The sequence below is a fragment of the Pseudonaja textilis genome, chromosome 1, assembly GCF_049901715.1.
Source record: "Pseudonaja textilis isolate UNSWEBS1 chromosome 1, rPseTex1.2, whole genome shotgun sequence".
Classification (NCBI taxonomy): domain Eukaryota; kingdom Metazoa; phylum Chordata; class Lepidosauria; order Squamata; family Elapidae; genus Pseudonaja; species Pseudonaja textilis.
Genome location: NC_141990.1, coordinates 229,642,347 through 229,893,224, shown reverse-complemented (window position 1 = coordinate 229,893,224; position 250,878 = coordinate 229,642,347). Strand labels below are relative to the sequence as shown.

Genomic DNA, 250,878 nt, shown 5'->3' with positions numbered 1-250,878 from the left:
GAACTGGGGAGAGTAATAGTCCTGAAAGGTTTTCTCCATGTATTCTTCAAGAAGAGACTTAAATCTGGGGAAGTTATTTGAGCCAGTGCTGCAGAGCAGTGTAAAAGGGAGGGAGCTCGGAAAAGAGAACTGCAAATAATGTGGAATGCCAGGTCCATTTGTCCTGCCAGATTTTTCCCAGGTGCTTGACGTAGGATAATCTATGGATGATAGTTAACTACAAAGAACGCTAAGCCTCTTTTAGATATGTCAGTAAGCACTGGATCCTTGGATAATTTCAGTTATTCAATTGTTAAATGGAATACATAACTGATGTCATTTATTTGATGTAGATATGGACCAATATTTCTATGCACTTGAATTATTTAGCCCTGTTCAAATGTATTTGGACTACATTATGCGCACTCTCAAACACTTCTTTTTTAGAAGTGAGTGTCCAAGGATAACAACAATAATACCAGAGTGCTATACACAACTTCCAACTGTTCCAGCTCAGACTGATTTTATAATATTGTCAAAGTTGAAGATGAGATTATTTCTGACTCTGTAAGAAGCAGAGTATTTTTCTTTGATTTGCTGTATTTCTGCATACATTGTATGTGTTCTGCTTCCCCACCTGCCTTCCAGATTGCGGTACAGCTAACCATTCGTTTTTAATTAAATCCTTCATTGAAATTCAGTCCTATCTTATCTCTTTATGCATTGTTTAGAATTTATTCTTGTCACCACCACCTACTTGTTCAAGCAATGTGCAATATTTTGCAAATGTACCCAGCTGCAAAAATTCCAGCATGTTATTACGACTGACAGAGACCTTTAAAGACAACGGAGGAACAGTGGCAAGACAGCTGGGAAGTCTTTGAAACATTTTAATACATGTATTTGTTTGTTTGCTTTTGCAGTCAAGTTCTCCTTCCATCACTTCCACCATAGCAATCAGTCAGATTTGTTTTCTCATTATAAGGCAAATGCACCCAAATACATGAACTGAAAAACATGGGGAGGGACAGCTTTCGACATTTATTTCATTTTTGACTTAGTGGGAGATGCCACTACAAAAAAAATCACCCAGATGTCAGCTAAAAGAAAAGAAGATGAGTGCTGATTGTTTCACCACATTCTCTGCATTTTGAACTCAGTAGACCATCAATAACAAGTTGGTTTCAAACTGTTTTGTGAGGGGTTTAGAAATGAAAATTCTGGTTGTGTGGAAGAGTCTTTGGTTCCATCACTGTCCTGTGCTGCCAGTTACACACACCCAGCTGCTTTCGGATAATAAACTCAATATATTTATTGCAGTCATAAACCTTTTACTGAACTAACCCCAAAACACTTTGCAAATTCAAGGCTTTCTGCACACACACACACACCCCTTCTCTCTCTCATAAACACACACACACACATATGCACCAGGCCCAAGTCCTAATTTTAGCAAAAGAGTCAGGAGAGATAGATCTCTGGTTACAGGAAGATTCAAGAATAATTCATTTCTAGCCCAAGGTTTCATGTAGTGAACAACAGCATGCAGAATCACAGGTAGAAAATTCTACTCTTGTTGACCACAAGAACCAATAACAAAAGCGATTTCTTGTACGTAGCCCTTATTATTAGCTCAAGTAAGGTGAGATATGTTGCTGGGCTCCAATCCTGGCCTGGCTCAACCAGTCTCTCTTTCCCCCCTGATGCACCCCTTCTTCATCTAATTCCTGGGGTTTCTTGGAAGCCTTCTTGGACAAGGTCAAGATTTTCAGCCTCTGAATCAGAAGACTCAAACTGTCCCTAACAACTCTGTGCACTGGAGTTCATCCCTTGATATGACTTTTTATAGGACTATGATTTAATTCAATTTGTTTTTAATTAAAAACTAGAAAGCTAAGTTTGAGGTGCTGCTGCCCTTTTTAAAAATAACTGAATGTTTTTAAAGTAGGGGAATGTTACATTTGTAGATCTTTTCCCCAAAATGTACATATCATACGTAAGTGTTTACTTCCATCGATTTATTCATCGATTGCATTGTTGAAACTTTCTGGGAGAAAATATTGGTCTCTTTTTTATCCTTGTAGCCCTTATTATGATAGCATTCCTGATAATAAGTTTGCATTCATGTATCATTTCAGTAATTCATGTATTATTTCTTTCTAAGAAATAATTTAAACTTAAATATGAGATTGACAGTGTAATCTTAAGGTTAAATATCTGCGGCTAAGTCTCAAGATATTCTGCTAGGCTTATTCTGTTAGGTTTGATTGTGTAGTTTTAGGCTGCTTACATATTTAGATTCACTTGACACCAAAGGGATTTGCTTCCAACCTCAACCTTCGCCTCTCCATGGAACTGTCCCTGGAGGAAGGAACAGAAACATTGCAATATGATAACCCTATTCTTGGGATCAGTCCAAAAGGATTCCATATTCAAAAGTAGTGAGAGCTTCTGGGAGATCAAGGAGCAGGAGGATGGATGCACCCCTTCCATCCCAACAATGCCATGAGTCTTAACAAGTGTGAATAACACTATATCCATACTGAATTTTGGCCTGGCTGAAGGGATTATAGACAGTCTCCTTTTGACAGGGTTCTCTGCAACTGCAGCCCACCTGGATGGTAGTTGTCTAAAATAGTTAAGCCCAACAATGGTTTCTTGAGAAGAGGGTGCACAGCGTAGGGATCCAGTTGCACATGTGTCTCATGATCAGTGGTGGGATTTAAATAATTTAACAACTGGTTTGCCCAGGGTAAGGTTGGCTGTCGTGGGAGGCTTGGCCCATCCCTGTCCTCCAGCTCTACATTTGGGACGATCCTCCCACGATAGCCAACCTGATCCTGGGTGAACCGGTTGTTAAATTACTCCCCTCCTGCTATCAAAGTAGTTCCTGGGCACTGCACTGCAATGTAATAGAGAAATGGTCAATGGAGAGGCAGGCATGATGGAAAGAGGAGGACCAGGGAGAAGGAAGAGGAAAAGCACCCTTCTCCTTCCCTCATGCTGGCCTCTGTTGCTTGTTTCTCCGTTGCAGCACAGCACCCAGGATCCACTTTGATAGTGGGGGAGGGGGAGGACAATTTAACAACCAGTTTGCCCAAACTGATGCAAACCAGCTAAATCCCACCAATGCTCATGACCACTTTAACTATCCAGGAGAGGCCTGGGTCCAACACAGGGGCAATTGAACTAATAGCAGAGAACTCTGTTCACCTCCTCAGGAGTCACTGACTCAAACTCCTCTCAGATCACACCATCTGCCTGGTCAGAGTCCAACTCGGCATGGATCTGAGTGACTTTATCCATCAAATAGCCGGATTTATATATTTATGCTCAAGGTATCTTCCTTTCCTGTAAATATGGTTCATTAAACAGCCTGGGGCCTCACGTACGCTTTTTCAGTATTTAGGCATGATAGTTGTAAAGGGAAGTCGTCCATATGACCGACCCAATTTTACAGCCTTTTTTGTGGCAGTCATTAAGCAAATGCCATAGTTGTAAAGTGAATGCAACAATCATAAAGTAAATCGATTAGTAAACCCAGTTCACTATGGGTTGGTTTCCCCAAAAACCAGAATTGGCAAAACCATTGTAAAAAGCAGTCATGTGACTGCATGACCTGCAAATGACCATAAATAGGGCTTTTGTCAGAACTTCAGGATCAAGTCATAAGTACCCCTGATGAAGTCTGGCGTAAGTTTGAATGGTTGCTAAGTTACCAGTTATAAATTGAGGATTGCCTGTATGTTTAACTGGGTCGATAAGGAGAGAAAGTTAATACTAGAATGGGATCTATTGTCTCAGTCAATTAATGTCCATGGAATCAGTCATTTACAAGATCAAAGTAACTCTAGCCACTCAGATTAATTATGGCAATACCTGAGCCCAATCACTTGACTCCGCTTGCGTACATAGTCCTCTGAGAAAGAGTGGAGGGGAAAGAGTAGCTGAAAAAGTGAACTTTATATGAGACATGATGCCAAGGTTTAGCAACACATAGCACACATTGATCAGAGTGTCAATGCGACACAGGAAATTGCTTATGTGGCCACTGAGGAAGAAGATGGCCATAAAGCTTTGCCAGTCCTCTCCTGATAAAATGGCTTATGAGACAGCTAGGTTCATGCTAGAAAAAGTGACAGCAAAATTATGATTTTTGACCCAGCTAATGTAATATGTAATATGTAATATAAGACCCAGATGTGGTAGGGAAATTTGACTAGATTACACATATTGTAGAGCAGGGACAATGGGTTTCTTCTGAAAGTTATATATATTTTTTCAAAGTATTGTTGTTCTTGCTACAATGCAAGGTTTCACTCACATACACATAAAGCTTTGAGAAAACAGAAAGATTCAGCAGATTAATTATATAGCTACATTTTTGTGTGCTTTAAGTAAAAGTCATGTTTAGGATCCTGAATGAAGTAAAGGGCAATTCATTTATTAGTAAACAGGAATTCATAATAGCAATTATCTTAAAAGGAAATCGGTTGTTCTTCAAGAAAAGGGGGTACCTGTCAAATGAAAGAAAAGATGGGATTGGAAGTTCTTAAATCTTGTGGTCTGTTTCTTATTTATAAGAAAATAATTCTTCCTGCTGATATGTCTCATTTGTTACTAAACTGGAAGGAGGGAGTTGTATCCAAGAAAGCACTGCAAACATACATTTTCCAACTAAGCCATGTTATATTCTAATAGATAATACTTAGATCTGTTCCTCAGGGTCATACAATTGGTGTGTGTGTGTGTGTGTCTTTACATATAGAGATTTGCATGCATGCAAGCACACACATATCAATTGAAATCATCAGTTCTGAAACAACTTTGATGGTTGTCTAGAATTCTGGTAAGCTAACAATACATGACCAGATTCTTGAGAAAAAAAGTTACATTATTTTAATTCTGTATTACAGATGCTGAAATAAAAAGGAAACTAAACTCTTCTTTAATGAACCCCTTGCTAAAATAGGCAAACACGCATTTTTCAGTGTTCTTTTCATTGTATCATAATGGAAGAATCCTTACCTGGTCTTAACAGCCTATGGTGCTCACCTCTTCCAACCTCTAGAATCTAATGACCATATTAGAAAGGCAAGAAAAGAACGACAGTTCCTTCGGTAGATCAGTTTTGTGTAATCCAAGGCTTTTAAAACACTTTTGCAAGCAAAATCCTGGAGAGGTTTTGGCAGAAAAACACAAGGCTTAATGCTAATCTCAGAGCAAAATGTATAACCAATATTGCTTTCAGCTTGATACCCTTGAAAAATCACATTGCCGGGTTCTGCAAACCGCAGTGATAGGTTAACCAGGATGACATCCTAAATGTTACTATGATATAATTCCTATTAGCCTGGTTCAGTGTAATAGACACAAAGGCAAGCTCTCCAGTTCTGATAAAATCCAGGCATCCAAGTTGGCCAGCTTTCTTGTAACTTGCATGTGATAAAACCCAGCAGAATTTTTAGAAAGTATACTCAGGACAGACACAGCACAAGCAAGATGTTACCAGTTTTTGAAAGATGGTAGCTGCCTTACAGTGAAGGTTACGTAAACATGCCTTGTTAGACTAAGGAAAATTTTGAGAACATGGAGTTCTTTAAAAAAAAAAAGTTCTTCTAACATTTAGCTTTGGGACTGAACTGTGGTTTGAACTATTATTTTCAGAGACCATTATGCTTGTTTTCAGGGACTACATGGATTTGATTCAGGAGGAGTTCCATGAAATGCCAACCAAGATTTACTAGCAGAGCTGCCCTGAATTCAACTCACATTCATGCTAGAATTCTAGATTTATAAACTGCCTCCATCAGAGGTGGTATTCAGCAGGTTCTGACCAGTTCTGGAGAACCAGAAGTGGAAATTTTGAGTAGTTTGGAGAACCAGCAAATCCCACCTCTGACTGAAGATTTTACAATATTCTTCCCCTGCCACAACCACCAAGCCACGCTCACAGAACCGGTAGTAAAAAAATTGAATCCAACCACTGGCCTCCATCCCATTCAGTTATTTTGAATACAGTCTGCCTATGTGCAAGCATCATAGCCATATCAATTTATTCAATTTCCCAACCTAGATTGCTCAAAGTAGAGAGATTAGCTACTGCTAATTATATATTGAAGATTGAATTTAACATTTAGTTTTGCTAAACCTGCACATAAAATTATATAACTTCCAAACCATTTCTTCTCTATTAAAATTTGGAACCCAGATTTCTAGTAGTAGCAATTATTTTTCCTAATAATGGAAAAGATTTCTGGAAAAACTAGAAACATTGCAAACAATTACTGTATTAATCTCTGAAAGTTAACAACATCCCAGTAGGCTAAGTAAACCAATGTTAATAAAATAAAACAATGCACTAAACAATAAAGTGGCTAGAAAGAAGGCCATCTCTTACTTTTAGCTCTGGGTGTCTAAATGTGACATTCAAGATGAAATGTCATGCAACTTTCCCATCAGTTGTGTTTGCACAATCAGACATTCCCTCCTAAGTATTTATTTATCTTCCTTCTGTGTTTCACAGATCTGATCTGTCATCCAATACAGGCTGGGAGGCTGTCACTTTCTTTCTCAATTTCAGGCACTTTTATTTCTAAATAAATACAAGCATGAAAACATTTGTGTCATAACTGTTGCAGGCACCACCGCAGGGGAGCTGGAAATCAGGCCAAGGCTGGTTCATTCCAGCTACTTTTTCACCTCCCTCACCCCCCAGTGTGGCTGCTAAAACAGCTACAGAAACCAAGGGAATAGAGAAGGTCTGTTTTTGGGGGGAACTCTAGCACTCAGTCTCAAGCACGAAGGAGAAAGAACTAAATCCCAAGCAAAACTAGGTCCTTTGCTAATAATGATATAACTGGTTGAGCAAATTGGAAACCACAGCCGCTACATGTATATGCATATATATGCTGCTTAGTTGCAAATGGGAGCTCAGCTTCCCAACTGCGTGTATGAGTCGATGTATGGACAGCTTAGATCTATGTAGGTTTTATTCATATATTAAAGGCGATGTGCTGCATATAATTTTCAATGGAGCCTGCCACAATGATACCAATCTCCTCATTGTAGATAGTAACTCTAAAGGAAGGTGTGAATAAAAGTCACTTGTCTTTGAAATGATGTAAATTAACATTAGAAAGTATAGAATTGTTTGTAATGTGGGATTTTTATTTGGGATCTCTGATGACCTCTAAACATGATTTTTTTAAAACAAAAAATGTGGTTTTCTGGTATTTAATGGCAATCACATGATCTACTATCCTGGTTCCCCCATCGGTTTTCGAGGTTTTCTCCTAATTTGGACTGTTTCATAACTTCATTGGTAAGTGGATATTTATTTACCACTTAAGTAAATAAAGTGGTATTTACCACTTTACTTCTCAAGTTACAGCTTTTTGTGAGACATGGACTCTAAAGTGCGTCACCAGAGAAAAAAATGACCTCCTGCTATTCTGTTATTTTCCTTTTCAGCCAGCAACACAGAACAGAGAGCAACTGAAGGAGAATCGGCTCTTTCCATCTCAGAGGAAGTTGAAAGAGTGATATTAACCCCTGATTTTTCAACACTCTAGAGATTTCGGAGAGATAGTTTGATCTTGAATTCTTGTAACTTTAAAAGCTTTTGTTCATAATTAAAAACTATATAAAACTAATGCAAAGGATCTAAAAACCAATTTCACCATTTTTTATCATCTTACTCATGAACATACCTGTCAACTGGATATGAAGTCTAAGTATCCAATCAGGGATGGGATTCAAAATTTTTTACTACCGGTTCTGTGGTGGGTGTGGCTTGGTGGGCATGGCAGGGGAAGGTTACTGCAAAATCCCCATTCCCTCCTCACCCGACCAACCAGCTTTCCAGCTCCGTTATCCTGTGCAGGGCAACAAAAGAAGACCCAGCCAATCAGCTGGGACTCAGGAGGTATAGAATAGATGGGGGCGGGGCCAGTCGGAGGTGGTATTTGCCGGTTCTCCGAACTACTCAACATTTCTGCTATCAGTTCTCCAGAACTGGTCAGAACCTCTGATCCACATTGTCAAGTTGCCTTGTTACAAGTATGGGCCCCTAATTGTTCCTGGAGAGGAGGATTGGATCTGCTACTCTGCCCCAGCACACCATCAATACAACCTTTACATAAGTTTTGCTGCTTCACATTAAAAGTCCTAACCAGCTTATACTGAGTCAAGCATAACTATCTGAGTTGTCTGCTGTGTCTGTGGTTTCAATGGCAGCGATACAGAGTGGCAGGAATACCCTCTCGACTAGGTCATTTGGTGCCTGCGATTCCCTAATCTCAGCTGCAGCTTCCGATAGCAACAGTGCTCAAGTAGCACAGTGGTTATAATATTTGCCCGGAAAGCAAAGGGTCACCGGTTCAGCTGTTTGCAAAAGTATAGTTTTTCTTTCAATGAGCCACTCACATTTTTTCTGGGCTTTTTATGCCAGTCCAGAAAGAAAATCTTTTAATTCCCTAGTCCAAACAGTACCCTGCTAAAACTCTTTCTCTTACCCAGCTCTTAAATAACTCCACAGAATATTGTACTGAAAGTAGTATAATTGCAGTACAGGTAGTCCTCAACGTACGACTATAATTGAGTCCAAAATTTTCGTTGCTGAGTGAGACATTTGTTCAGTGAGTTTTGTCCCATTTTACGACCTTTCTTGCCACCATTGTTAAATGAATCACTGCGGTTATTCAGTTAGCAACAGGGTTGTTAAGTGAATCTGCCTTCCCCATTGATTTTATTTGTCAAAAGGCCACAAAAAAGGGACCAGGTGACCGCACCCACCCACCCACCTATCCCGGGATACTGCAACTGTCATAATAAATAGGTATCAGTTGCCAAGTGTCTGAATTTTGATCATATGATTATGGGGATGCTGCAATGGTTGTAAGTATGAAAAATGGTCATAAGACATGCTGTTGTGTCTTTGAACAGTCACTAAATGAACTGTTGTAAGTTGAGGACTGCCTGTACTTCTTTGGACTATTTTAGATCTGGTGTGAAACATTTATTTCTAAACTCACTGCAAGACTAATGAAAAGCTGCACCAGTGAACTTGTAAACAGAAGCAGTAAAGGGGTTTTAGCTCAGGGAAAGAAAAACATTTCTGGCAATGTTCTGCATTTGAGTAAACATTATTACCACCTGCCAATGACTTGCTGTTGTAACAGTAGCTTCAGCAATATTTTGGAGCCAAATCTGACGAAATGTACATGGGTGAGTGTGTGTGCATTTATATATGTGCATATATACACAAACCAGCAACATACAACTGTAACTCAAACATATATATTCATATGTTTTACTTCAAATGTAAAACCTAAGCAAGTTAATAAGTAATTTAAAAAAAATAACTAATATGTTGCAAGATTAGCAACTCTGGAATATAGTGTCTCCATGTTTTATGAAACGTCTGTGATTCCCTGGTGGCTCAGTGTGGATATGAAATGAAGAACTAACTACTTGTGGGAGATCCTAAATCCTCTCCTTGTTCAGAGTAGAATCCCAAAGGTTCTTCACTCACTGGCTCTTCATTCCGCTGCTCTCATCAGTTCAACTCGGTTTGCCATTCCTTCCTTGGAAGTGAAATTCCAGCAGTGACTATAGGTGGATGAGAAAGTGTATGTTGGGAATTTTGACAGGCAAGTTACACTCCGGAGATAATGTTTTCAATTTGGGAAATGGCTGTTTCTTACTCTGAGAAAAACAAGCAAGAGTTCAGTAAGAGATCACAAAAAGAAAAGGGATGCTGAATTCACAGGAAAGATCATACTTTGATTTGAGTGGCATCCTTGGCACTCTCTGAGCTTTGTTGTTTCGTTGCAAATCTTTCATTTACCCAACTAGGTAACAACATCATAAGTGCTAGTGATTGTGGGGTTTGTTCCCTGTTTATATTCAGTACTTGGCCCATACTCACTGATGATGTGCTTATTTAGCTAGGCAAGCAAACAACCAAGCTCCGAGAGCACCAAGGATTCCATACTTTGATTAAGTACTGCCTAGAGCAGTGGTCACCAACCTGTGGGCCGCAAGAAAATTTTGGTGGTCCGCAGAGAAATCTCACCCCCAGAGCACCCCCCCAAAGCAATTAATCCAGGCTGCACAGGAACACAAGGCTGCGCCGCTCACATGGCCCGCAGGAACCCTCCCCACCCACTCACTCCTTGCCTGGCGAACTTGCCTGCTAAGTTGCTATTTTTTCTTTTTTTTGCTTTTTCCAACCATCAGCTGTTTTGCTGTGCCAAGAAATTTAGATTAGCTAAAAAGCAGGAAATCGTTGCATTTCTTGCTTTCTAGCTAATCTTTAGATCTTTGGCTCTGCAGAGCCAAACCTTCCTTAGGACTGAAGCTTCTATTATTCAGTGCAGGTAGCTGATTGAAGATAGATAGATCTCTAAGTGAATCTGTGATTCTGTGAGCAACTCAATCTGCTTGCCTGCTTTGCCTGATTTTGGGTAAAAGTTGCTTTTTTATATAAAATATTCAATATTTACATACATAGTGTGTTGTGAATTAATTTTGTGAGTTTTCTTGCTAGCAAATTTTATGTGACAGACTCAGGTAGTCAATTGTAGAATCATAGATTAGAGTTAATCTGTGATTCTGTGAGCAACTTAGTCTGCCTACCTGCTTTGCCTGATTTTGGATAAAATTGCTCTTTTTTATTGTAAATTCAATATTTACATAAATATTTATAATATTTACATACAAGCCATGCCCAGCCAGTCACATGACCACCAAGCCACACCCACAAATTAGGCCACACCCACATAACCAGTTGTTAAGAAATTTGAATCCCACTCCTGCCTGTGTGTGTGTGTGTGTGTGTGAGAGAGAGGGGGGGGGTTGTCAAACTCCTGATCCACAGGCCGGATGTGTCACTTGCTGGTCCCGCCCCCACCCGGTTTAGCGAAGGAGGAAAAGTCCCGATATCTCCTGGGATGCCGTTATGACTCCGCAAGTTTGACACCCCGTTATAGGGTTTCAACTCTATTGCTCTGGTATTCTGATGCATTTTTAAAAAAATCCTTCAATTTTGATCATGTTAAGCAATAACCTTCCTTTGCTGCAGTTTCGCAGGGACAGAATTCATTTTTCAAAAGTTTAGAAGGCAGATGAAATGCGGGCAATGGAAACACTATTTTTCTCCCAATAAATTTGATTGTAATTCAGAAAGCAAATAGAATTATCAATATGCCTTTTTAGAGGAAGCACTTTGAAGATCCTTCAGTCTGGAAGTTGAATTGAAATGAATCTTTCACCCAGCCTTATTCTTACAGAAACGTTCTCCCATGTAAAAAAAATTAATGTATTTCTTCCTACCCATTGGAAAACTAATCTAGTTCCAAACTGCATTTCATCTTTTAAGTTTTCTTTGAATGGCCTACAATGTTTACTTCTTGCAGCCAAGAAAAATTAATCTCCTTTGAGCTGATTGAAGAAAAACATTTCTTTTATTTCCCCAAATGGGGCCTGCCCTTCCAATTTAATCTCTTGTTTATTTTGGGCAAAATCATACAATTCTCCATTAAGATGAGATTTTTCCTCTTCTCAATCATTGTATTTTAAACTCTTATGCAGCTTGCAAGAGAAATACATTTTAAAGCATAAGGGTGTCCCCCCCCCCTCAAATGTTCATATACTGCTCTCTCATTTTTTTTCTGAATATACTCACTCCTGTTATTTTTTTTCCTTCAGATGTTCCTTGAACATACTTCTGGTCTGCAGTAGGTATAAAATGTTTATTTTATGTATGTGTTACTTTTATAACCTACCTCTCTTTTATAAAAAGCAGAAAGTAATAATAATTCTTTAAAAACATAAATCATCAGTAAAAATTAAAGATAAGCAGAGACTACTCAATTTGTTCTCCAATTCTTCAAAGGTTACACAACTTAGTAAGTCTATTTCTTTTGAGAATAATATGAAAAGTGAATATAAGGACCTTCTCATTTCTTTCTCATTTTTACCATTTACTAGCTCTGTTTCTAGTGATCTTAATTGCTGCCAATGAAAGCTATCAGATCATTGTTATCTTTTCTGCAACACTTTTGGCTCCTTGGACTATCTAAATATTGAAAAGTACTGTTTTTTAAAGGAATAGATTGTTTTCCATTGTTGGTTTAGAACAGGGGTCTCCAAACTTGCAACCTTCCCAGAATTCCTGAGCCAGCCATGCTGACTGGGGAATTCTGAAGTCCACTAGTCTTAAAGTTGTCAAGTTTGGAGACCTCTGGTTTAAAAAGAGCTGACAGTAATTTATTACCCCTTTGTAGCTAGTGTACACAAGACCTCTTAGCTAGTGTACCCCACAAGATCCATTAAAGTGCTCCTGGGGCTTAGAATAACCATTGTTTTAATACAGGGGTCTTCAAACTTGAGCGCTTTTATACTTGTGGACTTGCAACTCCCAGAATTCCTCCTCCAGTCATGTTAGCTCAGGAATTCTGGGAGTTGAAGTCCACAAGTCTTAAACTTGCCAAGTTTGAAGACCCTTGTTTTAATAGAACAATTAGAATATAGGAAACTGTACTGATAGAATGAAGGTACTGAGTTACTTGGGGCTCTATGGTGTGTATTATGCACCTTGATAAATCCGGTCCTTCCTTCCACTTGCCTAACCTTTCTCTGAAAAAGAACATCACACACATGGTTGCCTTCTGCTAGGCCTGATAATTGCCTTTAGTAGTCAAGGAAATACTTGGAAGATATCTGTTCTAATACATTTGAACTTTCTTCTTTTGAAGATACTTCTAATCCAGTTAAACACTTGCTTTGTTTTCAGGTAGCTAGCCAATAGTAAGCATTACTTGAACCTCCACATATGTCTTTAAAGTTCAAAGATTTCTAGTAAACTAAGGCTCATGTATTAAGCAACTGAGCATTCCAGATTTCTGTTTGTTTGATTTTTAAAGGAAAATATTGAACTGGAAACCAATGTTAATTTGGGATGGAAATGACTTAGAATGGGCATATACATATTGTATTTTTTTTTAATCTAGAAGGGTTGCATGAGACATGATGGCAGATTATGTTTTGGTTATCTAGATCAGGGAATGATCTTAACCATATCCCAAATTGTTAAATTTTCCTGGTTATCTATTTTTTAAATATGTAAAAAGAAAGATCAAGGAAAGGGGGTTTGTCCTTCTCCACAGGTGTATGTCACAAACAGTTCATTATTTGTTCAGACTGAAGATAAGTATTATATAATAAAACATATATTGAGTAACATTGTATTCCCAGGTATGAAGGCAAAAGTATTCTGATAGCCTTTCCACCTCATAAACTTACAGGTATTATTATCATATTTATCACATAAGCTGAAATAGAGATAGTAAAAAAAAATAATCTATTGCAGACAAAAAAAAATTCTGGTCTTGCTCTAAAGCCCAAAAATTCAATGTCAAATTGACCCAATTAATTTTTGGAAGAGCAGAAAACTAACTGCAATTCCATCTATTTTGACTTCAGCTATGAGCATGTTGGGACAATTCTTTGCAATCACTTATTAGTAGAATTGGTGTCCAGCTTATTCGGTACCATTAGTAGTTTAAAAAGCCCAAATGAAATTAAAAGATTGGTTTTCCAATATATTTTGAACTTATTCACATATACATATTTCAACAACCTTTCTAATTATTGCAGTTATGCATAATGAATCCCTTTTTCCTTTACTGACTCTTAAAGCTAATTAGTTTTTTGCCTGTACATAGGGAATCCAGTTATTATGATAGAACAAGGCCAATTAAATGGCTTGAAAACAGCTCAGATTTGCCATGCCTAACATAAGCTTGGTAGATTTCCATTCCATTAAAACTGTTTTCAAATAGGTATTGAAGTTTTCCGACTCAGAAAGTTTCCCTTTAGCTGTTTTCCAAGATTGGGTTATCACAGGATTTTTGGAATAGCAATCAAAGTCATGGATGAAAATGAGGAGAAAGGATGATGTACTTTGAAGAGCTTGTGGGAAAGAAATGAGATCTTGACTGATGTCCTTGTTTTCAAATCCTTCGCATTCCTCCTCCTCCACAATGAGTCTGACAGAAGATTTTAAAAGGCAGAACATGATGTCCTGATGATGCTTCATTAATGTTCAGTATAAATAAACAAGTGAACCAATACATTTCAGGGAAAAAAATACATTGCCAAATTCATACAATCCTAGAGACATGACAAAAAGGCAGTAGTTATGCTAATTGCTTAATGGGATTCTCATCCTGTGCCTACTATTTTAAGCCTTGCCTACACTTTAGCCTTTTGCTCTGATTATCTGAAGTTTCAATCCCACATTATCATATTGGAGAATTTCAATTTATATCCATATTTTTGTTCCCATCCAAGTTTGCACGAATATCCTATCTGAACCTTATTTTCTTATTTGTGTGTTTATTTTATTTTTACTTACTTATGGCAAATTGATGGAATTCAGATGGGAAATTGCATTCTTTCCCCCGAAGAGATATTCTAAGAATTTTACTGATCATACAATGTGAGGTTCACATGATGATTACTCGAAGGGATCTCATAACGACATGAACTAGGAAACAGGAGAGATCCTTGATGTTTCTTTAATTTTCCTTCAATAAGGATCAGGACCGAAAAAGACTTATGGGACATTCTAATGCATCAATCTCACCCAGAAGCCAACAATCACCCCAACATTTCCATCTGTTATTTGCTTGTGCACATAATAATTGGTATGTGGGAATGACCTTGGGAGACAGGAAAAAGAGCCACAGACCAGACAAAGATCCAATAAAATACAGAGGAGTCATCAGAAGAAGTGGTGACAGGGCAAGTATCTCAGAAGAAACCCTCCCCCATTCCATTGACTGTAAAAGCAAGGAGGGAAGAGATACTGTATAGTCTCAGATTTTCAAGATTCGGTTAATGTAACCTTACAATAAAGTTATAGCTGGGTGTGCTTTTTGTCTGGACTACCTCACAAGGCTGGCAGTAGTTTTTGACAGAGGGGCAATATTCCTTGTGCAACACTCTGACAGGGCAGGGCAACATTTGGGTAGCTTATTTGTATTTATTTCACTTATTTATATAATGATTCATATTATTTACGTAGCCACCTCTCTTTTATGTGAGCCACTCAGAGCCACCCCACAAGTGGCTGTGGGTGGCTTGCAATATTAAAACAGATAAATCCACCCAATATAACTGATAAATGCTTGACTCCACTCAACATCTAAAATAGCAGAGTTCATTTACTCCCTTTTGTCCCCCATCCCCTATCCAAATGTCTGGGAAAACAGCCAGGTCTGCAATGTTTTGTGAAATGCTAACAATTAAGAGTGTTAGAGAAAAAAAAAGAGTGGGAGGGCCAATCTTGTTCTAGAACAGTGATCCCCAAACCTTTGTGGCTTGGCGGATCTGGGCCGTGTGAGTGGTGGGCCAGGATGCATGCACACGCAAGCAGTACAACTCCCATGAGCATCAGGCCAGCAAGCATGGGCATGCACAAGCAACTCCACCTGTGTTCCACCCTGTCACTCATGCGAGTTGAGCTGCATGCACATGCACGCGCACTGGCCCATGGCTCACACAGCCCAGGTGCAAATAAGCCACGGGCCCAGTAGTGGGCCGCAGCCCAGAGGTTGGGGATCCCTGTTCTAGAATACAAATGTGGATTAACATTGAAAAGTTCAAAGCAGGATTTTCAATTAAAGCTCCATATGGATAGACTAATCTATCAGTTAACTTTCACCCACACTCCTTAGTTTAAAAACCAAGTTCCATCCAACTGCTTCATGAAGAAATGTGAACATTTTGGACAAGTTTTTTTGTTTCAAACCTGTCCTCTATCCCTAACACCCATGTAATCCTCTCCTCCCCTACATGGAAACACTGCTGCTGCCTCTTCTCCTTTCTGTTCTCTGCCAGACTCTCTCCACATAAGGAAAACTGAGAAGAACAATTGACACCCAAGTCAAGTTAGAGCAGATTATTCTTTAAACATTTTCAAAAGAACTTCACAAAAACACTACCAACTATCAACACTGAAAGTGGTACTTGTCCTTAGCAGGATTAGCACTTCACTGCTTTTGAGAGTATGCAGGCAGGGAATATAATGTCATTTATGCTAATAACTAACTGTCCCTGAATATCTCTGCCTTTGCTTTCCTGTTTAATATAAAATGCCTATTTAACGTAAAAGTCAATGTACTAAACTGCAACAGCCATAATTGCTAAACCACAGATGGCATGACTGCTCCCCACTACACAATATACACAATATAACAATGATCTTTGTTATATCAATGAATTGCTTTGATTCACAAATTGTATCTCTCCATGTAACTTTCTCAAGGATACTGGTAAGAGACGTGTTTACCATTCTTCCTGTTCAAAGTGGGATCTGGGGTCAAACCATTAGGGTAATAGTCCACTTGATTGGCATTTATGCTTCTCACTGGCTAAGCACTCTGCCTTGTTTCTAGACAGAGGACATTCAGGTTCCTGAGCAACCCTATCAGTGCTTCTTATCAGTTGTACAACAAAATGATTCTTGGTCAATGGCCCAATCTCTGTTATCTACAAGGACTTGGTTGATCAGTCTTCAAGGCTATTTGTTTCTTAGCAGCTGGAGATCAGTAATTCACTGTACGTTGCTCCTTTTAATAAAATGAATGTTGCATCCTCTCCAACTCTTGGCATGTCCTTAGATGAGTTTTTCCACTACAACAGTCAGTCTAATTACATAATGGAATTATTTTTCCATTTATGTTTTCAGGCTAATAAAACAAGAGAACAATCTTGAGCGATGATGTAATGTGGCAAGGAATGTTTTCTAACCTCCTTTTGCTTATCAAAGAAATTATGTCTTCAAATGAAAAACAACAGGAATATTCTCCTAGTTGCCTATGTCTCTACTTACAATTGCTATGGGTATTTCAAATGGTTGAATGTGTTAAAAGCTTTATCAAATACCTTGCCATTTGGCTAAATAGGACTAAAGCCTAGTAATTAGCAGTAGTTTTTGAGAAACCATTTATCAGTTTGACAGAATGGCAGCTTTGGGGCCCTCTTCCCATCACTCTCACATACTTAGCAGTTTATATACAATTTGTAAGTATAAATCAAGCATTGCCAACCTGAATTTCTTAGATTGTAAGAACTAGATTGTAAGATTGTGTAACTGTTATAACCAGTTCTATAACTTTCAACTAAGGTATGAAAGCCAGTTTGGTGTGATAGTTAAAGCATCCAGCTAGAAATTGGGAGGCCATGAAGAGAAGACACCAATAAATAAAGCTATAATAACCGATTACAATTTAACATGCAAAGAAAATGTCAACAACTACTTAACAAGTGAAAACAAGTCATTGTACTAAATATTTGGAACTAAGAACAGGTGATAGATAACATGTTTATAATTAAATCAAGCTGTATCAAAATGTATTGGACTGTAGATATGGACTGTACAGTCACCAATATTTATGGATCACCTATATATTTTTTGTTTTTATATGTTTTATATTTTTATCCATCTGAAATGAATGTTGTAATTTCCTTTTTGGTTAGATAATACATTTCTGAAAGATCATATTATATCCTACAAATATATATAGATATGTCAATTTCTGGAGACTGTCATTAAGTCTTCTGAAGTGTGAACATATAAATCACTGTGGGGAAGCAAGGATGGTTTGCCAGATTAGAAAGTTATGAAGAACGAATGATTAATGCTGTTGACATAAATGTGAGTTCCTTTTAATCTCCTACCATTAATTTCTCCTGCTTATTATTTTTTTTACTCCGGTTCTGTTTTTTGCATAAAGTTGGTTCCCCCAAAATGGAATGGTATGATAGTTGCACATAAGTATGTATCACGCATTAGTTTCTACCTACAAGATTTATGCCTTTTCTGACAAGAAAGTGACTTCAACATACACATTCAGAGTTAAAGTAATTTTATTTCATACACTAAATGTGCCTCCCAGCACTTTCTGGCTTAAGAAGATAATGAACCTCTCTCTCAACCTCCTGATTTAGCAACACCACCTGGTGGAGCACAGAGTGAAAGAAATACCCACCAGTTCTTTTGCAGAGTTGCTCAGAATAATAAAGGTCTGTTTCTTAGCACTTTCACGATAATTTCTATATTAAAAATACCATACAGTTGATCAATTGATGCTACCTGAGCATGGTGGGGTGGTTAACTGGAAATGGGGTGTCCACCTCCAGCCCCAGAAGCTCGGTGGGGAATTATAGGGCACTTTCTCACTCACCATTGAATCTATTTCACAGACTCTTTATTGGGGGGAGAATGTGAAAGGGAATGCAGTGTATAATAATCAGCCTTTCAAGGTAGGCCAGGTAAATTGTTTTTTAAATTAATTTTTAATTAATTACAAGGGATTACAAGAATGCTCTTTATTATTGTAGCACATATTATCAGGATTCTGAGAATCTGTTCAAAGCCTTCATTGTTCCCTTTTAAAGAAAACAAATTCAAGGCAGGTCTGATCTGAACCTCTTTCTCTTGCTTTTTATTTTGTCCGGGCTAAGCAACCGCTTCTCTCTTCCTCTTCAAGGGCTCCAGCTAAATTCCTCCCCGCTTGAGTTCCTCCTGGAAAGGCAAGATACAAATTTAACACAGACAAATAGTAACACTTACAGAACATGCAGAATTTGATGGATTCCAGTACGGAAAACATATTGCTATGGCCTGTAACAGATCTGGCAATCGGAGTTGGCATTATTAGGCAAAAACTGAGGCCGACCCCCAACAGGGTTCCTCTGGCCAGCTCTAGACTCCCTGTTTTTGCTCCTTCTCCATACCTGTCCATACCTATCCAGCAAGTAAGAAGAAGTAGAGTACGGAGATATTTTATCACTTTCTATTGATCTGGGTCTCTCCCTCGTTGAACAGCTGTGCAAAGAGGAAGCTCTGGACAGCTTTGCAGAGATAGATGATCAGCACTGGAAATAATGACAAGGGAGAATTGGTTGCACTGAAGGTTTACTAAAGTCTCCTATTGATTCAGAAATGGTATCCATGAAAACGGAAGACAGTACATTGGCATCCCTTTATTCAACAACCTGACAAATTAGAGAAGGGTACAGTTGAGTTTCTTGAGTTAGATCCCCTTGAAATCTGTTCCCTGTTGTACCATTCTTTCGAATGGCACAAAAGACATTTGTATGCAAGGAATTCAATATCTCTTGCTGGAGATGTTCAGGTGTCAAGATAAGTCAGTTTTATCCTCTGACTGCATATAAGTAGAATAGAATAGAATAGAATAGAATAGAATAGAATAGAATAGAATAGAATAGAATAGAATAGAATAGAATAGAATAGAATAGAATAACAGAGTTGGAAGGGACCTTGGAGATCTTCTAGTTCAACCCCCTGCTTAGGCAGGAAACTCTACACCACTTCAAAAAAGAAAGGCTTATCAAAACTAGGGAGAAGATGAATATTTGAGCTGTGAATATTTCACAAACAAATGCCTCTGATGAAGTGTTTGCAGCCAGAATTAAAACGAACACAGCTCACAGCCTGTGCTTGAACCAGACTCAGTGAACCAGTCTTGCTGTTCCCTCAAAACTCACCTTGGTAGAAGGAAAGAAAAAGTGGAGGTTGGCCCTGCAAGTCCTCATAGAATATAGTTTTCCCACAAGGAAGTGTGGTTACAGGGTAAACTGAGGAACAGGAGGAATCTACCTCTTTACCTCTACCTCTATACAGTGGCTGCTATTATATATAGCTTGTTTCGTTTTCCACCAGTGCAGCTTTAACCTGTACTTTCAGGAACACCTTTGTATATAAAAAAGAAAGCAGCCAGAGATAAAGACACTTATTATCTGTATTCAAATGCAAATGTGTACTACAGGCTCAGTGCTTTCTGGGTTAAGCAGAAAGATATTTGTGCATTTCTACCTAAATTTGCAAATTGTGACTGGATGATTTCATATCATATCATGGATCTTTATAGCATTAAGGATAGAGCCACTGAATCTAATTCATTCGGGATTAATCTGGAGAGTGAAGAAGTGCTGACCAGGGTGTGAGCCGTCCCTGAGAATTTTCCTCACTCTTCTAAGGCAGCGAGCCCTAGCGAGGTCATCTAGTGGTATTGGGGAACATCCCACAATGTTTTGTGCTGTGCTCACCACCCTCTGTAGTGTCTTTCTATCCGCGGCTGTCAAGCCAGCATACCGCACTGTCATGCAATATGAGAGGACGCTTTCTATTGTGGACCGGTAAAAGGAAGTCATCACTCATTGTTCCACTTTATTCTTTTGCAAGACCCTAAGGAAATGGAGTCTCTGTTGGGCCTTTCTGGCCACCTGGGTCATGTTGATTTTCCGGGTGAGACCTTCGCTGAGGTAAACTCCCAGGAATTTAAAGGAGGAAACTCTCCCCACACAGCCCTACTTGATGTAAAGTGGGGGAGGTTCCTCTCTCTTCTTCTGGAAGTCTAACACCGTCTCCTTTGTCTTGCTGATGTTTAGGTGCAGGTTGTTTTCTAGGCATCATGAAGATAATTCTTGAACTTTCCCCCTGTATGCTGTTTTGTCTCAACCTGTAATGAGACCCAATACAGTAGTATCATCTGCAGACTTAATGATCACAGTGGATGGGTCAGACGATACACAATCATGTGTGTACAGTGAGTACAGGTAGGGACTGAGCACACAGCCCTGTAGGGAGCCAGTGCTAAGCTTCAGGGAGGTGGATGTGACAGACCCAGCCCTCACTGTTTGTGGTCGGTCCCTCAGAAAGTCTTTGATCCAGTTGCAGATGGAAGAGGGAAAATCCAAGTCAGTCAGGTTTTCGATAAGGACGCTCGGCAGGATAGTATTGAAGGTCGAGCTGTAGTCAATGAAAAGCATCCTGACATAGTTTCCGGGTTTCTTCAGATGGCTCGCTACAGAATGTAAGGCAGTCACTATGGCGTCATCTGTCGACCTGTCCCCCCTGTAGGCACACTGATGTTTATCAAAGTCTGGTGGGAGGCATGTCCTAAGGTATTGGAGAACCAGTCTTTCAAAGCATTTCATCACTACTGACGTTAACACGATAGGTCTGTAGTCATTTAGACAATTAATTGCTGTTTTCTTGGGAACTGGGACAATAGTGGCTGTTTTTAAGCATGTTGGAACACAGGCCGTTTGCAGGGAGATGTTAAAGATCCTTGTCAGGACCCCTGCTAATTGATTGGCACAAGTCTTTACCACTATCCCCAGCACCCCATCTGGACCTGAAGCTTTACTGGGATTCACAGCCTTCAGTGCAGCTCTCACTTGATGTTCGTATAGGGTGAGTGGCTGGTAATCAGAAGGCTGGCAGGCAGAGGCCATGGGGTCTGGTCTTTTCACCTTGTAGTGGGCGAAGAAGATGTTCAATTCCTCTACCAACGAGGCGTCAGCATTGACTGTGTTCCTCGTGTTGCCCTTATAGTTAGGTGCTGCAGTCTCTGCCACACTTGCTTCAGGTTGTTATCTGCTAGGTGGTTCTCCACCTTATAAGTAGTTCTTAATATGTGCATACACACACAAACACACATCCACTCATACACCTGAGTATAATATTAAAATAATAGTAGTCATTTTATTCCTTATACCTGTTATCAATCAGAAATGGTAGAGTTTGGCTTTTGTTAAATGGACTTGGGTTCACCTGGTGCCATGTATGGATGCAGTATGTGATGGTGGCAGGAGGCTGTCACCAAGTACATGCCAAGAGTAGCATTTTCGTATTGCTTCCTACTGATAGCTGTTGCTCTTGGATTGAGCTGTTCCACTTTCTCACTGTCCTGGCTTAAGTTCTGCATAATTTTAATGTCACAGCTAAACTACAACATTTTAGCTACATAATTTTAGTGATGTAGCTTGAGAATTTTAGATCATGACCTTCCTTTTGATAGGCTGAGTCTAATACTTCTGCTGAGAAGTATATAACTATAATTCTCCTTGTAACGGGGGACTGTTGACAACGGTTTTAGTGAATTATACCATTGCACTCAAAATATAGAGAATATTTATTGTTCACTCTCTTGCCACTGTTGTAGTTGAGCAATGAGAGGCTTAACCAGGGCATGGGTGCAACAAATACTTTATTAGAGCAATAAAGGACTGAACGTGCTTGCCAAGCCTGGAACTGGCTCGCAGCGATCAGCGACTGGTTGAACCCCGCAGCCTGCTTTTATAGCTGGCTGCTGGGGGAAACCAGCCAATGAGGGACAGCAAACGCCCCCGCAGCGTGAGCGGACCTGGGTGGGAACTCTTGCAAGTTCCAGGGACATAACACCCCTTCCCCCCAGATGCGAACACGCGTAGTCATTTAAATAAGCGGGTGGTCTGTGCTGGCGCCCTGAACGGCGCAGTTCTGGTGAGTTGTCAGGTAACTCAGAGTCTGTAGTGGCAGGTTGGACCGGTGGGGAATCACGAACTTGCTCATCGGTCTGCGCTGGTTCGGGAGTCGTAGCGCTGGTCGATGGAGATGCGTCCTCGTCTGTTGATTCGGGTAGGTCAGTCATCAGACGGTCATGGTCCGCGTCCAGACTCCCCGGCTCAACTGGAGGAGGTGACGGGTCACCGGTGCTGGTGTTGATGTGTGGTTGATGTAGCGGTCTCGGACTGGTCTGTGCCCAGGCGTCAACGTTGGCGTTGGTACCGTGGCGCCTCCGTAGCTGGTCCAGGTGCCTTTTCCAGATGCGACCATCCTCCAGCCTGACTCGGTACGACCTGGGGCCAGTGAGGGCCACAACCTCACCTGGAATCCACAAGGGGTCTCCAGCGTAGTTCCTTGCGAACACCGGTTCCTGTAAGACAAAATGTCTAACCCCCGACGTTGAAGCGAGGGGAGAGTCAGGGCAGTAATTAGGGTGAAGCCTGTCCAGCACTGTTCGCAGGCGTCTACCCATCAGGAGTTCAGCCGGTGATTTATTGGTGACTGTGCACGGGGTTGAGTGCTGGCTCAGCAAGAAACGTGAGAGTCTGTGGTGCCAGTCTTCCTTGCTGAACCGGGCTAATGCTTCTTTAGTGGTCCTAACGGCTCTCTCTGCCAACCCGTTGCTGGCAGGATGAAAGGGAGCCGTGAAGATGTGGCGAATGCCCAGGTTAGCGGCAAAACGACTGAACTCGGCTGAGGCAAACTGGGGGCCATTGTCGGAAACAATCGAGTCTGGTAACCCGTGTGTTATGAACAGGCGGGTCAACACCTTAGTAACTGCTTGTGTGGTGGTCGTGGATAGTTGGGCCACATCAATCCACTTCGAGTAAGAATCCACGACCACCAGGAACATTTTGCCGTGAATTGGGCCCGCCAAGTCAATGTGAATCCTGGACCAAGGTGTACTGGCGCTTTCCCACTTAGTGGGGGAGGCGATTGGAGGGGATGGTCGGGATTCTTGGCAGGGGTGGCAAGAGCTTACCCATCTGATGATGTCATCGTCGAGGCCTGGCCACCATACGTAGCTGCGTGCCAACGCCTTCATCCTGACGATGCCAGGGTGGCCCTCGTGTAGTGCCTCCAAGACTCGGGTGCGCAGTGAGGTCGGGATGACCACTCGGGTGCCCCATAGTAAACAGCCCTGCAAGCTCGATAACTCCTGTTGACGGGTCTTAAAAGGCGTGAATTTGGTTTCAATGTTATTTCCGGGCCACCCCCTCCCCACCCAGTCCAGTACCTGGGCGATCGTTTTGTCTGCCTTGGATTTGGAGGCGATGTCAAGGGCAGTGATGGGAAGGTCAAGCTGGGTGACCTCGAAGATAGCGTGGACCGGGGCAGGGTCTTCAGCTGGAGCAGGCAGGGGGCAGCGGCTGAGGGCGTCTGCGTGGGTTAATGTTTTTCCCGGACGGTGTATGAGTTTATACGAGTACGCTGCTAGGAAAAGGGTCCACCTCGTCATCCTGGGAGACAGCACTTGGGGAGTCTGTTTGTCTCCTGCTAGGAGACCCAGGAGAGGCTTATGATCCGTGACCAGCTCGAAAAAGTGGCCAAAAAGAAATTCATGAAATTTCTTCACTGCTGCGACAGCTGCTAAAGCTTCCTTATCGATTTGACTGTAATTGCGCTCTGTTGCAGAGAGCGTCCTGGAAAAGAAGGCGATGGGGGCCTCAGAGCCATTGGGGAGCCTGTGGCTTAACACTGCCCCAATTCCAAAAGGGGATGCGTCAGCTGCCAGCACTAATGGAAGGTTAGGGTCAAATTGAATAAGGACTGCGTCTGAAGCGAGTAGTGACTTGACTGCGCGAAAAACGGTATCTTCCTTGTGCCCCCAGTGTCAAGATGATTTTTTATCCAAAAGTCTGTGCAGGGGTTCTGCCACTGATGCTTTGTGGGGTAGGAATGATGCGTAAAAATTCAATAATCCTAAAAAGGCCTGCAGTTCTGCTTTGGAGGTTGGTGTGGGTGCCTCGTGAATTGCCTTAACCTTGGACTCCAGGGGGTGAATGCCCGAGGCGTCAATTTTATAACCCAGAAAGTCCACCTGTCTAGTGGCAATGGCACATTTTTCTTTTTTTAACTTGAGGCCATGCTGTCTGAACCTCTCTAGCACTGCTCGAACTCTCTGGAAGAGTTGGGGTCTGTCCCTGGCCGAGACCAAAATGTCGTCGAAGTAGGGTACTACACCAGGGAGGCCCTGCAATGTCCGCTCCATGAGGGATTGGAAAATGCCTGGAGCAACACTTACGCCAAATTGGAGACGCTTGCACCGGAAGGCACCCCTGTGTGTGACAATGGTTTGAAGTTCGGCTGTTTGATTGTCAACAGGGAACTGTTGATACGCTTGTGACATGTCCAATTTAGCAAAAATGTTGCCAGGTTCAAAAGTGTGCAATAAATGTTGAATGACGGGTACTGGGTAAGCGCTCACTTGTAAAAAGCGGTTAATTGTGGTTTTGTAGTCTGAACAAATTCTCAGGCTACCGTCTTTTTTGAGGGGTGTGACAATGGGCGTCTCCCATTTGGCGAAATCTGTTGGCTCAATGACCCCTTGTTTTAATAATTTATCCAGTTCCGCATCCAATTTAGGCCGAATGGCGAATGGGACTCTACGAGGTTTCAACCGGATTGGGACCGCTTGGGGGTCGACTGAGAATGAGATAGGGGTGCCGTTATAGCACCCCAGCTCATCGCTGAATACGTCTGAGTAGTCAGCGAATAAGGAGTCAGTGTCAGAGGTTGAGACAGCATGGACTCCTGTTAACCCTAGGCCGAGGTGGGGGAACCAATCAAGTCCCAAGAGTGTAGGGAGGTTGCCGTTAACTACCACTAGAGGTAGGTGGTCTTTGAAAGTTTTAAAATTAACAAGAAACTTGCCTCTGCCGATTACAGGAATGTCCTTCCCCTGGTAGTCCTTCAGATTAAGCTGGCACTTCTGGAGCTGGTTTCTGGATAGTCTGGGCTGTAGTTTCTTGAGGGTGCTCCACGAGATAATTGAGAGCGCTGACCCCGTGTCAACCTCCATACGACAAGGTTTACCTTCTAATAAAACGGAGAGTGAGATTTTACTAATGGCATGGCAAGCGTGCTTAGCATGGTGGCGAGTGCGACAGTTCAATACTTGCCTTTGGGGTCCAGAATGTGAAAAGGAAGGGACCCTTTGTGCCGAGTTGTGAGCGGCTTGGCAGACTCTGGCGATGTGCCCCTTTTTGTGGCAAATGTTGCAGGTGGCTCCCTTGAATTTGCAGGTGGCTCTCGGGTGAGATCCACCACAGGATAGGCACAGGGTGATGTGCTTAGGTGGACTGATGCTTTCTTGCTTGGCTCCTACCTGCGGGTGTCTGGTGTGGGCGAGGCGGTGGATGTCGGCCGCATCGCTGGGGTCCTCTTCGATGACCACCTCTTCAGAGTGGACGGAAACTGCAATTTGCTTGGAAACAGGACCTTGGATCTCGGTGGCTGAGTGGGCTGCCAGCTCTGCTGCCAGGGCTTCCTCGACGGCTTGAGCGAGGTTGAGGTCCTTCCTAGCGAGTAGGCGTCTTTGGAGGTGAAGGTCCTTGACCCCGCATACTAGCTGATCGAGGAGCATGTCATCTAGGTAGCTCCCAAAACCACAATGGAGTGCTGCAGTCCTGAGGGCAGCCATGTACTGGTTGATGGTCTCTTTGTCTGCTTGCTTCCTCATTCGGAAGGTGAACCGTCTGGCAATCTGTGAGGGTCTAGGAGAATAGTGGTTAGTAAGGATTTCTAACAGTTCTGTCCAGGGAACGTTTTTTAACTCACGTGGAGCCACGAGTGCTGTGGCAGTATCAAAGACGATGGCTCCGCAGTAGCTCAGGAAAAATGATTTTTTTCGGTGCTCCCCTGCATCAGCCAGTCCAATGGCGTCGATGTAGTGGTTAAAACGATTCTTGTATGACTCCCATTTCTCCTCATCCGGCTTGAACGGTGGGAATGCTGGGTTGGAGTTCATGTTGAGAATCTAGTGGCTAACTGCTAAGGAATCTCTCTGGGACCACAATGGAGGAAAGAAAAAAAGCTCTTGCGCTATGGCAGACAAGTGACTACAGCTCTGGGAAGGCTCCGCACCTCCCGTTCTCTCTGGGTTTACACGTGGTCAGCTGCAATGGCTGTTTGGCAGCGTTTTAACTTTAGCGCTCCTGGAGAGCGTAGGCGGTGATGGCTTAACCGCTCTGATAGCGCTTTGAATTTCGCGCCTGCGTAACTGTCAGTGACTCGGGATTACAGCACTGCGCTGTATCCCTGTTTGAAATTCAACGACAGCCGTTTGAATTTCGCGCTCTTAGAATTAAGCGGCTGCGGCTCGCAGCGCTTCACTTTCCTCTGTAGCTTGCTAACAGCGGCTACAGACGCTATTACTTTCACTTTCTTGCTGACCGAGCTCTCCGGCGGCGCGGCTGCGGCTCAGCAATTCAGTGACTTCAGCGGTTGCGATTTGCCTCTGGTAGCCATCCCACCCTCGTCGCCAATGTTGTAGTTGAGCAATGAGAGGCTTAACCAGGGCATGGGTGCAACAATACTTTATTAGAGTAATAAAGGACTGAACGTGCTTGCCAAGCCTGGAACTGGCTCGCAGCGATCAGCGACTGGTTGAACCCCGCAGCCTGCTTTTATAGCCGGCTGCTGGGGGAAACCAGCCAATGAGGGACAGCAAACGCCCCCGCAGCGTGAGCGGACCTGGGTGGGAACTCTTGCAAGTTCCAGGGACATAACAGCCACCCTTCTTGGTTTTTCCACATATTGCCTTCTGAGCCCTTCACTTGGCTAACCTGTCTACTTCATCCCTCTGGGATAGCGGAGTACTTCATATTTTAAAGAAGGCTAACCAGGGGTGGGATTCAATTTTTTTTAACAACTGGTTCTGTGGGCGTGACTTAATTAGTGGTCATGTGACTGGGTGGACATGGCTTGGTGGTCATGTTATTGGCTGGGTGTGGCCAACTAAATATCACTCACATCAAGGCACCATCTCCTCACCTGGCCTCTCATGACTGTGAAGATGCTGCAACAGTCGTAAGTGTGAAAAATGGTCATAAATCACTTTTTTCAGTGCCATTGTAACTTTGAATGGTCACTCCACATAAGCAAAGTACCAGCAAAGGAGGGGAAAAAAACTCCAGAGACATTCCTGAGACAGGAAGTCTAGTCCTGCCAAGAATGTAATAAAGGTTAACTGAGAGGCAGTTTCTGTAAGCAACACCAGAATGTTTCCTTTCTGCCTTTCTTACAGGATTAGGCCAGTAATTTCTTCTAACAACTGGTTCTCCCAACTGCTTAGAATGTTAACAACTGATTCTAGCGAATAGGTGAGAACTGGTAGAATCCCACCCCCGAGGCTAACCTCTATCTGCAAAATGGGCTCTAGTTCCATCTGGACACATCTTCTGCCTCAAAAAGAAGAGGCCTGATTGGAGATGGTGAGAGGAAGGTGCCTCAATTTTAAGACTCAAAGAAAAGGAGATAATTCAGTTAAATTGTCTGTACAGTCTTTCATTCTCTGTATGGACACAACCTCTTTTATAACAGTTGATTTAGGGACAACTTAAAATAACACAACATTATACATTATGGTATATAAACTACCATAAAGTACTTGCTGTAAAGAGTTTGTTTCTATGGGCAGGATGTTACTGACACATTCAATAAGGAATGAGCTTCAGAAACTTATTTTCCTCTTTGAACATCCTACACAGCTAAACTTAACACATTCCAGTTTATGTTTACTGGGCCACTGTGCCTGGAATCAAGGGAAGTGTTTGGATGGGAAAGACGGAGAGGAATTGCAACCCCCTGTTTAAATGATTCACCAAAGAGTGGGAAGAGACCATCAGTTCATCCCATCTTGCAAAGCTAAGCCCAGCTGCTTCTTTCTTTCTAGCCGCCAGAAATGATCCTATCACAGCATTTTGTTTTTCAACATTTTTTCCAGGGACCTTTAAAAAAGGCAAAAGTTAGGAATGCATGCACGCATGCACGCACGCACATGCACACACACACACACACACACACGTGTGTGTGTATATGAGAGATCTTTAGAGCTACTATAAATGGGATGTAGATATAAATTCTGATGAATGCTAAGCACAAGCACCTTGACTTTTTCTGTATCTCTTTGCAGCTCTGTATGGGAAAACAGTGTTTGCAAACTTGATCTGTAGCACTGTACATTTTAGCTTAGAAATAAGAAGACGCCTAAGATGTGATGGAGGTTTATACAATTGTACAAGTTAAAGAGAGACAGACAACTGTTTCTCCCGTCTACAGACAGTTACTGAAATTGGTAAGCAATATAAGTAACATTAATTAATTTATCTCACCTCTGCCATTGCCTCTTTGCCCCTTCCTTCCACCATCCCCTAAAATAGCTGTTTATATATAATAACTATATATTAAAATATCTTCTTTAATGAGATGCATTTCTCTGTTGGTTTTCTTCCACACAAGTTGAGAGGCATGAATACCTCAAAAGATTTGATCATTTGCTTTTGCTCCATGGAGGGATATATCAGACACCCCCAAAAGTAGAAACAATCCTACAGTGTACCATTTTTTTCTTTTTCCAGATAGGGCAAAAGGCACAGCAGGAGTGCCAGGGGCTGGTGTTTGGGATGCCAGCCAAGGACACTGTGTTTGATTCTGATTTTCTTATGTGGAACTGAATATCTGTACTCTTTTGATACTTCTCTTCAAAGCATCTTTATGCGCACAACAAGGTTTTTTTTTTTTTTATGGAATGCATTACACAAGAAGTAACTATGGTTGTAGCCTAAGATGATTCTTAAACAGGATCAGGCAGACAAATCTTTGAAGGACTGACCGATCAATTATTTACAGTGACAGCTAAATGAGACTTCTGGTTCAAAGGTGTTATTCCTTTGAAGGAATGTTGCTGGACATTGCCAGATGACTCATGGAAGAAAAGATCCATTGCACTCATACAGGTTAGTTGGAGAGACAGACCACAGGACTGGATGACCTAACTCCTGACTAGGCTTCTTGTGTGGCGAATTTTTATGGACCATAAAGAAACCTGGGACAATGGAGATAGGGCTAAATGGGCAAATACTTAGCATGGACGTATTTGAAAAATACATTCTTCTTTTAAATCACCTAGTACAAAAATAATTTATTTATAAAGGTAAAGGTTCCCCCTGCACATATATGCTAGTTGTTTCCAGCTCTAGGGGGCAGTGCTCACCTCCATTACAAAGCCGAAGAGCCTGCGCTGTCCGAAGACGTCTCCGTGGTCATGTGGCCAGCATGACTAAATGCTGAAGGAGCACAGAATGCTGTTACCTTCCCACCAAAGTGGTCCCTATTTTTCTACTTGCATTTTTTACATGCTTTCGAACTACTAAGTTGGCAGAAGCTGGGACAAGTAATGGGAGCTCACTGTTACACGGTGCTAGGTATTCGAACCGCCGAACCGCCGACCTTTCTGATCAACAAGGTCAAAGTCTTAGGCACTGAGCCACCAAATCCCATAATTTATTTATACCCTACCTTTATTATTTTAGCAAATAATTCAGGACAGCAAAATATATCTAGCTCACCTTCCTTCTCCTATTTTCCTCACAATAGCAACCCTGTGAGGTGGCTTTGACTGAAAGGAATGACTGGCCCAAAGTCACCTAGCTGGCTTTTGTGGCTAAGGCAGAACTTGAACTCATGGTCTCCCACTTTCTACTCTGGTGCCTCAACCACTAAACCAAACTGCCTAAAATCATGTCTGCTTTTCTAAAATGCTTTATTGATCATGCAAGATGTTTCCCCCCACCCCCATATCAAATAATTCCAGCCCACACCTTCTTCAACTGAAATTGCATCACCTTCAGATGGTGAACTACCAACTTCTTGTTGACAGCTTGTGTCTTGCCACAAATTTCAAAGCTGAAAATGTCTATCCTTTAGATGTGTTTGGATAACAACCTCCAGAATTTGTAGCACAATTGGAGAAAATCTCAAATGTGTTAGAATAGCTATTGCCAAGGGTCCCACTTCAGTGCTCTGAACAGTTTAGTTTTCTCTAGGGCCAAACCAAGAATATATTACTTACGTGTATATGCAAGAATATGTATAACACTAGAAGTCACCAGGGTACAGATCTAATTTAGTAGCCCTGTTTTGATGTCGCCTAGCAACCTCAAATAGACAAGGAAGTTTGTGTTTGGATTTGAATATCTTAAAAACTTGTATTCTTGTTCTCAAATCTACCCTGGTTGCTTTTGCAGATCAGTTCCCAAAATGTGGAAAACGACCCGGTTACTTTAAATTTGCTTCTTTGTTGAATTGTTGCTCTCTTAACATTTTTATAGCTTACTTTGTTTCTAAAAAATATTTACTTATGTTATTTATAGTTAACTTGCTTCTAAGTAAAATTTAACAAACTCTTATTTTACTAGATTTAATCTGCTTATTCACAAGCTATTAACAAGATATATTCATCTTGTGTTGAGACAGGTAGGAAATAAATTTAGTAAATAAATTATAGTTACTAAATATAATTTAGCAATTATACTAAATTACTAAACTAGACATATATAATGTAAATCAAAAGGCAACGTTAGGAGTGGTGAGAATGATCCTATAATATATAAAGTATCGGGAGAACAGTAGGAAATACGTAAAACCCTCAAACTTTGTTTGAAAAACTCTTGCATGTTAAGTAGCAAGCCTTTGGGCATCAACGTCTCAGCTTTGTCCCTCTGGAGAGTTTGTGAAAGAAGCCAAAGAGAACCTGTTTCCAGGTTACATGTGTTACTCTCCTTGGAAGATACCCAGAGACCTACCTCATTGATTTGGCATTTTCTCCTTTGCTGATTTTTTCTTCTGTGCTTCTCCTTGGGGATCTTCTGCTTTCAGAGAGATGTGGAAGAACTGTACAACAGGCAAAGTACAGGTTATATCACTGATAACTCAGTAGGACAGATTTATTAACATTTTACTCTTCACGTCTACGGTATACAGTGTGCAATAAAAAAAATGTTTTGTTCCATTCCTGAGGCTGAGTTGACCTTTCACATGAAACAGGCAATTCCCTGGATTAAGAATGAGTTTTGTTCCCTACTTCTGTCTTAAACCTAAATTGTATTTAATTTGGAAGAGGTTAGTGTATCTGTATGTCCACCTATCAGGAATGAACAACAACAAAATTCATAAACCTTTTGTAAAGTTTAAACTGATAATTTTAGGTTTTATACATTGAAACCAAGTTATAGGTAGACCAGCGGTCACCAACCGGTGGACTGGGGCCTACTGGTGGGCCGTGAGAAAATTTTGGTGGGCCGCAGAGCAATCTCACCCCCAGAGCACCCTCCCAAAGCAATTAATCCAGGCTGTGCAGAAACACAAGGCTGCACCTCCCACATGGCCTGTAGGAACCCTCCCTGCCCACTCACTCTTTACCCGGCAAACTTGCCTGCTAAATTTCTATTTTTCCTTTTTCCGACAATCATCTGTTCTGCTGTGCCAGGAGATTTAGTTAGCTAGAAAGCAGGAAATGATTGGATTTCTTGCTTCCTAGCTAGTCTTTAGATCTTCGGCTCTGCTTTTAAGTACAGCCAAACCTCCCTTAGGACTGAAGGTTTGCTTGCAAGCAAATTCAGTGCAGACTCAGGGCAAGCAAATTTGAGAGACTGAGCTATATGATGGCAGATAGATAGATCACTGAATGATTCTGTGAGCAACTTAATCTGCCTGCTTTGCCTGATTTTGGGTAAAAGTTGCTCTTTTTTATAGAAAATTCAATATTTACATACATGGTGTGTTGTGAGTTAATTTTATGAGTTTGCTTGCAAGCAAATTTTATGTGACAGACTGAGCTAGCCAATGGCAGATAGATAGAATCTGTGATTCTGTGAGCATCTCCATCTGCCTGCCTGCTTTGCCTGATTTTGGGTAAAAGTTGCTCTTTTTTATAAAAAAATCAATATGTATATAAATATTTATAATATTTACATACAAGCCATGCCCAGCCAGTCACATGACCACCAAACCACACCCACAAATTAGGCCACACCCACAGAACTATTTAGTGGTCCCTGGGATCTAAAATTATGACTTTGGTGGTCCCTGAGGTCCAAAAGGTTGGCGACCTCTGCTGAAGACCACATTATGCTAGAAGCTAACCACGGCAGTTTATTAACTATGAATCATGACTTAATGTTTTGTGTGAAACAAGTTGTTGTATGCTTTACAGTTCACAGTTTAAACAAATCCTTGGCACCATATGATAAGTGAACTTAGTATATCAGTGTTTCTCAATCTTGACAACTTTTAATATGCTGGCTGGGAAATTCTGGAAGTTGAAGTCCACACTTCTTAAAGTTCCCAAGATTGAGAAATATGTAGTTTATGGAAGCCAATTCCTATGATATAGGCATAAGCAATTTTGACCCCCACAGGTTTTGCTGGACTAAGTCACACAGTGTCCATTGCTGCTGTACAGAGTAGTCCCCAAGTTGTCCCCTTTCTTAGATAAAGTAACTACTTGCCCTCTGTCAGTATGATTCCCATTGCTAAAAACAAGCAATAAGAATGATGGACAAACCACCAGGAGTTTGTTGCAAAATCTGAGTAGGTTCTGGGCTGCTGATTTTGTTTTTTCAAATGGACAATATTGCTTACAACCACAAGGAAAGGCAAATAGTATCACAGAAGAGGCTAGTGGAAAAATACAATTGGTTTAGTCAGAGCCACAAGATATAGATTAGAACTTAAAGGTATTTGGCTTCAGAGTTTCCTGTGATGGAGAGATCATAATATAAGCAGAAGATTAGAATATTAATAGGCTGAGTAATCTTGCCGGCAAATGCTGATTGACATTTTTCAATACTGCAACTTTGCCCAAGTCAGTTTTTTTTTTTTTACTAATTATAGTCAAGAACGGAACAAATAATCCTTTGACATTTGGAAGAAGCTTGAACTGGCTTTTAGTTTAAAATGCAGGCCACAAAGGACTGTGAAAGAAAGACAAAGAACAATGATGACATTTCAGCTTCTTTTCAGAAGACTGTCACCCAGTCAACTGATACTGTGTGTTTGCACATGAGTGAACAGGTATGTTGCCACAGAGTGATGGGGTTTACATATTGGACAATGAAAATCACATTCATTTTATAAATAAATACAAAATAAAGTAACCCTGGGTTGTTGTTGTTTTGAATAATCTGCAATTGGCTGGATTTTTACATAAATCATAAAACATAGTTAATAGATCATTATGATTGACTCCTAAGCCAGAAAAAAAAGAACTACATTCTAAGTAAGCAGTACCATGAAGCTAGTCAGCATATGCATGTGGGTAGTAGAAGGTAACTTGCCTTCCATGCAAGGTTTTTTTTTAAAATCTTGATCACCAGAGACATAACAGGGTCTTGAATTAGTAGATGAATGAAAGCAAAATCTGGAGTTATACAAACCCATGAATCAGTGAATAGAATTTGGTCTACTTGCAATGGATTTAGGTAATGTACTTTTTGGAATCGGACATGTTGGCCTGAGGAGAGATGGTTGTGCTTACACAATGTATTTTGTCAGAATTGAAAGGAACATAAAAAGGAAAAAGATCATCATCAACATTCCTAGCAGCAAATTCTTATCCTTGGAGTTTGAAAAACAAGGTTGTTGTTCCCTAAGGAATGTATACATAAGGCATAATGGTTGTCAACAACAGCAACATTTTTGCACAATCCAACTTTTGTTTCCTCCAAGGCAGAAGGTGATTACAGAAAGATTAGATGACAGAAGACAAATAGAAGCTGTCTCTCTTCAACTTCTTCCTTGTGTGATTATAATGTCCTTCCCAAATTGGCTGCTTGTCAGCCTTCAAGATGACACTGCTACTGAAATTATCATTGTGGTTTCACATCTTCAGTTGTGTGAATTGCAGCTGAACTCAGCTCATGGAAGTAGCATTATGCATAGTTGCCAAAATTTTATTTTTCTTAACATCTTAACAGAGCAGTTGCTTTATTTACCATAGGAAAGTTCTCCCTTGTAGATGTCTATGGAGATTCTCAGTCATCCAAGTCATGGTTGTCCCAAAGGTGATTTTTTTCAAGTGGCAACTGGACTTCCTGGTTTTTCTTTGAAGACGTTTTGCTTCTTATCCAAGTTTTTTCAGAGCTGACCAGAAAGTCCAGTTGCCTCTTGGAAAAGCACCTTTGGGTCTCCCTTGTAGAATTCAGAAGCTACCTTAGCATCATTCAGTGCAGTACTAATATCTGTTTATTTCAGATTGGTATTATTTAGATTTCTTTAGAAGTTTAAGCACTGGAATATATTTGCATGAACTGTCAGAGTAGGATAATTGTGGAGAATATACAAGCGCTACAGAATCTAACTGGATTATTTTAGGTAATTATGGACTGGTTTAATTATCTGTTAATTCCCCTCATCTTTTTGTAATGATACCTGATTTATATTTCACTTTCTCCAAAATATGGTAATCCAGACCTGTTGCAATTGGATTCTTCTACTCCTATTCAGTGGGTACTTAGATAACTGCCTCAATGACAGCACTTCCTTTATTTCCCTCATAGGTATTTTAAGAAACAATCTGAGAGATGTATGTACACACACACACACACACACACACACACACACACACACACACAAAATCTGGAGGTTTTCAATCCCTGAGAAAAAGGCAGGTTTAGTTTTAAGGCCAAGATAGCTATTTGAGCATGTATCAACATTAAAATGAGTCAATAGCAACCAGGCAGTGTATCAAGGAATTCTCTGCATAGCTTACAGAAAGGAGGTCACTTGTAAACTTTATATATTTAAAGGAGTTAGATAAACCCTAATGTCATAAAACAGAACTTGAAAGCTGTGATATTCAGCCATATAAACAAAAGCTGCCTTTCACTAGATATTTTTACAATTGAAGTAAAGCAACAAATTTTGTTTTGAGAGGTTGACCCATCTCATCTGTTTGAACCTTCTCTGCATGAACTTTCAAAATTGCCTTGACAGGTCCCTGAAAAATTACTTTGGGTCCATGACATATGAGATGTTATTTATTTGTTTTCTATAGCTGCTCATCTCAACAAGTGACTCTAGGCAGCACACACATTATAAACTGTAAAAAAAATTAAAACAATTAATACAATTTGTAAGAAGAGCAACAAGCAAGTTTGTGAAATCACATCTCTTTCTATTTTCTCCCTGAATTATGCACAAGAAATAGAATGGTTCTTCAGCACTCAGTAATGTCAGAATTCTATGGCCTATACATGAAGTCACCAATTAATACCATCAAGAATATGGTGATGAATATATACACTGGATATGTAATAGAATTCCAGTTGTCCCTGACTCATCCAGAATCTTTAAAGATTAAGGACACTAGAATCTCCAATAATGGGCTTCCTATGTGGTTTTGCATCCAAGCATTTACCAGGGCCAACCTAAATAGGAGAATTATAGGAAGCCAAGCAACATACAAATTTAATAACAAAATAAAATATACAAGAAATCTACATTTTGCATTGCTGTTATAAAGTTGCATGAAATTATTGTATATAGGTTTATAGATCTTTTTCCCACTGAATTGAGAGAAACAAATATTTAAAAAACACAGAGTATCAATCAAATGAAATTGGTTTTGAATATTCCTTATGCCTAGCAGATTAAAAGAAATTTTTACTGTCAGCTTTCTCATATGGAAACCATATCTAAATTAGAATAAACTTGTCTGAGAAAGATAAAATTCCCAAACAAGAGGGAAAAATCAGCACCAGACAGTGATATATTATACTGCAGAAACAACCACTTAAAAGCATATATGACATTATACATAACACCCAATGCTTCCAGATTATTATTTTTAAAAATTATTATATAAGACTTCCCTCTGAATAAACATTTCACATTTATCTTTTCTTTGGTTACTTTGGAAGAAAGGAGAGGAGGAAACTGAACTTCTAATCCACATCACTGTTACTGAGCTAAAAACTACAGTAGATAAATACAATGCTCACTTTTATTAACTTGGAACAACAATAATAAAAGGATCTGTTCTTTTTTACTAATTCATCCTATAAAATAAGTGAAATAAACACACACATAAAGGTCCACTATTGATTATCTGCACATGGGTTCAACTGAAATCAATATGAAAAATTAACTAGTTTTTCACAACTGCTTTCTATGGGATTTAAGTGCAGCTTTATTTGTTCCATGAACTGTAGAGGTCACCTGATTCCAGTTGACTATGGCCAGCTTAGAATTTTAAAAGGAAGAGGAAAAAATAAAAACAGAAAACACAGTAAAAGAACCATGCATATGCAAGGAGAAAAAAAATCAATACAAAGAAAAACAACCAATAGGCTCAACCCCCACTCTTCCTCAAGGTCTGCCAGGTTTTTTTTTACAGGTGTTTGGAAATATCATCAGAATGGAGTCATATGCATCTCTAGGACAGTGGGGTTCCAGAGGACAGCCATTGCAATAGAGAAGGGCCACTTCTGGGATCTCATCAGATGCTTTTAAATTAGACTATTAACTGAGAGCTCCTAGGCATCACAAAAGCGTCAATTCTTTTCCTTCCTTATGTCATCAGCAGGATGGTTTTGATAGCATATGAGATTTCCTTATTCCCACTGAAGCACCGAAGGGTTAACATGAATGGCATGACTGAAATGGAAAATATCTGGAATTGGAAGATTCTTTCTCTCATGGGCTGGAAATATTTTTAATGGGAACCATTCAAGAATCTCTGAAATGTGCAATCTCACAAAATGCACGTTGTGATGTTGTTACACACAATTTCAATGCTATTGTGGACAGCAGTCCATGAAATATTTCAGAATGGAGGCAGTGAAATTTTGAGCATAATAAAAATTGTGCATATTAGCTAGTTTTTTTTAAGAATATGGGTATTTGAATAGCTATATACTGAACAGCACAGAATTCTGGCATTAACTACTGTTTTGATAAGGCTGTTTTGCTTAATTTCTCATTTATTGATTTATCACATTTTCACTCTCTTTTCATGATCTCTGTAACATTCCCAAAGTGTGTATGTAAAATACATATGTATATTCCTTCTTCATTTGTAGAGATTTTACTTAATAGTACATGTAATGATTCTACAATGCAAATTCTAACTGTAAAGCCACACAGTGTCAAAGCAAAAACATACCCCAAACTTCTGTCTCTAACTTGAGAACTAGCTGGAATGAATAGTAATCAAGAGCCAGAGAAATTAGTACAGACATATTTATTATTTCTAGAAATACAGAGCATCCTTCAAAGTATATGTAAAATATCTGCATATTTAAGACATAAGACCTTTTGTTTCTGGTGTGTTGCATTGCAAAGAAGACACACAAACCACTGTAAAAAAGTGAATAGTAAAAGTGAGCGGGTGGCTATTTAAATAATTTCCCAATGCAAAGAAGCCATGTAGGAGCCTTAGGGAACAAACCCAACCAACTAATCTGTCATCTCTCCAACAGGTGCCTGGGAGTCTGAGCAATATATTGGCCTAGTAGATGAAGCTCCCAGAGGGGTGGAAATAGCTTGAAGAGGGGCAGTAGATCTGTGGCAAACCATATATGCTTCAAGCATTTCTCCAGTTATTTTTCTTTAAATAAGGAACATTTTACTTGCGAAAGCATTTCAAGAAACAGTGAAGCTGAGATGTTAAAAAGTTCCTAGCTGTCCAAATAGAAACTCGTAGGCTAGAAGGACCTTCCCATGAGGCAGCTTCATATATTCACATTTTCAAGCAAAATTTGAAAAGCGGGGGAGGCAGGTGAACACACTCTTGGCTCCTAACATCCACGCTATCTGAATTATCTGGATTCAAATTACTCTGGTAAAGAGTACCTGGAATTTCCTGGCAGTAGACTCCACGGGCTTTTTAATACTAAGCTGTAGGATACTGTAAACTTGCCCAGTTCCCTGAATTCACCTCTTCCCTCTGGCCACGAAGTCTGATCTGGTTGTACCTTCTTATGCAAATCAAGTACCCTTTTACCCAAGCTTATACACAAAGCAAATATTTTCAGTGGGCCAAGTATATTTGACTAAATCGAAGGTGGTTTTTACTGCATCCATCAAAAACAAATGATAACAATGGTCTTAATCAGTCTGTAAAAGATGCACACATGTTATGCTTGTTGGAAAAGACAGATCAGTAGTAAGAACCAGAAAGATAACAATATATTTAAGACCTAGTAAAACCACTGTTGTAAACCACATAAAAGAGAGTTCAACATTTAACAAGGCTCAGCTATTGTTGGATTCAGCACCTGAATTCCCATTTGCAAAGACATTTAGTTTTACTGTTTTTCTTGTTGTTGAAGAGAAAATAAAAAGGCCCCAACCCAATGGATCTTAAATCCAACCCAATCTTAAATCCAAATTTAAAAGACTCTACAGGAGAACATGCTACAACTCACTTAACTTTTAGAATTCTCTGCCATTAAGATGGCTACTGGCTTCAGTTAGTTTAAAACGAAAGAGAATGCATTTGTGGGGGATGATACATGGAATGGGCCAAGTGAAATACATTGGACACATTGGTTAAATGGAACCTCTTGGGCCAAAGATTGTGGGCTACTGAATATTAATTGTTAGAAGACAATAGTGGAACAAAAAGAGAATCATTAATTGTGGGTTGGATTTTCAGAAATACATTTTGGAAAGCAAAATTCAGTTATAGACTTGTCCTTTGGTATCATCCAGTAAGTTGTTCTGTTGCATCACATAGCCTTGTGCTATCAGCTAGGGATCAAACTCAGATACTCCAATTTTGATGGATTTTTTTTAAAAAGCTTTCCTAACAATGTGCAGGCCTCTTGTCCTTTGAGCTACCAATTCTGCAGCCTCTCCGTTGTTATCCTGAACTGGCTTTGTGTGCTTCGACCATCACTGTACAATGGTTTAGATAAATGCTCACTCTGGGATGTAATCCCTGAATGAATTGAAGCTGAGACTCCTGCCTGCTGAAGTTAGACTTGAATTGGCATGAATTTTGGGGATCTTTTCCATTAACTTAGATGATGCTCGCCTCTTGAAGGACCCTGGGGAAAAATGTCCTTGCTTCATTAGCTCACCATATAAGGTGTTGAAGACCACAGCAGTCTCTTCATAGCTGTCCCTGGTAGAGATCTCATAGAAAGGATGCTTCAGAGCCTTGGAGAGATTTTCTCCATCCTCAAAGGTTACCATTCGGTCAAACTGCAGGTCCTTCTTGTTTCCAACAATCACCACCGGTGGTTCTCCACTGCCACTATTCCGCTTTGGACTTGAATGGATATGGTTGATGAGAAAGCACAGCCTCATCACTTCATCAAAGCTACACCTGTCAGTGACAGAATAAACTACAGCAAATCCATCTCCCCATTTTATCTTTTCTTCAATTTGGAGAGAATCTTCCTCCTAGTCCAGAAAGAGAAAACACAGATCAGTATAAAAATGGCACTCAAAGGAAGATCAGAATTCCTCTACACAACTGGTTGCGAAAGACACTAATTGTACAACAAAAGTCAGACAGCTCCCAGAAGGGGATTCAGGGATAATAAAAGTTGGAAAGCAGGGGAAAGAAGGGTATCCCTGACTTATATACCGCTTTATAGTGCTTTACCCTCTCTAAGGGGTTTACAGCATCAGCATATTGCCTCCAACAATTTGGGTCCTCATTTTACCCACCTCAGAAGGATGGAAGGCTGAGCCAACCTTGAGCCTGGTGAGATTCGACCTGCCAAATTGCAGGCTGGCTGCAGCAGAAGTAGCCTGCAGTACTGCACTCTAACCACTGTACCACCAAGGCTCTTGAGTAGAAACCCCACCCCAGTGCTGGAAAAATATTCAAATAATTGTTTTCTTTATTGTTTACCACGTTGTTGCCAACACCCTAATCAGAGAGGAAACTGACAATTAGTCAGTCTGACCATTTAAAAGCTTACTTTGCATGTGCAAAAGTGATCTACCATTTTTTATGCATAAAGAAAAAAAAAGGTATAAAAATGGGCTTCCAGATAGATAAAACTGAGAAATCCGATTATATACTGAATGATTCTATTAGAAACTAACCACTTAACAGTATCCTGCTACCTACAATAGACAATAATTGAATGAATATTTAATTCAATTTACATAAATTTGATCTGTTACTTTAAGGATTACAGTATTTCTGCTGCCAAAATGGTAGGGCTGGCTTAATTCAGAATAAGAAAAAAAATGTTCCCTTGAAATACAGGATAGCATTAAAAAATGACCACCTAGGAACTAATGTTGCATGATTTGATTTGGTTCTTTAGAGCTAATGTCATTTTAAACTGTAGTAATTAATACTCTCAGCACCTGTGCCAGAAGACCTTTGGGGCATCTTAAAAAGGAACAACCAATTGATCAAAGCACAGAGAGGCAACCTGTGTAGCCACAACAAGCTTCACTGATGTTTACAAATTCTTATTATATTTTGCCTCTCTCTGTATTCCAAATTTGGAAATTGCAGTAAGAGCTCAATAAGGCAAGTAGCTTTTATTTGTTCCATTTTCCTTTTGACAGACAGCATTCTCTGGCTATTCTGCCCAAAACATCTTGTTAAAAACCATCTGATTTTTTTAGTCACTAAATACTACTTCTTTCTGTCACGTGAATGGTTTTACTTCTAAATCCATTCTAATTTCTCACATTCAGTCTTATACAACATCTTTAGTGTTCCTATTTCTTCTTTTCCCTAAGAATTTGTGATTTTGGATTTTTTGTTGTTTATCATATCTTACATGTTAGTTCCTGTCTACTAACTCCATGATTTTATCATGGCTAAGCTTATGTCTGTAACCAAAACCATTATCAATAGGGAGAAAAGTCACCTGGTGGAGTTGCTATAATTGTGGAAAAATAGGAGGATGGTGTGATGGATATGCTCACCACCTTGAACTATTTGTAAAAAATAATAAAGGTGGGATACAAAGTGATAATCTTGGAGTTTGCTAGCATTTGTTTCTCTTCATACAAACTGCATGCATTTTAATAAAGCACATTATAGTTAACAACAATAAAACAACATATTAGGGACAAATGCATCCAAAACACCATGTATTACAAAAAATAATGTATAACCCAAACTTATTTTTATATGTTGTTTTTTATTTGTCACATAGTGTATTCATTTCTTATTCTTGAATGTTCAGAGGAAGAGTGATCCATATCTCCCTACCACATAGGCCAAAGATGTAACTCCTTTTCTTACTCCTGCCCCTTGGCATTTTCAGTGCTCACTGCAGTACTTTTCCATTTCTACAGGACCATTCCCCTGCCTCCTTTTTTTAAACAATGAAACCACTAAAACCATACCTGTCCTGCTGTGTCAAGAATTTCAAAATGAACCATGTCTCCATCTATGATTGCTGTGTGCCTGTAAATCATCTCTGTAGAACAGAAACATTGTGTGAGAAAGCAAACTTAAAAGCTTTTTTTTTATTATTCACATGCAATCTTTTGACAGTCTGATGTCTCCAGAAGTCTTGAACAACCTTTCTTTGCTCCCAAGTTTTCTGAAACACGATAGGAATTTAATCGAACACATCTGGTGGGCACCAAGTGGGAGAAGATTAACATGGAACACACATTTGGTCTTTAATAAGTCTTAGGATTGTAAATTTCTAGACATTTCTAACACTTCGGTGCTATCATCTTCAGTATATTTATACTAAAACATACACAAATACAAATTATGAGATGATAAAACTTATTGGACAAAGAAGTGGACTTTTTTTAACCAGAATTTGATCTGTATACTTAAACTAATGAGGGTTAGGAAGAGTTGCACAGACAGAACAATGTCATAATAAAAGCTTCTACCATTATATATATATTTTTAAAGTACCTGACATGGCCTCTAGATGTCCTCTAACAGTTTCCATTAAGTTATTTTAAATACATGACTCAAGTCATATTAAATGTATTTAACTCATTTAGAGGTTTATTTAATTTAGTATAATTTATGTTTTCTCCTGGCCATGTTGCTATTAATATTAACATGTTATTCAAAGGTTAAGTATAGTCCTCCACCTAAAATAATTGTATATCCTAATGCTGAATGAGAGAAGAATACAACAGGGGAATACCATGGCTTGGAGGAGGCAGTGGTGACATTCCTGAGAATTCACCAAAATGTAAGCACAAAGAGCACTGGAGAAACACAACCATGGCATCATGTTTATATATTTATGGAAATAATGGTTAAGACATAATTGAAGGAAGCTAAGTAGAGGGGGGAAAGGAGGAATGGTGGCCACTGTTTATAAGGGACTACGTTTAGAGCATAAATGTGCAAGACTGAATAAGGAACCATCTGGGAAATAATCCTGCAAGTGGTTTGATGTGAAGGCACCAGAGCAATAAAAGCACACATAAATCCCTCTGGTATTCATAAGGAGGCGGGGGGGGGAGCAAAAAAAGGCCCCATCTTGAGGATGGAAATGCAGAATATGGAGGAGATCAAGGAAGCAGGGAAGCTTGTTAGGTGAGGATGAAGCATCAGTTCTAGTTAAGGCAGGTCTCATCCTACCATCACTAATCCACCCTCACAGCAATGATGACGGGTAGAAACGTGACTGCAAAAACGTAATGAGCTACTGAGCCGTTCTTTTGCTTTAGTGAAGCAATTCTGCATTCAGCCTGGAGAATCTGTGAAGGTATCAGAAATGTTTTCCATAGGCTTAAAAAGAAAGCATGTCAATAGTGCTATAAAATGAGGCCCTGTCAGGAGGAGAAAGGCAGAAAATTTACCTGCTTTAAAAAAAACAACAACCCATGCCCGGAAGCCATCTTTCTTTCCAATCACTTTGTTCTTTAATGAATTCTCATCTCTACCTTCTGAGTTCCACGTGACCAGGCCACTTCCAGCCACATTCATTCATCTCGGCCCTAAAGGCATTCTTCTTTTTCTCCAAACAAGGAGGGTGGTACTGTACTTAAGAGAGAAGATAAAGGAGGGGAACTGCCATATTCTGCCTAAGCTTAATGTCGACTTTTGAATTTATTCTTCACCTCCTAATTATTCATTACTACTAAAAAGAAATGAGGAGAAATTTCAGATTCCATTCTTTTCCACCCATAGCACCCGCCAAATAATTAAATTTGTGGTGTGCTAAAATATGTGATGAAGATTTGTTTGGAAATGCATCTCTATCTCTTTAATATTCAGTGGGGTTTATCACTCAGGGATTATATCCTTAGAGCTAGAAAAGAAAAAAAAAGAGAAAAAAAATAGTGTTTAGGGTCGTCCCCCACACCCCAGACAGGACAATTTCTCTGTAAAAAAACCAATGGAGACATGTTCAGTAATTATCCAGGAATTTATAGTTCACAAAATGTTGCTCTCCATCTAGAAAAGTTATCTTATCAAAATCATCTCAAAATGTAGTAATTCCAGCCATGGATTTTGCCTTGCTACTTCCACATAACAATGTTTCTTGGGAGTGTTTCCCAAACTATAATTACTACTTAAAGCACCTCCCTGAAGTTGTTCCAGTTTTCACAGCAGCTTCTTTGCTGCTATATTTAAAATATCTGAACTTTTACTGTTACAAACCTATACTCAATGTAGTTATCTAAAGAGCAGCTTTTACTTTTCTGAGGAATGCTTTCATGGCTATAACAAAGCAACGAAGTAAAATTGAATAAAAAGTAGGGCACAATGAATATTAGTCTAATTTTCCATGAATTACTTTCAAATTCACTGCAAAAATGCAAAAACAACAACAGCATTGTAAGTAGGTTAGAAGACTACCAGCCTGAAAGCTAAGTGAAAACATGATTATCATGGCCTAAATATGCAAAAAATCAGAGATAAAATAAGTACTCTACAGCATTAGATTTGTTGCATTACGCTTTATCATAGGAGATTATGGACCTGATCTTATACTATTTTTTCAGGGAAGAAATTGCAACCTCCAAAGAAAGCTGAGAAAATTCTAGGATATCTTGCACGGCAATATTGTAATGAATCATTAGGTCCTGATGATATCCCCTAAATAGTAGTTCTATTAAGAATTCACATTTGAAACGGCTGACCTCATAGCAGCAATATGTAATTTGCCTTTTTAATTAGACTTAGTGTCAGAGGGCTGGAAAGTAGCCAATGGTACACCTGTTGTTTTTTTAAAAAGGACCAAATGGAGATCCAGTAAATTATAGAATGAGATCGTTACTAGACAGATTTATGTTGATTCCTTGAGTTTTCAAAAAAGTCTTGACAAAGTTTCTGATCAAAGTTTTCTAAATTAGCTTCTCTGTTGTGGAATAAGAGGACCTATTCTATTATGAAGTGCTAGCTGGTTAAAAAGCAGAAAGCAAATGAACAACTTTCTTAGTGGAGGGAAGCAAGAGTGGAGTCCTTCAAAGATCTGTATTGGGACAGTCCATAAATGATCCCTATTTAGAATAAGTAGTGAGATGGCCATGGTTTTGAATGATTCAGAGTAGTGAAACCTACAAGGAAGTGTGAAGAGCTTCAGAAGGGTCTTTTCAGCTGATGAATGGTCAACCAAAACAACTAATGAAGAAGTTTAAATATAGTAAACATATAAAGTGAAGCACATTGGGCCAAAGCAAGATAACTGCACATATATAATGATGGAATCTAATAGCAATAAGACTTAGACTTATATACTGCCCCATAGTGCTTTACAGCACACTCTGGATGGTTTACAATGTCAGCATATTGCCCCCAACAATCATTTTATTGACCTTGGAAGGATGGAAGGCTGAGTAAGCTTTGAGCTGTCAGGAACAAACTCCAGACTATGGGCAGAGTTAGCCTGCAATACTGCATTCTAACCACTGTGCCATCCGGCCTCTTACAGTCTAACCCTACAGTATAACTATATAGGAAAAAGAGTAGTTGGGAGTCAGGGAGTCATACATTTATATTATTATGGTTGGTCCCACAGTCAGACAGTCTTTTATACTGGATCTGATATTATTTTTTCCACCTATCAATTTCTTCCCAAGGATCTGGGGGAAGACGTTGTTGTTTGATATCAGAAGATGTAAGCTGTTCCAACTAAAGCTGGCTTTTGCAATTAATTGATGTGATTTTGTCAGTGCTGATGGTATTCAAGTGATGTTCCTGTTGTTGTTATTGTTATAGATGGGGAGTCATAATAGATGATTCAATTAAGATGTTGACTCAGTGTGTGGCAGCTGTGAAGAAGGCACATCCCAGGCTAGGAATCATTAGGAAAAGAACTGAATATAAAACTGCCAACAGCATAATGGTTTTATAACAGATTTATGATATGACAATATTTGAAATACTGGGTATAGTTCTCATTGTGACATTTGAAAAATATAATAGGCTGGAAAAAATGCAGAAGAGGCCAACCAAAATGATCAGATAGCTCAAAACTTCCATTAAAAGAAATGGCTAGGATATTTGGGGTTGTACACCATAGGAATTTGGGTAGATTCATGGCAGATAAGTCTATCAAAGATTCTTAATCTTGAAGATTTAGAGTTGTCTTTGGAGATATGCATCTCCAAATACTACTATTAGGGGTACAATGGCAGGAAAAAAAATATGTCTCTATTTAGGGAGTACTCTGGTTGGCAACTTAGCAAACTGAATTGTGAATTAAAATAAGAGTCTCATCTGATCCAACAAGACAAGTCTTAAATTACAGGACTGCAATTCACCTGAACGTCAACTAACTAGACCTATGAATATGTACTTTCTATAACAGCTTTCTCCAAATGGTGCCTTTCAAATGAGTTGGATTCCTTCTGTCATGAATCTAAGGCAAGGGTTTGATGGAGAATTGTCTTTTGACCTCTCTGAAGGGCACCAAGTATGCAGAAAGCTTTTTTGGGTTATGTAAGCTTGACCAGTAAAGGTAAGATGTTAGCAGAGTCAATCATCATTGACAACCATTTGAATAGTTAGTTGACTAGTTAGCACTTATTTCTTATTTATTTTATTACTTATTTTATTTCTTAAATTTATATGCCATCCATCCCACTACTAGAGCAACTTTATATACATAGTTTGATTATATTGATAATTCTATGGTGGGGTCATAAATCTGGAATGTTCTCCTAGTTGAAATTTGTCTGATTCCATCTCAGCATCTTTCTTTGCAAAACACATCTCTTACTTCAATTGGAATTTTAAAGTATATCAGGTAGTTTTACTGCTGCTTTTTATCCAGCTTTTTTAATTAAGCTAAATACTTCTTTAGATATTCTTAATAGAGGAGAAAGAAATAGTAACAGCAGCACCATCTTTGCTGTAAGATCTGTCAAATAATCTACTTTTACATTAAAAACCTAACCCTAATTAAACACATGTACTTCATCTTAAAACTAAATTTTGTATAATGAGTCTATCTAGCTCAGCATGGCTGACAATGATTGGCAGCCAATAGCTCTTTGGATCTTAGGCAGAAGGCTTTTCCAGATCTATTTAGAGATGCGAGGGATGACATTTTGAAACAGGACTGTCTTCTCCCTAAATATTTTTGATCTGAGATCCAATGTTAACAGCAACTGCCATTGATCACAAAAACAAAAACAAATTAACACACTGATTTGACAGAGCAAATAACTAAACTTACCTAGAGTAGGGTCATAATCACCAATAAATCGCTTGGTGATGAATCTTACTGTCAATGCTTCATTGAAAAAAGAAAAAAAATAACAATTAGCAGAGCAAGCCAATATAGATATACAATAGCTTAGCTATTAATCACTTACAGATATGGATCCACCTTATACATGAATCCACTTTATATATGTCATAGAAACAATAGTTTAAGACATTCAGATTTGCATGTACCCCCACCTAAAGACAGCAAAGTTTGAAGGGCACAAGAATGACAGGTTCTAGATGAAGTTGGAATTCATTTCTAGAATATAATGATTGCCTTTTTAAAACAAAGTATGGATGAAATTTGGATTAAAATTTCCTCATGTCAGCAATTGGCTTCACTTAATGATTACTTAAGAATGAGATTCAAGACATACTTCTGTGAGTAACTACTGTATATCAACACTCAAAGCATTGCAATACCAAACTGAAACAAATAATCCCAGGCTGAGGAAGAGGAACAAGCTGGAGCTTTCAAAATGATTGTGAGAAGAATATTTAAAAACAGGAGTCAGGCAGAGCTGGCAGCTTAGGGAATCACCCAAAGCGCAGATCATCATTCTCTTACTCCCTCTATGAAATAACCAGGTATCTTTGCTAGAAATATGCCATACTTACCATCCACATTTATGCCTGAGAATCTGTATCCGCTGCAGATATTTTGCAAAAAAGAACAGCCATCGGTATTTTGGGTTGATTCTTACGCCTGTCCCAAAGAGAGTTTGCCTTGCTTCTTGGTAGCAAATAGGCAAATATAGAGCTAAAGTCTTTTTTTTTTTTAACTTTCTGTTTCATTTAAATGAGAAAGTTACATGAAAGTCAGCCAATGGGATGTGTTATCTATGGATCAAACCTTTCTTCTGTTGAACCATCAGGCAAAGGCTTCTGTTGAAATCATAATTTGGACTGATAAAAGATAAGTCTTCTTCAAAGTCCATGCAATTTTTGTGGCAATAATATAACAGTTATTTGCCATTGTTTTAGTCTGGGATGGTTTTTTTAAACTTCCCAGTCAAGTCTACAGAATTCTGAAATCCTGATGTTGTTGTTTTTTTATCTTTCTTGGAGAATGTTGTTTTTAGTCTTCCACCATGGAGAAATACTGCATTCTGTCATTTTTCCCAGCAAGCACAATTCATTTTAACCAGATTCAACTTTCACTTCCAAGGCTGGGACAGGAGCAGTTATTCCCAGGGAAAGACCACTTAAGCATAACTATAATCATTTCATAAGCACAAATGAACTAGGAAAGAGAAGTTAGATTTACAGTTCTCAATAAGGCGGTCTTTGGAGACACTAGATATAACCTCTCATTGTACGTACCCAGCATAGCTTGTAGGCCCCATTGGATTTGAGAAGGTTGATCTGGCAACCAAACTAGCACTATCAGAAGTGTTATGGAAATTACAAGATCTTGGCCCATGAGCAGGAAAGCAGAATATTATTTTCTGAAAATTATTTACATATTACAATAATAGGATGGTTTGAGAATTCATGTGGATAGACCAAATCATTCAGTCTGTCTGTAGTATTTGCACAAAGTGTTGTACTATATGTGGCAGCAAGAGGGAGAAAAGGCTGAAAGAAATATAATGCACACATTTGTGGGTGGCAGAAGTCTGAATGCCTGGTGTAAGTTTACAGATAGAATTGTTTGGACAGGCACACTATCATCTTCTCAGAACCCCAAGGAAGTCCAGAATCCAGGAGAAGATAGATTCTATTATGTAAAGAACACCCAGCATATTGTTAGCATCTAATTTCAAGGCCTACCACCAAAATAGTAGCTAAGGAGGTGGAAAATATACTTCCAGAATTTAAGGCAGAAAGGCACTTCTGAGCATTTACTGAATTCAACCTAGGAATTTCAGATCACTAACACTAAAAGTTAGAACACTAACTTTTTCTAATTCACATCCCAATTTAGAGAAGAGACAACTGGGATTTATAATGTCTTGCTGATATATTGCAAATTGTTCTGAGCTGAACAATCTTGTGCTTATCTGTGATGGAGAAAACTTTTGGGAAACAACTGCTTTTTGTCCTGCCACAACTTAAGATAATTTCTGGGCAACAGTATAAATATTCTAGATTTGTATTTAATAATGGCCCCAATAAATGCTAAATATTGTACATAGTTAATATTTATTTTTGCAGAGCACAAAGTAAAGATTTTTCATGATGTATATTGGAATAAATGACAGAAAAAAAGTGAAAATTGCAGAGGAAAATGTGGTACCCTAAGGCCATATATACAAAGAGAGATAATTTCATCTGATGCCCCTTTCCTCTGGGTTAAACCCTAAGTGGTAATTAAAATAATAGTGTTCGTTTAGTTGATCTTTATTCCTGGGAATGACACAGAGGAAAACCATACTGTTTTCTTAAGTACAGAAAGAGTTTGCCATTGCTTTCTTCTGATCTATTCTACACTTAAGAGATTTCCTGGAGATTACCTTTCCAAGCACTACGGAGGTCGGGCTGTTTAGCTTTTTGAGATCAGTCATGGCTGGCTATATGCTACAGTTATGTTCTTTATAGCTGCCACACAGAGTTCATAGTTTGCTTTGTTTATAAAAAGAGGATCTCGTATATGATAGAGTCACATATAGGAGCATACTCTTCACATGCACATTTTTATTTATTTGTTATTTTAATTTAGAAAGACTTTGAATAAATTACAGATTTCCATATTGATGCAGATTAAACATTATAAATATCAATAAAATATAAGGATTATTATAAAATATAGTAGCTTTAGACCATCATAACTATTTGCATATTCTTCTTCTAAATCAGTTTTAACTATGGGTTCTGCAGATGTTTTAAAAATAGGAAGACTAAATTTAACATAACCTCCAGGGTTCAGAGATTAAAAAATGTAGGTGGTTTTGGCAGAGACTTGAAGAGGCAGAAAGATAGAGATGGATGGGCTCCTTGTTGAGAAACAGTTGTGGCTAAGAACCACATTAACCACAAACTCTGTGAACTCCTGTTATTTAGGGAACAGATTCCTAAAAAAAGGAAGAGCTGGGGGAATCGTACAGTACTGACTAATGGACCCAAACCCACAATTCCTGGAGATTCAACCATTGAAATACAAACATGAAAGCATTTTAAATTCTGACTCTCTTCTATCTTAAAGACAAAGTTTCCCTGGACAAGTTACTCAGAAATTAAAGTCTAAGCAGAACATGGCCAAGGAAAGGGCCACATTGATAAATTAAAAATCCTTGTGGGCTGCAAAGAAATATCTGGAGTACTGAACAGCTGTTCTCTGGCTAGTGGAGAAGAAAGGCTTGGAAGTGCTGAGCAACAGTGGATATAAATTTACTATTGTATTTATTGGTTTTTGAAAAATGTCGCTGGCTGCACAAAACTGCTTGGTGGAGCGCATGTGGCTCACAAGCTTGTTGCATGACCTTGCTGTTTGCACAGTAGCAACAGGGAGATAATTTTTTTGGTCATTGCTTCAGAACTGTGGAAATTCTTTCTTTGGAATATTTAAAGTCATTTGGGCAACTAAATATTCATTCATGGCAACAATAATTTATTAAGCCAAGAATAAGCAATGTATCTGTAAAATATGTTCTCTTTTTCTTTTTGTGACAACCTTGATATTTTAATCCTACCGTATTACTATTCAACATTATGAAGAACTACTAGCCATATCGAATTGGCTCAAAATCAATAGTGAACCATAATTATTTGTTCCAAATAAAAGAGGCAACTGGTTTCAAAAAGTCCATAACTGCAGTGTTAAATCCAGGAGCCAAAGAAAAGATTTTAAAGGTCTTTTATTTTTTGCCTTTTATACCATGAAACCAAAACCAGTGTCTGAAAAGGACCTATAAATCTGAGGTTACCTCATTTTTCAAATTATTACTTCTGTTTTATTATTCTGGGGTGGAGAACAATAAAATATGCTTTTTTTTAAAAAAAAGAGACTTTTAAATGCATCAAATAAATAAATAAATAAAACCAGTAACTTGCTTATATTTAAAACCACAATATCTAAGGTAGCAGCTGTACCAGTTAACATTATTGTATTGTTTTATTCTGTCAAACATCTCGAGAGGTTTTGTAGCACCACAGATGGCCAAGGCAAATAAACAAATTATAACATTGACTAAGTTTTATCCAATGTCTCTAAAAGCACTTCAGGAGAAAAAAAAATGACAGTGGTAATTAATAAGCTTGTACAGGCCTTTGAGGAGGTCCTTTGCTCTGCTCATTCAAGCAATGGACCCTCTTGATGAGGTATTACAATATGGATCCCTCTGCTTTTAAAAATGAAATAATTATGTTGCTTCAGTTCTCCATCGCCTCCTTGAGTACTTGCCATATACTAAGAAGAGGTTTTCAGTGAGCTATCATCAGCATGAGGCAAGACATGCATAGAAGTCTCTTCCAGCTTTGGAAAGTGCCAGGCAGGCAGAGTAAGATGGCAAACTGCATCCCCTTTTCATCTTGAGTTGTACCATCCCTGCCATTATGATATCAAGGCATAGTTGTCCTGAGAGAGTAGTGAACAAACATCGTTTCCAACCTAGAAGGGCCCAGCAAACACCCTAAGCCATCACGTTTTTAGAGCTCGCCTTGAAATCGGTTATGATTGGGGCCAAATGATCCTCCAGGGAGCTTCTGACACAGAGGAAATGATGCTTCTTAGGCATGGATGACAATGGATGACATTACGCTCCCATCTTCAAAAATGGCAGCCATCATTTATAAAAGAATTTAAGGAGCTTTCCCCCTAAACTACAATAACGGTCAGAAACTTCTTTATAACAACATGGCTATCAAAGCATTAATCAGTTCTCCAATTCTACGCTTTTTTAAAACAACAAACCAAAGAACAGCGGCTTCTCAGCTGGCAAAAGAAAAGTGATACCAGCTTAGATCTGGATACAGTAAACTGTGTATATCTTAATTTTTGAATATGCAACAACACTATTTTTCTCAGATTTAATTATTTTTTTACCAAATGCAATCTGGAATTCTGTAAGCTAAAAGGAAATAAAATTTAGGGATGGAAAGCAAATTGTGATCTCTGACTAGATTATTATTGTTTGTCAAATAGAATGATTACACAATTTAGGTAATCATGCTTCTACGAACAAATGTCACCTTGGCCACAACTCAGCTCAGCAGAGAGAGGTGCTAATGAGTAACTACATACCCATTAGTTCAGGTTCTTCACAAACCCTAAATACAAAATTGTAGATTCACCAAACTCACTATCAAAAGCAATTTACAAAAGACATATTCAGTTTTTTTTCACACACATCACTGTTTTTAAAAACCATGTAGGTTTGCGTCTGAAGTTCAGCATTTCTTATGAAGAAGTCAATGCTAGTATGTGTTCTTCTCTTTAAAAGTGATCGGTGATCACAGAGCAGCCACAGACATTGGGATTCATAGAAAAGGCTCCAGTATTTTTCCCTTCAGGGCTCATTCTAGGGGACTTCTGATGAGCCAGTCTGAAATCTGACAGAAGCCAGCAATAAGAACAGTATGCCAATCACTGTTTAGCTTCTGAATCCAGCTCCGGTGGTCCAGAGGTGGAGCTCTTGCCTCACAATCAGGAGGCTGTGAGTTTGATCCTAGGTAGAGGCTAATATTTGGAATAGACTCTCCTGCTCGAGCAGGAGGTTGGACTAGATGACCTCCAAGGTCCCTTCCAACTCTGTTATTCTATGAGTTATGGTTTCAAATGACCAGAGCGATGCTATACCCTGGAAAAATTAAAATGTGATTTCCCAATCTTCTAATGAGTGATTCATCACTGAAGATTCTGCCAAAAGCTCTAGCAGCTATCTAAGGGTGCTATAAGCTGACATATGTTTTTAAATTCCTCCAAAATCATATCAACCATATTTTCACCAAATTTAACGAGACTATATAAGACTGCTGTTTTAAAAACTACAGACCTGAGCCACAACCATGCATATGGTTGCTCTTGGAGGAGGCCCCACAGAAACGCTACCGTGTTCTACTTGAAGGAATCAATCAATACTGCTGAACATTTGCTGTTTGATAATGGACTGGGCAAGAGTAAATCCTGTTAAATCCTGATAAGATGGAAGGACTGTTGGTCAATAAAGGGACTGAAACTTAAATCTGTTTGGAATACGTTTGCCTTTCCTCAAAGGATTATGTCTGCAGTCTAGGAGTTCTCCTAGATTCCCCAGTCATTGGATTCACAGAGGATAGTTATGAATGTATTTACATAATTACTATTAGCATCCAGTTGAGAGCACTTACAAGCAGATTTGGTAATGGTTAGTCACATTTTGACTATACTACAACTTGATTACCACAATGTATTTTATGTGGTGTTACCCTTTAAAAATATCTGCAATGGTACTGTCCAAAATTTAGCAGCTAAGCTGCAGACATGACTCTATTGAAAGCTCTCTGCACGCTGCTAATTACACAAAGAAAACAGCAAAACACAGAGTGTATTTTCATGGAAGTGGGCAACTGCAGTTCATTCAGTCATCATATTTTAAAATTTTAAAAAGCAGTAAGATAAAAAATAAACAATTTAAAAAAGAAAGAGAATAACAGATACTAACAACAGTGGAGCCACTCCTTAGGACCGAGCGTGATGACACAACCAAGTCTTGAGGCACTTGGGAAAAGTTAACAAGGACGGAGCCAGGCTTACTTCAGGGTAGGATAAGATGATGGTAAGGTAAATACCATGGGGTCCTGCTAGATTTTCTCTGGAATAGGAAAACAACTGGGTCGATTGGCACAGAAAAGGATCTAACAACTTTGTGTCCAGTTTCTTGGCCAAATAGGATGAAGGCAAACAGCAATTCTTGTGCCTTTTTGTCTATGCAGGTCTGCTGCCTGTGCATGCAGAATTTTGGCCAAATCCATCTGTTTTCTTATGAGAGTTTGTGCTGACTGTAGCTCTTAGAAAAAGTCAGAGGAACCACAGAGACAAGAGTTCTGGAGGACAAGGAGTACAGGTTATGCCCATAAACTGTTTGGAAGGGAGACATACTGATGAAGGAATGAAGAGAGATGTTACATGCAAATTCTGCCAATGGCAACAAGTCAGGCCAGTTGTCTTGTCAACATAACACAAAGCAACACAAATATTGTTCTAGTACAAATTTTGTCTTCTCTGTCTGCCATTTGTCTCTTGGTGATGGCAGATGGATATGAATACCGAATAAATGGAAGCGGGCTTCCCAGAACAGGAGTGTAAATTGAGAATTGTGATCCAAGAATTGAGAATTGTGATTCTGGAGGAAAAGAGCAACTGGGGTGCACAGACAGCCTTAGCCTAATGGACATCACACGAGGCAATAGTGGACAGCCCTTCTCCAAACACACATTTCAACTTAACCCAATTGTGTTTTCATAGGAGTTCTAGCACATTTCTGACATGAGTAGAATGCAGGCAAGGATCTTTTGGGGGGAATAATCAGAATGTCATCTAGGTAAACAAATATAACATATTTGTTGTCCAAAATATTTGAAAAGAATTCATGAATCTGGCAAAAATTGTGGCACAACTAGAAAATCCAAAAGGCATCTCATAATGGCAAAGACTCTCTTTCATCCAAATCAAGCTGCAGTTTCAATAAATACAATGAAACCTGTGTCTTCTGGAAGTAACCTACCAAATCCAAAATAAGAGGCAGTGGTTACTAATCCCAAATGGTTCAGAAGCCTATATTCATGCATAAATAACTCTCAAGGGAGTTTTACAAAAAATGTTGGCAGAGATCCAGGAGACAAAGGAGGGAAAATAAATCCTTTTGCTAGAATGTCATCCAGAAGTTCCTGTAAAGCTGCCAATTCTTACACAGACATGGGATACTGCTGTTCAACTAGGATCTGGACTCTAGGCAGTAAGTTAATTGTACACACACACACACACACACACACACTTGGTAGGGTGGCAAGGTCATCACTTCCTGCCTGTCCAAAAATCAGCAAAATCTGTATATTTTCCAATCAAGGAAGGAGGTTCAGACTGTTATGAGGCAAGAACAGGAGAAAAGCCCAAGGCCTGGAAATGGTGCAGCTTATAACATTGAGAAGGAAAAGAAATTGTCCTACGTTCCCATTAATACCAGGATGATGCATTTCTAGCGAGTCCATCCCCAAGATAATCAAACTATGCAAAGAAGCAGTCAAATATAGTTGGAAGAATTATTTGTTGTCATTTATTTTCACAGCAGAAGACTTCTGTGTTGTAGGGTGGGACTTGATCAGAGGGGGTCTGCTCTCCATCCCCCCCACTTGCAATTGTACGTGCAAGATGAACTGATTCACAGTATCTTCATTCATCAAAATAGCAGCCAATCCCAAGTCCAAAAGAGCTGAGAGGCACATCCTAAATTCTATTGCTTAAGCAAGATCATCTTGTGGAGCCCAGGAAGTGTGCTTTGCCTGCTGCAGTACCTGCCCTCTGGAATGATATCCCCCCAGGGATCCAGGTGGCTCCCAATCTAATGACATCCAGAAAACTATTAAAGGCCTGGCTTTGCTCCCAGGCTCTGAGGCAAAGAGAAGGTTGAGCTCCTATTGGATGTCCTTTCTTTAATTTTCTGTTGTTTCTGGAGTAGTTTCTTTTTTCTTGCATGTTGTACTTTTCCTTTTATGTATAATTTTTATTAAAAATGTAAACAAGAAGGTAAATGCTAACACAAGCTAACAGAAAATAAGAAAGGAAAAGGAGAAAGAAATCAAAGAATAAGAAAAAGGAAAAAGTTAAAGAAAAATAGGAAAAAATATAAAGAGGCTTCTGATAGTCTTCGCAGCAGTTTAAATATATTTTACCTATCTCTAAAGTGACATCATATTGCTCTTCTTTCTATAATTTATCCTACTTTATTTTTACTCTTAACTGCAAGCCACCCAGAATTGTTGGAAACTGGACAATCTATAAATTATATATAAATGAAATAATAAAAAGCAGCGCAAAGATTGATGGGAATCATAAAATGCCTAGTGTTGGAGCTTCCTTATTTGCCTGAAGGCTTCTTACAAGAGCTCTTAGGTGGGGGCAGAGGGAGGGCTGCAAAGTTTCCTGGTATCAAGGCTTTGGAACCATTTGGAAACTTACTCACAAGATGTCCAAAATCCTTATCCCTTCTAGCTGCCAGATTGGCAATCTATCAGTGGATGCCCAAAAGTATCATAGTAGAAATATAATTTGAGGGTCACATCCTCATTTCTTCTTTGTTCTTCCTTGCTCCAATACACATTGGCTCCATATCACTGACATCCAAGGATACAATGAGGAAGGAGGGAGGGAATGGGTGAAGAGCCAGTTTGGTGGAATGGTTCAGGCAGCAGGGTAGAAACAGGAGGCTTGGATTCTAGTCCCATTTTAGGCATGACAGATGGCTGGGTGACTTTGGGCCAGTCACTCTTCCTCAGCCAAATCCATCTCACAGGACTGTTGTTATAGGGAAAATAGGAAGTGCAAGGAATATTAGCTACATTTGCTGCCTTATGTTAATTATAGGTAAAGGTAAAGGTTCCCCTCACACATACGTGCTAGTTGTTTCCAGCTCTAGGGGACAGTGTTCATCTCTGTTTCAAAGCCAAAGACGTCTCCATGGTCCTGTGGCCGGCATGACTAAATGTCGAAGGTGCACGGAATGCTGTTATGTTCCCACCAAAGTGGTCCCTATTTTTCTACTTGTATTTTTATATGCTTTCGAACTGCTAGTTTGTCAAAAGTTGGGACAAGTAACGGCAGTTCACTCTGTTATGCAGCGCTAGGGATTCAACCCGCCGACCTTTCTGATCGACAAGCTCAGCATCTTAGCCACTGAGCCACCGTATCCCTTGTTTGAGTTAATTATAGGTGGAATTAAAACAAATAAAAAAGAAAGGCTGTAAAATTATCTGCTATTTCCTCCTCTTCCAACCTATCATCAATGACCATCTGATGCTAAAATAACTTTTTGAGATCTCTATGTGCCCTTTCTCACAAATTCATTTCTTAATTCATCAGAAAAATCTTTCTAAAGTAGTCATTTGGGACAAAATCATCTCAGCCCATGTTCCTGGTGAACAAAAAAATGAAAAACCTACCATATATTTGTATACTTGGCAGAAATTATACATTTATAGATTAACAATCCATTTTCTGATGAAGCTGTCAAAGGCAGCTCCAAACCTTTGCGTAAAATCTCAAGAATTGTCCAGGATGGCATCATTTGCAATGAACGGAATGACCACCTGACTCCTCCTCCTTTCAAAAACTATCAACAAATGCCACTTTGCATCAAACCTCAGGGACCTTTGCTGGCTTAGTTGCCACAAATAGCTCATGCCGGTTTCTGAAGATTTGGACTTGATTCTGAGACCACCAACAATAACCTGAACTTCTCCAGCTGGTTCTCAAGGGAATGAAGTATAAACCTGTGGGAGACAATCCTGCAGCACTCTTTCAGGTTGAAGCAAACTTTGATCAAATTATGGCCAATTGCCCCAGAGCATTGTGCAAAGTTGTTTTCTGTGTATCTACCACTTGTCTGAGCTGCAACAACTTGCTCTGAAGACAACAGATTATCATAAAGCTCTGTAACTATGATCTACATAGTTTTTTTGCTAATGAGGATCAATTCTTTTACTAATGAGAAAATAATGAGATTTACAAGATTGTTGTTAATCAATATGAGATTAGTAAACTCAGAAAACAAAATTTACTTGGATTTTTGGAAAGGTCTTTATTGCCAGTTGACAATTGTTAACAAAATCATGAAAACTTTCAAATTAACTCCCCAGCTCAACTTATGCCTAGCATATTGGAGTTCAAGTCACTTGGAGACTCTTTCTTACACTGGTCTCTTCCCCTGGGCTGACATGTTTTGCAATGGTCCTATTTCCACTCTTGTATTCTCAGGGCTTGCTTGATATTCCATCATAGAACCTGTCCAGCTATTACGATCTGCAGGAGAGATTGTAAAGATGCCCCATTAGAGGTTCATATATTCAGTATTTTTTAAATTTCCAGACTCTAGAACACACAGCAGTGGAAGCTGCATTTAGTACCCTTATCTCCAAATTTTTAGAGGAGCAGGCAAGACTTATTGCCTTTTCTTTCTTATCGATTAATTTTACAACGATTTAAGCATTCTATTCTGTATTCTGTATTTTAATTTTTGTTAGCTACTTCGTAAATCAAATAAATACATGCCTACAATTCTAAGTAAAATTGATTCTTAATGGGGAGGCACATATTCCTTAAGAGCTGGAGTTGTACACAGATACAAGTTGTACATAGGTAACTACATTTCTCTAAATTTAAAAGCATTCCTCTACTCTCCTCACATTGTGTCTTGATTGCATTTTACAGCAGTGGCTTTCAAGCTGATACAATGAAACCAGGTTTTTTACATGACATTTAGTATAGAGGTTTTGAAAATCATATTTCACTCCATAAATTCCATATTATAAAACAAGATTCATTTAAAATTTTAAAGACAAGATAGTCAAAAAGTTGATTCTAGATTTCCTTTAGCATTTGCCAAAGGCAATTTATATAAACATGTTTGCTTTGCTATCTTATGAGAAAGCCCATAGAGATTAACTATAAAACATATGCTTTTATACTGCAAAACATATGCTCTTTTAGATGTGTTTTGTATAATGTTATATTAAGAGACAAAAGGTAGCAAGCAGAATTTTAAAAATCACAACTGCAAGATTTATTGTATACTCAAAATCTGAGCATGAGAATTGAGATGAGTTTCTCCCAGGAGAAGGAAATGCTGTAAACCATTGACTAACCTTTCATCAATTTTACCCCACAACTGGATAACATAATTTTATTTGTCAATGTTGATAGATGGAGAAACTTATAAAAAACACAATTTATCAGAAACGCTATCTGAATCAAAAGATATGAATTTTAAAAGTGGTATGTTTTTATTTCATATATATATATATATATGAATGACAATATATGCTCATAATTAAAACATAAAATATAAATATAAAAACAACCTAATAAATGCAATTATATAACTTAAATGCAACCATTTAAACAATATAAAGCCAAATTAAAAGAGCCACACCAAAGTTATTAATAATGTGACCCTAGATATGCATGTGTCTGTACATACACATGTGAATGAATATATTCTATACTTGCAATTGGAATAGTGAAGCTAACTTTCTTATTTTAAGTTGTTTCCAATTAAACTACTATAATATATATTATTGCTGTGCATTGCTAAAAAATATTTGGAAGATATACTTTGGAATTTGCATGGGTGCAGCATCTTTGCTAATCATTTAGGCAGCTACATCTCTTCTGTTTTGGACAACAGCTACATTTATTAGAGACTAGAAACTATAGTTTTTTTTTTCTGAAAATGAAAAAAGACAGCTTGTGATTTATGGGCTGCTGATTAGAAAAGGTAGAATATGGAAAGAAGGGAACCATGATGTAAATGACAGAGAGAGGGGAGAAAATATAAATGTATTTATAACCACTGGAAAGAAGATTGGAAGCTACTTCTTTATGGTAGACCTCGAATTACAATGACAACTGGGACTGGAATTTCTGCCATTAAATGGTGCTGTTATAAAGTATGATGTCATGTGACCGCAGCTCCTGTGCCATTGTTAAGTGAAGAACGTGGATTATTATGTGAGCATCTCCTCACAATTACCTGTTGGCTTCCAAAAAGCAAAGTAAGTGGAGAGACCAGGTAAGAAGGGAAGCAAAAGGGGGCAGAGATGGTTAGTGAGGCATGGTTTGAGCTCAGAGAAGCTTGGAGTGGCTACTGCTGGGTGGTAAAGGGTGCATGAGTAGTTAGGGAGAATGCATAAGGCTCAGGATGGTGCATGAGAGTGCATGGGTGGCCAATGAGGAATCCAAGAAAAGAGGGGCCAGAGGAGACTAATCCGAGCAACTTGCAATCTTCCCTGAAAGTTTCTTCATTGATTGCTTCTGCAAAGCCAGCAGGGAAGGTTGCAAATCACACTCATGTGACCATTGGATGCTGCAACCACCATAAATGCCAACTAGTTGCCAAGTGCCCATATCATGTGACTGCAGGGATGCTGGGACAGTCAAGGACTGGGTTGTAACCATCTCTCACTCAGTGCCATTGTAACTCAGAATAGTGTTTTCTATCTTTTTTTCTTTTATGAGCCACAGTGGCACAGTTGTTAAAGTGCAGTACTTGCAGGCTACTTCTACTGACTGTCAGCTGCCTGCAATTTGACAGTTCAAATCTCACCAGGCTCGAGCTTGACCCATCCTTCCATCCTTCTGAGGTTGGTAAAATAAGGACCCAAATTGTTGGGGGCAATATGCTGACTCTGTAAACCACTTAGAGAAGATTGTAAGCACTGTAAAGCAGTATATAAGTCTAAGTGTTATTACTATTGCTATTTATTTTTTCTTATTTACTAATCACCCTTCTTTTACTTTTCTTTACTTTTACTTTCCTTGCTTATAATTTGTATTGCTTTTATTTTGTACAAAATAACATTGGCTTAAAAGAATGCAGCTTTATCTTTTTTTTTTTTCAAATTTCCAGGATCTAAAAAATATGTGGCTATTTAGCAAATAGTCCTTTGCTTGCATATGTTGCAAAGCATTTTTCCCAAATCATTTTCAGAGCATGCCTAGTGTTAATATACAGCCCTTGATAGGAGATTCCAGGAATTATAGGGTCATTGCCAAACATGGTCTCCTGATATATTTGCCATTAATAGATCCTAAAGACTTGCAGATATGGTCTCAATGGCTAATGGCTTTATGAGTCAAGGGATCAAGCAAAGAAACAGAAATGAAGGCCCTAAGCCACTATAACAAGAAAGTAAATAAAGCACAATAAATAAATAAAGCTCCTCTCCCTCCCTCCCTCCCTCCCTCCCTCCCCTCCCCATTTTTGCTAGAACATTTCGTATAAGAAACATTAAAGGACAATAGATGATTACAGGAAAGGCCAATTACAAATAGTTGCTTCACAAAGTCAACTCAGAAATAAAGAAGGGCACAGATATCTACCTACACACCATGATAGCAACTAAATAAGGAACAGACCCCAAATCACCATCCCACACAATTACATCAGCAGTTTACTGTGGAGTTGCTGCTCTATGTTAAGTCTTAATAGCTTACTGGTTTAGTAGGAAGAACCGAGCAAAGGTAATGAAGGTCAATGTTAATTGAAGAAGTTGCTAGAAATAGATATCAGATGACAACACACGGTACACTGTGCCATATATAAGTAAAACCAGAGTATTACGTACAAAATGTAGCAGCCTGTAATTATCTCCATCTTTAAGGACTTATTGGAAAAGGGCAAGACCACAGAAACAATCAGCCTGGAGTTCTGGGAAGTGCTTTGCTTCCACAGTGGGAACCAGGCAACCTCCCAAACTGAAAGTGTGTGAGTTTCTATTAAGAAGGCAAGCCAATTAAACTGATTAGAAATGTCAAGAGAAAGCAACATAAGGCAGCATTACAAGGAAGGAATTGAGGGTGAAGAGGCACGGGATGATGCCAAAACTGAGCACAATCCCCCACTTTTTGTTCCTGTTGGAAGACCTTGGGAAAAACCCCAAAGGATTTCCAATGAGCACAGATAAATGGTGTGCATACATATGTCAATCGCAGAATGGTTTTAGACACAGGAACCTGAAGCTCTCCAGATACTGGTCAGCTACCACAATCCCTCAACTTGCAGAATAATCCTAAAGCACTGGTATCTGGTCTGCAGTTGTGTGTGGCCCGCAAAGGCATTTTTCAGCAGCCTTTTTAAGAATTGGATGATAATAATTTTGGTGCCTTCGAACCAGCACTGACTACCGGCAACACTGTCTGCAAAGTCCCTGCAGCTTTTTTGGCAAGATTTCAGAAGTGGTTTTTTACTGTCCTCTTTCTAGAGCTACGTGAGAGTGACTGGAACAAAGATCCCCCAGATGGTTTTGTGCCTGAGGGAAGGACAAGAACACATGATCTCTAACCAAGAACACCAAACTGACTCTCAGATGATTTTAGTAGGTTAAAATTAAATTTGATGATTTAAAATTGGTAAGGGGGGAAATGTACTGTTCAACTGATGTTTTAAAGTACAGCTTTTATTCTAAACATGCCTATTTTCTGCTATAACTTGACTATTTTCACAATGAAGAACCAACTTTTGTGGGGAACAAACAGTTATCATTATCTAAATTGACCACCTCAAAACTAGGGGTTTTGCAAAAAGGATCATTGTTCTTATTTTCAGCTATTCCATTGGTAATGATTTATACCTTTAGACTCTTTTCTATCCAGCTGATTCAATTCAGCCAAACTGAAGGACTACGCTTTTACTGTCCATCTCAAATATTAATCCCACTGGCCTATTTTAGAGAAAACACTAAATATTTGATTGCGGATTAATGTGTTGTGCAAGTCCTTATTGCAGTTTATTTAATGAATCATTATTAAACCATACTTGAGCAATGTGCGGACCAAATTAAATATTAGATAGGGTTTACTTCTCTAATAGGACTAACAGAGTAAAAGAATCGAAAAATACATTTGCCTGTTTTCTCTAATGTATCATTTTAATCATCACTAATATATTTGAATGACCATGGGGATGCTATAATGGCTGTGAGAAAAATGGTCATAAGTCATTTTTTTCAGGGCCATTGTAACTTCAAACTGTGAGTAAATGAAATGTTTCAAGTTGAAGACTACCTATAGTAGCAACTCAATGGTTGTTTCACACATGGTGTCATTTGTTTGAAACAGGGCATGTTCAATAAGCTATAATAATTAGCTGATGATCACATATTATATTAAATCATGAATAATAATTCATAAACTACAGTTTAGTACAGTGGTTGAACCTATGAATTTTCCTTCACTTTAAACTTAATCTCATCTTGGCTAAATTGCTGCTAAATGCAATTCTTTCTGTTGATATAAGTTATATTTCTTGATATTTATCATATTAAAAATTTAAAGTTATGCATTAATAGAAAATGTAAATAACATTAAATCAATCAACATAACTAAGGTATTTTTCATGAAACACCTATTTTTTAACAAATAAAGTAATCCCTTACAAATGCAAAACTTTTCATTAGGGATTAAGGGAGAAAAATTCTTTGTAAAGGATGGACTACTTGGTCACAGCAGAAGAGAGAGGCTTTATCATCTGACCTTCAAAGGCTGCAACCCTTCTGATCTGGGGTCCCAAGATTATTTTTTTTTAAAGAGCAGATTCTACAGCCTGAAAAAGTTTGGAAAGCCATGTTTAAGAAGATGAAAAAACAGGCTGTGTGGTATACATGACTCTGTCTTCCAAGAACATAATAGCTGTGTGGGATAAAGATCAACTTGGGAACTACCATTATGTCCCCACCTCTGGTGACTATTGCCTGAGGCTTCCTTACCTAATTGTAGGGTTCATTTACAATCAAAAGCAAAAATAAATGACACAATACAGGTAATCTTGCCATGAAGAATTTTTTAATAGAGATCTTCCTCCAGAAACGAGAAGTGATTGCACCGTTGGACTCTTCATGAACTTTCATGACCGAACTTTAGACAGGCAGAGACAAAGATGGTTTTTTTCCTCACATTAAGGCCACAAAAATTCTAATCTAACATATAATGAATTGAAGCTGGCCCTTTTTTTCTTTTCTGGTGGCAATAAGAGTCTATGCTAGAAAAAATGAATTTTTGTAAAAAGGTGAAAAAGGCTGTAAGTGTCCTTTCACAATACTTTTGTTATTGTATTTCACCTCCTCCCCAGATCTAAGCAGCAACCAGAATGCTTCTGACAGCCACCAGTGGAATACAGAACAAGCCTGCTTAATTGGGTATCTTTTCTTGTTACTCACATTTCCTCAGTGGCAAATCTGGCAAATTGCAAGCCCTCAGTGTTGTGATGGGGGCGGAATATGTGGGCTGGAACTGCAAAAGTTGCTTTCAGTACAGGGGTTTTAAAAATGCATGCGCGAGACTTTATTTTGCCTTGGTTAACAAGCCTACAGGTACAGCATTGAGATTGACATCATTTGATTACCAGCGATCGCCTCTCTCTTGGGCTTGGTCACAATTCAGTCAAAACCAGAATCATTATTCTAGGTCTTGTATGTATATGAGTAACTCAGCCTGCCTGGCATTTTGCAGAGTACAAGAAAAGAGATCCCAATCCTCAGTAGTTTGCAACTTAAAACCTTCCCCCAAGAAACTCTCAAGTTAAAATCTGAGACAAGGAAAGAAAAACATTGGAGAGAAAAAGGAGCTGAGGTGATATATGTAATTTTCTTTTCAAAAGTACGTGCTTAGGCTGAGTTACAGGAGGACAGGAGGATATGGGAATATGTTCCCACTCAGGTATGAGGACCATTCCTGCCAAATCAGGTTTTCTGTTGCATTGTTGAAGATACCTGTTCTTCTGTAGTAATGAAATATAGTTACTTGAGCTCCCAAATAAAATGGAATCCTAGAGCTATTCTTAAAAATGATTTGCTTCCTGAAATGTGATCACTTTGATGCCAATAACCACAAAAAAAGAGTGCAAATGCTTTGGAATGGAATATTGTTTCCTACACTGACTTAGAGGTTTACTGAAATGCAGATGTGAAATATTATCAAATTCAACTACACTAATAAACCATAGCTTGTAGCTTAATATGTTATTTGAGCCCAGTCAAATATCACTTGTTTTAGAAAATGTTGCTTAAATCTGGCTTACTATGTGGTATAAACCTAACAAACGTGGCTTATTCCAACCAATTTGAAAACAAACTATATATGTGTATACTTGAAAAAAGAAAATAAAAAGTAGAGGGAAGCAGCTGACAGCTGGACTTATCTAAACCTTGAGGTATAATGGGATGGAAAGTAAGATGTCTACTCCTTGTTTTTATAAGTGTGTTCCATATAACTTGTAGCTATGTAAAAATGAAATAATTTGACTGTTACAGTCAGTATGTATATTGGGTTTTGTATATGGGGTTTTACTTCCAGGGTCACCATGAGTTGGGCAGCCCTATACATTTTGTTACTAAATAAATGATCAATAAAAGTTGAAATTTCTAATACTTTTTCATTAAAAAGAATTAAACATGACAAATTCACCTCCCATCACTCTAGGACAGGAGTAGGGAAATTTGGCCCTTGTGGATTTCAACTCCCAGAATTCCTGAGTGAGCCATAAAAGGTTCCCCATCCCCGGCCTTTGACTTGAATGGGACTGTTTAATATACAAATGTAGTCCTACATTCAAGTCAAAAATTGATTTCCCCCACAACTGAAAAACCAGTAGGTCAGGGATGGGGAACCTTTTATGGCTCACTCAGGAATTCTGGGAGTTGAAGTCCATAAGTGATAAAAGAGCCAAGTTTCCCTACCCCTGCTCTAGGAAATAGGAACCCATAATGGTACTGTGGCAATAGCACATTATTTCTTTTGATAGATGAGAACAGCTGAGTGAAGATGGAGGGTATATTCCAAGCAGAAATTACAGTAACCTTAAAAATTGTTTGACATAATAGCCACATTGGGTTCCTCAATTACAAGAAATAAAAGCTAGCTTGAAGGCAGCAGTATAAAGATTCTACCAGGGTAGAAACTACGGACATCCATATGGTAGATGAATTGATTTTTTTAAAAAATTGAGATTTTTTTTCTCCTTCAGAATTCTATAGGGATTAGAAAAAAGATCCAAAATAGGATCTTTCTTTTTCAAATAAAACATCATATACACCAATGCAGCACTATGCGTACCACCACTGGCAGTGCTTAGAATTGCCCTAGGTACGATGCCATTCTCTCCTCCAAATCTCTGCTCAGGGGAGAGAAAAGAGCAAAGAAAAAGCAAACAATCTCCAAACCAAGAATTCTGAAGCAGTACCGATCAGGAGGAACCCGAATGGCACTTCCCAATATACTTGCAGGAAACGACCCTTGTTATTGACAGGCGTCCATCGATTGAGGCTATGAAAGGCAAGACAGCAACAATATCGGAGCTCTCTTTTTTTACGTGTGTCACACCCTTTGATGCTCCCCCTTTTCTTAGCTGATACTAGAAAGAGGTTAGGGATTGGGAATGGCTGGTGATCAGAGAAAGAAGTGGTGCCATCTATGAGACGTTGTCCAGAGTTGGGTAGCTATCCTATTTGGATTATATGGAGATTATCATTAGACTGAGATACAGTTCTTTGCAATATGCAACTCCGTTGTAAACAGATCTTTGATTCTCTTTTAAATGAGAGGCCTGTTGGTGAAATAGAATCATAAACTTTTCCCTATGGATTAATCTCACATCTTTCTTAGTGATGAAGTCATTTATTATTTCAAGTTTTAGTTACAGTAATAGGATTATTAAATTATCGCTGCATTTACAAATTGCAATTCATAAATATAATAACATAATGTTAGTTAGCGTAAACATACATTTCTTGGGAAAGGGTAAGCTTTTCATTTCTATCCTGGTAGAATTCTTGACAGTATTATTGGTGAGACTTGAGAAATAAAAGGGTCAAGAGCCATTGATGCTCACCAAAGATGAAATAATTTAGAAACAGAGTTGACTGAAAAGTCTATTTACTTTATTCTGAAATAATAGCTAGTGTAAAATATGAATGAAAGTGTGATTAACCAGGTGGTGGTTACAGTAGAGCAGTACTGCATAATTTAATCCTACCCCCCCCACCCCCACCCCAAACTAAGTTTTCAGGTGCCTTTGCTTTAAAATTTGGATCAACTGAGAAGTATCAAGAATCAGTGCAAGAGTAAGGAAGAGAGTGGGGCATTGTGTCTATGTTTCAGAAGCTTAGGGCAGGAATGCATGTATACCTCAGGAAACAGATTCCATCAAAGGATCACTTTACTAAGACAATCTGAATGGAACTTTCACTGAGTTTCATAGAAATGTGCTTAATTTCTTTTGCCGTTTAGCAGAAAATGCAACAAAAGTGTATTAAATCTCTGTAGATTTCTAGATGAAGAGAAGTTCACCAAAGAAAAATATGTGGGTGTAGATAGATAGGATTAAAATTTTTGATAAATTCTATGCTGTGAAAGGGCTTGCGTGTCTAGGAAGAAAAGAAACTTGCTTCACCTGGTACAAATAGCAAATGTCAGTGATAGCGCCCGAGGTGGTTTTCTTTTTTTCTGGAATGCAACTCCAGTACTATACCTTGAGATTCTTTGTATATTTGCCTTGCTCGTGTTAACAAAATGCAGTTGATTTTTAAAACATTATTTTATTTAATTGTGGGCTGCGCAAAGTCACGTATATGAGATGGGTAGCCTATGAATTTACTAGATAAATAAATTAATAAATGACGGAAGGCTAGGATTAGGATAACTGCACTTCAAATTTTAATTTGCATGTTGACAGCAACTTGAAAGAAAGTGATCCTTGCAACATTTATCTGCATTTCGCCTTGAGCCCACTATTAAAAGAAAATTACCTTCAGTCAAAAAAAAAAAAATCATACATTCCTGATTTTTATCTCCTTGATTTTTGTTAGCCTGTTCTATTCCCTTTTATACAATCCTTTCACTTTCTTTCCATTTTCAAAGGCTGTTGGGGTATATTTTGGATGAAAAGTTGGTTAGATGCAAAGACATACTATGGACAAGACTGGAGCCACATATAGACTTCCCATATTTAAACCTGTCCCCAAATAAGTCTAAAAAGAACAGTCTTTTTCCTTCCTTTGCAGATACAGATCAACAACAAGCATGATTTAAATACCTTGGGGAAGAAGTTTGGTGGCAAACTATATCAGTGGAGAATGCAACTCTGCAACAGGTCCAACTTTTAATTCCTTCCACAGTTACAAAGAAAATTGGGAATAGAAGCCTCAATATGATGAATGTAAAACAAGAACTAGCACGAGAAGCTGACACTCTTTGATTTCAGCCTGAGAGATCTGGGTTGAAATTCTTGACACACGTGTAAAACTAAGATTCATGGGGCAGCAGGATTTAAGCCCCATTAATAAAAGCAAATAAAACAGGATTGACAAAGCCACAGCTACTCAGGCAACCCATAAATCACTTGTGGACAAAATCTGTGTTTTGTTACCTGTGTTTTGTTCAGGTAACTTTGACTGAGTTTCTGATCCAGAGTGCTAGAGAAAGCAATCCCTGGTCTGATTCCTTTGGGAACATCTTACTTTCCCAACAAAAAGTGAAGGGTATTTTCAGAATAATTCAAAACAGATATAGACATAAAATTGCATAAAAGCTCAGGTCTTAAATAAGTCTGTTAATTTCAAAAGGCATTAGCAGACTCTTCCCAAATTTCAACACGGATCTTGAATTAAAGAGTTTCTATACTTGTCAAGCACTGAATTATTGAAGGCTTGTGGATTCTGAGAAATTGAATAAAACAATAAAGAAAGAACAGGATAAATAGAGGTAACACTCCCCTATCTAACTGAAAAACAGATGTATTTTTTTCTGGAAGGCAGCTCCAGCACTATACTTGGAGATCTGAGTGTTCATTTTGTACAACTTCACAGCAATGATGTTGCAGCACTATATGAGTTTCTGAGTTGGATCAAGTACGAAGGGTCCACATATTCCGCGTCCCCCTCCTTCTCCCACGGGCAGCCAGAGGAGTTCAGCGCTTCCTCTCCTTTTCTAACCTCCAAACCGCACCACCCACCTGCAATATTAACTGATCCTCGGACGATCACGCAAGTATGAAGTTTTCGATTTGAAAAATCTCCGAATGAATTGGCGATGGGAAGTCGCTTCCCGCAGGTAAGGTAAAATATGCCACGACGGAGCAGCTCCGCTTTTGACAGGACACGAGACTGCGATTTCTCCCGGGGTGGGGAGGGGAGACAGAACTGCAGGACTTCAGTAACAGAAGCCCCGGGCCGACCTGAGGGGGGAGCGGGGCAGAGACGGGTTGCCTGACTTTTGGGAAGGAAGCGTCGGGATTTGAATAGGGGAAAAAGCACGCCGGCTCAAGACTTTCCCGCCCCCGAAGACAAGGTACCTGTTTTGCCCACGGCGCCCTGTCCCAGCACCACCAGCCTGAGAGTCCGCGCGGGGGTCAAGCTGACGGCTCTGCGCAGCGGCCGCGGGAAACTCATGGCGAGGCCGGCGCTCGACGGCGCGCAGGGCGCTTGAGGCGATGCCGTTGCTCGCTGCCACCGGGAATCCCATGCAGTGTCCGGGCTCCAGTTCACGCCGCTCAGCAGCCGGGCGTCGACGGCTGTGTGTGTAGGGGGGCGGCGGGCGGGGGTGCTTGGAGCTCCGCCCAGGAGGGGCTGGGCAGCGCCGTCGGCTCCTCCTGGGATCGCGTAACCCAGTTCTGGGGCCGCCGACCCCGCCCCTTGCCCGCGAGAGAAGCTGCGGCGCACAGAAAAGGGGGAACCCTGGGCTGTCGAGCGAGCCTCGGCTAAGTTTTAAACTCAGTCGCGACGGCAAGCTGGCACCGGCTGCGCCCTCAGTCGCCGCTTCGGGGATGGGGGTGGGGGGGGGGGAGGCTCTAGGCATTAATTTGCGGTGGCGCGTGACCTCCGCATAAAGTGGTGGGGGAGGGGGCGTTGGTGCCGCTGTCCCGCGTTGCTCTGAGGCGCTCCCGGTCGGTTCCAGAGCGTCTGTGGAGATTTTCAGTCATCCAGGATATAATTGTCTCAACGGTGTTTTTTCAAAAGGCTACTGGAGTGCTTCCCCCCACCCAGCTTTGGGGAAGACGCTTCGCTTTTCATCCAAGAAGCTTCATCGGTTCAGACCAATGAAGCTTCTTGGACGAGAAGCGAAACGTCTTCCTCGAGGCAAAAAATACCCCCTCCCCCGTCCAGTTGCACTTTTGAGGCAGCTCGGTTCGAGCGCATCCAAGAACTGGTCGAAACGCACGCTCTTTGCCCTAAAGTCCTCCAGGGTCTGAGACAACAGGGACTGCAGCCATGACTACAGAGCTTATAATTGCACTTCTCTGGAGGGCAGGGGAGATGCCTTACTTCATCCTGTCTCTCCTATTATCCAGTTTGAATGAAGGATTGGGAGTACGTACCGTACCGTGCTCTTACAGTTGGCTTAGCCATGGATTGATTGAATAAACCACATTTGGTTGGGGTGTATAGGACGGTACCTCATCATTTATGGTTTCCGTGATACCTGCTTGCCAGATCTCCCACAGTTGGTTGTTTTTGTGGTGGTTACTAATAACTGCAATTAATGACATACATCATCTCCAGAAGACTAAATGGTTACAAGAATGTTCGAAGGCAACAACCTTGGGGCATCTGAAAGGCAAGCATATTAGGCTATGAGCCTTCCTATTGTTAATATTGTTAATATTTGCCCAGGCAGCTAGGCAAAAATCAAAGGGAACAAGCCAACACGGTTTTCAGTAAAATTGCTGGGGGACAGTCTTGAAAAGTGTGATAGGAATTTCCAACCTCCTTTATAGTTAGTTCATTATAAGGTGGCGTCTCTTTGAATACCTTGAAAAGCTTCTTCCCAGACTTCTCTTCACCTGCACTGATTTGCTGTTTTTGAGATAAACTGCCAAGTGATTTGCCAGTCTCTGTCCATTTTGCACCAGTGTTTCCGTCCTTGCTTAGCCTTCCCATTTTTTACACATATGTGGTAGTTGAACATCGGAGCCTTTGACTTATAAATATTTGTATACATGTACTGTTGCAAGAACTCATGCTTAACATTTGGTGATGATATTAGTATGATTTTCTATGTAATAGTAGTTTTCTTTTTTTTCTGGGATTTTTACAATTTCCCAGTCCAGCATCCAACCTTGGAATTGTCTGGTTATCACTTATTCAAGTACTAATCATGTCCAACCCTACTTAGCTAATTTCAAGATGAGCCAACAGTTACTAGGAATTTGCCCATTGTGACATACACATAGTTGCATATTTATAGGTGAACGAACACTTGATGTACAACATGGAGAGCTTAGGCAGATAAAATCTGAGAAATTATCTTTTTCTATGTCTTTAACAGCTGGGTGGCAACATCTGGCACATAAATGCAGGAGTGAATGAGATCCTTTAAAGGTCAAATTTCTATCTATCATTGACCAAAGCTAGAAAAAAAATAGGCAACTTTATCTGGTTGTGTGCTTCAGCAGAATATTTTAATTGCCTTTACTGTAATATAAAATATTCATTTCAGTAAAATATCATATAGCTTTAAAGATATCCAAACTAAGTAAAGTCATCTGGAACAAAACAATTCTGCTTCTTGCTGAATGATGAATTTATCATCAATTTATCATTCCAATAGTGCTGGTTATTGCTTCCAACTATACAAGAAATCCTTCCTTCCTTTGCATGGGACCCAGATGCTCTAAAAGATGGAAATTCACTGAATGTTGAGTAAATTGCTGTGCAATGGAAAATGTAAACTGTGAGAGGAAATGCCAGGCTATTTCCCAAGGGTGTTTAAAGAACTGGCCCATCAAGAAACTCCATATTATTCAGTGGGACCACAAACATTCTCCAACTGAAGACTGAATAGACAATTGTAAAGGAACTAATAGGGCCTATTTGGCGTGTTCTCCTTGCCTCAAGTTATGAAAGACCCAAGTTTCTTTCAAACACCTTTAGAAGGACTATAATGTGATAATTGCTAATTCGAAAGATTATGCTAGCAAATAACCAAATAACCAGTTAATTTCAGGACAAGCTTAAAAACTCTACTATTGGCAATCACTAAGCCAGTGATAACAGGGCTAAATGTAGCCAACCAACATCTTTATGTAGTGCATATAGATCTTTTTTTAAAAAGATTGAAATTTTCAATCTTCTTCTCTTTCTCCTTTTTTGGGGTTGGGGTAGAAATGGGATTAAGAAACAAAATACATGCCTTAAATTTGTCAGGTCTTAAAGCATTCTTTTGATACCTTTTGAACATCCCGCCCCCCCAATGGATGATCCCTCCACTGTTTTGGGAGTGCAGTTTCAGCATGCTGCACACATCTTGGTTTGACTCACAAATTGATACAAGGTGTACATTCCTGAGCTAGGCTAATGAAAAGTAATTAAACTTTCCTAGTATCTCATCAAACTATTGATGTTCTTTAATTATAAAACTTACAGATGGTGACTTAACCTAGCTGATCTTGCATGATTTTGAAAAAGCTAACTAGATTGGACCAGTTTAGTATATGATGGGAGAACTACCAGAAAAATAGTATAAGCTAATGGGAAGTTAACAAAAGCTCCAGAAAAAAGCTATGGAAAAAATGTTTTTGTACTGTTGCCAACTCTGATTTCTGTTATTCCAGCTTTTATCAGACAACTGCTCTGTTTATTCGTGGATTTTTGCTTGGGCAAATCTGCGGTGACAAATTTTCCTATTATTTCTCTCTGTGCAGAATAGCTGTCTTTTGATCAGTTGCACTTTTTCCTTTTGCCTGCAAGACTCTTAAAAGAAACTGGTTATAAAAAGGCCTTGCTGCTTTCATAATCTACAACAAGAAGAAGCTTTTATTCCACAAAACTAATGGGGCTTCTCCCCCTGATAAAAAGCAGGATTTACTGCTAAACAAAAAAGTCCCTGGATAAATTTGGGTCCAGCTTTTCTGCTTGTCATCCAGTCCTGTCATCCAGCTAAAATATCTAGAGACCTAAATATAAAGCTCGGTTTTGTAGAGACTTTGGGACAGATTATATGAGCTGGGAGTATTCTATGATGAAGGAATGATCAAGAGACAAACATTGTATTATAGCAAATATTCTAAGTTCACAAACTGAAAACTCAGCTCTTGTTCATATCAAGGCCAGAATTCTCTAACATCTTTTGATTCTGTTTCAGGAGGAAGACAGAAAGCATATGTTCATTTTTAATTGCATTTTTTCTGCCATTCCTAAACTAGTTGGGGGGAATGCCAATCTGTTCTAATAATCCTAATTTATGTACTAATCATGTATTGGTAATGCAGCATTAATATATATATATATATTTCCTTTTTCTGGCAATTTGTTACAGCTCTCCCAAGAGCCCAATCAGCAAAATCAGAAATTAGTTTCTAAAGAGAAAAATAACAGATGCCATCTTATCCAAAATCTGTGTGAAAAGATAACAGCATGATAAACTAAAATTAGATTGAATTATTCCTAATGGTGAAATCTATTTTCGCTTACTCAGAGATCACTATTGTTGGGTCATCAAAATATTTACATGATTTGGGATTACAGTTTATGAAGTTCCATCAAAATAGATTGAAATTTGGCTGTTTTTAAAAAGAAAAAAAACAATTACTGACAATTTCATCCATCTTGGTGGAAAATTACTGTAAGGATCAACTTCCTTTTATATCACTAGCTTATGAATGCCAAGCCAGGTTTCTTAATACTTATTTTTTCTGATGATCTGCACTGTGGATGCAACCCCATAGCTAGTACTATGGTTCGTCATACAGTCAGCTAGATGTTCAGACTGGATTTGGCATTTTTATCTACCTTTCAAGTCCTTCCCAAAGACTTGAGATAGGCAGAAGTTGATGTTATGTGGTGTTAGATATAGCATCACAGGATGTAAGCTGTTCTGAGTAAAGCTGCCTTTTGCAATTGATTGATGGTGAATTTGTCAATGCCCATGGTGTTCAAGTGGTGCTCCAGTTGTTTTGGAATGGCACCCAAGGCTCCCATTACCAGTTAACAATGTTGATATTATTAATATTGTTATTATTGCCCTATTCAATAATATATTCCTCCTGATCAGGAAACCTCAGAATTAGCAAACATTTCAGGTACCCTCCTACCATCCTGGCAGTTAGAGCTGAATATGATTTTTTGCAAGCAGCTACAAAGGACACTATCAAAAATAGTAGAATAAACATGCTGGGCTAAGCACCATAACTTCATGACTCTTATAAACGAAGCAAGAGTTTCATAATTCTACCTCTGAGGCATTTTCCTTTCCTTCTTTTCTTGCAATATGGTATTTCTTCTGTAGAGCCTAGCTGTACCCATATAACATAGACAGTTTACACATTAGTGCTTAGTGGTGAGATCAAACTTGTTTTAACAACTATTCCCCTGTTCTTTCATGCATGTAGCCTGCCACTTTCTGCAGATGTTCTATAGAGGGTTTAATCAACAGCAAGCACACATTTTATGCCTATCCTTATAACAGGCTGAAAGACAGATCTCAAAACCCATATGCAGTGCCCTTGACCTTCCATTCTGCTTACAGTGAATGTGCCACATTCACACATACAAATGGACCAGTCACCCGAGATTGGAATCAGATTTATTTGTGCCTTAGTCCCATTCAAAACATTAATCATACCTAGGTGAATCATGCGTAACATATGACAGTTGACTTCCATAGCCTTCTAATTATGCCTCCAGATTTCCAGGCACAATGACTGAAAATCAGTGGTAGCTTTTTTTCCAACCATTTTAAAGTATAACACACAGAAAAAAATATGGTGTATTCTAAATCATTCCTAATATTGTTTTTTTTAAAGGGGCATGTCCCTTCTCAACCTGGCGAAAAAAGTCTTCAGAAAATGCTTGTCCGATTTATAAATGTAGTAAAGTTGGAAGGGTCATCAGTCATAAATCTATTATCTCCCCGATAAATATTATAGACCCTGAACATTAAAATTGCTCACTTCTGGATTATGCCATTACCACACTATACTTGCTTAAATAAATAAAAAAACAACTAACATATCCTGGGAACCCAAATGAGATTGCCTGTCTGCTTTATGTTTCCAGTCCTGCCAATGAACTTCTGTTGGCAGATTGTTGAGAATGTTACTTTGCAGCAAAATGCATGAAAGTATCACCTGAGTTCCTGATATGCAGGGATGCAAGAGCCGTCTTTTCTTGGGAAACATCAGCAATTCTATCAAAATGCAGTGAGGGGGGTGCTAGACGTCTTCCTTGGGCAAATAGGCAGTTGGTTAGACACACTTTTAGAAAGCTCAGCAAGTTCATTCCCATTTGGAAAAGAGAGCTGCAAGATCTCTCCATCTAAGTACATTGTGTTAACTGTTCACCCTCTCTTTCCCTCCCACTGCCCTCCCCCCCGGATGACTGAACAGAATCTAACCCTCTTGAGTAATTTGAACATCAAGACCGTATATGATTGCGGTTGCTGCTTATTTTGGGTGATTTAATTTATTCTTGTTCTACATCTCCAATATGCTGTTTATCACGTAACTTTTGCTAAGGGCTTTCTTGTGATGCTTTAAGTCAAGCTAAAACAAAACTTGCCGTTCCATCAATGTTCAGTCTTGTTTTACTGCTAGATGAGCCTTTTCTGTTTTGTCAAGCCATTTGATAAACAGCTGGCATGGCAATATATTCTTACAGGTGGCATTTCTAACACACCTTTTTAATTGCATCATTGGTTTATCCTGGTTTTCTGCCCCTCCTTAAATCAAGTTTTAAACTTCAAAAAACAAATACAAATTAGTACTATAATATTTGATAATGAAAACTCAGCTGAACTAATAATACCATGTTTAACATATATTGCAGAATTCAATTTGTTAAACAAACTATAATTATTTGGGTTTACACATATTAAACCATAGCACATGATTTACACGTCATAATTGCTGCATTCAGTGTGTAATAAATATGTTGAAACAAGCCACAATATGTCCTGGATGCTTGGACATAAAGTAATATTTTAACTCTGTCCACTGTTCTACCATTTTGTTGTTTATGAAATTTTATGTTGTTGGAAGAAATATCCTAATGGGCTCAGTTCCAAGTGGGGGAAAAGACACTGGAAACATGGAGGCTGTGGAAAGATGGTTTAATGGTGGACAAGATCACATGGCTTGGAGCTCCAAAGTGAAAAGAACTATCACATGCTTCAAGATGAAGGAAAAGAAGGGCTGATATGCTGAGTTTGCCTTGGTTTCATACCCTCTGTTGGGATTTGAATTTGAGCTTGTGTTCTGATTGGTTGTCAGACTCCCATGGGGCCATGCAGGGGCAATTCTGTAGGCTGTCCTGAATCCCAGGCTTGGTTGAGGCTTGCTGGATGACGATGTAATGAAAGGGCTTTAGGCAATTCCTATAGCTCTACCTGGAGATCTTTGTTATGTAAAATAGACTGGCCTAGGCCAGAGTAATGGCCATTACCAATGGTCGGGGAGCTGAGTTTCTGCTTCTGAGTTTCTACTCTTTTTAGGGGAAATATTCTGCCTTTTTAATATTTCCTATGATATTTCATTTTTCTAGGAGCGGGGTGGGTGATAACTTCTTACAATGTCAAGTATTACTAAACATGCATTTACTTCTGAGTCCATCTTTTCTCCATTTGCAACAGTTTGATGTCCCTGAGCAGAACCCAACTTTCTGGGGGAAGGAACCTTGTTTGTCCCATGAATGTATTAACCCTACATATTACAATTTATGCATACAGTAATGTATTGTGTTCCTTTTTCAATGCTTGGAAAACAAGAGCCAGAATTCCACACCCAGTTTAGCTGTAGGGTTACTGGAGGTGATTAAGGTATTTTTATGTTGTTGTTTTTTAAAAAAACTTTTAATGTTAAGTATTTTTCCCTTAAATACTGCCAGTTCCCTGCCGTTCTAACCCCTGGGTTATATTTTAAATCATTATTATAAGTAAGGATTACCCAAACAATTTAATCATTTTCAATTCACTTGGAGTTTATATGTTTCTCGGCTGATGGAACATCTTGCCCTTTTACCACTGGGAATAAATGAAGTAGCTGTTTATCCCAGTAGAGCACAATTTATTGACTTGGGTGAGTGTGTAACATGTTACATGAAACTTGCACACAGTCAATAATGCCATTTTAGTTCTCTATTTTTGAACAGAAAAATATTCAGAACTGCTGACATCCAGATTTATTGATCGTCATTTACTCTGTAACCTCAAGACCAGATCACAATAGTGCACACAAAGCTCCCTTTGATGAGTGTTTGAAGTAGCAAGCTTGTTTCTTGACTATGAATGGATAGTTGGGAGTACAACTAGCAGTCTGGGTTTGAAATTGATTTTTCAACATACTGTTGGAATACCTTCGTTAGAGAGCACCAGCTTTGTGCACAGAATTGGTCATCTGCTCATTTGAAATATTAAGGAAACATTGAAAAATAGGATGAGTACTGAGAAATACCTAGTTAGTATACTGCATGACTTATTACCTTAGAAGAAAAAGACCACATAGTGGTTTAGAAGAGAAACTGTAGTGTATTAGTAGACCATTTGCAAAACATTCAGATATAAAAAGCTCCAGGTCCAGGATAGATTTATACACAAGCTTTTTTTTAGCAATAATATTTTGGTTTATCCTAATTAGTTTTAGATTTTTGATATGTTATCTGGCTGAAAGGCTGGTTCAGAACAATTATAGGAAAAATTGTTATGGTGTAAAGTGGGTATAGAATCTAATAGAAAGATGAATGGGAAAAATATTTGGCAAGAACATCCTGGGTAATGTTGTGCTGGTTCCATAATTGGGAACTGTTTTGGTAACCCTGCGCATGGTCACATTTTTATTTTATTTAGTAAATTGAATATCAATTAACATAAGAAACAGAAATGTTTTGTAGCATACAGGAAAGTAAACAAAAAGGACATCTGTTCCAAAACATTAAAATCCTGAAGTTGGAAAATGTATTCTGAAACCAGGGAACCAAAACAACTGGCAACAGGCATCTCTACAATTGTTAAAACCGTGTTATCATACTGATGAGGCACCCAACCTAACCCCTCCAGTCTGCTGCCCTCCACAGTTGTGGTGTTACAGCACTCTTAATCTCAGCAACAGCAAATAAAAAGAAAAACGGCTTTTGAACTTTAAGGGCTGTGGCGCCGCAGTGGTTAGAATGCAGTACTGCAGTATAATTCTGCCCACCGCCAGTTCAATCCTCACTGGCTCAAGGTTGACTTGGCCTTTCATCCTTTCGAGGTTGGTGAAATGTGGACTGAGATTGTTAGGAGCAATAGGCCAACACTGTAAACCTCTCAGAGTGCTGTCAAGCACTATGGAGTGGAGCGGTATAAGTGCTTTTGCTTTTGAGCTAGGAGCTTAGGGCCACTTACCTGACAATAAGCCACTCCAAAACCTAGTTGATGTCCCTTCCTATTCCAGGATGGAAGATTTGATGGCTGCCGTTTTTAAGGAAAGAGAAGTTCTAGAGACAAGATGTCACTACATAATTTAATGATACACAGAAAGAATGGATAATTAAATACCTTATTAATGCTATTATCCATTATTGTGGCCTGTAAGTTGCCCATAAATCTTATAATTATTCTCAGAAAGCAGTTCTCCTTAATTTGAGCTATGATTATCTTAAGCTCCTGAGCAACCAGATATTTTTTCGCAAAAGCCTCTGTGGCAGAATAACTTTTAATTAACCCTTGCTTGTATTCATTGCTTGCAGAGTTTTGGTAGCAAAAGCAAAAGAATCTAATACAAAAGAACATTCAATAAAAATTGAATGGAAACCATAGTTTGTTTTAAAATGTATATTCAACTTTGAGCAGTAGTTAAATAACAAAAGGAAAATTCTATTCATCCTGATCCAACTGAGTCAAATATTGATGTCTCTCTTTGGCAAATTCTTAGAAAAATCCAAAGGGAACCTGTGCATTTTCATCAGTCTTGCAGTATGCCAGATTTCCTTTTCATTGCTCCTTTCAACACATAACTTGAAATTCAGATGCTGAATGGTGTAAATAGTATAGAAGGTGATTTGCAGATCTCTCTCTAGTATCATCTTTCTGCATCCTCTAATTAATACAGGAGTGTCAAACTCGATTTCATTAAGGGGTGTATCAGTTGATCTTGGGGGACTGGAGTGGGCATGGCCAGCTCAACATCACTCATGTCAGGGTCCCTGTGGCGGCCCAAGCGCTCTGCCAGCAAAAATGGGCTCCTGACCTATTTTCGGCTGCAATGACCCCCTACAACCCTCTGCCAGTGAAAATACAGCTCAGGAGGGCTGCGTGGGCTGGCCCTTCACTGTTTCCAAGTCATCTCCATGGGCCAGACTAAGCACCCCGTGGGCCAAATCCAGACCACAGGTTTTGAGTTTAACACCCCTGCTCTAATACAAACCCAAATAATATTATAAAGTAGGAACAAGTGCATTTCCAAATAACAGAACAATGAAACAGACACGGTGTATGCTTAGAAACCTTGATAAAAAATCAGCTGCGTTCACACGATACAATGGCATCTATAGAGAAGAGGGAAAGGGATGCCCTTGTATCATATCATTGAAGGAATGGTGTGAATTGTATCATTTCTCTCATTGTGGCTTCTTATGGACACCTATGCAGGAGAAACTATGAATTAATTGTGATGAAAGGACTCAGCCACTGAATGTAACCCAGACAACATACGAAATTTTGACTGACTTGGGGGTTTAATAACCCTCCACTTTTAAGATATTATTGCAATAACCTTTGTGCTACTCAATATTTCCTGCTCAGTTTTTTCTGTTAAATTGCAAACAACACAGAAAAATCCTGGAGCAACTGAATTTTTACAAAGGACCATAGGTAAAGATAAGTTACAAGAAGTCATGATTGTGTCCTGTGGTTAAATTATATCTTATTTGTTTCCCAAATACACACTAGCAGAGAAAAACACAAGAAGCAGCAGAGATGTATGGGTCAAACAGTTCCACTCTACAGTTGCTTATCTTTGTGTCTAGAAAGCAAGATTAACTTTCTGATTGACCTTCCCTTTTAAATTAATTTCCAGATAAAAGATAAATGCAAACAAGATCAATCTGAGGAATCTTTTACTTACTTACCTTTATAAACCTTGATTCCAACTACAACTGAATTATTCCATGGTAACCATTATTTGGTCTACAGTCCATGTTCAAATGATGTGGACCTAATGAGAAGTTCATTTGGGGTGCCATGTGAATATAGTCATCTTGATGCTGTTTTATCTCATGCGTAATTTATCTCTTTGATAATACAATTTAGTAAGTTTATGGAAGTGTAATAAAGATGGGTCATGGAGAAAAATAAGCTGGTAGATAAAGAGGACGGGCATTAAAAGCCTGACTCATGGTAGCTCAGGAAGCCCTCCTCCTTTTGTACCTATTTGTGAACTAAATATTACAAGAAATTCACAGATAAATCAGTCTTGGTGATTTAAACATAATGTTCCCTAGGAAGTTTGCAAAGCGTTAAAGTAGTCTGAGCCTTCTACTTGTAAGGATATTGATTTATGTGATTATTTTTCTTAGTATAGTTAAAATGAATGAAATATTATGTATGAACACTGCACAAAAATATCTTTATACAACCCAGGAAACTCTTAATTTGGGATAGATTTGGGGTGATTGGATGGAGCTGAGCGTTTACTGGCTGGATGCCGTTCCTGACACCATGCGGGATTTGCAGCAAATATTCTTTCTTTGCTGAGAGAAACATCTGCTACCACCATAGGATTGAACCCTCAACCTTCCAAGTGGGAGGCGAGCATCTTCACCACTAGGCCACCACACTGCTCATATGAAACACTGTATGAATATTAATATCAACTATCAACAATATTATGAGATTAGGAATGGACTGTCCTTTTTAAAAAGTTATTATGGTGATTCTGGGGCCATGCCTCAAAGTTAAAAATCTTTTCTGTCTTATAACAAAGCATTAATTATTGATCCAGCTAGTATATGCTATGATGATAAATTGTTGCAGGGTTTTTTCATTGCTGTTAATCAGGATTGCAACTCCACGAGCCACTTCCCACCTGCAACTCAGTGACTGCCATTTGCAGGCTGTCAGAACCCAGATTATTAAAATGTATTTTTTTTTTGCAGTCAGAATGGACCCATAATATCCTAGAAAAATAAATTAAAAATAAATCAAAGCATTCAAAACTAATGTTGGAAAAAAAATATAAATAGAGCATATTTATAATTGTGGTGTCAAGCCTCAAATGTTTGTCAAAGCAGTATTTGCCACGTTGCAATACTAATTTCAGAGATTTGCAAAGGCAGAAGGTGCAACTCCAATTCTACTTTTGCCCAGTTACTCTAGGACTAAAACAGATTCACACATATATTTTCCAGAATTCTGGAGCTATGATTCTCTTTGCATATGCATAATTCTTTATATATCTATGAGGAAGTTTATTTATTTGTTTATTTATTTATTCAATTTCTATAGCATCTGTTACAGCAGTGTTAACATCTGAAAGCTTCAGTGACAGCTGTTTCCGTACCTTTGATTGTGATTACATGTGTAAACCACTTCAATGAGAATCCTGCATAATAAGAGAATATGAAAAAAATGCCTGTAATTTGAATTAGCAATGGTCCATTGATAAACCAACCATCTTCTCATGCTGTAGTCTTTAACCTATAGGTATGCATTTACTATGAATCAGACCTAAAATCTGCAGGTTCACATATTAAAAAAAACCTATGAATACTTTATTAGTTATATAAAATCAATGAATATAGATATTTTAAAAGAAAAAAAAAGCCATGGACATAGGCTGATCCATTAAAAAATCCATGGTTTAAGAGAAAAATTAACAAGCTTTACCAACACAATTTTTGCAATCTATTCTTTTCCCTACTGATATCACTGAAAAAAAATACACCAAATGCAGATATACTTAGCTGTTTCTCAGTTTTTGTGTGTAAACTTCATCAGTTCCCAGAGATATTGGCACCACAGTTTGAACATTCAAATTGTCCCAGATACACTAAGGACACACTAGTGCAGTTTAATGGGAACAAATCAGTTCTAATAAATACTGTAAGAGCTGGTAGAATTACATTATTAAATATGAAAACCACACTTCTGAATATTGTAAAAGCACTTCTGGCAGCCGAAATTTTTTTAGTGCCCCCCAGTCACATGACTGAATTTTAGGCGCTTAGCAACTAGTTCACATTTGCAACTGGTTGCAGCATTTTCAAGTCATGTGATCACAATTTACAATTGTTATTTTTTGCCAGTTTCTAGCAAAAACTGCCTGTTTGGGAAAATAGGTTCATATGATTCAGTGAGCAATCACTGCAAAACTGGTTGTAAAATCAGGTCCAGTCATGTGGGTGTGTTGATTTAAAACTGGTGGGCTTTATGATCTAAATCCCCACCCCAATTGTGTTTGTGAGTCAAAGACTACCTGTAGAGAGTCCGTTTAAGGAGACTAGATACATGAACAATGAAGTATTATATTTTTCACCATTTGCTTTTTAATGGAGCTCAGCTCCAATTTGCTGATAGGTAACATTGCCAGAATCTTTATCAGAGCTTTTCACAGCATGTGAGAAGTATATCAAAACACTATTCACTTGTACTGTAATGGGGATCCATCCTGTAGCTTACTTATTTTTTGTTTGAGTGACATACAAACCTGTTCCCAAAAACAATCCATGATGTTTGGCAAAAACTTCAATTTGAAATCAAAGTTTTAAATCACTTTGTGAATCCTGGCATGTATTAACCATCACACAGTTGTATAATCTTGCCTTATTTAGGGTTTGTTATACTCTGCTCATTTCTTCTGAGAAATGGAAAAAACAAACCAGCAATTGGCCATGAGTACTTTCCTCCTCCTCTAAACCATGGTCAGAATATGTCCTAGTTTATGGTATGGGACAACTTGCCACATCCAACTTACGATGGCCAACTTGCCACGGCCAAGTCACCACAGCAAATTCATCACAGGACAATTCAACAAATACAAAAGTTAAATTAATTTCAATGGAACAGCGGCCAATAATAATAAAATAAAGTCAATCCAGAAATACTATAATTTTGACAAAAAGGTGGTCACCAATATTAAACTGAATGAAATGATTAATACAGTGTTGAATTGCCCCACAGTGAGTTTTCCCCACAGTGAGTTGGCCATGGCAAATTGTCATAGACCCCTTAGTTTATGTGCAAAGATAGCCTCAGTGCAAAATAATAGAGAATCTTTTTGGCTATGGAACCACAGCTATTAAAAATGCTCTTTGGAAATTTGGTGCTAGTATTTTCTTATCAGTTTGAAACCTTAAAACACAAGCATTTTAATTGGATGATCTTAATTGTACTAATATATTTGATAATTTTTAATAACAAATTCATTGTGTTTTTATTAAATAGTATATAATACTGATTACAACTATATATGTCTTGATTTTAGTTTTTGAATTTTGTTTTATTTATAATATTTTAATTTAAAAATAAAAAGTACACAAGCAATGAAGATATTTGGTGATGGCAACAATAATGATTATAATAATATTTTTAAAAAATGTTTACTGACATTTGTAATGTAACATGAACATTTTCTATTTTCTTAATGCTCCCAAGATGTTACAAACCAATCCATCATGACAGAACAGGAGCAATTTCAATGGAATTTATCCGGAGAACAGTTTGCGGCTGAATGACAACTGGAAAAAAAATGGGAAAATGCAATTCAGGACTTGGATTTACAAGTGAATTACTTTATAACTTGCCAAAAAGAGCTAAATAATTCCATGACTGATCACAGGATATACATCTTAAAGGTTGCTTGTTTGTGGCACTGAGAAATAAACCATCATTTTGGAAGAATACCTGGTTAAATATATTTGTTAAAATACATTGTTTTACCTTGTTAACATGTATGGAATCACATACAAGATTTGGAGCTATTGGAAGGGAACTGCCTTGCTTTAATTTTTGTTAAATTCAGTGAAATCTAAATCAGGTATATTTAAAGGGTACTATGCTAAAAGTCCTACAAACTAACAGCAACTATGCAATGTTGGCTGATTTCTGATATCTAAGTAGGCTTATTTTTTAAAAAAATAAAGTTTTATTTGGGTTTTCACACACAAAATACAAGTAAAACATCATTTTTGAAAATAGTATGGTCCCGGGTTGAACTTCTTTATACAGACACAAAACTCAATTTCATGCTCCTTTTTGTGTTCTATTTCATATCTTATACTATTCTACATTTTCTATATAGTTTTTCCCTCTCTTTTAATTTTCTCAATTTTATTTTGATTATCTCATCTCAATTCAAATCATTATATTTATACTTTTGTCTGTTCTGTTTCAATTTCATATTATCTTTTCTCATTAAACAGATTTTCTCCTGTAGTTACTAATTGGAGTATGACACCTTTATATCTTTTAATTACATCCATTCAACTCTTATTTAAACTTCAATATATACCTTAAGTTTATGACCTTCAATATAATACATAATACATAACTTCCAATCGAATTCTGCTTGGTACATTCTTATAATACACACTATATTCTTTTTTTTTTGAAAAAAGGATTATTAATATATATAATTATAAACCCTCATTCCATTCCAATTCACTTCTATCATTAATAATCATTAAAATCTTAACATCTTTAACACTTCTTTTCAATTAAATATCATACTTCCTTAAAGACACATATAATCTCCATAATTAATTTTTCCCTCATTTCTCTTCACATATGTTTTATAAATCATTATTCATTTTGTTATTTATTTATTGACAAGCATTCCACAGAATTACGATAGCTATTTTATCAAACATTTTAATCATACATTGTTTCATATTTTCTACAATTATTTCTGTTTCTAATATGCCAATACTATCTTATGTACCTTTGCAGAATCCCTTTTTCCATTAAGTTTTCACCCATTATCTCTAAATAGGCCCTGTTTCTCTGTATTTTGTTTCTGTCCTTTATAACTTCTTTTCCTTTCTTTCTTCCCTCTCTTCTTCTCCCTCCCCTTTTTACCCCCTTGTCTCTCTACTTCTAATTCTCTCTTCTGCATTTCTCTCTTCTGTTGCTTTCTGATTTTATACTTATTTTTCACTCTATTTTTTTTTTGGAGTTGTTTTTCCCAATCTTAAACTTTCCGTTCTCTTTCCCCCCTTTCCTTTTTTTCTCCCACCTAAGATTACTTGTTCATTAAAGATGGCTTCTTCTTTGTCGCAATCTTCTTGTTCTGCAGGCATTTCTTGTTGTTTCTCATAATTCCAAATCTCCATTTCTAAAAACTGAAATACGAAGCCAAAAGAACCTCTCCTTTCTTGTGCATCTTCTTTCTACTTTTTAAGTTCCATTTTCAGTTCTTCTAAAAGTGGAGCCATTTTAAACAGTTTTAAACAACCACCCAATTGATTTTAGTCATTCAAATACAATAACCAAAAATCCAGAAATCATCAAGTAATCCAAATAGTCCTGAGTTATATCTTATTTCTTTTTCCACTTTCTCTTCTTGGGGTTTTTGTTGCAATATTTCAGTTAGAATGTATCTTTTGGAAGTCTTGTTGAGATTTTGCTGTAAGTTCTTTTTAATTCCAGGCAGTCTCTTCCCTTCTAGATCTTGCCCTTTTATTCTTTTTCTCTCCTTTCCTGTTTTCAAAAACTTTTGATTATCCTGAAATCTTTATTATCCCTTTGACTTTTTATTTTCAGCATTAAATGCCTATTAATGTCAAAGTGGATTTTTTTCCAATTTCTTGCTTAAGTCTCTTAGCTTTCAGTATAGGAAAAGGAGAAAAAAAAAACAAATCTTTTCCCTTTTCTCTCTCCTTCGCAGCTTAAACATCTTCTTAGGGAACAATGTTATTGGATTTTTTTAATAGTTTCAATTCCAGGGTACCTTATTTGTGCTTTTGCTGTTTGACCCGGTCAACCAAAACTTTCTCTTCTTATCTTCCTCCTGCACATACTTTTCCGGTCTAGTTCTTCTTTGTGGTGGCCATTTCTGACCACCGCTACAACTGCCTTCAGGAAAGGGAGTAATGGCCAGCTGGGGAGGAGAGATGCAGCTCTCCTTAACCCTGCAGGCAGTCTCCCCCACTCTTCACCACCTCTAAGGGGTAGCTTAGCCCCAAAACCAGCTGGCTCGGGGCGCTCCAGCGGCGAGCACAGATCGAAGCCTTGCAGAGACGAGGTTTCGGTCTGTCACCGAAGAAGCTCAAACCAGAAGTCCAGCTTAATTTTTGAATAGGAGACTACTAGGAAGTTACCTAAAGGACCATCTTTCCCAGGTACATCTACCCAACTCAAAAGAATGGGAAGGAAGGGTATGTTATGGGTTCCCTCCATTAAGGGCTTTCTTGGTGGTAGTTCCATCCCAGTGGAACATCATCCCTGCAGAAATAAGATTGGCCCGCCACCTTGATATTCTTTTGAAAGTCTCTGAAGTCATGGGTTTACCAGCATGCCTGGGGACCCCAGGTGATTTATCTTTACCATGAATGGAGCAGCCATATATATTTCTCAATAAATATAATAAATTAAAATAAATGAAAGAATTATAGCCTTAATGAAAAAAAAAAAAGCTGAAAGGGGGCAACAAGAAGCTATATTTGCTATGTTGCTACAACAACATAGACCCAAATGGTATTTTATATTTTTAAAATGGCAAAAAAAGAAAGGGAGATATTTGTGTTGTAGTTCTTGAATCTCAAATTCATTTTCCCCTTTTATATACAGCTCTTTCAATCATTACTGTTTGGCTTAGTAGGGGTTTAAATAAAAAATTATGTATGTTTTTCATCTTACTTTTTCTTATCTCATAACTCTTCCTTCGACGGAACTTCACATTAACTCTTGGCCAAGAATCGGTCTTCTCTATAACAGTGGCCTCCACGCGGACTAGGTCCTTTCTTTATAACAAATTGAGAAATTAAAAAAAAATCATGTTTACTTCCTAATAGATATTTCCTTTGAAAAATTAAGCAATGGCAATAGAAATATTTCTAAAGCGATTGCAATTTATTTATTTACCGCATACATATTTTCTCAGAGAACTTTCTCAAGGTAGCTTACAAAACAAACAATAGCACAAAGCATATATAGAGATAATATCAAACAAATAATACCAGAAAACAGCAGACTACAACATTTTGAATTATATATTTATGATTTTAGAAGGAAACTCATTTCTCCAGAAAATTAAAACAAAGTGGACAATTGCTGGTCTAACTGCACCTCTCAATTAGTTCAACTTGCTTTTTTTAAGGATGGTCTAAATACAATGGAGTTACTATGGCAATTCCCTTCTTTTCTGCACACATCTTTCCTCAGCTGCTTTTGAGTGCTTGGTAGAATCATTTTTAAAGCCTTTCGAACTCCTTTTCATCCCAGTGCACATGACTCTGAAAAGATTCAGCATGACTCAATAACCCCAAAGCATGCCTTACCCCAGGAGAGGCTTTCCCAGCAGCGTGAAGTTATCAGCCCCCACCAACAGTACCTGGGACAGAAGTAAATAATGCATGTTAATCATCATACTACAAAATATATCAGAACGTTATCAAGGCAATCGTGGAAGATGCACCCTTAAATCTGCACTTTGGTTTTCTCACCCTGGTAGTTGAATGACCAGGATGAAATAGGAGATTGCCAAATAAATACCACTTGGGACAAAAATTGTGTTATTTTCCCCACATCTCTGAAACATACAAGAGAAGACAATAAGCGATAGCAAACTTCACTGTTTTCATACATGATGTGACTTCTTTCAGTGCTGCAGTGATAACCTCACATTTTGAAAAGAAGGAAGAAAATCACCCTGCTGTGGACATCTATTTGTTCCTGGAGTTCAGACAACTCAAATTCAATCTGAAGGAAATCATACAGAGAGCTTCCTGATGGGACCATGAACATCATGGTTTAATGGTTAAGGCACAAAGCTAAAAATTGGGAGACGGTGAATTCTAGTCCTGCCTTAGAATGAAAGCTGACAGGGTAACTCCCAGTTGATCTCTTTCAACCCATTATGTCAGGCTTGGGAGACAAGCTGGTTGGTCTTTTCCTCTTGTAATTGGATCAACACTTGGTTGATTTGAAAAAAAGTGGACCCTGCATGTGCAGGAAAATACTAGGAAGAAAAAAAAACCATGCATTTTCTGTTCTTCAGATACACTGGGGCTTGGTGGTTCCAGAATTCCTAGCCATTTGCTATGTTGTCTGAGAATTCTGGGAATTACAATCCCAACATACTTGAAGAGTGCCAAATTGTAAAGTGTTGATGCAGCCTTTTTGTTCATTTCACTAACCAGCCAGCAAAATTTCATGCTCCCATGATAGTTTCTTGCAAGATTTTCTATTTCACACTTATTATGTTACTGAGTTAAATGATGCATAAATATCCAGGGATGTCTCATCAAAATAAAAATTAAAGGAGCAGATTATAGGAAAAGTTCTTTCCGTTGCTAAATTATTCCAAATTGTAATATTTTATCAGAATACAAGGCAATCCAGTTCATCTCAGTGGCATCTTGTATTATTTTATATGAATCTACAATTATCCAGGCTGTTTTATTGTTAAGTGGATTAGTCTGGGCATCGAACTATGCATCAGAATTATGTTTACAAATCAGAGCAGATGTATATGGCAATGTATAATTAAATCATGTCTGAATAGGAGCAGAATAAATCACTTTAAAATGATCTTACACATGGAAGTCTTGTCTAAAGCATGACAGTAATTAGTTGGTTTGAATTAGGCAAATAATAACTGAGATGTTAGCCTCTACAAAACATGGCTGGGGTTGATGTGAGGGGTTCTCCAAAGTACACAGAGGGAAACAGGTTCAACCCAAATCAAAGTAAGTATATTTTACAGTGCCACAGAGACAGAGACTTCAATTTAAAAAGTAAAATGCCCACATAAGCTAACGAAGAGAATTAAGTTATTCAAAATATATTTTCCTCCAACCCCATCCATTTAATGTAGGCAGTCAGAATTAGCTGTGTGAATGAAGTCAGGTGTTCACTTTTTAAAAGGTGCAATAGTGTTGAGAAAGTTCTCAGACTGAAGACTATTTGGCTACTACAGGGGTGTCCAACTGGCAGCCCACGGGCCGGATGCATCACGTACAGGCCACGCCCACCCTGGCTCCACAAACGGGAAAAATATTGCATGACGGCAACGTGATACCGTGAGTTTGACAACCATGCTCCACTATAAGAGCTGTTACAGTCTCTTTTGTATGTTGGGTGTGTTCACATTGGTCAGAGGAAGATGCTGAAACCTGGATAGCATGTTTTGAAATTATTTATACAGTATATTAAAATTTCTTTATATATCAACGTATGCTGTTCAATTGTCTTAAAAGGCTGTAATCTGCTTTCGATAAATCTTATTCTAGAATTCCTGGGGAAAGCAGCTAAAACTGAGGTATCAACTAACAGGGTCTGACATTGTGAGTCACCTTAATAAGGCAAAGTGGATGGGGCTGAAAACTGTGTGGCAAGAAGTACAGGTGCCTCATTTAACGACTGTTCAGTTACAACAGTGAGGAAAAGATGACTTTACCAACAAACCTCACATTTAAAGACACCATAAGTCTGTAAAGCAAAGGAAAGGTGAAATAAGATCATAAATACCATCATTTTAGTGACAGCTTTGCTTAATGTCCAAATTGCTAGTCCCAATTGTGGTTGCTACCCAAGGACTACATGTATTCGTAAAGAGGGAAGAGTTAGAGGCTCTAAAACCTTGAAAACATCAGTGGGGTGGTAGCATGAAAGTCACAACAAAAGGAGGCTAACAGAGGATCTAATTGTTGCCAATAAGGAGCTAAAGCACTAGAAGGAAGGCCTAGGTCAGTATCTGATACCAGAGGACACACAACACTTGCACTGGCCTATTGAGAGCTTAGGCAGCAGCTAAGGGAACTCTGCACTAGTAAGAAAAGGACAAAGTAAGAGAAACAAATTGGAATAATAGAGTAAGAGGCACACTTGAGTATAACTTGAGTATAAAGAAGTAGAAGCTTAGATAAAAGCCTGGATTAGTGGAAACAGATAAGGTGGCTATTAATACTTCTCCACTCCTATCCTGCCTTTGAACAGCACCCACAGGTCCATCAGCAACCTTTCTTCCATAGCTCATCATTTACCACTTAATTCTTTTTCTCCTTGGAATGCCATTTGGATCTTAAAAGGGTTCCTGATCATCTTTATCTCTCTAGCCATCATCAGAAAACCACTTTGATGTTCTCACAAATAGCTCCCAGAAGTCATTCTTCAATGTTTTTAGCTCTGTCTCCCTGCTTCTACTACAATATCTACTCCCCTGTCACAGGACATGCATTCCTGCGGGAAATGCTAACAGGTAGCTAATGACATGATGAGACGGAGGCAGACGTGCGTGTGTGTGTTATGCTGACTTAATGATACATTTATGGTAAAGTAATCTTTCGGATTAACAAAGGGAGAAAAAATGATTGCTAACATGAAGCCTACCTTTTCCATTCTGATTCTGTCTCCACATTCAGCGGGTATGTGGTTTTCAATTAAAATCAAGTCTTCACTAGTTATTTTCCACTGTCTACTGGCAAAGTGAACAACTGCAAACAGTCTTCCATATTGCCCAGTAGCAATTAACTCATTCACATTTTGTACAATCTCTGGAAGAAAATTAGTAAGTGAGTTAAAGTTAGTTATTGACTAATTAAAAGTATTTATTAGATTAATCTCCCACATTTTGTTCAGGAGCTCAAGATGATACCTAGACTGTTCCTTCATCTGACCCCTCCCCACCAAACAAGACTTGACAATTTAGGCTGAGAGGAAGTGAGTGGTTCCTTTTATGTCTGAAGATGTAGAACCTGGGTGATTTCATTTAGAGTAAGACCACCACTGCTCTCTAAATGAAATGTATATATTGAGATGAGTGTGGGAGAATAATTGCCTTGGATGAATAGCCCTATTATAGAATCTATAGTGCTGCTTTTCTTATACTTTAAAAAGAACTGATTCTAAAGCAAACTTTAAGATAAGGGGAAATGCACACTGTTCTGGGTCCAAAGCCAGGAAGGTTGGGTGCCATAGTATAGGCAGAGCCATAGGCACCTTGACTTGTGAGCATCTCCTCTCAAAAGCTGTGCTATTTCTTGGGCTGGCATTGTCCTGAAACCTATTTATTTATTTGATTTATTTGATTTGTCAATCGCTTACAAGATAATAGGTGTAAGTATATACATAGTTATGAATACATGAAATGGGTACATATAAGAAAAAAAAAAGAAACAATAGGACAGGGATGGTAGGCACATTGCTGCGCTTATGCATGCCCCCTACAGACCTCTTAGGAAAGGGGTGAGGTCAATAGGAGACAGTCTAAGGTTAAAGTTTTTGGGGTTTGGGAAGAAACCAGAGTCAGGTAGAGTATTCCAGACATTGACCACTCTGTTACTGAAGTCATATTTCCTGCAATCAAGGTTGGTGCAGTTTACCTTGAGTTTGTATCTATTGTGTGTTCTTGTGTTGTTATGGTTGAAGCTGAAGTATTCATTGACAGGTAAGTCATTGCAATGTATGATTTTATATACCATACTTAGATCAGATCAAAGACGGTGTAATTCAAGGTTTTCTAGGTCTAGAATTTCAAGTCTGGTGGCATAAGGTATTCTACAACGAGTAGAGGAGTGGAAAACTCTTCTTGTGAAATATTTCTGGACTTTCTCAACTGTGCTAATATCAGATACGTAATGTGGGTTCCAGACTGATGAGCTGTATTCAAGTATTGGTCTAGCAAATGTTTTGTACGCTTTAATTAGTAGCGTGATATTACCAGAGAAAAAGCTACGTAGGATTAGGTTAACAACTCTTAATGCCTTTTTGGCTATGTAGTTACAGTGGGCTCTAGCACTTAGATCATTAGAGATGAGTATTCTATATACATGAGTTCAAGAGCATGAAGGTGTAGCATGGTGTTTTGACCCTTGAACTCAAAACCTATCATTTCCAGAGGCTGCACGGCTACTGTTCAAGTCTAGAAAAAGACACAGTTTCATTCACATTCTTGGATGGGACACAGCACCAATCAGTGAGACCTTTCTCTTTGGGTTCATGAAACATAGGAGGTAGGTTTGGGTCTCTAAGGAGGCAACACTGACTACATAACAGTATGTTAATAGTAACTGCATTGACTAAGAGGGTAAAGCATGTCAATAGCTAGAAGACAAATCTAGCTACTTCCTGTATGAAACCTCTGAAGACATCTTCACTAATGCTAGTATAGCTTGTGTTTCTTGTTCTGCTATTCTGTGCTAATGATTACATGTCTTTATTAAATCAAAAGCAGAAACAAATGAGAGGCAGTGACAACATCAAAACGAAACACACAGAAATGGCATGCCTTATGTTTTTTGAGAGGGTACAGATTATTTACCTCTATGATGCTCTGCCTCCTCTGCTGGATCTGGTAGCTTGATTTCAGGCCATGGAGGTGATGACAAGGATGTTTTAGGAAGTAGCCTGTGAAATAACAAGAATCTGCTATTATAAATATTACAGTCAATTCCTAGACATTTAATTGCATCTCTCAAGTCCCATTTTTTAAAAAAATGTGTAGTCCTCTAGCCAAGAATTTTTCACACCTCTCCCAGCTAATACCTTATCTTAAACTTTGCTTTAGAATTAGCTTCAGATACAGAAACATGAATCATAAAATATGATTACAGGAGAAGCAAAAACAGAAGAATGAATTACCTAATGGATTCCGAAATGCAATAGCAGGGAAGTCAACCTTCAGCCAACTCCTTGATTATACTGTAGAAGGCCCCCCTATTTCATGCTGGAAAACTCACACTTTCCCAAGCAGAATGTTTCAGTTTCCAGGTACCTGGAAACTTCACTTAAAAGGATTTCAGAATCTAGGGGTGCGGTGGGGGCTTGGGGAAAGGGTGAGAGAAGTTACTATGAGGTGCAGTGGCCTTTCTTCATCCTTCAGATGTAATGAAGCCTGATGGAAAAGTAACTCAAAACAAGCAACGTATTGAGCATATTTAAAATATAATTAAGAAACTTCTTCGAGCAATTGGGGAGGTCTTTTGGAGCATGTACTGACATGTTTATCAGATATGTGTCAATGTTCCAAGTAATACCCCAAAGAAAGAAGAACTCTTTGAGACAGTCAGATTCCTCAAAGGAGGGTTTATTTGGAGATATCATATTGGCACAGCTGGTGAAAACTGACTCTGAAAGATCCCCCAGTTTGCACTTGATTAAAAAGTGAAAGTCCCCCCTTTGCCCAAACAGTCACATTGTCCAATCAAGGTGCTACCCAGTAGCCTGGTTACTTCACTCCTCCTTTCTCCAGCTACCTGTTGGAATAACCTTGATTCCCATGGGAACTATTTTGTTTTGGCACAAAATCCCCACCTATGTCCCCCCTCCCTATCCCTTTGCCTTGTGGCAACCCTGAAGCCTCCAAAATGGCCCCAGCCAAGTTTGCTTCAGAGTTGACAATAAAATGCAGTCAATCTGTTGCTTATACACTCATTTTCAAAAGCTTTCAATTAAAAAGCAGCATCACAAGGGGAAGTTTGGTTACCTGGCATAAACCTAACTATGAATTATGGTTTATCTTTGAGTAAGTTTACCCATCAGTGGCTCATTCACCTAACCACAGTAGATGAAACTATGTTTTTTGTCCATGGTTAATAGGATTTCAATAATGAAAAAAGCCTTCTGAAAATGTTTTCAATTTCTTTATCATATCTTTTGATTCCTCCTTCCGTTTTATAATATACAAAATTGGAGGAAGAAAAAAAGAGTGATTGCCAAAGCACAGGCTACAAAGATACACCCATGCATTCAAATCCCTGTGTGTTGTGCATGTTGTCCTGTAAAATGTTGTCGTCTAGCCAAGGGTTCAGCTAGCTCAGGGTGGTACCATTCTGTGGCAGGCAGGCAGATGGTGATGATTGGTCTACTGTTTGCCAACCTTCCCTTTCACATAATAATCAGGCATTCAAAAAGTCCCAACCAGCATAAAGGAGCATCTATGGAGATACTCAGTCATTTAGGTCATAGTTATCACAAAGATGCTTTTCCAAATGGCAACTGGATTTTCTTGGTTTATTCCTTGAAAATGTTTAGCTTCTTATCCAAGTTCTGACTGTATTATGGGAAATGGAAGGATTGATAAATATCTTTTTACCATATAAAGGAGGCATTTGAAAATTTGTTTACAGCTCACGGAGCTGATGGCTGAAGATTTTTCTCTTGAGGAAGAAGCTGGTAAATTGGATGGGAAACTAACTGATTCAATTTCTTTCTCCATGCCCATGGTAGAAAAGCTAATACAGGTAGTCCTTGACTTACAATAGTTCATTTAATGACCGTTCGAAATTACAACAGCACTAAAAAAAGTGACTTATAAAGTTTTTCACACATTGCTGCATCCCCATGGTCACGTGATCAAAATTCATATGCTTAGCAACTGACTCATATTTATGATGGTTGCAGTGTCCCAGGGTCATGTGATCACTTTTGTGACCACCTGACAAGCAAAGTCAATGGGGAAGCCAAATTCACTTAACAATCGTGTCACTAACTTAACAGCTGCAGTGATTCACTTAACTGTAGCTATAGAATAAACCAATATAGTGATGTAGATTATTGTTTTTATTTTGAATTATAAGAAATTTAATGGAGCTGCTTCACTAGAACTACTAAGGGATTTTGATAAAAGTCACTAGAATTTTGAGAGAAGAGACAGAGATATGGGAAAGCAGCGATTAGAAAAAGCAGGTTTCAAAAATAGCTGTCAGAAAAAAAATACGGAAGTGGTTTGTTTAGTTTTAAGAAAACAATTCATTTTTGAACAAAAAAAGCCAGTTCTAGTTCTGTTTATGTATGCTTTCTCATCCCCATTTAAGGGGCCTTTTAAAAGTAAATGTTGAACCAAAATGTAATCCTAAATTAAATATTTGCACTTAAATTGTTTTATGTACGCTATGTCATAACGCTTTGCCCTAATCTGGCCAGAAATTTCTTTAACAGACTTTTCTAAATATTAGGGGCTAGAGGTGAATGGAGATACCATTGTTTAATACCCATCCTTTTATTTCCAACTTGCACTTTTCTTTTGGGGTTTTTGTGCAAGATCACAATTTTCTTTAGACTAGCACAGATGAGTTTGGTTAATAACAGGACATTCAAGCCCTGTTCAGTTTTCTGAATTTTAGAAACCATATTATTACCTGTATTTCATCTTGCGTGCTTCAGTGAACCAGTTTCCAGTCACTGATTTATTATGAGTTAAATTACTGCCAGGGTATACACAGAATGGAGGAGTCTGAAGTAGTGAGCTTCTGGCCTTTGAATCTTGGTTGGATGAATGGACAATCTGCTGGATCCCAGTGTTCTATACTTAAGAGAAATGCTGGCCTAGAGCTGGTAGAAAAGTCCTGCTTCTCAGACCACTTTGCCAATGAAGCACATACTTTTTATTCCAATGATGGCAGCAGATGTTCAAACGCTCACTGCCATTTACTGTAATAAAGCATGGAGAATCCCAAAGATCAACACTGCACTCATGTATGATAAATGCAAACTATGTCTTTTCCCAAAGGGAGAAAATCTAAATTCTAGCCTCTATTAGAAAAACACATATCTTTGGGGCTTTCTTTTGCATTTATCATTTGAAATGAATAATTTTAAAATAGGTCTCACTCTGGTCCCAAGCAAAACTAGCGATAGAATGCAAACCAGTGCTCTTTGGCTAACTTGTGATTACCTGTATTATTCACACTTTTTTCCCCTATAGTACATGCTTCCCACCAACATTTTTTTTCTGTTATATCTCTGTGAGATTATCTTCAACCCATTTCCAACCATGAATTAAACCAGCCTTAGTTGAACTCTTATTAAAGTGCTGCTTATCTTATTCCCAATACTGACCAAAGGCAGCTTCAAAGTGAGACAATGTGTTAGTCTATAATGCTCGTTAATCTGGAGGAAAACCAGCTGGGGGCAATGATGTGCAGTAGAGGCAGGACGGGATCAGCAATGGAAATGGCAATTTCCACACCAATTATTTTTCTGCCAAGGATGGAAAACCTCAGCTAGGCACTGGAAAAGACCCTCCAGAGCCTAATAGATTCAAAGTTTGACAGAAGCCCTGCTCTGGCAGGAACCAAGTACATGTAGGACACAAATGAAAAATAGGGCTGCTCTTAAGAGCTAAGATTCCCTGCCTCAACCTCCCCACATTAGGTAGAATTTGAAGGAAAGCTGTATTTCTATGTGCAAGAATGTGATTACAGTTCTTTTGTGTACAGTAATTTGAGGTTCTCTTTTACTAAAATCCTGAATAAAGTGGCAGCAAAACTCCAATTCACTTCATGTTGTTTTCTGAATGAGGTGAGAGTTCACAGACAATAGGGGCTTAGGATATGTACAATGTGCATAGCTCAATTCTCTGTCACTGTCTCAAAGTCAGCAGTGGTAAACCACTTATTATTAAGCAAGCTACTGGTTGTGTTTGGTTCATAAAAATGGACAGACTTCACTTCAGACTGTCTGGGTTCAGCGAAGTTCAAATGTGGTCAGCTCATTCATGGCTTCAGGCATTGTATGAGTCCCACCAGAATAGCTGACTTATACTCCTGTCTGAGAAGCATACCCAGGCAAATTGGTTAATGTGGAAAACTTGAATTCCATATACTATTCATAGCAAGCTTTGAAAAACATGTAATACCTATTTGTAACAGAGGTATCCACACATGTATCTTATTATTTATTGAATGTATATGCTGCCCATCTCAACAATACAATGACTGTGGCCAGCTTACAATATAAAAGAAGTGAAAAAACCAAATTAAAATAGAATTAAAAGTTAAAAATTAAAATTAGAAACCCAGATGATAGGCAGCCTGCGGAAGAGAGAATCTTCTCTATCCCATCAGCCATCACCAATGTAGCGGCAGCAGAACCAAATTTTTAGGTTCTTCCAGAAGGCCAGGAGTGTGGGGGCCGATCTCATCTCTGACAGGAGAATATTCCAGAGGGTGGGGGCCACAGCAGAAAAAGTTCTCCTCCTCCTGGATCCTGCCAACAGAAATACTTTGGCTGACAGGTTCAGAACTAGCTCTTTGTGCTGGAACAAATGGGGCAGGTTAATCTCAACAAGGTAAGGCAGTTCCTCGGATACCCTGGAACCCTGCCATAAAGGGCTTTAAAGGTAATGACCAACATTTTGAATTGGATCTGGAAGCAAACTGGCAACCAGCGCAGTTCAGGTAAGTGCAGTGTCCCTTGTGCCATCCCAGGAGCTTCCAGTACTGTCCGCACTGTATCTTCACATATTTGTCACTAGTCAGAACCAGTACTGCACTCTAGAGACCAAAGGTCCCAACAAACAGAGAAACGGAAATAAGTCTAGCATGTGAAATCCTGCTACACATCTAAGATACTCTTCTTGAAAAGATAGTATATAGGAAGTAACTTTTGTACTGGCTGAATTAAAAAACATGTTTGCAGTGCTTCTTCATTGCTATGCCTGTAAAGCATACAATTTACATCAATGGGAACATGTAGGATTTGAAAAAAAAGAACACTGCTCCTGCCTCAGAAAATATTGAGCATGTGAGAACCAATTCTTAATTTTTAAGGCTTATGTGGATAATAATATTTTAAGAAGTAAAATACTAGGTTAAATACCACGCCCACCTGTTCCAAAAGCAAACCAGAATGAAAACTAGAAATGGTGTATTGAGATGAATATTTATGTAAAGTAGGAATGTCTCAAGTATTTTAAAATAAAAGGAGAAAACCAACATGTCAGGGGACAGACTAGAATTCTTGTGTTTTAATATATTGACTTTGCATGCCTAAAGAACATGAAGTGACTATACAAGTCCAAATTGCACAGCTAGTTTTTTTAATAGAAATCATAAAACAGCTACCTTGATTCTGAATGTATGGCTATTAATACTGCTATTAATGCTAAGACAAGTGCTTCCTACCAAATACCTGAGGTACTGATGCAATCACATCTTTGTGTTTTACCACCCAGAATACAAGGGTGAACATAAAGAGAGCTTCTTCCTTTGACTTTTTGATGGGAGGTGAGGAATATAAAGCTATTTGTAGGGCTAGACAGAGACATTATAGAGCCCCAGGAGTCTCATGCGCATGAGCATGTTCTTTGCCTCCTGGAGAGAAGGCAGGCATAAAGACATTCATTCAATTCCACTCTGGGGACCAGATGGGCACATTGTGGCAATAGCAAAGAAACACTTTGTCACGGCTTTCTTCCAAAATGGCCTTTCAGCTTCCTAATCTAGTTTACCGCCCAAATTATCTCCCAAGTAATCCCAAGTACTAACCACATCTATCTGTAGCTTTTTCAAGAGTTTTCAAAATGTGCTGCCACCTGCTGGGGCCAAAACATTTTATCTAGTTAGTTAGATATCTTCCATTTAAGTTCACAATACTTCTTTACTATTGGAACTGTCAAAGAGAAAAAGGTGTTCTGTAGTGTATCAAGATGCTCACATAGCACCTGTCTAGGAACTCCTGTATCTTTTTCCAAAGCTCTCTTAAGCTACCCTCTGCAGCAACATGAAAAGCAATCTGGTTTAATGCCAGCATCTTCTTCACTGTCATCAGAAACCTTTGCTCTGTATTTTAAAAAGTCCCAGTTTTAAGGACACAGTTGTCTGGGCCTGTAATATGAAGGTTCAGAACACATGTTATCTGTCTGTCCATAATCTGTGCTTTGGTACTAGTATTAGGTAACACTAAGAATTTAGTTAACAATAAACCTAAGTCATAAGAAACCATTTACTTCTCTGCCAAGAACCACTCTGTATTTTTCAGCTGTACTTTCCTATGATAAATTCTACAATTCAAGAAAAGCCAGCAAGCAAGTCTAAGGAAATAGTTAATATCTGGAAAATGATTAAAACTTGACAATTAAATGAATTTTTAATAAACCATCAAAAACTTTATTTACATAAATTAAAATCAATTCCCTATAAATACAGAAGCACATAAATATATTATATATAACAAATATCTGAAGGTTGTTTAAAGCTTTATTATTAAGCCAACATCTGTTCTGAAAACAAGTATCAAAAGTGCACTTTCCTCTCTTAAATGCATGTAACATTTATTGTTCGGACAGTTGTGTAATTTTAAGTAGGAGAATTCATGAAAAAGTAGAGAACTGCATTCATAATTCCAAGCTTATATACAGTAAGTTTAACTTCAACTGATTTTACAATAGTTCTGCAATAAGCATGGATATGGCTTTTCAACTGCCATTGCACATTACATTGATCTTTATTACAGTATTTTACATGGCCGCACATGACGAAATTCAGTAAGTAACTAGCTTACACAGCCAGTCCGAAACAACTGTGGGAATATCATTAAGGGGGGAAAAAATTACACCTTTTTCATTGAACCTGAAACTCAGACTATAGTTCATGCTGTATTATGTAAACATACTGGTCCATTTTAGTGATATGAGAATAGGTTAGGCTTTCTAATTAGAAGTGAATGATTGCATAAGTATGAAGGTTACATAAATTTAATAAATCCAATTAGTTCAGAATTACTAAAATTCTTAAATAGATCAGAGGCACATCAAGCCATCCACCAGTTTATTTACAAATATTTAACTGATCACTTTTATGTTCAAAATCTGTTCCTTATATGTTCTTATTTCTTACAGGTTTGAAATGGTTATTGGCTACTATTTATGGGAAAGAGCAGCCCTTTAGGCAATTTAGTTTGGACAACTGCCTACATTAAAGATAAGAATGTCACTAATCACAGAATTTCCATATGAGTTCAAGTAGATGATGTACATTCACAGTTCTTATTACCATTAATATTAATTATGAATGCATTTAAAATGAAATTTTTGGCTGCCAAAGAAAATGCATGTATATACAATATCCATGTATATAGTCTGAGATTTGAGTTCTAGGTTTTATAAATTTGGGAGTTCAGCATTTTTACTTGGGCTCTATTAACACAAAAGAAATTTTCTCACTGAGTAACAAGGTTTTCCCATCAAGTCAGTATTACATTCTAATAAGATCCTTGTAATAGTGCCTACATTCTTAGTCTGCCTGATTGCATCAATATTTTTATAACTTACAATTAAACAAAAAAATAAGGTCTCTTTACTACTTGTACAGGATTTTTTTTAACATAGGTTTCAGTAGATGGGAGTCTATGGCCTTCGAGTAAACTGAGCTATAATACTCCTTAAAGCAGAATTAAGTTTACATAAATAAAACACAAAGCAGCCAAATGAGAAAACTTAGATTACCAAATCCATCCATATATTCATATATATACTGGATGATACTGTTTCTGATTGAGTTTTTTCCTACAAGTAGGACAAGAGTTTGTGCTTTTAAGAGAATTTTGGAGGCACTGACTACAAAAGATGTGGCCACATTTTGTTGACATTATAAGTCGTCCACTATGGATAATTTCTGCATAGCCATCCATGCAAATTGGACAACTCACAGTGCCTGAAGATTTTGGATTTCTAATTTTCTCCTTTTCTAATTCTCTAGGCAATTTACTGGCAGCCAACTCCTCACTTTCACTACATTCATTACATACTATGCAGCTGTTGAACAGCGGTCGGCTTCTTAGTTTTTGCTTTTGCTGTTGTCTAGTCTCTTCCTCAAGTACAATGGAATCATTATGTGTAAGATCAACCACTGAAGTGTCACCGGTGAGATCTATTATTTCTATACCTTCATTGAGTTTGATTGGCTCTATTCTTGATACTGCTTCTGCAGCTGAAGGTGACATTCTATTTTGGTTAGGAATTTGCAGGGGAGTCCGCTCTCCATAGCGTTCCTTCTGATTCTCTTCCTGATTCATGCCTCTGCTAACACTCAAGGGGACAACTGCATCCAGAAAACTGGGCCCAGCAATAGGAGAAGAGCCAACAGAGGCAGCTTCTACAGTGGCAATGGGAGAAATGGATGGCAAGGAGAAACTCTTGATTTTAGAAGGAGCTCCTGTAGCCATATCGCCTGAGACATTAGAAGGTGGTGCTGGGTTGAGGGGACTCTGATTTTTGCTTTTTCTGCTTCTGGTTCCATCAAGCTTCACACTGGCTGACTTCATGGTACGCAGCAAGAGGACTGGAGCAAGTTGCACAGAATATCTGTTTTCTCCCTTATCTCCAACTGCAGATTAATGCTTAGCTGCCATTCAGTTCTACAGTGCCGATTATGAATATTCTGGAGTACCTTTATACAATGGAAGAATTTTTAGAGTACTACAACCATCAAAGTGGTCTCTTTAATGCCATATACTGCAAAGCTGGGAGCAAGTTCAAACTCTTGTGTTGAAATGTTACACTTTAGAACTGCATCAAAGTAGGGAAAAAAAATGATTAGGCTCAGAAGCCAGTACATACAATTCATTTTCTTTTCTTTTTCAGCCAATAATCAGCTAAAACTGTTATGAGGTAATAAAGAAATTCAGACAATTTATTGCAGCATACTAAGTCAAAGCAAGGATTCTGGTTGCAGATATTATATTTACCTCAGCTCAAACAACTGAGCAAACCAGTTGTTCAATTATCTGTAGGTATCTATTCTGTCTGAATTGAAAAACTAGTTACCAATTTTGGGTGCAATCTAAGAATATTAAACCATAATTTAAAGTTGTTGTTAACTTTCTGGCTTATTCCAGAATGGCAGTCATACCTTAAGGTTGGACCACCTAAAACTAAATATTTTGTCAATTTTGTTTATACACTCAAGCAAAGAAATGCATGTGTGCAAAGTGATCATTTTGCTGAGGTGATAATCTCAATGACTTCCTTGACTGCTACCTATATAAAAGAAGTCAGGAAAGAGAAAACCAGAAAATGAATGCAAGAAGTGAATGCTTCTTCGGAATAAGTAGGACATAAAGACTTTTTATACATGTTTGAAAACATTTAAAATACTATGTAACTGTTCACTTGCTTCAAGTGTCCTCTAGCATCAGGATGTAAATTCAGGTCTTGCAGAACTACCCAGCATTGGGGTTTGTCTTACAATACTGCAAGAAAGACAACATGGCCTGCATTATGTAAAAAAGGGATATCATTATGGGCTTACTTGCATGCTGGAATCCCTCCTTCCGTCTGTTACAATAGCTTATTTTGCTTAATTGTAGGCTGTTTTGTACAAAAAGATTCTAAAGTAACTATCATAAGTAAATAACTGTACCATTATTTGCAATAGAAAAACTGCTATTTTCCCAAAGCCCCGACAGCATAAAAGGTGTAAAAAGCTTTCCAAAATCATGAAGAGAAAAAAGAACGAGGCACCCATACAGTGCTTCAAGAGCCCCTAAATAGCAATAGCACTTAGACTTATATACAGCTTCATAGAGCTTTACAGCCTTCTCTAAGTAGAGTCAGCATATTGCCCCCAACAATCTGGGTCCTTATATTACATCTCAAAGTCCCAATTAAGGAAGAAAAAGATCCTAAAGGAATTCATAAATCTTATTCATATAATTTCAATTTAGCAGTAACACAAAGATAATTTCAAATGAATATGATTTGAATAATATATCTTTTTTCTGCCTGTGTAAAATGTTAGTTAACAGTATACTGTCTTTCACACAACATTGAGACTAAAAGGTTAAATGTGTTATTTAAATCTAACCAGAACTAAATCAAAATACCAACACAGAAAAGAAAGCATTCTGCAATGTCCTGATCTTACCCTTGAACTGGTGAAGTGTTTTGTGCACTCAGACTTCGAATTGTAGATCTCAATAGAAATGCTAAAAGACAAGCAGGGACAAAAAGTCACTCAGATAAGATTCAGATGTTCCAATTCTAGAATTAGTAAGAATAGTTTACACTTTTTAGGGAAGAGTAAAAATTCTACTGGAATCATCATCATACTCCTTAGACACTTCACAATTCATACAAAAAGATATTTGCAACCTTTTTGGGGTCACAGAGGCAAGAAAGTATGCTGCACCAGATCTTAAATCCTAAAATATATGCTCACTCTTCAATATGAATTGAATTTCTGCAAACATATTGGATAGAGTAACAATATTCCATGTGGTCAAAATTATGTTTATGACTTTTTAAAATGCAATTTTCCTTCTTTCATAACAATTGCTTTTATATACAAAATTTAAAAAAAATCAAGGTAAAAAAGTAGGGAAGAATACTGTAAGATGCTATAAATAGGAAATGGAGAATTAAGTGGGTGACCTCCAACATAAACAGGAAGAAGTGGCAATACAGAGAAGGAGAACTTGAAGGTCTCTGTATATCTGAAAGACACTTCAGGTATACAGCCATTGTTTGAAATGGTTGGTTCATACAATCTGAACTAAATTAACCCCTTTTTAATTTGGCACAATACACTGAATCACAGTAACTAACAAGCTAAATTTATGTCACATTGAAGGCAAACAAACCAAATTTCAGCATATGGTGTGCACCCAGCTTAACTGATTTAGCTGGGAATGCTATTTGAACCCAGATAAATAAGTTTGTAATAAGACTTTCCTCTTTCTTGGAAAGATCTTTTAAAACTATTTTTTTGGCTTTTTATATATAATTACATAATAGAATCTTGGAATAAAAATTACCCACTTATAATAAATGAACAATAGCAGTTATCTGCAGGAAAATGCCAGCAAAAATTGCTGACTGAAGTCTCAGAGTGAAGTTTGCTCCAAATTATGCAATACTTTTCTGATAGACAAAAATTGCACATAGCTGAAACTTTTTTTCAAAGCATGCAATGACAAATAACTTTACTTTCTTGGAATGCTTATTAGTGTATGTTTGTTGTTCAAATACCAGCCTGAAAGAGTAAGAGAATAGGATCTCAATTTTGACTGCCATCGGAGTTGTCAGATGTTGCTCCTTATTATTAAATGTGGGGTGCTGGTTAATACTATTCACACCATATAGCCTTAAAGGAATTTATACTAAAGAGTAAAATAAGTGTAATTTACCAAACTTGTCACTTCAACTACCAGACTTCAAAAACATGTAATTAGCCATCACAGAATATTCAATTGGAATGGAGATTAACATTTGTTTTATCATATACTTACATCCTAATAAAACAATTTGGCAATGCTTAATCAGTTATGAAGCAGTTTAATTATACACTACCAAATGAACAAATGAAAAAAAAAGTTGAACATTTAAAATATTCTGTTTTACACTGCCTATCAAATTAATAAAATTAAGATTGAAAACAGTAAAAGGTACTATTAGCAAGGACATTAATATGCTAGTTTGATTTGAGTCAGACTTTAATTTTCAAAAATAGATAGCTTCAAGGGTTCTGGACATTTTTTATAATAATATAAATAAATGAAACATGCAAACTGAGGATACAATCACTCAGGCCACACGGATATTTTTTTTTGGGGGGGGGGTGGAAATATGCAAGAAACATTTGAGCTTTGGCGGTTCAAAACCCAACTAAACGTGCTTTGCTTCTTACAAGGCAGAGTTCCCTCATAATACAGAGATTACTTGCATTGTGGGAAGCTCATATATACAACTCATAATTATTCCTAGCAGCGAAGACACAATAAACAAGGCAAAAAAAACCAAAATATATTATCCATGACCTGAAGCACCTTTCCTCACCTGGTTGAGGTGAATTACAAATCGGAGCCTACAACCGGCCAGAGATGAAGTCCAACGTAATTGGGGAGTATGGGGAATGGGTCGGGGGGAAAGGAAGGCTGTCTGAAGAAAAATGCCAGAATAAACAAGAACTCGATGTAGGAGAGGAAAAGGGTTTTCGATTTAAAACCGGCAGCAACGAGAACGCAAAGGAATCATTATGATGCAGGCAGAAAGTACAGAATAGCCGAGCCACGTTAACAGAAAAAAATACCAGAAGGAAACCCAGCCTGGAAACGAATAAACGTTGGGTTTAAAAAGATCACGGTTCCTGAATGAGAGCTTAATTGAGAAAATGACGCCCCACCCCCGCTCACCTGTCCGAGAAAGAAGCCGCCCGTAACCAAAGGCAGACGCCGCTATTGCCATTACAAGCCGACCAAGTTTTCTCCCGCTCGCTCCCGACGGAACCGGAAGTTCAGCCCTGAGAACGGCTAGGGCACCATTTATAGGGACCGTCGGGTAGCGAGGGCCAGGTTTTAAAGGGCCGTTCGTTGTCGGCACGTCGTTGCCTGCTGTCCCCAGAACGGGGCTTCTGGGGGCATCCGCTCAAGCCGGCAGCAATGGCGGCGTTGGTGGAAGAGTTTGTGTCCCGGCAGATGGAGTTGCTAAAGGAGGAGAGAGAAGCCGAAATTTCGGAAGCAAGGTATCCCTTCGGCTAGTGGGCAAGCTGGTTTTCTCAGCATCTCTCTGTCCCCATAGCAAAAACCGGAATGTACTCTTTTAAGCAACGACTTAAGTTATATACTTTGACCTTTGCAAACACGCTTATTCAGATATCTGCTTCCTAATTCTAAATTGCTGCTAGCCAATGCTAGTTTACAACCTGGCTTATAGACATTTGTTAGGACAAGAACAAGTAAGATTAAGGTATCCCTGTAGGCTCTGACCATTGGCCATTAGGAAGAATTGATGGTGATGTAATCGAAAACATTTGAGGGTCAGCAGTTTGACCTAACTTTGCTACAGCAATATTCAATTAAACAGTTTAATTTTGAGTATCACCTGCCTTATAATTGAAGACTTGAAACCGTTAAGCAAATCTGCCATTGGAGAATTGCGACTATAAAAACAAATACTTGGTAAATACACAAATAGTGTATTTGTATATTTAACAGATAAAATACAAGCCAAACTTAATGTGAGGGATAAAGTCTATAAACTTGTGTGGTATTTACTTCAGAATAACTATAGGGTATTGCTGGTCAGTTGACCAGAATGACAGAGCAAAAATAGTGATAAACTGGCTTGTCAGCCATAATGACTGATTTACAAAGTATGCTAATCCAAACAATTGTAGCATAGATTTTTATGATGTGTAAACCCAGTCAATATCTTTCTAGTTCTATAGATAGCAGAGTTGAAAGCGCTTGTGAATAAACTAATAATTGGAAAGTACTCATTAAAATATAAAATCCATGTCCTTGAACTTAAGTATAGTTTTGGTATCATATATGGCTGCTTGGAAGTTGCTGATTGTGTTCTTTAAATCATAATAGCTGCAAGTAATTAGAATATCATATTAGCTAAGATATAAGAGGAAAAGTCAGAACCACTGCAAAAGCTTACCAGGTAGCCCAGAAGGTTATCAAAGTTGGGTATTAAAAAGTACTGAGAGGGCCAGAAAAACTGGAATAATTGTACTTGTCCCAATCTACCTTCTAGCATAAAACATCCACCAAAATTATCAAAGCAATCACTGCACCTGGACAAAATCCTGTTTAAATTGACCCAAGTAATCTTTAAGGGATTGTAATAATCAAGTATGACAAAACTTAGTTTGTTGCTTAGTGTAGGCCCTGAAGTGAACTTTTAGAAAGCAAATGGCTCTGAGATACCTTTAAGATTTCTTCCCATCTTTAACAACAGTAATATCCCAATGCTTATAGATAGTAACCAAGTATTTTTTCTAGTTGTACCAGTATACTTGATCTACACATTGTAAAAAGCCGTAGTATGTTTATGAATAAATTACTGCTGTTTGGCTTTGCACAATATGTTAACAAGAATCAATAGATTGTGATAGAATATAACTTAAGTAAATGTAATGTTAAGATAACTTTGGATAGAGGAGGTGACCTTGAGCAGTTACCATTGCATTATCAGACAATGAGGTTTAAGAATGCAGGAGTGCCTAGCAATTGATTTCTGGAGAAATGCAATAACCACATGTTTTATTGTAGCCAAATTAAATATATACATATACATTAAAACTATTGAAGACTAAAATGATCTGTTCCTTAAATTTGTGAGCTTTTTAAACTATTGTTCATTTGCTGATATTAACAAATATGTAATATGTTCCTTGAATGAAATATTCAGCTGAAAAACAAAAATAGGAGTGGAAGAATATGTGACAAAGTGGCAACTCTTTTGACAGATGGGCAGTGGAAATGTACATTGCCAGGTCCTTCAGCCATTCATGGTCCACAGAAGCCTTGAATGGAAGTTCTGGAAATCTCCATGTATTACCAAATTATAGCTCATAATTTGAAAGAAGGGAAATTAAATTTATGGCTAGAGACCAATCCTATTAGCTATGTTACTTTACATTTAAGAGGAAATGAAAAAAAAATCCTATCCACATCTATTATTTTTTGGAGGGTAGCAGCAAGCATGCCATTCAAAACATATATGTGGTTTTCCCCACCCCAAAATCTTCTGCATCCCTTCTAGACATAGACATAGGAGTTAGAAACTGGTTTGATTTGCTCCATGATTCATTCAAAGCCTAGCACGTGCAAGATATTAGGGCACAAGAAAACAGTCTTGAAATTGCAAAATGCTAAATGGGCCATCAAAAATACACACATATGAATTTTGTGAGATATTGCAAGGCTTCTTTGCTTATAGGTTAGGAAATTTATCTGCAATTCAAAGTTAAGTTCACACAATAAATTATAAGCCATAATTATCAGATGTTGTGGCTTGTTTTATGTATTGTGCTAAGCCAAGATTAAATGTAATTGCTTAGTATGATTTGTGAATCTTGTTGCTGACTAATTTTTTAAAAATAGTGTTCTCTAACTTGATGTCCTTCAAATGGAAATTATGAACGTTCTAGTTCCATATTTTGAGGTTTGAGAAGACTTGTTACAATGTTATGAGTCACCCAGAATTGTTTAAGATGATATACACATCTTTTAAATAAACAAAATAACATCATTATCTATATGGGACATATATTTTGTTGTCCACCAGTGTTCTCTCTCTGCAAAGCAAAGAGGGCCACAATATGATTTAGCTTCTCAGGTGTTATCTAGTGAACAATGATGCGTTTTTTTCTCTTTGCATGATCTTTTTTCAGAGCATGGCAAGAAGGAATCTCCTTGAAAGAGCTGCAGCGTAGAGGAGTTTGCTTACTGAAACTTGAACTACATTGTCAAAAAACTGGGCTATATGGCCATCTGCTTGTAACTTTACAGCCTCAAAAACATGGCTTAGATACGGAGTTACCTTCCAATAATTTTGGGCCTGGTAAGTAAGTTGATTTTGAAAGAAAGTTTATTGTAATATGGTAGGTGTAGCCTTAGATATTGGAAGGATAGACCTTCATGATGTGAATCTGTAATGATTTCAGAGTCTTTGAATTACAGCTGCTACATCAAACAATGAGAAAACAAGACTTCTTTTTTTATTCACACATGGAGCTATTAGCGTAAATTTTGCATTCTTTTAAAAATATAACTGCCCAAGAAAAAGTTTATTACAAATATAATGTATCTGATGGACAGAGGTAAGGACTTTTCAGTATTTAAGTCAGTTTTGACAATTTACAGTAGAAGAATAAGCAATAATCCCCCCCCCCCCAAAAAATAACTACATTTATATAATTAAAATTTGGAGAAGGGAAGCTTTCCATCTTTTATCTTGATTGTAATCGTTCTTTGATTGTTGTGAACCATGCAGAACTGTTGTGTATTGTATGGTAAAGAAGTTTAATAAAGTCTTACTGTTACAAAAGGTAAAGTAAATGAAAATACATTTCCCTCGGAATGGGGGAGCAGGAGAAAGAAACTCAAAATAACCACGCCTTGATTCAGTATGGTAGAAAAGAGGAAAAGAGCCACTTCTGTTTGGCTTTCAAGATTCTGCTATTTTATCCTACAAAAATCGACTCCTTGCTGTGTTTGCTTCCTGATCTGGTCTATTTTGGAGTGTTGACAAACCTGATTGTTTCAGATTGAATTTGACAAGATTGTTCCCTTTTGTCATGATGACTTTTGTGAGTACAGTGACAGAGCATCTTGAAGATTCTCTCAAGATAGTCGATGACAGTAGTAAAGTTTCTGATTTCATTTAATCTGAAATACACTCAGAAAATAAATGTGCTATGGGCTTTACCTTCTAACCCAGGTTTTTTATTTTTTATGGGCTCACTATTTCATCGTGAAACAATGTATAATAGTAGAGGCTCATGCCTAGAATCTGATTTTCACATATTTGTAAAGTAATTTTGTTATAGTTCTGCGTCCACTCACTTAAGAAAAAGGCTTATAAATTCAGTAAGATTAACTTCTGAGTAAATATTTGAATCATATCCTTTCTCTGATTTGTTCTAAAAAAGAGCCTTTATCTTCCTTCCTACTTGGCTGGTCTCACATCATGTTAAGGCATGGTTTGTATTAATTGCACAGTTCAAACATAATGTTAATAAAATTTTAAGCCATAAATCATGGTTTACCAACCACAGTGGCTAAATTCAGAAGCCAAAAACCAAACATTATAAGGTTTATTACAGTTTATGAACCAAATGACTGCAGCCTAAAAAGTGCCATTCTCCGAGAGCTTTATTAAACATCTTTCCATTATGTTGCAGTCACTGAGAATGCTACTTAGTATGTGCACAGTACTGCATTAATAGACACACACACATGCATACACACCCTTTAGTTGCCTACTGGCCAGTCCTGTAAAACAATGGATTCTAGGCATATTTTTCAATTTGGATCGGTATTGAATCTCAAAGGTATTTTTTTTTATTAAAAAAGAGATTTTTTGTCAGGAGAACCTCCTGACATTCTTTTCCCTTGCCATAGATAGTTGGACTAATTGTATAATTAATTGTATGCTTGAATTGACACTTCAGCATTGATACATTCTGTACTGTGTAATAATCAGGAAGATCTTTTTTTCTTTTTAAAAATGCCATTTAGAAATAGGATGTGTGCAGAATTAGAGAAAGATGTTCTTTGAAAAGAGCTTCAGGGATTGTGAAAAGCACATCAGCTCAAGACAGGCTCTTTCTGAGGCGCAGGTTTTCTAAACTGAAACCATATGATAAAACACATACTGTGTTAGATTCAGAGTTGCTAGGGGATGAACCTCCAACCTTGGATTCTATAATGCACAATTGCATTTTTCTTGTTGTGAATAAATCAGATACATGTGGAGGGTAATGTTGTGTGAACATGCACAGGGCATTTCTTATGGCTTAAAGGAGAACAGATTCATTGAATCACGACAGCTTACATTAAAATTGTTATGATGAAAGATGCCCCACAGCTTATAGTTAAACAATTGAGCTAATCAGTTTTGTTGGCAGTTCAGTTACTTTCCAGAATAGAATGAATTCTCACTGGTAAACAGAGTGGATACAGGTGTTGGGTTTTTTTTAACCTAAATGGGAATGGCATGTAAGAATGTGTATGTTTCTTACATTTATTATATTTACATAGAGGTATAATGTCTGTATCAGTGTTTCAAATTATTTATGTATATGCCAAGAATGGCTCCTAGCATCATTCCAGGGCTTTCTGGAAGGCTTTCCTTTTTCTGAATGATGCTAGTTAGAAAGCTTAAAGTAACTGATTCTGAACTGCCTCCTAAATCTGTTAACTAGGACACCTGATTTCAAACCTGGGGCTTTCAATGCTCCTTCTGCTTTTACTTTTTCGAATTTAAAAAATGGGGATTGCATCTTCTTTAAGCTTTGTTTAGTCAAAGAGTTCTCTTGTGTATTCAAGTTTTGACCATGGATAAAGGGCTCCCAATGGCAAAATGTGTGGATTTTGCCATTGCATTGGAGCTCTTCAGAGCTCTCTGCTGGAATTTTAGTGCCCACTGGGAATTAAAGTGAGAAAACTTGGAAAGGGTTAAAATTAATTTAAGGTGTCCTAGTTAATTTTAGTTGATTCTCCTCAGATGGGTAGCAATATCACTTGGTATGACTGCCTCCTTTGTGACTTGTGATGTTTAGTAAATTATTATTGTTTTACATATAGTTTATTTCAGTAACCAACCAAGAGGGTTTTTTTCCCTTATGAGAGCCTGGATTCTCTTGATGCATAAATGATGAATACATCGGACCTGACCTACTTTAAGTCTCATCAGTACAAACTACAGTCTGCATGAGGGCTTTTGAAAAATCTTATCTGTTATGTTATTTTTGAGTACATTGGAACATTATGAAAGGTAGTAAAAGGATGGGTAGGCAAATTTAGAGTATGATATTTGCCCATTTTTCTGTACAATTCAATCATTTTTAAACCTTATCACATTTTGATTGACACTGCACCAGTTTAGCATCAAAATGTTGTACTCTTACACATTATTATAATTTCCACATGTCCTGTGAGTGGACAAAAGACTTTAGTATCCTTTATAAAACAAATGCTTCATAGACTCTCTGGATCAAATGAAGGTTCACTATGCTATTTCTACAACATAAAAAAACTTTTAATATTATATATTAACCTACCTCTCCCTTAGGCATGAAAGTCAGCTGGATGACTTTGGGCCAATTACTTTCTCTCAGCCTGACCAATCTCACACTTATTATGTGGAAAATAGGATGTAGAATAAGCAATAGAGATGAGTGCTGTCTTGAGTTGCTCCCCAATAAATGGGTTAAAGTTAAATACATTTTTGTAATAGATGTTTGTTTGTATAACTTTCTGTAAATAATGTTTTAGTACCCGAGGTTTTGTTTTGTTGCTTGATTAAGACAGAATTAAAATGCCAAGAGTAAGGTATGTTATCTCATTTCAATTTTAGGATTACCAGTGTATGGTCTAACCTACAAATTGCCACATTTCAGCTTGTTGAATATGACTTAGAATTTAGAAGTCAATAACTAATCAATTTCTGAGTAAGATAATCTGTTTCAGTAATATGTACATCCATTTGATTGGGGGTTCATAATTCCCATATATTAAGTAATTTTTGAGCTTGCACAATTTTTGGAAGCCTTTTATACAATTAATTTCGTCTTTACATTTTTGTGTATCCATTTTCCCTAAATTATGCCTGTGGTTATAATTTATTCCTTAATCAAGTTCTCTATACCAAATCGGAAAAAAGGAAAAATAAGGAGTTTTTGAAGAATAGAAGTACTCAAAACTCAAAAAGGAAATGATTTGAATGTTTTAAATAATTTGAAAGGAACCATTCAATCCTGGTGATACCTTGAAATAACATCACTATTTCCTTCTCAGTTTATTTCTTGTACCTCATATTTCTTTCAGATAAGTTTGTCTTTTATGGGTGCATTGAGAAATGTTGATACAATGTCTCTCACAGTCTTTGTATCTTCATGAAGCAAACACTCCATTTGCATAGTCAATATTCTTATTCATAGGTTTTAGATCAGGAAACAATTCATTAAGTTTTCTCACGAAGTAATCAATTATATCAACAGTCAGCAGTTTCTCTAAAATCTTTGACTCTTAGATAATTTATTTGCAGTAATCTGATCTTGTAAATTCACCAAATTTATCTTATTATTTTTTAAAAAAAATTTGAACCTTTTCTATCTTAGATGTATTCCATATGCTAAAATCGTATGATTGGCTACCTATTTAAACTTTATTAGACATTTGCTTTGACATTTCCTTAAATTTTGTATTAATTTATTATGCCTGTTAAATTTTCTCTTATTAACATTATAGTCTTCTCCCATTTCAGTTTTAGGTATTGCTTGAATTGTCTGATCAATGATTGAATGAGAATCAATGAATGTAGAATCAAAGTCTTACCACAAAGACTTACCTTAGATGTTTCACCTCTCTTTGTCTTTATTGTTGATTTATTTCTGTTTTTTTGCTGGAGGAATGATGAGCTTCATATATTTGTGGTTTCTTTAGATAGGTTGTAATTCCTTTGCTTTTCTGTCTTCTAATTTTATTCTTTGTCGTCATTTATCTCCTGCAGGTGACATAGCGGGGCTTTATGAAGCAACTGGACAAAATAATCAGATCTGCACAGGAATTGTCACTCGAATAGCTTCCAATTCAATTACTATCGCAGTTGATGAGCCTCAAAGTAACCTTGTGAGTTTAGATCAGGAGAATTTGTACCGTCTGTTGAAACTTGCCAATGATGTTACATACAACAGACTCAAAAGGTAAACTAACAAAGAATGATTATGGAACTTTTATATCTTAAATAAAGAATAACAAATTATTTAATAACCAGTGCTTGAAAAAAAATAAGGAAACTAGTTATGTGAGGTATAGCTGGGAGATAGCTGTCCATTTGCTCCATTGTACTGAGATTTTGGATGATAGCCTCATCTTCCTAGGTTCTGGAACTCAAAGATGCATGAATATTTCTGTATTTTTTTGTTCACTGGTTTATTGGCTGCTTCATTTTTGTCATGCACTTTGTAGTGTATACATTGGTAACATATGTTCATAATCTGAGCCTTTCACTTGTGAAAACAATGAAACAAGTAGGCTCCAGATGGCATGTGCCCGTTGGGTTAAGTTGGCATGTGGTTGGAAGTTTTTTAGCCCTGAATGAAGAAGTTGGTGGAAGAGAAGCTAATTTAACTTTACAAGACTGATAGTACTATGTTCCTGGGAAGTTTTAGTATGGTTTTGAGATTATGATATGTCATTTCAAGCTGATCACACAGAATTTGTAATTATTTATTATTTTGGCGGTGTTCATCTTTAAGATTCAGTTCCTTTTATTTTCTTCTCTTTGGAAGGGCTTTAAGTACACTTAATCACTATGGGTCTGGTCCAGCATCTGATCTTATTGATGTGCTGTTGTGTTCTTCTGAACCTAGTGCTGCCAGTGATACAAGTAAGAACTTTTTCTTTTCTTTTTTTTTCTTTAATAAATGGTGAAAAATATATGGAAATGAAGAATAAATTATTCAGAATGTGTGATTTAATCCACAACTGGTATCCCTAAAAAGCCTTCCTCTCTTGCCCTCTGTGATGCCTTTGGAAGAAAAGATACAAATGAACCTCATTTTCTTTGTACAATGCCATTTTGTACTGTCCTGGCAAATATAAATATTTATTTCATAGAGAGTAAGCATTTATATCTGAGCAAGTATTGTTCTGTATTGTCTTTATAGATCTTTACAGCACAAGTACAAGTATGAATTGGTTTTCAAAATGATAGTTGTTGATTAGACTGTCACATCCTGCTAAGGCATAACACATTAATGCAGGGTGGTTGTTGAGACTTAGACAGCAGGAGATAATGCATATCTTGATAATTCTCTCTCTAGTTTTCCACATTTAGTAAACATTCTAGCAAGGAACAGGAATTTGTCCATTTGTTTTGTTTTTCACCATTTAGATGTAACTTGTAATTGTTTCCTGCATTTTCCTAGTTGAACATAATTGCCTCAGGTTTTGCTCCTGTTTAGTATTGTATTATTCCTGAAACAAGTCATTTATTTTCATCTGTGCCTTAATCTGCTTTTATTGCATTCAGGAAATCTTCAACCCCATGTTCATGAAAAGCATTCCATAATTCAAATTTATTTATAATCTACTTTCTTTAAATCAAGTAGCTAAACTTGCTTTTTCACATTTGTATATTTCTCAATTAATTCTGAAGAACAGAAATTTGATCTGTTCGTGTATGCCCCTCCGCCTCTAGTATAAAATCAAATCACATTTTCCAATTTTGGTTAATATCACCTCATAATAATCCAAATCCTAGATTTTGTCCATCCAGCACTCATGCTACGTACTCTCCATTTGTCTTTAGAGATCCTGTGCAGATAATGTTCAACATTTCATAAACTGACTTTTTATTTTTCTGTTTCCATTTATCAAGAACCCAAGTGTACCGGTAGACACAATTCCTACCATTAGTAAGCATTGTAACATTGAAATCTATAGAGAGATTTTCCCCTTACATTGAATGAAACAATGTTCTCAAATTAAATGTCCTCAAAAATTATAGATGGCTATATAAGTTATTTTAAATAAATGAGCAAGCCTGTCTATGAGGAAAAGGTCATAGTCATATAATGCCTCCTTTCTAGTATATAATAATGGCAGACAATGGTTTGTTTAGTGTTGTATGAACTTGATCACTATACTCTGTTAAGTTATAAAACATGGTTTAAATTGTGTGAGTCAAAATACTGTAGCATATACATCAGTACAAGTTAAAATGAAGCCTTAGCTGCTGTATGTGTCTGTCTGTCTGTCTATCTATCTATCTATCTATCTATCTATCTATCTATCTATCTTATCTATCTATGTAATTTAAAGGTAAATTATATAAAGGGCAACCAATAGAAATAAAGGCCAATCGATATGTCAGAAAAAACACATATAATAACTTGGTTTATTCTATTCTGAACAGAAGAGAGAGAATACTTTTTAGAAACTCACCTACATTTAAAAATAAATATCCAGAAAGCTCACATAGAGAAATCTAGAATTTGGGAATAATGTATAAAGACAGTCGGTAACCACCAGAGGTCAGCATTTTTCTATGAGCCGTACAGCCATAACAGTGCTATTGTCACTTTTCCCAAAATGTGCTGCTTCTGCAGAAAAAAAAAACCAGACTTAGGCATCCCTGTAAACCCAGAAAAATTCTGATAATTTTTGTGTTGCTTGTCTCTATTCTTGTCAGATTTCTTCTGTGTATTAAATAGTTCCAGTTAGATTTGGGGAATCGTTCTATCCTGATGTATTAAAGAAGAGGTTAAAATGTGAGGTGTTGATTGTGTTAACTGGGAAATAGAGAGTATGCTGCTGTACTCCTGCTTTAGCCTTGCCATTAGGTCACCATAGTAGTAGGAGATGCTGGACTGAGCAGCCTTTTGGTCCTGTGCAGCAGTTCCTACATTCTTGGAAGGGATGGATCATGAAAGAAATAGCAAATTTTGCTGTTGGAAACCGCCTAAATAAATATGTTTATATGTTACTTTCTTCAGCATTATGTTTTTGCCAGCTGTGTGCAGGTGCACTTGGTGTCACTCAGAAGTAACTGAATTTCAGCCCCATAGCAAAAAAACAAGTCCATTTTCTTAAATATTAGTAGCATTTAAATAATAAAATCCAAAAATAGGTGCACAGAAAATGCCCAAACCAACTTGCCATAAATCATGACATACTTTGAGGTTGACAGTAAATACCGCCTCTTTTTCTGTTTTCCCTAACACTCGTAGTCTTTCCTTGAGAGAACATAAACATGACAGTTTATAAATTGCTTGTACCTTTAGTGAATTGTGAAAAATAAGTCTAAATACTGGGGCAAAATCATTGCTGTGAATGAATGTGGAATTTGTTTCATGAATTAATCTTTCAGGTAACTTAGCTTAAGTGGTAAAAAGCTTCTGTCCTTTTACTAAAACTATATCATATCTCTCATGTGCATCATAGATGCACTGTCCTGTTCTTGAATCTGTTCTGCAGAAAAATACCAAATGCATTATAATTTTCTCTAGTGATTATTTATGCACCTTGGCAAATAGGCACCTTATCAGCTTGCCTGACATGCTTTCCCTCATTCTGCATTTGTCAGCTGATAAATGAATCTGATCTTGTGAATAACTTAGAATGCATTATAAAATGCCAAGTGGAGCCAAAAGCTTCTTTAGTATTCATGATGTATAGGACTTTTGGCTTTTGAAGTGTAGCTTAGTCATGACTAACAAACCAGAGCTCATTCATGCTGTCACAAGATCTGGAATCTTTCATTTGTACTCTTTTGCTAAGGGCTGCAATATTGCCTTATTCATCAGCAAGAAGTAGAACATAAGTATGGTAAATGGAAAATGCACTAAAAATGTTTCTTTAAAAACAAGAAAAGTCCCTATAGCTCATGTTAAAATAATTGAAGGTTTAAGATGTTCAAGTGTTCCCAACAATTTTTAAAGGTTGACTTTACATGTGGAAAGAGGATTTACTTAAACATTCTTATTTTTAGGCATTAAATATTTATTTTATTTTGCATGTGACATTTTTAATGATGAAAACATTATAAAACAGCAAAAAAGGTTAAAATGCCATGTTGCTTGGATCAGAAATCCCCAACCATTCTGGTTCTGTGAACTGGCAGCCGGGGGAAAGGGATAGTTTTGCGCTCTTGCCCACCACTTGCGCAGCCCAGTTCCCAATGGGCCTCAAACAGATAAGGGTCCATAGATGGGAGGTTGAGGACCCCTGGCTTGGATAATCTAAAAAAATAGTTAGAAATGTAGGATGATAAAAAATAGTTAGAAATGTAGGATGATGATAACTTTCTAACATATTCTTTACCAATCATTACAAAACTTGCTGTTACTTTGATTTTACAAACATCTGTAATTTGCTTTTTGTGTTTTAAACAAGCTTGCTATTTGCATTATTTGAATAAAATCTGCCTGAGAAACAGTTTTATGGTAAAACTGTAATGCTGGCACCTCTGTACTTCTTGCAGAAGTTCCAATCGGGCAGCTTAGCAGCAGCAAATTTGAAGAAAGAATTCTTTTCTCGCTGCTCAGAATGCAAACCTTTTGGCACCCTGATCCAGCAAAGTGACATTGCTGCCCCTTTTGATATGCCAACTTCTATAGCTAGAGTGAAATTAAATTGTCCATTTAGTGACTTTTGCCAGTCTGAAATTAAAAATGCCTGTTCCAATAGCATTTGCCAAATTAACGATGACAACAACTCCTACTTACCAACTGCTCCCCTATACAGTATATAAAATTGCTATTTATATTTTAGTTGCTTTCTTCTGGATTTGGATGAATAAATGTTCTTCTGCTTCTTCCTGCAATACTGGCATAAAACACGCTAAAAGCCTCCTCATCTTTGTAATTGAAAAGTTGGTGGGATGAGGAGGGGGAGTTGGACAGTAATAATAATGGTATAATAATGACATTGGCATAATATCAATTCCTGAGATCCACCCAAGGGAAAAATAACATATAACATTTTTACCGAAGTGAGGGTCTTCTGAAAGTTCCCTTTCCCCATTCCAGTTGGGGCTGCATATTAGAGGCAGAAGTGAAATATTGCACAGGATGTTAATTGACAGTTCCCCTCCCTCCTCTGCAACTATCATCAAGAAAAAAAAGAGTGGTCGTGAATTAAGAAATAAAGGTACAGTATAGACGTTTATGTAGCTATTTTAAAGGTTGCACAGAGCGCTCAAAACATGAGGTTTCAGGAAAACAAGACAGAAGCTGATATACCTGTTAGCTCCACCTGCATCCTTCCAGCAGCCACCATTGTCTGCAGGCCATTTCAAGGTAGTGCTTCTTGCTCTTCTCACTTCACTGTCTAATGCTTCACTGCTAATTATTAGCAATTGTTCTATGAAACTCTGCTGCTCATCTAATTACACATTAGTGTTCAAAGCTATAATTAGGGTTTTGGCTCAGCATATTGTTTAAAATGTTTGTACTTTTAGGAAAGAAAGGTGTCTGCTTTTTCAAGGAATTTCCTAGTAAGAATGTATTCTGTGTGGTGGAACAGTTAAAGGCAATGGGCTGTTAAAGCACATTAATCTTCTGTTATTCTTTCAAAGACTGAAAATATTTGCAGTAAAACAGAAACTTTCCTGAGAGATGCCAGGCCTCAGTGGGGGCTTAGAATTGCTCTTAGTAATTATCAGGATGCTTCCTTTGCTGAGAATCTGGTCAATGTCCAAAAACAGCCTCTTCTTATTTGTATTGTACTGTACTTGCTTTCTTGCAAATGTTCTTGGTGAGACTGAGACCTGAACAAATGTTCCTGCTGCTTACAGAGCTTTTGAAGTTCTACAATGAATCCCTGGATGCCTCTCAGAAGGAGGCGGTTTGCTTTTCATTGGCACAGAAGGAGCTTGCTATCATTCATGGACCACCTGGAACTGGCAAGACAACAACTGTAGTGGAGATAATACTCCAAGCTGTGGAGCAAGGCTTGAAAGTGAGTGAATGAATACATTTTCTGAGGAGACGCCTATTTCCAGGTCAGAGTGATTTAGCCCGGAAACTTAGGTCTCTGAGGCCATCGTACTACTCTGAGGCAAGAATAAAAAGTGAACCTTGCCATTCATAATGATACGCATTTCAGCTTTGGTTAAAGCAGGAGATGGGAAGTAGCTGGCCCAGTGAGGGGTATTGCCTACTGTTCTTAATAGACATGCAGTCTCCTTCATGCTTATAGCACCTTCTCAGTGTTTTAAGTCCAGTATGGCAGGTGAATTGGGAACGGTCACAATACATACAGATGGTGATCATGCTTTTCTCAGAGTATTAGAATTTAGAATAAAATAGAGCCAAAAGGGACCTTGGAGGTCTTCTAGTCCAGCCCCCTACTCAAGCATGTACCTTTTCTTTATGTATACTGAGAGTATTTACACCAAGACAAATTCCTTGTGTGTCCAATCACACTTGGCCAATAAAGTATTCTATTCTATTCTATTCTATTCTATTCTATTCTATTCTATTCTATTCTATTCTATTCTAACCAGGAGAATCTATACCATGGAAGTCAAACTGGCGTCCTGCTGGCCAGTTGCGTCATGTGCTGGCCACGCCCATCCCCATTTTAGTGAAGGGGAGAAAGTTATGATACGTTACATGACAACAATGTCTCATTGCGAGTTTGACACCTCTGACCTATATCATTTCAGATAAGTAATTGTCTAGTCTCCTAAAAAACTCCAGTGATGGATCACCCATGATTTCTGAGGGCATGTGCAAGAATTGGTATATGTATAAGACTTGCAGAGTAGGTATGTGTGAGAGAGAAAGAAAGAGAGAAATGGGTTTTGGGACCATGAAGTGCTGGCCAGATGCCTCATATTTGGGTGTAATCAATACTTAATTGTATTGTCAATTACTAATTGCACTAATGTTTTGGGGAAAACAGAGTTGGAACTGATGAAAAGCTTGTACATAAGTTTGTTTGGAATTGTATGCGAATGTTTGAAAGAATGCTTTGGGCAAGAATGATGTATTTGTTACTGTATAAAAATATGAGAGTGTTTGATAACTCCATCCTTCACTTTAAAAGGGAGGTATGTAATAGAACAGCAGGTTGATATTCTAATAGAATTTACGTAAAAAATTAACTGGCCTATTTTTTAACAAGGGGTCCAAAAGGTTTTGGGGAGAGGGAAGGAATAATTTTACAAAGAGAGAAAATAAAGGAAAAGGAATTGAACTATAAATATAAAACAAATAATAATTGGTAGCCATTATAGAAAAATAAACTACAGTATGGTAATATTATTATACTCAGAAGAAGAGTTTTGTGTGTGTTAAACTACAATTCCCAATGCTCTCTGTTCACAAAAGTTTATTGTTAAATAAAGTTTTAATTGTTCATTATAAACTGGACCTCTAGGTAAATAACCTGAATAAACTAAACCCCTCTCCCATATCTAAGATACTACACTGCTAGGAAAAGAAATAATAGAAGGTAGGATAATATTAGTATAAAATCAAACCTTAAAACAGAAACAAATAATTTTGGGTTGGTGGCAGAGGTATTTTTAGAAACTATACATTTGTCCTCAGAATATATTTAGAAAAACATTAGGTCATATGTATGGGAATTTGGATATAATATAAACCTTGGGAGATTCTCGAAAATGTCCATTTGGCAGTATCAAAGATTGGATAAGTGGGTCATATGAGGTCTGATTCTCAGCAGAAAGAAACATAATTTTATTTCACGAATACAAGTTTTTAAGAATCACCACGTTTATTTTATAGTTTGGGTTCTTTACGATGAATAATATTCTTATTTCTGCTTAGAAGCTAGGGAAAAACTTTGGAAGTGTTACAAATTCATCCAGGATACCTGTACTTCTAGAAAACCTTTGTTTTTCCTACTAATCTCTCTCTCTCTCTCTCTATCCTTGGCTGAAGCACAGCTGTTTCTGCTCAGAGTTGTTCCTGGATCTTCTGAGGTTCAGTGAGATATACTAATAAAGCTTTGGAGTTAAAGGGTATTCATCAGGCACATAAAGGAAAAAGACAAAGCTAAGAGATCCTTGGCAGGTTAGAAGTTAAATTTGGCTGGGACTAGTATCTCAAAGTAACTTTGGTCCTTGATCCTGGTTTAATGCTTTGAATTTGTACTATTCTTTTTAGCTCAGAGGTCTGACATATAATAAAGTCCTTCAAACTCCAGGTCAAATCCTGATCCAGGATTGACTTGAGAATAATCTCCTTTCCTGGCACTTATAAAATAATCTCGTATATCTGAGATATATGATATACGATATTTTCTGAGATATACGATATATCTGATATACGATATATCTGAGATATACGATATTTTATAATAATTACTTATAAAATAATCTAGTATATCTGAGATATACTAATAAAGCTTTGGAATTAAAGGGTATTCATCAGGCACATAAAGGAAAAAGACAAAGCTAAGAGATCCTTGGCAGGTTATAAAATAATCTCCTTTCTTTTCCTTTTGACATGGATGATTATAGTGTTTCTGTAAACTATAGATACGAATCTGTATAAGACTGTACCTACTGTATTTCAGTGAAGTGTTTAAAGAGATATTTTTCTTCCTAGGTTCTCTGTTGTGCTCCCTCGAATATTGCAGTCGATAACTTGGTGGAAAGGCTCTCGAATCGTAATCTGCGGATCCTGCGTCTTGGTCGCCCAGCTCGTCTCCTAGAGTCCATACAGCACCATTCACTGGATGCTGTCCTGTTGCGTGGAGATAATGCCCAGATTGTAGCAGATATCAGGAAGGACATTGATCAAGCATTTGTAAGTTTTGTATTACATTTTTACAGCCATTATTTGAAATAATCTGTAGAATAAATTGTGGATATAAATCTATGCACTATAAATCTATAGTGTTCTTGGTGACATTCTATTCTTGGAATAAGTCAGTGCTATGCAGAAATGATTGAATATGTGTCTTCTTGAAATTGAACCAAAAATCAGCAGATATATAAACAGTGTTGGGTTGAATGACTAAAATTAAAAATATCTAATAATTGACTTTCACATAATGTGGTACAGATAGTCCTCGACTTACAACAGTTCATTTAATGACCAAGTTACAATGTCAGTGAAAATCATGACAACCATTTTTCACACTTATGACTGTTGCAGCATTCCAGTGGTTACTTGATTTACATTCCAATGCTGGACAACTGACTCATATTTATGACAGTTGCAGTGCTTAGGAGTCATTTTGTGACATTCTGACAAGCAAAGTCAATGGATAACCCAGATTCATTTAACAACCATGTTACTAATTTAACAACTTAACACATGTGGGAAGAAAAGTCGTAAAATGGGACAAATTCACTTAACAAATTTTTCACTTAAATATAAATTTTGGGCTCAATTGTGTTTGTAAGTTGTGGACTACCTGTATTCTGTAGAGCAGGGGTGTCAAACTCAAGGCCTGGGGGCTGAAGCTCCATTTTTGCTGGCAGAGGATTGCAGAAGGCCATTGCAGCCAAAAATGGAGCTTGGGAGCCCTTTTTCACTGGACAGAGCACTCGGACCACACAGGCGCCCGTGACATCGAGCTGGCCCCCCTCACCCTGGCCCCCTGAGGCCCCCCTGATAAAGTCCTCAATGAAACCGAGTTTGACACCCATGCTGTAGAACAGGGGTGTTCAACCTTGGCAACTTTAAGACTTGTGGACTTCAACTCGCAGAATTCCTCAGCCAGCAAAGCTAGCTGAGGAATTCTGGGAGTTGAAGTCCACAAGTCTTAAAGTTGCCGAGGTTGGACACCCCTGCTGTAGAATATTCAGGATTCTTTAGGATCCAGTCTTTTCTTTCCATTTTAGCTTTCTAGCACTTGTTAAGATCAAATTGAGATTCCTCACTCAGTTTTTCTCTGTCCTTCTCTCCTGAATACTTTCTGTGTGTGTGTGTGTTTTTTTTAAACCAGAAAGTCCAGTTGCCTCTTGACAAAGCACCTTTGGGACAATCACTGTGGTTGTTAAGCAAATTCAGCTTTCCCCATTGACTTTGCTTGTTGGAAGCTTCCTGGGAAGGTCACAAATGGCAATCACGTGGCCCCAGGGCACTGCAACTATTGTAAATGCATGCTGGTTGCCAGGAGCCCAAATTTTGATCACATGATCAGGGACACACTGCATCTGCCATAAGTACCATCGTGACTTCAAATGGTTGTTTAATTGTATAATCTTACAGTTGAGGACTACCTGCAAAGCAGGCAGAAAAGAGAGGCATTTATGTGAGGGTTGAAAGGAGAAAATGTTAAGCAGCTTGCTTATTTGTTATCTTTTAAATTCTGCTGTGCTCAGCATGATGAGTGTTTTCAATGGCACTTTTTAATACAGTTCACCTTAAGATTTTCTGTAAAGTTTAATGTTTTTTTATTGTTTGCTTTGTCCTTTTTAGGACTAGAAAATTGATTTTAATAAAAGATGAGGTTTGGGGAATTTTGAGAGTAATCTTTTCACCAAGGATAACTCAGCTGCAAAACTTCTGTAGAGGCATGCAGTATATTCTAGCTGTACTTCGTCCCTAGAGAACTTGTAAGGCTGAAGAATGAAAGGTATAGGTCAAGGATTGATTGGCTCGCACTAAATGGAAAGTCAGCTGCCTTTGCATTACACTCACCATTCTGAGGATCCTCGAAGTCATTTGCAATAATTTTCTTCATTGAGCCAAAATTAATTATTCAGAGGAGTATAAGGGATTTATAATTTATACACAGAAACTATAAAGAGTTCTCACCGGAGAACAAGGACAGTGATCTCTAGTCCTCCCTTAGTTCTCCTGGTAGTGATAGTACCTCATACCAAGTTTCATCTGTGCTTTTTTGTAAGAAATCAGAAGATCACTTTAAACTAAAAAGAATTAGAGCAAATGACTAGCACTTTGGCAACTTCTCTTTAAATATCAACTCCTTTGTATTCTAAAAATTTAGATAAAATTAATTATCTAAAAATTATGTATTAAAAAATTATTTCACTTTTCACCCTGCCTCTGAAAACTGTATTTTTTCCTCCCAACTCCTTTGCTTTGCCTCATCCTTAAAATGTTCAGAAAAGAAACTAGTGAAAAACATAGGATCACTGTGTAGGAAAACACATTATAGTGGTTGCCAGTTGCCTACTGGTCATAATTTAAAATGTGAAATTTTGAATCCCTCTATATCATTTGAGAGACTGTCAACACTGTTATGAACTTGCCCACATGGCAAAAGAAGCTCTTTTGAAGGAGCTCCCACTGACATAGGTGAGGCAGTTCTGTTTTCAGGAATGGGCCTATATTCCTCTGTAGTGCAGCTAGTCCTTGCTTAATGACCAGTCGCTTAATGATAGGTCGAAATTACAAAGGCCTTGAAAAAGTAAAATGTTTCCAACTACCACAAAATGTCTCAACCCTGCCACGATGATATGATTGGCAACCATTTGCTAAGCACCCCCTCATGTGATTGACACTTGCCATCTTTCCTGCCAGCGTCCCCAGAGAGTCGATGGGGAAGCTGGCAGGAAAGGTTGAAAACTGCTGCCGACTACCAAAAGCACTCCGTCTCATCTGGAAGCTGGGTGAAAGAGCTCTTTGCCGATCCGTGCCTGCTTGAACCTTGGCAACTGAAATTCATTCACACATGGACCCCAGAATCCCAAACTACCTGGATGTTTTTAATTCCAGTAACTTTAAGATGTGTGGACTTCAACTCACCAGCATGCTGCCTAGGAAAGGCCATACATTTTAAATCTGAGATTGAAAAACACTGCTCCAATATTTGGCTCCTGTTTTCCCCTTATTTAGGAAAATAGCAAATAAATCCCTCTTTCAGTTTTGACTTTTGACTGTTAATTGCTTTCAGTGATACTGATTTTCATTTTGATTTTTACTATGCAGAATTATACAGTAGTGATTTTTTTTTATTACTGTAAGCTGCTTTGAATATTTATAGAAGCAGAGAAAAATATAAAAAAAAATAATACTGTTATCAACTGCTTCAGTGGTTATGTTTGTACTAAACTACAACTCCCATTATTCCCAGCCAGTTATGGGGTCAGACTGGAGAAAATCCACCTAAAAAGAATTTGTGGTATTCTAATGGCATTTTTATAAGATAAATCCTACTGCTGTTTTACTATTATTTTGACTACTAAATGTGTGCTGTGCTGAGATCACTGTCTCTCTTATGCAGATGAAAGCTAGGAAGACCCAAGACAAAGGAGAGAGAAAACATTTTTTTAATGAAATTAAGATACTGAGAAAGGAACTGAAGGAACGAGAAGAAATGGCTATGTCTGAAACTTTGCAAAAAGCTCATGTTATTCTTGCTACGAACACAGGTTAGGAGAATTTTTCTAGATTTGCCTATAAGGTTTGATCAAATGGTTACTATTATTAATCTAACTGTTCTATTTGTAACTGTATTCCACTTAAACTGGAACTCTCAAACTGCATAGTATATCTTTGAACTGTTTCTTATCTCAGTATCTATAAACATAAACAGCGCACTGTATTATTTATTTATTTGTTTGTTTGTTTGTTTATTTATTTATTTATTTGTACTGCTTTATTATTTTTACCTGTAGCTCAAGCAGAGGTGGTATTCAGCAGGTTCTGACCAGTTCTGGAGAACCGGTAGCGGAAATTTTGAGTAGTCTGGAGAACCGGCAAATACCACCTCTGACTGGAGATTTTGCACTAGCCTTCCCCTGCAACACCTACCAAGCCACGTCCACAGAACCGGTAGTAAAAAAATTTGAATCCCACCACAGAGAGAGAGAGAGAGAGAGAGAGGAGAGAGAGAGAGAGAGAGAGAGAGAGAGAGACAGACAGACAGACAGACAGACAGACAGACGACTGGCTTAAAGTCACCCAGCTGGCTCTCATGGCTAAGATGAGACTTGGATACACGGTCTCCTACTTTCTAGCCTGAAGTCTTAACCACTAGACCAAACTAGGGTCTCCAATCTTACTGCCCAATTTTTCTTTCGATCACATTTTATTCTGTGATTGGGTGATTTGATAACTAATCAATAGTGTGTGAATTTGAACAGCAGACTAATACTGCTGTTCACATTTTACAAAGCACTGCTTGTCATTTTCTTGTTCCATTTAATGAAGGAAAGGAATTTATGCATTATTTATAGAAATAATTAAGCCCTTGAACCAGCAAAGGAGGGAATTTATTTTTGTTTCCAAGTGCATACTCATGTGTACAGCCTCTTGGAGAGGACTCAACCAAACTGCAATTATTTATGTTTGGGGAACTGTTTCCAATCCCATAAGGATAATTTTCAGGAAACCTTGCAGATAATTTTGTGTAAAGAATATGCATTAAAATGTCTAATATACAAAGTTGATTTATGAACACAATATCAGTTCCAATTTCTTACTGAAAATTATATCCCCCTTCTGCTCTGAAATTTCTCATACCAAAGAGAATTCTGGGCAAGCTCTGGATGTTATTTAAAAGAAATACTTTAGTCAACAATCTATAGAAGGCATAAAATCATATTCACTCCTTTGTCAATTTAATTTACCTCTGGAAAGGTGCCAAGCCCTGATGACGATGTTGTACAGTCTTATGCTGTTCATTCTACCTTAAGTGATGTCCTTTAAAAAAGGGCCATATTCATTTGCGGAGGGGCAAGATACTTCAAGGGGTATTCGCTTCTACAGAAGCAGACACCATTTCTGCAATTAGTGTGGTAAATATCAACATGTGTTGTCCACACCAGGGGTCGCCAAGCTTTTGGACCTCAGGGACCACCAAACTCATAATTTTATATCCCGAGGACCACTAATATGAATTTTTAAAAAGAAATAATATATTTAATATAAAAATTAATGTTTACATTAAAGGTAAATTTAATATGACGTCACTTCTTTGTTGTTGTTCTCTCTCATTTCTCTCTCTCTTCTCTTTCTTGTCTCTCTTTCTCTCTCTCTCTCTCTCTCTTACCATCCCTGTTGCCGACATGGGTGCAACCGGGCGGGCATGGACAGGGCCAACCAGGGGCGATTGTCCAGTTCGGCAAACCATACTGTCCCTACCACCTGGCACGAGGTGGTCAAATTTCACCACTGCTTCGGAGGCTTCAAATGAGGGGAGTGGAGGAGGGGGTGGCTTATAATCATGTTTTTTATTATAAGCCTCCCCCTCCTCCACTCTCCTCGTTTGAATGCTCCCCCAGGCTGGCTGGGAACCAATTTGGAGGTCAGTGAGCCCCGCCCCCTCTAGTCCTCTCCCAGCCTTTGAAATTGGCTTCAAAAGCAGCAAGGAAACCGCAAGGGGCTGCTGCCAGCCACGTTTGAATGTTGTTCCTCTAACCTGGAGATTGGAGAACAAATGCTACTCACATTTGCGTGGCATTAGCATTCTGCCTTCGCCACTACCGCTTCAGCCCATTTGCACTGCGTCCCCCCAGCAACAGCACTATTACTCATTCCGGCCATCAAGAGTTGTGCTCCTTTTTGCACATTGTACCACTTGCAAATTTACACATTGCATATGCCACCCCCTAAGTAGAAGATTTCCAGTCCCACCACGAGCCAGTCCCATATTCCAGAGCTGTAGTAGTCAGGACTGGCCCTTTGGTCATCATGGAGCAGCTCCTCAATGGCAGGCCGGTGCACCCAGGTGGAAGAGCTGCTTTGGGGTGATCAAAGGGCCAGTCCTGACTGCTGCAGCTTTGGAATATGGGACCAACTTTCCCACCAACATCAGCAAGCCACCCCAGGGCAGATTTCCCTCCCCCGCCTTTGGTCTTACCTTCCAGTTCCAGCTTGCGTGGCTCTACTGAAGGTAAGATTTGCAAAGGGTGGGGGCCAGCGGTTAGTGGGCCATGTAGGCGGTGCAGCCTTGTATTCCCGCGGGCCATGTGGGCAGCACAGTCTTCTGTTCCCGCACAGCCTGGATTAATGATTTTTTGGGGGTGGTGCTTTTGGGGGGACATTTCTCTGTGGACCATCAAAATTTTCTCGCCGGCCACTAGTGGGCCGCGGACCACCAGTGGGACATAACCCACTGGTTGGCAACCGCTGGTCCATACCATCACAGCCAACCCAGGAAAGGGAATTATTCTCAAGTAACAGGTCTCCAACCATGTCCGCCATTTTGTGTGGATTTTAATTGCCTTGATGACTTTTAATTACCTTCAGGTGACTTGAGAATAGAAGTGTGATTGAACTGGTATAACAACTGGTTTGGTGAGCACACGCTTTGCCTGTGTGCTCCACATTTTAAAAAGCTAATACCTTCAACTGCAGCTGAAGAAACAGCTGAGGCATGGCAAACTGCTCTACGGTGCGAATCAACTGCGCTAACAAAAATACATAAAGCACAGGAAAGAGCAGGGGTGGACGGGAGGACCCACATACTCGTCAGAGCGAACTGGTTTGGAGCCAGCTGAACGTTGGAACAAGGTGTTCGTCCGAACCGGGAGAATCCTACCCCTGCTTGAGAATAATCTTTTCTCCCAACCATTGTTGAAATAACTTTAAGAACTTTTTGGTATTTGTCTTGCTCTAGGTTGTTTTGAGGTGCTTGGTCCACCATCAAGGTTTTGAAATAATAACATGTTTTCTGAAAATGTGGGGCTATTACGACAAGCATTTGCCCTTTAGCTTTTCTCATAGAAACCTGGTTTGCACTGTTTGTCAGAAGTAAAATTTCAAACATTGCGGTTTTAGAGGCAAAATGCAAAATTAATTTATTTGTTAAAAGACAATTGGGAATAGATGACTCAGCACCTTTCCATTTGTTTATGTATGTATGTATGCTTGTGTTTTGTGTGTGTGTGTGTGTGTGTGTGTGTGTGTGTCTACAGTCAGCTTTTTGTTTCCTTTATAAGCAGAAACTCTGCATATGTGTTCATGTTACGGACAGTTACATATTTTCTGCAAATAAATTGGTTTGAAATCAGTGGCATAGACACCAGACAAGAGTGAAGATTTACAGTGTGGAAACATCAATTTCTCTGCAGTAGGTTCTTTCTGTCTCCCACTCCCCACCCCCCGCCTTTTTTAGAAGCAAGTTCCCCTTGCAGCAATTACCCAGTTTTTATAAGGAAAGGTAGAAATCATTGTTCTGCAAGGTTATTTGGTGCAACCCAGTCTTGTCACTTTATTGCTATGCTCAGCAGGCAAACTTAATTGCTTTTACCCAAGGAGCAGAACTGGCTTTTAATTAACTGAGTTCAATACACTAGGATTTCCCCAGAATGGTTAAACTGGGGAATAAACCAGGACTGGTGTAATTTTACCTGCAACTCAAAACTCGGACCCATATAACTGACTATTCTTTAAATATTTTTCTTACCTTTCAAACTGTTATGTGTGTACAGCCCCTGAGGACTGTACAGAGAATGTTATGATATCCCCAAAATTACTTGTCCTTTATTTAAAAACTCATATATAGATACAAATGCAGATTTGCAGCTTTTACTGTTTACTTTCTGGACTAAAAGCTGCACGCATTCACACATCCTTACTTCATTCCAGCTTAGCTAGTCAGGCTAAGAAGAGAAACAAGATGAGCCACCTCTATAACCAAGACTTGATCGGTCCCAGACCTCCCTTGACATTTTTAATCTCATTCCTGATATTTTTCCACTAGATTGCCACTGCCTCGTTCATTTGGGAATGATTATTATTTTGAGAACTATCTTTTTTATTTTATTCAAAGTCTTCATTTTTGTCCTTTCCTATGTGTTCCATAAGTTGAAATCATTTTGAGCATCCCTTTCTGGGGCTGGATTGTGATTGCTAGTCTAGGAGGAAGCAAAAGTCTAAGAATAAAGATTTTTTCCAGTAATTCCAATACTTCATTTTCCCTGCTTGTAAATTGCTTTTTTAGCTATTACATGGCCATGTGGCCCTATGATTTATGGTGATTTTATTGTTAGGTGGCTTCATTGATGGCATCCTTGTTGTCTTCCAGTTTAATGGGCAGGCTGCTTCCATACCATTGCCAAGAAAACTACACAAAAGCAATACATTTCTGGACATTAGTTGGTGGGAAAAAGAGCAGGAGGATGCTCTTGCATTCAAGTCCTCCTTGTGGGCTTCCCATTGGTATCTATTTTCCTACTGTAGAAATGGAAGATTCATGTAGTTTGACCTGCCGTTGGGTCCAGAGAATGTTCTGCAAAGCTAAACAAAAGGGTAAAGGTTATAGGCACACTGCAGCCCTAAGTTCTTCCATAGGTATAAACTCAGCAGTTTTTTTTCCCATTATAGGCTTGCAAATCAATTTCTTTCAATTTCACACATAAATGTGCCAGCTCTTACTTCTGCCCCTTCTGATAGATTTCTTATAGCAAATAAACAGTTGTGAATGAAAAGGTAGAATTTGCAAAGAAGGTGCAACTGGCATGACCACGTCTGTGTTGTTTTCTGACAACAATATAAAAGAGGTTTGCCACAGCTGTCTTCTAGGATTTTTATGACTTCCTAATTTAAGTCTGCAGCTCTGGGATTTGCTGGCGGTCTCTTATCCACCTGTTAACCAAATCCAACCCTGCTTAGCTTTCTGAAATCTGTTGATTTCAAGGAGGTAATGCATATGCACTCTAACTTAGTTACGTCAGTAGAAGAATGTTCTTGTGGAAAGGAAAATTGACCATACCATTTGGAAACTTCAATTGCATGCAATTGAAGATCATATGCCAATAATGACACAATCCAGTACTATGAGGAATTATGGAGTCCTTGGTGCTTTCCTAGCTTTGTTGTTTGCTTGCAAATGTTTCATTACCTGTTTAGATAAAATTACCTAGTCAGGTAATGAAACATCTGCAGGCAAACAACCACACTCGGAACGCCCCAAGGAATCAGAAGACAGAATCAGAAGACCTTTTTAAGACAGCTAGTCCTTTTCCATTTTTGCAGTGCTGAAAGGCTCAGTGTAGTTTTTAATCTTGTTTTTAATTAGGTGCCTCTTCTGATGGTCCGTTGAAGCTTCTTCCTGAGAACCACTTTGATCTTGTGGTGATTGATGAATGTTCGCAAGCTCTTGAAGCAAGCTGTTGGATCCCACTGCTAAAGGTTAGGAAGTGTATCCTGGCTGGTGATCACAAACAGCTGCCTCCCACAATCATTTCTCACAAGTAAGAAAATGTCCTCCATTATCAATTAATTATTTTAAAGGTGCTGGGGAAAAGCCTATCTGGAAAATGGCCTGTCAATTAGAATACCCATCTTTGCATTTAATTGCACAGCAGATAGAGATAACCTTCCTTGTTTTTTAATGAGATTTGATTATATATGTCAGCTGCTTAATATAAAGCAGAAAACTTAAATCAACTAACTTAAGATAATAAAGTAATTATTCTCTGAATTATAATTAACAGAGCACACTCTTGAACTGAAGAATAAGAAAGCAAATGTTTGTCATGGATAATTTTATATTACAGTCCAATCATTTGAGAGGTCTTTAGAGGTTTTCTGCTGAGGGGATGGTTGAACTGAATTTAATTTTCCTTGTGCACATTTTGGGAATTTCTCTTATAACAAGAACAGTGATGAAAAATGAACAGAAATAATGGATTCTATATATATATTTTGCTATACCCATACACTTAAGTGGGCCCAGTATAATCTCCAAAATTGGTAGGTAGCTGTATGTCTTGCATAAAAGTTTATATGCTTCCAGAAATTGAGGAACTGTAACTCTCAACATTCCTTCTAATTCAATTCTGTAGGCTGGATAGCATTATAGCTAAATACACTTTTGAAATGGCAATAGCACTTAGACTTATATACTGCTTTATAATGCTTTACAGCCCTCTCTAAGTGGTTTACAGAGTCAGCCTATTGCCCCCATTGGGTCCTCATTTTACCCACCTCAGAAGGACGGAAGGCTGAGTCAACCTTGAACCTGGTGAGATTTGAACTGCCCAATTGCAGGCAGCCGGCTGGCAGCAGAAGTAGTTTGCAGTACTGCACTCTAACCACTGCCGCCACCAAGGCTACAGATGCTACAGATCTCCTATTGTATCCTGTAGCAAAATGCAACAGATCTCCTATCCTTGACCTATTTAAAGGAGCCCCTGTTATTCATTTGTCTGCCTTGCTCACTATTGATAGATTTTTCAACTGGCTTTTTCCATTCTTAAACCAAATACTGTGCTTTAATGAATTACTTTCAGTGAAACCATAGCTTTCAATTTTATCCCAAGCCAGTTAATTATATTTACGGGATATGGATTAGTTCTGGTTTTGAAGGATCTGTGTGCATTATGTATTATTGGTAAACCTGTAACAAAGATTTCTGCCAAATGTGAAACAATTTATTAAAGAGAACCACCCCACAGAGTTCATTTGTTATCAAGCAATATATATGAAACAAGTTTAGATTTGACTTTAAAATAGATTATAACTGTTAGTGTTTGGGGACAAACCCCCTAGCAGAGTGTGCAGCAGCAGTCAAGCCAGTCAGGCAAATGAGAGAGAGAGTGGGCCCAAGAGTATACACACACTGGAGACAAAAACACTGTTTGTGGTTTTAAAATAGTTATTTAATACACACAGAGATTAAGAAGTGTCATTCAGTCCATATGTCAGTAATCCAGTATATCAATCCAGTTACCTAGTTCATTAACAGTCAGTACAATGTTCTTATCTGCTTGTAATCTTCTCCTTCCGATACCTTCCTCTCAAAGACAACGCTGAATCCTCAGCTCACCAGGCAAACAGTCTTTGTGTTCAGTTGAAATGGTATCTGGCACAGTAGCCTCCAAAAGTAAGCAGACAGACGTTCCAACACAGCAGGCAGCAGACCAGGAACAGAACCAGGTGCATCCAGAAGCCGGGTCTATTACGTTTCCCTTCCTACCTTTATTACTGCCTGCAACCGCACCCACAATGACATTGCATTTTCTTGTGCTTAAAGCTACAAAGACACTTAATCCTAGGTTTACATATTTATTCAACCCAAACCTGGTTGGAGTATCCATATACCCAACAATAACAGTCAAAATGAAATGGTTGATTTAATTATAGAATTACTATAGAAGGAAGGCCCAAGCCCATGAAGCAACGAGGGAGATGAATTTGACAATACAAGAGAACTAGGTTAAAGTGCTAGAAATAAAAAAAATAAAAACATAATTTGCAGAAGGAATAAAGGGAAATTATCACAATGGAACAAACTCCTATGGAAAGAGCTTAGTAATTCTAGACAATGAACTTCAGTTAGCTGTAGAATTTTTCATGTGTAATAAACCATGTAGGTATTTGGGGGACATTTGCATAGTCCAGTCAATTAAACAAACAAACTACTTGGGGAGAGAATATCTGTACTGGACAATCAACTGTTGGAAAGGATAGTTGCAGTAGTTAAAGATTCATAAGGATGTACTCAGAAGAATTCATTCCGTACTTTATCACAGAACATACAATCTAGAAGCATCTGTTGCTGAAATACAACCTGCCTAAAACCTGCTTAAATTAGCTCCCACTGATAACTGTAGGTGAAAAGAGCTCAGTATGGAAATGGCAATAGCAGTCCACCCTTTCATACGTTTTCATGTAGAGCTACTTACATCCCATACATATCTTGACCAAGATTCCAAATGGTTCATGCTAGAGCTAGACCTTCAAATTTCCATGAACAGGGAAAGATTAACAAATGTTTCAACCTTATCACCATTGACTTATTGAGATCCTGTTCATATTTTAATTGTTAATGATTTATATTCTGTAATTTTCCCCATGGGTGTATGTGTAGGTTGCTTGAATTTTTCTGTTTGCTGTGCTAGAATAAATTGCATGCAATTTATTAAATTGCACCCTGGAAGATGTTAAACCAGAAGCAGGAATGTAATTCTCTGCATTCCTGGCAGAAAATTAGCATCCAGGAGACTATAAATCGTGCATTGTTGTATATGCTGCTCTTGCTATGAAACTCTTCAGTCATTATTGTTTATGCACATATGTTTTATGGATCTCTCATATTTTTTAATCATGAGAGAGATCCATAAAACATACGTGCATAAACTTGCCAGGAATAAATTTTAGTTCAGGAAACCTGCACATAATTGCTAATGTAAAGCATTCTTTGTGCTGTTGGCAGATAAGAGTAGCAAACAGAAGTTTCAACTGAAAATTTCATTGTTTCCTTAAAGACCAATCACTCCAAAACAGCCATCTAGTACATGTTTATTCTTTGACAGATTATATATTGTTGCTTTATAGATAAAATAATCCCAAAGCCAATAAACTAATACTTAAAGCCACAGATAGGTAAAAAAAGTTTCTGACAGGTCATCATCTTAAGTTTTCTTTTAAGTTTCCCCATAACACTTCTACTTTGATGCCATTATAGGCACAATTTTGGACTAATAATAGATGTATGGTAATATTGATCAAGATAGTCTTTTGAAAGGTAAAGAAATGATTAGAGAGATGAATAGTAGTAGTTACAGGACAGTTTAACTGATTATAACCACAAAATGATTTTTAAGTTGACAAATTGTGAACTGCAAGAAAGTAATTATATATGGAGTGAAAGCCAACTTGTCCACTGTGGAAATGCTAGGTTCTTGCTATACAGATTATTATTACTATCATTGCTCTCCAGCTCTGAGACCTCGGGGTGTGTGTGCGTGTCACTGACTGGGTGGGAATGGCTAGCTTGATGCCACTCCCCAAACTGCTGGCATGTTTTCTCTTCACATTGGGTAGACCGGGCCGAAGCTATGCTGGCCTCATCTTTTGTTTTTGCTCTGGGTAGACCAGGCTGAAGCTACACTGTCTGATCTTTCATCTTTGCACTGGGTAGACCAGGCTGAAGCCAGGCTGGTGCAATCTTTCCTCTTCACATTGGGTAGACCAGGACGGCCCTGCGGGCTGGATCTGGCCCATGGGCCTTGAATTTGACATGCCTAATATAATTTATAGGCAGTAGGCTGATCAAGATAGCAAGAAATGTTCAACTAAGAGAACACAAAGTTGGAAAGGACTATTTAGGCATTTATATTTAACCCTTTGCACGGTACAAAAATAAATTTTTTTTTTGCTTGTGTCAACATTGGTCTCATGCCTTTAATCAAACATTTGAATTATCCAAGAGCTTCCTCCTTAATTACCATACATGTTAGTGGGAAGAGTTTAAAGGGGAAAATGCTGGGGTTTGAGGTTGATGTGCAGCAACTGGTATTTCAATTATAGGCTAGAAATCTGGAGATCAGGCATTCCAGTCCCCATCTTAGGCACAACTGGGTAATGTCGGGCCAGTCACATTTTTTCAGCCCTAGGAAGCAGATAATGGCAATCCACCCCTGAAAAATATTAGCTGCAGGGATTTGTCCAGGGAGCCCCCCAAGAATCAAGACTAATTCAAAGAAACCAAAAAGGAGAAATATATTTAACTCATTGGTATGGCAAGGAATGATGTGCCCTTAATTGAATGAAATCTGTTATCTTAGAATCAATATAAAGGCATCATCATTTATTTGAAATAGACCCTGTTGGGTGTTTTGCTGTTGCAGCAGCAATTAACATCCTTATCCAATCTACCTCAGTAAGTTTTAGATCCTGATAACCTTCTGTGAAGTTTTGGCTTATTTGCTCTGATTGGGATCCTTCTGGCAGCAACTGGATATGATGACAAGCAAATTTGTTGAATCAAGAAAATCTTTGATCATACCCAGCAGGGTTCAAATCCTTTTTACTTTCTTTTCTAAGTGGATAATTCTTAATTACAATTAGGCTTAGTATAACACAGAAGTTAACAGCACATTTCTTGGGTTTTAATTTTGCCTCCAGAGCAACAATCACATTAGTGGTGGGATTCAATTTTTTTTACTACCGGTTCTGTGGGCGTGGTTTGATGGGCATGGTGTGGCTTGGTGGACGTGGCTTGGTGAGCATGGCTTGGTGGGCATGGCTTGGTGGGAAGGAAGGTTACTGCAAAATCTCCATTCCCTCCCCACCCCACTAACCTGCTTTCCAGCTCCATTCTCCTGTGCAGGGCAACGAAAGAAGACCCAGCCAATCAGCTGGGATTCGGGAGGCAGAGAGTAGATGGGGGTGGGGCCAGTCAGAGGTGGTATTTGCCGGTTCTCTGAACTACTCAAAATGTCTGCTACCAGTTCTCCAGAACTGGTCAGAACCTGCTGAATACCACAATCACATGCTTGAAAAAGGAAAAGCTTATAAATGAAATTGCTTCCAAGGTGACTGAACATAGTTGTAACATATTGGTAGAATATATTGGATTTGAAGGACTTTCCTTGTCTGTAAGACTTAGCCAAATATCTTTCTTTTCTCTGCCTCTCTTTGTCTCTTTAAATTGAGTGTTCCTGATGGAACCACTGAGCTCAGAGTCTTAAAGAGACCCGCTCCCTTTTTTGGCCCCTTAAAATTCAGCATTTACATAGGGGGCACAGAGTTTAAACAGATTCCCAGGAAATTTCTTCTGGGATAATATGTGTGTATACCAGTAGTGGTATTCGACTGGTTCGGCCTGGTTCTGGCGAGCCGGTAGGAGCGATGAGCAGCAGAGACTGAACCGATTCTCTCTACTGCTCTGCTGTTAGGCTCACCCGCCCGGGCTCCCATACTCACTTTTATCCGCTGAATTTGAAGCACAGCTGCTTTGCGCAGAATAGCCCCGTGCGGCAGCTGCTGGAGCAACCGGGATCATGCAGACTTGCAGGAGGCAAGTTAGAATGCCTCTGTGCCTGTGCAAAGTACATGTTAGATGCACGCCTGCACTTAAAGTATGTGCAGGCGCGCAAAGTACGCCCACCAAGCCACGCCCACTGGACTGGTGGCAACAATATTTGAATCCCACCACTCGTGTATACACACACACACACACACACACACACACACACTTCTATAGCAAGCACTGCTTCTTCTCAAGCCACAAAAGCAGTTACTACACAGAAAAAAAGTGCACATTAATTTCTGCCCATGCTGCAACTTTATTGGTCTCCCTGAAGAGGCATAATAAAAGGACAACAATTTGAAAAGTGGCATCCCTTTCAAGCCTCATTAACAAGGATCTAATCTATTTGAAATGTCTACACTAGTTTTCTTGAGTATGACTTTTTCATCTAAGTTGCTAGATGCAAATTTCCTGTGTCATGTAACACCTCTACATGAAGAATAATGTGTTTGATGCCTAATTTAGAAGTAAGACTTAACTTTGCTCAATTTAGAGATCTTTAACATGCCAGCTAATTTCTCATAATGTCATCCTAGCACATTGAATCTTAATGCCATATGCAACTCCGTGGTTATTTTTCTAGAAAGAATACTGCTACAAAATCCTAGTTCAATCTTCCGCTGCAGATCTTCTTTTTTTAAATGCTCTCTGCATCCTAAAAGACCTATGAGTTGCAATACATTTTTAAAATAGAACTATGCTTCTCTCAGAACTGAGGAAAATCTACTTTTGCTTTGCCTTTATGTTACACACTGCTGAGTTGGAGGATTATTATGCTGTACTATTCCTAATCTATCTTTGTGGTTGCTAGGAGTCAAAAATGACTTTGATGGCACATAATCACTATTTGTGGTCTCTCTCAAATTTATCTAACAATCTACTTGGGACAAACTGTCATTGTACTAGGTTTTAAGAAAAAATTACAGTATTAGATGTCACATAAATTTTGTTCTATGGATTAAAATTCCATTTATAAATATTTGAATGGGCAAACATTTGCCTATTTTTTATGCTTAGCTTGATTGATCAGAATGGAGTTTTTGTGAAATTATCCTAGTCTGTACTGATTCATAACCATCCTTAATAAGAAAAAAGCTCTAGGTTTTGGGGGGCAGTGGGGGAGAATAGTAACTTCAACCAGTATGCCGTGATGCAGGTCCATGCACCCATTTGGACTTTCAGTTCAAAATGGGTGATTTCTTTCAAATTCAAAAAGGTTTACAATGATCACATTTACTCCTACTGAGTCTGCAATAGGTGTTGGCCACTTTGTTAACAGGATAGTTGTTATGCAATCTTAGAGTGGATATTTCTATGGAATGGAATGGGTTACAAAGCAGAAATGTGGCTACGTACATCTGCACATAAGAAAACATGGAGTTTCTTTTACACTCTTGAATTTCTTGAGCAGTATCTTCTTTTTCCAAGTGGACCTCAAATTAATATTTGAATTACATGCTAATCTTTGAGGTACATCAAGGTGTTAACTCTTTTCCCAAACTATCCAGTCAGTTTCATGACTGAATCAATCTTTCATCCACAATTTTTCAAATCCAACATAGCATTCAGGAGCCTGTTTAATCCTAATTCAAGATGTTATCTTGAGTTGACCCACACCCATATCAGTTTAAATGCAGAAGTAAATGCAAAATGCACACTGCATGCAAATGTATAACTACCCACAGTGTCATTTTTAATATAGGCCTTTGGAATATATGAAAATGAAGCTAAAGGCATGATAAATTTTATCAAATTGCCCAAAGGCAATATGCTTCACAAACCAGTTCTTAAAAGCTTGGTGGAAAATCTCAGTAATAGGAATGACACTATTAGGCACAGTTAAATTTTGTAACGGATTTGTGAACTTAAGATAAATGAAGTCATTAGTAAAAAGAAAGTTACTTCTTGTTCAGTTACTAACTGATGGTGTATCATAAAGATTAGCTGAGCAAGATAGCAGAAGAAAAATTGGGATAGAAATTAAAAATAGAAAAAAGTATAGCAATGAGACTAAAGTGTTGAACATATATTTTTGCTCAGTATGCTGTTTGTTGAGCCAGTTTGATGTAGTGGTTAAAGTATCAGGCTAGAAACTGGGAGACTCTGAGTTGTAGTCCCACCTTCAGATACGAGGACCATTCTCTCTTTTAGCCCTAGGAAGGAGGCAATGATAAACCACTTGCAAAATCTTGCCAAGGAAACTGTAGAAACTTGTCCTAGGAATTGCCAGGAGTCAGTAGTAGTTCAAATTATTGCATTGTGGGTGCATTATAGAAAGAACTAGTTCACTTGAAAAGTCTGTAATGCTGGGAAAGATACCGTGGAAGGAAAGAGAAAAAGATGACCAGAAGCAAGATGGATGGTCTTAGTTACACCAACAATCAGTACCCTGTTGGAAGACTTGAAGGACCAACTTGGAGACAGATTATTCTGGGGAAAAAATCTGTGGTTGCCAAAAGTCTGCCCCAATTTGATAGCATTTATTCAATTCAAAGATACATCTCGAAGTATCTTATGATAGCAATTAAACTATTTATTGCCATAAAGCCCAAGTGCAAGTTCAATATGATGCTCAGATCAGATTTTACAAAAAATATCTAATAATTGATACCATCCCTATAATCTAAATTTTGAGAAGTATCTTTCAGACAAACAATTTTTTCTTAAACATCCTTTGCTGGGAAGTTGGTATAAATAAAACTGAAGGTGATGTAATTTAATATACTGAACTACTGGCTAAAAGCAGTCTTTTGTCTCAGATGGTTGGATAGAAGCGATCCATTCTGCTTAAGTTGAATTAGTGTAGTTAATTGGAGAATGATACACTAGCCTTAGGCCCTGCCTAAGCCAAAGCCAAGCGGAAGCAAAAAATATTAGAGAAATATAGGAAGCTCAAACTTATGTGACTCTAGAGATTTAGTTAGGTGCTCAGCTCTTCAGTTTCAGTCAGCTAAATATTGGAGACAGCTTGAAATGTATAAATATAGATTGCTATAGTGCTAGCATGATCTAGTATTTTACCCATTGCTGTCTTGAAAGGGAAGTGTACGAAAATTTCTTACAATGAACAGTTTTGCCTGCATAGAATAGCAAATATTCAAAGCGGGATTCATTTTTTTCTGTACCACTCATTTATAGGGATGTAGGGGCTTATTCTATAGGTACTTCAGCTCCAAGGTGGTTGCATCATATGAGACCAAAGGAAAATTTTGATTTGGGTAACAGGACTATAAGACTTTTCAGCTGAACTGAGTTCATTTCATTGCAGCAACAGTGGAGGCAGGATGCTTTTAGTAAGAAAAATATTTCTGATTGTTGTTGTATATTGTATCAGGTTTTGCAGTGACTTGATATTCCAATTCACAGTATGATCCTAATGTGTTAAAATTGTTAACTTGGGTTAGAATTGCTTCACCAAGTGCACTTTTAACACCTAGAAAATCTGCTTACCAAATCATTTGAAGCATATAATAAGTTATTCTAGTTTTTGTTTTGTTTTTTGCAATCTGTGCTTCAACTGTAATAGTAATCATGTACCATATTTATCTCGAACGAGGATGCCCTGAATTTAAGATAACTTTCTCCCAAGGGAAGAGTGCTCAGGAAAAAACTGATAGAAGCAAAACCTATAGGAGAACCAACACCCTTATCTTATTCATCTTAACAGCTCTAACTGAAAAGAAGCTCTGGGGATTCCTCTTTAATATTGCTCTGATTCTGTACATATCACAGACTAGTATGTGTGTGTGGGTTTACATATACTTACTACGGAAAAAACAGAAACACACTAATTAAATTCCTAATGAATAACTAAAATGAACTGCCTGTAAATTAAGATACCTTGTTTGTAAAATGATTTTGACCTTCACATATCAGTATTCTAGTGTTAGAAATGGACGAGGGGATCAACCTATTCTCCAAAGCACCTGAAGGCAGGACAAGAAGCAACGGATGGAAAATAATCAAGGAGAGAAGCAACCTAAACTAAGGAGAAATTTAGTCAGTGGAACAATTTGCCTTCAGAACTTGAGGGTACTCCAACACTGGAGGTTTTTAAGAAGAGATCGGACAACTATTGGTCTGAAATGTTATAGGGTTTCCTGCGTGAGCAAGGGATCTGGACCAGAAGACTTCCAAGGCTCCTTCCAACTCTGTTATTCTATTATTCTGGGAATAAAAGAATGCAGGCAGTTGCTTGAATCAGAGATGGAAGTTTCTAGAACTTGCTGAGTCAGCTGTCGGAAGGGGCTGCACCGAGTCCTTTATGTAGAAAAACCTTGCCTTTGTTACTTGAAAGTACACAGAAATGTGCCCATCCTCTAGGAATTCCAGGAAACTACACTTAGCTTGATTTCCTTGAGGGAGCACTCTGGAGTTAGGCACCCTGCTGTGTTGTGGTCTCCACACACATTGTGTACCATACTCCCTCCCAGGATAAAGAGTAAAAAAACCAAGAAAAATCCACAATGAAGATGGCTTGAGAGGTGAACTGCACTGGGAAGGAGGGAAAAAAAAGACAAACCCCCATTTTGGCAGAAAAGGATGAAGTTCTCCAGAGGGATAAACGGGGATCCAATTTTTAGACTAACTGCCAGAGAGATTGGCTGCTTTCTTCCTATCTCGCTCCTATTCTGATGTAAATCAATCCCCATTCTTACTACCAAGTAAATAGAGTTGTTTAGTGGAGTGGGCAGTTGCATGAAACCTTTTGCAAGTATAAAAATGGAAAGGAATATTTTGAATAAACTGGGAAGTGATTTCAGTGAGATAGAAGGAAGCATCAATGCAAAATATGTTAATAATGAAGTATGTAATTAGTTGTTACATCAAATTGCTAACAGAAGTAATATTCTAAAATGTTTATTGTCACCAATTACTTTGGTACGCTGTAAACATAGGGATACTTCCTCTCCCCCCATCTAATTGTGATGATTTGAAATTGGTAGAAATTAGCAAGGGCTTTTTAGTATCCTTGGGCTGATGATAGTTTCTGACTCCAATGGGGTTTATTACCCAATTAATTGAGCAGAATAACAAATGTGGTTATAAGGTTTGGGGAGATAGATATATGTTTACTTGGCATGATGGATTGACATTGCAAAATAAAAGTTGCATAGTGTGATCAGCCCATGCTTATCCAGTATCAATATTCCAGTATGATCCCTGCACAAAGGATTTCTTCCATCCTTTTATCCTTTAAAAACCTCTAAATGGTCAAGATTGATTCTTTAGGAGGAACCTGCGTGATGGGTTAGACACCTGCTGGGAAAAGCGAGAAAGAAGTATGAAATGCCATCTTTTTACTTTATTGAAGGTCTTTATCCTATAGAGCAGGGTTTTCTGGGGACTTAAGGGCAGAGGAGGAGAGACCAAGGAATTTCCTTTCTGAATATCTGTGCACTTGTAAAGTGCGGGATTCAGGACTCAGGGGAGAGCAGATATAATATTGTGACTTGACTGCATTTGGCAGAAGAAAAGAAATGGCTGATTTATAAATCACGCAGTGAGATTTATTCAGAGAGTTTCATTATAGCCAATTAGACACATTCTAGGATGTGTAAGCTTGTGCAATAAAACAGCACATGTTATTTCAGAGACAGAAGGCATATGGAATTCCAAGCCTGCTGATAGGAAAGCTAAATTTGGGGAAGGTATATAAGCCTCCCCTTCCCCAAGTTTTGCATCAAATGTTTCTGTTTTATCAGTCTCAACTTTTCCATTTTGAGCGAGAAAACCTGAGGGAAATTTCTACTTGGAACAACATCACAGGCTCTCCCTCTCTCAAAACAACCCAGCTTTTTTTCCCCCTGCATATGTTCCTAACTGAACTCGGGGATTTTGGAAGTTGAAGTTCATAGGTTGTAATGGGTCCATAGTTGCCCATCCCTGGTTTATGGGATATCCACTCCATCTCCCTATAGTATCCTTATCTTATTGTTATAAATCAAAAGAAATAGCAAGGGTTTTAATTCAATGCTATGTATCCATAAGCTTATTTCTTAGCCATTTTCTTTCATGCTTCCCCCCACCCTTGTTTAGCGGATTTAACCCCAAGTCTAGTTCAGGGGGAAAAGTGATCCTTAACAGTTAATTTCATGCTCTTTATGTGTAAAATGTTAATATGATGAACATATTATGCAACAATGTTATGATCATGGAGCTTTCAAACAAGCTGCAAAATAATCTTTGTGGGGGTGGGGAATTAGCAGAGCTCTGATAGGGTTAGAAGTTTAGTATTTGAATCACGACTTTCACATACCAGCAAGGAAGTTTTCTTCTCATAATGCCATTGAAATTGTGCCTCTTCTGGGCTTTTGTTCTTATCTACAGCATTACTTGGAAGCCAAGAAACACATTTGTTTCCAAAGCATTCGTACATCCATTGCTTCAGTGGTGCTGAAAATTGAGAATTGATTTTACCAGTTGGACTTGCTAATTAATATTGAAGGACATCTGTCTTATCCTTTTATTCCCCTTCCTTGCCCCAATTCCTTACATGTGGTTTCAGCATTAATAACACTTAGTGCTAATGCCTATCAATAATTCAAAACCAGTTCTATAAAAATGTCAAAGTGAGTTCAATTATTTCTCTCTTTCCCCCTTCTGAGGTGATTGTGGTACTTTTAGCACCATTTATTTTGTTTCAATCTTATTATTTTCAAAAGCTGCAGGAATTTTTGAATTAAAGGATAGTATAGAAATATGTGAAAAATAGAATATCAAGTATTGTATATAACAAAATCCAAGAAAGTTTTAGATGCTACTGCTGGGACGATGATTGTCAATAAGATTGAAAAGTGCTCCATGTTATCATAAAAGACTTCAAATTTCTGTTACCTGTTAGTGAGATTGAGAATATCTTGATCTGTTTAGTTACCTTCTGCTTAGGGTAGCTGAAGGTAACTATTGACTGAGTTGAAGGGGAAAAACACCTTGAGGCTTAAGGGGTAACCCCAACCTAAATGACATGTCTTAGGTTAAACCATCAAATTATAGCCTACTATTATAATTTAATTTTGGCCCAGTATTTCAGGGCTCTGGCAGTTACCCCCATTTAAATCATGAGTCTCTAGACAACTTCCAGAACTTGAAGATTTATTAGGAATAAACATGCCAGCGCTGCCTGGGTGTAGCCGACTCTGAGTCACTTCATTCATTGTCACCCGTGACCCTGGTTTTCCCCCACCCCCTGGGTGTATCATAATTCATATTCTCCAATGGGACACATCCATAGCCAAGAATATTAATCATACTCTCCAGTTAGAATTTTGTGAGGCAGAAACTTCGGTTGCCTAGAAACTATCTATGAAAACATTTATGGAATGTAGTTTCGGTTTTGCAAGCTGCTACACTGCTCCCCCCTCCCTTTCTGTTGGCAACTCTAAAAGACCAGAGAAATATTTTATGAGTTGATACAGTATGTCATGCAAACTCTGTCATCGTAATACATGTTTGTTTGTTTGTTTTTCATTTATTTATAAAAAAATTAAAGGCAGCTCACCTTACCTCAAGCTTTTAAGGCCTTCTATTTCATTAGGTTTGACTTCAGCCTTTTAAAAAACTGATTAAAATAGACTTATTGGAAAAATACCACTCACATAGAATAGAGATGCAATTGCCTGTGTGGCTTGCTTCACATTTGTTTATTTTTATATGTTTAATCAATAACTAATGCTGGCTTTTTGTCATCTAAAGGCAAGTGGGGACAGTTTAACAGAAAACTTGGATACTGCTCGTGGGCAGTGCTTTGTATAAAATTTGGAAATCATTTTTAAAAGCTTTGAGAAACTCCCACAAATAAGGTCAACTTGACAAAGAAATCAAACATTCTGAATTTAAAATCCATATTATCACACAATCATTCCTAAGAAATACATCTCTGTTTATATGTATATGTGATTCTTACCATGTGTTCATATTCTTTTAAATGCTGGATATTCTTAGAGAACGAAGAATAAATCAAAGGAATATTTTCTTCTGCCATTTTTTTTAATATGAACAGGTTTTGACTAGGACCAAGGGTAAATTATTTAAAAGGTGGGAAAAAATCTCTTGGCATTCATTCACCTTATCAGGTGTTACATGTCTCCACAGTGTATTGCGCAATGCCTTGGGCACAGTTGGACAGTCTTATTGTATATAAAAGTTATAATTCAGAAGCACGGTGAGCTTTATTGGTTCTCTCTTCACTTTTATGAGGTTCCATTAAAATGAATAGTTTAGACCATTTATTACCTGGCATTAAAGCAAAAGGGTTTTAACTGTGAGACAGCTCTGGACTTTCTCTGTATTTCATCTAACTGTTTTGTGAGCAGTGTTGGACCTGCTGGAATGGCACAGGCATCAGCCATTTTCCTTTCTCTTTCACATCCTTTCTCTCTGCATCATTTTTCTGGCCTGATTATAGACTCTCCTTTAGCATTTTTGGGACCAAAACCTTAGCAGTACTAAAAAAGGGTTTGCTATACTTAAAAATAACCAGCTGATATATATATCAGTCTCATAAACACATATATATATATGTGTTAATATATATATATTAAATATATATATATATATATACATGTTTTCTGAGGTTCTCGCGGGTATTTGTATGTGGATCTTTGGTTGTTCGGGTTTTCTCCCGCGTAAGATTCGAAGTATCTAGGCAACGTTTCGATGAAGTCTCATTCATCATCATCAGGCCTCTGTCTTTGGCTCTTGCTTTTCAGAGTGATGTGAGGTTGCAGCTGCTTTTTCTTTCTAACTGTCAGTGGGGGTGGGATTTGAATGGGTGGGGGCTTGGCTGTGTTCTGATTGGGTGGGGGTGTCTTCTCATTGGTGGGGGCCTGGCTGTGTTTTGATTGGTTGGGGGTTGGCCGTGTTCTGATTGGCTGGATTTCTTGCTGCCCGGCTTCGAGTTCGAGGTCGCGCTGCATCTCCATAGTTGGTGTCGGCTTGCTTCATGTATGGCTCGGAGGGGTTTGGAGTGGGCAGTGGTGAGGTTGCAGGTATTCGTCTGTTCATGATGATGCTAACAAAATCAGACTCGAAATCACCAACATCCTCTGCACTAGCAAACCACCCAAAAGCAACTTATCCAAAGAAGAACAAACTGCACTACTTAACCTGAAAGAAGACACCAGCATAATAATCCTACCAGCAGACAAGGGCAACGCGACAGTGGTTATGAACACATCTGACTACCAAACCAAGCTAACCAACCTACCCAAGACCCCACATACAAACCCCTAAAGACAGACCCCACCACCTACCTAGAAAAACTACCAAATCCAAAATAAAAGCCTCCCCATCAGTGAAGAAATCCAGCAAGGAATCATACCCAGAGAAAAATCATCCAGATGCCCCAAGCTTTATGGTCTCCCCAAAATACACAAAGAAGGAACCCCACTCAGACCAATAGTCAGCTCCATAGGCTCACCTCTACAAAACCTGGCCAAATTCCTCGCCAAACAACTACAACCCTATGCAGAATCCATCAACTCACACGTAAGAAACTCATTCCAGTTCATTGAGATCATAAAGAAACAAAACTTACAACCTAGCGACCTACTAGTAAGCTTCGATGTCATATCCCTCTTCACCCAAGTGCCAATAAAAGAAGCCTTGACAGCCATCCAAAACAAATACAACCCCCAAGCACATCCTAGATCTAACCAACCACTGCCTATCCAATACATACTTCACCTACAATGGACAAAAATACAAACAAATAGAAGGAGCACCTATGGGATCACCCTCTCACCTGTCATCGCAAACCTCTACATGGAACACTTTGAAACACAAGCTCTAGAAAAATACGACCACAAACCCAAACTCTGGCTCAGATACGTAGATGACACCTTCATAATCTGGCCACACGGGAAAGAAAAACTGAACAACTTCCTCACATACCTCAACAGCCTACACCCCAAAATACAATTCACCATGGAAACAGAAGCCAACAATCAACTTCCCTTCCTAGATGTCTTGGTATACAAAAGATCCAATGGCTCCCTAGGACACACCATCTACCAGAAGAAAACACATACTAACCGCTATCTACATGCACTCTCACACCACCACCCAGCACAGATCAATTCCGTAGCCAAGACACTCATCTCCAGAACAAAATGCTTAGCGATGAACAACACCAAAAACCGAACTACACACTCTCACCAAGCGTGCCACAGCCAATGGATTCCAAAGAAAGAAGATTACCCACCTAATCCAAAAAGAAACCCCAACCAAAATCCAAGACAGAGAACAAGAAAACGGCAAAGCCCTCCTCCCATATATAAAAGGCACTACAGACAAAATTAGCAAGATCCTCCAAAAACACAACATCAAAACAGCATTCTGCACAAACAGAAAAATATCCACCATCCTAAGAAACCCCAAAGACAAAATCAAATTAGAAAACCAAGGAGTATACGAAATCCCCTGCACTGCCTGCCCTACCACATACATTGGACAAACTAACAGAAGAATAAGTGCACGCATTGAAGAACATAAGAACTCAATCAAAAAAGAAGAAACGACCTCTTCCCTGGTCCAACACCTCAAAGCCACAGGACATAAAATTAACTTTAAAAATACCAGAACTATTGCCAAACCGAACACTTCAACAGCAGAATAATCAGAGAAGCCATAGAAATAGAAAAAACCACACAGCATGAACAAACGAGATGACACCTCCCGCCTCCCAGCCATTTGGAAACCCGCCTCATGAACAGACGAATACCTGCAACCTCACCACTGCCCACTCCAAACCCTCCGAGCCATACATGAAGCAAGCCGACACCAACTATGGAGATGCAGCGCGACCTCGAACTCGAAGCCGGGCAGCAAGAAATCCAGCCAATCAGAACAGCCAACCCCAACCAATCAAAACACAGCCAGGCCCCCACCAATGAGAAGACACCCCACCCAATCAGAACACAGCCAAGCCCCCACCCATTCAAATCCCACCCCACTGACAGTTAGAAAGAAAAAGCAGCTGCAACCTCACATCACTCTGAAAAGCAGAGCCAAAGACAGAGGCCTGATGATGATGAATGAGACTTCATCGAAACGTTGCCTAGATACTTGAATCTTACGCGGGAGAAAACCGAACAACCAAAGATCCATATATATACATATATATATATATATATATATACACATATATATATATATACAAATATATATATATATATATACATATATATATATGTGTTAATATATATATATTAAATTGAGGGAGGAGGGAAATAGAGCATTGGGTCCTAAGACATCTCAAAGGGCATTGGTGTTCAGGAGCATTGGACTCAACCATCCCCCCTAATCCAACAGTGGCTAGGACCAGGAAACAAAAGAGAACTACTATAACACCATGTCTCCCATATTCTGCATTCAGACCAGAAGAATATAATGTTAAATAATACTGCAATTTTCTGAGAGACTATGAAGGGCTAGAATGGGCTGTCTGTCCCACTCTGCCTCTGCCTCTCTCAAGTGTGATTGATCATTACAATCTTCAAAAAGCTTTTCCTCCAGACCCTCTGCAAGTACAATCCAACTACCATGAAATTAGCTGGTTATTTTTAAGTATAGCAAACCCTTTTTTAGTACTGCTAAGGTTTTGGTCCCAAAAATGCTAAAGGAGAGTCTATAATCAGGCCAGAAAAATGTCAAGTCATCCAACACAGTTTTTCCCACTTCTGTGAGCACTATATCTGTTGTTCTTTACCACGAACAGCTGGCTGACATTTTCTCCATACAGAGGCCGCTTGGGCCAGCACTTTAGAAATGAAACTTTACTTAACACTTTCCATCATTTATTAGGTTTTCTGTACCAAGGTTTATATATTGCCAAGAATGCAGCTGCTGTGTGATAAAGTCTCTATCTAGAAGTTTGTATTACTGTATTAACATTTGATGTGCTTAGGATCTATTGCCATAGCCTTTGGTGAATTATGCAGTTGTATCCCTTGTACATTATGGAAGGAGAGAAATGCAAGTGAATATTCAGAAACTCCTGCATATAAATCAGAATGCAAATCAGATATTCAGTTACACATTACAAGCATCCCTTTAAAAAAAAAAAGCTCCTCTAAATATGACAGAGAGAGATGGAAGTGAAACAAGCATTGTGGCCTTTGTTGCAGTCTTTGAATGCCTTTTTTCTTTTTCACTTTGTTTTTATTACTCCCTTGGTGCAGGGCTGCTGCACAAGGTCTTTCTCTTAGCTTAATGGAACGGCTGATTCAGAAATGCGGGGACCGTGTTGTGAAGATGCTCACTGTTCAGTACCGAATGCACCAAGCCATAATGCAATGGGCTTCCACTGAGATGTATGACGGCCATCTCTCAGCTCACTGTTCTGTCGCACAACATTTACTGAAGTAAGTGATCAATGGCTTACTTGCTTTCTTTTCTTCCTGTTCAAATTAAGCTAGATTGATGCTGTCTTTTAATATTTAAAGCTAATGCAGACTTCTCCTGACTGCACTAAATCTTTTCTCTGGTTCTGTTCTAGCAAATAACCTTTTGCCCCATTTTCAACTGGCAAATAGCTGATTTCTGCACTGAAGGTTACAGCTTGCAAGTTTTTTTCAACAGCTGAAGACATGTTGTAGACTTGAAATTGTTGTCACTGTTGGCCCACCCGCTATCACGTGGTTTGACTTGCTAATAACTCTTCCAGAAAATCCCAACTTTTATTGAAAGTTGGAAAAGAAATAGCTTCCTATTTCTCTTTTTTGCCTCGACTCTTGCTTCTTTCCTTTTCTAGAGATCATCCTGTGGTATCTTAAAATAAACAAAACTTCCAGCTAGAAAGGGAAGGGAGTGGGATATCACGCTGTTTAAAAGAGAACTAGTTTCAATCCTGACACTGTCTGGCTGTTGGTTGACTCTTAGGTAAACACAGAGGAGTTTGCCTATTCATTACAGTGATATTCCTGACTCATTTGCTCATTCAAGTCAAAGCATCACCAAAAGTGCAAGAAGAAAAGCCACAGTGATGCTGGGGTTCACATCTATATGGGTTTTGGGCCCTAGGTATGTCTTGAAGGAGAGGCCCCCACTTTGGGACCTCACTTGATTTCTAAAATTTAATCATTCAAAGTTTACCGTATTTATGGTCCAAGAGCAAACACCAGGAGAAAGAACAGCAGTACAATTCATATTATAAAATAATTTTAAAAATTGCAAGAAAATCCTGAAACAATTAATACCCAGTAATAAATAACATGATGGGGAGGAACCAGATGGTTTCTAAGAGTTGTATCTATTGATAGAAATTTTGAAAATTTCTTATAGATTTCTGAAGACAGGTCACAAAAAGAAGGTTTGTGGTTTCTTGATCACAATGGCAATGTCATCAGGAAATATTAAGTTCTATCATCCTTGGGTATACAGTGGACATTTTACTAGAAAATGTGAAAGATTCTATATCCATTCTGAAAACAATTATGGCTTTCATGTCTGCCAGTTTTTGCTCTAATAGCTAATGCCCAGTCAGGCTGTTTTATGAGGGCCATATAGTACTTTGAAGAAATATCTAGGGATAGTTCAGAGAAGAGAGACAATGGTGTGGTCACTAATATGCCTTCTTAGGATGACGGAGAACCTATCTAGCATGGTGAGATGGACCAAGCTATTTCCTTCCTAAGCTCCCTTCATCCAAAGCCTAGGACAAGAAGATTGGGCCCAAGGGAAATGCAGCCAAGTTCCAGTGAAACTGCAACATAAGAAATTGGACAAGGGACTTGCAATAAGGTGGTTTTTTTTTAATTTGACTGAATTGCTTTTAAGCTAGAAGATTCCTTGTAGGTACACCTGAGCACTATATAGCATCATGCTCGGAACTTTAATTTTAAATAGTTTAATAGCTTCTGAGAGATCATTGTTTCCAGGTAGATCTGCAAATTTAGTAATTGCAAGGGATACCTTTTAGAGTCTTGGTAGTAGCTCTCTTGTATGAATAGACTTGCAAGAAGAAGATTGAAAATAGACATCTAGATACTTAAAAGATTTAACCTGCTTGATAAGTTTGCTGCTAACCATCAATTGGAGCTTTAAGGTGTCTTTGAGGGTCTACTTGGTTTAAAGCAGAGTGTCAAACTCAAGGCCCACAGTACTTAGATCCGGCCTGTGGGGCTGCGCTGGAAACAGTGAAGGACCGGCCTGTGGTGCCTCTGCCAGTGAAAATGAAGCTCAGTTGCAGGAGCTCTGTTTTCACTGGCAGAGGGTTTAAGGAGGTGGCATGGCCCACCCAAGCTCCATCTTTGCTGGCAGAGGGTTGCAGGAGGCCATCCCAGGCCAAATACAGAGGGTTGCAGGAGGGGGTTGCAGAGGACCTGAGAGGAACGGTGAGGCTCCTCTGGAGGACAAGGGTTTGGCACCTTCCCTGGTCTCACTTTCCTCTGCGGAGACAATGGATCCTCCCCAGCCCTGCTCAGGCCACCACAGGCACCCCCGACACAAGTTGAGCTGGTCATGCCTACCCCAGCAACGCCCACCTGCCCCCCCCCCCAAGGTCAAACACAACCTTGATGCAGCCCTCACTGAAATCAAATTTGACACCCCTGAATTAGAGAGTAGGACTTCACCTTCACCATAAAGAAGAATAGAGAATTGGTGATGGGCAAGGCAGGGTGGATGGCAGACTCTTAACAATATTATTAAAGTAAAAATTGAACAGTAGTGAGGAAGAATATAGTCTTGTTTAACATCTTGTAAGTAGAGACACATTTAATTAAGTTGTCAGTAAAATTGCCCTTAACTTGAATAGTAATTCAATAACATTATTAGTTTAAGAAGATGGTGTTGTAGTAACTAATTTCTTTAGAGTTTTTCTCATGGTTTAGAGTAAAAAGCTTCCTTCAAATCTATGAGAGCTACATAGAGGGCATCCCTAGATTGATTACAGTATTTTTCAGCTAAATGAAGTAAAACGATACATTGGTTTATGGCTGTGTGAACATCCAATATTTAGAAAGACCAAGATTGAAAAAGTTTTGGAATATGACACTATTGTACTTTGTAATAATCCATTTCCTCGTTTGTTAGAAACAGAGAATCTTTTCTGCTATGAACCAATGTATCATTTACAATTGTGTAAATAGGGATTGGGACTTTATAGCTCCTAAAATATAAAGCCAGGTCACAAAAGGAAAGCTTTGGGGTTTTTTGAAAGAAAAGTAGGTACAATTCAGGGAACATTTTCATCTAGATGGCGTGGAAAGGAAATTGTATCGGAGATTTAGATCACCAAGAAAATAATTTCAGTACATAATATTGATGGCCAATGAAGTGAAATACAGTACTTTCTAAAGTCTGTGAAAGAAATTGTCAACTATAAAAATGAGTTGCTGCTTTGAGAGGAGGAAGATATTTGTGTCATAAGTAGGGTCTGATGTTGCTGATAGAAGAAAGCTCCATAAATTTTTGCTGCCTTCACTGAGCTCCATGAAAATCTCTTGACCTGAAATATTCTGATTCCATCTTTCTAATCACTAGGTTTTTAGAAAACACAAGATGGGAGATAAAAAGACTTTGGAAAACTATTCAAATCAAATTGTACAGAGGGGGTTCTAAGCAGAGTTATTAATCACACTCTGCCCCTCTCCCCAACAATGTGCTTGGTTTTTGCTTTACTATGTTCAAAGAATCATGCACAATTTCAGTTTAATGTCCATTTCAGGAAATGTATAAATAATTCCAGCTCGATTCAGCAGGACGTTAGGTACATTATTCTGAAATATGTACCATCATATTCCATAAGCACATTCCCAGCAAAATTTTGAACAACACTTAACACTAGCTCAATTGCATCTTTGCTTTCAGTTTTTTGAATACATGGGAAAGCGCATTATTTGCTTTCGTTATCATTTTAGTCTGTTAGTTGCTACTCTGTGAAAAATGAAAGGGCCTAATCTTGTTGCAAAGATTTTTACAATTGTTGCATCCCTTTCATACTACTTTTTGTGAGCTGCCATACCTACTTGTAATAAATCCATTTAACATGGCAATAATTTAAAAAATGCTATCCATTATTAAAAAGAATCTCAGCCATTATAACTGTTGGTTTAATGTCCACATTAAGTTTGTGTTTTGGGTTGTAAAGAATACATCTTGGAATGTAAGCAGTCCAAGGAAGTCCTAGATACCGTAGTGACAGACAGCCCAATGTCTATGTACATTCTTCACTGATTAAAATTGAAAATATGCTCCTATTAAAACCTCCAGAAGCCTGCAAGTCACATGCTAACAAAGTAGACCATGAATATTGGAATTCTAAATATTCCAATTCAAAATGTTGACTCAAAATTGGATTAGCAGATTAAAAGGACCCAATGAAATGTATTTTTTTTCTGGAAAGCTGTTTTCTATATCCTCCAGTTTTGTGTACTATTTCTCTTTTGCATTCCTTAATAACTGCTGATGGTACAGTGAGAATTGGTTTGCTATCCCAGTAGCTTTAATCTCATAAAGACTCATAAATTTTGAAGGGAGAGTTATTTGACATAAAGATTCTTTTGGCATGATTTTCTCTGCAGATGGAATTATTTTAAAAGAACAAAAATGGAGTTGAAAAAAGAGTATAAGTAGAGAAGAACAAAAGCTTCAGTAACCTGCTGGCATTGTCTCTGTATATGTGAGAGACCAGCTCTGCATCTGAGGCCTTGCAGTAGAATAATGGATAATGCTGAAATATTTGTTTGTTTGTTTTTTAAATCAGTACAGTAATTGCTTACTTCTCCATCCAGAACAAAGAATTGGTCTTTGGGGAAATACTACTAGGAACAACTTGCAAATGCAGTTTTGAACAAATTATGTCCATTAAACTTAACATTATAGTCAGAGATCTTCAAGGAAGACTGCTTCAGCGCATATTCATGCTGGCAAACTCCATCCTTTTCGGTTGGTGGGAGGCTTGTGGTCATTTCCACTTTTAGCTTACAACTTTTTTTCTTATTATGTAGACCAACAAACAGTACTGAATAGTAACTAGAGTTTAAAACATGTTAACTTTAAGCTACGGTTTCTGAAAGTACTTTGAACCAGTACAATTGAACCAATACAATTAATATTCATCACAGTTCTTGGGCAATCCAAAATTGTAACTTGGTTATTTAATACTTAAAAACTTAATACATTTAATACTTAATAATGGGAGCAACAACTTCTTAATTTGGAGAAGGGGTTTGATACAACTCGAAGTCCTTCACATGCCTATAGAAAATGTCTTCATAGCAGTGATGACATATTTGTATTACTCCTGTTTGTCTATATACTGGCAAATATAAATACACTTGCAAGTGTAAATTGCTTTGTCATTTGACAAACAAAACTTAATGTCAAGGGAAAGATAATGGTGCCAGAAGGAGCTGGACTACCTAACTTGCAGGTTTAATGGGAATTGGGTCCCCTGGAGTCATTGATGGGAGAGAAGGTAAACCTCCCTTTTACATCTTTATATTTTCCTTTGCATCCCCCTCAATTATATCTGATCATGTGTTGTTATGATCTTACGTTCTGAGTCCTTTCTTATCAATAGCTTCTGTACGTGACCAAGGTTTTAAAAATTGAATCATACTTCAAATCCTATCCATCCTTGAATCCCTTAAAAATTATTTTCATGGGTTTGCTCAGAGATTAGATATATAAGGAACAACTGTAGTTCTGTAATGTTGATGATTAATATGGCTCTTCTAAGTACAAACAACATCTTTTTGCGGTTATTAGACCCACAGAGTGTGTCTTTTCCTAATATCACAGCTGTCACATTACTGTCTCCAGCAATAAATCAAGGCACACTTCTTTTGTCTCTGAGCAAAGGAAGTAGTTGTGTTCTGTGAAAGCTTTCATCTATAATTGTATTCTTTGCTTTCATTGAAAACAAATTTTAACTGCCCTGTTCTGTAATTTGCTTGATATATATATATATGTGTGTAGAAGCAATGCTACTGTTAAACAGGAGCACCATATGTGCTAATTTGTGTTCCCATCAGGCCATATGTATTTTTTTGTTTCCACATAATAACTAAGAATAAGTTCTAAGATCTCACAGTTGCAGAGAGAGAATAAAATAAGCTTACAGCTTTTTGCAAAAGTGATTTGTGTCATTCTTTTTAATAATTTAACAGAGACTTACCAGGAGTGGCCCCCACAGAAGACACTAGTATCCCATTGTTGCTTATAGATACAGCTGGTTGTGGCTTATTTGAACTTGAAGTGGAAGAAGAACAATCTAGAGGAAACCCAGGTAGCATCATTTACTCTGCTTCATGATTTTTGTTTCCTGAGTAGCATCTTTCCATACACACACACCCAAAACCCCTGCCCCTTCAATTTATATCACCTGTGTAGCTGATACTAGGTAAAAAAATTTCCTTGTACCAGAAAAGTATGGTAACATTTGAGTTATTGACTAATATTATACCCACAATCATAGGTACAACTCTTGTGGAAATTGTTCAATATGTCTGGAAATTTCTTGCATGTCCATGCTTGAATTACATATCCTTGAAGCAGATCAATAGCCTGTTTAAATTAGCCATGGCTTCCAAAGCTGTTTTTAGAGTTTTGTTTCTAGATGGGGTGGGGTTTTGGGGGATTCAAATGCAAGTGATAACTATGAAATAAACACATTTTGACATACCAAAAACTATATCACATTGTACTATAGTATAACCAATGAGTCGATATAAAACATACAGTAGAGCAAGAAAGAGACTGGAGGCAGTTGTGACTACAAGGAGCAAAATCCTAAATATTATTTTATTTCATAGGTTTGAACGTTCTACCCCATAGTTAAGAATTACAGAATTTTCAATTGGGCTTCAGGTTAGCCTGAAAAATTAGAAATCAATATTGCAGTGAAATGACTGTACATGCACACAGGATTGAAGCAGCTTGCAAAACTGGCATGAGACCTTTAAAAAGGAGTTGCTTTAATAGTTCAGAAAGAGAACTTTCCTACGCATTCCCATGAATTAAGTGAATGAAACCTAGTCTTGGTGGAACAAAAGGCTACCAAACTGGTAGGAACCATGCTCGTAGGTTGTAGGCGGAAATAAATTGTGGTGGGTTATAGCTTGGAAATTTTATGAGAATAAAGAATGCATGCCAAAACTGAGTAACAAACAGTATGCATTTTAGAAGCTGTTCATACTCATGTTTGCTCTGACATGCCACTGTTTTTCTGGCATCTATTTTTTTTCCTGTTTTTTGCCACTGCCCACTGTTTTTCCTGGCATCTACTTTTTACCATATGTACATAGGGTTGCACGCTAAATAGTCTCATGTGAGCATTGATGCATAAGTGAATGTCAAATGGTCTGCAGTTTTGCCACTTTTTAAACAGAAAAGTTCTGAAAAGTTATAGTAATGTAGTACTCCATATCTGTCTCATTAGATACATTTAAGGATACTTTTTTATATGCAGGAACGTTTGATTCTCTGACCTTGAATAAGGCTGCTTATGTAAGTTTAAAATAATGTCAGGTTTTTGAGCAATTCTGCAGAATGGATTAATCTGCTAGGAGAATCTTTATAACATATTGATTTCTTGCCTGTTCAAAACACAAAAGGGATCAGATCTTTTTTAGAATCATGAAACTGAATAATAAACATGAACAATATGGGAAAGTGTTTATTGTTCTTTTAACTAGAGGAAAAATAGCTGGTGATGGGGAAGAAAAAAACCTATGTATAAATCTTATTATATGAAAGAACTGGGAAGGGGGTGGTAGAGAATTTTAAATTCTCCAGATACTGTTAAATTCCATTTTGCTTTAATAGGGATAGGGGATGGTGGGAGTTGTTGTCTGTTACCTTCTGGATCACCACATGAAATAATTTAAAAAATAACCACCTGGGTGAGCACAGATTTCTTACCCCTACCCTCAAATACAAAGCTCAAATACATAGTTGTGATGGCATTCTAAATCGGGGGTCTCCAAACTTGGCAACTTTAAGACTTGTGGACTTCAATACTGGCTGAGGCATTCTGGGAGTTGAAGTTCACAAGTCTTAAAGTTGCCAAGTTTGGAGACCTCTGTTCTAAATAATAGGTAGGAGTAGAGGCTCCCATGGCCAGGTGAAAAGCCCAGACTAATCTACTGGTCTCTAGCAAGACAACTAACATCTTGGTAACAGCTGGGCAAATTGTATGGACAGGTACCAGCAGTGCTTGTCACATCTTGCAGCTGAAGTTTAAATATCTTTCTAGATACGCAACTGGCTCTGAAGCAACAGGAAAGATATCAACTCTCAGCCAGGAATATTGAACTGGCTTCATATCCATTCTGTTTGCGGCACAGCAGAATTGAGAGAGCTTTCACTTTTAACTCTTTTGGCACACATCACACTTTGGCCAGTTTTGAGCAAACCAAGGCACAAACCTCTGCAGTTAATAAGAATGGTTACAGGTGCATCAAGAACTAAAGAGAATTTGGGAAATATCATTTAAAAAGCATAAGTCTTAGAATCCATGTTTCTGAATAATTTTTAGTGACCTTGTTCAAAACAACAATATGGCTATGTGATTTGTTTCATGCTTAGAAGGAGGATATGTCAATGCTCAAACTTTGAGTGAGTAAATAGTAGACCTTGCTTTATGGAACCTTGCCCTCCTTGGGTTTCAGAAAGCCTATCAGAATGATTTTACATTAGCTGGCCTTTGCACTCTGGAGTTTCTGGCACATATCTATTTTATTTGCCTTTATGATGTTTCCTTACTATAATTTCAGTTTGGTTTTCTAGGTAGGAAATACTCATTCGCTATTAGTTTGCTAAGGTGCACTTCCCAGAGTCATGTAAACTGGGGCAGTTTATAAACACTGCACATAAATAAAGTAGCTTTTAAAAATGTTATCTTGTTTACAGTGTACAGTATGTGACACATGTGAGTGAGGATCATTTTGTGTTTTAGCGTGTACATACACCCTTGCTAAATGTACCAAGGAACAAACAATTGTGGACAGCTCTTCTCTCATGTGGTAACCAGCAAGAGCCTGGTGAATGAATAAATGGAACAAAAGAGTGTTTCTTGGTTTGCCATATGCCCAACCACAGATCATCATCTCTAAATCAAGAACATTAATCTTTAGCAAGGTGACCTTATGGCATAGATGCTGTGTAAGGAAAATGGCAGTTCTTAAGCAGTGGGGAACCCACATAATGAAAAAAACTTTATTTTCTTTTGGCTTCCTACAATCTTTTAATTCTTAGCAAATAAATCTGTGCTTATATACTAGATGATTATACACACTGTGCTGGTTTTTCTTTTATTTAGAATGTGAAATGAAGTTTAAAGGTTGGTTTGGTTTTCTAATTGAACCTTCCTGCCTACTTCTTCAACATTAAAGTTGCTTGTTCCCTGTTCCTAGGTGAGGTGCAGCTTACCGGTTTGCATATAGAAGCTTTGATGGAAGCTGGTGTGAAAGCCAAAGATGTAGCTGTCATTGCTCCTTACAATCTTCAGGTCAGTGCATCCACTGCCGTATACTAAGAAACATGTCATATTGAATAAAAATTGAAAACTAAGTACAAAACAATAGAAGGAAATATGCTAGCATTGATGATGTTATCTAGTTTGGTAATGAAATGTCTGAAAGAAAATCATCCAGTTCAGAGAACATCAGTGACCCCACACACTAAGTACAAAAGAAAATGAAACTGATTTGAATCTTCAGGGACCTAAATTACTCTCATTAATGATAAATTCAGTGAGGTAGAGACAGAACGTTATTCTATTTTCTTGACCTGTGTCGACTTACGTGCTCTGTGTGCTGTTTGGTGTAGACTTAGCAACTGCTTCCAGCTTCTTCTGGTCTACAGTAATTTAGGAAGATCCCCATTCCTCCCTCCAGGCTGTAGGTCCTACTTCACCAGTTCAGAATTAGTAGAATGAACATCAAATATAGCTTTTTGTTCCTTTTTCTAGGGAGCAGTCTACCTGCTCAGACAGAAGATGCTTAATTTCTTTTGGAAGCAGAGGACTTTTTCAGTAAGATGGCATTCATTTCCTGTGGCAATAAGTGCTTTGTTTTTCAGGTCGACATGCTAAGAAAACATCTGTATCAGAAGTACCCACAGCTGGAGATTAAATCAGTGGATGGCTTCCAAGGAAGAGAAAAGGAGGCAGTTGTTTTTTCTTTTGTAAGATCCAATCGAAAAGGTAAATCGGTCATAATTTAGAGCCATGCAGAATGAAAGCAAGGAATTTACAAGAAGGAATTTCCAAGAAGCACTGATGCTTCTGCATGTTGCTACGGTAGTCATTGATTCATGATTCTGACTATGGAATTAATAAGAACGTTATGATTTCCTATATAATTCTTTTTAAAAAGAGACCAGAATGGGGAATAGTAAAAATAAATGATAAAATAATTGAGTCAATCTTTTTGGTAATTATGGTTACTGTTCAGTTTAAAATGTCTATCTTGAAGCACACGTGAATCATAACTATTGAGATGTCTGTGAACGTAAGTAAAAAGCTGTTTCTAAAGTCTGTAAATATTTTTCTTCTTTCCCATTGTAACAGTGGAGCATGATATGGAGAGGGATTTCTTCTCTGCTTCATATGGCTGCTGGAGAGAAAAATCCCCCCCTCCCATTTATGGATTAAAATAGATAAGCAAATTGTGGTTCATTGTTGTCTATGTATTATGTCTTCTGATATGATTTTGACACTTGGTAATTACTTCCCAGGTTAGGCTTCTCAAGCACAAATTGGTGACTCACATATTTTAATGTGCCCTTTAATGTTTATTTTTCCATTTGTCTTCTGCCTAGCTCCTTATATGAGACTCAACCCCATCGGTTATGTAGTTGACTCATCTTGGCATTTGCTATCTGTTATTATAAAGTCTAAAAAAACCTGGAGATCAGAAATAACTTCTATAAAAGGCTTTGTCATTTCTAGCTATTTATTCAATCTTGGTTGCTGCTTTTTTTTAAAGATTATGCTGAATATTTTTCTGACCTTTATCAGACTTGTTAATAATTAGAAATGAGCAAAACGCATTTGCAATACTTCAAGAAAACTTCCTCCCGTTAAATTCTGCTTGTTAGATACAGCTCCAATCTCAGAGCAGTTCTATTATGGACACAAATTTTATAACTCTTATTTAATCAACATCAACAATCCATATACTTTTCCTCCCAGTTGTGAAACAAAATGAACACTTGAACATCTTTCTGAAGTCATATCAAATGCTTAAATTTCTTATTTTTCTAGCTCCTGGCTGTTTCTTGAATTTTGCTTTCCTTATTTAAAAGTAAAATGGATTGAAACTGGATTTCTCAGAAACATATATTAAAATAATATTGCAACCTACCCAGTGCTTCAGTGTTCATTGGACCTTCCATGCCCAAATTTCAGGCAGATTGATATACTGTATTCCCCTGAAATGAAAATAAACTTGAATTGAAGGCATTTCTTCTCTCCCTTACTTTTACTTTTCAAAAAAACTAGGGAGGGCCTTCTGAGATCCTTTGAACCCCTCTTTTCCTTCTGTGGGTTGAGATACCTGTAGCATGATGGTTGTCCAGGCTGAGGGTTTCCCTTCTGTCCATAAGGTCATTCCCACATATTGGTCTATTATCAGTCTGTCAAAATGATGCCCATAAACACTGTCAAATGCATCTGATCTTTGTCATACACTCGATTAGGAGTGGTTTTGGGTGATTATGAGGTTTGGCTACATATATTTTGTACTTTGAAGTTTGTCACCATGAGCATTCAGTTTGAAATTAGGCACCAGCAATGACACTCCCACCTCAGATTTCGTAGTTTTACGATCATGATAATTAAGTTATAGTATGACTGTTGAAATCTTCATGGGATTTGCTTATGCAGGTCCTTGGTGCTGAAAATGTGTTTGGATTTGTTTGTAAATAAATAAATTTGTGCCTGTGCTCTGTTTATATGTTCAATCCATTTTAGAAATGCCATTCTTGGGCAATAGTTTAGATAATTATAGAAAGAAGCAATCTACTTCACTGAATCCCATGGAGTTCAGTCTAACTTGCTTCTGAGGAAATATGCTTGCAATAAAACTGCCTCTATTATCATTACTTTACATGGTCTGCAAAGCTCTGCATCCTTACTTACTGTTTTTATGATGTGTAGGTGAAGTGGGATTCCTTGCCGAAGACAGGAGAATAAATGTTGCAATTACCCGGGCCCGACGTCATGTGGCGGTAATCTGTGACTCTCACACCGTTAGCAGCCATAGTTTTCTTAAACGACTGATGGAGTATATGAACACCCATGGAGAGGTGCGCACAGCCTTTGAATACCTGGATGACATTGTACCTGGAAACTACACTCCCAAGAATTCTCTGGGTCCCCGTAACCAGGAAAAGAGACTTAAATGCAGCACTGCCCCAGTCCCAAAGGCTCTTGGAGGGAAACCAAAAGGAAGACCTGCCCCAAGGCCTAGAGAGAGGCTAACAGAATGTTCCCTGGAAAACACGGGCAAAGTCACAACATCAGAAACCAAAGAGAATGAAAACTCATGTAAATATAAAGCACAAATATTGGAGTTTCTGGACAGTGGTGAGGTCCAACTGGATTTCCCTTCCTCTTTAAACGCTCACGATAGAATGCTTATCCATCAGTTGGCTGAAGAATACGGGCTGAAGCACCTGAGCACCGGAGAAGGCAGCGCACGGCACATAAGTATTCATAGGAGAGATTCTCCCACAGAATTATCTTTGGGAGATACTGTGGTTTGTCAAGCTGAAGTAATTCAGGGCTGTTCAAAAGAAATAGATGCAGGCAGTGAAGAGAGGGAGAGCGGTGCTGGCCCAGGGGCCACAGATCTAAAAACGTTGCATGCGGAACGGATGAAAAGAGAGAGAGATAAGAAAGAAGAGAGAGTGAAACAAAGCCGAGAATCTAATGTAAATCTTCGGGAAGTAATTGGGAAAAAAGAAAAAAACACTGGAGGTGAGGAAGCCATTTTTAAATCTTTAAAAGATACCCCTTTCGTTCTTTTTCAATCTGCTGGGATTTAATCTGTTTATCCTGTTTTTCTTTGTAATCCCTATTTAGATTCTCTCCTGACAAAGGTAGTGTATCCTTTGAGGAAATTTTAAACCAAACCGCAGCCAGTAGAATTCTCTGCTTTAAATATCAAGCCTCCTGTTTTTATACTGGGCTTACAGAGGGAGTTGCTAGAAGCAGGCTTACTTTTAAAACACCACTATTTTTGAGAGCAGCCACAAGTTTCAGATCTAGGAAGCACAGTGGATTTTCCACAAATAGGCTTCTTTTGAAAATGTCAGCCAAACATTTGTCCTGGCTTTTAGAAATACATGGATTTTCCCCAAAACCAGTATCTCTGAAATTATCAGATGACCTAGGGCAGACATGGGCTTGCTTTGTGCAGTCGGGTTATTGCTTAGAACATTTTGAGGAGACAAAGTACAGATCCTTTGCTGACACCAAGCTGAGGCAGACTACATGAATATCCTCTAACATACTCTAGTTATCTTTCTCAGATCTTTATGTTCGCATAGAGGCTAAATATGAGCTTGTCAATACAAATGAAAAAAAAATGGTATCAATAGAAAAGAAAAGAAAAAACCCTTTGCTTTGCTAGGAGGGTGTGTGTGCACAAGCACCCGAGTATTTGCACTCACTAAAATGAAACCATTGAATGTGTGCATAGATACCTTCTGAAATTCACATCCTCCCAGATTTCTAAAGAAGAAGAAAATCTCCTCCGGTGCATTGATAAGATTGCTATAAAATACAGAGACAATTGGATTTCTTGGGCATGGGAATAAACCTGTGTCCAGGCAGTGCCTTCGGTTTTGATCTAAAATCAAGAGCGTGGCCCCTAATTTTTGAATCAGTAACATTTTCTGGAGCAGCCTTCTCAAACTATGACAACCCTCCAGATGTATGGTTTTCTACTGTCAGCAGACCTAACTTTAATCTCTCGTCCTTCTTTAAAAGTGGTCTCTAAAAGAGTTTCTAATTTAGTTGGGCAGCTTCAGCTGAGCTAGTCTCAGGCAGTTTGTCTTCATATCCACAAGCCAATGGGGTGTCTCCTCTAAGAGCACCAGACACTGCCCATTTCAGCTTGACCTATGAGGATGGTCTGGCACCTGAGTAGAAGAAGAGTGTCTTTGTTTTTAACCGTATTTTATGGATTGCGGTGAGCCACCTTGAGACATCGTCTGAAATAGGCAGCCATGTAAGTCCCATAAACAAAAAGATAAATCTCATTATTGCCACTCCGTTATCATGCTTTGCCGACTCTTATTTGCCCGCTTTATCTTACTGACTCCTTTTGAAGTAGAAGTTAGTGCTTTCTGTTGGCCATTTGGTCACACAGGACCAGCATCCTGCCTGTTTGATATGTTGCTGATTCTAGCTGTGGAAATAATCAAACTGTCTATGGAGATTCTCAGTCATCCAGGTCCTGGTTGTCCCCAATATGTTTTTTTCAAGAGGCAACTGGGCTTTCTTGCTTTTCTTTGAAAGCACTTTGCTTCTTGGATGAGAAGCGAAACGTCTTCAAAGAAAAAGCAGAAAAACCAGTTGCCTCTGAGAAAAAGCCCATTGGGGAAAATCATCAAACTCTTGATCAACACAGCTGTGCCTTTTTTATGTCCGTAATAAAGTCTTTGTGTGCAATCCTTTTGTTGCTGCTCTCTAATTATTTTACGCCCTTATACTTATTTAGGAAAGGCATCCAGAAAATCCAAGAAGGAAATTGCAGCCGAGGAAGATTTTGATTCTATGATCTCTGCAGCAATTAAAGCGGACAATACATGTGGTTTCTCCAAATGCAAAGCCAGCATAACAACCCTGGGACAGCTCTGCCAGCATTGCAACAGACGCTACTGTCTCAGCCACCATATCCCAGAGGTACGCTTTGGTCTCTCCTCTCAGGCAGATAAAACGTGTCCATTTTCTCGCCTCTCCAACCCAGGTTTTCATAGTTAATGTAATTTTCAGGTGAAATTGAGATGCCGTTTTTAAAGTATTCAATGTAGTTGGCTTTTCAAGGAACCTCATCGTAATAAAGGCTGTTCAATATAGGCAAATCCATTGGAGGGTAACTTTCCCCCATTTGTCTTAACTTGCAATTTAATACATACATGGGCATATACAGGCAGACGTATTCTTGTGAAAAAAAATCTTTAGAAAGGTAAAGATGGGAGTTCGACCTTATGAAAGTAATGTAGCATAATAAATACACTGGGCATAATTCACAAAAGAAATTGAAGCTGTAGTTGCCTCCAGTTTAATTTCCCAGTGACTGGAAATGCACCCCCTGCTGTGCAATCATGAGGAAAAATGTTGGTCTGCAGGGCTGTTTTTGCTTGTAGTCTTTAGGCTTTAAAAATGAAGTGGGTGTGGGGTTGTTGTTGTTTTTTGTTCTCCTCTTGCTTTTTTAATGGTTACGCTATTTTTTTTATGGTGATCTGTACTTTTGAAACATCTTTTTATCTCTTTCTAGTATAAAGAATGATTTTATTTCCGGTTAAAGTGCACAACATTCTTTTTCACTCTCCTTCATTCTTTAAATTTATATATACACATGTACACCTACTACCCTTTCTCTTGATTCTTTAAAATGAATTGGATGAAGAGAATGTGCATCCTTCAATGGAATAGCCATTCTAGGCCATTAAAAGCCACGTATCCTTGTGGAGCAAATATCTGTTTTGAATGCTGAAACAATAGGATTTTTCTGTGTCCTTTCCGTCAAGCTTCTCAGTCATTCTCTCCTTACCCCAAATCACTTCTTTATTTTAAACTCCCATTCACATTCATTCCCAATAGCCAAATACTTGAAGGAGTCTTATGCTCTGGAACAGGGCTCTCCAATCTTGGCAATTTTAAGACTTGTGGACTTCAACTCCCAGAGTTCCTTAGCTAGCTGGCTGAGGAATTCTGGGAGTTGAGGTCCACAAGTCTTAAAGTTGCCAAGGTTGGAGAGCCCTGCTCCAGTAGTCTTATCTCCTCAGAGGTAGACCTTAACGTCCTTTGTATCCATTCAAGGGGTAGCCATGAGTATTCTATAATGTGGAAATGTTTACTTGTATATTGTGGAAATGTTTACTTGTACAACTCTGTCAGGTCTGTGCATGTGTTCCACCAATGCAGCATTTTAAATCCTGTCTGACAGGAATAAATTAACACTGATTACCAATGAGCAATGTTTTCTGATATCTTCCGTTGGGCCTGATTTATTTGAAATAATTGATCATAGGTTCTTTTAATCTCATGGGAAAAGTGTTGTATCTAGTTACTAGAGCATTTTGATCCAAAAGATAAGTATATACAGAAAAAAGTCTGCAAAGTTTGGGTTGTCACCAAAACTGAAAAGCAGGCCAAGAAGAGTGATATTTTTTATGGACTAACTATATTTATGCTAGAACAACTATGAATCTTAAAGCAAGCTTCAATCAAGAACAAATTGAATTGTGCAATTCATGAATAAAAATATTGGTCTGCAGAGAAACATCCTAAATGTTTGGATGGGCAGAAGTTTGGATTAAAAGATGTATTGAGTGCTCTGTTGATAGGCAACTAAATGAAAGACACTGCTGTAAGCTAAAATAATAGCAGCAGCAACTCCTAAGTAATGGATAGCTTACCAGCTTCCTACATGGGAGTACTTTCATTGCTTTCCATCATCCTCTGTAGTCACATCAAGGCACCGAGTCAGGTAAAATAGCCTTTCCTATTTGGTTCCCTCCATGTATGCTGGACCAAGTTCACAGACATCATCTCATGTTTTAAAGGTTACTAGTTTTAACAATTGGTGTTTCAGTATCATTTTATGGTGGGTATGTGGGCAGGTATTTCAAGGTTTTGTTAACTGCCTCATATTCAACTGAAAGATGAAATAGAATTCATATTACTCAATCCAGTTGGCACCATGGAGATAGCTGGCATAGTATTTCTGTCTCTTCACTGATACTCCCACGGCTATTCTCATAGTTCCAGGGACTAGAAAAAGCCCACATTCATATGCAGAAAAAGATATAATTTTTTTCGTCAGGAGCCAGGATAGCTTTTAAAAGCATTACGGGTTTGTTTCATGCTACCTATATACAAGAATCTGATCTATTAATGGTCAGCGCAAATTGGCGCTAGATAAGACCTCAAGGGAGGCTGGAGTTAGATCTCTTTCAGGGGCATAGGGACTCCAGACTGAGGATGCGTTTTACACACACACACACACACACACACACACACACACACGCTCAGCCTGGTCATCTCCAATGTCCTACAATCAGTTTAGTATGAACATTTTTTAGTCTCGGTATAGATCATATTATACTTTTCATATATTTTGTAAGTTGACAGAAGACTTAGTATCATTTATAAAATAAATATAATTCTCCAGATTCTGAAGAATTATGTTTACTATGTCTCATATGAACTTTATCTTAAAGCTAAGCTTACAGCTTAGTGTTACTGACCAGGTCTGACTTGAAGAAGAAAGCTTTTTGAAATATGTAGCCACAAAAGAGTACTTCCTTTTTTAAAAAACTAGAATATCATTGGCAATTTTAAAATTAGAATAGAACCCTTAATGAAAAGCTAGTTTTTTAAAAACACATTCATATTGTTAGTTTAGTAATTTTTGTCTCATACCCTGAATTTGAATAGGTCTCATTTGAGGGGGGGAAAGGAAGCTTTTATCTTTTTAGAATTTAAGTCATGGAAAAATTCATATGGGCCAGCCCAAATGTTTGATCAATTAAGACAGAACTAATAAATGTGAACATTTTAATTGTATGCTTGGGTTTGGTCCAGGACAATCCCAGTTTCTGCATTTTCTTCAAATCTTTTACCAGAGTGTTTTATAGTTTCTTGTTGCCCTGGATAAAATCTAGATGTGATATGCTAATTAAAATAAAGCTTTCTGACATAATATAATTACCTGAGTTGATCCACCATATAATCTTATTTTCCAGAAATTCTGCCTGATTCCATCATCACTTACTACTAATAAAACAGACTTCTATCAAAGCATTTTCAGTCTTTATTATAACCTTTATTTTATTAAAGTGCTTAACTTTTCCCTCTAGGTATTTTCTGCTCATATTTTCTCATAATTTTAAGAATTACTGTGCTCAATCTTTCCCCAGATATAAATTATTATTCTTGGCACTTTGTTTCAAACATACTTTTATTTATTCATTCAATTCATGCAATGTATATTGGCCAACTTGCAAACCGTGATTCTGGGTGGCTGACATAAAATGAAAAGAGTCAAACAACAGCAACAAATAGTAAAAACAGCAGAGAACGCATCTGAAGCCCCACATAGTTATTTTCTTAACCAACAAACCGACTAGGTTTTCAAGGCCTTACCAAATTGGGCTGTTTGAATCGCGGGGGTTGCTGTTCCAGAGGTCAGGCCCTGTGACAAACAAGGGCCCACAAGAAAGACATGGAGGGTATCTGAAGTATATCCATTCTGGCTGGGTCTCAGATCAGAAGCGATAGTATCCCCAGAAACCTACATCAACCAGTGCAGCTTGCAAAATTCTATAATGGGCCTATCCTATAAGCCCCCCCATCTTATTTTTTTTTCTGGGCTTCCTCAAGCAATTTTCTCTTCGGGTATTGGCCAGGGTGAAGCCTACCTGCTTCGGTTAGATAAGTGGCATTTTGTATTTGCTAGCTGCTCATCGGGCTTTGCCAAGTTGATGGCAAATTGGCATCTAGAGATATCTGTTGTTGTATTTATACAGCTGTGTTGCTGTTGATTTTCTTCCAATCCTCTTCAAAAGCATCTCTCTCTCTCTCTCTATATATATATATATAATGTTGGAGTTTAGAGAAGGATGATACAGTTGTATTTTTTCAGACCAAGAAACCAAGTTGCCCAGAAGATGGAATTGAGATTTCCCATCCACTTGTAGAGTTGAAAAAGAAAATACTTAAGCTGCCTGAAAAGATGAATTAATTTCACTTTAGTTTCTATGGGAGGAGGGGCGGGGAATGATTGCATTTTTTGTTTTGTTTTTGGAATTAAAAGAACTGACAATGAACAAGGGAACTACTTTATACAGTTTTGCAAAGTTTAGGGCAGATGTATGAAGTCATGTAACCTCTCATTTTTCTTTTACTTATCCTTTTTGCTACTGGAGTATCTCGATCTTCTGCCTTTGTTTCCCACAGGTTCATGGATGTGGGGAGAAAGCCAGAGCAAATGCCCGGCAGAGAATCAGCAAGGAAGGGATTCTCTATCCCGGGAGTGGGGTGAAGGACAAGTCCTTGGATCCTGACAAGAGAGCTCACCTCCAGAGATGCTTGGACCAGAAACTCAGTGAACTGTCCAAACAGCGAAAGAGCAAAAGGAAAGATAGAGAGAAATAAGAGGATGCCTGGCTTTGGGAAGGAATGAAAGCCAACAAGCTATCCTTTAAAAGCTTGTTCAACTTTGCAGGAAAAAAAACTAATAAAAAGAATTGAACACTTGGGCTCCTATTTTTCTTTATAACCAGAACGTGCTTTTGAATGCCACAGTTCTCAGAGGACACAGCGCTGGCTTAAAGTTGCATACTGAAAACCTTACCTGCAGATTTTAAAAAAATGCTCTTGGTGCACCTTATGCTGTAAAATGTGTTTCTCCCTCTTGCCTCCAGGTTATAAAACCCTGTTCTTTAAGGGGAGAAATGGCAGGCTGCTTTGCTTTTCAATAATTACTTTAGTTGGCAGTGTAATCAAATCTACAGTGAACAGTTAAATAGGCAGCTACGCAATGAAGAGGGATGTTTCGTTAAGGGCGTGAATCAACGAATGTAAGAAACATAGGGATGCAATGTTGGAATAGGGTACTTTAATGGAGTGTATAGTAAAGCCAGAATCAGAACTCAATCCTGAGAGAGGGATAAATGAATGTAGATGTAATGCAAAAGTGAGTGACAATATGAAATAATTAGATTGAAAGTGATTGGTTATAAGAATAAATGAATGAAAGTAAATGAGGGATTGAGAACTGAATCACAAAAACAAATATATGATGGAAAATTAATGGATTATGTAGAAGGGAGTGACTGACAACTTCTCAGTTGAATGACATAAATGAGAACCTGAGAAAACAGAGGTGAGAAATTTAAAGAACAACCTTTTTCTCTCTCCCTTTGTTTTCTACTTACTATTCTTTTCTAGGCTTTGCATAATGCTGCTTATCCCAAAAGGGATAGTTTGATCATTATGGTCAGATGGATGGATGACTTCCATACGTTCAGGCAGAGAAAAATCTAAAATGAAACCCACACATTGGCTATTTTGATTCATTTTTCTTTCTGACTTCCCTTCCCTTATCTGCAAAAATTCCGTGTCTCTTCCCAGCTTGCCTTGAAGAATAATACCGCAGTTTGCTTTGAAGATATCTAAAGAAGACAAATAGCTTTTTTTTCAAACTGCATAGCCCTTTTTTCTCAGCAAGTTGTTATAAAATCTCTGAAGCAACATATTTTGGTGCACTATTCAAACCCAATTATAAAAGTCCAAATGGGCATTGCTCCTTTTAAGTAGAGGGATTTGGGCAAAATATGCCAAATGTAGAGAATATGCCAAATGTAGAAAATACTTCTTTGATCATTACGTAAGTTGTAAAACAAAATTGCATATAATGCAAGCATCCACACCCCCATTATAACAACAGCATGTTCTTTTGAGCTTGATGGCAGGAAGAGTGGTTGTCCAGCATTCCCACATCTGTTTACCATTCTGCTTGGGTTTGGTGAAAGTTGGAATCTAGTACTATCTGAATTCATCACAGTTGTTACCCATTTATTTTATTTGTCAAGGCCACCCAACCCAGAAAGTTTGGGCAGTGGTCAATGGAATTTGGAGCAGATCCAGACACACAATAGCTTCTTGTTGCATCAGGAAAAGAAATACATTGGTGCAGCAAAAGGAAGAATTTGGATCCAGAACTCCAAGATCTTTTTAGAAAATTACTGCAGCATTAGTAGAGAGATGTGATTCTGGCATTTTTGACAACATTCGTATCCAGCTGCCTCCTGTTGCCAGATACAGTTGTTTATTTTGCATAGGAGTTGCAAGCTACAGATGTTACCCTCTTAGGTATACCAGAGTCACACTGCTAAAATTCAGCAGCAAAATCCCAACTTCCCGCAATATTTTGTTATTGGAGCATTATGAAGTAAGGATGGAAAGTGTCACGCCTTTAAGCAGCAAATACCAGCCATGTGACTTGGGCTGAAAAACTTTTTCAAGGTTTAAAGGTGGGATAAGAGCAGAGAAGCCTCTGACTTCTTTCCCCAACTTTACAATCTCCACAAATGTAAATTTAGAAATAGATGAGAAACTAACACTAATTCTTTTTAAGGCTCATCAATTGTGGTGCTTGCAATTTGCTGTAAAACCAGATGTTTGAGTTATTCATCTTTGATCTAATATGCAGATATTTTTCTGACTGGCTGCAGTTCTCAAGGTCTCAAGAAAAAAACTATCCTAACCCTGCAACTTAGTGTCCTTTTAATTGGACACTTTTAATTTAACTGGAAATTAGTTGGGATTTAACCTTTCTGCAGGGATGTGTGCTATGGTGGAGGGCTTAATTTGGGGCTACCGAATCTATAGGCTAGATTTTATTTTTCTCAGAATCCAGTAATGTTTGATGCTTTTTGAGGTGCTTTGAATGGAAGTTGTTAATTTACAGAACCAAATAAGTATAAAAATGGTTGCGTTTATTTCATTCCGCAAAACTAAACATGAATAGAGAAAGAGAAAGCTGTCCCTTTTCATGAGGGCTTGCAACAATATTGTCCTTGTTCATAGATTTGCTCAAATATAAAGGAAGAAACTGCATTACTCATTTATGGAACTGGTTTTGATTTATACTTCATTATGTGAACAGACTGCCAAAATATACAGTAGGTTATTAACAATTTTTGTGGCTCCTACATTTCTGAGACACGGATGGCCGTAGTCCTAGAATAGTTGTGGCAGAAATTGTGCAGCCTTGGACTTGACCCTCCTTTTCTTGCCAAGCAATGTGTCCTGTGTGAGGATTCACACAAAAACCCCTGTGGTTTTTACCATCAGCAGGTATGTTAACCTTGACTCAATTAACCTTTCTGAACTCAGAGAATTATTGGCTTTTCTTTTTGGTCATTGTCTTGAAATTAAAAGTGCTGTTGATGTTTTATCATCCAGATAAACTGGTGTCATATCATTTCTGTGATGCTAAGCACAACATGGCTTCAACCTTGACTGCACTTGGATTTAGCATGTATGACTTTAAGAATAACCTGAGACTACAATAATAAAATGAAATGGATTTCTTTAAAAAACAACAATCATAATTATGGCTTAGCATAAAATAAATTTACACAGCTTAGAAAATCACGGTGACACAATGTTTTAGAGCAAATGGAGGCTACAAAGTCAAAAGCAGAGAGATCCAAATTGGCTCTAATGAGGGCAGCTTGATTATTTATTTATTTATTGAATTTATATTGCTGCCTATTTGCCCATGGTGACTCAAGGTGGCTTACTGAATATAAAACCATATTTAAAACAATAAAACTAACAAAAAGAATCAAATTAATATAGTACAATATAACAAAATTACGCCCTACCTCCCACCCCCTGCCCTGGCAACAGCAGATCATATGAGCCATTTAATGGGCTCCATCCTGCTCTGGGTTCCCCAGGCCCGCTGGCAGAATCAGGTCTTCAGCGCCTTCTGGAAGAGTATTAGAGTGGGGGCCGTTCTACGCTCTGGGGGAATGATGTTCTAGAGAGAGGGAGCCACCACAGAGGAGGCCCTTCTGGGTCCCACCAGGTGTATCTCCCTTGGGGATGGGACCCACAGCATTCTCTGCCTTCCCGCTCTGATGGGTCGGGTATATGTGACCGGCAAGAGACAGTCCCTCAGATAACCTGGTCCCAAGCCATGAAGGGATTTAAAGGTAACCAGTATCTTGAATTAACTATTGAAGTAACTTTAACTTTTAGAAGATCCAGATCACAGCATACTTGATATAGAGCTTTTGAAGGGCTCATAGAAATAGGACAATAAACCAATAACTGGCTAACTTCATTCATTCATTCATACATTCAGCCTGCTCTAAATCAGGGGTCTCCAACCCTCGGTCCACGGCCTGGTACCAATCTGCAGCTTGTTTGGAACAAGCTCTGTAAGTGGTAGGTGCACACATGAGTGTGCAAAGTTCCATTTGTGGGTACATGCACAAAACCATCCCCTCTCCCCCTGCCGCCACCATCACTGGTGCCAGTCCATGGAGCTGGAAAGATTGGGACCACTGCTCTAAATGGTCAGGAATCATCTCTAATATCTGAGCTGCAAAATTTTTCATGGCCATGAGAGGGCAGCAAAGAGAAACAGAAATCTGCATCTTTGCTGCCTTCTTTACTTTATTGTCACTGCACCTCGTACAATGAAATCAAACATCATCTTCAGTGCACATCATGACCATGACCATGAAAATAAACATACATCCTTCACCCTCCACACATTGAACCAGTCAATTCTTATGGTCATCCAGGATTTTGCAAACCTGTTGCAGGGATCTTTGGAGTTGTGAGCCAAAACCTCAAAAGAATTCAAGTTTGGGGAAGGCTGTTATAGGCATTTTTAAACATCTCCTGTGAGCAATTGTGTAGTATAAACTGGAACCCCTCATAATTTCCTGAAACTAGTCATACTCCAGTTGTCAATACCAGACCAAGCATTTAATCATATTCTCGCTTGCAATCACATTCCTTGTCTTGCTTTTCTTGTTGCATTTTCATCTCTAGTGTTGGCTCATTACCCTCTTCTTGCACCCTCCATATGCTCCATTGTTGGCAGTTGTGTAGTACAATCGATATCTTAATTTATATCCCAGTGATAAATCTAATAGCTTTTTTAACCAGGATGCAGAAAAAAAAAGGTTCAAATGGTGCCCATTTGGAAGAAATGGAATGAAATCCTAAAACTATCCTGGTAGGGCTGGGGTGGCAGAAAACGCAAGCCCGTGTTCCATGTGGATTGAGTGGAAAATAACTAAGCACTTCCAGACAATGACTATCCATAGAGAAAAAGCAGATTTGGGCTGGATGATTGGTTCACGCTGGAAGTTTTTGTAGTCCGAGCCAAGGAGTAAAGTGGAGGGGTGGCGTTCCCTTTTTCCTTTCAAGGAAGCATGATCAAGGTGGGGTATTTGCAAGGACGCTCCTGTGTTTCTGAATTTATCAGCAGTAGGATTGATTAATATCTGCTTTTATCAAATTATGTCCACTGTTGGAAAACAGCCAACAAAATAGGAGTGTTGTCACCCTACAAGACAATCTACAGAATTTCAAGTAAATTCATAGATTAAATGAAGTTACTGAGCTAAGGTGCGAGTTCTTAGCCAGCTCTTGCTGATCAGGAAAAAAAGGTAAACAGAGTTAGATTTACTGGTAGTTAGTTCAATCCTAAAAGGTAAAGCGAGCTAAGAAACCATTGCCATATCAGTTAGGGCTGCTTCTATTGGAAGAGCTACGGTAAAGGGTTCTTTCAAGTCTGAATGTGTTTCCACCCTCGTTTTATCTTCATGGGAATTAGGGAGGGGCCTGTCTGAGAAGTTTTCTCAAGGTAGTTTCTTGAAGTGAGCCATCTGATCCTTACCTTGGTAGAGGTTCTCCCTCCTGGCCTCCAAGGCCCTTTGCCCTTTGCAGGTTAGTATAGGTAGTCCTCAATTTGCAACTGTATTGGAAATGAACTTTCTGTCATAAGTCAAGGCACCTGTGTGACCCACTTGTTTTTTTTTGCAGTGATTGATAAGCAAACTCCACAGGTCAATCCATTCCTATGGGTGTTTTCCTCCTAGAAACTATTCAAAAAGATCAGTGTCTGCCCCCCCACCCCAAAAAAAAAGCCATGTTAATGGTGTCACATGATGTGGAACACTGCAACTAGTCATAAATGCAAACCAGTTTCTAAGAACCAGAATGTCATGTGACTGCAGAGGAAGCTACACTATCAGAATTCTGGAACTATGCGGTAAATATTTGAGGGGCAGGGGCTCCATCATAATACAAAGTGATAGATCATTAAGTGAGGACTATCTGTATTTGAACAGGAAGCTACCAAGAAATTCAAGGGTTGGTAGAATACCTTGGGGGAAAAGATCCTAGAAGAAGATAATAGCAAACCATTTCCACAGCCTTACTTAAAAAAACATTACATGGCTGCATAGACATCTGTTCCCAACCATAATGCCGAAGTACAACATGCACCATGACATTGTACACAAGGACATAGCAGAGTTGGCATTATGATGTCACAATGCACATTTTGTCATATGTTCCCCTTCAACAGTTCAGATTAGGTTCCCGTTATCCCAGACTGAGCACAACTCTTAGATATCTTCATCATACAAGAATTAAGTTTGAGCTGAGTCTTAGGAGAAAGCCATGTTAAAAATGGGGTGTGTGTATATGTTTGTGTGTGTTTGACTTGCAAATAAGATTACTGCTGCCTCTGGACAAGAGATACTGTGTGCATGCATGTGCATGTCCTGGCCACTATCTGGTTCTTGTCCACATAGTTGAGGGATGTATGAATATTGCAATTCCACAGATCAGGGGCAATGGGTTGAATATATGAATATTAATAACTTAAAATGTTTTGTAATTCTATTTACCAACCCTTTAAAGTTGTTCGTGACTAACGCTAGTATAAAAGTGCCTGAGGAACCATCATTACCCACTAATTGTGTCTATCTGGGTTTTTCAATTCCCTCCTTCCCTTGGCACAATTAGTAAAGCTTCTTGTGTCATAGAAATTTTCGTCTAACCTGAGAAGACAGAAGTGCTGGCTGGGAATTTAAGTTGAAATCCTTACATCTTAAAAATTGCCAAAGTTGAGAAATGCTGATCCAGATTGAAAGATGGCCAAGCTTATTCAGACTAGTACACTTCACTGACAGAAATCATGTTACCATTGCATTTTTATCGTCCAAGCATTTTACAAAGGCAGGAGTTAGATACAAACGGCTATTAAATAAATGGTTTGGATATTAAAAACTACATAAAGTTGTCCATATCTCACTTTAAGCCGTTTTTTAAATTTTATTTCCATCTTGAATCACTGGGCTAAAGGATCGATAAGATTCACCACTTCTGCTTTGCAGGAACATTTTTGATCCCTAACCCAGCTATGTCAGGCAATGCGAGCTGAGCGAGTCACTCCATGAGTGGGCCTGAACATGGACCTTCATTGTTGACTGTGACATCTAGTCAGAAACTGAACCTCCGCTACCTGCCCTACACCAACCAGTGTTCTGTGATCCTTAAATTGTGCAATAGTTGCTTACTTCTTTCTTCTAGCTTTCTTATCTGAAGATGTGTGCATTTGTATCCTTAGGTAGTTGAGGCACTCTGCTCTGGAAATATTTTTTTCTGCCTTATCTTGCCTCCAGGCACAGCATGTATGTTGTGTGGGACATGATGATGTTGTGAGGGGAGAAGCAGCTGAAACGAGGTGTCCTGTGTTAGCAAATCCATAGCTCCAACTGCTTCTGCTGCTTTCCTGGAGACCATCCCTTGCTAGTCCCTGATCTCCCTCAGTCCTCTTTCAGCTCTGAGGACGATCCAGAGCTGAAGATCCTTCTGAGCTTCCCCAATGGGTCTTTCTGACACTTGGTTGATTCTCTGGAGTATAAAGCTTGGACCTCTGGGGTTAAAGAAAGTATAACAGAATAACAGAATTGGAAGGGACCTTGGAAGTCCAACCCTTTTCTCAAGCAGGCAACCCTATTTCATTTCAGACAAATGGTTGTCCTCTCTCTTCCTAAAACCCTCCAACGTTGGAGCATTCTCCTTAGCTCTGGGTTGTTTTTCTCCTTGATTAGTTTCCATCCATTGCTTCTTGTCCTGCCTTCAGGTGCTCTGGAGAATCGCTTGACCCTCTCTTTGTTGTGGCAGCACCTCAAAGTAATTAGACATAAAATTGACAAGACTTTCACTCTTGGGTTTTGAAAGCATGCCACAAAGGAGTTTCCTTGGCAGCAGTGGGGCTTTCAAGAACCCCGACTCCTCCTTTCTTCTCATCTAATTTCATAGGATTATTAAATAAGTTTGCAAGCTCCCACCCTGTTCACCTTCTTTTTCAAACTTCTGCTCTTCAGTGGCACTTATTCAGCAACTGCAGATATCCAGAGGGCCACTAGATGGCAGCCCCCAAATACAAAACTCTCATTCTTAACTGCAGCCTAGGAGATAATGGGCCAACAGTTTCAAGAAATAATGAAAAAGCTAAATCAGTGGAAGGTATGAAAGGAAAGAAAAAGAGGGTGTGTGTGTCGGGGTGGGGGGAATGTAATGCTTGGGGTGAGCAGGAGGCTGTACATGCCAGCTGTGGGAGGTTAAGACAATGCTGGAATTTCAGCTGAGGGAATCATCACATCACCCTACAACGTGATGCTCTATATATCAGAGGTCTCCAAACTTGGCAACTTTAAGACTTGTGGACTTCAACTCCCAGCTATGCCGGCTGGAGAATTCTGGGAGTTGGTCCACAAGTCTTAAAGTTGCCAAGTTTGGGGACCGCTGCTCTATAGGAACAGCAGGGCATCTCAGACACATTTGGGATATGCATTAATAAGGGTGTATTGTGTGACTAGTAAAATTTAGGGCAGGGTGATTTATTTATTTTTTGCCAACTCTGGGACAGGAGACCCCTTGTATGCACATGGACTGAATCAATGGTATTTCTCAGTCAGTCTTGACATGCTAAGCTTCAAACTCTACAGGAAAGATAGCAGTCACCATACTAACACATTGCTCTGCCCAAAGAAATCCCAGGCACAACATAAAGGTGCAACTGTGAAAGCAATTGAAGAATCTTCTCTAACTAAACAAACATCACAAGACAAAAAGTAATAAGTGGCCACCCTGTGTTTTCCAGTAACTCAGAATATTTATAAGTTTCACATACCCGTTCCTCACCACCACGTCATACTTGGTGGGCTTATTTTTAAATATTCTAATTTGCTATCATTCTTGCTAGCAAGCAAGTCCAAATGTAACCAGTGGGACTTTTATTCAAGTGAACATATTTAAGTCTGAATTTTAAAGCATGCACATAGGGCACATTTATGCAAACTAAGCAGTTCAGCATTTATTGAAGCAATTTAATTCCTTCTAGGGCAGAAAAATTAGATTTGCTTGGTAGAGCAATTTTCTGAGTTTCCTTCATGCAGAATTTTATTCAGAAGTTTCCTTGGTGTTCTAATTTAGAAGTAGATATTTCTGACATTTGATAAACCTAAGAAATGTTATGTTTTCATGGATGTTTGCGAAATAAATCTACTCAATGTACAAAATGAGAAATACAGTGCATCTTTCCTCTGCACACCAGAGTTCGAAAATTCTCATTCTCTACAAAAATATTATAATTGAAAAAAGAGTTTTGGGGTGCTTCATAAAACTACAGACTTTTCTCCTGGGATGAATTGTGGCATATGATGGTACAACTGTGGCATAAGATGGTCTAATTATAAGATCATAAGGCTCAAGTGATATTGCTTTGGCTCACTCTTCATAATAATCTGAGTTATAGCCTTCCTCCCTCCCTCCCTCCCTTCCCAGTATCCATGCCTCACTAATTTTATCTTTACAACTCCATGGATAATTAGAGATGTATTTTGACACAACAATCCATGAATAACACTAGTTTTTCCTCTCAATCCTGATTTGAGCTGGAAATAATTTGACCTGTGAGAACCTTTCCATGCATGTTTCTTCCGGGCCTCCAAGTTGTTAGAAAACTCCTAGCTAAATTTGGTCTACTTGCACCTTGGTAACTGGAAGAGGCTCATGAGTTGGATGCAGTTCCCTTCTACACATAAATAGACAGATTTGAGTCAACAGAGGCATTTGCATTTCATATTTTTCTATAAGAACGAGAGGGAATCCCATGACTGATAACTGGCAACATCTCTCAGGAAACTCGCATTATTATTCATGACCGTCTGTTTAGATGCAAGAAGAGAGAATGTCCTTGTATTTTGGGAAAGAGGGGGATGGGATGCCTCCTAAGGCTATCACGGTTGAGCATCAGGCACAGGTGGGAGATTCATGGCAGGGGGTTATCCAAATGGTTATATAGGCAGATGGGTGGCACATAAAGTGAACATACTGACAGCAAATATGTACCAACACTGAGAAGGTAGGCAGACTTTAGCACTGGGATTTACTTTAGTGTAACTCTGAACAGTACCTACCAGAACCAGATCAACATAGTGGCTTGTGTGGATGCATGTTTGCTAGACACTAAGCGCATGCTCAATTTAGAAACACGTCATCAGAAATCCAAACTTAAACTAACAAATTCTTGCATAGAAAAATCTATTCCCTATTTTATCTTTAGTGTGCTTATTCACACTTATTCAGCACTTGGTTTAGAAGCAAAAAAAGGCTCTTTGTAATCATTGCTGTTGTTAGACATCTGGGAATCAAATATGTGACTACTTGCTCATATACTAAAGGTTTATTAAGATCCTCCGGCAGATTCTGAACTACCCTAAGTAAGCAATGAAGAAAAAGGAGCTTGTGGGTTAACTACATATAGCCAGAGTTGTTACTAATAAACATAGAGAGATTTATGGGGACTATTAGTGGGTAGGATCAGAGCAGCTTGGTGGCCTAGAGGTGAAGATGTTCACCTGCCACTCGGCAGATGTTTCTCTATCAGGGCCCAAAGAGAAAATATCTGCTGGGAACTCTGCGTACCTATATCTCCACACAGAAGTTATAGGACAGGGGTGACTAACCTTTTGGGGCTCTTGTGCCAAAATTCAAGAATAAATGAACAAGCATTGTTGTATAGGCCAAATACATGCAGGGAGTCCTTGACTTACAACAACTACAATTGAGCCTCAAATTTCCATTGCTAAGTGAGACATTTGTTAAATGAATTTTGCCCCATGTTACAACCTTCCTTGCCACTGTTGCTAAGTGAATCACTGCAGTTGTTAACTTAGTAACATGGTTGTTAAGCGAATATGGCTTCCCCATTGACTTTGCTTATCGGAAGTTTGCAAAAGGGAATCATATGACACTGGGACACTGCAGCCGTCATAAATGTGAGTCAGTTGTTGCCAAGCACCTGAATTTTGATCACGTGACCATAGGGATGCTGCAATGGTCATGTGAAAAACGGTCGTAAGTCATTTTTTCACCTCCCATTGTAACTTTGAATGTTCAATAAACAAACTATTGTAAGTCAAAGGCTACCTGTATACATAGCTTATATTTAAAATATTTTTAATATTTCCTTTTTCTTTTATTCAGCATCCTGGTCTCCCTTATAGGCCTTTATATTTAGAAGGCTGTAGATTTACACACACACATACATACACACCAAAAAAAGGAGGGGAAACAATGGTCAACCATGGGACAGAATCTGTCCAGAAATGCGAGGGCAGTTCCACCCACTGGGTGGTTGTGGATCTGCAGACATAGCATATATAAAATCTTACCTATTATGTGATATGGGATTTGGGAACCTTGGTTTCAGCTGTTCACGTGCTACCCAGTGGTAGGATTCAATTTTTTTTACTACCGGTTCTGTGGGCATGGCTTGGTGGGTGTGGCTTGGTGGGTGTGGCAGGGGAAGGACACTGTAAAATCTCCATTCCCACCCCACTCCTGGGGGAAGGTTACTGCAAAATCCCATCCCCCACCCACTAACCTGCTTTCCAGCTCTGTTCTCCTGTGTAGGGCAACAAAAGAAGACTCAGCTGATCAGCTGGGACTCAGGAGGCAGAGAATAGATGGGGGTGGGGCCAGTCAGAGGTGGTATTTGCCGGTTCTCCGAAATACTCAAAATTCCACTACTGGTTCTCCAAAACCTGTCAGAACCTGCTGAATACCACCTCTGATGCTGCCCCCTTCCCTTGGCATCATTACTGTCCTTTTCATATCCCTCCCTTCCTATGTAATCTCTTACAAGAGTGGCAATCTCCTTTATAGTCTTTTTTTCATTGGGTTTTTTTGGGAGGCCAACCCACTAGAGATTACAATTTGAATTTGCCCTTCTCAATATTTCCGCCTCGCTTCAGATTTATGCCAATACTGCAGCAGATGCAATCAGTAGATTATAAGCAGAAGCAACTCCAGTATTGCAAATTGTCATTCCAAATTGTATAGTTCTGGACTTCCTCTTAGCTAGCCAAGGAGATGTTTATGTTCTCATTAATTCTAGCTGCTGCACTTTTATTGGTTGACAGGGTAAGTTTCTTGCTTGATACCCATGTAATCTCAAGCCGGTGTGCCAATTTTCATGCTATTGCACAAACCAATGCTTTCCTTACCATCCTTCTTCAATATCTGGCACTCTTTCACCAATTGGCTACCCGATTTGGAGTGGTTAAAATTGCTGATTGTTATGATCATATTTCTGGGAGTGACTGGACTCATGTTGTGGTGCCATATGTGGTGTTTTCCTTAACTCCCCTCTGTGCTTAAAGGATTGTTTCCAAAAAAGGAATGATGCCCAACTCATGGTTCTAAACCTCTACACTCCTAACCACGATCCTAATTATTATTTATGCTTGCAACTCCCACAATGGCGACACATCACTACCTTCACTATGGTTTGGTACAGAGTGTTAAAGAGGGAAATGATGGAATAGCTTGAAGCCATTTGGGAAAGTTTACCCTTCTGTTAGGCAGACAATTAAAACTGCAAGGAGTTGCTTTGCCATGGGGTCAGAGAAGTTCATCATTATCATAGTCAGAATCATGCCCAGAGGCAGAGAACTTAGATAATGAAGCTCATTCTCCATGAAAATATAATTGCCTAGTAATGTTACCCAGGGAGTTGTTTATTTGCATTGACCAATAACAATTAAAGCTGATAACTTCCTTGCCTGAAATTATCTAAATATGCTCTAAAATTGCAAACTTGTGCATTTGATTTGTGGCATCTGCCCCAAGTTTCTCTCTTTGATTGGAATAAAAGAAGGGATTCCAGTTTCTACTATCTGTGTGTTTCATTGGCTACTCACACAAAGTGAACAAAGCCAGGGTTGGCTGGGCCAACAAAGAGAATGGAAACCCTGCTTTTATTTTAGAAGACCACCCAAAGTGGTGGGCTAACTTAATCCATTTATTCCCCCACCCCACCCCTGAAAAGCTGACAACTGCTTTTTTTTTTTTTATTAAATTGAAAGTTCTATCCTAGATGCAGGCTTTGTATCATAGACTTACATCATCTGCTATACTATTTTACTATTTTTATATGAATGAGTTCAAACTCAAACCATTTCAAGAAATCTACTGATTACGTCACCAAGTTTTTGTATTTCTGCTTTTGTGCTACTGGAGAGAGAGGAGCACTAAATTGGGTATGTTGCAGCAGATCTTGCTTTCAAATCAAGACACAAGACCACGAAGGGTAAAAGAATACAGGTTTATTTGCGCAAAAGGTTCAGAGCATTAGCATGGCAAATTCTGAACCCCCGGCTATTCCTGAGGAGTTGCTTTTATGCAGCTCACAATCTCAGCTTTTCCCAGAATGTTTTTTCGTATCAGGCTATACCATAACATATGTACTACAAAAGGGGGAAGTAAGTCTAATTAGTCATTTTGCACAATTCAGCATATACGTACTTATCTTACACCATCTGTTATTTTCCATACCCACCCTTGCCACCCTTGCCATTTAGCTGTTTACAGAAAATATCTAGTTCATAGGTCATAATACTTAAACTTAGATTCAGCAGATTTCCTGATTTTCACAATATTATATTAAGCAACGTCTATAATGTCTGCGATATAAGCTAAGGAACTTCTGCTAATGATAAGAATACTTTTCTGGTAATTTTCCACCCTGCTTAATTCCCCCCTTTGAAACTTTACTTAAATCCTTAGATTATTGTGAAGTTTCATAGATGTGAGGGATATCTTCTATTGTGTTCAATTTCTCATATTCCCACAAAAACATGGCCTTATCTGCAGCCTTTTTTTCTACCAGCATAGAAAGACTGTTGGAAATGACTCGCACAAAGATGGGGAGAATACATGGTAGAATAACACATCCTGCTGCTATCATTCCAATGAATGCAACTATGGCTTGGAGGCCAAGTAATTTAGGGAACCAAGATCCAAATATCTTGCCAAATTCAAACCAATTCCATTTGTGAACAGGTACATGCGCAATGTTTTCTATACATCTAGCACTTTGTTCAATGATTTCACCAATATCATCGAATTCTAGACAGCAACTTGTAAAGTTGAATTTTGTACACACTCCCCCTTCAGTGGCTAAGAGGAAATCTAGGGCCAGGCGATTTTGGTATATTGCATCTCTAAACTTTTTCTGCTGGATTGCTATTGTATGTAGAGATTGAGTTGTTTCATTCGCAATCAATTCTACAACCGCTTGTAATCGGATAATGCGGTTTAGCATATATATTGGGGTGCGATAGTCATAACTACCATCAGCAGCCCAAGTGGCTGGGAAATAATATTGAATGACCCGTTCGGAGGGCCACTCATCATCACTCCAATCCCCTATCTGATAATCTGCTTTTAGTTGTCCACTTTTCCAATGGTCAGCTTTTACTACTTGGAGCTGATTAAGTGGTAACATAAAGAAGGCAGGGTTAACGATACCTAAAGTACATGCTCCTTTCCATTTCAAGGGCAGAGTACTATAAGCCATAATGCCACAAATCCAGTGTACACTGGGAGGAGCTACAGTAATGTTCTCCAAGGAATAATTGGACCAGAATTGGTTTGTATTATTTGGCCAGTACTGCCAAGAATTGGTGGTTTGATTCCATTCATGTACTTCTAGACAGTCTGTTTCCCCTATTGATGGTCCCTCCCCCTGTGAGTTTGCCAAACACCATTGGGCCACAATGGGAGTATCTAGTTCCCACCTGGACTGAGGCTGATGTCTGGGCATGGCTGTTAAATTATAGTTGATTGAGTAGTTCCATTCCTGTGCTGTCCATGGCCATTGATCCCCCATTTTAGTACCCCCACATATGTAGCAGCTAGTAACATTTAAAGTATGTGCTATGGTAGAGGCCAATTCCAGAAATAAATTGCGAGCCTGCTGGGATGGTTGAAACTCGATATCAACTTTCTTCCAAAATTCAGAGAAATATCCAGTATAGTTTCTAGTAGGGTGATACCTGGTTTCCAGAGACAGGTGTATGATAGCTCCCGGATCAGAGCCTTGTGCCCACAATCTAATTCCCATTGTTGACCCATATCTGGAAATCCATTGCTGAGGGTTAGGTATAGTAATGTTGACATAATTACATTGATATAGCATACAATTTGTGAACGTATGTACCCTTGTTATCTGGAGATAAGTTCCCTTGCCCTTATTTGAAGCATAAGTGGACCATGCAACACAATCCCAGGTTGGACAGAATCTCTCATCCATGTTTCTACAGTCCCCTTTTCAAGTCCCTACTGGGTGGTTATAAAGGCAAATATAAACATCAGATTGAGTATACGTTCTGTGCCATGACAAGACCCGCAGGAAGTGGGCCACTGGGAAGACATCAAACGAAATGGTACCTGGGCTAGTGGCTGACAATATCTGCATCTGGGAAATGATCAGGCCACTACTCGAACCTCTGCTTCTAACTACCAACCGTGTCTGTGCTGGATTAATCCTGGGGTCATAACATTCATCCTTCTGGGCATAGATAGAGTACCAGGTTCCTTTATAGCAACAAGGAGTTACTTTTCCCTCACATCTGTAATGGGCATGATACACCAAGGTCATGGTAACTGTTCTCCCTTTCAACACAGATTTAATACATACTGTGCAATTGTTGGGGCATAAGGGAGTTTTGGTAGCTGGAGCATTTGATCTTTCAGTTCGCCTTTCACTTTGAAAGATTGATGGTAGATCCTCTTTATAACATAAAACTCCCTCCGTCCCATTGCACCTTTTATATGTCTTTTGGCCATATGCACAGGAGGGTAAATGGAAATGAACACATGAATCTGGCTTCCTAGTCCTGGCATGTAGAGCCCCTTCATTAGTTAGGCATTGAGTACATGTAGCTAATCCTGCAAATGCCTTTTCCTTAGGCAGACTTCCTTTATCTGTTGTACTTCGGGGTATGCTGACATGCCTAATGGGTACCCATGGAGTGCACAGAAGATGACATCTTACTGTGTTGTTGTACACGCACTGCCAATATCTAGTTCCCTCATGCTCACACTGAGGGAGATTAGTAGTGGAACAATTAGGAAACCTGGTTACACTATAAGTAAAATGTCTTCCTGTGGGAAGTACCATAAAACACATATCACATGGCCTGATTTCCCTTCCCTTATCCTGGCCCTCCTCCAGGTCTTGGGGTTCCTCCAGGTCAGTGGGGTCTGGTGAATACCACTCATCAACTGCATCCTTATCGAGGGGTATTTGTTTGTATTACCTTTCTTAGCCACTAGCACCTCATATAAGTACATGAAGTTAAGGACAACACTTATTACTAACAGGATGGTTACAATCCAGATGGAGGGCATAAGGCCTCTGCAGATGCATGCGGTCTCCCACATCCTTTGATTAGCCTCCATATTGCAATGGGGTATGTCTCCCACCACCACCAATTTCCCCCTTTCTAAAGAATTCCAATCCTTAGGTGTGCTTGTAATCGAAGTCTCCAGGGGAGACCCATGCGTCGGGTGTTAGCTTCCAGGGTAACACCTGCAGGGGTCTGTTTCTCTTCATCTCCCATTCGTAGAAGGACAGCTTCCGGAGTGTCACCAGAAGGGGAGATATCCCACATAGTCCTTCGGAGAGTTACTTTTAATGGATGAGTCGGGTGGGATTTTACTTTCCACTGGGTAGGTGCAGCCAACTTAACTAGAGACCAGTGAATCCACGGTTTTATTTCAGCTACCTTAACAGCAAGGGGAGAACACATAACAACAGTATACAACCCTTTCCACTTTGGGCTCAATACTTCCCTCTTCCAATCTTTAACCCAGACCTCCTGTCCTGGATGTATGTTATGAGGGGAGGTCACTAGGACATGCGGTTTACAGGTTAATACATATTGTTGTAATCTTTGGACTATTGTATTAAGAGCTTGTAATTGTTGCATTCTAACTGTATCAGAAATCTGTACAGTATTTTGAATATTTAGACAAAGTAGATTGGGGACCCGACCATATAATAACTCAAATGGTGAAAGTGAGACACCTTTCTGAGGAGCACACCTGACAGCAACCAGAGCCAAACTCAAAGCATCTGGACATTTAAGGTGGGTTTCCTGACATATTTTGGCCAATTTTTCCTTAATAGTTCTATTAACTCTCTCAACCCTGCCTCCAGAGGGGGCATGGAAGCTACAATGGAGCTTCCAAGTGATACCCAACATTTTAGCTAGTTGCTGAGTGGCCTTGTGGATAAACTCAGGATCATTGTCTGATGAAATTCTAGAAGATAGTCCATATCTAGGGATTATGATGTGGAGCAGTGCTCTGGCAACGACAGTAGCCTTCTTTGTGTGGGTAGGGATACACTCAGGCCATCCTGTGTAGGTACATACAATGACTAGCAGTGCATTGTAGTAGCCAGAGTGGGGCATGTCTGTGAAGTCAATCATAAGAGAATCAAATGGGTAACTGCCTCTTGGTTGATAGCCTGGTGGTGGTAGGGGCCCTTGTCTAGGGTTATTTGCTGCACAAATTTCACACCTGGCACAGACATTTGCTGCAATGCTGTGTATTTTGCTAATATAAATTTCCCTTTGCAAAGCCTTTGCTAAAGCAGTTTTTCCTAGGTGCAGCTGCTTATATACTTGCTGTACTATGTCCCAAGCCATATGCCCCAGCACGAAAACCCAGTTGTCTGGTAGGATCCACCAGCCTCCTTCCAGTTGAGCCTCAAGTGCTTCAATTTGGTTCATGTCTTCCTGGGAGTAATCGTGGTTGGTGGTGCTTGTGTGGCGTCCATACAGTAAGGCATTGTGCTTGTATTGTTGGAGCCCTTTGAGCCGCCTCTCGTGCCATTCTATCTGCTTTATTGTTGCCTTTTTGTATATCAGAGGCCACTTTTTGATGTCCTCGGCAGTGTATGACTGCAACCTTCTGTGGGGCCCATACACTTTCTAGGAGGCGTAGTATCTGGGGGCCATACTTAATATCCTTGTCTCCTGCAGTGATAAGTCCTCTTTCCTTATATAAGGCACCATGGACTTGAACCATGAGGAAAGCATATTTAGAGTCTGTATATATGTTGACACATTTGCCTTTTGCCAGCTCTAAAGCTCTAGTTAATGCATGCAATTCAGCTAACTGCGCACTCGTGCCTGAAGGGAGGGGTTCTGCTTCCCAAACATCATCCAAAGTAACCACCGCATACCCTGCCTGTCTAATTCCTTCCTGTATGAAGCTGGTACTGTCCGTATATAAGGTGTAATTCGGAGAAGGAAGGGGTACATCAGTCATGTCAGGGCGGCTGGCGTATGTTTCCTCTGTTGTGTGGATACAATCGTGAATGGTTTCTGAGTTTGGTTCAGGCAATAATGTAGCATGATTTGATGCAGTGGATTGTATAATATTAATCATAGGGTTATGAGTGATTAAGCTTTGGTATTTCAGCATTCGGGGGTTGGTTAGCCACAAATGGCCCTTCGTTTCCAGAACTGCTTTAAGGGCATGGGGAGTATAAATGTCAAGCTCTTGTCCAAAAGTCAGTTTACTTGCTTCCTGGGTTAAGAAAGCAGTCCCAGCCACAGCCTTAAGGCACGCAGGCCATCCTTTTGCAACGTTATTCAGCTGTTTAGAGAGATAAGCTACAGGGCGATGCCATGTTCCCATTGTCTGGGTGAGGACACCCACTGCTACATTCTGTTTAGTATCTACAAATAATTGAAATGGTTTATTCAAATCCGGGAGGCCTAAACTGGGGGCTTGCAACAGTGCTTGCTTGAGCAATCAGAAACTAGTGGCTTCCTGTGTTCCCCACTGTAGCGGCTCCTTATCCTGTCCTTTGGTAGCTTCATAAAGGGGCTTGGCAGTTAGGCTGAAGTTAGGGATCCAGATACGACAAAAACCTGTGGCTCCCCAAAACCCTCTCAAGTGTCTCCTGTTGTTAGGTGTCGGGAGCTGACATATAGCCTCTTTAGGTTCATGACCTAAGGTACGCTTCCCCTGTTCTATATCATAGCCCAAATATCGGACATTTTCTAAAACCAACTATGCTTTTTTCTTAGAGGACTTATATCCCAGGTCTTGCAATAGGAGTAACAACTCATGTGTGTTTTTCCAGCAATTATCTTTTGTGCGACCGGTAATCAACAGATCATCCACATACTGCAACACCACATCAGGAGGGGGTGTAATCAAAGCTTCTAGGTCTTTAGCTAAGGCAGCCCCAAAAAGGGTAGGTGAGTTTTTAAACCCTTGGGGTAACCTGGTCCATGTATACTGTTGCTTCCGACCAGTTAAAGGGCTTTCCCACTCAAATGCAAATAAGTGTTGACTGCTCTCATGTATAGGTATTGTAAAGAAAGCATCCTTTAAGTCTATGACTGAGAACCACCTGGCAGTCTGGGGGATCAAGCCTAAAATGACATATGGATTTGGGACCCCCGGATGGATGGTTACAGTGGCCAAATTAATGACCCTGAGGTCCTGAACTGGCCTAAACCTACCTTCCCCCTTTGGAATGGGCAATATTGGGGTATTCCATTTGGATTCGGTGGGCACCAGAATATGGTATCTCAAGTATAGATCAATAACTTCTTGAATTGCTTGGACAATATGCCTGGGGTATGCCTGTTGTCAGATTCTGACAGGCACTTTCATTGGTAGCTCTTCCACTATGATGGGAGGGTGTTGACTGGCAAAGCCTGTGGGGTTATCCTCAGCCCACAAATGTGGAACATTGAATTGTTTCCATTCATCCTCATCTCCCCGCCCCTTGTCCCTGGCCACCATCAACCTCCACTCTTCTTCTCTGGGTATTGTTACGTTTATCTTCCCATATCCCAGTGTCATTGTTCCATCCTCTTCAAAGGAGATCTGAGCTCGAAGTTTGCACAACAAATCCCTCCTCAGGAGTGGGATAGGACAGTCTGGCATATACACAAATTGATGTGTTATGGTTTGTCCTTTAGTTGTGCAAACGAGGGGCTCCAAAAAGGGGTGCTGTAAAATACTTCCTGTTGTCCCCTGGATGTTAATAGTGTGGGGGGAGGCCTGGGTTAGGGGCTGGGTTAGGACTGACCTTGTGGCTCCAGTATCTACTAGGAAGGTAATAGGTTTGCCTCCTACATTTAGCTGGACCATAGGTTCTCGGAGGCAATCTGAACCCGGTCGGTTTCAGTCCCATTCTTCCACCTCTGCCAAGCCTATGAGAGGGGTTCTTTCAAATCCTTTCCTGTAACCTTGCCCTCCCCGGCTTCCTCTCGGGGGTCCTCGGAAGCCTCCTCGGAAATTCCCTCTTCTTCCATCTAGCCTCTCTTCTTTGTTCCTTTCTGGACACTCACCCTTCCAGTGTCCCTCCTCCTTACAAATAGCACACTGGTTACATTCTAACCCAGATCTGTTGCCCCTTGCTTGGCTGCCTCCTCTATCTTTTGGGGTCCACATCATAGCTGCCGCCATTAATTCAGCTTTTCTTTGCATCTTTTGATCTTTCTTCCGCTCTTCCTCTTTTTCCCTGTTTACAAAAACCTTCCGTGCCACCTCCATTAGCTCACTCATGGGCTTACCTAGTGCTCCCTCAAGCCTTTGTAATTTACGGCGTATGTCTGTGGCACTTTGTGAGATAAATGCCATTGTTAACATTCAGGCATTCGCCTGATCAGTAGGATCTATGGGAGTGTACATGTGGTAAGCGTCAATAAGGCGGGCATAAAATGCTTCGGGGCTTTCTGTGGGCTCCTGCAACACCAGGGAAGGTTTTGACATATTCACTGAAGGCTTCCCTGCTACTCGGATGGCTCACACAACCACTGACTGGTAATCTCGTAGATGGTCCATATCCTGGTAAGGACTCCATTTAGGATCTTGGGATGGGAAGTGGGCCTCAACATGTGCTGCTAGATTTCCATCTGCCCTGACATCAGGTTTTAATATATCAGTTACTGCATTCATAATCTTTCCCTTTCTTCCAGATTAAACAGAGTCCCCATAAGTTGTTGGAGATCCATCCAAGTAGGATTGTGTGTGTCCACTATAGTTTTCACTAAATCTGCTATTTCTGTAGGTTTTTCACTAAAGGGACCATAGTGTAGTTTCCAGTTAAGTAGACCTGATGTAGTGAATGGTACATGTTGGAACAATGGTAAGGTGACCAATGCTGTGGGGTCCTCATGATCTGTTACAAGCTGGTCAACCTGTCTAAGCGGTGCAGTCAGGGATGTTCTATTTTGGCTCTTGTCCTTGCTGCCACCGGTTCAGCCTCTTGTTTAGGGTCTACCTGGGGGTCTACCTGGGCAGAAGTCCCCGGGGGTGAAAGATTGGCTTGGGCTGATCGATCTATTGTATCTGGTGGATCCCCAGGGCTTCTCATGAGGGGGGATATCCGGTCTAGTTGGGCTATTAATCCTGATGCCCCAGAGGATTCTCCCTCATCTGACATCCTTCTTAAGCCAAGAGGGGGCACGTATGGGGGTGGATGCGGTAGTTCTTCTGAGCAGCTAGGCATGACTGGGGTGGATTTCTTTAGTTTGGTCAGTGGTAAAGTTCGTGACACTAGGAGCCTGCACCATTGTATTTTGAATTTTCTAAGCCATGCTGGAGGGTGGTTTAATAGGTCAAGCCAAACATCTATGTAAGGAGCTTGGTCTGGGTGTCCTAACGTAGGATGGAATACTAACTGATGAACCTGTATTGCTATAGAGGTGTCTAAAGTACCTATGGCTGGCCACCCCACTGCAAATGTTGGCCATTCTCCCTTACAAAACACCTGCAGTTTATGTCTACTCCACTTAAGACCATAGTCCTGAGATTCATATGCTTCCTTAAAATGTTTCAGCATACACCTCAATGGGGTTAGGGGCACACTTTCTCCACCTCCCATGAGCCACCCAGGTCACCAGACAAAACAACTGGGAAGAGGGATTAGAGAAGAAGGTATGGGGTCCTTCCTCTCTTGGTAACACCAGGGGGTTCCACACACTCATATCTGACCCAGGGAGCTGGGTGCACACAGTCTCCAATGGGAACTGTGGATGCCACTCACCTCCTACTGGCCCACGGTGCTGGACACTCACAGTCACCAATGGGAACTGCAGTAGCCGCTCACCTCAACCATTCCTGACAAGTCCTCCCACCTTTGCTTAAGAGAGGGTGATCAGTCCTCTCCTCCGTCCCTGCTTACAGGGAGGGATTGCTTCCCAAGTCCAATACTTGCCTGCAGGCGTGTTCCTTCTCCACTGGCCAGCTGAAATATGTCCTGGTCTCCTTACCCTTTACCAGTGGTTCTTGGAGGTGTCAACCGCCATTGCCAGAACACAGCAGTATTGGGAAGTCCCTCGGATTCAAAGGACCTGGCGCCTGGGATATTCCCTTCAACTCATCGATGCACCGGCACCCGGGGTGGACCCTCCAGTGGGCCTCAGGGCCCCTTGTGTCCTGCCGCGGTCGCCATAAGCTGTTTACAGAAAATATCTAGTTCATAGGTCATAATACTTAGACTTAGATTCAGCAGATTTCCTGATTTTCACAATATCATATTAAGCAACATCTATAATGTCTGCGATATAAGCTAGGGAACTTCTGCTAATGATAAGAATACTTTTCTGGTAATTTTCCACCCTGATTCAGGTAGGCTGTAGTGCAGAAGGAATATGGGGAGATAGCCCATCAACATTTGGTAGAGGGCTTCTTCCTGAGAGAAGCACCAGTTAAGGAAGGTCTCTCTGCTAACTGACTGATTATATGTCATCAAGTCAATGTTGCCTGTTAGAAACCACATACATTATCTCCACGAAAATTTCCTTCACCAAGATTACCCCAGTTGGCTAATTTCATTGTAGAGCGTTTGGAAGGAAGGTGAGGCAGGAACGCCTGCTTGCACCAGCCCATCTGCGTATATGAAAAGTTACTAACCCTATATTAATGTCTCATTGTGATAACATAACATACAACATCTGTACATTCATTGATCTATTACAGGTTCAGAAGCATGTGTAAATAACTACCTCCACTCTCCACAGCACACCAGTGCTTCAGAATACAGGTCTTAGCAACGTATCAGTAAAAGTTCCCTCATGTCAAATATGTTGCCTATAAACAATCCTAGTTTCAGAAATGGAAGAGGTTACTTAGTCCATCAAATCAGACTTCCTGTGAAGTGCAGGAATCCAAATTGAAACATCCCAGTCTGATTATTAACAAGAACACAAACAAGGATTTTGCTTGTAGAGCTGCTTGTTCACTTGTTTAAAGCATCTGTCCCTAGTTTTAACAAGTTCTATTTCCTATCTAGCTTTGTTTTAGAATTTTTCCCCTACTACATGAAATCTGTTTCCTAAGAAGATTCATTGTCTGTATAAACTAATCCTTGAAAAGATCTTTACACTGTCAGCAGCAGCTTCTCTCTATGCTAAAATAGCCTGTTCCCTAGATACTATTCACAGGAGATGCTTAAATTACCTTTATTGAATGCCATGTTTTTCCTTAGAGGCACAGCTGGTAAAAGTCTTGTCTGGGCAGCAAGAGAGAACAACTTTTCTAGAATTTACACCTTGCGGGGATCCTCACCATTATTTGGTAGCATGGGAAGAGATGTATTTTTTAACTTTTATTTATTTATTTATTTATTTGTCAAGCATGTATTAGATAACATGTGTAAGTGTAAACATGATTATGAATACATGAAATGGATACGAATAAAAAGGAACATTAGGACAGGGACAGTAGGCACATTGGTATGCTTACGCACACCCCTTACAGATCTCTTAGGAAAGGGGTAATACGGTCAACAGTAGACAGTCTAAGGATAAAGTTTTGGGGGTTTGGAGAACAAACCAGAGTCAGGTAGTGTATGCCAGGCATGGACCACTCTGCTGCTAAAATCATATTTCCTGCAATCGAGTTTGGTGCAGTTTACCTTGAATTTGTACCTATTGTGTGCTCTTGAATTGTTGTGATTGAAGCTGAAGTAGTCATTGACGGGTAGGACATTGCAATAGATAATTTTATGTAATTATAGATAGTTTTATGTATGTATGTATTATATAATTTTCTGGTAAAGAAGTCAGATGCCATTTCTGAGTGCTATAAAAATGCATGGCATATCCATCTAAAAACAAGCTATTTGTCACGTGCAAGAATTAAAGGTTTGCCCTGAGGGAAATCTTGCTTTTAAAATATTGATCAGTAAGTATTAAGAGCTGGAAGGAGCTTAAAAATATATTTTACTGTTTCTTTGGACCATGGGGTTCGATTTACATAAATAGGTCATGGGTTCTTCCACACCACTATTCATGGCATTTTTCAAACCATTCCCAATGCCTCTCCAATTCCTCCTGGGATTCCCCCATTTTGTCCTCACCATTCATGAATTCTGAACATATTTAGCAAGGCTTTGCTCTGGAACTCAGAGGGAGATCCTTAGCCAAAGCTGGGCAGCTAAAGCAATACATGCTCTGCCTCACAACATGCCAGTTGTGAAGTTATCCCATGCTGGACTGAGCTTCCAGTAGTCCATGAATTGAAAAAGACCTTCTGTTCCATTACAAGGAGATCAAGTTTGAATTCATCCGGGAGCTAGTCTAGGAAGTTCTGTGTAGTATCCCAGCAAATCCAGATTCAAAGCTGGCTATTTCTTGAGCTGGGCTAAATAAAATAGAGGTAATAGGACAAGCTGATTGTCTAGTCAATGTGAATTGTTCTCTCTGGAACATCATCCTCACAGATATTAGAATGGCCGCCACTCTACCACTCTTCCAGAAGGCACTGAAGACCTGGTTCTGCCAGAAGGCCTATGGAACCCAGAGCGGGATGGAACCCATTAAATGGCTTGTGTAAGGTGCTGTCCCTGGAGTGGGGGATGATTTTAGTATATTAATTTATTATATGACTTATTAGTTTTATTGTTTTTATACAGGGTTTTGTATTCTGTAAGCCACCATGTGCGAAAAGGCGGCAATATAAATTCCTTAAACAAACAAACAAACAAACAAATAAATAGCCATAAAGACAGGATGACCTCAGTAAAACCCGTGTTTCCTTAAAGGGAAGAAGGAAAAAATGGTTTTCCCTGGGTGTCATGGAAAAAGAGTCTCGGGGATTTTGCCACTGGCACACTCTTGATATCATATGATGGATGGGGGTGCAAACGTGATAAAGATTGATATAGATATGGGAATATTACTTTCCATCTTGCATGTGTCACTGTTGAGATTTTAAATCAGTTGCAAACTGGAAAGCTAGCCAACTAATCAGACGTTCACAAAATTACTACACGAGGGTCAAAAAGATGAAAGATTGCCTAGAAACTATATCAGAAGACGGCTTAGTTGTTTGTAAGATTAAGATTTTTTTATCCTGTTGATGTTCCTAGATTCTTTTTACAAATTTTACAATGAATAAGAGATTTTTTATTTACTTTTATTTACTTATTTATCAAATTTATATAGCCACCCATTTCACAAAAGTGACTTACTGGTGCAAATACATCATCCACAACGTTTTCAGTAACCATGAAATATTTTGCCATAGAATTTCTTTTTGTTTTGCTCAATTTTATTTTTATTTTTCACACTGCCATTCCTTATTTCTCAAAATACAAATATTTAAAGTCTTACGACTGATGTGGCCTTGAATTACAAATCACCCAGTCAAATTTCCAATATTAAGGATGGTTCTGTCATGCATGATACATCTGTATCCACTCCACTTCCCCTCTTCTACATGATCTCAACTGCTTTTTGAAATCAAGCACACATAAAATAATTAAATAAAGCATTCACATTTTATAGACAGGCTGGTCTCCAATTGCTCATAAATGGTGAAAAGGGGAAGGAAAAGTCCATTGGTTATTCAATTCTATACCATATGTATAAAATAAGGCCCAGTGAATTTACACCACGGTAGATAAGCACAATATTGCATCCTCTGTGACGATAATGTTCCTATTGGACATTGGAACTAAACAGGACCACGCCAGAGGCCAGGAGGGAATTGAATGAGCAGAAGTCATCTCTGTGATGGTGCTGTGCTTTTGGGGATTAGAGGATTAGATTAGAGAGGAGAAAGATTCATGAATCTTCAAAGCAAATGTGTTGAATTTTTACAGCAAGCAGTGGTCCATATATCTAAAGATGCACATATTTCTTTGTAAAAGTTCACTTTGTCAAATATTTACTCAAATATGAGCCTTTTAGTTTTCTTCTCCAAAACAGGCAAACAGGACAACAGTACTTGAATCTCAACCATGATAAGACACGTGTGACAATGGTTGCCCAAAAATGTGACTTAAGCAACTTTAGTTGGAAGTAATTTTGCCCAAATTTATCTGAAATAATCAAGACTTGATTCCCAACAAATGTGAGAAGAAAGGAAGTATAAAATTGTGATCCATATACATTTATATCAAGCAGGACCCAGTCACTCCCAAGAATCTGACTTCCAAGTCAACATGTCCGAAACACAGGGGATGTCAAATGCATAAAATACCATAAGCTTTCCTTTTAAGTCTTCTTCAATAGAGAAAAATAATGTGGAAAAGCAAGACTCAGTATGAAAGAACTTCAAGAATAATTGGCTGTCCAAGTTGATGATGTTAGAATGACGGAATCAAAAGACTACCTTATTTGTCCACCAGCTACTAGGCATCCATCTGTATTTATATATCTCCTTCTCTTGTTGTTTTAGCTATGATTCTTTTCCAAGGCTTGGGTAGTCTCATTTGGCAACACATCATCACATAATCATCTGTCCTTGCTATTATTTGTGAGGAATATTTAGATTAAAAAAAAACCTCCCATGGTCTCACAAATTCATTGTTCCAACAGCATCGGCCTACTGAAGTTATTTATTTATTTAAGCACCATGTTGGATTATTTTCGGTGAGGTGCAGGTAATCCCTTAGCTTTGTCGAAGTGCGTGCCACATGGATATAGGTTTTCTCAAGGTAGCCAACATTTGATTCCAGTGAGTGATGCCCATGCCTCCTGCAGCTGGTCCTATGACAACATGACCAATATTTTCAGCTCTTCCATCTTCACAGCACTGTGCGACCGTCACCCGAAGAGACAGTTCCTGTAAAGTCATAAATTAGGATTAGAATCTTTGATGGCACACAATGCATTGGAATTGTGCTACCTTCAACTGACAAACTACACCCAGTTATGCAGTTTAGTTTAAATAAAGTAATCCAATTGGAAGGTTGAATGTTGGGGAACTTGCCCTGAGTCACAAAGCTTGCCCATCTTACCCTTTTCAACAGCTCCACAATACTGCCCAGTGCCCTCACTCCTGTGCTCCATCATCCCTCTGAGCCTTCAATGAGATTTCATTCTGGTGCTCCATTATCCCATTGGTACAAAACCTGGTAGCCAACAGACACCCCACTCTTGTGCTTTTTGTGATGAGAGGGAAAAAGACTAAAAATCCCCAGTTGGCCACTGTGCTGTGGGAGTGGCAGGGTCATCCCTCAGAGCAACAGGAGAGGATGGAGATGGGCAATGCAAAATATCACTGTGTTCTGATGGCAGATGGCAGGGAGAAGTTCAGGAACTTGGTGCTGAAATTTCTCACCAATGGGACATGAACTGTCCCACACCTCTAAAGGAAATGCTGCAAAACCATATTCATAGTGTTTCTTTTTCACAGTTCATCACTTCAGCTTCTCAAGAGCCATGAAAGCCTCACAACATCATGGGAAAATGTGTTTCTGTGTACACCAGTATAAATTTCCATTTTGTCCAAAGCCATTCATTGCAACCATGTAATGGAAAAGTCTATGATCTTGTACCTACAGAGGTCCATCAAGACCAAAGGAAGCAGCCACGCTGAGCATCTTCTCAGAAGTCACTGCTGTGATAATCAGACTAACAGGTTTAGTTTAATTAAAATGTTTAGTTTAATATTTTTTTGGCTTTATATTCTGAATCTGATCACCCCATTCCAAAACCAACTTCAATTTTTATCTCTTCAGAAGTTTGGTCACCTGTGATTTAAATAAGCCCCTCAATATGCAGTCGTGATTTCTGGCATTTGGAGGAAGTTGAAGATGTATCAGGAACAAGAAGGACAGAAAAGAGAGGAGAGGAGAGGAGAGGAGAGGAGGAGAGGAGAGGAGAGGAGAGGAGAGAAGAGAAGAGAAGAGAAGAGAAGAGAAGAGAAGAGAAGAGAAGAGAAGAGAAGAGAAGAGAAGAGAAGAGAAGAGAAAGGCAAGGCAAGGCAAGGCAAGGCTGATGTGGAAAAAGCCATTTAAAACTGAAGGTAGGCAGGGCTTGAACAACTGCATGAGAGAAAAAATATTTGTCTGAACAAGTCAAATTTTAGAAGCTTCATCTTGGATGAATTTCTTAGAACACTCCAAAACGTGTCTTCAAATGCAGATCCTATTATTTGGGAAAACTTTTGCTGCTCTAATGTAGACTGAAGTGTATGACCTCAGACTTTTAATAGCAACTAGAAACTTTATTCTAAGTTAGTCTTTGCTCTGTTTGCAAATGAAACAGTAATAGGTCTTCAGGCAGCCTGCATATTTATGTATAATATCTTTTTTATCATTGTTCCCATTCTGTTTATTTTTGTGAACACTTGTTCCAGAAGCTTTATCCTATCTCTTCTGATCATCTCATCTTTAAGAAAAAGTGTGATAACAAGAAACGCAAGCCTTTTTTTTCGTTTTATTGTGATATTCCATCCTTTTACTTGTCTTCGTGCTGCTGCTGAATAAAGCTTCCTCATGCAGTAACTTCTCACTTGAAGATTATTCTTTTAGCTAGGGTTCATTAGATTCCAGCACAAAAGGATTTGAATGACTGAAAAGCAAATGGAGTTAAATATTCAGCCTACCAAATGATATGCTGATTGGTTTACATCTCCCATGTCAGTTTTTTTCCGCAGAATTTAACCTGAAAGCCTCTGCTTTTATGACAAATCCTTCTAGACAGAATCTATTTTCCATCAAGAAGAACTTGTGAAATCACCAGGACTAAGACTGGAGAATTGAATGCTATAAGCCTATTCTGTTTCAGTTTATTTACTTTTGCTAAGTAACATTTCTGGTCTGAATGTATCACAGTGCCCTAATCTGGTGCACCCTGCAACACTCTGTGATGCCTGTAAAACTTTGCTTCAGTTCACATGATCACTGACACAAACAGTTCAGTGTAGGGTAAGGCATAAACCACCTTGTATTTATATCTGCCATAATCCCCAAAAGGTCTATGTTTGTTGAGAAAAAGAGTAATTATTTACAGACTGTCAAAAGTAAATGCATTTATTCAGTAAATTTATATGGCTGCCCAACTCACACAGTAACTCTGGGCATCATACAGCAATAAAAAGCCACAATTTAACACACACACACACCCATTCACCCGTGTCACTTTTTAACGTTTCTACTCCATTTTGTAGTTCAGCATTTTGTCCCAATGATCTGGCTTTAATTGCACAGCCATGATTAAAAGCCATCATCTAAGCCAGGGGTATCAAACTCAAGGCCCGGGGGTTGGACCTGGCCCATGGAGTGCTTAGATCTGGCTCATGGGGCCGCCTTGGAAACAGCGAAGGACCACCCCACAGTGCCTCTAACAGTGAAAACGGAGCTCAGGAGAGTCTCCAGAGCTCCATTTTCACTGGCAGAGAGTTGCAGGAGGCCATTGCAGCCGAAAATGGAACTTGGGAGCCCGTTTTTGCTGGCAGAACACTCGGGCCACCACAGGCATCCTCCACCATGAGTGACGTCGAGCTGGCCATGCCCACCCTGTCCCCAGCCCCCACAGCCCCCTGAGGTCAAACACAATCCTGATGCAGCCCTCAATGAAATTGAGTTTGACACTCCTGATCTAAGCCAAAGTCATGTATTATAAACCCAGCAGATGGGACAGACCTATTTAATTCTACTCTTATCCCTCAAACTCTGAAGCATGCACAGAGGGAGCCACTATTTCAAGTTCTGAGGCCAATGACAATGGTTCTGTTTAAGCAGTCTGTGGCTGATGTAAGTCTAGCAGGATATGCTTACATGTAAAACAGCTATATCGGCATGCCAAAAGTTGACTTACGATCATACACCATTCACCTGACTCAGCATAAGCTGAAATGAGAAAATGCACAGCTGCCTAGCTGAGCACCTTAGAGTGTGTACAAGGTCCCAGATCCAATCCTTGGCATCTCTAGCTGAAAGCATCTCAAGCAGTAGGGCTGTGGAAAAAACTACCGCTTGAATCACCGTGGACAATCCTGACTGGAATGACTCAGGACCAGTTCATCTGTAGGGTCACATGCAAATGTGAACCACTAAATCAACATTAATCCAGCTAGACTCCTAGTAAATAATCCAGTCAAGTTACAGATCAGGGCAAAAACTGAACATGGGTCCTTCAACACCACTTGTACAATAGCACCTAATGTCCCAGGAATGCTTGGGCTAGAGACATGAATGCCAAAACCACCAGCATGTTGGTGCACTGTACATGCTTTAATGCCTGTGCCTATAGCAGGGAGGGGGTTCATTGGAGGGCTCCCGGTATATACCCTTTGAACCAGAGAACTCTTACCTGCAGGACAATTGCTGGCACTGAAAAAATCATGGCCTCATTAAACACTGGATTTGTGTCATCTCGCTTTACTGCGGTTTTTTTCTTGCTGATCTTCCTCCCATCTTGCAGCAAGTACACTTTGACAAAAGGATCTGAAGGAAGAGTAAGAACAAATTGTTTCTTTTATTCCAAAGAAACAGTTTTCACACCATGTTTATTTTATCTTTGAAACTCTATAATAACTTCAGTGGTTGCAGTTTCTGCTACTACGTTCCACCTCGTTTTTTTTTTATTCTGGACATCAAGGATGAATAGAAAGTATGTTACCACAAAATACAAAAATATGTCTCACATTATGGTCAGATTTTAAAGCATTATAATCAGAGTCTTCGGGGTAGAATGGGTTAACTTCTACAAACACACGTGTGATCCAAACTAGGAGAAATCCAATTAATTAAAATTGGAAATTAACTGATCATTTCCTAATTTCTTCAAAGACACTAACCTCCTACAGATCTTCAATTTCTGTTAATGGCTATTTAAGTAGCTTGATGCTTAAGATGAGAATTCCAAAATATGCAATGGCTGTCCTGCTATAATCACTTTCTGGAAAAGATCATAGAAACTTGGCAACACATTGTGAACGTCTCCATCCCTCAGCCAATCTCCATATTTTCTGCCTTGAATCTTTTATTATTGGAAAAATCAATTATAAACCTATAACTTATATTTAGCAAACATTAAAAGTTAAGATCATGGAGGCGGGGAGATAATTATTTTTTAATTCTACCTGATGACCGATGTGGGAGAAATGAGATTTTTCAGCTACTGTATTTGTTCCCTTCGACCTTACAAAACTGCTTTAGAGAACAGGGGTCATTAAATTCCATCCTTTCTACGTTTTAAAGCTTTTACCAAATGGTTGGAATGAACTTTAGCCTCAGAATGTGGGTAGCAGATGTGGTTCATTCATTGCATTTAGAAATAAAGTCATCTGCTACCAGCATACAGAAAACAGAATTCCTCCACTGATCCTAAGGATTTAGTAGAGCTTATCATAGTTTTACACAGATCAATATTTTTATAATACAGAGAATGTATTGCAGACATTAGTATGTATGTCACTTTTTCCACTCCCTGGTTTTGTAGCAGAACTAAATCCTTAAAGAAAATATGATAAAATAGATTGCAATACATTATTATTCCCCTCTTCTACTCAACTTGCAAGAGGACCAGATTGTACTCTCAACCATTGCTGACTCATTCACTGAATGCTGAATGTTTATAATTTATCCAGCACTGGGGAGAAAGAAGGGGTGGCGGAAGGGACAAGAGGGATCCTACTGACCTGCAGTCATTTTTCCATTAGTCCACACAAGATTCTTGGCTTTAACCACAACTACAGTCAATCGCTCTGCTGTGGGTAAATAGCTAAGACACAGCAGGATTTCACCCACCGAATCAGTTGCCTGTAGATAAAAAGGAGAGGAACATTCATTATTCAGTATTCTACAAGCCTTGCAGAAGGAACTAATGGCATCATCTATTTTGTTCTCTCCTGAGTCCGAGGATGGGCAATACATTAGAATGCCACCAGGAAAGTTGCCCTAAAAACTGACCTTGACCTTGAGATCTACTAAGAGGCTGAAGAAGCTCCCTTAAATACTTCCGTTTCATTTAATCCTTAGGAATCTATTTTGCCTAGTCCTCCTGCAACTACAACCTCAACCAAGCAGCTCACAAGTGAGAACAATAACCGTGTCGCACTAACAGCACACAGATTTTCCTTCATTGCTCTTGGGACCACTGACTCATTTTTAGAGAACAATGATGACAGAACTGGAGACTCTGAGATTCTTGCCTGAAGGAAGGCATGACATATTGAGATACAACTAAGTTATTTTGGCTCCTGAGGTAGGACAATCTTGCAAGAGCCGTTTCCCTTTCATGATAGTACACTAGTAACAAAACCAGCAATGGTCCTAAATGATAGGCCTTCCTTCCAGGTCTCCAAATCAGTTGTGCAGTAGTAGCATGAATCACGAAAATGCTCTCACCTTATTCATGTCCTGCAGATAAAGCCAGGCGTTGAAAGGCCGGACAAAAATACCCAAGTCGGATAACTTCAGCTCAGCCACACCAGTGCTGATGTTTCTCTCATCCTCATCAATGCCAAAAACAGAGAATCTCAAGCTGTTTTCCTCCAACGTGGAAGGATCCAAGGGAATGGAAAACTTCTCATCAAAGAAGACCGAGTAAGCACTTCTTTGGATCTGTATAGAGAAATAGAATGCAGTAGAAGTTGTTTAAAGATATTCAAGTTTAAAAAGCCACTCATGGCAAGGGAGATGAAGCTGTCACTCTTTTTTAAAGAGATGTTTTTTGTTTTAAACATGAATTAGTAGCAATAGCAAAGGCACTTATATACCACTTCACAACATTTCACAGCCCTCTCTAAGTGGTTTACAGAGTCAGCATACTGCCCCCAACAATCTAGGTCCTAATTTTACTGACCTCGGAGGGATGGAAGGCGGAGTCAACTTTGAGCCAGTTAGAGTAGAACTGCCGACCTGCTAGCAGCTGGCAGTCAGTGGAAGTAGCTGCAGTACTACATTCTAACCACTGCACCACCTGAATATTATTAGTAGCCACTTAATAGATCAGAAAACCTAAATAAATTTGAGCTACCCAAAACCATAACTGACAGTGCGTAAAGGATGTTTTGTCTTATTATGCTTCTTGTTCCCTGACCTGAAGAATCCCCCAAAGAGAACTTTAATAAACAAAAGTCATGAATGGCACTAACAGAAATCTATAGAGGCACGGGAGATTAATCATCATTTTGCAGGAACTGTTCCTTATCCCTATAAAGAGCAATGATACTGTTATTAAAACAAGTCTACAAATCTGAACAATGCAATGGTCCCCCAATTCTAAGTTGTAGGTTTTCTGCAGTGCACTGCAAATTGTTCCATAGGACAGTTAAATCCTGATCTAATGAGAAACATGCTATTGTAGAATGAGGGGAGAGAGGGAAAACAAAGTCCATTTTCCAGCAACAAGCACATTTCGACCGCTCTTCAAACACAGCAAGGCCCACGAAAGGTCCCAAGGAGTGGTAAAAGAGAGACTAGGGCAGAAGACACCCAATCAGCCCTCCTGCAGTGGGGTAAAATGAAAGATTTATATGCAGGTTCAGAGCCACAACTGCTGTAATATATGTAGCAATGTGAATGCTGGAGAGATCGCAGTTGCCAGAGGCCAACAAAGGACATTCCTCAGAAAGCTCAGCTCTCAGAAATGCTAATGTGCTGGACTAGAAAGGGTTCAGTGAGGATTTATTGTCTCAAGACCTCCCAATGGGTTATTTGAAGGACCCATATTTTCCAACTATATCTACCCAACCACCAGGGAGGCGGGGTAAGGAGGTCCATCTAGTGCCACTTAGAAAAAGGGTCTTCCCCATGGTGGCTCCCCTCGGGGAACATCATCCCTGCAAAGTTAAGATTGGCCCCCACCATGATACTCTTTTGAAAGGCCCTGAAGACATGGCTTTGTCGAGGGACCTGGGTGATATGGAGCCCATCAAATGGTTTGATTGTTGTCACTTGGAGGATGGGGGTTCATAATTCTTATGTATTCACAACCTTGCTAGCACAGGTGAAAGCCTAATACTTTGATTCTCCTAAAGATGGCCATGGTGTTCTCCCTATTTCACCCCCATAAACCAGAGAGGCTAACCCAGAGAGGCTGAGAGCCTGGCTAAAGGGGTGAAGAGGTGAGTTTTGTGATCTGAACCACATTTTCTTAGTCTGTTCTATCTACCACACCACAACAGCTATTATTCCACTTTGCCTATTCAGACTGCAGTTTTTGGATGATATTTTTGGCTCTGCTTTACATATTACCCTGCATTATACGATGAATTTAAGCAAGAAAAAAGTGGTTTTCATGAGTCTTAAAACTATCAGTTCAGGATTCATCATTTCCCTCAGGTGTCTTTGTCTCTGTTTCCATCTGCCAGAATTCCTACTTAGGTGTTGTGATCCATGCTAATTATATAACTGTTTTATAACTGTTTGCTCATTCTTTGACTTCCCGCCCCATACTGTCAGATCTTAGTTTATAGCTGCTATCTTTGGCCAGCACTACCACTTTCTATTAATCCAGAAGCATTTTCCAGTTCTTGACCCACTGGCCAAAGAGAGCAGCTATAAACTAAGATCTGACAGTATGAAGCCGGAAGTCAGAGAATCAGCAGTTATAAAGGTAATTAGCATGGATAACAACACCTAAGTAGGGATTCTGGCATCTGGCTCTGGTTAGAGAAAAATCCCTAATTTTGGCTTAGGCATTGTGCAAAATCCATAGCATTGACTTCTGTCTGTGTTTCCTCTGTGAATAATGTGCTGTGTACTTTTTGCCAGCTACAGCATTTTCCTTACACTCACTATCCAAACTGTTTGCATTAAATCAGTAATGATTCCACTATTTCAGAAGTAATAGCTCCCTAAATTAGAAGTTTTATGTCAGTGAATGGCCACAGGAGGCAGAGCCCAACATTACAGTATCTTCAGGGAAATACCCTCACACGGCCATTAGAGCTGTCATAATGCAATCAACAGTCTGAAGCCGTTCATAGAATTAATTTCCTTCAAGGAAAGCCACCTAGGATCTCTCCTGATATAACCTGGAAGAGCCCATGTAGATACAACACTTGTAATACAGACTGGCTTTGCACAATTTTAAAAAAACAGCAAGAAGAAATATTTGTGCACACGTGCACAGGTGTGATCAGCATCAGAGTCCTAAGTAATTAACGGTCTGTTACCTAAAAATAAAACTCTTCTCTTCCCTCCTTACAGCCCTGCTAAGTAGACCAGAGCTTTGCAGGAAGGATAAATCAGGTTAAAGATGAATATAGCTGCCTGTAACATACTTCTTCTTCCTCCTCCATCTTACAGTTCACTGAATTAGGGAGATATTTGTCTTAGCCACTTTGAGATGTTATTTCACAGTTCTAGATTTAAAAAATGCTTGAGTCCCTTTAAGTAAAAGTTATTGAATATTTCTGTAAAGGTTCATCTTCTACAATACTCTCTCTATCCCTCCTTCCCATTGCTATTTGCTCGATGGGACCTTATACCCCCTGCAAACAGCAGGTGTAAGGAGATGATTCCATCCAGGTTCTTCTTTTGAAGACACTGCTGGCAGTAGAATCCAGACTGCCCAGTTGTGTGGGCAGCTGCATCTTTAAAATTCTGGGAAATTCAACAGGCAGAATTTTTGGTATCTTGATGCGGATGACAGAGAAGAGAACAGATCTGGTTTGATGTAAGCATTAAAAATGGCAAAACCCAGTTTGGCTACCATTCTGACTCACAAGAATCCTAAAAAAACCCTCAAACTGCGACAAAGAGAGGTTTTCTTGAATTTGTGCAAGATCTTCTCCTTCAGCTGTCCTCTTTCATTCCAGAATTTCATTTTACAGTTTTTTCATTGGTTGTATGTTGTTCAGCTTTTATGAATTCTATTTTGCTGACTGCATATTCCTGCATATCAGGATTTCTAGATTCCAACTAAGTATTCACATAAATAAAATTTTAATCTTTCTTAAAGCTAAAGTAGATGTGATGGAGACAGAAACATAGAAAACTGACGGCAGAAAAAGACCTAGTGGTCCATCAAGTCTGCTGTTTGAGGGTCTTGACTCACTATCGCTACAGGAAGTTGATTCCAGGCTTCCAATATTCTTTCTGCGAAGTAATGCTTTCTAACATTACTTTTGAACATCCCTCCTGTCAGTTTGTGGTTATGCCTCTGTTTTCTCAATTTTTTTCTTGATAGCTTAATATGGAAAACACTGTCTTTCTAGAATCTAATTTACACTCTTACTATTTAAAGGTTTCAGTCATGTTCCTCCTTTCCCTCCAAGCCGCACATATTCAGTTCCTCCAATCTCTCCTGGTATGTTTTGTCCAGAAGTGGGATCCTATCTGTTCCACTACCAGTTTGGTGATCGTGCATGCGTACCTAATGTGCGTGCACCTAACGCGCATGCGCAGCTTTCCCAACACCAGCTGAGGCCTGCAGCGCCAATCAGTTGAGAGGATAAAGAAGAGAAAAGCACAGTGGCGGGTGGGAAGGCCGATCCAGTCTTTTTCTATTCTTTCTCCTCTCAGCTGATTGCCCCCTCTTTTCCTCCTCTCAGCTGATTTTTGGAGGCCTTTTTAAACTACCAGTTCGGCTGAACCGGTCCAAACTGGTAGCACTGGTTTTGCCCCTCAGAAATTGCACCATTTTGGTTGCCCATCTTTGGACTCACTCAATCTTATCAATATCTCTTTTTAGGGATGACCCACAATCTCTCCAGAAATCTTTTTCCTTTGCATAAGGAAAAAAGGACCCTTGATGAGAAAACTAAGTAGTTCCCCTCTGCATTATTTCCCCAAATTAAATCACCTTCAATCTTTGTATTAACTACAGAGGAGGAAAATGTCAGGCATAGTATAACAGGGACATATACAACCAATTAAATATAATGAGCAAGTACAGTCATTGGTATTTTGCTAGCACCAGAGCGCCCCGCTGCTGCTTCTCAAAAAAAGAAAAGAAAAGAAAAGAAAGAAAGAAGGAAGGAAGGAAGGAAGGAAGGAAGGAAGGAAGGAAGGAAGGAAGGAAGGAAGAAAGAAAGAAAGAAAGAAAGAAAGAAAGAAAGAAAGAAAGAAAGAAAGAAAGAAAGAAAGAAAGAAAGAAAGAAAGAAACTAAGTAAGTGTCAGGGTATATTGCAGAGGTATCCATCTTATTTAGCTTCTCCTATTCTAAGGAAAAGGCTCTTTATATATGGATAGGGAACTTTGTTGTTCTTTCTGCTACAGTCCCGGATCCTAGCTCAGCAACATCCTGGGATACCAATTAGTGTTAGACTGTGGAGACCCAGATTCAAATCCCTATGTCAGCATGAAATCCACTGGGTGTGATCTTTGTCTAACTGCCCCAGTAGGGAATATGGGCTGAATAAAAGATGGAGAGTCCTGCAATTAGAGCTGCTTGGGAGAAAAGATGGGACTAAACGTTACAAATCAACAGAACCACATTTCATTAGAAACTGTAAGCAGAGGAAGAGACAGCTCTCTTTTAATCTCATCCGTAAGATAGGAAGATTTTATTTCTATTTATTTGTTGCAATTAACACCAGTCACAACACGCCAAGAGAATTTAGATTAAAATGAGGTGCTTCTTTTGGCCTGTGCCCAAAAATGCTTGGGTGAAATGAACCTTGCGGGTCCTTTACCTCCCTTGTCCTGGGTGCGTGGGAGGTTTCTGAGCAGAATGATTAAGTCTGCAGTGTTCTGCTGAGGAGGTAGGCCTTTTAATCTTCGTAAGGAAGTACAGCAAACAAGGCCCGTTCACAAGATGTCTTCCTGCCCCACAAATCCTTTCACCATCTCCATCAGCAGCTGTAAACAACTATCTTTACAGTAGATTTCTCCTTTCATCCACTTCCCCTTCAGGGAAGCAAAAGCTGAAAATGTTGACAGAAAAATCAAGGGGAAACAATTTGTGAAGCTACTATCTGCAGAGCAACCATGTTTCTCTCTCTCTCCCCCACCCTCTCCCCCCATCATACACTACCATATAGACCTTTGCCATTGTGTTTGTTAATAACCCTCAACCTCCTTGCAACTGCCTCTCCTATACAATGCTCAAGTGGAGCATTGGTCTATGGAAGAGTCCAGGGCCTACTGTGTGATACAAGATTAAACTTCTTCCATTCTGTTTCCCCTAGTGTCTCCAACTGTTTGACAATAGCTTAGTGCCTAGAAAATACAGAATTACCCCAGAGAACCCAGCAAACGTTTACCATGAAGCAAAGATTAAATGGTCATAATTTCTCAATAGCAGGTCACTACTGAAAATATCTTCTCTATGTATCCACAAGATAACAATGCAGGATTTATCAGTGTAGAGATTCCAAAATTGTTTAGTGACATCAAAGTTACAACTGCACTGAAAAAGTAACTTTACAACTGTTGCAGCATCACTGTGATCACATGATGCTTGTTTGCCACGTTCACACCTGGATTCCAATAAACAGAGTCAATGGAGGAGCTGCCAATAAAACTGCAAGTTGCATTCATGTGGTGCTTTGCTTAATGATTGTGGGCGACTGGATTAATGACTGCAATGGAAGTGAGTTGTAAATCCACTGCAGCCATGCAATTTCTTGCTTGACCACTGCATCATTCAGTGACAGATTGCTGGTCCCAATTGTGGTCTTTAAGCATGTATACTAGTGTGTATGTATAAATTTACTGAAATGTAATACAGAATGGAAATCAATTTTAAAAACTGCATGATGAATTGGATGAAAAGCTTCAAAGAGATAACTGCAGAAGAATAATGGGAACTGTTATGGAAAAACTTATTAAAATTCACTCTATGCTATATGTCATAAAATATTTTATAAAATTTGGCATATTTCAATTCCCTGGGATCATAGGTCCCAAAATGTAGACATATTCTGTAAATTAGCCTATTTGGGATATCTGGGTTCAAAACTTGTTGCCCTACGATACGATGCATTGTTTTGCCCAGTTAAAGGTTACAGGAACAAGAGTTTTGCAGTATTTAGACAAATAGCATTAGCGCTCATGGTTTTGATATCTTGTCTGGTCTACTTCAAAAGGCTGATGATATTATAGAAAAACTGGCTTCTATTTGGCTGGCTTTGCTTCTTGTGATGAGAATGGTAGTACCTCTCTACCTGCCTATTCATTGTACCCCCTGTCACACTTGGATTCCTAGACATTCCACAATAAATTCAATGATTTACACACATTCATATTAGAAAACTTCTATTGTGTGTTACAGGGAAGAATCATTGCTATATGGAGTTTTAGCCAATAATTTCCTGCTTCAGTGGGAATACCGTGGCCCATTTGTCAAAAATACAGCTCAGGAATAGAGCAATTTATAGTCTGCAAAATATTATCATTAGGAAAACATGGGGCTCTATGCCATTCTAAGTACATTAAACAAGATGCAAAGAATGTGAATGTTTCAACTTATCAGATAATCTGTGGATTTCCCCACTGAGGTGACTTAACTTCTTTCAAAATATTATTTATTCATTTGTGGACTCTCAAACAAACATCTTTCAGGAACTTTAAACTTTTGTCTCCCCAGCCACCATGGTATGTGTAAACTGTCAAAGGATTGCATTATATAACCCAGAAGGAACTGACTCTTTTTTCTCTGGATGAAAGGGAGCATTTCTCAGCTAGGGTGATAAATTAAATCAAATGGCTTCTATCTCCTCTGAAGTCCTTGACAGATTCCCCAAATTTCATGTCTTCTGGAAGCTGTCAACGAGAACTGCACTGCAGCAGAGGCCTTGGATGCACAACCAGAAAGTATGCAAAGTGACAGAACCAATGTGGTGTAGAATTAAGACATGCAGGGTGCCGGAAAAAGCGATGGCACACACATACTAAGGCATTAGATTAGATTTCACCCTTGTGATATTGCACAATACTTTTTCCTGTGTGTATCATATTAATTAATTCAGATAGAATCAAACCATCTCTAAAACCACCCTAGCTCTTAAAGCGTTCTGATTTGATATTTTATCATAACGTAGACAGAAACACACAAAGAGACAAGTTGGTAGCTCTGGACCAGGAACTGTAGCAATAGCACTTAGGGCAGTGGTGGGTAACCTTTTTGGTCTCCTGTGCCAAAAATTATGCGCGTGCTAGTGCTTGTGCGCTCATGTGCCAGCACCCAGAAGGCAATGCGTGCCCCCCCGCCCCATGCGCATGCGTACACAATCCGCTCCAGCCACTCTCCTCACCGCCGCCTTACCTGCACTGTGCCCCACAGCTGATTTTCGGCCTCCCAGAGGCTTGAAAACGTCTCTGCAGGATTTACAGGATGAATAATAGGCCCGGTTCATCACTTCCAGCATTATAGGAAGTGACGAAACGGGCCTATTCGTCCTGTAAAGCCTGCAGAGGCTTTTTTCAAGCCTCTGGGAGGCTGAAAAAGGCCTCAAACAGGCCGAAAATCAGCTGTGAGGCACACGCATGGTCAGTGAAATAAGTTTGCCTGCAGCTCGCGTGCCAGCACAAATGGCTCTGTGTGTCACCTGTGGCACGCGTGCCATAGGTTCGCCATCACGGACTTAGGCTTATATATTGCTTTACATAGTATTTTACTCTCTAAGTGGTTTACAAAGTCAGCATACTGTGTCCCCAACAAGCTGGGTCCTTATTATACCGATTTCGGAAAGTTGGAACGCTGAGCCAACCTTGAGCCAGCCAAGATCGAACCTCTGGCTGTGGGCAGAATTAGCCTGCAATATTGCATTCTAACCACTGCACCACCATGGTTCTGCAACATGGTTAGTCATGGCACACTTTGGTGGAGGAACTTTCAAAGTCTAACTTCAGCAAGTCATCTACCGGTACCAAAATCCCATCAAAGAGAGTAAAGTATGGAATTGCAAAGCACCTTGTCCTTTCACACAGAAATTAACCTCACTACATTGAGTTTGACTTTATCTCAGGTAGAGTACACTAGAATAACCTTTTATCTTAAAAAAAAAAAAAACCTCTTGGAAAGTAGCTGATGAAGTACTGTGAAGAAGGAGGAGGAGGGGGAGGAGGAAGAACCACCTCATATGTCGACAATTGAATATTCTGGAATTCGAGGCTAACAGAAGGTTTCTTTCTTTTAATACAAACATAAAACGCCTTTCTACCCACACTGCTATGGGTCTTATTTAGAGCCTATAACTTTTGGATCAGTTCTTTCTCTAAATGAAAAGCTGCAAGGGCAATCTTTAGCATTTCTACTGCAAATGTGGGGTATGGGCATCCTCCCCCCCATCATGCCTTCAAGTTTCTGGGGTTTCCTTCCTCCGATCATAAATGTAGACAATGTTGCAGCAACCTCACTTCTACCTGACCTTCAAAAAAGTGAAGGATAGCGTTGCCATACATCCCACACTATTTTTTTTCCCTGTAAAGGGAAATTCAACAAAGAAAAAGCAGGAGATGCTCTGAACGGAGCCTCCTGCTCCTGGCCAGATGGATGAAACCTCTTCTCTCTTAGCTTTCAACCAAAGATCCAGGGAGCAGCTGTGGTGGGATTTAAATTGGTTTACCACCGGTTTGGTGGGCGTGGCTTGGTGGGCATGCTTTGCACATGCACGGAGCAAACATGCACTTTCTGCGTGCATAGAGGCTTTCCTACTGACCTTCTCCTGCACTCTTCCTGTTCCTTCAATAGCTGACACGTGGCAATCCGCTGTGCTGCGCGATGCAGCTGTGCTTCAAAAGCAGGAAATAGAGGTCAGTATGGGAGCCCGGGCAGGCGGGCGGGCCCAGCAGCAGATCTTCAGAGCGAACCAGATGATTTTTGGAGCTACTTGTTAGGCCGAACTGAGCCAAACCAGTAGAATCCCACCCCTGGGGAGCAGCCCCCAAACTACTCATACTGCTATGTAAAAGTATAGAGAATTTATATTTTATGTGCTTTTGGAACCTTCAATCCTATTTGTGTGTGTGTGTGTGTGTGTGTGTGTGTGTGTGTGTGTAAAACCCTCCTTCACAAAGCCAATTCCCAGGAAGAACTTTACTTGTACATGAATTGTAAATACATGAGAATTAGGAAGCTTGCCAAATGTCCAAATTACTGCTGCTAGAATCTTTTCTACTGGATGGGGTAAAAATGCTGGGAAAGGTGATTTAACACTGTTCCAGGGCAGGGGTCGGATTCAATTTTTTTAACAACCGGTTCTGCTGGTGTGGCTTAGTTGGTGGGTGTGACTTGGTGGTCATGTGACTGGGTGGGCATGGCCAATTCGCCGTCATTAACATCAAGGGGCACTTCTCCTCGCCTGCCTCTCATGACAGTGGGGATGCTGCAATGGTTGTAAGTGTGAAAAACAGTCATACATCACTTTTTTCAGTGCCATTGTAACTTTGAATAGTCACTAAATGAACTGTTGTAAGTCAAGGTTTACTGTACAAAAATACAAAAAGCTTCTTTGCTTGCAAAAAGCTGCCCTAAATACCAACCATTAGATTAAAAATACCTGCAAGCCAGAGTTAAAAATCAGGCAGGGTGCCAGAGCACCTTGAGGAATTAAAATAGTTAAAATTCAATGATAACTATCAGCAGCCAACTCTTGCTCATAAAGTGAAACCCTTTAGCAGAGAGGTCATTTAAACTCTCCAGAAAGAGCACACCCAGGAAAAGCAATCCTTAGATCCATTTGCACCACTTAAAGATATCAGCTGGTCTCACTCGCCTCATAAGATATCCTAAGGAAATCATCCAGATTTAAGGAAAGGTCACATGCCCCCAGAAAGGTAGTAAAAAAATCAGTGCCAAGCTTGCATCCTGCTTCTTGGAAGTACACCCCAAAAGGACAGTGCCAGGTACCACTAAAGCAATGAAGGAAGACCCCTTCCCCAGATAGGAAAAGAAACCATGAGGCAGAAAAAAAATCAAAGACAATACAAATAATTAAATCACAACAGTAGCTGTTGCTTATTAAATCAATTACCAGAACAAATAGACACAGGAATTAGCCAGATTTCTCAACCCAGTTTCTTTTCAGGAACAGAGATTAACCTTTTTCCTTCCAAACAAAGCTGAATAGGGAAAATTATCTCATCAATAAACACAGGATTAAGCATCACCAAGGACAGAATTAAACTTCACCAAAAACCAGTTTTAGACTCAGAAAGGGTATGTAAACTCACATTTGAACGTCAATCTTTCTAGCTAGCCATGAACCCTTGCTGAATGTCACTCATCTTGGTTCCTTGTCATTAAAAGCTTCTTTCCGCAGCTCTGCTTAGTTATTCAATTATTTCTTCAAAGTGCTAACTGCAACAGGGGAGTATTTCCTCCCAACAGTAGTGTAAAAAGCTTAAAACAACCCTTCCCCTATAAGAAAGTACCAGGAAAGAAAAAAAAAACTCCTTCAGAGACAGTAAGTCTAGGCATACTGCCAAGAATGTAATAAGGGTGGAAAAAAACAAAAGGAGATTTCTTCTAACTACCTGTTCTCCAAAATGCTTAGAAACTTAACAAGTGGTTCTATAGAATCAGTCAGAACTGGTAGAATCCCATCCCTGTTCCAGGGGTAAAAAGGTTCCCTATCCTTTTTTGCAGCAAGTTATATTGCCTTGGGTTAGCAAAAATCAGTGTCAGTACCAGTCTAGTTTCCATGTTTTTGAAGATATAATAAAAAGAAGCTCCCTTGAAAAGATCTGAAGACTTCCCCACCAGCCAGTTAGAATTGGAAAAGATTCTTGGATGAGAAGCGAAATGTTGTCAAACAACAACAACCACAAAGTCCAGTTGCATTTTGGAAAAAGCACCTTTGGGACACCATGATCTAGATCAGTGGTTGCCAACCAGTGGGCCGTGAGAAAATTTTGGTGGGCTGCAGAGAAATCTCACCCCCAGAGCACCACCACAAAGCAAATAATCCAGGCTTTGCAGAAACACAAGGCTGCACTGCCCACATGGCCAGCGGGAACCCTCCCCGCCCACTCACTCCTTACCAGGTAAACTTGTCTGCTAAGTTGCTGTTTTTCCTTTTTCCGACCATCCTCTGTTCTGCTGTGCCAGGAGATTTACATTAGCTAGGAAGCAGGAAATGGTCGGATTTCTTGCTTTCTAACTAAGCACAGCCGAACCTCCCTTAGGACTGAAGGTTTGCTTGCAAGCAAACTCAATGCAGACTCACAGCAAGCAAATTTGAGAGACTGAGCTAGCCGATGGCAGATAGATCACTCAATGATTCTGTGAGCAATTCAATCTGCCTGTTTTGCCTGATTTTGGGTAAAAGTTGCTCTTTTTTAAATAAAAAATTCAATATTTACATACATGGTGTGTTGTGAGTTAATTTTATGAGTTTGCTTGCAAGCAAATTTTATATGACTGACTGAGCTAGCCAATGGCAGATAGATAGATTTCTGAATGAATCTGTGATTCTGTGAGCAACTCAATCTGCCTGCCTGCTCTGCCTGATTTTGGGTAAAAGTTGCTCTTTTTATAAAAACATTCAATATTTATATAAATATTTATAATATTTACATACAAGCCATGCCCTTCCAGTCACATGACCACCAAGCCACACCCACAAATTAGGCCACGCCCACAGAACCAGTTAGTGGTCCCTGGGATTTAAAATTATGAGTTTGGTGGATCCTGAGGTTCAAAAGGTTGGTGACTCCTGATCTAGATGATTGAGAATATCCATGGACATCTAAAACCCTGTTTTTCAAACTTGGCAACTTCAAAATGTATGGACTTCAACTCTCAGGATTCCCTAGCCAGTAGTACTAAACCATTCTAATCTGAACTCAGATGGTGTGTGCACCAACCAGATTAAAAAAAATTCTTTAAAGTTGGAAATTTAGCGAGCAGGATTGGAAACTTGTGAGTAAGGAAATAGTGAGGAAAAAGTGAGGACAAATATGGACTAATTTGTTGCTTTTTTTAATAAGAAATTGATATTTTGTAATGGGAAATTTTAAAGCTGGAATTTTAAATTTCAGTTTGGTTGGAATTGTGTGAGACACAAATAACTGGGATTAAAGAATGGTCTGCAGAACTGACTTTGCAAATCTCTTCAGAGCAAAGCGTCTGCTACACGTACTAATGATTGAATAGACTTAGTCATCAGAGATCATTAAGTCTCTTTTCTTGCCCTGTAGGGCCTTCTCTTCCGCTGAATATTTTAAATAAGATTTTATATCCACTTGTTCAACTGAATATGACATGAATGTGCAGAAAATGATATTTGTTTTGAAAACAGCAAGTTTCTATGCAAAATCAGACTTTTTCAGGTGGCTTCCAGGAATGCCTGGCTTCTCACTCAATGATCTGTCAACAGCAACTTCCTAGGGTTGTTTGGTTTAGTTTAAGTTATGTCTTACTGTGTTCAATGACTCCCACTCCCTACTAAGCCTGAATTTTTCTTCAATTCCTAGAGTTATTTTCAGTTGTTTACCCATTCATCTGGAGCTAAGTTCATTTGTTTGTTGTAAAGGCCAAATAAAACAACAAAATATCAGGCTCACTGCCTGCAACTACAAGCAAATGGGAAATAACATTTTGCAATACAGTATATTGGTTGAAAGCTGGATTTTTCTATATCTAAACTAATTTTCCCTATCTTCTGCTGGCCAATAGGCATCTGCCTTGTTATGTTGTGGTCTAAGATGGCATTCAGCTATTCCAACACTGCTACATGTATTCCTGTGTTCTTATATCAATATGAAATAAGAAGCTGAATTATTATTTTTTAAATAATCTTGAAACCCAGACTTAAAATCATGAAAATGGTAAAGTTGCAAAAATGACCATAACCATAACATAGCCTACTTCATTATATTTAACAGCAAACCCATTGCAGAAATGATATTATGAAAAAGAGTATTTTTATAATATGGTGCCATCACTAGCTGCTACGTGCTGCAGATCAGCACTGATTCAAACCAGAATCATAAGAGCTTATTTAGATGTTGTCAACCCTACTATTTGCTTCTTCTTACATTGGAGTTTGGGTTTTTAATTTTGGGGCTCTCTACTATAATCCACTTGGACGTAAATCACCTCTGGGCAGTGGCAATCTACCTACATACATTATTTACGAAGCTGGTTCCCAAATGTACCCTCCATGGTGCGCTTTGTATTCCTGCCATGCCAACATCACTTTGATAAGATTGAGCATGAATGTGCACCACGATGAAGCTATTGCACATGCAGTGGTATGAGCATTGGTTTCTGCCCTGAATCCTGTAATAATCCCAAGTCTTGACAACAGCCAAACAGCTTTGCTGCAGGCATTCAGGCCTAATGTGCAAGGGTCTCCTCAGCACTCTAGAGTTAGGGTAACGTCTGAGTGAAAAATACTGTCAGTCCTAATCTCAAAAAGTTAAAGACTGGTTGATTTCCTAGAAATATTTTTCTTACAGTGCCCTCCATCAGTCAGCTGTACTGCTAGTGAAGCAGACATGTAGTGATAGCAATGCAGCCTGTTTAAAACCTAGAGAAAGTGAGGCAGCATGAGAAGATACCCAGAGATCCCACTGAAAAGGTGTTTGTTTAAATGAATCTCATGACTGAGCTGAGGAAAAAAAAGAGAAGGCTTAGATTTCGCAATCAATGTGTTGTTACCCTTCAGCTCATAAGAAAATCCTTTCCTGAAGAATCAATTAGGATAGGGAGAGTAGAAATAGAACATATATACAGAAGCCTTATCTTTCATTTCCCAATTTTCTAACTTTAATGGGGGCAACCTGCATATTATGATGAATTCTAACATGACTTTTAAGAGGTAGGCATGTGCATTTCATAGCTCCATGTACATAAAGGCCAAGGGTAATTCCTGATTCAGAAAAATCTGCATCACTCTGCTAAGCCATAAATTAGTGCTTATGAACTACAGTGGCTATACATATGTGAACCTGCTTCACATATTTATTTAGCTTAACATGGTAAGAGCTATTATACATGATTAACTGATTATCTTGTCATTTGGTGTATTCACTTAAAAACACATTTACTGCATGTCATAAATTAATCCAAAACCCCTATCTGGTTTCTTCCTGATAATGGCTTTTTAAAAGTTTTATATGCAGTCTGCATATAAAATGACTACTACTCAGTAAAAGAATGAAGAGAAATACAGAAGCCATGGTTTCATTTAGGCTTGTTAGCAACAATATAATGGTAACCAGAAAAAGTCAACACTGTAGTTAATCAAAGAGCTGCACCAAATAGTGGGATGAACTTTTAGCCATTGGTAAAACATGGTAAGTGAAATTAAATGAAGTAAATTAGATCTATAACCAAGGACCTGTAAGTTGTAAGACTGGCTGTAGGGTTCCTATCATGCTGGCCCAAAGGACACCTGAATGCTGGAGAACACTAGCTTTTTTAAAAAAATGAACCTCTGAATATCATAGCTCCCTCCACTTATTATTACTACATATTATTATTTGGAACAATGTGCATGTAACCCAAGCCAGCCAGGAAAAAGAAAGTGGAGAAATCAATTTCTATTGTCAATCTACTGTTTCTCGACATTTATATTTGGGGAAACCTTGTTTAGTCCATGTTTTTGGGAACTAGCATCTACTTTGTAAGTCACAATACCATTCTTTATGCCTCAACAGATCTGGCTGAAAATTGTTAAAATAATTCAGCTTTAACATGAGTTTTAAAGTAGGAATGTGAAAAGACTAAATAATTCTAATCTAGAATGTTACAATTTTAGTATGATATATTGTTAGTCAAAACTGTCCAACCTGATTGCTTTTGCAATCACAACATTATTACCTAAAACAGCATTATCAACTTACTACCTAGTCCAAATAAACACAAAAGGCTGTATTTTTTTATTTGCTTCGAAGCAGATTCTGACAAAATTGGCAGGCAAAATAGAATGGAAAGGAGCTTGCCAAATTTAATCACATCAGTTCAGGGCTTTAAAAGTAATGGTCCTTTAAACTCTGAATTAGAAAAGGCTATAGATGAAAACAGAATAAAACACTTCTATTAAGTGAAGCACTAAGTTAAATGAGTTATATCAGGCCAAAAAAACCTGCTTAATGCAGCAAACTAAAATCAGTAACCACCAGCCTAGTATAGGAAGAATTGCTAGAGTTTGCTGGCCAAAACAAGAACTCTTTGGCCAAAATCATATTAAAAACAGTATTTTCCCATCTTGGGACAATACTGAGAACTGAGTGGGCTGGTTCTGTTCATCTGATTATTAAATGGACTCATATTTGAAGACCTAAAATTCAATCACTGAAATCCAGTCACTGAAATTTAATCACTAGTTCTTTAGGTTCAAACCAAATGCTGGTTTGTAGAGAATGATGAAATGGTAAGTAGACAACAAGGAATGTAAAAAGGTCTCTATCAGTTGCTCCAACAGTATGCCAAGGCCTGGAATGACAGCTTCAATCTAATGGAAACTACCCAGATATCTAATCCCTGAAGGCAATTCTGGGACTATTCTGCATCACATCGCAGGCTCCTCCAAGTAGCACAGAATTTTAGGATTTAAGTGACTATGAAGTAAACAGTTACAGTATTAACATGAAAAGAACAATCAACGCCAGGCATGGCAGAATAGATTAAAAGGGCCACAGTAACTTGCAGGCGAATATAAGCCACTTGGAGAAGACATTTCCCATTTACTATATTCCTTTGTGTCCAAGAGAAGCATTTTTGTTCATAGCCCCATCCTCATGCTCTAAAGCAGCAGAACCCTAAGTGGGACCAGAACGTTGTGGAGATCTAGATTCAAATGAAAGTGAAAGTGGAACGATTCTATTTCATACCAGATATCCCCAAGTTATTCCTCTTTGCCTCTCGTTTCAAGGATTGCTTGGATCTAATGTACCTTTCTAACATCTGAATATAACTGGAACCAACAGGTTGGATCAATACCCAAGAGGATGGATTCTGCCAAGGAACTGGATAAAGGAAAAAAATGGCCAGCTGAATTCCAGATCATTATCTGCTGTATCATTTGATGACCCCAAGACACTCAACAACTAGCAGTACATGGCTTTTATAATCTTGTAAACTATGACAATACATGGAAACAAAAATAAACCAATGTTACAATGTGTGTGTGTGTCGGTGTGTGTAAATGGGCTGTAACTTTCAGTTTCTTCAATAATTTTGGGGAAATTAGTTCATGGGGAAAATTTTAATCTTTCCAAGCAAAAAACTAAGAATTCAATGAAGCTGCATCAGCCAAGTGTTGTGAGAAAAACCATGAGTGTATTTGCTTAAAATTATCTGTTCTTTTTAGAAATGAAACTCCTCAATGAACAGGTTGTATAATCCTCATTTTCCTGTCTGTTTCAATGCCTTTCTGGTTTATGATTCTATATGCCACCATAGATAAACAACATGTAAACTTTTAAGCAGTTAAGGCAAGTTAATATTAAAAACTAACTTTAATATGGGATAGCAAAATAATCATAGCTCATTATACCAGTTGCAATTATATATTATTTTTTAAATAAAAAAACAAGCAAAAGTTTATTTAATAAGGTAACATCAAATTAATTAAAATCAAGCCTGATTCATTTGTACTTGCATTGACCATGTGTAATGTGGTGTGATTCCTTTAGAAACCATTCAAGCATTTCACCATATGTGGAAAAACAGCAGAAAAGGTCTTGGCTTTCTCTAGAAGTGCTCTGGCAACTACTACTTGAATTCCCAGGTAGCTTAACTTTCATTATGCAAGCATTCATATCTGAGCCTTTGGCTACAACATATTTGATTCTGTTTCAGATTGATAAACAGTGTAAGATTTACTGCCAGCAGTGAAGACATTCTGATGCTACCAAAACAGGAGAGCAAATCTGGGATTACGGGTAGTTCTCATTTAACAATCCTAATTGGAATTGGGATTTCCATTACTAAGCAATGCAGTCATTAGGCAAAACATCACATGGCCACATCATTTATTGATAGCAGTTTCAGTAGTCCTGATTTGGTAGTTAGATCAGGATGTATCACTGCTAGGTGAGAATGAGACCTCACACTTCTTCCCTGTCATGGTCGCTTCCTCACCCGCCTATCTCCCCTCAACTTTCTCTTTTTTAACATATAAATATAGTGTATGTTTCCTGAACTGGTGGAGTGCAGAGCAGCCAAAACAGCAGAGATGAGGGGGATTTCTTAAAATTATAATTTTAAATGCGGAATGTGCTGCCAAGCACCTGAATTTTGCTCATGTGATCGTGGGGGCACTAAAACAGCCATAACTTCAAGGACCAGCTGTAAATACCATTAGTTCAAAGTTATAACTTTGAACAGTTGCTGAACAAATGATCATTAAGGGAGGGCTAGCTATATACAGGATTTAATACTTTATGATATACTTCCTGAAATGTTTCAGCAGATGCAGTATGAAGCTAACTTTGGGCTGGAAACTAAGTGGGGTCAGGGTTCATTATAATTTGGAACTCCCACAAGGATTTTGCTGAATTAGTAGTTGGATGGGAAACCTCCAGGAATAGAGATTACAGAGAACATATAAGAAGACAGTGGCAATGTAAATTGCAGGAGTTGTGTTCAACAGACAAATACTAAAGATAAAATGATTTGTGTGGAAGAAAGTCAGATCAATTCAACATTAAAGATCTGCCCAGATTCTGGAATTAAATGTAACTAGGGGCAAAAATCTATCTTAAGATGAAACTATTTATCTGGCTAAATATGTTTATATCATACAGCATCTTCATGATTAAACACTCGTACACGCGACTGAAAAAGCCTTGTGTAATGCAGTCTGGGGAATTGTTGGCCACCAAGTATGAGCGGCGGAGAAACTTACCCTAGAAATGCCAACAATCTGCTCATCTGGAAGTAAACTGATGCGCACAAAACAGGATTCAAAATTAACATCTTCCTTCTCCATCAGATCTTTTCCCTGCAGCAAGGTGACATACAGGGTATTTGAATTTACATTGTATTCCATGTTAACTTCGATTTGTCCCACTGTGAATTCCTGGCCAAAGTTATTTCCAATGGAGGAGACAGAAGTTAGAGAGTCAGTGGAGATTGATTTTCTCAATGGCCCATAAGGAGTCAGCTCCAGGTCTTTGTTCATCAGCTCCAAGGTCCCCAACTCATTAATATTTTCAAAGGCATCATCCATTTTCAAGCTTTGCTTGCAGACAGGAGATATTCTTTCTCCTGTCTTTCGGAAGTTGCTTGTCCTCTGCAAACGATAAGAAAAAACAGAAAGCTAGTTAGAGATCATGGTTAACCTGAACTTCAGCATGCTAAATATAGAACATATAATTTTTAATGATTTATAAACATAGGCTGGCAGAAAAAATGTTCAGAATAAAATGGACAAAAATATTCCATATATCATGAATATAAGTTTTCACATTATGGAAAAACTGACATCTCTATCCAGAAAAGATTCCCTTAGTTAAAATGAGATATTTTTTCAGTGCAAAGAAACATTGAAGAAAATTACAGCTGAATTAAAAGTTGGGTCTTCCGGATGTTCATTGCATTGTTGTTTGAAGCATTACAACTACTTTTTAGGAAGTGCTACTAGCATTACTATAATATCATCACAAATAACAATGGCAAGAGATTAACTACATTGTTGATACTTGGAGTGCTGCCCATTTTATTAATAATTCTGGTCCTGTGGAATGATCAAAGGACTGATGGTGATTCTTAATTCTAATTTATTTTCAGGCCACACACATTTATTTTCTGTTTTCAATTCTGAAGCCAGTTTTATGCCTTCCATTTCTTTGTGGTGCACATTACCTTTATGGACTACATTTCATCCTATCAATATTTATGTAGAGATCTATACACTGTTTTGACAAAAATGATTCTAAATTTAAGTTCTGGAGGAGAAAACAAGCGAGAGTCTTCAGAAAATGTACCTAGGAGAGAAACTCTGTGTATGCAATGTTGTTTAAACTGTGCCTGAAATGGTGCAGTCTATAGATAATGCCTTATTGAGAGTCAGTTTGGTGCAAATAGCTCAGTTTTGTCTACATTAAATAACAGCGGCTCATCAGAGATTTAGACTAGGGTCTTCCCAGATCTATCCTGAGAATGACAGGAACTGACATGGAGAGCCTCCACATTTTAATCTTCAAATTCACAATTTACTATTAGACAACAACTCTTTCTAGTGCTTGTTAATTTAATTAAAACATCACTAACATCAACATTCTCCAGGTAACTTTTGCACAATGTAAAAATGAGATTCTGAAACAAAAATACCTCTTTTGACTTCAGATATCTGCACATACATAGGCAGGTAATCTTGACTCTGCTGTATAATGTAAAATTGGAATTATGGCTTCATCTTTTAAAACTCTCATTCGTGATGCACTATATTAATTCTGACTGAAGATCAATAATCCAACATACACAACCTCAGGTTTCCCTTTGTTTGCCAATGTGAACACCTCTACCGAAGGCTTCAAAACCACATCTAATCTCTGCTTCTTGCATTGCCATGTTCCTACCAGTCTTCTCTGCCTGCCTATGCTTTGGGTATGAAAATAAAAATGTTTGTTATACCCATTTATGAGCCAAACAACTATGGAGAAAAAAAAGCCAAAAGTGTATTTAAGGAAATGTGTTATTTTATAACATTCCCACAAACCTATTCCCAGAGGACTGTGTAATCTATTTTATATATGTATTCTGAAAGAAAATATAGGATAAATCGTTCTCACTCAAGCAAACAGGAATATTTAATATTAACATTTAGAGAGTCTTTCTGTTCTTTGACTGGATTTTACAAAAAGATACCTTCCCCAAACAACTTTCATTTTAAGATGGACTCTGAATTGCTGACTTCTTGGCTGAAATTTGGGACTTTCTGGCTTCTCCCCCATCCCTTGCTTTTCTAACATGCCTGAATAAACATTTGAAAGCTTCTTCAGTCATTTTAAGGCATTTTGGTTTACTCTAGTAAAAACAAAAATATTCAACTATGAATTGGGGGCGGGGAATGGGAAGGGCCCATGGAGTAACATAACTGTATTACTTGTTAGGCGTTTATGAGAAAACATCCAAGAGAAATCTGACCATGGTCATTGACTTGTTTCACTGAATAGAAGCCTACATTATGTATTGTTGGTTTGGGGGATTTGGAAAGAAGATTGTTGAATGGCCAGAAAAAAAGAGTTAGAATCCATCAAACTTATTGGTCAAATCTCAGTTGATCATCGCTAGGGAGACTTAAATTGTGCCCTCTACTTAAACTTACTAAATTACTTTAATTTCTTTGTATTTTTTCTATGTAAAAACTTAAGAGATTTTCTTTTCTTTTTCTTTCTTTCTTTTGTGTGTGTAGGGGGAATATAGGTTAACACTTACAAAGAGCAGGATCTTTTCTATCATGGGACTTCTACTAGTCAGAAACCAGTTGGATAAATGTTGAGTTTCTTCTTTTTAAAAATAGAACTTTATTGAAAGTTTAAAAAACAAGAGTAAATATTGATACAAACCAAAACAGAACAAGGAAAAAAGGAAGCAATAGAAGGGGTAAAGTGGAAAACAAAGCAGAAAAATAGAAAAGAAAGAAAAGATATAAAGAGGTGGCTACTGATCTTCTTTACAGCAATTGTTAAGTACAATTGCAAATTTACCTCCTTCTCTAAAGTTAGATCATGACTCTGTTCTTTCTATAATATAGCCTATCTAGCAGTCAAAATCTCAGATCTTCAGTTCATTTTTTTTGTTTTGTACAAAAGTCCGTAATAGTCAGCAATAAACATAGATATTAACATTTCTCTAACCAAGCAGGTCAATTTGGGAGTCAATGTTGAGTATCCTTTAAGGCTTTCACTAATTTAAAAGTGCATTCTTTTATTCTGCATTAGAATAGGTTTTTATGTTTTACTGGATGACTCATACTATTGTGTTCCATTTATAGCAAGTCTGGAGTTTGTGCTTGACATGAATCTTGCCAAGATTCAACACATCAGGGGATGGTGAGTGAAATATAAAATATAGCACAAAGATGACTGTTAAGTCCTCTCCTTGCTCAGGACTTCTCCTTGAAAAAGCCTCGTTCCTGCCCCCTAATTTTTTCATGGTACAATTATTTGGTTTGATCCCATCAAAGGCAAATGGTTGAAGGGGGATGGATTTAAGAAAAGTGAAGAGGAAAAATAAACTTTTAACAATCTATCCCACCCATTGTTTTAGTACATTTAAATTTCTCTCAGGTGCTATCACCACCACTACTGCAAATTGTACCTTTTTAATTTGGCAGAAGAATGTTTTAATCAATTCAGTATTATCTCAAAATTTTTATCTAAGATGACTAAGCATTTATAAGCAATTAAAGAAATCAGCAAATGGAGATGGCTGTGGCTAAGGGCTAAAGTCCTTGTGAGTTTCTTCTGTCTGTATTAGATAACAACTGAATTTTAAAGCCTCTACATTTTCTATAGATTTCTTACATTTATATATTGCCAACCTGGCCAGTGCACATAGCAGTTCACAGGCAAAAACCTGGGATTCATAATGTAATAGCTACAATATCAAAAAGGAGGGGGGAGAGAGAAGGGAGAAAAACAAATTAAGTCAGGAACCACATGAGAGATAAGGAAGTGCCAAATGGCAGATGGTTTCAGCCTTTGCCACCAATGCTAGACTTTGTGCCCTTCCACCACCATAGCCGTGGTGGTGCAGTGGTTAGAATGCAGCATTGCAGACTGACTCTGCCCTTTGCCAGGAGTTTGATCCTGACCAGCTCAAGATTGACTCAGTCTTCCATCCTTCTGAGGTCAGTAAAATGAGGACCCAGACTATTGGGGCAATATGCTGATGTTGTAAACTAATCAGAGTGTGCTTTAAAGCACTGCAGTATATAAATCTAAGTGCTATTGCTGTATTTTATGCCTAGCTGAAATAATTGCTCAAGATTCTTTTCTTAAACCTACCCCTGTCTTTTCAGTTTCGCTATCATAATCACCACCACCTTAACTTGCAATATTCAAGAAAAAATTAAGAGTTGGATGTTCATTAAATGATGCTTGATGACATGCAAAGGGGATGGATGGATGGATGTGACAACAGATGGGCTTCTTAATACTGCTGTCACAATTAATTGCTCCTTACCTTTTGTTTGATTTGAGCATATGTGGACCCATACTTTTGTTCTAGGTATCTGTAGTCATAGTTTGGAAATGGAGAAGGTGCAGGATAGCCACCCGATTTCCATAACTTCCATAGGTTTACTCCAGCTATTCCCAGGAGAGCAAGAGCACCAGTAATATAGACACCTATTTCCCACTCAGATGGGTTTCTTATGACTGGAAGAAAACAAACTTCTTATTAGAAGAAAGCAGCCACCAAAGCCTTTCCATATTGCAGAAATATTTTATGTCAATAGTACAAATATGCCTTTTATATGATTAATGCTGTTGGTCTTAAAATATATACAGGATTGCCTCCCGTCGACCCTTGACCCATGCCAGTTTGCTTATTGGAATAACAGATCCACAGAGGATGCTATTGCCATGGCTCTCCACATTGCACTGGTCCATCTGGAGCATAGTGGGAGCTATGCAAGGATGCTTTTCATTGATTCCAGCTCGGCTTTTAATACCATCATTCCAGATATACTGATTAAGAAGTTTCTGGAAATGGGCCTCACATCTGCTGTTGGATAAAGGACTTTCTTACTAACAGACCCCAAACTGTAAGGATTGGCAGCTATTTTTTCCTCCACTCTTGCTCTCAGCACTGGGTCTCCACAGGGCTGTGTGCTGAGCCCCGTTTTGTATTCACTCTACACCTACGACTGCACTCCTTCTTGTCCCACTAACTCTATAATAAAATTTTCAGATGACACCATGTTGGTGGGACTCATATCAGGAGAAGACGAGACGGCGTATAGGTCAGAGGTTCTCAGACTGGTCTTGTGGTGCAAGAGTCATAACCTCACCCTGAACATCAAAAAGACCAAAGAATTGATTATAGACTTCAGAAGATGCAAAGCAGAGCCTCTCCCACTATATATCAATGGAGACTGTGTGGAAAGAGTTCATAATTTTAAATTTCTAGGAACTCATATTTCCAACAACCTTACTTGGTTGGTCCACACTATGGCCACTGCAAAGAAGGCCCAACAGCACCTGCACTTTCTGAGGTTGCTGAAAAAGAGTGGTCTGGGTGAGAAGTTGCTGGTTACTTTTTACCGTTCTACCATCGAGAGCATTTTGGCATACTGTGTAACTGTGTGGTATGCTGGATGCTCTCAGTGGATAAGAAGATGCTCCAGAGAGCTATAAACACAGCAGAAAAATTCATCGGTTGCTCTCTTTCTTCTTTGGAAGAGATTGCAAAGACCAGACTCCTCTCTAGAACACTAAAAATCTCCACAGACTGTTCCTATCTTGGACACTCATATTTCAAACTGTTACCATCAGGGAGGCATTATAGGTGTCTTAAAATGAGGACTAATATTATTGAGAAAGTTTCTTTTCCAAGGCAGTAATTGTCTTGAATCAAACAGTGCATTTGTGATTTAGTCCTATTATTACTATAATAATTATTTTAACTTTTAAATACTCTGTAGTGTGATTGTGATGTGGTGTTTGGGGCACTGTGCTGGAGTAGCTTTCAAATTTCATTGTATTCATGGAATGCAATAACAATAAAGGTATTCTATTCTATTCTATTCTGTTCTGTTCTGTTCTGTTCTGTTCTGTTCTATTGAAAAAGGAGGAAATTGATACGCCAAAACTGCAGGGAGATTTTTTTTTCTTGAAAAATGTTATAAAGTAGCTGGAATATATGGCAAAGCACAAATACCTTTTTATTTTAAAAACTGAAAGACAACATTGCATATACTGTATTCAGCAAAAGTGTAACTAGCTTAAACTCTATTAAGAACCACTGTAACAAATTCTAAAATATATTTGCTGTTTCAATCTTTGCAAATCCTTTTCAGACTGAGTATCATTTTTTTTAAATTGACCAATGTCTCCTCATAGTGATTAGTTTCTTTTCTACAAGATTTTGAATCTTTTTTTCTGTTCTGTTTCCCTATTTGTCTGGACTACACATTAATAATATTTTTCTTTTCAGCAAAGAATGTATGACCAAGACTCCAACTTCATGCTTTAGGCTTCATATTGCTTCCTTTAATTATGAAATCTGTGAACAAGTAAACTCACAATCCGTGCTATGCCAAAGCCTAGTAGCACAACCATAACAACATATAACTTCTCTGCATATCTAAATCGGGGGTGTAAAAACAGCCCTTTATGACCTGTGGACTTTAAATCCCAGAATTTCTGAGCCAGCATGTCTGGCTGAGGAATTGTAGAAGATGAAGAACACAGTTGTAAAGGGGCCATAGGTGCCCACCCCTGATCTAAATCTTTATTTTTGATTTTTTTTTCTATTTCCCCAAACCTTCCTGAATATGAGACCTGGAAGTTCTTATGACTGCAATCTAACAGTACACTTTTGGGCATATAGGTGAGGAAAAGAGGAGGTGAAGTCAAGAAATAAATGTCTAAAAATCATTTCAAAGGTTCTGGAAGAATGACAAGTTTATGATTTCTTTCAAAAATGGATAATCTAATAGGCCCACTTAGTCAATGACCATTTCAGGTTACGAATACCTCAGAAAGGGTGCTTTATGGCCAATTTGTTAAGAATTCATACATTCATATTCATTAATACTCACCACTGAGATGCTGGTCAGCAACGTCACGATCCATAGTGACTACTTCAAATTACACCAGTTACCTGCAAGAACACACAAAGAGAAGCACAGACAAAGAGGTTATTATGGTACTGTCACCATACAGGACTGTCTAAAAGCACAGAAGGCTTGCCCTATATGTAGGGTCACATAAGGCGCTAATCTTTTTTCTGGTTGGCCCCATATTTCTTCCAGTTAGTAAATGTCATTCTACCACAATTTATCACACTATGTGAAAGCATCCCTTTGTAAATTTGAATTCCTTTTTCTTCCTGAGAAACATAATCCTCTAATGCAAGGGTCTTCAAACTTGGCAAGTTTAAGACTTGTGGACTTCAATTTCCAGAATTCCTGAGCTAACATGACTGGAGGAGGAATTCTGGGAGTTGAAGTCCACAAGTCTTAAAGCTGTCAAGTTTGAAGACCCCTGCTCTAATGCTACCTTGGCTACAGCAGGGCCAAGAGAGGCCTTTGCTCCTACCTTTAATTTATGCATTATCCCATTAAGGCAATGGGAAGATATGAAAGTGAACAGTGATATTTATACTGTACTAGTTCTTCATCCTGTTATGCTATTAACACAATTATATAGCACCTGTACATAGAAGCTTATCTTCATTACTATAGACTCCTTATGTGAAACAACACTTTGGTTGTGAGGCTTGTTTCACTATTAGTACCACTACAGATCCCTATTATGGTTAAGCTACCATAAAGCCAAAAAGTGCCTCACTTCTCCAGTTCTAGGATTCTAAACAAAGCAAATTATTATTAGCTTTCAATCTGTAAGTAATACAGGGGGCCTTTCATCAAATAAACAGGTATAGCATTGAAGCTTTAGTCAAAACAATCCACTATGTTTATAGAAACCTGAGATATTCAAAATGGCTGCTACCTTGTTTCCAGATAACTTACTGACCCTTTAATAGATGTATGAGGGCCAACAATCCAAAGATTGCAGCTTTCCCAAACATGAGCTGGAAGAAAATGGATTTTTGACAACCATGCAGGGATTATAAATCTGTGTCAGAAAAAAAAGAAGTGTACATGGAACCTTATTGGTTAATAGCTAGGTTCATTAATCTGCATCTTGAGAGCATTTTAAAATTATGCTGTAGACAAGACTATTATAGATCAGTTGCTGCTGAGAATTCAAACTACAGAGATTTCATTTCACACAGTCAGCCTTATGTTAAACACTTCAAGCTGCTTGTAATCAAACAGTGAAAGCCATTGGGGAATGAGGAAAGATTCAATGTCATAGTTAAAATCTGTAGGACGATTCCCTTTGGGAGAGTTCTAGCTCTTTTTAAAAAAACAAGCTTACAAATAAAAGATTTTTTTGAGGAAGAGTAAAAAAATGGGTGTATTATTTTAAGTTTCTAATTTTTAATGCTCTTCCAAGATGCTTCCCTTAACTAATATGGAACATTTTATACTGGCAAATGTGGCAATCCTATTAATTAAATCTTGGAATCTGTTTTCTAAAGCTTCTCATGCAGCAGTAGTGTCTGGAAATGCTGATAGACAAAATAAATTTAAAATCTCAATTTCTGTTCTGGGGATTTATGTGTGGTAAGATTCTAAAGTGTCTTTGGCTTTCCATGAGTCATTGGTACATGATGTTTTGTGGCAATATTTCATAAAGATTTGATTTTCAAATAGGGTATCTGGGATTAGTCAAAGAAGTAACCTGCCAATGAGGAAGGTCTGTTTTATTTTATATTCCTGAACGTTCTTTATGTACTGGTAAGGAATCACTACATTATTCAATTTCATGTTCAGCTAATGAACTATTGTATAAAGATTTGCCTGAGATCATCTTGTTTAGCTGATAATCTTTTGAACAGTTCCCAGTGTTTAACACCAATAATTTCCATGAAGATTTTTTTTAATCAAAGGGTTAAATGGTCAATTGATATACCTTGGGAAAAGAGTGTCCAAAAATTTCTGATTCTCAATATGCTGTGATTTTTGTGTGTATGTATTATTGTATGTCTGTGTATAGTACACACACACACACACACACACACAAATATGTATCCTTTCTTTTTCTCTGTGTCTTTTTCTTCCCCTCACTCAGATCTTCTGGCAAACCAGACTTTAATTGTATCTATCTTGGAAAGTTTCCCAGGCTGCTTCACACATGTTTATCACGGAACAGCAGAAACTTCACAGCAGTGGATAAATATCATGATACTATCCTGAATGTGAGATTCCATATATAGGAAAACTCTCATGAAAGACAGTAGGCCAAGTATGATCAGCCAATCAATCAAGTGAATTTTCAGGACCTTGGACAGCTCTACATAACAACTTGCTCCAGCAAATCCTGGCATTCAACTGAGCCTATCCCTTTCTGATGGGAGCCAAGCATAGCCTTTGAGCCTCCTGTCAATTCTCAGCTGCTTGAATATCAAAGCATATGGCAAGAAGACATTCAGATTAATCTTGATTAGCGGGCTCAATATGGTTTGTCTCTCTCAAGAAGTAGGTCAATTCTGGTTTTATAATGTTTTGGTTTGGGTCTACCATCTTTATAGTCAGCACTTCTAACCCACGTCATCTGTCTTGCTCTTTTACTTTGGAATTGAAATTATGGTCACTGTTTAAAGGTTAGACTCAAGTCACCAATGTGCCCATTCCCCTGTTCCAAAAAGAAAATTCAAATAAAGGATACTTTAAGTATACATTTATGTGTCAGTTTACACAACAAAAAAAGTATTTTTACATAATGGTCTATTTTGTGTTAACCATAAGGATTACAATATTAAAAGTGATAGGAGACTTAGTGGTATGTTCTTGCATAATTTTGATTTTATCTTTGGGGTTTCTTAGGATGGCTGCTATTTTTCTGTCTGTTTTGAAGGCAGTCTTGATGTGATGCCTGTGTAGTATCTTACCGATTTTGTCTGTAGTACCTCTTATGTAGGGCAGGACAGCTGTTCCATAGGTCTGTTCATCTGCCCTACATAAGAGGTACTACAGATAAAATCAGTAAGATACTACACAGGCATCACATCAAGACTGCCTTCAAAACAGACAGAAAAATAGCAGCCATCCTAAGAAACCCCAAAGATAAAATTGACTTGGAAAACCAAGGCATATATGAAGTCCCCTGTGCATCATGCCCTGCCACATACATTGGACAGACCAATAGAAGAATAAGTACCCGCCTGGATGAACACAAAAATGCAGTAAAAAAGCTGGAACACATTTCCTCACTAGTCCAACACATGAAAGACATGAAAGCCACAGGTCATAGCATCAACTTTAATGGCACCAAAACCCTAGCCACTATAGAAAACCCCAGCCACAAAATTATCAGAGAAGCCATAGAGATTGAAAAAAGACCTGAAAGCATGAATAGAAGAGATGATTCCACCAGACTGTCAATTATTTGGAAGCCTGCACTCACAAACAAAAAAATCTCCACACAAGCCAGGCAAACACTTGGGCACAAACAGATCCCCCCTAATACCTCCAGCTCAAACACACCCCGACCAGGCACCCAGATGAAACCTAGCTTCCTAATAAACGATAGCCATCCATTTACTCGGAGCCAAGCTGCACTAAAAGCCTCCAATACAGGAACACAATGTTGCCAGCCATTCAAGACAAAAAAAGCCACAAAACAAACAGAAGATATTAGAAACACCAATCAAGCAGAACATAGCAAATTCCAAGACCAATAAACACAGACCAAGACTCCCAACCAATCAGGATGAAGAAAAAACCATTCTGGCACAGCAGTAGGCTAGCCCCATATTTAAAACTGAAACGGCTGTGGAAGTCTGACTCACAGACGAACACAATACGGAAGCCTGATGATGGCAGATGAGATTCTGCTGAAACGTTGCTACAACTTTAAAAGCACAACTATAATGACGTGGGAAAATACCCGAACAAAGCTGAATACCATACATGTAAGTACCCGCGAAAACTTTATATATATGTGTGTGTGTGTGTCATGTATTGAAATGGTGGTTTATTTATTAATTTATTAAATGTATAAAGCTGACCAACTCCACTGTCACTCTGGTAAGTATATAATATAGATTAAAAAAACACAAACGAAAGAACAATGGGCTGGAAACAGAGCGTCAGCCTGGGGGTTGGGCCTGCACTTCCCAGGGCTTTCCCAGGGCCTCAGGGCACCCCATGCTCTGCTTAATGACCTCCACATTTCTTTATTTACCATATTAGTGACAGCAGGGCTGGGAAGGGTTGTAAGTGAGACAATAATATAGATGCTTCGCTTAACAGCCAACATCATTTCCAACCATAATGGGCAGGCTGGATTATATTCATGAACTGAGGATTACCTGCACATAAGAGGCCTATACCTGCTATAGCCCAGAGCCTAGAGAAAGAACTAGATCAAGTCTATCAAACTGGTGGCCCGCAGGCCCGATGCCTGGATCCAGGCTGGCCACGCCCTCCCCGGCTCCACAAAGCCAAAAAAGAAATCCTGATACATCATGATACATTGCGATATGGCCTGCAATGTGATTGGATTTGACACCCCTGAACTAGATTCTGAAAGCTATTTTTAAGTATGCTTCTTAGATGACATTATTTAACAGATAGGAACTAGGCAGAGGCGCCAAACTTGATTTCATTGAGGGCTGCATCAGGGTTCTGTTTGACCTCAGGAAGATGGGGTGGGTGTGGTCAAGGTGGGTGTGGCCAGCTCAATATCACTTGTCAACTCAGAAAACATATTGTATACACATTTTATAGTTGTCAACAGAAAGGGGGGGGGAGTTTCAAAGAGCAGGCAGCAGTGTGGAATCGAAAGTACATTCCATTCATATTTTCTTCAGAGACTGATTAGATGACAGAAGCTTCTGCCACGCAAAAATCTAATTGGAGAGCATGATTGATGACTCTTGGCTATGGACATTTTTTGTTGGATGATACACCCAGAGGGGTGAGGGGGAAAACAGGATCAAGGGTGACAGTGAATTACATGTCTGAGGGTCGTCTACACCCAGGCATGTTAACTTCTAATAAAAGAAAAGTTTTGGGAGCGTGGCTTGAGGCTCATGATTTAATTGGAGTAACTGCTGGAATCCTGACAGATAGATGACTGGGTAATTAATCACCAGGGTGCCTGTGTCCCAGCCTCTTCCATCGCTCCTGGACATCTGGAGTGTGTGGAGAGAAACACAGGCAGCCATGGCAGAGGCTATAAGGAGAAAGCTTGGCCTCCAGCCAGAAACAAACAGAAACTGATAGCATAATTACAGAAGGAGGACAGCCTCCTCTTCAACTCCAAATAGGAGAAACCTGCTCCATTGGAAGGGAGAAAAACAGATAAGTACCTGATGGAATCCCTGGGGAGATCCATACAGCAGCTGAAGGAGAGATCTGAATAGGCCACCATTCGAGATGACGGCCTGTCCTGCCACCCAAAACAGAGAGGAATTTTTACAGGGCCCTTTGAAGTGAGAAGAAACAGGCAAGGCCACAGCCCTCCCTCCCTACACACCAGAAGAAAAAAGAGCCCACCATGGCAGCCAGTGCCTCCCTCCCCACCCTGCAGCAAGCAGTCCCTTCCTCCTGTGATAACTAGAGCTGGGGAGGAAGGTCAGCCACCTCAAGTGCAGGCTTACAGAGGGCAACAGGGGGAAGAAGTAGCAGAGCCCAGCAAACTGCCCTGGTTCAGGGGGAAATTTGATGGCGACCAAGACCAGCTAGCTTTATTCCTTGACTCAGCTGAGATCTACCTGGAACACTATGGACACCTCTACCCCTCCCCTAGAGCCATGGTGAATGCCATTTCTGAGGGGCTAGAGGGAGAAGCAAGAGGATGGCTAGCAACCCTCCACAAGAGACCCCCCCCCCAATTACATGATATAGATGACTTCCTACAACTGCTCGAGGTCAGATTCAAGGTGGCATAGGAGACAACTCCAGTATTTAATCAAGTGGAAGGGCTACCACTTATCAGAGGCATTATGGGTAAAGAGTAGGAACGTTCAAGCTGATCGCTTTGTAGCAAGGTTCCATGCAGAAAATCCAACAAGACCTGAGGGGCGGGGTTCATGAGCATAAGCTTCCATAACTGCAATCAATTTGTTTTTGTGTGTGTTGTACAGGTCACCTTCAAGAAGTGAGGGCAGCCGAATGTCAACTGGTTAAACATATTGTATACACATTTTATAGTTGTCAACAGAAAGAGGGGGAGTTTCCATTCATATTTTCTTCAGAGACTGATTAGATGACTGAAGCTTCTGCCAAGCAAAAATCTAATTGGAGAGCATGATTGATGACTCTTGACTATGGATGTGTTTCATTGGATGATATGCCCAGAGGGGTGGGGGGAAAAACAGGATCAAGGGTGACACTGAATTACATGTCTCAGAGTGGTCTACGTCCAGGCAAATGCTGGCATGTTAACTTCTAATAAAAGAAAAGTTTTGGGAGTGTGCCTTGAGGCTCATGATTTAATTGGAATAACTGCTGGAATCTTTACACTTGTGTTGAGGGCACCTGTGGGGGCCCAAGTGCTTTGCCAGCAAAAACGGGCCCCTGAGCTCCTCTACTGTGATGGCCTCCTGCAACCCTCTGCCAGAGAAAACGGTGGCCCTCCCAAGCTGTTTTCACTGGCAGAGGCAGTTTTGTTGTGGTCCTGCTGGCCAGATCTAAGCACCCTGTGGGCTGGATCTGGGCCCCGGGCCTTAAGTTTGATACTGCTGAACTAGAACATACCAGGTGCCTGATTATACACAATGGGTGGAAATCATGGAAGATAGATGTCATCATATAACTAAGCCATATGTCATGAAGGGCTTTATTTCCAGTATCAGGAGCCTACTGTTAACCGTTTTAGCTTATGAAACAGAAGTATTACATCACCATATCATGACACCCCTATAGCCACTCATGTCACTGCACTGTAGGCGAGCTTCAGCTTCCAGGTAGTCCCATGTAGAATTGTAATAATCTAAATGCAAGGAGACCAAGGATTTAAAGGCTTCCTTGCCCAAGCAAGGGCACAATTGATGCATCACCATACACGGATCTGTATGAAAGCCTACCTGGCTACAGTTGCTGCTTGCTCCTAGAACAAGATCTGTGAGTCCAAGAAGATTCCCAAATTGTGTCTATGGTTTTTCAAGGCACAAAACAAAAAAAATGTCCAGTTTCCTTTAGGATCCCCAAATTGTGCACCTCTTCCAAAGGGGCAAGTGCAACCCCGTTGCAGGCTAAAGACAGGAGATCTCCAGTCCTGGCTATTTTAAATATCTACAAGTTTCCTAAGTCCAAATGAAAGTTCCTATTCACTGGGCCATATAGATTTGGCTTTGGGGGGTGTTAACAAAAGCTGCAGAGAGATCATGTTTCATTTTTTTGAAGAAGAAATGTGGTTTGGGGATAAAAAGAAATCTGTTTTATTTAATTCTATGATTTAGTAAATGTTATTGCCTGAATATTTTTATGTAATTGATTCTGTGAGGTTCATCTAAAATCTCACCACCTAGAAGCATTTTAAATAAACAAACATAATGATATAAAGGGTTATTCCACTGTCAACTGATCTGAAATTTTCTCAATCCAGGAATTAACTCCTGCACAAGGCTGCATAAATTAATTTTTAAAATATTATATATGGAAGGTTCTAGAAGAATCCACTAGGTTGGATTGGAAATATAGGTGCTCCTAAAATATGCTGTAAAATATATTTTAGGAGCGCCTATATTTCCAATCCAACCTAGTGGATTCTTCTAGAACAGGGGTGGGCAAACTACGGCCCGCGGGCCACATCCGGCCCATTGGTCTTTTTAATCCGGCCTGCCGAAGATTGGTACAGAATTAAGGTTTGATGTGAATGATTGAATGATTGCATTCATTTGATTTTGACTTGTAATGACAGGCATTTTGACACCAGGTGGCGAATTAGGCGCAGTGACTTGATTTTGCGGAGATTCTGCAGTTTTTTATATGTATCGTATCTTGTGCTGACCCAGCCCGTCTGTCAAATTTTAAAAGTCAATGAGGCCCCCAAGCCAAAAAGTTTGCCCACCCCTGTTCTAGAACCCCAGTAATATTCTTACATAGTAAACACGATGAATTTCTTATTTGGAAAAATTCTCAGGATAGGAACATTTCACAAGTGTGTGTTGATAACATATTTTTAACGTTCTAAATATTCCCCACCAACTGAATATATTGGGCATTCCCATCAGAAAACATAGAAAGGTCAGTGTTGCTCCTATAATTCATACACGGCTGATTTCCTGGATTCCTATATGGCAACATTCAGCTTTGAGATTCAGGTCAATAAGTCTTGATGGCACTAAGTATTTTAGGAGCTACCGTAGATGGCTAGTTAACTTCTTTCACATCAATTATGCTTAAAGAACTTCCACAACATCCTTCTATATATGCTGTGTAAATGTTGTTTCTCTCATGCTCCAAAGTCTGAAGAAACCGATCTCTAATGGGAAAACGCCAGCAGAATTCTTCTACTTTAAAATAACTGCTTTATATACACATCTACACTTAATTCATTAAGATTGTTCTACGTTGTGATTTTTCTTCACTTACTGGCTGAAGTGGTGCTTTGGCATGCAGAAGGCCACCATTTCAATCACTGGTATCTCAAGGCAAAAGATCATTGAGATTTCTTAATGATCATTAAGGGACCTCCCCTCCCCCCCACAAAGGTTGCTTCCAACCCTATTACTTTATGTTCTATGTTCTTTCATTTGTAGCTCTTGGTTTTAGACTCTGGAGAGCTGCCAGTCAGATGAGGCATTCTAAAGCTACATGAAAAAAAAATGATTGGAACCATTATAAGGTAGTTTCGTATCCTCATGCAAGGTGTTATTTTCCCTTTAAAAATGCTTCTGTGTTACTGTTCTATGACTTCATGTAAATATCCTAGCTGGCTTTTCAGCAGAAACTATAGATTGTTGTTGAAGTTCTGTTTTCATATCCTGGAGCAACCTTATTTAATAGTGTACTGACAATTTGTCACTAGTAGTTTCGTTAAAACACTGCGAAGCCAGTGGTGGGTGATGAAAATCTAATGAAGACAAAAGTGATTGTAGACAGATTCTCATTAGTTTCCTTTATGAGCTGCTGTAGCCAAGAGAGTGTTGACAGGAAGGACTACATGAAGCTGGGGAAAGTGCACACCATTTGCTGGAAGGCAATAATAACATTTTGAAATGGGAGACAAGGAAAAAAATATACATAAAGAACAAAGACTTCCAGAATCAAAGGTGCACTTAGTTTATCTCAAAATAGAAAGCACAATTAATATCTCCTCTGGATTTGCCCAAATAGCATCAAGCTGAGAGAATCTAAGCAACTGTATATTTCAGACAACTAAAAAGTGCTTCATAATGGCCCTCGGATAGTCCTGTTGCCTGTCTCTGCCCATTAGGTTTTGGGTCACTTTAAAAAGGATTGTCAGATGGCACTCTGAATTTATCTAAGTGGGAAAACATTGATATTTCATTAATCTTATTACCATAGAATAAGCCTGCATGTAGGCTCTTACCCACAATCAGTCAGATTATAGCAACAATGGTGTTCTTGTGAGGACGATCCATAGACAAGGGAGAAAATTATACTCAGAAAGGGCATTCATGCATTAAATGCAAAACTATTATATTCCCTCTAGTTTAGCCTTATGCAATCTGATGCCTTCTAGGTGTGTTGGGATTTCAATTTTGAGAATTCCTAGCTATAGCGCATAATTTATAATATAGGTTACACTACTAGAAACTATTAGCCTTTCTCATTCCACAACATCCTGACATATCTTGTTATTTTTATTTCCCCTATTTCCCAATTTTATGCTTGTGAAACCAAAGCAACCTTGCCCTGCTCACAAAAGGAATGCAGCAAAATGCACAGGGGACCCAAATATTTGCAAAGGTATCCACCCACTCAAAGGGAGGGGGGGGGGGAACTGTAATCAGATCACTAATTAAAATAGGAATATATCAGGACTCAATCTAAGCAGAGAATTCTTCAGCCTTTAAGTAATATTTTAAAAAACAAGCTGACAAACAAGTTGCCAGGGAGAGCAAATGGATATTCAGGAGGGAAGCCGAGAGGAAAGAAAGAAGAGAAGCACAGAATGGTGGGGACAGCATAGGATGGGAAACAGAAACTGAACTGAATTGCCAGGTGAAGAGAAAAGAGGGGAATAGGAGCGAGAGAGGAGAGATAATTCAGGTGATAGATTCAGTGTGTTGGTGGTGACTGCCATTTGTCCACTCCACTGGCTCCAGACAAGAATTTTTTACTTGGGGGGTGGGGGGGCGGCGGCAATTGCTTCCTTTTGGTTGCCCTTGTGGCAAAAGTGAGAGATTGAAGACTGCATGTAGACACATATTTTCCCATTTGTCCCGTTTTAACTCTAGCTGTGTGAATGAGGATGAACAATGGAAAAAAGTCTTAACAACTGTGGCAAAAAGATCATAAAACAGGCAAAACTGAAATTTTGCGCTCAGTTTTAGTTGTAACTGTTTGTACTTGTATCCTAGCTTTCCTTGCTTTAGTAAAACAACAAATCTAAAAGGATACGACTATCATGCATCAGTATGAGAAAATCTAAATCCCAATGGCAACGTTTTATCTCATGAACATACACTTCCATGGAAAATGTTACCTTGTATTGGCAGATTTATGGATCTGACATTACAAAATCTTCCCTCAAATTCCCCAGCACTAGAGTTAATGAAAAAGCTTAGATGGAATATTACTGAAAGAGCCTAAAGCCAAATGAAATTCTCAGTTAATGTCCCAGAACAGTGAGGTCCTACAAACATATGTACATAAATAAACATCATATCATTCCCTTTGGGTTAAGCAACAATGCAAAGCACAGAAAAGAAGTAAGAATCAGTAAGTAGAAGAAATAAAAAGCATAATATAATACCTCACTTTCTCTATTTTTTATCACAACCACAATCACAAATACTGCCTTTTATTCTTTAAAATCCTTGTATTTCCCTTTTTAAGGATCTCTTCAACTATATCCAACAAGGACTTTCTTGGTCTTCCCTTCCTCTTAACCAGTTCATTTTTCCTTCAAATATTTGTTATGCCATGTGACCCTCATTCATTTTCTCTCTGAGACCAAGATCATCTTAATGCTCAATGTTCTTCAATTCAGTCCACATTGTTTCAGCACCTCTTAAAATTAGATTCTTTTGCATCTTGTTTTACCATAGATACTTCTTAAATAATTCGTCCCCATTGTGTTTTGTGGTTTTCCTGACAGGCCAAACTTTCATTTTCATTATTGAAAAGAGCACCCTTAAACATTAATTCCCATATACATCTCTAGAATATTCTCTTCAACATTCCCTCACCTCAGCTTTATTCCAAATAATTTGTATTTTTTTAAATTCCATTCACTCTTCTAGAGACTCCTTGTTTAGTTGTCTTTGCCCACTTCTGAAACATTTAAAAAATTTCTAAGTTGTTCTGCATTCTCTCTGCCTCTTTTAATCTTACGTGCTCCTTGGTCTTTCTGTCTACATTTTCAGTAACTATCTTTCTCTCTATTCTATATGCACCATGTTAGTGTGAGATTACAAATTCTCAGTTTTGAATCAACAGGAGACATCTTGAACAATTCTAGAGCTTTATTGACTTTTGCAAAAGTCGGCACCTTTCCCTCTTCTGGGTAGAGGCACAAGAGCAATGAGACAAATGAGTTTTATACACTCAAGACCCCAAAACCTTCATCACTGCCACATTGGTTAAAATGAGCATCAGAAGATTCACAGATGCTTTTTAGGATGATGCCTGGGTTCACAGTCTAACTCCATAGTAACATAGTTAACAATCATTTACTTAACATTTACTTAATAGTTGCTACATCCTGCCATGTTTACACTAACTAGTATTTATTCTGGGTCATCTATCCTCAAATAGACTTCTGCTTAAGTTTACGCTGGATGGATTTCATTTCGTCAGTACTTCTGTCTGTGTTAATGTTTCACTTGTGTGTTTAAGGTTATATAGAAGAGAAACATAGAAGAGAAATATGTTGATCCTTTTACATTTTTCTTTTACGGGAATAATTATTTCTTCTCTTTTACTTCTCACAATAGTTTCTTTGTTTTTGTGCCAATAATGTTCATATGTGCAGTTTTCCTCATTCCAGATCTTTCATTTCATTACCCCACTAATATAGCTCCAAACTTTTGTGATAATCAATAACAATTATTTTTACTTTATTCACTTCTACTTCCTCTTTCCTTACATTCAGTTTCAATTTTTGGGGGAGATAAATTATCTTCTAATATTTTTTTCAAAGAGGTCTTGTGCCTTTACTTTCTTTCTGCAGTCAAGTCATCTTTCCTCTCCCTTCATGACTATTTTTCCAGGAACTAGTCTTGACACTGGCAAATAAAGGCCTCTTACCATTTTTGTATCTTTCCATTAGTTCTCTAAATCATTCATCATAAAAAAAAATCAAATCTTAAAATTAGTTGTTTTTCTGTATGCCCAGATTAACAGACTTATGCTTAAATTATGCCTTCAAAAGAAATATTTTTCTAAGAGTCGCTTATCAAAAAAACCCTAATCATCATTAATCCTTGAAGTGCCAAGTAACTCAATAACTTTTGCAGTGCTCTCTCATTTCATTCCCACCATTCCCTTCCTGCTACCTAACTTTATATATGTTCATTCAGAATGCTGCACAATTTTTCCATGATCTCATCCTTAGTTTTCCATTATCATTCACTGGAGCACAATATGCAACTATTATGAATCTTCAAATTTGTATGTTTGTATGCTTATATAATATTCTAGGTGACACCAATTCATATGTTCCGACATGTATATTGACACTTTAATTCCTAATTCAATCTACAGCTTCACTTGTACTCATCAACTCAACTGCAGATCAGAACTCTTCATTCAGATCCATCACATCTTTTCTTCTTCCCAACTATTTGTTTCTTTTCATTTGTTAATTTATATTATTTGCCATTTATCTTCTTCAATTTCAAATCACAATCTTCCATAGACCATGGTCATCAGATAGGAGCATACATTCTACTTTCAGCAATTCATTCTGGAGGTTTTCATGTACAAAGAAAAGGAATCAATGAAGTCATCAACTTTTGTTATATACTGAGACTACATGCAGCATCATTTGTTAATAGCCACAAGGACAACTAGGATCTCTAGAGACTACCTTGAAAGACATATACTGTTGCCTATTTCATGGCAATTAAGAATTAAACATGTACACTATACTGAAACCAACTCCGCTGAAAGGAGAACCTGACACAATCATGGCATTTTTACTATAACATAAACAGAAATTCATCTTGATTAAACATCATATTACATAATGTATAGACTGTGTTGCAGTAGCATGTCCGCTTGAATTAAAATGATCTGGAAAATTTTTAAACCTGTTAAAATACACAACCACCTTTTTCAAATGTAACTTCTCTATTTGCAGCCATTTGTTGTTTACATAGTATTAAAACAATTCAGGAATAAGATGAGTATAAGATGAATCTTTGGGCTCTGATATCATAAGAGTTGATATAATTTTGATGAAAATGATCACTATGCAATGGAAGTAAAAAAAAAATGGTACTTCCAGGTCATTTATGAAAAGTGTCATGAATTTCTCATAACTTTGTAGGGAGGTGAAATAAATTATATCTATCTCCAAGGCCACAATTTCCAAAGTTGGGTTCCCTAGAGAAATGCAAAGTCTGCAGACTATGAGATGTGTCTACTTTTTCTTTGCTTGGGACCATTACAGTATGGAAATTGTAGATATGGAAATGATCCTATCTGAAATAGATCGATGGTTAAGTTATATGAAATATACATACAGTGTGCTTGTAAATAATCACTTCCTGCTTGTGGCAGATACAATTCTTCCATCTGTTATTTTGGGGGGAAAACCTTTATATGAATGTATTCAAGTAGACTAGCTTAATAAAAGGACGTACAATACAAATTTGAATACAGTATTTTTAAGGATGCTGTCAGTAGAGTGGTAGACAGTACAATATTTTGCTTTGGAAGAAAGAGCTAGTTAAGTTTGATGAACATATTCCTTAAAGTTGAATTCTACTGTCTTCACAAATAGCAGCAGCTAATCTAGTTCACAGCTAAGTAGAACTGCCCTGGTTAACATTTGGGGACTGTAAGGGCATTCCAAGGCCTTAGATTAAGAGGGGAAATTATAAAAAAACAGCCTAGAAGAAAGCAACAGCAAACATTGCTATGCAGCTACCAAGAAAGATCTAACATGGATCTAACTACAAAGTCAAAATGAGCCCAACTTGAGGATTTAAACCTTACATCTGGCTTTGTTGTATATTGTCTTTCTCTTAGACAAATAAGCCTAAAATTATATAGTCTTAAAGAGATTGTTTCACTAGGGAATGATTGAAAACATCATTATTATTCCAATCAAACATTAACGTCATGATACAATTTTATTTGGTTTTGGCAGAATTTCTGAAGATTTAGCACAAAGCTACTTCATTGTTTTTAAATATATTGTATATTACTAAATATTAATACATTTGTTCTAAAATTGATATGTGCCAGTGAATAGAGTTTGGAATATGAGTAGAAGAAATATTTCAAAACCTATGTTCAGCCAGTTTGAGTTTTCGGCCTCAAAGAGCTACATTTTGGAGAAGAGAAAATGAGTAAAATATAGCATTTCCTACTCTGATTGCCTAATAGAAAGGCTAGGTACTAAAAAGGAAAAGTAAGTATTGTTAATGAAGGCACCTTCAGAGGGAGTACTGCAAGCAAATTAGTGAAATAAATCCTGTTCCACTTTGAGAATTCCAAATGGATTTTGCATTTTCCCATGCATATTGTTAGTCTACTTCACATTCTGCCTAATAGCTCTCTTGAAGCTTTTGCCAATCAATAGCAGGACTTATAAGTGCAAAATATATTCTTTCATTATTCACATGTATTACAAATCCTGTTTTCTAAAAAGCCAAGGAAGGGAGGGAGGGAGGGAATGAAATGAAACACCGAGGATGCCTTTAGAGGAAAAATAAACCCGAGAGTCTTTATCTGAGCCTGCTGAGTCCTTACTCCAACATTATCCGGCTCAGCAAAGGTACTTTATCTGTATCCAGAAACTCGATGTGGAAGCATCCCCAAGGCAGCTCTGAAGCGAAGCTGCTGCAAAAGCCAAGTGACAGGGGCAGCCATCTCTTCTGCCCTTCATCCTTTTTTAGCGTCAATCCGCAGCCCCCCCGCCCTCTCCCGCCCCCGGCGTTTCCCCGTCACTCGGGTTCACAGAGACCTCGCAATGGCTGGGAGAGCCACTCCAAATCCTTGCTCCTGCTCCGAACCGACTACACTATCACCAAATGCCCCAATGCGCGGTGTTACCCGATGGGGAAGAAGTCGCACTTTAATCCCCAGCAAGCCTCCCTCCCTGACCCAGATAACGAAAACTTGCGCGCTTTTCCCCGGCCGTCCTTCTGGGCAGAAGAAAACTTCTAGGAAGGATCTGCGTTGCGACCGTTCCTATTAATACGCGAAGCGGGTGTAAAAAACAAAAAAAATAACACCTCCGTGTTTTTGAACGCGTGGACAGCCTAAAAAGCATCCTGCGGGGCAGACTAAGCTGCCGGCCCGGATCCGACCCCGTTCGCTCAAAGGAGATTCACTGAAAAATTCACTGGGGAATGGGGGAGCTTCTGCCGACTTCAGAGGTGTGCAACGACATATTCATTCGGAGGTCTTTGCATTGCAAAAAACAAACCAACCAAACCAACCCAGAACTTTTGAAAGGGTTCCTCTTCTATCCCTTTGAGGCATGAATGGCCCTTTCTTCGGGCTTTTATCCCAGTGTGGGATTGCAAAGGTCACTTCTCCGAGTCTCCGTCCTTGGCTGCTTGCAGCGCCTAGCCTTGTACGGGTCCGATTCCTTCCCGCCCCGAATCCTCTCCTAGCTTGTTTTTTTTTTAAACTCACGTTCAATGTCCATCTGGTAGGGCACTGCTAAGTCAGTTCCCCCTTCTCAAGGAAGGTCAGTTCGGTCCGGCAGCCAAGCATCCTCGGTAAACGGTTTCAACCCCTCACCCTCGCAAAAAAAAAAAAAAAAAAAAAACAAAGGAACGCGGGAACCGAAGCAGCGCATTTTGCAGCGTCCTTATCTTTCCACTCCCATCGGAAGCCGCCGGGTCGTCCGCGAATCGGACCCGCGGTGGAGAAAGCAGACCTCAGCACGGCGGCGCTTGATCGCAACCGATAGGGAGAAAAAAAAAAAAACCTTCCCGGGCAGCGAAACTAAAGCGCCGCTTTAAAGTGCACCGAAGCGGCGCGCGTGCCGAGCGGGTCGCATTACAAAGCAGCCGCTCTTTTCCAGAGAAACGGCTCCTTTCGGCGGGGTTTGGCTATTCCAGCTCGACCGCCGGTTCCCACCCGAGCGTAGTTCCAAAAACGCCTTCAATAAGCAGCAGGAGCAACCGCCGCGCCACTTACCTCGCCTGGAGTTTGGTGCGGGACTGACGGCCCGCAAACTGCTGCAGCTCGGGCTCTTAGCGGCCCCTCTTCGACCTGCCGCCTTTGCTCCGGCAACGGCCTGACGAGAGGCAGAGGCACAAGTCTTCTAACGGGGCTCCTCCCATGGAGGATTGGCGGCGGCGGCGGCGGTAGCGGCAGCAGCAGCTTGAATTACCCCGCCCCGCCGTCTTCTCCAGCTGGGAAGGAAGCCGTAAGGCCCCCTTTCCAAAGAAAGCGAGTCTAAGGTTGGCGGTTCGCGGGGGAGAACGCGAATTGGCGCCTTTCTTGCCGCTCCGAGCGGTTTAGCTAACCTCGCGCTGGCCGGCGGCTTCGGGGAATGAATGGAAGCCCCCTGGGTAATTGCGGGATAATTCCTCTGGGTAATTGCGGGAGCGCCACCGCGTTCCCCTGCAATGACTGGAGAGGCCGCTCAGCGCGCCGGCGGAACATCCCCGCTCTGTTTGGTGGAGGAGATTCCCCGAGGAGACCAGAAGCACGAGGTCAAAGGATGGAGGGGGGGGGGGGGAGCCCCGGGAAACACAGACGCTGCGCTCGGTCCCTGCACCAAAAATGCCCTTGGGGAAACTACTCGTCCCGGCTAATAAAGTAATAACAATAATAATTTTTAAAAGCGTCCTGCGCGCCCTTAGGCTCCCCACGATCTGCCTTCTGACCTCGCTACGGAGGCTGCCAAGCCGAAGGGGGGCGGGGACCGGCGAGGTTTACTCTGCCTGGGGTTCGGGGGGGCGGCGGGGCAGTCCGTTCCTGATTGGAAAAAGCTCGCCTGCAAGGTCATTTCTGACCGCAGCGTACAAGAAGGGAGTAACTCAATGTGGAAGTGGCTTGGGACCAGGTTATCTATTGCCGGTCACAGCTACCTGACCCACCAGAGCTGGGGAGGTAAGGAAACGTCAGAAGAAGGGCTATCTCCGTGGTGGCTCCCTCTTTCTGGAACATCATACCTCCCCCCACCCCCCAGATTAGACTGGCTGTCACTCTGACACTCCTCCAGAAGGCCCCGAAAAACTTGGTTCTGCCAGCGGGCCTGGGGAACCCAAAGCGGGATGGAGGCCATTAATTGGTTAGTATGAATGTGTGTTGTCGCCAGGGTGGGAGGTTGGAGGGTTATTGTGGTGTTTTTGTAGCATTGTAAGATGCCTTGATTTGCCATGTGCTGCGAGTAGGTGGCAATATAAAAATTTATAAATAAATATCAAATAAATAAATAAATAAAGTAGAAGGTTAGGAGGTGTGTGAGAAGGTGCACTTAATCAGGATTCACTCTTCACCAGTCCCCTCCTAAATGGTCAGGAGCTCTGCCTTTGGATGTTTCTGTCACTTTGCTGGCTCAAGTTATTGCAAAAATATAGATGGAAACAATGGAGTTAAAACGACTTGGCCATCTTTGGCACACTAGTACAGACTATGAATGGTCAGCCATCTCCTGCCTCATTTCAGGCAAAGGGTGGGGTTGCAAATTGCATGTGAGAAAAGTGGTGAAGGTGGGGACTGGAAGAGAAGAGGCCCACCTCTTCCTGTTCTTTTTTTCTTACTGTATTTCAAAAAGAGTTGAAGATCAGTTGCTCTGTTGTCCAAGCAGCCTCCCACAACAGCATCACTAATGTTGTTCCTGGCTCAAATTAAACTTGGGGGGGGGGGGGATTTCCAGATCAGACCTGCTGTTGTGAACCTCGGATATTCCCTGATCAAATCTTAATTAAACCCTGGATTCTTGAAGCATTTTTTTTCCAGTTCCAGACTTTGTGGTGTGGCATATTATGCAGCTTTCTTAAAGGCACATGGATAGCAGAGCAGGAATAGTACTGATTGTGGACATTGTGATTCTTATAATACAGCTGAATCTAATCCAGATGCAATTTCTCTTTGGACTGAAAGCCTAACCCCCCACCGCTTAATAAACGGCCTGCTTCCAGCAGTTTAGCATTGTTCTCTGGCTGCTGGGTGCCACATTCTGGTTTGGATGGATGACTGTTAGCAAACCGTAGGAAAAAATATTTGTTGGCATCTTTCTCCTGTAACAGGATAAAAATGTTAGCTAATGATGGTTGGCAAAATAGGAAAAAAGGGACCAGGAATCAGGCTAGATGTGCCAGCAATTATTTCAGTTTGGTTTTGGCCTGAATTAGCATAAATATCACAGCAAATATTATGTATGGCATAAATATAAATAAATATAAATAATCTAAAATTAATGTCTGCTACAGTCTACAGTTTTTTAAGAAAGCGGGGTCCCTTTTTTAGAAACCTACAATGACAACAAGCCCTGCACCAGAAGGAAACACCGTATTTCCCAAATTTTGTGTGAAGCAATGGCGCCCCCTGTGAAACAGAAGACTGTGATTGACATCTGCTGGTGCATTAGGGAAATGCAGGCATTAGCTAGCCAGGATCCCTCAGTTTCTAAAGTGGGCATCTGCATTTGAGGCACACCCACTGCCTTCTTCAGAGAAGAAAGAAGAATAATTCTGATCCCCTTTTGTAAAACTTCTCCTTGTCTAGCAGACCTTTCTGCTTTTCCCTCAGGCAATCTCATTATTTCACTTGGAAGAGTCTTGCTACTATATGAAACCTGCAGCTGCTTTGGGATGAGCACAGTGTGGGGTGGGTTGTGACCAATCCACAGCTTAATAACAATTTCTGTGCTAAGAATATTTGAATATAGCATCCTTCCTCAGCTTTCTGCCCCTCCCCTCACCCCCCGCACTTGCAGGCTACTTCTTCCATAATATTCATCCACTTTTAAAAGTACAAACTGTAGTCCAACACAGTAGTAAAATACACCAGGCTGGAGAGATTGTTATATAGTAATGGGTGTGTTGTTTCTAAGTAGAGCGTGCAGATATCATAGGAAAATGTATTTTTAAGGATACAAAAAGAGCCAGGACTGGGTAAATGTCAGGCCTGGTTTCCATGGAAACATAGCTGCTGTCCCCAATAAGGATGGCTCCATTGCTAATTTATAAACTATGGACTTCAAAGTCATTTATCATTTTTAAAAATACTTTGTCAGTGAGTCTATAGGTGGTTTATGTACCTGTATATTTATTGCACTTTACAATAACTCCCTGCTCAGACATATTCCCATCTCATCTCAATTTAATAAAGAGGAAAGAGTGAGGTCAGTATGCAACTGATTCAAATAAACATGCTTAGATGGTTACAGTAAGGCATAGAATTAAGGCATGGAATTAAGGCATGGAATTAAGTAGCTGTTATAAATTTTCTATTGAATGGGTAGATTTTGAAGAGGGAAGTGAGAAACTCCAGTTACACGGATATCCTTCTTTCCTCACTTTACATGAAGTTTCTGCTGAGCAGACCACAAACATTTGATTTTCTATGTTCTCAATTTCCAGGTTACCAGCTTCTCCAGAGCACTTTCTCCCCTCTTGCCTTTTCCATAATATAGAATAGAATAGAATTCTTTATTGGCCAAGTGTGGTTGGGCACACAAGGAATATAAAGGTGGTTGCTGTGATTCTCAATTGTCACTTTCTGTTATTTCTAAATAGGGTGAAATTAGAACATCTGTAAGTGGAAGAGAGAGTTCTTCTGAATACTTAATAGGTGATTCCTCTGAATAAACTCCACAATTCACACTTTATAGCCTAGTTCTGTTTCTATAACAACTCAATTACTGATCCCACTTTATCTGAATGTTGTCAATGTCTGACTTAAATTGTAACTGAATCATGGTAAAATCAATAAACTGCACATAAACAAGAAAGGCAGATTTTTTTCTGATAAAACAACACATTTTGTCCAAAGTAGTGGATATTTCATAACCCTATTTATTAAGATGCCTGTCTGGGATTATTTATTTATTTACTACATTTTTATGCCATTTAAGGGGATAAAATATTCCAATTAAGGTTTCACAGCCATTTATCATTGTTTATTACAGTACTTGTAGGCTGCCTCAATCATGAGACTCTAGACAGTATACAGTAAAGCAGAAAAAAACAAAAACAGCAGATTAAAAGAAAACAAGGTAGACACTAAGATGGAATGTCTACAATTAATCTATTAGGACCAATGGTGCAACGGAATGGGACTTCTATCCATTTTGTAAATGCAAAGAGGAAATTGGTATATTTCCAAAGCATGGGGATTGCTACTGCGAAAGCCTTGAACCAAAACATACAATTCATTGGGGATCTTTCTTTTTTGTTGACTTACACAGGAGAACTGGCAAGCAAGCAAGAACTTTACATGTCCGTGACTTTCAACTTCCTGCCAGCTTCTCACAAGCAAAGTCAATGGGGAAGTCAGTTAGAAATTCAGAGTCCCTGGCAAGTTGCAAGCAGGCCAGAGGGTAAAAGAGTATCATGGACTGAGGGGGATGGGTGCTCTTCTCTTTGTAATGGGGACTGTATTGGAATTAGCAGTATTTTTATGATACTGTCATGCCTTTGGTAGAGTCGGACTCTGAGGGAGAGGAACAGCCGACAGGGAGTGGAGGTGTGGCTCCGGAGGTTGTGGAGGAGGCTGGGGAAGGGCAGAAGCCGGCTGGGCAGTCAGAGGAAGAACCAGGCCCATCCCCTCTGCATCCTAGGACATGCAGGGAGGAATGGAGAAGGCAACAACTTGGCTTATGAGAGAGGAAGCAGCCATGATCCTCCTCACTGGTTGCAACTGGGGAGACTAGTATATAAGAGAGACAGTTACAACATAGCATTGCCAGAGGCAAAGCGTGTTTTATTTTGAGCTGAAGTTATCTTGGTTGGCGTCCTTCCAACAGACCGTGCCTTGTTATCTCCTTGAATTTGGTAATTACTTACCTTGGTCCGTTGTGGAAATTTCGTCATTGTAGTTTGTTTGGTTTTTTATTTCACCTTTATCTGCTCGTTAAGTTTGGACTGTATTGCTTTCTTTAGAAGACTATTTTTGAGTACATTTTATCTCCAACTGAGAATTATTGAACAGTGGGGCCAAGTTGGAGGCATTAAAAGACATTTATTTACGTTTTGGATTTTGTTACATTTGCGTTACACTCCAAGTCATCCCAGATACAGAACTGAACATGTTCACTTATAAATTGCTGCAGATCAGAATATTTCATTTAGCAGTTAGTTCAAACATTCTTATCCTTAAGCGCAGAACATGCATGCATTGGGAGACAGCCAGGGAAACAAGGCCAGCACAAAAAGTATTTGTTCACCTAATATGTTTTCTTTTAACAGCAGGAGCTGCTTATTCCCTTTACACTGCTATCATGGGGCAACTCTTCCCCTGAACCTGATCCACCACTCACTAATCAGGAATTAAACCGCCCTAAGAACTCTCCTACTAGGACCTATCACCCCTAGCCCTTATAGCTGCTGTGAACTACTTTGATTTGCTAGGCTAATATTCAGATTGGAGTACTGCTCAGAGTCTGAACAACTGACATTAATACATAGAAGTCAAAGGGCTGTCTTTAAGGGAACGTTTTTGGTAGATAATAACTCCCAAAACTTAAATCTGCTCTGCACCTGCCAATTATGCTTTTAAGAATAGGCCATAAATGCTGCAAAGAATGATGGAATGTCATAATGTACTCCCAGGGACAGTATATATGGGGGAAATGACCATCTATAAATACATTTAAGGCATATGTCATTATGACGATATCAACCAATAGTTGGTAGTACTGTCTATGAAGAGACAGTAGTAGAAGTTTTTTGAGAACCAGTGAAGGATGCAGGAGAGTTAAGGATTCCCTCTTAGTAATGTCTAAGGATTGTATCCTGGGTTACAAGCATTCTAGAAATTAGATGGTTGTTTCTAAGAATGCCTTTGCTTTGCACTTGTTAGCTTGCAATTAAGTTTGTTTTAATTAAAGAAAGCTTAACAAATCAGATGGGACTGGAGCCCAGCAGGCACCAAAGGACTGTTCTGTGGGCATCATATAGGAGAGCCAAGGGTTAGCAACATTTTGGGAGCAGGAACTGGATTTTCTGCTTGGCCTGGGCGTCAGAGTGGGCAAGGCTATGTTTGATATAGTGAAGTACTTTTTAAAAAGTGAGGTTATAGAGGAAGCCTCAGTGAAGAAAATTTGCCCCTTAAAAGTTTCCCCAAACAGCACAAGTCCATCCATTTGGGAAGTGGGTGGGAATGAGAGTATCTGAAATATTAAATTCTGTAGTTTTATGGTTCTACCTATCCTGACATCATCTGATTTAGACATGTGGACCCCTGCATATAAATACATGACCACAAAGATGTTGGCAACTAGAGTTGACAATTTAGCATAAAGGAAGAAAGAAGATGCAAGGAAAGTTAAGGAAGCCTTATGGGCAGCTAAAAAGCTGCCAGGAGTCTTGCTATAAACATTTTGTAAGCAAAATCTTTAGGTAAACAAAATGAGAATATTTTTGATATGATTTGCATGGATAAGCATGAGCTTTCCTGAGCAACTTTTGGCCAAACTAGTTGGAAGTTGTAAGTTCAGAAGGTACTAGGGTTAGGCAAGACTGAATATAAATTATGTAGCAATAATATCTAATATTTATAATAAAGTATAACTCATTAAATAAAACTGCTTCATATAAAATATTTTAATCATCTTTTAAAAAGCACTGCATCGAAAATATGAGCCCAATTCATAAACCATTAACTGATTAAAGTCAATTTGTTTTTGTTAAAATTAATTTAGGTTTGGATTTAAATGTGAGCATTGAAATGTTTATACAGAATTATGTCTTGTGAGCTTGGCACCCAGTCTTTTTATTCACTCTTGGAATTGTCCAACCATGGTTGAGAGGTTTCAGAAACACATTAAGAGCCTTGGAAAAGTGGGAGGAAACAAATTCAGCCCAAAGCATTTTAATGAGAAATACGACTAATGGAAATTTTATTGCAAATGGAAAGTCATTAAGCAGAAGCATGTCTGTTTATTTTTCCCAGTGTAAACATGAATGATGTGGTTGGAGGAAAGGATATTTTCTGTCCGTTTCCAGCAGGAGTGCTACTTGGTTATTATCACTCCAAACTGCATTTTTCATTCTCTTGATTGTAAGATGCTCATAAGACGTGCAAGCTATAAGCTGCATAAAGGGCTAAAATCTCAACAAGAGATGAATTGAGCCAGATCTACAGATCTCTGGCTTGGGGGCAGAAAAACCACATCCTGAGCTGGGTGAAATCAAGAATAATAGTAGACACTCATAATTTGTAGTGGGTCCTAAGGAGAAGCAAATAAGGAGAATGCCAAAGAGGGAAGTGGGTGATTGTGCAAATGTGGGGCATAGGTGAGACCCACTAGCCTTATCAACTAGCAATTGCAAAGTGTTGAAACCAACTGTGTTGTTAGATAACCCGTGATACTGAAACATTTTGGAACAAAACTATACTAGCACTATAGAACTCCCATCAAAAGTTTTCAGACTGAACAATAAAATAACAATAATAAAATTTGTTTCTCTCCAAAGGTGGTATCAGATTCTGATTTTTTTCCCCAGTGATGGGAGTCTTTCCTTCTATCTTCAGTGGAAACAGTGTGGATTACCTGGCTAGAATACAAGGTTTAATCTATTTTAAATTCAACTTTTGAAATGGCTATGGCCTAGACTTCACTAAAACATGTATGTCAAGTAATTTTATAGCAAATTATTTTTGCTGATACCCAGAAGTTTTTAAAATCTTTTACCAATTATTTGGTTTCTTGAATAGTTGTACACTACTACCCTCTGGTGGACAACAGGCATATTTATTAAACTTTAAGGGTGTGCTGAATAAGATTCCAAATTGAAAATATCATCCTTTTCTTAACTATTTTCCAGTAATAGGAGGGTAAGATTTTGACAAGTATTGCTTGCATATCAACTAATCTAATATTGTCAGCCTTACAAGGTAGACCAGACAGGCCAGGTGAACTATAGAACCTTGCAAGCCTGAAAGTGTATTTCTCACCCTATTCCTCTTTACAATCCAGTAAACTAGGTAAGTCTCTTCTGAGCTGCTTGTGCTGTCCACATTCCTGCTGCAGGTTATGTTGTCTTTTACCCGATCATTTATAGTGGTTTGTTGGAATGACCTTGGGAGGGAAAGGAAAGAATCATATAAGAAAGGACATGGGCCCACTACTGCATAATGGGCAAAGCAAGAAACTCAGAAAGGAATAAACTCCCTGACTTCAATTCCCATGTACCGTTACTTACATCAGCTTTATTAATAGTCAGAGGGTTTTTTTTAGACTTTCTGCTTGAGCACTGGAATCTTAATTATTTAAGGCTCTCCTGTTGTAGAAAATACAGAGCACACAAATATAAGGAGAAAAACATGTTTATTGCAACGATTGTTGGGTACCTACTTTACTGGGGAAAAGGACCCCAAACCATGGGAAAGCAATTTTTTTAATACAGGTTAAAGGCTTCAAGAGAGGAAATCCTAAAGATCTGGTTTTCCGGCCAGTTTGAGGAAGCTAGGCAGGTCTTTGTCTCTTATCCAGAGTTATTTCTATTCTTGGGCCAAATGGGTCTTTCACAGAAGCAGCAGCAGCATTGCTGAGGAATTAATGAAATTGAATGTTGAGGTCATCAGCTGCTACAGGGAGAAGAATTCATTTCGCCAGGAACAAAAGAAAAGAAAGAAATTTAGTTATTTTGTATTGTATATAAATCCACAACTAAAACCGGAGCTTGTACTAAGTGATGAGCATGGTGGATTTATTGGAGTGGAAGTTAATTTGCATGGGGCTTTGATACTGAGACTTTGATACTGAGAATCTATGCCCCAAATAAGGACAAAGTGTTGTTTTATAAATGTTTTATAAATGGAGAGGATTAATAATTTATCTTATGAAAATGGATGTTTGATGAAGGATTGTAATGGAATGATCTTCCCACAACTGAACAGAACTTCTGAGAAAAATATTAAAATCGCTCAAGACAAATTACCAACAGTTTCCCTTCATTTGATGGACAATTTAGGGCTGGTTGATATATGAAGGCAGAAAATGGCATTTCAAGAAAGTATACCAACTTTTCTGAAAGACATAGATATTTTTCAAGAATGCCTACAAAGAACTTGGCCGCAAGGTTTCTAAAATATTATCAAAGATTGTTTCAGATTTGGATTTTTAGATTATTCTAATTTTTATGAAGGAAATGACATTTTTGTAGAAAAAACAGAATATTGTCTAAAGAAAGAAAAGTTACTGAGGATTATAGGACAACAGAGACAGATTATGAATGAACGATAACAATAATGGAAGTTTCTGAAGCTATAAAAAAATTAAACTTGGAAAGGT

General features: G+C 38.9%; 6 protein-coding genes and 1 pseudogene across 8 annotated transcripts; 1 reads left to right on the top strand and 6 right to left on the bottom strand.

Annotated features, from left to right (window-relative positions):
• Positions 1-37,637: 37,637 nt before the first annotated feature.
• On the bottom strand, positions 37,638-69,254 carry LOC113440371 (ras-related and estrogen-regulated growth inhibitor-like). The gene is made up of 4 exons (XM_026706752.2): positions 69,014-69,254; positions 47,008-47,064; positions 41,744-41,817; positions 37,638-39,820 (listed from the first exon to the last, which is right to left on the bottom strand). The coding sequence occupies exons 1-4, from the start codon at positions 69,108-69,110 to the stop codon at positions 39,335-39,337; spliced, it is 714 nt and encodes a 237-aa protein (XP_026562537.1). The 5' UTR covers positions 69,111-69,254; the 3' UTR covers positions 37,638-39,334.
• Positions 69,255-83,100: 13,846 nt separating this feature from the next.
• MRPL21 (mitochondrial ribosomal protein L21) lies at positions 83,101-104,831 on the bottom strand. The gene is made up of 7 exons (XM_026706688.2): positions 104,695-104,831; positions 102,429-102,489; positions 92,105-92,190; positions 90,175-90,338; positions 87,123-87,175; positions 86,482-86,585; positions 83,101-83,363 (listed from the first exon to the last, which is right to left on the bottom strand). The coding sequence occupies exons 1-7, from the start codon at positions 104,744-104,746 to the stop codon at positions 83,299-83,301; spliced, it is 585 nt and encodes a 194-aa protein (XP_026562473.1). The 5' UTR covers positions 104,747-104,831; the 3' UTR covers positions 83,101-83,298.
• On the bottom strand, positions 99,894-100,962 carry LOC113440332 (E3 ubiquitin-protein ligase RNF4 pseudogene; annotated as a pseudogene).
• On the top strand, positions 104,831-167,626 carry IGHMBP2 (immunoglobulin mu DNA binding protein 2). Its single transcript, XM_026706687.2, has 15 exons — positions 104,831-105,023; positions 107,685-107,854; positions 112,529-112,721; positions 113,310-113,407; positions 118,319-118,482; positions 121,104-121,304; positions 124,699-124,846; positions 130,441-130,615; positions 148,365-148,547; positions 154,299-154,417; positions 157,545-157,639; positions 158,212-158,335; positions 160,292-161,113; positions 162,861-163,045; positions 167,327-167,626. The coding sequence occupies exons 1-15, from the start codon at positions 104,941-104,943 to the stop codon at positions 167,522-167,524; spliced, it is 2,958 nt and encodes a 985-aa protein (XP_026562472.1). The 5' UTR covers positions 104,831-104,940; the 3' UTR covers positions 167,525-167,626.
• Positions 167,627-181,052: 13,426 nt separating this feature from the next.
• Positions 181,053-181,844, bottom strand: LOC148128078 (endogenous retrovirus group 3 member 1 Env polyprotein-like). Its single transcript, XM_087928536.1, has one exon. The coding sequence runs from the start codon at positions 181,842-181,844 to the stop codon at positions 181,053-181,055; it is 792 nt and encodes a 263-aa protein (XP_087784662.1).
• A 3,057-nt stretch (positions 181,845-184,901) lies between these two features.
• LOC113440200 (uncharacterized) lies at positions 184,902-186,946 on the bottom strand (the record flags this gene model as incomplete). Its single annotated transcript, XM_026706442.2, has 2 exons — positions 184,902-186,088; positions 186,365-186,946. Coding segments are annotated over 2 exons (1,617 nt in total), but the record flags the coding sequence as incomplete, so codon positions are not given.
• Positions 186,947-192,711: 5,765 nt separating this feature from the next.
• Positions 192,712-241,698, bottom strand: SYT12 (synaptotagmin 12). 3 transcript variants are annotated; one of them, XM_087919555.1, is made up of 9 exons: positions 241,605-241,698; positions 226,048-226,149; positions 225,111-225,172; positions 222,530-222,723; positions 218,244-218,630; positions 199,896-200,111; positions 199,187-199,307; positions 197,857-197,990; positions 192,712-194,380 (listed from the first exon to the last, which is right to left on the bottom strand). In XM_087919555.1, the coding sequence occupies exons 3-9, from the start codon at positions 225,142-225,144 to the stop codon at positions 194,207-194,209; spliced, it is 1,260 nt and encodes a 419-aa protein (XP_087775681.1). In that variant the 5' UTR covers positions 225,145-225,172; positions 226,048-226,149; positions 241,605-241,698; the 3' UTR covers positions 192,712-194,206. The 3 variants fall into 3 exon arrangements, with proteins under 3 accessions (XP_087775681.1, XP_087775688.1, XP_026562244.1); XM_087919562.1 differs by lacking the exon at positions 226,048-226,149 and having other exon boundaries at positions 241,095-241,698; XM_026706459.2 differs by lacking the exon at positions 226,048-226,149.
• Positions 241,699-250,878: the final 9,180 nt, after the last annotated feature.

What these genes read in the sequence shown, in the direction of transcription:
- LOC113440371 (XM_026706752.2), bottom strand. Translation starts at nt 69,110, where the DNA reads ATGAGTTTCCCGCGGCCGCTGCGCAGAGCCGTCAGCTTGACCCCCGCG. An exon ending in GGGCGCCGTGGGCAAAACAG is followed by an intron (nt 47,065 to 69,013) that starts GTACCTTGTCTT and finishes TTTTCAATGAAG; the next exon opens with CATTGACAGTAAGATTCATC. An exon ending in TGATTATGACCCTACTCTAG is followed by an intron (nt 41,818 to 47,007) that starts GTAAGTTTAGTT and finishes TCTGTTCTACAG; the next exon opens with AGATGATTTACAGGCACACA.
- LOC148128078 (XM_087928536.1), bottom strand. Translation starts at nt 181,844, where the DNA reads ATGGCTTATAGTACTCTGCCCTTGAAATGGAAAGGAGCATGTACTTTA.
- IGHMBP2 (XM_026706687.2), top strand. Translation starts at nt 104,941, where the DNA reads ATGGCGGCGTTGGTGGAAGAGTTTGTGTCCCGGCAGATGGAGTTGCTA. An exon ending in TTCCAATAATTTTGGGCCTG is followed by an intron (nt 107,855 to 112,528) that starts GTAAGTAAGTTG and finishes TATCTCCTGCAG; the next exon opens with GTGACATAGCGGGGCTTTAT. An exon ending in AGGACATTGATCAAGCATTT is followed by an intron (nt 121,305 to 124,698) that starts GTAAGTTTTGTA and finishes TCTCTTATGCAG; the next exon opens with ATGAAAGCTAGGAAGACCCA.
- SYT12 (XM_087919562.1), bottom strand. Translation starts at nt 225,144, where the DNA reads ATGGATCGTGACGTTGCTGACCAGCATCTCAGTG. An exon ending in TGCTGACCAGCATCTCAGTG is followed by an intron (nt 222,724 to 225,110) that starts GTGAGTATTAAT and finishes GTTTTCTTCCAG; the next exon opens with TCATAAGAAACCCATCTGAG. An exon ending in ATCTGCAGGACATGAATAAG is followed by an intron (nt 199,308 to 199,895) that starts GTGAGAGCATTT and finishes TTTTATCTACAG; the next exon opens with GCAACTGATTCGGTGGGTGA.
- MRPL21 (XM_026706688.2), bottom strand. Translation starts at nt 104,746, where the DNA reads ATGGCAATAGCGGCGTCTGCCTTTGGTTACGGGCGGCTTCTTTCTCGG. An exon ending in AACACTTCACCAGTTCAAGG is followed by an intron (nt 92,191 to 102,428) that starts GTAAGATCAGGA and finishes GTTATTTCACAG; the next exon opens with GCTACTTCCTAAAACATCCT. An exon ending in ACAGAATCAGAATGGAAAAG is followed by an intron (nt 87,176 to 90,174) that starts GTAGGCTTCATG and finishes CTTCTGTCCCAG; the next exon opens with GTACTGTTGGTGGGGGCTGA.